The following is a 223,634-nucleotide window of genomic DNA, read 5'->3' as shown; positions in this document are numbered from 1 at the left end:
TTGACTGGAAAATTGTATTAATTAATTAATTATTAATTTCCCACAAATTCTACAGTCTCCAGGTTAGTCTAAACTACAGGTATTTTTTTTTAATTACTGACCAAATAAACTTTTACAGGATAATTAAGTCCAGTTTTTTCAAAAAAATTCTGACAAAATTAGATGCAAGGTAGTAACATTTGGCACCTACAGCATCTATTCATAAATGCGACAGAGGAACAAAAGAAAATCCTGAATGGTTTTTTGTGCAGTCCTGTGCATCTCCATAGAGATTGTTATGCTAAGACTGACCAAAAAAAGTTAAGTGTGGACAACTGTAAAGGGCAGGAAAGGAAACAGTGCAGGTTTTCTGATCCCATGCAGACCGGGTAAAGGAGGAGTCAGAGTCCTCAGTCGTTTTGCAGGTTTTTTATTGGGGTTCAGCGGGTATGTGGCAGGCAGGGGGGCTGGGAGGCCGGCAGTCCTCCCAGCCCCCAGCAAATCTTCACTCTATCTGGGCTCTCTGGCATTCTCTGCTTCTGCTCCTTTGCTTCTCTCATCGGCTTTTCTCAGCTTCTGGCGTCCCCGTGACACCGCCCTTAAAAGCACAGTCTTAGCTCAGCTGAATCCCATCTACCTATGCCCACACCCCATTCCAAGTGCCCACCATCAGGCATGCATTCAGGACAAGGATCCGTCATCTATCCTGATGGTGGAAGGGCAGAAAAGCCTGATATTTTCTTTACCCTACAGTCCACCCACTCAGGGTTTTCTGCCATACAGTCTATACATATATATATACAATTTTCTAAGCAAACAAACAATGCAGCCATGGCCCACAAAAGCAAATACATCAAATATAACAAAATACAATATAACAAAATACAACAGAACACAAATAAATCCAGGCAGGACACCAACCTAGTGCAAAAGACGATTATTGGTACCAGCAGATGAGCCACCAAATCTGCTGCCGAAGGCACTGCTCATACGAGGGAGGGGAATCACTCACGACATCTACTATAACACACCAGGAGCCGTCAGACTTCCTGGCCTTCTCTGGCTGTAGTCTCGGCTACAAGGCACACACAGCATCCACCCCCAGGATGCACTAGCTCTGGGACTGGCAATTCTATTCTGTTGGGGGTAATCGCCAACCCTCAGGGTTTCTGTCTGCAGTCGCTCCAACACTCGCCTTCACAGCCACCCATGTGACTCGCAGACCCCTGCACTCAGGCCAATCCACTGCACAAGCACATGGGTTGGGGATCCAAACTCTGCATTTGGCTTGGGCTCCACCCCAAGCCACGTTCCCCACCCGTCCCCCAAGGACGGGTTCCTCAGCTCCTCACCCTCACTCAAGAATGAGCAGGGCATCACCCACAGGTGATTTTACGAGACTCACAGGTCTTCAGCATACTCAGGCTGCTTAACAGCCACTCAGGGCTTCTCAACTTAGCATCAGCACCAGCTTTTGCCTTCTCAGTTGGCTTTTCTCCTCCGCCTGGCTGCTGGGCATGCACAGGCTGCTTTTGGCCTTCTAGGCCCACTGGCCACCCCCATATTCCCATCTCCTGGGGTTTACAAACAAAACTGTTCCACCCCCAGGGTCCCAAAACATATCAACCTGCAAGGTCCTCCGCCTTCTGGCGGGATTGTCAGTCCAAGTTCAATTGTCAGTCCATCAGTCCAAGTCTCTTGGCATCTCCCTGAATCAGCACTGGCGAGCTCCAAATCTTGGTCCTCTCTTTGCCGATGATTCTTGCTGCCTCAGGGGTCGTTGGCTGATCCTTTCAGGTGTCTTTGGTTGGTTCTCTCGGGCCTCTCCTTCTCCTCCTCTGGGCAAGGTCTTATCCCATAGATCCTGGACATTGTCCATCTCCTGGGTTGCTATGATGCCTCCGGCGTCATCACAGGCAGTCTTTTACTCCGTAGTCCCTCCAGCTCTTCGGAGGGCTCCATACCCGTCTGCATGGATCATCTTGCCGACTTACGCCAACTGTAAAGGGCAGAAAAGGAAACAGTGCAGGTTTTCTGATCCCATGCAGACCGGGTAAAGGAGGAGTCAGAGTCCTCAGTCATTTTGCAGGTTTTTTATTGGGGTTCAGCGGGTACGTGGCAGGCAGGGGGTTGGGGGGGGGGACTGCCGGCCTCCCAGCCCCCAGCAAATCTTCACTCTATCTGGGCTCTCTGGCGTTCTCTGCTTCTGCTTCTTTGCTTCTCTCATCGGCTTCTTTCTCAGCTTCTGGCGTCCCCGTGACGCCGCCCTTAAAAAGCACAGTCTTAGCTCAGCTGAATCTCATCTACCTATGCCCACACCCTACTCCAGGTGTCCGCCATCAGGCATGCATTCGGGACTGCAGATCCATCATCTATCCTGATGGCGGGAGGGCAGAAAAGCCTGACATTTTCTTTACCCTACAACAACTAAAAAAAATTTAGCCAATATAAAACCACTTTTCATCAGTCTAGTGTCATTCAGCTTGACAAGCAGTTAGGCATGTCTCTCTCACTGTCACATACCTACATCACAAACTAAGTTAACAGTTACAAGAGTAACCATGTGTACTAAAAGGAACACTTTGGGTCTTTGCGTATTTTTTTCTTCTCTATTGGAAAAGATGAGATTTCTCCAATGCTTCCAGCTGGAGTGAAATTTGAAGTATCAAGACAGTGTGTAGGGCCAAGTTTAAATGCTATAGTGTGCTAGGAATATTTGTTATGGGAAAGGAAGTCGACGGATGGGTGGAAATAAATCATCTCATCAGCACCAGCTAAGATCCACAAGTACTCTTTCCTGCTATCAACCCCTGGAAACAAAATAAAGCCTCCTGGTCACTGTTACTCTGCTCTTAGAAAGTTTGCCTTCAGGGCGGCCTCCCAAACGGAATCTACTCTAATTTCAGAAGAACGCCTTTTCCATTCCTACTTCTTTCACTACTACAACACACTGAACGCACATTACTTGCATGCATTACAAAAGGCAAAAAACCGAAAGGAACTTCAGACCTCAAACCTTCCTCTGCGCCAAAGCCAATGTGGCACAACAGACAGGTAACAAACCCCCTTATATATGTTCAGGCAGGAAGGCAGCGCCGACTTGCAGAAAAGACTACGTTTCCCACAATGCATGCGGCCACGTCCGCAGCGGTGACGACATTGGCGCAATGTCTGCCGAGAAGCAGAGTTTCCGAATCGGAACTGAGCGGCGGCTTTTCCTGTTCCCTGTTTAACGCCGCGCCTCAGCTTCACCGTTTGGAATTTTGGTGGGCCAGACCCCGGATATGGTAGTCACACGGTGATTTCTTTCCAATTTTGACCTAAACCTACCGCTGCAAAGAAACTTTTGGATATCGCACCCACCCCCACCAGCCCAAAACATTCTTTGTAGTCTTCCGTTTCCGGTTGGCTTGTTGCCGTGGTAACTGGGACGCACACCCGCCCTGGCGGTTATGGCGGGGCTGGGCGGCGCGCAGATCCCCGATGGGGAGTACACGGCCGTCGTGTACCGGCTCATCCGGGATGCCCGCTACGCAGAGGCGGTGCAGCTGCTGGGCGGAGAGCTCCAGCGGAGCCCGAGGAGCCGCGCCGGCCTGTCGCTGCTGGGCTACTGCTACTACCGTCTGCAGGAGTTCGCGCTGGCGGCCGAGTGCTACGAGCAGCTGGGCCAGCTGCACCCCGAGCTGGAGCAGTACCGCCTGTACCAGGCCCAGGCGCTCTACAAAGCCGGCCTTTATCCGGAGGCCACCCGGGTCGCCTTCCTCCTCCTGGACAACCCTGCCTATCACAACCGAGTGCTTCGACTCCAAGCCGCTATCAAGTACAGTGAGGGTGATCTGCCCGGGGCCAGAAGCCTGGTGGAGCAGCTGCTGAGTGGGGAAGGGACAGAAGGCAGTGGGGGCGAGAACGAGCCTGATGGCCAGGTCAACCTGGGCTGTTTACTCTACAAGGAGGGACAGTATGAAGCCGCGTCTTCCAAGTTCTCTGCGGCTCTGCAGTCCTCAGGCTACCGGCCTGACCTCTCCTACAACCTGGCGTTGGCCTATTACAGCAGCCGCCACTATGCCCCAGCCCTGAAGCATATCGCCGACATTATTGAGCGTGGTATCCGCCAGCACCCAGAGCTAGGTGTGGGCATGACCACTGAAGGCATTGATGTTCGCAGTGTGGGCAACACCTTAGTCCTTCACCAGACTGCTCTGGTGGAAGCCTTCAACCTCAAGGCGGCCATTGAATACCAACTGAGAAACTATGAGGCTGCACAGGAAGCTCTCACTGACATGCCACCTAGGGCAGAGGAAGAGTTAGATCCTGTGACCCTGCACAACCAGGCGCTAATGAACATGGATGCCAGGCCTACAGAAGGTTTTGAAAAGCTACAGTTTTTGCTCCAACAGAACCCTTTTCCCCCAGAGACCTTTGGCAACCTGCTGCTGCTCTACTGTAAGTATGAGTATTTTGATCTGGCAGCAGATGTCCTGGCAGAAAATGCCCACTTGACTTATAAGTTCCTCACACCCTATCTCTATGACTTCTTGGATGCCATGATCACATGTCAGACAGCTCCTGAAGAGGCTTTCATTAAGCTTGATGGGCTCGCGGGGATCCTGACTGAACAACTCAGAAAAATCACCATACAAGTACAGGAAGCAAGACACAATAGAGATGATGAAGCTGTCAAAAAAGCAGTGAATGAATATGATGACACCCTTGAGAAGTATATCCCCGTGTTGATGGCCCAGGCAAAAATCTACTGGAACCTTGAAAATTACCCGATGGTAGAAAAGATCTTCCGCAAATCTGTGGAGTTCTGTAATGACCACGATATTTGGAAGCTGAATGTGGCTCATGTTCTGTTCATGCAGGAGAACAAATACAAAGAAGCCATAGGTTTTTATGAGCCCATAGTCAAGAAGCATTATGACAACATCCTGCATGTCAGTGCTATTGTATTGGCTAACCTCTGCGTTTCATATATTATGACAAGTCAGAATGAAGAAGCTGAGGAGTTGATGAGGAAGATTGAAAAGGAGGAGGAGCAGCTCTCCTATGATGAACCGGATAGGAAAATCTACCACCTGTGCATTGTGAATTTGGTCATAGGGACACTTTATTGTGCCAAAGGGAACTATGACTTTGGTATTTCCCGGGTAATCAAAAGCTTAGAACCTTATAATAAAAAACTGGGAACCGATACCTGGTATTATGCCAAACGATGCTTCCTGTCCTTACTGGAAAACATGTCAAAACACACGATCATGCTGCGTGACAGCGTTATTGAAGAATGTATCCAATTTCTAGAACATTGTGAATTTTATGGCAGGAATATACCTGCCATTATTGAACAACCCCTGGAAGAAGAAAGAATACATATTGGGAAGAATACAGTCACCTATGAATCCAGACAGTTAAGAGCCTTGATTTATGAGATTATAGGGTGGAATTTATAGTAATGTCTGATAATGACTTTTATAGTTGTTTTAGATCTAGATTTTGTATCCTGTTTTATCTGCATTTAGCATCTTTACATTTGTTCCATGTTGAACTTTTTGACACTTAAAAATTATAAAAATAATTGCTTAACATTGTTTTTTAAAATCTTTACCAAGTTAAATAAGAACTTTGACATTAATTTATAAAAATTCGAAAGAAAACATATTTAAAAACTGTTTCTACTAGAACTTGTAGTGCCTGTCTTTCTCCTGTGTTGTAGTTGTGCTTCCTTGTACCCTCCAGGTTCCCTTGCACATGATTACATTACCCAGGGACATGACACTACAAAGCCCAGCATTCGGTAGCTACAGATTTCTAGGCTTTTAATAATATCTTCAGGGATTGTGTGCTCTATTATCACAACTTACCCTCATCATCTGTAATGCACACATTTTACTTAAGAGTTTACGTTTCAATAGGGTTTTTCACTATAGATGTAATCCTTTATGTAATTGAAATTTCTTAGGTTATAAATGTTTGCTTTTTTTTTTAATGTGCAAAATTTACAGGAAAATACTGTGCCTGCAACATAATTATGGTGCTATGGTATAGAGAGAATAAAAAGTTGCCCAAGAACAATTTTACATGGTTTTCTCTTGTTCCATTGTTAATAATTTGAATACATGAATTGGATATATATTGTTTATCATAATACCTCTGCTCTCCTTTATCTATTAGCAGTGGCTAGTAGCACAGGGATCCTGAGAACTGATTCGTATGTGTGTTTGCAGCTTAGGATGTTAATGCTGAAGGTGTTTCCATCTTGTAACCTTTCGGATGAAGAAAAGTCTGCTATACTCTTCCATAACCCCACCAAACTTCTCTCCTTTCACCCCCATCCTAGATGAAAAGGTGAATTCTGAAACCTTCTCTGACAGATCATAATGCTAGTTTCATGCCCACAGTTCTCCCAGTGGGAGCCCATACATTCTACTCAAGCATTTTATTTCTGGGGTACAAAGCCTTTACTGTTTGTTTCTAAATCCTCCTTTCATAAATGCAACTGTCAACCCCGTGTTGACATGGCTTACAAAAAACCTGAAGTATTAGATTTGAATTATATGAAATTAATAATTTTGAAAGTTTTTGATTAATAGTCATTTCTTATGGTTTAGCCTAGTAGCTTTCTACTGAAACATAGTGAAACCCTGCCATAATGGAGTTCCTTTTTCCTTCAAAGAGAAGGCACTTAGCCACAGGTACCCAGAAGCAGTATGCACAGCATAAATCCTTTGTAGTATGACTTGGTTGCTCAAAATCTGTTACATCTGAGAAAATTTGACTTCTTATAAAATGCAATGGCTTTGAATTTATAGCATTTTTAACCTTAAGTATATGAGCTGGTGCCATTTACCACTGATGTTTACATCCATATTTGGAAAACAATAATTGTTTAATGACCTCTTCATTGCATCCCATAGCATAACTGTATATCTGAGAAATGTTCTTTAACAACTTTTGTATTAAAAGTGTTTCAACTTCTTTGTGCAGTAGCTCTGTGCCCCTCTCAAACCTCAGAGCCCCTTAAGATTTGGAAAGTAAGTGAACTGATCTTATTTTCAATAGTTAAAATACTGATTTTTTCCTGCACATTTCCTCTAAACTTTCTTCCCCCAAAAACAAAAATAAAAAGCACAAAGTGTAAGTAATGTTAACCACCCCAAAGCAAATGTTTTCCAGATTCCCTTTTGCAAATAGCCCGGCCTTTATTCAGTCACACTTGATTTACCCAGGTGCTGTGTGTTTGTGGTTTGCATGTATGTGTAATTTAGCTTTTCAGAACATTAAAAGCTTTTCAGAACAGTTTTTAACCCCTTGCCACTGGGCAGTTGGGATTTCCTAGTTAGTAATGCATCAGGAAATTCTAACTACTACCACCAAATAAAGGAATGAGGGCCAATCATGGCATTTGGCTCCTTCAGTCAGCTCTCCAGAGAGGCACCCATTCGGAATGACAGATTGCTGACTGGCAACAGCAGGAACTCAGGAACCACGCCAACACTTGGCCAGGTTTGGGAGCGCTGGAGGCAACTGGCAAGGGGGAGGGCAATCCTAACTCCCCAGCATGTATTGTCTTTTATTTTTAGGATATACTTCTTTTAAACTTACCTTCAGAGTACTCTGTTCTGCTTATTGGTATTAACAGGTAATTAATTGACTTTACAATGACTTCATATTTTGCCATTCGAGTGAAGGCTTTCATTGCTAATGTTCCAATGAAAAGTTTGGTTCTATGCTCCTAGAACATTCTGCATTAAGTGCTAAAAGCCTCTCCCCCTTTTTTTTTTACTAGAAAAGATTTCCCTATATTGCTAAAGCTTTTGTTCCTTGAAAATTTTTTGATGCTATCTACATAGTGCATTTCAAAGGGATAAGATGTTAAATCCAGTATTTCATGATTTTTAGTCAAAACCCCTTGTCCATGGGTTCAAAATATGTCGCTCTTTCCATTTCCTCAGACATGAACAAGAACTTGATCTCTTTGCAGAACTCTTGAGGAGAAAGGATGCCCTGAACAAACTCCACAAATAGGTTTTATGGATCCCACCCCTACCCCAGACCAAAGGACTACAAATCCCATAATATCATCACCGAAGGGAGGATTGCTGGGAACTGAGGGTGGAGGTAAGCAGCCAGGTTTGGTGTAATCAGACATGTGGGCCTTGAGAGTCTCTTGGCTCTTAGCTTTTCGTTGGTTCCCAGCATGCCATTGGGATTCCAGCTCAGTGGAACTGTTAAGATGCATTCATCAATTTATCAATTTGTAACAGGGTGGTCCCCAGGAAAGGGGGAGGTTCCCTGCCCCACCCAAGGGAGGGTGGAGCTGAGCAGGAAGAGAAGAAGCTGCAGGAAGAGACTGAGGAAGGAAGGAAGCAGGATGGAGCCAGGAGACCTGGAGGAGGTGCATGGAGCCTAGAGACACGTGAAGAAACTGTGCTTGTCTTTTGGTCGTGGACGGGGTGACACAGATGTGGGTGAGACCCGTGGGGAGGTGACCATGGCAGCTTTTATCTGGATGTTGATTTTGCTCTTTTCCTTCCGGGCTTGTCCAGTTGTTTGTGACCCTTTTCTGTGGGTCCCCACTGGAAGATGTTTTAGACTTGTGGCAGGCTTTGGGGCCTTGCTTTGGGCCGACCCCATATGGATGGAGTTTTACCCACGAGGGGACGGGTAACTTTGGGTGCTTCATTTAGAAACTAGACTCTTTGCCTTACCTGTATTGTTTTCTAGTTTTTATTAAAGTTCCTTCCCATTAAAGTGTCATATGTTTTGTGTTGATGCGGCGGATGGCAGAACCCATTTAGAATAGGCAGGTTTGCGGGGCTTGGGCTGCCCCTCTCCCTGTCCTATAACAGATTTATCTCCCTCTCTTTCTCCCTTTTTCATTTCCCCTTCTTTTGTAAATAAACCCCTTATTAACCCTTTTGTCTGTGCCTACAGTTGAGTCTTATTATATAATTAGTCCCTTTAAAGCGCACGGGTGAGGATCCAGTCAGGCAACCCATTTCATGTCGGGGTTGCCCTGTAACAGAAAGACCAAGCAGACTTCTTTGATCAGTGACATGACACACTTGCCAAAGGATTCACATTCCTCACTGACAGCCCCTCTGAACTTGGCCTCAGCTGCGGCATGGACATTCACATTAATGCCGCTTGTGAGGTCAAATGTACAATGCTACCTCTGCCCCAATCATGAGGAGACAAATGGGAATTGAGAAAACTGGGGATAGAAGCAGGTCGTAGGGCAATGAGACAGTTGTAATCATAGGTGACACCCCATCCCAGAGACACGATATAGGACCTACAGTCATGGCCTCCTCAAAGGAGGACCTCATGGAATAATGCATACAGAATTGTCAGTGATAGGTTTGGCCTAAGGTTAAAGCAATTTGTTTCCAGAGGGTGATGGGATAGATTCCCCAAACAAATAAGCTTACTAGGAAATGTGAGATAAGTAGGGCAAATGGTTGGAGGGGGAGCTTTTGGGGAAGTAACATTCTGATTACCTATAATCCTTGCTTGCACTCACTTCCACACTGGCAAAACAGTTCACAATGCTGGAAGTCTCAGATAAATAATATGACTATCTCAATTACCTAAATTTAAAAGGATAACTACACCAAAGAAAAACTTTCCATTTCAGGTGAACATCAGCATTTTCAAATACAATTGTTTGCATTTTTCTTAAAGACTTAAATCTTTTTCTTAATGACTGGGTGATGAGGAAATACTGGAAAGGTGCTTTCTTGAGGTTTTTCTCTGCCACACTGAGTTTTCTAAGCAGTTGGTTTGCAGCTCATTATTCCCCATTCATTAACTGTCCCTTTCTGTTGACCTACCACTGGGAATAAAAGTGACAATCGGGTTTTTCGCTGTGTCTCTTACTGGGTTATGCTCTTAGCAGTAAAACAGCACATTTTGTGATTGATAATTTCTTATCAACTCTGGGAACATGGTTAATAATTTCTTATTAACTCTGGGAACATGGTCGTGCAACCACATAGTCACCATAACTGTAACCACCAGAGTCTAAACTTTAACTTTCATTCTAGCACCTAAGATAAATACAGTTTTTGAATACCCCAATGTAGCTCAAATCCCTTAACAGCAGCCTTAATTTTTAAATTAGCAGTTTTAAGGAAGTGGGACTTTCCCAAAAATCTAGATAGTCTCTAGGTTACAAAACATTTCTTTAAACAGCTCTCTTAATTTCCAGTTTCTCTATGAGAAGAATTAAAACTTACAGAAACAGGTTATACTCACATTTTTTAGTTCAGCTCAAAGGAATACAACATTAAAGTTATAAAAATGCAAATCTATTTTCAAATACAGCACTTTTAAGAGTTTCATATTAAACTCATAGCAGGACACTGAGGAGTAAACATTTACACAGCAGGACACAACTGAGAAAAAGGCTTCCTGATACTTCCCTGGCTTGTATTATGAAGACAACAGCTTCCACTCCATAGTTAGGCGGAGACTCCTTTTCCTTACTTATGCCCTTCCGTGGAGGGCAACAACAAATAAGCAGAGATTCTGTACGTGTCATAGTCACCCAGCACAAGCAGATTAGAACAGCGATGGGGCCAACATGGAAGCACTGGCTGTAGTCTGATCTGGCTCCATATCCCTGAAATGCCACTTCCTCGTACTAACAGTGGGAATTAACCTGGCTAAAGCTCAGTTATTTCAAGTAGGGAATGACTGCTGGAGAAAACTGGTGTGCACACAAGATTTCTGCATTACAACTCTTCCCACCATGAACTCCAACTTTTTTCAGTTGCTTCACGGGTTTACAGAGACAAATTTCAACGCTAACGATGGCACAATGTAGTAGAAAGGACCTGACAGAACTATGCAAACATGAATTTCAGAGCTTGTCCGTCAGTCAATACTAGGCCCAATCAACAGAACATACGGGAGAGGCAGCAGAAAACCAGCTAGGGAGTATATTGAAATAAAGGAGAAGGCCTGAGGCCAAAAAGAAGCAAATGTGAATGGGATGGAGCAAGACCTCTTTTGTTTTTCTGAAAGGATAGCACAGGAAGTGGGAGCAGCAAGCTTTATCAAAGCAATTCAAGCTGGCAATTGATAAAGTTAAATAAAGGTAACTACATGTTGATAAAGTTAATTAAACGTAACTACATGTTTAATGTTTGGCAGGTATAAAACTAATTCACTGAAGTCTATTTGTGGACAAAATGTAAAAATATGATGACAATAGCCTGTCACATGGAAATGCAGCTACCTGAACCCTGGATCTTCTTTCATGGATGTGTTATCTGGCAGTGTGTACTATAGATATCTGCCAACTTTTGGATGAGTATCTAGAAAGTGTGTCTCTCAATTCAACTGATGACCCAAAGGTGGATGAGGCAAAGAATATTCTGGGTAAGAGTCAAGATTATAAAATTCTGAATATTTGGAAATCTAGTAAAACATTTATCTTAGTAAAGGCAAGCTAAAAAAAAAAATCGACCACCAGGGAGATGTGGCCAAAATTGTACATGCAGAAAAGACACGCTTTGTTGAATTCAAGTTCAGTATGAGGTGACAGTGCAATGCCCATCAAAAAATGCATTTTAGTGACAAAAAGGGAATTGGTACTACTCTGGAATGTTTAGGGCCAGAAACCTCACATTAAGAACAATGGACACACATGGAGCAAGATTTGGACGGTGAAAGGTCTAGAACTGATATTGCAAAGGTTAACTGAAGAAGGTCTATCTCAGTATCTGAAGAGGTGTCCTTCAACACAGCAGCTGCTCAATTCTTTATGATGACAGAAGACAGAGCTACACGAATAGGAGATTTCAATCTTATTAATAAACAAAAACCTTTTCAGAAGTTGGGAAAAGCTTCCTAGAAAGGTAATACATTCATTTCCATTTGGTCAGAGCAAATGTTAGGAAGATGGGTAATCTGTGACCTGGAGGGGGTGGGGTGTTTTGAGGGTGGGGGTGTTAGACTACAGTTATGTTTGGGAAGATGATTTTTAAGGTTCATTATTCGAGCTGCTATCAGTCAGGTAGAAAATTGTTTTAACTAAGTAATATAATACCTAAAATCTGAGGGTGGTTATTACTGAAATGTATCAATGGGTAGATTCAATAGGTCTGATCCTCAGCCATTTCAGAGCCCAGAAAGCTATAACCTCTCCAGAGTGGGAGCCACAGGTAGGGACAGAATCAGTGTCTATACACACAGACTTCACTACTAGAGAGGCTACTGGTGGGTATAAATAGTATTCTATTCATTCTCTGAAGACAGACTGATACTGCCAACAAAAGTTAAATGGAATGGACATGAAATAAGCAATAACTCTGTAACAATGACTGGTTTTGGTATTGTTTTATTTTTTTTTTTCCCAGCACATCTTAAAAATCACACATGGGCATTTGCTTATAGAACAGTACAGTCTAGGAAAAGCAATAAAAGAATTTAAACATACATTGAAAGCACAATATACACACTATGGTTTGAGCCCTTGTAGAAAAACAGTATGGCTCAGTCTGAATTGACAAAGTTACGCGGGAATCTCTCAGGAATTTTCCTTCTCACTACATATCCACTTTTAGACTATAAATGTAAAGAGAAGAACTGTTTGCACGCATTAGTTACAGCAGTATAATGGCTTACATACAAGTGCTTACCCACATGTAGTTCCCAAAATATTACTACAGTACTGGCAGGAGTATGTACTGCCTTGGAGGAAGACTCGGGATAAGATATTATTCAAGTCAAGTTGTATCAGAGCCAAAGTATTTCACAGGCTTAGCAAAAGAGGACAAAAATTAAGAAATATAACCTACACATATTTCTCATAAGATTTATCATTGTCCAGAAACAGAAATATTCATTATTCTGAAGGCACCATCACACAAAAAAGGATTGACAAACATTGGGAATAGGCCCCTACCCCACCCCCACCCCGGCTCTGCTCCTCAAGGAGCTGTATGAGCAAACATCCAAAAGCAAGTAGTGGGTGTCTCAGGGACAGAGTGAATACACCACATCCACTAAGTCACACCTAGGACTACTAAGTTGGGACAGTAGGAATGAAATGTAAGAATGAAAATACATATAATTCTATCGTTTGAATAGATGTGAGAATGCAGAGCTACCATACAACTAATTATGATAGAATATGTGATCCAAACCAACACTGTGGGAAAGATTATTAGTGTTTCTACATACAACTACTTAATTCCTGACATGTTCTTGAAGAGGAATAGCCTTGAACTGCTAAACCACCTGTCTTTGAAGACTTATCCTCTCCCACTCACTTTAAATAATGGCTATTTCATGGAAAAAAAATCCCAACAAGGCACTGTGAGCTTTCGGGGATATTCTTTAAGTAGCTCAAAAAATAATTATTTATAGAAACTGTATACCAGTACAAGCATTTCATGTTTTTTTAGATATGTGAACAAGATTAAGGGTTAAACATGTTTTACAGGATGCTCATGTGTTCATGAAAAAACTGCCAATAATAAGATGCCTTAAGCACGTGTACATGCTGCTTTGAAATCCACACTAAAACATTTTTTTCTTTCTCTCTTACAATCAGAAGTTCAGAATCTCTGAAAAATGTTCTTAATGACAATGTACTATTTTTCTTTCTCAGGGGAAAGAAAAAAAGCTTATCTCCTTTGTGAACTAGAAAAGAAATCGTTACATGTTCACAGGACTAAATATACTTAATTCTGTGATGGTTCTTTGGCTTGAGTGCTCTATTATCAGTGATCCTTACTCATGTCTGTTAAGGAATTGCTGTGGTTAGAAGAGCACACAAGAGTGCCCATTCTTTGAGGATCGCCCAAGGTTCAAATGAGAATGCTTCAGGTTAACAGAAGACTAAACACCTCCTAGGAATATAACATTGATTTAAAAACTAGAATGATTAAAAACTAGCTAACAATATACTTAGCTATAAATCCAAATGGATTTAGTTATATTTGGGTTGCACTTGATTATGCTACATTAATAAAATTGGAACAATCGACTTTCTATTTTCAACTCAGGAAATATGAAGATGAATAAAGTTGAAAGGAAAACACATGTAAACAGAAGAACTAGTGGCTTCACATTTCCCTTTGAAGAAAAAAAATCTCTTAGACCTAGGTCCACTTAATTTTAAATTTTCTTAAGCTGTTGATGTTACAAAGTCGCTTTTACAGTTAAATTATATACTAAAGACAAACGCTGGCTGCAGGAGCAGAAAGCTGAGTACTTACATCCTTCATATCAGATACTATTATTTCAATAGTTCAAAAAATCTTTTACACTTACTGATTTCAGCATCAATTGTTGCTTCCTTTTCAGGATACTGAAATTAGTAAGAACAGGAGAATATATTGACATGAGGCTCAGTTGCGAACATGAAACTTTTGAGCAAAGCCAAGTTTCCATAATTCAATAAAGCCAAAGGCAATTCTGGATTCTTCAATTCTAAATTGGCACTTGTTAGTTTCAGCTTTTCTCTCACCAAGAGCTAAGCTATAATTAAAATAAAAGTTGCTAATGATTAAGTGGTTCACATAGTTATAAAAGTTGACCTTAATTCCTATCTTGGTGTTTCTTAAAATATAGATATGCTTCCCACAGAATTCTATTCTGCTTCAAACACCAGCACAGGCAGTTTGTGAACAGCCAAGGTAACACATTTTTGCTTGGGGCTATAGGGCTTCTCTAAGCTAGGGTTAAGAACATGACAAAAGAAAATCTCTGGAGCCAACATGCAGAAAGGTATTTTCAAAAATGCAAAGTTGGACTTAGTAGTTACTAAGAGAATATTCTGAAAAAAAGGTTTCCGTGCAACCACCTATATCTGGCACAGTATATACACTGATAGATGCTCACCCCTTAATGCTGTTTTCCAAAATATATCAACACAGCTATGCATTCCAGAAGGCTTACAGTTTCTAAAAGTTAAAAATAACTTTTAATAATAGTACTAGAACGTGTAAGCACTTAGGAAGAAAACTGCCAACTCCTCAGAAGAATGAAGAATTTAATCTTCATTCTTTATGGTAAAATGCTGTGCACAATATAAACATGTGGCTTCTGCAAATCTTACTAAACTAAAAAAACTCAAATTACTCAGCATAAGACTAAATTCACTTATGTACTGTAAACTGAACCAAACATTAAGGCAACAGTTTCCCTAAAGGTTATAAAGCCTGTTCATACGGAATCTTTAGTATTCTATGCAGTATCTCACAAGCAGCAAGTTCTTATGCCCACTGAAACCCCAACCCAAATTTGACTTAACCAAATGAAACATTAGAAAGACAAGTCATTGTTATGCATCATTGAAAACCAAAATGGCTAGGAGCTTTTAAAACTTAAATGTATTCAAAATGAGTTCAGGGCCTTATACACACAATGTTTTCTGGACTTTTATGAAACCATTTCAGATATTTCAAAAATCAGAGGCAAGGTTTAAGTGCTTCTGTGCATATTCAAAAACTCAGTTCTCCAGAGATACTAAATATATGCCGAGGTACCTCTCAGAAGTGGTTGCGTGAAAGTGGAGAAAGGCATTCTGATTTACTAAATCAGAGTGGACCAACACTGATGAGGGTTCATGTTTTTCAAAATGATCCCTGTAGAAATGACTCCAATTACAAAATGTAGTCATCACTATAAATCAAGGTTGGGGAGTCCTGCACATATGGGGGAAGAAAAACAAAGACATAAATCTCTAATTTCCATAAATTTCATGTAGAATAGTGAATATAACAATTTCAGGTATCACATTTATGTTTCCTAATATCAAATACAGATTTCTGAGGTTGCTGAAATCTGAACTCCTGGAAAAGAACGTTGTATAACAATCATATGCAAAGGAATGGATCTGCTTATGAATCTGTTTTATTCAAAAAAAAAAAAAGACTCAAATACGTATACACTCCAATGAAATTAGTACCATATTAAATCTTACATTTTGATCACCAATTAGAGAAATTACCTTCATGAATAGATGCATTTTATAAAGCTGAGATCTTTGTAATTCTAGAGGCAAGAATAATTTACTCACCAATTATAGAACTATTTTAAATATCAAGGGCTTCAAGCAAAGATCTGCTGGAAATTTTATAATTAAAAAGAAATCACTAATGAAGAAAAGCAGTTTCTAAATAAAATACATAGTTTTTGTTATACTAAATATTTAATTTTGATTTGCTTATAGATTTAAATTTATTAGTTCAAGGCCAATTTTATTAGCTAAAAATGATTTATTATTTTGAAGTCTTAAAAATACCATCTTGTTAATTTTAAATTTTCACTTTTCTGGTTAAGGCTACTTCAGATATAAAAGGTATTAAACTGCCCAAAAATACTTTGGAGCTGTTGCTACAAAGACAGTGTGTCCATTTAAAGGATCATCTGCATTTTTCACTTTACATTATCTGATCAAATATTAATTTTAAAAAATTATCAAAAGTTAGGTATTGTATTAAGAAAAGAATCCATCTCAAAATGTGAATCATGAACTGTGACAGACAGTGATTCAAAGTAATCATTTATTTTAATATTCAGGTTTAAATGTAAAAATGTTTGCTAAATGTGATTAATGTTCTCCCTAGTATTTAAGAAATATGATATTTCAAACTTTTGATTATGGTACATGTATTAATACATTACATTTTCTTTAAATTTAGGTTAAACCAGTAATTAAAAAAAAGGCATTAAACCATTATTAAAAACTAAATTGAAACTTTACTTTTATATGAAAATTTATGTTTGGGTTAATTAAAAAAAGATTTTGTCATTGAAAATATTGAGGCTTTCAAGTTCAATAGCTGAATGATGACTGTATTTCTTTAGCCAAACAATTCTTTGAATTGGAGATAGTAAGTGTAAGGAGTCTTTCTTCTTCTGCTCCTGTTGCAGCTTCTTATGCACCTCAGCAACAAGAATGTCAAATCAGAAACATCAGGACTCTAAGTTGGAAAAGGCATTCATTCATTCTTGGTAAACCTGTTCTTCACACTGAATGAGTGGTAAATCAGCTTTTCCTAGAAAACATATTATGAATGAACTAGCATACAACAATAGGTTATCTCAGTGACACAAATACAACTCACATTTGAGTAGAAATAGAAACATGGAGAACAAAAACATGTCCCCTAACAGAATAATTTGTATATAAGATTTTATAACTCTGCTCATTTAAAAGAAAAACATAGGCCAAACACCTTACACAACTGAAGGCATCCTAAATAACAGGTTGCCTATATTCTTTCACAAGTATCCTCCCTTAATGGTCTACTCACACGAGGATGCACTCTTTGCTTCTCAGAAACATTCTTTTAATAACAGGCGAGATAAGCAATAGATGACACCAAAATCTGCCTTTGTTCCCAAGAGGAAGAATCAATATAAAACAGCTGGCAGCATCTTCCCCTGAAATAACAACAGACTTGTGCTGCCTGACTAAAATTTGAAATGACAACCAGTTGGCTGTAAACTGATACACTTACAATGATGGAGTTTTAGGAATACCATCTGTCAATCCACAGACGCAGAAACAAAACTACAGATAAAACAAACTTGCTTTAAACCAACAAACAAATGTGGCTGAAATATAGTCCATGATATAGAGATATATATATATATGATTACTGGTATAACCATAGTTGAAGACTAAAAAAAAAAGTGACTTTTTGTAACAACAACAGTAATGGATTTATAAAAGGTTTCTGTTTCCAAAGATGTTATTGGGGTCCACATATTCCTTGACAGACTTCAGCATCCCATAGCCAACATCAGAGATACTTTCTTTTAGCCACTGCTTCCGTAACTTGCCGACTGGAAAAACAAAATCAAAAATGCTTCAATATACACTATGATGCTGGGAACCAATCAATCTTATGACCACGAATGAACAAACACTGTGTGATAAATGCTTTTATTCAAAAATGAGAAATGTTTTGCTTTATTTGATTTATTGAGCCCACTAGACTATCAAGCTCATTAAGTCCAATGTATTCCCAGGGGAAGCCAGAGCTCCACTGAGTCTCCTTTCTCTGTAAACTATAAAATGGAGATGGAGGAAGCTTGGGCTGAAATTTTGCCCCATTTTACAAATAGCAGAATGAGAAAAACATACCTTTCCAAAAAACCCACCTCCCGTCTTAACCAAAACATGCTGAAGTTTCAGAGAAAATGAAGTTTTAACAAAAGAAAACATCATACCCAGATGAATTTGTTGGCTGCGCTATAGCAGAAATGGTAGTCTGTATCTGTGAAATACTTTATAAAGGGAACAAAAGCTTTAAAATTTTTTTAACTTGAAAATTTAATGGGTTTAAGCAAAAAACATTATCATGTAGCTTTCTATTTGTATTTTCTTTTCATATTTCTTTTATATAAATTTTCATGTTCCCTAATGATGGCTATTTTCTTCTTGGTAGAGTTTTTTTAGGTACTAAATAAATTCCTAATCCACTAAATCTATACTTCTGCTTTTGTACCCTGTATAATGTTCTCTTTCTTTGTTTCAAGATCTTGCCAATTTATTTTGAGAATAATGAAGTAATATAATGGTTAGCAGCATAAATTATTTTTTAAAGGGCACTCAATGAAAAAAGTAACCTTTTTAAAGTAGAACTTTCGTTAAAAAAGGATATGTACTTTTAATCTGTAAAAGAACTCTGAAAGACCAACATGCTTTCGCATTTAAAAAAAAGCAATATATTTTGCTGACTTATCTGTGGTAAAATGGATACTTTTAATTTATGGGTAAGATTATTTGTGATTAGTACTTTTCAAACAGATTATTGTAATAATTAAAATCAAATGGTCATTTTCCACAAATGTTCATTAATGATCCAAAGTCATCAACAGTAATTTAATTGGCCAACTGAAATGGGAAACCTTTTTTCATTAAAGTATTCAGCCTGTCATTCTAAAATGCTTTCCATTTATCAGGCTGTGGTGATACACCACAGTGTCTGCATTTTGGGAACCTTAAAGACCATTTTAAACTCAACTCAAACCATCTTTTGATTCTAGTTCTTCAGGAAACCACCAAATTGTGAAATGATAAATAGAATGATATCCTTGAAAGCAAAATATTTCCACTTGACTTCTAGAAATTAAAAAGCATTGCTGATCTTCTGATGGGGACAGAATGTGGATGAAGTACAACAGGCGAAGTTATTTTAATTTAAAAAGAAAAATTTTGCTTTAAAAATGTCTAAAACCAGAACCTAAACAGTATAATTTCTTATTCATGCAACCTCTTCCACGTGAAAGATGTTCCACCAGGTTGTCCTACTACCTATCTTCCTAAGGACAAGCCACCTCCATGTTTCAGCCTCAGTTTTCTCATGTGCAAAGGAATTAGAATCTACAGAATCTCTTCACTTCAAGTATTTTGATTTTTAAGCACTTAAAAAAGTTACAAATCAGTTATTTCCAGATTTGCTCCAAGGGATTAAAAAAAAGGAGAAAAAAAAAAGCAACTACTCTGTGAGTGGTAGAAGTAGCATATTATAAGCTCCCCACACTAATGCAGCCCAAGAGAGAGGCGTGAAGCGCAGTCAATGCCAGTCTCCACTGTTATCTGTAATATAGTTTCACTGAATGTGTCCTGTGGTTATGGATGTAATTGTCCTGAAAAGACTGCAAACAACTGCTCCAACGAGATGGAGCACATTAGAACCTCAGCAGGATGCCCAAGAGCTAGCTTGTCTGCCTGGTTTTACACCTCTAGTAATAATGCAATTCCACAAGGAACTGAACCATTGTCTGAGAAGCCACCCAATAGTCATTGCATATTTAATGAAGTCGCTCACCAAGCGCTGGAAAACAGAAGGTGCTTGGAGTGCATCATTAGTTCTGTCAGAAGGATAATTTACACATCTATCTTGTCAAATTTTCTATGGTTTATACTTTTACAATAATCAATCTAACATACATTTGATTAGTGAACTAGAAAGTTAAAAAAAAAAAGAAGATAGTCAGCATAGCTGTGGCTCCTCATAAACATATTTGATCAAAGAATTTAACTCCTAGATAGCAGACGTCTGTAAGGTGCTACTGTCAGTAAAAACAGTATTAACTGAGGTTAAAAATCATGAATTATGCAAATAAAGGGACTAGGAAATTGTTTGCTTTTGCTTAACAATTTAAGTCAACTACATTGTAGGATGCACAAATAAAACACAATTTAAGTAAAAATGCTCTATGGTCTTTACAATAAGACATTCCTGGAAACAGTCTTCATAAAATTCTAGAGACTCTGTGGCTGTCTCAAATCAAAATGATAACAATGAAACATCCAAGGCCTTAATTCTAAATAGGGACCACAATTCAAAATAGAAGACTTTTATTCTAGAACTAAACAACAACAGTGTTCCTTGTACAACCTTTAGTTGCACTGCTAGACATTCAGAAATCAGCTGACTATCCCCGTTTGTACACATGTAATGCATGTGTGCACAACTAAATAGTAACAGCTTTAACATTTCTAGAGGTCATGTTCAGAAATAAAAATGATTTTTATGTTACATTGGTGGAGGGAAGAATGGATTAATAAAAACAGCAAATAACAGGTGGCCTAAGATCATTTTAACATTGCTTGTATGTGATAGTTATCCACTGAAAAGGCACATATATGTATATTTAGACCACATGAAGTTTACTCATCTCAGACATGGATTATCTGATGTGGAATATTCATAATTATTTTTATTATATTCAACTACATTCCTTTGACATCTGATTCTCTAGGAGTACAAACCTAGCCCAAGAGTCAACACTAGAGTTACAAAAAACCAAGTCCACTATCATTCAAAACAAGATAGGGAGCCTGAATTCACAATTGACTATTATTCTAAACACATAATACTTTAACTAGCTATTAGTTTTAGAAATATTTTTAAAGATACAAGAAACATAGCCAGATACTGAATATTCTAGAAAACTAATAGGAGAAATTTATTGTTCTGTTTAAATTAAAAGTGGACTTCACCTCTTTTACAATTTATTTCTAATGATGTAGATATAGATTAGGTAAAACAAGTATTTTGTATTTTGCAACAAATAGTATATTAAAAAAATTTACTTCTGGAACAGAGGAAATGGACACTTAAAGAGGTAGTCTTTAATATCACAGACTCAACATTCCCCTTTGGTTGCTAAAAGCTCCAATAAAGAAAACATTTTATAGTATGATCCAGAGCAAAAAAAAAAGAATGAACACACATGTAAACAAGGAGTGGGGAGTGTGGGATTGCTGTTTGTGGAGAATGTAAACATGGGTAGTCAGCCTAGACACCAAAATGATTTGGATCTACTCTTTGTAGTATAAGGGACTAAAGACTTAGCAGAAACTACCAAATAGTCCCATGTTAAAAGAGATAAATTTGGGATGTGCTAGCTAAAGTTTTTAGCCAGATAAACTTCAAACTCTGAATTATGAATGAGTATTAACTTTGAAAAGATTTATTATATATTAATTTTTAAAAATAAATTATGAAATAGACTACATTTAGATTACTAAAGTTAAAGCTCAGACGTAGAATTTAGTCTAAGCTAAAACCACCTAGCCATTATTTTAATAACTGTATTTTGAAAGTTCTAGTTTGTACATACAGGGTACCTCCTTAGTACTAATATATAGATCTTATTTAAATAAAAAAATCTAGACTAAGCCATTTAAATAAGTGATCTGATTAGACATTAGATTTGGCTGTCTAAAGTCACTTCCTCCTCTAAGGAGTGTGATAGTGTACTCCCAGACTTCAAATTATACCATAAAGCTACAATAATCAAGAACAGTATGGTACTGGAACAAAACCAGACAAACCAACCAATGGAATAGAATTGACAGCTCAGAAATAAACCCAACCTATATGGATAGTTAATCTACAGCAATGGAGCCAAGAATATACACTGGAGAAAGGAAAATTTCTTCAATAAATGATGTAGGCAAAACTGGACAGCATAGGCAAATAATTAAAATAGACCACTCTCATGCCATACACAAAAAATTAACTCAAAAATGGATAAAAGATTTGGATGTAAGACCTGACAATGTAAAAAACATAGATGAAAACATAGGTAAAACATTCCATATCATAGGCCTTAGTGATGTCTTTGTGGATTCATTTCAAACAGCAAGAAAAACAAAAGAGAATATAAACATTGAGACTACATCAAACTGAAAAGTTGCACAGTGAAAGAAAGAATCCCAAAGACACTGTACTGAAAAAAATTTCACATACCATACATGGGACAATGGACTGATATCCAAGATCTACAAAGAACTCATACAACTTGAAGAAAAGAAAACAATCCAAAAATGGGCAGAACTAAATAAGCACTTCTTGCAAGAAGTTATACAAATGGCCAACAGACACATGAAAAAATGCTCACCATCACTTATCAACAGGCATGATAATGTGATCGCTGGTGAAGAACAGAATAAAGATTTCTCAAAATATTAAAAATAAAGCTACCATATGATTCATCAATTTCACTCCCAGGTATTTATCTGACAAATGGAAAAACACTAATTCAAAGGTATATATGCACATCTGTGTTTGCTGCAGCATGATTTATAATAGACAATTATGGAAACAACCTAAGTGCCCAAAGACAGATAAGTTGATTAAGAAGATGTGGTATGTATACAGAATGGACTATTATTACTCAGCTATGAAAAAAAGATAACCTGTGATCTGCAGCAACATGACTGGAACTGGAGGGGATTATGCTAAGTGAAGTAAGTTAGGAGAAAGACAAATACTGGATAGTGTCATTTATATACAGAATGTAAAGAAACAAAAGGTTAGATAAAACCAAACCAATAATAAATCCTAAAAATCTGGGCCTTCCTGGTGGCGCAAGGGGTTAAGTCGCAGCACTACGAAGCAATCCACAGCCACTGCAGCACAAGTTTGATTCCTAGCCAGGGAGGTGACTCATATGGTGTAGCAGACCTCTCCTGTCTCGCCTGCTGCTCCCTCAGCAATGTATTTCAGTCAATCTGCCTGTTCTGTTTCTCTCTGTCTCTGGTGAATCCTTACCCCCCTGCACCGCTAGCCTATACCCCAGTTCTTATATGCATAAATAAATAAATCTTTTAAAAAAATTTTTAAAAATCCTAAAAATCTGCAGAATTGAGGCTATGAAAGGAGAACAGAGTTGGAAAGGGGCACAACAGACTATGCTAAGGACTTTCAGCATCTTGGTGTGGTATGGGGACATACATCTGGAGAGGTGTGATACTATTCCTCTAAAACACATAGTGCTGTAAACCAATATTACTTCAATAAAAATATAAAAAAAGTCATTTCCTCCCCACAGTTGACTCTTGGAAATCACTAATCTATTTCTATAATTATGTCATTTCAAAAACAATATTGAAATAGAATCATACAGTATGTAAACTTTTGTACTTGGCTTTTTTTTTCCTGCATCATAATTCCTTGGAGATTCATCCAAGTTGTTGCATGTACAAATAGCTGATTTCTTATTGCTGTGTAGTATTTCATGGTATAAATGTACCACAATTTGTGTAGTCATTCACTATTTGAAAGACATCTGTCTGGGCTGTCTCCAGTTTTGTGTAATTATGAGTAAAGTTGCTATGAATATTCATGGAAAAGTTTTTATGTAAATGTAAGTTTTCATTTCTCTGATATAAGTGCCCAAGTATATGACTATTGGGCTGAATGGTAGTTGCATGTTTGATTTTACAAGAAACCGTCAAATTGTACCACACCAGCAATGTATGATTGGTCCAGTTTTTCCACATCCTCACCAACATTTGATATTGTCACTGTTTCTTATCTTAGCATTCTGATATCATCACCCAGTGATGTCTCTTATGATTTTAATTTGCATTTCCCTAATAGTTTATGATGCTAATAAGCATCTTCTCATATAACATTTTCTATCTGTATATCTTCTTCAGTGTAATGTTTCTTTATGCGTTTAGCCCATTTTGTAACTGGATTGTTTAAATCTTACTATTGCGTTTTGAGTGCTCACTCTATATATTGCAGTACAAATTTTGGATATGGAATTTGTACATATTTTCTTATATACTGTAGCCTATCTTTTCATCTCCTTACTTGAGTCTTTTAAAGAACAAACATTTTTTATTTTGATGAAATCTAAGTTATTTTTTCACAAATACTACTTTTGGTAAGTGTAAGAACTATTTGCCTTGCTCTAGAGCCTGAAGATTATGCCACATTTTTTTTCCTAAAAGTTTGTTTTATATTTAAGGCCATTATCCATTTTGAGTTAATGTTGCTATCAAGTGTGAGGTTTAGGTGAAAATTTTTTTTTTTCATCATCACTGCTTGTTGAAAAAGCTTTATACACGTCCATCACAGAACTGTTTTTATATACCTTTGTCATAATCAGCTGGATATATCTGTACAGGTCTACTTCTGGCTTCTCTATTACTAATCTAAGTGTCTATCCCATAATACCACAAAGTCTTGATGACTGTAGCTATGTCTGGAAATAGGCAGATTGATTGCAATCACTTTGTGGTTTCTTCAAAATTGTTTTAGCTATCTAGTTCCTCTGCCTTATCATATAAATTTTAAAATAATCTTATATTTTTATAAAAAATCTTGCTGCAATTTTGATAGGAATTGCATTAGATAGACAGATCAATCTGGGAAGAAATGACCTCTACTCTGTCCAATTTTCTACCAACCCTAAACACATTTTCTCCAATTATTTATGTCGTCTTTGATTTTTTTTTCAGCAGCATTCTGTAGTTTTTAGTATACAGATCCTATATATAATTGGTTAAACTTATGACTAAGTATGTTAATATTATGTTAAAGTTATGCCTATTTCATTTTCTTTGGAGCAATTGTAAATAGTATTGTGCTTTAAATTTCAGCTTCTATTTTCAATATATGTTTGCCATACAGAAATATACAGAATTTTACAGATATTATATTATATTATATATAGAAATATAAACACTATTGTATTCTGTAATGTTGCTGCTGATTTTTTTGTGGGTTGGGTGGGATTTCCTACACAGACAATGATGTTACTACCTCCAAATAGGGACAAGATAGTCCTGTTTCTTCCTTACCAATTCATATATATATATATATATATATATATATATATATATATATGTCTTTTATATATATAACTTCCTGACAGGACTTAGGTATAATTTAAGCAAATAAAAATTTAAAAACTTAAGTCATAAAGTGAAATTAAATATTTGCCCATTATAAACTCCACTGTTTAAACTGACCAGCTTGTCAGTTACAAAAACAAGCATTGTGAAGATTAAGTTAAGCAGTCTTTATATTTCCTATAGCCTCCAGTTCCAGACTACATCTGTTTTCTTTGATACACAAAACCAGAGTTAAAATAGCTCCATTTATCACAGCATGATTGTAGGCAGACAAACCAGCCTGTCTGTTTCTAGATAGTGAAAGAACTGCTATTAATCACAATTACAGACCAAACCCTCTAAGAAATTGCATCAATATTCTCCCAACCTCCCCCGACCTCCTATTCTGGAACTCAAAAATGGTAGTAGAGAGTCACAACACTGCTTGAAGGTCAGTAAATAAAGAATCTACTTATCATGAGGTCAATTTGAGTTTTAAATTCAGGAGAAAAATTAAGGAAAATCTCTTCTACACATTAATGATCTCTCAAAAGCTCTAGCATCAATTTACTTAATAGGACAAATACAATCTATTTAAAATTTATATGGAAAGGAATTTGCTTTATAAAATTATACTGACTAACACAAAACACTTGAAGTTTACAAATTAGATGATTAACTTAAAGCAGAGGAGCATTTATGAACTAGACATTTTTTTCTACAGCAAATTCTATAGCCAAGAATATAAAGGTAATTTCTTTCTCTTTAATACAGACTATAACAGAACTTCCCATAGAAAGACAACTTGTAGGCTATAGATGAAAATTTGTTAAGACCAGTATTGAATCATATCCTTTCTGAATATGGGGATCTTTTCTTAAAAATAAGCTGTAACCCTTTCTTCAATGTTGTTAGAACAAGGGCTTAAGAAAACAAATCCACTTGGTGCAATTGCTATTACTTTTCCTAAAAAGCTTCTGTTTTTTAAGCATCTACTATATGCAAGGTACTTAGATGCTTTATAAACATTGCCACATTTAAGTCTTACAATAATCTATGAGGCAGGTACTATTATTCTCATTTTGCCAACGAGAACAATTCAATCCTGAGAAGTTATTTCCCTAAGGTAACACAAATAAATGCAGAGTCAGAAATCAAATACTGATTTGATTTCAAAGTTCTCTCCCTCAGTTTACAAATCTCTTAAACTTATATTTGTTTTAAGACAATCTTTGAATGAAGACCTACATATATAAATCATCTATGGAAAAACCTTAAAATGGCCATTGTTATAAAGTTATAGATTACTGCACATTATTTTACCCTGCTTTCACTAAAAAGCTGATTTAGCTATAAAACACCTTCCTTAAATACTATGAATTAAATCATGTCTTTCCATGATCCTTTATTCAAACAAGGCCTGACTATTAAATATCTAAAGTCAATGATACTACTGCCATCCTGATATGACAGCTTCAAAACTGTTTAAGATATTGCAAAACTGCCCCCAAAATTCAGTGGGCACTTGAATGGTTATCCATTCACTTCCTATAATCATTGAGCACTGACTATACAGAACAGTTAGTTACTATTTTAGGGATGAAAGAACAAAGTAACAACTAAGATAAAGTCAGTAATCTCACTGAATTTATTCAAATGAGGGACACAGAAATGAAATGACACAGAAAACAAGAAAGACATCTCTACAAAAGTAACTTTTTTGTCAGAAATCTAAATGATGGGTAAAGTTAAGTCATGCAGATATTTTAAATACAAGAGAAAGAACATTAGAACAAGAGGCAACAAAGAGCAAAGGCTTTGCAGGGGACAGAGAGTTGATTGGTCTAAGGAATAGCAAGGACAATGCTGCTAGACGGTAAAAGTAGTAAGAGGTGAGGACAGCATTTTTCCATGTTTTTCCTTGAAGGTGCTGATAAGGCATTTGGATTTTACTGTGGATATGAGGAGAAAACACTGATTTTCAGAAAGATTATCCCTGCAACAAAAGAAATGACAGGGGAGCAAAAAGAGAAGCAAACAGACCAGTTAAGAGACTACTGCAGTAGTCCCAGCAGGGGAAAATAGTGAATTTAGCACTAGAGTAGTAACAGTGATTTGAACTAGAGGCGATGCTTTCTGATATTTGGGAAGGCATTTATCAGCCTATAGACAGGTTAATGTCTTAATCCTTGAACGGAGGTAATCACTGAGGGAAGGGGAGAATACGGAGAACAAACTGGCTTATGGCTGAGTCTGCCCTCACTTTGACATTAACAGTTTAGAAGAGGACAGTGAGCAAAGGGAAAGCACCTTCTCTTTACCAACATGTATGAACAACAATCAAGCTTTCCTAGTTTCCTTTTCTAAGTACCAGAGAAAACCAGTTTCTCTTTCTAAGTACCACAGGAAACCAGGTTTTAAAGTTTGTTTCCATGCAGTCATAATTTTGACTACACAGAAAATAGCAACATGGTAAATATGATAGAAAGAAAAGATTTCTATTTAAATGAGGCAGAACGTCTCAATAAATTAATATGCAGTGAAGTCTTTATATGTTCAACATTAAGCCATTAATTTCTAAAAATAAATTATTTCACTAGATTTGTAATCTTCAACAAATAAAGATCTATAAGTCTATACAACCTGAAAGCATATAAATTATACAAGGAGTTTTACTGTAACATGATCTGACCTGCATTTGTTTTATTGCCTGACACTACCATTATGTTAGAAACTACAATCCAGGAAGAATAAAAACAACCAGAGTCTCAAACTGACTTATGTGCAAGAACTTAGAAAACAATGAAGTATCTATGATGAGGGAATTAAAATACTGATTTATTTCTGTTTAACATCTAAAGCAGGGCATTAACTTAGTGTCAAAATTAAAGAAATAGAAGTTTTAAATTTTAAATGAAATGTAGTAATGTTTAGTATTTCTTTTTTTCATATACTTTAAAAAGTACGTCCCTCTTTCAAAGAACATCAATTTCAATCATTTCATATTTTTATCTATTTTAAGAAGATAGGGAAACCAAGGGCTGGAGGATCTAAGTTCAAACTCACTCTGCTATAACAATTATTGCTGATACCTTTGGGCAAGTTACTCTACACTCAAGAGTCTTAATATGCCTTCACTTGAAAGACAGGAATAATAATTACTTCATAGCATTTTGGTAAAGATTAAAGGAGACTTAAATTGTGCAGACTAGCAAATAATTAAATACTCACAAATGTTACTTCTTTTGCCTAGTCTATCTTCGTTCCTTTGTTCTCTTCACTGCTTAAGCATTTACATCTTTATTAAAGTCACCATTTCAGTTCTTGTCAAAGAAAAGGGCAGGCTTTTACCTTGGCTAAAGAAATGATGATGATAATCCTACCAGTTTTGACCAGTGGCCTGTTGAAATGCTAAGATATTAATTTTACTGGACTATAAGGTCTTTCAGGGGATGGACTAACAATTCTTTGAAAAACTTGCATAATGGATTAGTACATACATAGTATGGAAAACATACAACAGTATTAAAAAGCATTAAGCACATTTTGTTTCAAAAATATCACAGGAAACTATTTACATTATGTGTTTTGGGATCAAGAATTGAATAATCTTGATAGGGCTTACATTTTTGCATAATACTTTTCTTCTATTTGTGTGCATTGGTTAATGTAATGGACTATTACCAGAGTTTTCATAAATAACAAAATCCAGTTTTCATGTAAGTTTGTACTAGAGTTGTTTAATCCTTTATTACTTTGTGTATATTTTCTCTTCACTATAATGAGAGCTTAACTGGATAAATCACTTCAAGTATGTTTATGTAGACTATGTTAGAGCCTACTAAGAAACTCTCAGTCTGGGGTGTATACAAAAAAGTAATATTTGCAGTTCTGTCATATTCAACTTTCAGCATCTCATATACAGACACTATTGGAGAGAAATCAATATCCTAACAGATCCTAAAAAAGTAAAGAGAAAAAAACATTTTGCTTAGCTTTCCTCTATAACCTTATAGGACATGTGGTTGTATTTAGCTCCTATTGAACTTCTTATACTATAATGTTTGAGTAAACTGAGTACATCCTCCCTCAATTAAGGAAACAGTTCATCTGAAACCCAATTACCTAAATGACAATTAGCCTCTATTTCCTCCTGTATATTTAAGATTTAGCTACTTGCATCTTCGCGCAGAATCACATCTCTCATATATAACAACACAAACATGGAAACTGCAGTTCCAAAGGTGTTCTGTTGGCCACTGACATGTACCAAAAGGTAAAATTGTTAGCTAAAGAAAGGAAAATTTTCCTGTTTTTTTCAAATAAGTAATTATGGCTAAATTATTTTGCTTCCTCCCTCCATCCAATTTAGATGAAAAACATACCAGTATTTTGCCATTCTGTAATTTAATAAGCATTTTCCTTAACATATTAATGTGGTGGCATCCTGCACTCAATAATATTTTAAAAATCTTAAATATATATGGCTTTCTGAACATTTTTAAAAGAGGCTAAAAATCTAAGTATCTTTATGAAATATCTCGTTTAAATTTCCAAAATCAGGTGTAGACTTTTAGATTAGTCAGAAGCTTTTCATTCCACTTGAGAGGTTTCTAGTATCCATTTTCCTCCCGTCTTCATTTTTGTCATTCTAACATTCATCAGAATTTCCATCAAAAGATAACAAACAGAAAAGAGGAGTGAAAGAACAAATGTATTCACTTTAATGCCTATAAGTCAGTTAAGTTCGAAATTTGTGGGGATTACAAAAAAATGGTGACAGCAAAAGTATAACCGATATAGTTGCAGTGGTGACTGTCCTTCTATTTCATTCACCTACATTAGCAATCTACCCCAGGTCCAGGTACAACAATGTTACAAGGAAGCAGATCACTTTATAGTTCATTGTTTTCTCTACCAAAATTCTTTCCTTCATTCTATACACATGTATAGAGGGCTGACTGGGACAACCACTGTTCTACATCTTGGTACATAGCAAAAAAAACAAAACAAATGCCTAGCCCTGATGGATACTCACTTTCTAGTAGGAGAGTAGAGTTCACCTTAAGAAAAGTATAAATAGCTAGAATGTTAAATAATACTAAATGCTATGAAGGAAAATGAAACAGGGAAAGAGGACTATGGAGTAGGACAGAGGCAGGCGTTGAATTTTTAAATTTTGGTAGTCATTTATCCTCACAGTGCTCCCTAAAATTTTTTTTAATTAAAAAATTAACATGTTTCCATTTTTCTGAGCATCAAATTATATTGAGGCATGTATTAAGAACAAATTTGTTTCAGAGAAGAGACAACCTCAAAAGTTACTGTTTTACTATTTTAGCCTCATATTTCTTTCAAAAGCCTGCTTATAACATAGGTAGATATATCATAATTTTTATCGGTGATGTGATAAATTCTGATGACATCAGAGATTTGACACAGAAACTTAACACCATAAAGACCATCAAGTAATAATCAAAACTGCAACAAAATTTTGAAAAACATTTCTTTTTTATATTCTGTTTTGATGAATTTACTGAGGGTGAATAGAACAAAGCACTCTTCAATGTATGGTACAATTGATGTCCAGCTACAATCCCATAGAGGCTGAAAAATACTTATCCAAGCTTTTTTTCCCCTTTAAAGACTTTTGATTTCATAGTCAAATACTTCCCAGGCAAGTTGGGTTATTCCTGGGTAACAAATTTCCCTGAGAACTTAGAAGACTGTCCAGGTTTTATATCTAGGCAGGCTTGTCAAAACAAGCTTCTGCTGGTGACTGCCACAACTTAGACAACCTCTTTGACAACTTCTCTAATAAATAAAAACTTTCAAGAAATCTCAAGTACTGTCAAGTTACTCATATTATGACTCTCTTCAATATTTTATTGAACCAAATATATTAAACAGTAGAACTACTAAAAAGTATGCCCCCCAAAGAAGAATACCTCCATGATGATGTGACAGGCTCCCTCCATTAGCGAGGATTTCTTCTCTAGCAGCTGTCTGTATTTAGAAACAACAACGACAAAGATTTCACTTAGACGTTAAAGAGGAAGACCCAACCCCGAAAAAAGGTACATATTCTCTGGGTCAAATAATGAACTAGAAGTCTAATTTTCCTTCCTCTTAGGTCAATTTGCACTAAAAAGCAATTAAAATATGCAGGCTAGCTTTATAAGATTTTTTCCTAGGGAATAATCACAATGTATATAATAGGCACTTAGAGATTCTAGAATTCAGCAGCACAAATTGTTTATAAAAAGTTTTATAAGGACAGAGATAGGTTCAATTCTGAAGAAAATCTCTCACTACTCCAGAAAGTTGTTTGTTGAATGTCCAGAAAGGTATGAAGCAATTTACCTACAATAATGCTTAAATTATGAAATAATTACAATTACTTCTATTTTACAGATAAAGAAAATAAGTCTTCGATGGCTAAATTACCTAGTGTCATACAGTAAACATCAGACTCAAGATTACTTACAAAGCTATCAGAGATCAACCATAAAGGCCTTTATAGCATTTCTTAGGTCAATGCCTAGGGACAAATTACTTGGTTATTCTGTGGATATCTAAATGTGGGGGGGAAAAAAAGCCTTGCTTTGTTGGCCGAACATGGCCCTAAGTAAGCTTACAGAGTACTAAGGTTACAAAGGTAAACACACACACACACACACACACACACACACACACACACACGACAAACACTCACAGCCAAATAACAGAATGATTAACATGCTGAATGAAAGTGGGAAACAAAAATTTGAGCATTCAGTTCTTTATAATTCATGAATACATAATAGTTGTGAGATGAAATATTTACAGTGCCTCGAACTTCTTGGAATACACATGTTTGTATAAACCACTAAGAGTTAGACCAGGGTAGAAGAGAGCCTGGGGAAACATGGGACCATATCTCATTGCCAAGTAAAATATAAGAACCTTCTCATCTAGAATTTAGGAATTTTCAAATGACTCATAAATATGCTAGCCCTCTTCTAAGAAATAACCATCTTCTAACAAATTATTTTAAATGAAGCAATAACTACATGAACTCAACACATTTACAGAATTTCAGTTTGGATTAGGAAAGAAGAAAAATATCTCTGGTACTACTACAGGCTATCTTTGGGTAGCCAGAGTAGGCAATACTGAAACACAAACACTGAAAGGCTAAGGTTATGGGAAAGGACTCACACTTTTGAAGGTGGTGGGCATGTTCATGATTTTGACTGCAATGACGATTTCACAAAACTCATCAAATTATACAATTTAAAAATGTAGATTACTATTTTTCACTAATACTTCAAAAAAGTTGGGGAACAAAAAAAAGAGCATACAAGGGAGTCAACTAAACCTTGTGTATGTTTTGGGTCTAAAAGTATGCCACTGAAAATCAACTTACAGTTTACTGCAGGTCTGCAATAAACACTAGGACCTCAGTTTCCCACAATTCCTCACAATCTAGTCTGTGTCTTCAACTCTAGGCAGACTTACAATGAGAAGCATTCACCATCAAAAGAAAGCTTTATAAAAATTAGGAACTTAAGATCATAAAAGAAATATAATATTAACTGCTAGCAAGTGAACTGTACTAGCCAATATATAACTTCAGCAAATTAAAAAAAAATTAAAGCTAGAATAATAATATTACAGCAACATAAACTAACAGCATTAGAGCTGCTGACCTCAATAGTAGCAGCCACCACTACTTTGGGCTGCCAAAGTGATCCCTATAGTCTTTTGTTACTTAATTGAATCAGTTATAATGTGCAACAACAAAAGAAATTATAGGCCACAGAATATTTTCTTTAAAATTTGTAGAAAATATTTACTCTAGATTTACAATTTCATACACAACTAGTGTAACAAATATACTTCTCATTTCTATGGGCTAGCAACCAGGCAAGCAATGAATGGTCAGAGTCAAAAATAAAATTAACAAAATGATAGTCAAGTGTATTTAAGTCAATAAGAGAATGTAAGAACTACATTCATGAATGCAAAATTACCTCAGTTTGTTCAAACACAGTCAGTGGGTCACTTATTCCCCTGTAGTTAAAGGCAAAGTAGAAGTAGACACATGCACCTGCATCATAAGTCTGCGTCACCCTAAAAAACAGACAATCCCCACAAGGCTTTAAGTGAAGTGAAATCAGATTTAATGCACAGAAACTTAAAAGGCAAGATCACCTAAATGGATTTGCTTAAGCTATAATCACATTCTCTAGCCTGGCTAGAGAATGATTTCCCAGAGATAATAAGAGAGACTGGGTGAAAGATGTATATAAGAACTGTTTTATAACTTGTTTTGGTTAAGTCTTAACTATTAAATTTTTTTTTTAAGATTTATTTTTATTTATTTATACAAGCACTGGGTACAGTCAGAAGAGCGGGAGGGTGAGAGAATTCACCAGAGCCAGAGCAGGGAGCAGAGCAGGCAGAAGGACCGAAGTACACTGCTGAGGGGAGCAGCGGGCGGCAGGAGAGGTCTGGGCGCCATGTGGGACCCTCCTCTGGTGGCCGGGGAGCAGCCGGGGATCGAACCGGCGCTAGAGAGGCTGAGGGCAGCTTCGCAACCCAGCGCTCAACCGCTGCGCCACCGGGGAGGCCCTTAACTATTAAAAATTTAATAATGTAAACAGTTCTCCAATTGGCAAGTCGAGGCCAAAATAACAAATAAACAAAACTCCACCTCCAGAGAAGGGATTTTCTTTTTCTCTCTCTTTTTTTTTTTTAACAAGTATACTGCAGTTAAAGACAGTCCCTGAACAGACTAGATGGAACTTGGTGAACCCATTATAAGTTTTCCAAACTTAATCAAAGTTGACAGAAATAAGTATGAAGCTTAAAACTCAAAAACAAGAGAAATGTGCACATACCAAAAAAACGATCAGATTGAGTTAAATACAGCAACTTTACTAGTTCACAAATTATTAGTAAAGACTGTGAAATCAAACTGAATGATCGTATCAAATTCAGTGACATGATCTTAAAGTGTCTTTACACTCGGGGCCTATTTGTACACAGTCTGTCTATATGTGTGTTTAGAAAGGATATCAAGAACATTAGATCAAATCACATAATCTATAGCTAAGCTTTCAAAGTGCAATTAAGTGAGGCATTTAAAAGGGAGCTAAGGTAATCACAGCCAAATCTCTGAATTCAATCCACAAAGATTCCCACAGAGTTTGATTTAACAGAAGGAACAAATGCAGAGGGAATACTCTTGTTTACTACAAAATACAAATAGAAACTAATCTAAAATTTTAATGGCTTTTTAGGCCAAATGTTAGGTGCCTCAGAACCGAAGAAATAAACTCTTTAACAAAGCTACTGTCAATTTGCCAGCTGTGTTTTTCTTCTAGTGTTAATTCACACTCATAAAAAAGACCCCTTAAATGTTTACATTTTAAGTACCAGATTTACAAAGTTTAAAATAAACTGGAGAGCCATTTGAACTACGTAGGTACCATCATTAGGACTAACTAAACTCAAATAAATTTTAAAGGATACATGAATGAAATGAGTTTACAGTAATCAGTAAAACATACAACACTTATATGAGAATCATTGATATTAATAAACAGAAAATGTAATTAAATATTAATATAACATTGTCGACTTCTAAAAAATCCAGGATCTATATTATACGGTTCAGTTTTCAGTAGAAAAGTAGCTTCTATTGTTACAACAAAATTTGATGGATCAAGTATCTCCAAGTAGAAATAATGAAAAACAACTCTTGGAAAAACTCAGTTTCAAAAAGTGACTTAGATTTAATACATTTTAATAAATAGATTTTAACACTTAAAACACTTAAATACTATCCTCTTCCGAAATATCTGGACAAGTGATAGTGTGATTGTCAGTCATTATACTATTCTTGAATTTCTAAAAATTGTGCTGTATACATTTTTGGAGTGCTTATGTTAGATTCATTAGGAAATTTAGGATTGTAATTTCTATACAAACTACCTTTTTATACAAACTACCTTTTTATAACTACTAACTAACTAACTCACTAAATGAAATAACGTACCTGCAGCTGACTTAGTTTCCTTAGGGATCTTTGATTTCAATGAGATCTACCAGTGTCTTAAGACACTAATTTAAAATATACATTTCATGTTCAACATTTACACAGAATAATCTCCTTAGACATTGTTAAGCAGTTCAAATCAAACTAAACTAAAATAAAACTTTAGTTAAACATCAACTGAACCAAACATGAGCTATAAGAACCATATTTAAAATCCTACTTATCAAAATAATTCAAATAACTAAACGCTGCACATTCTAAACTTTGATTTAACATGTCAGAGAAGCTGGGAATCTAATCTTTTACCAGAAAATCATTCTTAAAAAAACAGGAACTTAATTGTGCAAGAGGAGAAGTCAGGCTGAGAGGCATCTCAATAGAACCCTCACATGACTCCCTGGCGAAATCTAAAGATAGGATGACCCATCAGAGCTGTCCCAATAGGGGATGCTGGGCCTTTACACCCGCAAACCAGTCAGTAATTGTATGCACAGAGATCATCCCTGAAGTGAGCCCACAACAGTACTTTCAGTGGTCATTGTCCTCATTCCTGAAGGGATGTGTGCAGTGCTTCACAGCATCTATCACAAAATAGCCACTCCCCAAGGTCTCAGAAGTCTTGTGAATTCAGTCTTGTTACATTAAATCTTCTGGTGTTTATGGAGAAAATATCAAAAGACTGAGTATAAAGTGCCCCCTTCTCAAGAAAAGCTCTTTTTGGTCTGTTGCTACTTAATGAAGAGGACATGATCATCAGTTAACCATGGAGTACGGGAGACTCACTCCACACAATCATCAGTTCAATATGGAAGATACTTGTGACATTTCAATTTAGATTATTTAAAATTAAATAAAATTTAAAATTCAGTTTCACACTAGTCACATTTCAATCACTTAATAGTCACATGTGGCTTGTGACTACCATTCTGTACAGGTCAGATAAAAACATTCTATTATCTCAGAAAGATCATGGAAAGCAACAAGTTAATCTTCATTTGGATCTTTTGCTTTACTCATTCCTTTATTCAAAATCCATTTATTTCATCAATAACTAAAAAAATTTGTTAAAGTGCTTTTTCTCTGTAGATGAAAGAGTCCTTCTCTTATTCCAGGAGCTCAGATGTTTGGCTCCCAGTCATACCATCCAGATAGTGCAGAAGGTACTAACTAGGATGTTCTCCCAAAGGACTCAGAACTGCTGTAAAATCTTCTAGGCACAATCCTAACAAGGTGGCAAAAGGGTTTAGAAAAACTTGCTAAGTAGACAGACTGAAGCTTTTCTTCAGCTGACAAAGTATACTTCTCCATTAATTAAATTTTTTCCAGAATAACATGTATAGGATCAAACTCACCTGCATGTAGAAAGAGGAGCAAACTGAACACCCTTCTCTTTGCATTCCCTTGTTATTCTTTCTTTTACATTTCTACAGAGATCTACAACTCTAGAAAACATAATACAATATTAAGTTTTGAAACAAGTTACCAAATTTCTACTATAAGCCAGTTTATTTGACATCCTTCAAGACAGAAACTGTCTTAATTAAAACTTTCATATGTAATTGCTCAAGAATGAACAAGAGCCTTGATGACTCAAGTTATGTCTTATATTCATAACTTTAAAGATCAGCAAAGTCATTTCTTTTTTTGCCATAGAAAGGAGGGAAGTCAAAAGAGCATACTCAGTCGCCTGAAGGCAGTTTCCTACACTTGGGAGAACCCAGTTTCAAAATAAATTTTATAACAAGACTTCAGAATCTGTTAAAATAGAACACTGTAATGAGAATCCAATTCTGAGCTATACAAATACCAATCCATAACCATGTCCAAGAAGTTTGTCTTAATTTGAAAACAATTAATAGTTTTGATGTTATAACAATTTCAATAACCTATTCTCAAGCACCTAGGTAAAAACCAATTCAACAAACTTATTGGTCATGAACTATATGTGAAGTGCTAATGTGCTATGCTAGACTGATATTAAAAGTCAATGAAAATAGGTGAGGGACAGCAATAACCCTTAAAGTGTAAGGGGGGGTTGAGGATATTTAACAATATTAATTAATTAATAATTAATGTAAGTAGTAACATTCTGTTATAACTATATATTTTGTTTCATCAAGAAAGTAAAACTATTAAGATATATATGCCTTTTATTCTCCAATAAATATCCTGACCATGTACTAACACTGATTCTGGATCACCAGAACTGAAAAGACACTGAAGAAACTCAAAAGGTCGACCCATCTCTCATCGCAAGATTTATTTGATTGTATGGAAACCAATTTGATAAAAGCAATAACATTCAAATGGATTATGCTTTCTAAAACACATTTAAGTTATCTATATTTCCAGTGAGAACATATGATTAGAATATAAATATCAAAAGGGTTTTAGTGTTTTATTAGCATGTCAAATTTTATTTTTAGAGGATCTGAAAGTTTTATAAATTCTGATTTTTTAAAACAGTGCTCTTATGTTAAATTCTGCCTTATTTTATGAGAGCTGCAGCAAATACAATTTTTCTGTGTGCTATTTTTGGAATGGTAAGGATGCATATTTTAAAGAAAATTCTCATAAAGTATTTAGATTATTGAAATTTTATGTTTTTATTTGGAAAATGTAAGTATATAAAGTAATTACAAAACAATTACTTTAAATAAAACCTACTAAGCTTTAACATTTACAGGGATTAATATTACAAATTTATAAAAGCAACAAGTTTTATAATTAGTAACTAGTGTGCTCTTATAGTCCTTTGCAAGTTAAATGTTTGTGTGGATCATATTTCCGTTAAAATGCATTCAAATTCAAATGTATACAATTGTCACAAATGCAGTAATACTGACATTTTAAGAACTGCTTATATCTAAAACTTCACAGCTAGGTGAGTAATGAGGAGATGGGACAAAGAACTGAATGTTATACCCCTTAATGGTATAGTTCCTAGACATGATTTGTAGGGAGGATGTTCTCATAGAACTTTAGCAAAGGTGAGTAAAGTTCCTTTGAACCAATCACTTTACAGGTGACAAACTTATATAACTGTGTCTACTTTTAAATCCTTAACTGACCTTTGAGCAAATTTAACACTATTGACCATTTTCTCTTTCAAAATAAAATTCCCAGGTCTATTGTCACATCACTGGTTTTCTTCTAAATTCTCTAGATATTATTCTCATCTCTTGCTAGTTCTTGTGCATATGACTATCACGTCTATGTTGAGATTCCCTGGAATTCTTTGGATAGGTCCTCTTTGTTTCTTTTCATTTCCATGTTATCTGCTGTGTTTGTATCTTTTCCCTTGTTTTTAATCACAGTCTCATGCTGGGGTCTTTAAAAATCTCTGACTTGGAGTTTATAGACAACTATTTTATAGACTATATTCTTGCACCACTTTAGAGTTCATTCAGACAACTCTGCAGAATATTCATTAAGCACTTAACAGGTACAACTACTGTTGCCAGGGTGACTAAGGAATGCACAGAAACTTGTGAGACCATAATTCCTTAAAAGACTTATGCATGAAAAGGCCAAAAAGGCCTATGAAAAAAATTTCATCACTTATTATCAGGGAAATGCAAATCAAAACCACAATGAGATGCCATCTCACAACTGTGACAATACACATTAAAAAAACTATAAACAACAAATGCTGGCAAGGATGTAGTGAAAATGGAACCCTCTTATACTGCTGCTGGGAATGTAAACTGGTCCAGCCATTATGGAAAGCAGTACGGAGGTTCCTCAAAACACTAAAAAAGGATCTACCATATCATCAGTGATTCTACTACTAGGAATCTAGCCAAAGGACACAAAAACACTAATTCAAAAGGAAACTTGTATTCTAATCTTTATTGCAGCACTATTTATAATAGCCAAAATATGGAAACAACCTAAAGGCCCCAAAACAGACGGACGGATCAAGAAGATGCAGTATATATACACAATGCAATACTACTCTGTGATCAAAAAAGATAAACTCATTTCATTTGTGGCAAAACAGACGGAGTTGGAAGGGACAATCCTAAGTGAAATAAGTTTGAAGGAAAAGATAAATATTGGATGGTTTTGCTTACATGTGAAATATAAAGAAAGTGAACAAAGGATCAGAAAAAAGACAAATCTTGCAAGCTGACCACAGATCTGAGAGACACAACAGGGGAGCGGGAGGGAGAGGGGCTAAAACAGGGGAGGAAAGCATAAGGTACAATGGTGATGGGAGAACTATGGGGACTACACCTGAGAGGAGAAATCAAATACTGTCTAAAAATTAACAATGATGAAAGAAAATAAATAATTTTTAAAAGAAGACCAATAATCTAATACCATATGAGGGCTGAAGACCCTGATCCCATGGGCTGTTGCCAAACACCATTTCTAACCAGCTAAAGGTTTGAAAGAAAAAGCAAGTTGTTAAATGAGTAACAAGTAAATACTAAGTAAGGAATATTATTGCTTCCCTTTAAATTTACTTATTAAAAACTTCAGCTGGAGAAATTATTTTCCAAGGAAAAAACCCTACATATGCAATTCTACGTAATAAGATATCGTCAGTGAATCTAACAAGCAGGTAAGTATATACAAGGTATTCCAGTACATTTTACCTGTCCCAAGGAACAGAAGTCTCAAAAGATTCTCCTAATATATAGTATTCCAAGCCCAAGTCCTGTTAAGACACACACATAAAAATCAAGAAATTAGAACACATGCAGAAAAATCAGTAATATTGTCGGTATTTCATGTTCATTGTTAGTATTTCATGTAATTCTTATGCTAGCATCATGTTTTTCTAACTAACCTCCAAGGGTCTTTACTATTCATCTCATAAGTGCACTGGAAAGGTGTCCCAAGAGTGCAACAAAACCTCACAGAGGATAAGAAACCTGTCTGTCTTACTCTCCTCTGTACCTTTAGCACCAGACAGTGCCTGACACACAATAGAAACTCAAACATTTCCCCAATAAATGGAGTCTCTATCTAAGAACAGTCTATGTACATCTACAGAATACCAACAGAACAGATTTCTAGTAACCTAAAATAGCAAATTAAACAATAATAAAAATTGGCCATCAGGATCAACAGAGCAAGCAGGTCTGAAGAACTAGAGGAAGAAGGTATCTTCCTTTCTTAAAATCAACTTTTCTTTGAAAAGAAATTTAGAAAACACAGTGCCTCTCTATAGTACATCTAGAAGGAATCAAACAAGCAGAAAAATATATTTTATCACAAACAAGGTACAACATCTTTATAAGTAACTTATAATACTAATTTCTTTATTCTATTTCACAATTCTGGTTTTGTTTTTTTTTTAAAGATTTATTTATTTATTCACACAAGCACTGGGTACAGTCAGAAGCGCGGGAAGGTGAGAGAATTCACCAGAGCCAGAGTGGGGAAGAGAACAGGCAGACTGACGAAATACACTGCTGAGGGGAGCAGCGGGTGAGACAGGAGGTCTGTCGCGCCATGTGAGATCCTCACCAGTGGCAGGGGATGGAACCGGTGCTGCAGAGGCTGCGGGCAGCTTTGCAGCCCACGTTCAACTGCTGCGCCACCAGGGGAGGCCCTCACAATTCTGTTTTAATAGCAAAACTGGAAAAAACAATTCACAAGCTACCAAAGTGTAGACAGGAAAGAAACTTAAATTCCACTACTGATAGCAAGAAAAATTCTCAAATAACTGAAGTAAAATGTCTGTTTTTCTATAGGAATTTAATTATTCAGTACACATGTATTTGGTAAGAATGGTATTAAGCACTGGAAAAATGAAAAATAAGATAAAACAATCTCCTCCTCCAATCTCTAATTTGCTTTTGATTTAGTTTTAACATTCATTAGTAAAAAACTTACTATAAACTCTCCATGCTGTACTCATTTTCATTTTTCAAATCTCACATAGCCTCAAAAAAAAAAAAAAGCCTAACAGACAAATCTTATATATACCCAAAATGTTTACTATGGGAGAAAATAGGGATAAGTGACATTATTGGAGGCCTAAAATCACCTATTACTTTTCATGGATCTGTAAATCTTTTAATTATAATTTCTAATCCAGCACAAATGCAATAAAGTATTTTTTCCTTATCAGCATGGGGAAAAAAAACTTTAAGAGGGAAGAAAGACCTTATGAGGATGAAAGATCTACATGTTACAAATTCACTGTAAACCAAAATTTAGATCTTACCTAGGATGAAGACATTTTTTAAATGAGAACATAATTCAAGCTTTTCTAGAGAAGTAAAAGCAAATTTGGGGCCTCCCTGGTGGTGCAGGCAGTTGAGTGCCACACTGTGAAGCTGTCCACAGCCTCTACAGCGCGGTTTTGATCGCGGCCAGCAGGCAAGGGTCCCACATGGCACAGCAGACCTCTCCTGACACACCCGCTGCTCCCCTCAGCAGTGTATTTCGTCAGTCTGCCTATTCTGTTCCCCACTCTGTCTCTGGCGAATCCTCTCACCCTCCCGCGCATCTGACCTGTACCCTGGTTCTTGTATAAATAAATAAACAAATTAATAAATCTTAAAAAAATAAAAAAGTAAAAGCAAATTTTATATAATATTTTATAAAAGTATTTCCCTCAGAACAATTTCCAAATGAAATATTAGAGGATTTAATATTTGGGGAAGTCAAATTCTCAATAGACTACCTAAGAAATAAGCTTTAAAAGTAAAGGCCTTGAAACTTATAATACTAATTATAATATTAAACAAGCAGAGTTCTTTTAAAAAAAGTGACCCCAATGGCAGAAAACAATTAAAACACTTGAGCTGGTTATAGTCAAAGTAAAAAACCAAAACAGAACAAATTTCCATATCAATAAATATACCAGAGTCTTTTATCCACTAAACTATGAAAACGGATTCATAGGACCTTAACTACTACTACCATGTTGTCAAAAGAACAGAATTAATCATGAGAAATAAGCTTAAACAAGTTTAAGTAATTTTCACAAACATTTTAACAAAATACTTTTTTTACTTTATTAGTCCAGATAACTAGTACAGTTTCTTACAAATAGAAAATCTATAACTGGAAAAAAATTTAATGCTCAAATATACACAAATTATTTCCAGTGAACCAATAACTGGTTGAATCAAGGTAAATACCAACTTCTAAAGATAAAAAAGATTTTTATCTTTGAAACAGATTATGGATCAAGTGAGGAATGTTTACTAAATAAGACAGCTTGATTCTAACCAAATAATGTTAGGAATGGTATATTCAACTTCCAGACAGAGAATATAAACTTTAAATTTTTGAAAAGCATATGTGAAAGGTTTCGCTGGTTTCTGAAGAATTGTACCTAATCCTGGATTCACACAAAATGATGTATTAGCTTATAGTAGCTTAAAATTTAAGAACATTATTTTATTCACTCATGTGCAAAAAGGATTGTTTGCAACATAGACCAAAGTGTGAGATAACTTACTCGAATGTATGCAATGACATAGGTCAGTAAATAACCTCTCTGTCCATTATCTTCTCCAGCTGCCAATCCACTGTATATAAAGAACAAATTTTTAATATATTTCAAATGAACTATTAAAAATATGTAAAACTAAAGAAATTGATATGCTACCTCAAGATAATTGCTTTACAGAGTAACATATATTACATTGCATCTCACTTTTATTTTAATCTCATAGATTATAAATTTATCCAAGTCCTAGCAAAAATATAAGCTTGTATAGTAGAAATCTGAAAACACTTTTAATATTTCAGTTTGGCCCTTAGTTTCAAACTTTTATCCACCAAACTATGAAAACTGACTCATAGGACCTTAATTACTACTACCATGTTGTCAAAAGAACAGAATTAATCATGAAAAATAAGCTTAAACAAGTTTAAGTAATTTTCACATTTTAACAAAATACTTTTACTTTATAGATATACTCTTATTTTATTTAATATTCATTTTATTTGATAATATATACTCATAGATATATTTTTATTTATCCATTTATATTATTATAATCATATTAATATAAAAAGATATGCAAGGAATTACTTCCAAGTACCAAGCAGTTGTTTGACTATTTGAGCACAAAAAATTTGGAGCATTAGGCATGGCTGTTTACTTCATGGAACTTACAACTTAATGAAAGAACAAAACGTACTTACACAGGAGTATTACAGTTTGTGAAGCAACATAAAGGTTAAGTGCAAGACCAACAGGCAAGGTGCTACTACTATGAGCACATTTCAACTTGAAAGTAATTTTATCCATAGAAACTGCATTTGGTAATCTAGTTAGAATTAATCCCATACAACATATAATTCAGCACAAGCACTCCAGTTTGTGAAAGTCATTCTTATTTTAAAGGACTATGAGTGATTACTGATTTCCACTACTCTTCAGTAAAAAATATTTCTTTTTTCAGTTATTAGGCAGAAATTAAATTTTATTTTATTTATTTATGCGTGCATGCATATAAGAACTGAATGTAGGCCAGAGGTGCAGGGGCGAGAGGATTCACCAGAGATAGAGTGAGGAGCAGAACAGGTAGATTTACTGAAAGACACTGCTAAGGGGGGCAGTGGGTGAGTTAGGAGAGGTCAGCTGCCCTGTGTGGGTTAGCTCTTTGGCCAGGGATCAAATTCAGGTCGTTGTGATGGGCCTTCAAGGTGGTAGCACTGAGATTTAACCCCTATGCCACCTGGGAAGCCCCAGAAATTATATTTTAATTATTATTAGTCATCTAAACAAAACTTGGTCCAAATACTCAATGTACCCACTAAAATCCCCTCAATAAGACTCCCTGGTGGCGCAGCGGTTGAGTGCTGGGTTGCGAAGCTGCCAGCAGCCTCTGCAGCACCAGTTCAATCCCCGGCCAGCCGGGCGAGGGTCCCACATGGCGTGCAGACCTCTCCTGCTGTGCCCACTGCTCGCTCCCCTCAGCTGTGTATTTCGTCAATCTGCTCTGGCTCTGGTGAATTCTTTCACCCTCCTGCGCTTCTGACTGTACCCAGTGCTTGTATAAATAAACCTTTAAAAAAAAAAAGACCAGATAAAACAAAAATATACTTTCTTCTGGTGCTTGTTTTGGGAAGGGGGGGGCATCACGAATGATAATTAACTTTTATACCTATCTTTTCACATTTCTTCTTAATACCCTACCTTCACATTCTCACTCTCAGAATGCTAAGACTTTAACCAAGATATCATCTAAGACTCAGGCCTTGAGCCTGTTATTTGAGATTCTTTAGGAAGAATCATTTCTTTCATGACTTCAGTTAACACCTTAGAGTTAAAATCCTTCCTTCCTCTAAAGTTTGCTTAGATTTGGCAGTAAATAAATAATACAGTGCAGATTTAGCCTTGTTGTATGCAAATACTGAATGACAATTTTAGGCTAGTATATGTAGGATAACTCAGATTTCCTGACTTATCATTATAGCTGGATATGTACAAACTAGTGGCATCAAAAGGAGTGGTGAAAATTTGATAGGAGCAGCTCTAGTCTAGAACTACTTGAGAATTGGGTACAATGAAACTGAAGAGGTTGTTTATATTACTAGAATATTAATAAATAAAGAAGATAAAACAGGTCAAATAGTTGAGAGAGCAAAGTAACAAAAAGAAGATAATTCTGGATTGGATGAGTATGATTTGAGTTTGGAAGCAGGGCGTCAAGTAAAGTTCTAGAACAAAAGGGAAATTAGAAAATTGCTATGGCAAGTGCCTGGAGAAAAACAGCTGAGTTTATACCTCAGATAGACATGTTCTGTTCATATGTTTGGAAACTGAATACAAGAGAGAAAAAATACTACTGATCTAGGAAATAGAAATGCTTCAGTGGTAGGAAAAAAAAGGAGAGTGAAAGACTAGGAAAGGGTGTAAAAGGCTAGCAAATTTTTGAAAAGGTGCAGCTAAGTACATATTTGCTGAAGTAATAGGTAGCCCTGTTTCTCATATCAGGATGATAAAAAGCCCTACTTTCCAGTCTCAGGTCAAGCAATTTTTCCTTAGACCCTATTCTAACATCTGTCAGAGAGATGGGGAGTGGGGAGATCTGTTCAATTTGGACAAATGCTAATAATACATTTTCTTACCTAAAACAGAAAGAATTTGGATGTCCACACTAAAGTCTTTCTAGATTTGCTCTTTCTGAATCATTGGTTTCCATGCAAATTTAGCTTTTGTGGAACTTCTCCCTTTTTTAGCTTTCAGGACTATCTATCTTCTAGTCAGAATTACCTGGAGATATAATATGTAAGCAACAGTAGGGCTGAGAAAATAAATGCTTCTAACTTGCTACTTTTGCAGTCACTCCAAGTAACTATATTTAAACTCAAAATGTTTCATGTTAAAGTAGCAACATTCATCCCCTACTTCCTGCTCCTTGCCACAAATTTCAAACATCAATTAACAAGGTTCTTAAACAAATTTAAAGCTGTTTCATGAGAAAGAACCAGGAAGACTAATGAAAAAGGAATGAGAAACAATCTTTTTATATAAAAGAGCCATCTGGTGAACCTAATCACTCTCATGCTGAATTACATTAAACAACTTAAGCACATACTTTAGAAATAATGATAATATATTACCTTAAGTTCTATGCTAAATGTCAGTACATCTGTCATGACTGTTGACAGGTAATGTTTACTCTGCTTAGCTCTTATACAAGTTCATGTGCATTAATAGCAAACAGATAAAACACCTAAGTATGATTATTCAACATTTGGCTATTACGTTCTGTTAGATGGTGTATGTTCAAAGCTATTTAGCAGTGTTAGGATGGGGGTGGAAGGCAAGGAGAAAAAAATATCTAAGATAACACATAACAATATCCCAAATATTGGGAAACTTCATGAAAAACAATCAATTTAAAGTTAATTAAGCAACAGGAACAGAGGATGGAACAGAAAATAAAAAATAAAATAACAAAACCTAATTCAAAATAAAATACATCGACTAAACTGATGAAAACTTTGTAAGAGCCATAGTGGAGGTTTTTATGCATACAGTTATGCAGAAGGTGTAATAGTTGAGGAGAAAGGGTTAGCAGAGTAGCATCCCAAATAATAAAAATACTATGGACTCTTTCAGCAATTAGAACAAAGAACTAGTGTCTGCAGAAAACTGAGGGAAAACCAGTTCTGCTAAGAAACCACAAAAAGATATTTCCAAGTCTCAAAAAAACCCAAAAAACAAAACCCAAATAGTCCTAAATCATCTGCTAATAACAGACAGGTTGCTCAAAACAAAAGATTTCTTCATCTAAATGAAGGGAGCCAGGATGAAAGTAGATGAAGAAACATTATAACATAACTAGGAAGTAGTAATAATAGCAAAAAAATGAGACCCCAACTAAGATGTATTTAATGCTATAACCTAGCTTTGAATAGCTATTTATATATAACTATATATAGATATTATATATAGATATTAATGGATATATATAGATATATCCATATATATTAATGGATATATATAGATATTAATGGATACAATTTTTGCTTACTATAAGATGAGCTGGAATCAAATGAATAGTTGTGGAGTCTAATATCAACACCTAATGAGACCTGGATTCATCTTAAAGAAGATTCTACCTTATTTTAAGTTGTAAATGGATGGTACAATATGAGAAAGACAAAACTAGAATTATGTGAAAAAAGAATTTATGACAACTGACAGTTCAAATCAAGTAAGACTGACAAATGTTTCTGATAAGTACTTAAAGATTAAAACACTGTTTCTAGATTGGCATAGTAATTAAGACATTAAAGAAATAGAATTAAAGATGTCAGGGAAAAACTATTCAGTTTCATTAATTCTTTCCACAAATATTTAATAAAGCATCTAATATGAACCAGAAATGGTGATACCCCAAAAGAGACAGGGCATACCTTATAAAAATTATGTATGATGTAGAACAAAGAAACATTTTTCATCATCCTACCCCAGTCAACAGGATATGTGCTAATAAAGATTTGCCAGCTATTCTGAATTATAATTGTAATTAAAGATCTTAAAAAGTAGTGGCAGGGAGAGAGAGAATCAAAGGACACAGGGTGGGGCGGTGAGAGGAATGAGATGGAAACAAGCAAACAATTTTATATATAGTGAGTCAAATATTTTCAGTATCTATTTCCTACAAGTCCTTCTGAAAATCCCAATTAAATATTAAATATTTAAAGAATTTTAAAAGTTAAATCTCTAAATAAGGGGTGGGGGATGCAATTGTATGGGGAATATAACCAAAATGAAAATGCATACATTGTACAAAGATGAAAAATGATGTAAGAATTATATAAAATAAAATATTTTTTAAAAAGTTAAAACTCTAGTATTTAAGACTGGAGTAGATATAAAAAGTTTTAATTTAAATCTCAATTTTTCCTGAATAATACGGACTTTTAGAAAAAAGTTTTAAAATCAATTTATTTATGTGCCCCACACAACTATTTAGTATGTTACTAAATTCTGGTATGGTACTTTAAATGCTGTATGGAAAGGAAAACATATACATTAAAACAAAAATTCAGATTAACTGAAATTTAAGCTATTTGGTCATTAAATGAATTTTTATAGTACATTTAGTCTTTAATTATTTAAAAAATTAATAATTCCAAAAAAAGTAGTGTGGAGGAGGAAATTGAAAGATTACTGAATTTCACATTTTACTAAAGAAATTAAAATTCCACTGGCTAATTTCAGAATAAGATACAAACAAGTAAAACCGAGAGAAAATGCAAAACTCAAAAAATGCACAAAAATATACTAAAAATTTCAAGATTAAATCTTTTGTGACAAATACTACACTAACACTAAATTCAGAAAATCATAAGGTAAAGGGTTGAACATCACATGATATTCTCATAAAAAATAGCAAAAAAGGAATAAAAGTAAATATTTACAAGGAACTGATTAAGCATAATGTCTCCATATTTTAGTTCTGAAATAAAAAAAAGTACAAACTGGTATCCAGAAAACAGTTAGTCTATTTAGTTAAAAAGGAAAGAAAAAAATGTAGTCCTGATAAATGGCATTTTCACTCTAGCTCTCATCCATCAATCTTATAATCCATCAAGCAGACAGACAGAAACCACCCAATCATTATTCAGTTGGTTATAGATGTGAAATGTTTTCTGTTTCTTTAAACCAGCAGAGAACAATAAGTGACAGGGGGTGGAGTACAGATAATTTATCAAATACTTTTGATTAAACACAATTTCCTTTTAAAAACACACTAATAACATGTTTTATACATATACTATTATCATGAAAAATTGATAAACATGACATGAATCTAATTTCACTCTAGCAAAACAAACACAAAATATAAAATCAGCACAAATGGAACGTTTAATGCATCATATATATGATCAGAAAAGCAAAAAGCAACATACCAATCTAATTTCTACAAATTTTGGTAATAAACCAATACAAGATTTTAAATTGACTATCATTTAATACTAAAAAGAGCACACTAACAACTGCTTACAGATGCTAGAATTTCAGTTTAATTTTCTCTTGGCATTATGAACTTAAACGCCATACCCAAATTTTGCAGCAATGTCGTACACTTGTTTTTCATGTTGAAGGACCTTCTCACGGTCCCCTTCAAACAGTAATGTGGCGACACTTATCTGATTTGGATCAAATCCTTTAAACTATAAAAAAGCATATATTAGACATAAGTGTTATGCAACAACATAATTACTGAAAATACATATTGCTCTCTTTCCCCTTCTGATCTGGTCTCAAACATAGCAACTCATTAAGAATTGAGCTTTGGAATTTTATGTGTCAATCAAAAAAGAATGCTTAATGCAACTATTCGTTACAATAAAACAAAACTATAGAAAATGCTTCATTTCAAAATATTCCATGGTGTCAATCATGACAACACTGGCTTTTTACAAAATACAAAAAATGACTTGCGATAATTATGATTTTAATAAATGATCAAATAAGCCTATCAGAATGACAGAACATAATAAAGAGGCAGAGTATGGGGGGGTGAAAAACAACAGCATCTTTACATGCCAATAAAAACTTATTAAATATTTTTGAAGGAGATTTTAGTATAAAATTAAAATATAAAATAACTAAGAATAATCTTAAAAACAAATATATAACTTAATCAGGAAAAAATGTTTAAAAGAAGATAAGGACATGTTTCTGAGTGCATAAACTAAATTATTATAAAACATGTCAATGCTTGCCCAAATTAATAAACTGGTTTATATTAGTTGCAATAAAGTTTTTGATGCACTTCCTAAAATGGGTGAGAGTTTTCCTAGAATAATAAATAGGTAGATAGATGATGGTTTTAACAAGGAAAATTTTGAAAACAAGAGGGTAAACTAGACATACAGGAATTAAAATCATTTACTTTTTCAAAAACGAAAGCTCATTAAAAAGAATTAGATACATTAAATGGAGTCTATTTCTTGAGTAAGTATATAAAAAGATGTCTCAGACATGGCAAATCATTATAAGGAAAGCAGGGATTAATTAGTTTATAGTGCTAGAAACTGGCTAGCAACTGGGGGAGCAGGAGATGAAGATTAATTTGGATCTTTATTTTATGTCACAAAATTGAAATAAATTCAAATAGGAATAAATATTTTTTTTAATTTCCGTTTAACAAAAAAGTCAGAAAGAAAATATTCCTATATCATATGTATAGAGGAAGTCTTCTCTAAGCTTAGAAATAATCACAGGAAAAGAAAAAAAAATTAATTTTATACACACACACACAAAATCTCTTATTAAAAAAGGGAGTCATCTTATTGGAAAACTTATCTACATTTATCACATTTATCTACATTTATCTACATTTATCAGATGACTCCCTTTTTTAATAAGAGATTTTGTGTGCCTTTGTGATAAATAATTCCATTACTCAAAGGACACATTCCAAAGCACCAAGAAGAAAAACATGAACTGTCACCCCTGACAAAACCATCATATCCAACTAATTCGCATGAAAATTGCATCTAGAAAATACAGGGAAATAGTTATCGTCTCTTTGGAGTTTCAAGAAACAACAACTAAAATAAAGTAGTATTTCCCCCTGGATATAATGATTTTAAAACAACAAAACAGGAATCCCACATGTAATAGCAAGGATACAACAACAACAGAATGGCACATGCAGTGCTGGTGGTAGTGTAAACTAGTATAATCCTTTAGGGAAGGAATTCATCAAAAGCTTTTTTAAAAATTCCACGCTATTTCACTTATGTATATTTACTGTAAAGGCAAATATTTAAGCTATAAAAAAAGTTACATGCATGAAACTGTTCAATGCAGTGTTACTTTTAGGAACCTCAAACCTGGAAAAGAATTTCAATTTCTAAAATTGAATGCATGATTGATTTACTGATAATATTTATTCAAACATGAAAAAAATAATGATTTATACATAGCTACATGGAAAAACATACTTATAATAGGTCCATTTGAAGGGAAGAAGACAGGAAACAAAATACCCTAAATATTTAACACTTTAGCATTTATAAAATAATTACCTTTGTAATATAAAACTTTTTTAGTCCATCCAAAAATGATGTAAAAATAGAAGAAACCTGAGGTTTAAGAGCATGACCTAGAGAGAAAAAAAAAATTCACATTTTAAGTTAATAGCAGATTTTGTGTTTTTTTTAATCAAAAGGTTACTTTAACTTTGTACTCTAAAAGTAAATGAGTATAATTTTAATTTTTAAAATCTCCCTATTTATATATATAGCATTTTATATATTTATCTATCTATTACCCTTCTTTCAAGTCACAAACTGTTGTTCACAAGCCCCTTCATGGGTTTTTATTTTTAAGTCCAATTACTATATGTAATTAATACTAGACATAGTTTAGGATATCTTTCAGTGTAATAGTTTATATGTGATAAAATCATTTCATTAATTTCTATTTCATTTAGCATACCTAATGGTGGTGATTTTTGCTTTTTTTGTTTTTTAATGATGCAAAAGCCATTCAGATCTATAATCAAATATGGAGTCAATGCTGAGCTTAAGGTTGTTTCTTAATTAATTCTTAATTTACCCAGAATTCTTGGCATAAAACTAGTAATTGTTTCCTTAATCACACCCAGAGAGTTAAAATTGCCAAAATAACATAAATGGTGTCTCAGAGTCTGTTAAATTAACAACTTTGCCTGCGGATTGAGTTTAATTGAAGGAAAGTGTTTTTACTCTTTTCTCATTGTTTTCAGAGTAGCAATTTAACTCCCATTACTGTTATATTTGAGTCATGCATCTGGTCTTAGTGCTATGAACCCAATTCAGAAAAGATGTAGCATACCAGTTGCATATAGTTTTATAAAGAATTTTAAAGGTTCTAGTAAATCTATCTCCAAATAAAAAGTTTGTTTTTTAGAAAAAAGACTTTAAGATTTGGGGATTTTTTTTTTTTTAAGTGTAGGTCCTGTTTTTCTTTTAAAAGTGCAAAACTAGTTTTTTCATTTAAAAAAGGGCTTCTGTGGCAGGGAAGGAACTATCACCTATAATCTTTCTTCCATTATCTATTTTTTAAAAGTAACAACATTAATCTATAATATTTATTACATTTTTACTGATTATAGTAGGAAACTGAGTTACATAAAATATGTAAATCTTAAACAGACTAAGAATTAGATAATCCTGGAAAACTGAACAAAGCAAAAAAATAAAAAAATAAAGAAGGGCAGATTAAACAGAGATCAACCTAGCAATCTTTCTGAGTTCCTGAATTGAAAGTAAGAGGTTTACTTTGGGGATTCATTTTTTATTTCACTATAATCTATCAGATTTGCTTCTGTATTTCAAAAGATACCATTTCTAGCATATATAAAGTTTGAAATAACATATCATCAAAATATTTATTTGTTGCTCCAAATGGAATTCATCCTTTTTGACAACTGGAGATAAATTTATAAGTGTGTGCGTGTGTGTGCTTGTATGTGTGTGTGGGGGTGTATTCTTACAAAATTGAAATTACCTGTTCCTCAGGTAAGTCACAGTATATGAGGATACCCCACTTTTAAGTGGGTCAAGCATTAGTATTAATTAAAAGATTTTATTATCTTTCATGTATTCTTAATGTTACCTATTCAATTAATTACATTCTAAGTATACTCTGTTTATCATTTTATCTTTTCTAATAAATGAAAGAACTAGTTTTCAAATATACTAGCGAGACAGATTAGTAAATTTTGTGTTGTTGCAGTATTAAATAAATTTAAAGGATTAAATAACATCTACAGGGCCTCCCCTGGTGGCGCAGCAGTTGAGTGCTGGGCTGCGAGGCTGCCCGCAGCCTCTGCAGCGCCAGTTCGTTCCCCGGCCGTCGGCGAGGGTCCCACAAAAAACAAATAAATAACATCTATAGTTCAAAGAAGTAGTCTGAGACAGTAGAAAAAGTCTTGGGTTTTGGAATCAGATTGGGTTCAACCCCAGTTTTACCCTATATGACTTGTGGACTTTGGACAAAATATTTACAAATTGGGAATATCTCCTTGAAGAACAAATGTGAGGAGATATTTGATAAATTGTGCTATTTATAAACGTGCTTAGCACTTAACACCATGTGCGGTCCAAGATTTGTTCACCCTCTTTTCCCAATTTGATGATTGATCCAGCCAGCACGTCAAATGCCTGTTGTAGCAATATGGTACAAACACCAACCAATCAGTCATGTGGTGAGAGCAAAGTCCCTAACAAACCTTGCTGTATTAAGTGTTACTCTATAGTTGCCTCATCAAGATGCTATGGCAGGACATAAAGAAGCAAAGGCCTCAATGGGTACTGAGAAGCCAAAAAAAGTTATAGAGATTCAAAAGGCATTTTCAGCTGTTGTAGGATCTAATAAGAGATCATCTCAGACAAATTTAATTCCTCTTTTAAAATTTAGCTTAAGCATCACACCCCTTTAAGAAGCCTTTCTTGATTCTCCATCACTATCTGAAGCAAAACAAAGCAGACAAACCCATTTCATTATTGGCACTCTTCTTTCTCAGCACTTCTAATAACCCTGCCCTCATTCATTTACATAACTTCCTGTTTTTATTAAACTGAGAAATTCCAGGTACCATGGCATTCGCCTTTCTAGCTCTATACTCAGTATTTTCTTCACACATAATTGGTATTTCATCAAATTTTATAGTTCAATAAGCAAATTCTAAAATTACCACTCCTCACTCACCAAACTGAAACTGCTGGTTGTCCATGAGGCGAATAGATGCAGGAGCACATCTCTGTTCAAAAAAAAAAAAGATACAGACTTAATATAGTAAAGAAGCTACCCGGGTAGAATATGAATTTTATCTTTCTATATTTGAGATCAAGAGCTTAATTTCTATGGATATATACAGGGAAAAATATTAACTTTTTATATACTTTTATGAAGACAAAACATGACTGGGATCTATAAAATATTTGGAAAGGAGAATTTTATATATATAATACATACATGTTGCCAGAGTTCTAATCTGCAAAAAGATCTGCTTAATACCTAGCAAAAACCTGTGGAAATAACCTAAAAAAAAACACTAGATTTCAAAGTACACTATTTTAGAATGAAGTAGAAATTTTAAAGACTAAAATCAGTGCTTAAGGCATCATGCCATTATGAACTACAATGTGTCATCAGGATCTTTTACACTTTTAAAACAAGGAAGATGACGTAGAAATTTTGTTAGCCCAAGCACTTCAAAAGACTATCTGCAATATCTTCATAATTAACTCTAGGATTTGTTCCTTATTTTCATCTCCTCTTATAATCCATTTTTAAATAGAAAACTATCAGTGTCCACAATGCTAAGATCTTCCAAGATTACTTGATTTATGTATGCACACCCTAAAAGCTGCAAGGAAATAAAAATATAGAAAGCAGATATTCATATTAATTTTGTGATGCTTAACACTACAAACATTAGCAAGGCTTAAGTTAGCTACAATTTCTTCATAGAATTAAAATGAGCTACAACCTAAATGGGGCTTTTATTTTCTAAGCAAATTTTTGAAAAGGTTAAACATCTATCTTGATGATACTTTCAGACCAAGAATGTCACAAACTTTTTGAACAATTATCTTCTGAGTAATAACATTTATCATTAAAAAAATTCATACCAACAGCCAGATTTATGAAAATCACTCGAGAACAAAACTTAACACACACTAAAAACACATTATAAGTTGTTATTATTTGTTTTTAATTGAACAAATACTTAATTCTATACCACTCATAATACATATTTTATTTCACCCAACAAAATGACTAGATTCTTATTTTGAACACTACAATTAATTTACTCACCTTGACATTTAATAAAGGTGAGATAATTCAAAACCATTGTTTTAAAAAGTCACTGCCAAATCTAAAGAAGCAGTATTCAGTACTTTTATTTAAATATAATTAATAGTAACCGATTTACTCTCCCACATTTTATAGAATTCTATGGTTCTGAGTTGCTTTCATATGACATTATTTAACATAGGAAACAATCATGTCACAATAGCAGAACTGGTATTATCCCCATTTTATAGATGAGGACACATGAACCAGACAAAGACTTGTTTGAGATCAGATGACTGTTAGATAGTAAAGACAGAACTAGGACTAAGATATCCTGACTGTGAGATGAACAGTATTTCATATACACAACAGTCTCCTAAAAAATCACTTAAAACATACACATGCATGTATCTACAGACATACATACACTATGAGCTTTCAAGCCATATTTGAGAAAAAATTACATTGAAACTATTTGCAACTTTGTGGTCTTATTAAAAGTATAATAGTTATAAAATAAAAAATCTATAATCTGAAATATTTCAAATCTATCAAGATAAAGGTATCATTATAAATTGGGCTAATTTCTAAAAATGTTACCAGTTTCCAAAACACAAAAGAAAATCAATTTTATGGAAACATTTTTGTTATTTAAAATAGGCACATAAGCATTATAAAACATGATGGCTGATTAGAATAAGTTTCTTTTCTTCATAAAATGAAGAGTATCACATAACACAAACATTTCTATGTTTAAGCTTAAACTAACCAGTAATAATGAGAAAATTCAGTCATTCTCTCATTACTAGAAAAAAAACCCTTTAAATTCCTACCAATGACTTATAAATTCCATCTCCTACTGACACCCAGATTCTACTTCACTTGCACATACAGCAGGTGTTATTAATGAAAACAATCAGCATAAGCACAAGTATCAGAAAAGTATATGACATCTATAGTAAATTTTTAGTGGAATTTAACATCCTAAACAACTAAAAGATAATATGCAGGACTGGATGAAATCTTAAATTTGAAAAGTCTATTACAATCTATATCTTGTATTGAATTAGAATACTTTGATTTTATAAAGAATATTAGATGGCAATAAAATTACTGCTGGTCTTCTTAGATGTGATAATGGCATTGTGGTTATAAAGAAATGCTCCTTATAGGAAATATGTGCTGAAGTATTTACAGGTCAAGTGTCATAATACCTCCAACTTAATTTCAAATGGTTCAGAAAATACATTCAAAAACATGTAAAACAGAACAAAATTATTGAATTAAATAATTTTTGAATAATAATTATTGACTATACAACACAGATATACAGGTGATCAGTGTACTATTCTTTTAGTTTCTGTATGCTTAAAATTTTCAAATTAAAGGGTTGGAAAAAACAGTAAGATAGCTTTTAGGGCTCTTCAGGTTATTTGCAACACATAATGACCAATATTATTATATTGAACATGATTTTAACTTGATAGCTTAGTCACATAAACTAGTCAGTCATATACTGTCCCCATTTACAGTAAGGCAAAGTAGAAAACAGGTTAATGCTATCAAAAAAAAGAGTAAGAAGTTAAAAAAAAATTTATATTGATACTAGCTTTCAACAATGGCATTTTACAAATTAATAAAATCAAATCAACAGCTTTAAGTCTCAAGTTTTAATAATAATATTTATTTAAAAGTCAGTAAATGGAGTTTTTTCAATTATCACAAATAAACCCTCATAAGTAAAGCATTCAAAATTAAAAAACAGCATTTAGATTGGTTTATAATTCTCTGGCAATGGTTGATTTGTAAATCATTGTGCATTATTCTAAAAATAGAAAGCAGGAAATTTCTTAGGAATTTAAATTAAAAGCAGTCACCACAACTAAACAGAAGATCCTATAATAAAAAAAACAAAATACTACTGCTAGTCTTAAAAAGAGATCTTACACGTCTAAAATATAAACAAATCTATGTTAAAGCAATAAAAAACATTATTTTAAAAAAGCAGTAACAACATTCAATATGGGTTGTTATCTATAGTGATGATTAGGTTGTATTTCAGCTGCTATAAAACTAATTTGGTAGGTTAAAAGAAACACAAAAGGTTTTCTTTATAAGTGAGGGGCTTCACAAATTCTGAGAACAAGAGCTCTAAATTCACCCCAAGATATTCAATTATGCTATAGCTGAACAGTATTCCACAGATAAGGGCAGGGGAAGAGAGGGTCCTTGAGTTAAAGTGACCTCTAGTGGTGGGTGATCAGAACTAACCAGAGAGGGACTATTTTTACTAAGTAATTTTAATGGTGGATTAATGACTAAATTCAGACAATGTAAGAAATGCTCAAACAAAAACTGCTTATTCAAACTGGAGTTAATAAAATAACTGATTTCTTGCCTGTGATAAATGTGGACTTATTAGAATTTCTCATGTCACCTAACATGTACCTATGTATACTTTATACTTAGCTTGAAACTCATTATGGGCCAATAAAGAAATTATCATTACATTTGTTTTATTTGAACAAAGAAGAAATAATCCCGTTAACCTCGAGGCACAGGTATAAGACTGACTAGTAAAATTTCTAGCAGTTTCTTCCCTTTAATTATGCTACACAACTAGGAATTTACTTGACAATGAACCTAAAAAACATAAAACACTCTCACTAATCTTATTTACACAGTAGAGTTCTCTGTACTAACTTAAAAAGCAACATATTTCTCAACCCAATCATTTCATCCAAAAAATAGTCCCTACAAGAAACACATCAAAAGATTTCTGCAAAATTTGTTTTTATAGAACTCTGTTTCTTTTCTATTACAGAGAAAACTGAACTTGCCACTTCAACTGAGAAACATTATTTAAGAAGGCCTCTTAATTACTAGTTTTTCCGGCAAAAGAATTTCAATATTAACAGCTTTAAATGTCTGCAGCATATCTACTATTCATAAGGATAAACTATTAAATATAAGCACTGAATGGTAGTCTTCTATCTCTGGTTCCTGGTTAAGGAATGAATCATCTTTGAATTGAAATTTTCAAAGAGTAAATCAAACTTTCTGAGTAGATGCTAAAATGGACCTAATTCCTGAGCCTGAAGACTACTCTGGAGATAGTCTACTGAATCCCATGCTGTATCAGAAGTTAATGGTTCAATACCAAACACCCTGTACATAGCTATACAAAAAATTTAAATATAGATATGAAAATGGTGAGGAGACAGAAATCATGTCTATTTAACTCACATAATATCCATTGCACTATATGTTGGCTATAAAGTTAAGAATACACTATCTCACACAAAAAAATTTTTTAAGTTAAAAAACAGGACCTGTTAAAGAAGAGAATTACACTAAATGCAAATTTCTAGATACAAAAACTTAACAGTGCTGACAGAAAATTACGTCTTCCTCTTATAAATTACAGCTGATACCACAGATGAAATCATACAATATTTAAGACTACTGGAATAAATGGTTAGTCATATTGAAATGAACATACTAGCTTATAGCTAGGAGTCTATACTGTAAACAAGAACTTTTTAAAATGATAATTATTTCTTGGTTTTTAAAGAATGAAATTTTCCTCCCCTTATATTAAAGGAAGAAGCAAAAGTTAATGCCAAATAGTCTCCTAGTCATAATGTTATATTTTTCGTAGTAGAAAAGGTGAAATTACTTGTTCTAAATAGCTCCTGGTTAAGAGCATTTTGTTGGATCACACTGGAAAGAATCCATTTACCAAACAGTTGGCTAGGGTTAGTTTCTCTGCTTTAGAGGGAGAAAAACATGACACACACACAAAAGATTTAAAATACAATTCCATTGTCTATAGTTAACAAATTATTCCCAAGCAAGATGACTGAATCTGAAGAAGTTTTAAAAGTTTTATCATGTAATTCCTAAACCTAACTTCTTTCAACTTATTTGAACATCTTAAGGACAAAACAAATTTAAAACAGAATTCAGAATTGAGAATAACATTATGAGATGTCAGGCATGAAGTATGCATTTCTCCCCATATTATGGCTTAAATTTATTAAGGAAGAAAACCAGTCTATTTGTTTAAAATTCTTAATTTTTTTTTAATAAAAGTGACGGTAGGTAAAGAGGGTCTTTTTAAAGGTAGTAAGAGGAAAGGCTGACTTTTAATTTATAATTATAATAAAAACCTAGTTCTGATACTGAAAAAGACAATGTACAGAGGAATGCACACCAATCTGAGCCATATAGACGATTAGTTTTTCCTTCTACTGGAGTAAATGGTCCTCTTTCAACACCACAGAGTTTTACTTCTAGATTTTTATTGGGTTCAAAGAATACCCCCATACCTCAAAAATTGCTTTTGAACTTGTTTCAAAACTCAGTTTTCCTTTCAAACCTTGTAAACACATCATTGTCATTTCTAAACAAAAATAGAAGAGAATAGAATATTACATCTGACACTGACATTCTAATTAAAAAATACTATTTTTCCCCTCTTGAGAGGTTACAGCAGGAAATCTATTTTCTGAGAAAGGCTTAAAAGTCACTTACCCATCTACTGAGTAAAGTTGGAGATTACACTTGACTGCCACTTATGAGATAGAATCACATTAATCTTCCACTAAATCTTCCTTTCTAGCTCCTCACAAGGCAGTGAAGTATTGAAAGAGGACAATTCCTCACATGGACAAAGATCAGATGAGAGACCTTAGTAGAATCCTTCTGCTGCCCGTATAAGGTTGCTTAATTTATTTCCTTCAGTAAGAATAGTGATGAAAATATACAGAGCTCACTTTGCTATTTGTGAACAATCACGTATGCTCCTTTCCAAAAGATACTCATCCAAAATACAGTTTCCCACTTCAAAAGCAACTTGAGTCTGAAAATATTGCAAAAATGGAAGTGCTATGAAATGACAGTGAGGAATTACAAGCAGTCAATTCATTAGTCAATCAAGAATTTGGCACATTCATAAACCATGTACCATCTATTTTAATGGATCTTAATTCTCCTGCTATCATTTGAAATTCCAAGTCACAAATTGAACAATGACCAATGCCAAAACCTGATAATTTTCTCGATTTTTCTGACTGAGAATACTATTACGAAGCAAGGCAGCATATACAGTATCATTCCTAACACATGAGAATTTTACGATCTGAAAACTATTAATATAAATATCCCTAAGTAGTAATGCTAACATTTACCCACTTTTAGAGAAAGTAAACATTAATGCCTCTATACATGTGTAATATAATGTGAGTAAAATATGTAGATTCCCCTAAAATAGAGGAATATCCCCAAATCCGACTAACTATTCTTAACAGCTGTTTTACTTATAAGAGCAGTATTTGATAAAATATTATCTACCTAGTTTTTTAATCAAATAAGGCAAGTTTTCTAGTCACATGGTATTTATACCTTTAAAAATTGTATATTACTAAACACACAGAACAAATCATTAAGAATTTAGATCAAAAAGGTGCTCTCCTTCTGACGTGCTTTTTAACCACAGGGTGGCACTTTATATTAATCAACTTTATTTCAAGATACATATCCAATAGAGCTTTGTGTAGTGAATTTAGATTATGGTCATTAGGAGACTATCCAAAAAATTTAAAAAAACAAATAAAAGGGTAATTTTCACTGACTTATGCAAGGATGAAGGAAAATTTCACAACCTACTTTCATTACCACAATAGCTCTTTTCAGTTACTTTCCCCTAGGGACATGTTCAATTTCAACAAAAACTGCATCATGTGGAAGCAAATATTTCTTCTTTTTTTCAAGATTTATTTATTTATGCATACAAGAACTCGGGTAGGCCAGAGGCGTGGGGGGTGGGAGGATCTTCCAGAGACAGAGTGGGGAACAGAACAGGCAGACCGACTGAAATACACTGCTGAGAGGAGCAGCAGGCAAGTCAGGAGAGGTCTGCTGCACCATGTGGGTTCCTCCCTGGCCTGGGATTGAACTCATGCTGCAATGGCTGCAGATAGCTTTATAGGTTGCATCTTAACCCCTTGCGCCACCAGGGAGGCCCCCAACTATTTCTATTTAAAGCTAACATTTTCATTTTAATGAAATTATAAATGTAGGATTTTGATACATTTTAACATAAATTCTCATTAATTAAATCCAAGATATATTCAAATGTTAGTAACTGCAATGTGGGGGGAAAGGAGAAGATGGCACACTTAGGAAAGCATAAAATTTGTCTACCTCTATTCCAGTGATCTTACAACACTTTATCAAATATGTGTTCCACAGACTGAAGATAATGTGAAGGGGCAGAGTTGCCAAACAGACCTAACATGACCTTAATGAGAGCCTTTGTTAAAAATACATAAATTATCGGACTAGTTTTATAAATTACCCATAAGAATCTAAATTGGCATTCACGTTTATTTTGCCATAAAAATGGAGGCAATCATGGTCAGTTAAAAATAAAGCACTCAAAACTTGAGAGATAATAAGAACTCTATCTATAATATTGTTTTTTTTGGAGCAAATAGTTAAACTTGAAAGTAAAAATAAAAGTACTTGTATAAAAAATAAATTACAATACAAAGTGAAAACATAAAAAAATCAATCATTAAGGAAGATCTGGAATTAAGAAAATAGAATCAATTTACAGAAAATGTTTGGTTTTGATTTTTAACTTATCATTATTTCCTTAAAAAAAAAAAAAAGACAACAAATCTAGCCTTCTATTCTTCTAGGTACAACTCACAGGCAAAACCATAAAGCTCTGCAAGTAGTTCTCTACTTCTTAATACCTGAGGTAACTTAGATTCAAAGATAATTTCTTTGACTTTTTAAGTAATAGAAGAGTTCAGCAACAAGAATCAACATACTTGAACCTTACTGCTCAATGCTTAAACATCATGTTAGCATAATTACTATTTACTCTTAAAACTTATCTGTACTCCTCCATTCTGCAATCCTATTTTTAAATATTATTGCAATTGGATCATTTTAGAAAACAGCCTAATACTGAATTCTTAACGCTATAGCCATTACATAATATTCCCAAAGTTCTAGTGAATTAGAGTGCTATGTAAGGATTTCAATTGTTGATATTCACTTTTGTCTTAACACCACCAAAGTAACCTGACAGAGTTCAAGAATGTTCATTCCAGGACTACACTTTTAAAATCCTCCCTTCATCCAGGAAGTGTAAGACAATCAAGATTAGGAGGTGACTGACTTAATGGGGAAAGCAATGTAATTAAGTATAACTATAAAAATTATCCCTGTCAATTGTTAGACTAAGTTGATCAGATAGCTGAACTGCTGCTAGAAAGTGGGAAACTGTTAAACAGAATGAGTGTCTCAAAGCACTAAAGAGCAATGAAAACAGTAAATATAGATTTTTTTTGGTTCATTTTAAATTTCTTAAAAATACTATTATTGGCTCTCCACATTAATTGTAGAAAGTGGGGAGTGGTTGGTAGGAAGATAAGACTCTTCTCCACTTTGTATTTCAGTACCTTGCAGCATCCACATGGACATGGAGCACTTGCTAGATAGCATTCCTCTCTGATCCTTCCTTCACTCTGTTCTCCATACTGGGATCACTTTAGAAAACTCTCTTGCCTTCAAGATTCTAGTTAGGTATATAACTCATGAAAAGTAGTAAAGAACTCGGGCATTTTGAGGAAAGCAACCAGAAAAAAGCTGGAGTATATTCCCTTGACATCCTTCCTGCTAGGAAATGTTAAAATAAGAATTTTTCACAAATCATTTTAGTTCAAACAATAAACCAAAGGCCTAAAGAAATGCCAGAATTTCCACACTGATACACAGAAATAAAAACAGAAATAAAATTACTTGGCATTATGTGTTCTTTTAAAAATCTTGATATATTTTAAGAAAGGAGGAGAAAATGGGAATTCATTTTAGCTTATAGCCAAATATATTACTCACTGCTATTGTTTCTTAATTTAAGCTATAGCTTAGGTAACAATATAAAACAAAATAAAACAAAATAGGTTCTAGTAGTTAGACATTTTAAGAGTTGATAAAGTTTAATTACCTATATTTAATTTCTAAATTTTGGGGCCACTGGTAGCCATTTCTTTTAATTTCAGTAAATGTTTTAAGAAAAATTAAATATTACTTCTACTAATCATAAAATATCTTAGCCAGAACAACTTAAAAAAAAACATAACATTCAACAAAAGACAAAATCATTGGAAGCCATTGACCCAAGTATGTATCTTACCTTGGCTTAAAATCATATAGCACACTTTGAACCAAGAAATAATTATTGAAAAAAATAACTGTACTTAAAGGGATGATTTTACAACATTACCTCTTCATATAGAACTGGGTAAAAACCACATATATGTAACAACTAAATATGAAGACTATATGTGACATACCACAATCAACTATGCAGTAGAATTTTTAAAATATAAATATATATGGGTTGGGTTTTTTTTTTACCTGTTTTGCAATTTCTCTTAAACAGGCTACTCCTTGTTCAAAATTAGGGAAAGCTACTGAGCCATACTTTTGGTATTCAGGGATTGGTCTGATTTTTATTGTAGCTTCTGTTATCACACCAAGAGTTCCTGAAAAAGAAGGGGGAATAATCCAATATATCACATGCCAATTTTCTAAATCATATTTAAATCTATTTTATCTATTTATTCAATTAGTTTATTCCATTATTCATATTGAAATCTATTTAATCTATATGGGGAACAATGATTATTCAAGTCTTTTTAGAATAACAACTAAGCAAATTTTATAGTTTCTAAAAAAAGCTTTTGGATTACATTTTTCTTAGTTATGTATAAATATCTGAAAGCATTTTAAGGCAACCATTCTCCAAGAAGGTTACTTTGAAATAATTTTTAAATATTACAATTTAGTAAAAGAAAGACAGTTTTTGAAAAACAACAGGTGTTTAATATCATATGCATTCAGACAGAATAGTTTGATATTTGTGCTTATTTTTGCTGCAAGGACAATTTGTAGGGTCAAAAAGAACCTAATTTTTTTGAGAATTTAAGATGACATAAGAAATTAGAGAGAATACTACCTTGTTTTTTCCCCTAATTCATACAAAGAAAAGACAAAGGCAATACTGACATGTCCTTGTAAGAAACAAAACAACATATTTCAGAGACAAAATAGTTATCAAGAACTAATTGGCATAAGCGAAACCACCAATGAAACAAATGTTCTTTTCTTTATTACATGGGAAGTGGGGGACAAATCAAAGAGGGAAAAAAACAAATGTAACCACACAATCTAAATATATATGCTAAAATATTTGAAGAGACAAGGTTAAAAACTATTATATTCATAAAATGAAGTTTTTTAAGTCAGTGGTCTCTAATGTAAAAATGGTAGAAATTATTAATGCTATTAATAAATATTCTGAGCATCATAAAAAGAGCAAAGAGGGAAACATTTATAGAAGTTATAGAAATTAATCACAACACTAGAAATTAAAGTATAAAAATAAAAGCTTCCAATAAATTTATAACAGACCTAAAATAATATATAATACAAAGTTAAAAACTACACTAAGTCCTAACAAGTAAACAATATTACATTAGCTCACAATATGCTTATCACACACACAAATGATTTCCTACTGAGATAGCAATATATCCCCATTATGATTTGTAAAATCACAAAAGCTCTGCAGGTTTGGTTTGACTAGTCATTTTAATAAAAAGAAATATCTGGTAACTTTTAAATGATAACAAAAGTGTTTTTCACTTCTACTGAGGTATAAAAGAGACCATAAATTCCATGCACTTAGAGTATAAAACTCACTATTTTTAGTATAAACACATATATGTGCAACTCATTACCATCTAAGTTTAGAACATTTTTATAGCTCTAAAAAAGAAACCCAATACCCAGGAAATAGCCAGTCCCCCCAAGCCCCCCACACGCCTCAGCCATAGGCAACCACCAATCTACTTTCTGTCTGTATAGATTTCTGTCTATTCTGGACATTTGATACAAATGGAATCTTACGATAAGTGGTCTTTGTGAATGGCTTTGTTCACTTAGATATGCTTTCAAAATTTATCCATGTTTTAGTACACATTAATATTTATTTCTTTTTCATGACTATTATTGCATTGTATACTATAACTCATTTTGTTTGTTCATTTATCATTTGATGAACATTTGGGTGTCTATATTTTTATTAGTCTACCAGTTTATTATGAAATGATACAACTCAGGCACAGCCAGGTGGAAGAAATGCATAGGGCCAAGCATGGCGAGAGGAGCAGAGCTTCCATGCCCTCTTCACATACATCACCCTCCCAGTACCTCCACATGTTCGTTCATCAACCTGAAAGCTCTCTGAAGCCCACATTTTAGGAATTTTTTTAAAACAGAGAACTCATTTCTTGGTACGACTGATTAAACCACTGGCCACTGGTGATTAATTCAGCCCTTCTCCCCGCTGGAAGGGGTTGGATGAAAATTCCATAGGCTTCCACCTTTTGGTTACTATGAATACACATGTAGAAAAATTTGTGCAGACATGTGTTTTCCTTCAGGGAAGTGCAGTGGAGAAGTGAGAGTAGGAAGTGTGGGTGGGGGAAGGGGCAAGAGGGGGGCTGCTCACTTCTTACACCCAGCTTTAACTTGTGGCACAGAAGTTCTATTTTGAGTGCCTGGGATCCCAAATGCCCTTGCTCTTACTGGTAAAGCCCTCAGAGATGGGGGGAGAAATAAATCATAAAGCAGCTCCTAATCTTTCCAAAGGAAACTGATTCGCAACAGTACATAAGGAAATTCAAACCTAAGAATACTTTCAGAATGAAGGAAGGATATGGTAAGAGGCAACTAGGAGGACATATATAAATTTATTAGAAATCCAGGAAAAATTGTGAGCCAGCTAATTTGCCTGGGTAGAAACAGCAGGAAGATCCACCCCAGGTTCAGAAAGAAAAATCTCAACACCAACCTTAGGAATTATTTCTTCTAAGAAATATACTTTAAATGAGTAAATTTTATGGTGTATGGATTATACCACAATAAAGCAGAGAATTATCCCCACACAGAATTATCTATCACATCTATTCTTTCTTACCAAGACAAGTTCTCTCACCTTAATTTTTACAGTTGTTAATTTTCCTTCTACTTTACTGATACCATCACTAAGTTAATTCGCAATTCTGTTCTTTTCAACATTTTTAGACATTCCTGGAAATATTGGAATTATTACCTCATATTCAATTATGTCAGGCATAAACTCCTAAAGACATGAATCATCTCCACGATTTAATCTGCTCACAGACTATAGAAAATTTAATAAGTATTTGCTCAAATTCAAAAGTCACCAGGTAGGAATTCATTAAGTAAAAGAAGATTAATAAAAGTCTGATTATAGACAGGAAAACTTCTATTTATAACCAAACTCCAAGTTTCCAGCTCTTTCTAAAATATTTCCTTATACCTAAGAAATGAAGCCATTTGAAATATTTCTTTGAATTACAGCAGATGATATAATCTAAATATAATCCAATCTAAATACAACTTGAATATAATCCAAAGAAAAATGAAAATCATTAAAATGCCAATTAATGAGGGTCTGGCTAAATACACCACAGTACATTTCAAGGAAAGGGATATCATGTGGCTGTAAAAAAGAGTGAAGAAGCACTAAATGTAAAGATATGGAATATTATAAAGTTAACTGTTAAGCTAAGAGTAGCAATTTTCCATTTGTGTATAAAAAATACATATATATAGCAAAAGTACTGAATCTGGGAAGAGAGATGCCTGGAAGACAGGAGTCAGAGGCAGATTTTCCCCTACACATTCTTTAGTTCCTTTTGAACTTTGTACATGTGTTTGTATATTTTAATTTTGTATATGTAAATACTTATTAAAAATTGATTTTTAAATATATATAGTTTCACATCAGTAAAATTTGTTTAAAATTAGAATTCTGTATCAAAAATTATTTATATATATATATATATATAGTATAGGCCTTCTAAAGTAGTAAAGCCCACCACAACACTGTAAATAAGGCTAAAAAAGTAAAAATTAATAAAATGAGACTCTGCATTATTACAAGGTTAGTGAAATGACCAAGGCAAGTCTCCGCAATTATCCAGTTATAAGTCTCTTGGAGAGAGGGCTGTAGGGTGGGGTCACCCAATGTCAAAGTGAAACCAATTCAGGTCCCAAATGCAGTTTGACAGAGGGGAGCTTCCAATCAGACCTAAATTCAAACTACGCCAATTAGAAATGGATATATCCAAATTTAGTTCACCAAAAGGCTCACTTCTATTGATTATTTATTGAGTCTTTTGCCCTGGGAACATTATATCCATAGAATGATATAAAACTAGTTAATCACTTGATTATCTACGTATTATACCAACATTTTATATCCACTATATTAAACTGTTTATAAATAATTCCATGGCAATGTGACATCATAAAGGATAATATGACACTTTTCTTTCTGTTTTAATAAAAATATGCCACAATAAATTTTAGAATTTTGTTTTATAATCTTTAAATGATCTTAAGAAAACTGAAAGCTTTAATTACTATTTAATATAAAATGCAAGTATTTGCTTGAAGTAAACAAAATATTTCATAATCTGAATATATACTTTCAGGTGACTTTAGGATTGAGAAGAATGGGAATCATTTGATTCTGAATCTGCTGCCTCTACTTTTCCCACTAAAGAAAATCAACAAGAAAACAACCACACAGGACCTATGCCTTCAGTATTATTAGGAGACAAAAAACATCATGACCTTCAAGTTATCTATAAGTAGAAATAAAAAGAAAAAATTCCAACAGATCCACAGTCTTCTACTGTTGCAAGCTTGTAAGGGCAGAAAGTGAATAGGGAGGCTTAAAAGACTACATAAGAAAGAGTAAAGAGTAGCAGAGGACTTGGCGGAAGGAGACAAAAATCAACCCCAGAAAGCAAAAGCACAACAAAAATGCCAAAATACAGTAACGCAGAGCCATAGTTATGAGCAGGGGTTTGAAAATGACAGGAACCAGAAATGGCTTATAGGAGCAAAAGGAGTATCTTCAGGGGAGCATCATATTTAGTGATGTGTATTATTCTTTGGTGACAAGGCAGTGAAGGGGACAATGAAATAAATAAGGGCAATTAGAGATCTTTTAAAAAATGAAAGAGAAACAAGCTATGGCATGCCTTCTCCCCTGCCAAATCACCACCATCCATAAAAGAGAGTAGAAGTGACAAAAGGACACTCTCAAAGTAGGGCCCCATTTCAAACAACACATAGGAACCAAAAAACAGCAGACCAACCATTAACAAAAACTACTGTAGGGCCTCCCCAGTTGTGCAGCGGTTGAGTGCTGGGCTGCAAAGCTGCCCGCAGCCTCCACAGCGGCAGTTCAGTTCCCGGCCACCGGGCGAGGGTCCCTCATGGTGCACAGACCTCTCCTGCCGCCCACTGCTCCCCTCAACAGTGTACTTCATCACTCTGCCTGTTCTGCTCTCCCCTCTGGCTCTGGTGAATTCTCTCACCCTCCCGCGCTTCTGACTGTACCCAGTGCTTGTATAAGTAAATAAATAAATCTTTAAAAAAAAAAAAAAAACTACTGTAAAGTCAGAAAATATAAATCAAATCTTTTTTTTTACTCCTTTGTCATAGATTAGTTGCCCACTAGAAAATACAAATTAAATCAAATCTTGATGAAGCCTCCCTCCAAAAACCAATCATGATTCTAAGAAAACAGTAATACAATCTTTCAAAATGAATTAAAAATTGTCAAACAATTATTCGGGAATATGAAAAATTAGAGATTTGAATCAGAAATGAAAACATTAAAAACATGAATGGACCAAAAACAAAACAAAACAAAAAAACAGAACAGAAAAATGAAATAAGAGATGACCAAATTCAGGAAAGAAATATTAACAACAAATAAACAAAAATGAAAATGAATCTGTAAGCATCCAAAGGAGAACAGATGCAAAGGAAGACTAATAATGAACACTGACGTAAAACAGGTAAGTAACAAAGTGAATGAAAATTAAATAAAGCATTAAAGAAAAAAGGTCAGCGAAATAGTGGCTAAAATAAGTAAAAAAAAGAAAAAAAAGTCAGTCATGTATAACTGGTGTTCCCAAAGAAAAAAAATCAAAATAGGAGGGAAAATCAGTATCACTACAACCCAAAAAAACTTTGCAGAAATGAAAGACACAAACATATACATAGAGGGTCCACTGCATATTAAAGCAAAATGACCCAGGACAATCAATTCTGAAGTGTTAAAGTATTAGGGTTTAGCAATAAAGAAATACAAATCCTCAGGATCTCTAGTAAACAAGCTACAAAGAGAACAGGCATCAAATTTCTTCAAAACAACATGCAAAACCAGTAACGATAGAGCAACATTTTTTAAGAAACATAAAGGAAAGGAGGTGTGACCCAAGAGTAGCCACTAAAATAGTCCTGCAAGGCCATTAGAAAGTAGTAGTATTCAGGCCATCAGAAAAACAGTTCGGAACCACCCAGAACTCATGGGACACACAAATGAACTGTTCCTGAATCTACTGAAGGATAAAATTCAGTTGATCAAAAGAGAACTATTAAAACTACCCCAAAGGGACTAATATTGGATACTGTATCTATTTTATTCTAGAATAGAAGCTAAAACAAGGATGGATCATGAGTTAAAAAATAAAAACCTACTTTTTCAGTTTTTCAAATAAAAGAACAAATCATTTTAAATTTACTACTACTAATAAATTACATATAGGACAAAATATAAAGCATTTCAAGTGCTTTGACTATCATAATTTTCATTATGGTAATTACATTTTAGCATCTAAAATGCAAGGATGCTGCTTGTTGAAAAAATTACGAAACATTCTTAAGATAAGACAAAAACATGAAACTTCATATGGTTAGACACATGTGGAACTTAATTGGATGGGGTAATAATTTTTTAAATGCTTTCAAGGCTGTCATCAGATAGTTCATCTAAAGGAAAACATTGAGAAAAAAAAGCTTGAGGAAAAGTTTAAGATGCACATTTAAAACAAAAAAAAATATTTAGGTAGTTCATAAACAGCAGATAAAAATACATTTTATAAAAGAATTATAATTTCACATAAATTTTCTCAATTACGCTATCACCTGACATAATGATTCTATATCCACATACATGCAGAAATAGGGATTAGAGATCATAAATATTCTTGAAATGATCGTTGATGCCAAAATAATAAAATGTTACTATAAGAGTAATACATTTAACATTTGTTAAGTATTTATTATATGCTTATAAACTGTTTAGCCTAATCTGATTTAATGCTCACAAAACGTTTATGAAGATGGATACTCTTATTGCCTCCACTTTATAGCTGAGGGTACTAGACATAGAGGATTAGTTAAATTATAGTCACAGAAATGCCAGTCGTGGAAACAGGACTGAATCCAGATTTGAAAGACTTCAGGGTGAATGCTCTTAAATCAGGATGGTATTTTGCATGCATAGTTATTATAAAATCTTATTTAAATACAGTAATGTACCCTAATATATATATTTATTAATCATATTTGCTTATTTTATTATGAATTTGCCTTCCTTAAACTCATATAATAATTTACTAATGAGAGACGTCTAATCTTTTTGATAAAGTTCAAATTATTTTTTTAAAGATTTATTTATTTATACAAGAACTGGGGTACAGGCCAGAGGCACGTGAGGGTGAAAGGAGTCACCAGAGAGAGTGGGAAGCAGAACAGGAAGATCTACTGAAACACACTGTTGAGGGGACCAGGGGGTGAGAAAGGAGACCTCTGCCGCGTCTTGTGGGATTCTCGCCAGGCGGCCAGGATCAAACCCCGCTGCAGAGGCTGCGAACAGCTTCACAGCGCTGCGTCAACCACCTGCGCCACCAGAGAGGCCCCTAAAGTTCAAATTATTTTAAAAGCATAAAGGATTAAACTTTTTCTTTTTCTCCCACCACCCTAATACCCTCACCACTTTGCCCCTGACTTGCTGTTGCCCACTCCATCCTATAATTGAATCTAATGTTCCAGTAATACTGTAAAACCGGCAGGTGACCACGCAAACTCGTCCTTACTTCTAAGGCTGCTATATGCTGTTCTTTCTGCAGGGATCCTCCTTCCCCACTTTAGTCCCAACCTCTTCCAGGAACTGTTTTCTCCGTAACAACCTGAGAGACCCATGTTAGGCATGACCTATCTGAGAAAGTTTTCTTAAGCATCCATCAACATGATTTTTGTCTCTATTTCCCCTGTATTCATTTCTAGCATAGAATTCATCACTCTATTACAATGGTCTGTTACTGCCAGTGTCCTTGAGTGTGCTGACAATCAGAGTTTTTTAAATGCTAATGTGGTTACTTAAAAAGATAACATACTTACAGAGTTCACCACAACTAGGTATTCATTAATAGTATAATTAATAATTATCATTTTAATACTTATTTGTTATTCAACTGATATTTGAATGCCAAAAGTTATTTCTTATAGTTAACTTTTATATGATGTATTAGTACAAGTTCCACAATAATATTTCTTGGAGAACTGTATTATTTTAAAGAAAGTTAACATTTTATTTCTTGTTAAGAATACAGTTCTGCTTAGTCCATTTATATTTAATATAGCTACAAAATTAGCTTTGAACTTATCATATTACTATTTGCTTTCTATTTGTTCCATGTGTCCTTTGTTGTTGTTGTTTTAAATTCTTACATCATTTTTCATTTTTGCACAATGTATGCATTTTCATTTTGGTTATATTTCCTATATGGTTCTGCCCCCTTATTTTAACACTAATCCCTCCTCTTCAAGCAAGCCAACCTGAAAGATAAAGATTATCAGACCGGATTTTTTTTAACTAATACTATGAAAGAATTCTATAAGCAAAGGAATTAAGTTTTAATACCAGAAAAGAACAGAAAGCACAATTTGTGGTGTTTCCATAGTGCAGTGACTGGTAAAGCAAGGATTTTGCTGTGTTCACTATTGCATCTCCAGGGTCAGTTATTGGATCTAGTACAGGATAAAGTATTTACTAAATCAAAAAAAAAAAAAAAACAGTTCTGTATTTCCACAGAAGAATGTACTGATCAGTAAAGTAGTAAGAAAGTAAACTGTTAAGATACATTGAAAAAGTTTGTCACTGTCATGAAAAAGATCCAAGTTATACCCCTGGTCAACTCAAGCACTGGTCATCAACTCAGCAGTTGATCTCCGGCATGTCACTAAGATACAAAGTTACTTTTATCCCTTGATGTTATTACCAAAGCAACATCTGTTACTAGACTAAAAATTTATGCCCTAACATATTGTTCATTATAATTGTTTTTTTATTAATATAGTTTAATGTTTCTAAAATCTCTTTTTTTCCCTGTTTGTACCATCTTCTGAAGTTAGTAAAGAGTTCCTCTGCTACTGTGGAAACACATTTCTCTGAGTTAAGAGTATCCCTTTTCAACATTCTCATTGGAAAATAACCCATTATCACCTTATCCATACAATACACAATGCCTATATAACATTTATTAGAAGGAAAATTAGTTTTTATTCCTAACCATTACAGGAATTAAATGTTCTGGACAGGAGGAAGAATTATATTCTAATATGCCCAGTACTAACTAACCAAAGAATACTGCTTAAGTAGTGAAAACATAAAAGACCAACATAAGTTTTACAAGATAATCTTAGCAGTGAATCAACAGAATTTTAAATTCCACTTCGTCAAAAAATCAAATAGCAGGGCCTCCCCTGGTGGCGCAGGCGGTTGAGCCCAGCGCTGTGAAGCTGTCCGCAGCCTCTGCAGCACCAGTTCAATCCCGGCCAGCAGGCAAGGGTCCCACATGGCACAGCAGACCTCTCCTGACTCGCCCGCTGCTCCCCTCAGCAGTGTATTTCGTCAGTCTGCCTATTCTGTTCCCCACTCTGTCTCTGGTGAATCCTCTCACCCTCCCACACATCTGGCCTGTACCCCGGTTCTTGTATAAATAAATAAATAAATCTTTAAAAAAAGAAATCAAATAGCAAATAATGGGTAATTATATAAAGAAAAGATACTAAGACAAAACTTTATTAGTCCTTTCCCTCTGATAATTCAGATAAGATTAAAGTACAATATAAAATATTAAAGGAAACCATTTTAAATTCTGAAACTATTCCTAACATTATTGATTAAAAAATCTATAAAAGAAAAATAAAACCAAGAAGATCAAGCTGTCTTTAAAGCTATAAAAAGCAAAATGTAAGAGGAAGTTTAATAAGATGTTCTCATAATAAAAGTTTTATGAAGTACTAAATTAAAGTAATAAAACTTTTTTAAATCATCATTCCTTAAATATATAAAACATGTCTCGCAAAGATCTGATATCACAATATCACAGATTTTCACAAAACTCAGCCATTAACCTGTATTTTTTCATAATAAATTTGCAGTTATATTTACCTTCAGATCCCATGATGAAGTGATGGATATCAGGGCCTGTTGACATACGAGGTCCTTGACAGCTTTTTTCTATTATACCTCGAGGTGTTACCATTTTTATATGAACCACCTGTTTAATACAATGCATGATATAAAGTCTAGACATTTGTCAGTGCATGGTGTGGGTATATGTACACACATCCATTTCTATTCATATAAAACACTACTTTGAAAATATTTGGTTACATGATAAATGGATACCCTTCATATATCTCTTGGTAATCCCTAAGCGAAAATTAGATGGTATATAACTTTTTAAAAGAAAGAAAAATCATTCTAAAATTATTACTAGTTTAGGTATTGCAAAACAAGTTTCTTTAAAACAAATCTAGCCTAGGGTTATCCATGTGGCAAAGAACTAAAGAAAAAATGAGAAATGATCATATTTTAATTGGCTTATTGTTTTACTTATTTAACAATATTTATAAAACACTATTATTCATGTCAAACACTGCTCTCAATGCTTAGAATCCTAAAAAAAAAAAAAGTTATTCTCACCTTATCCCCACATTCAAATTGTCTACTTTGCCCACTTAGTTGTAAAGAGTAAAATGAACAAAGTGATCAGGTCAAAATTGGGATGAAGAGGGAGATGCAGTGATTAAGTATGTGAATTATGGCTCACAAAGGTGAGAAAGTATACTGGGGGAAGGGTGTCATCCAAAAATAGTTCCTGAGATCAGAATCAGAAATGGTTAGGTAAAAATCCTACACATTTTCAGAAATATTTTTGACAGGTAAGTAAAAAGTTGTATTACTGTTGATAGAAATGAGAAGAGAGTATCAACAAGCAATTCAAAGTACTTATTCAAGAAATAAAACTTACAAATATGGACATTTAAAAAGTTTACATTCACTAGCAAGTAAAAAAATTAAAAAAGAGGAATTCAAAATTATAAACAAAATGTCCAGTAAAATAAAGATTCTCACAGAGTTAAAGGGAATGTCAACTAGTATAAAATTTCTACAGTGCAATTTGGTTATAAAGATCCAAAGACTTAAAAATATACAAATATTTTGATCCAGCCATTTAAATTCTAGGAACTTACCCCAAGAAGACAAAGATATATACTAAAAGAAATTATTAAAAAGGATATTTCCCCTTGTTTTCTGTAACTATGAAATCAAAAATAATTTAAATGTTCACTACTAAGCAGTTATTTTAATAAACTGTGCAACCAAAAGAGAATTATGCACTCTAAAAATTATGGTGCAAGGCTTTATTATTTTAATATATTGGTAACATAATTTAACGAGATTAAACAATATGGACCTTTTTATATTAAATATTAGATAAACACATATAAGTACATCAAGATGTATACTTATAATTTGTGCCCTAGCAGTACTAAATGTGGCAGGCTATCAAATATTTGTTTAGTTCTGATAAAGATCTTATTAGTTCAATGCTAAAGGGTAAAATTCTCTCCTCCGAAATTGAATTCATGTTATTTTAATTGCCAAAAAAACATGATTTCTAAAATATAGTCAATTAAAAAAACAGGATAAAGTAAACTTTTTAAAAGTTTTTATATATTGTAGACATGTAAAGCCTTAAATTGTTGGATGCTAGTAACCAATATGTTTTATTGAAAATCTGGTATTTCTAGCAACAAAGGTAATAATGAAAATGTTGACAGTTTAGATCTGAAAAGCAAGCAAAACTAAATAGTTCTACCCATAATGTTAGGAACCTGACTTGAATAGTCTCATAAATTAAAGTTCTTCTAAATTGTATTAAAATATTGATAATAAGGCAGTCAACATTTATGAAACACCTACTACATGCTGGGAACTCTAACAGTTTTCATTTTAAGTCCTGTACTCCCTGTAATTCTATGCTGCAAATATCATTATTCCATTTTACAGGCGGAAACTCAAGTTTAAAAAGTTGAACAAGTTTGTACAAGGTTATACGATCAGTCACTAAAAAAGCTACTAATGGAAGAAGTGATAAACCTAATTCCTAGTCAGGATGTCCATAATTATACTATTATCACATTAACTCTCAGACCACAGGCACCAGACGAGGTAAACAAAATTGCATGTACCTAAAAACATCAAATGTCATGCTGCCACTTAGAACATTTCAATCAGGCCTTTTAAATCTATATAAGGTTTTTTTTTTCAGAAAAGTAAATCTCTTAAGGCAGAAGAGTTGCAAGGATAAGATCACCTAAGTAAATGCACTAAAATCCTGGTAGTTGAAGACAGAGGTTCCCATAAAGCTTACAAGCTATATTTATATATTTTATAAGTCAGTTATTAAGAAGCACATACAAAGTTTAAATATCCACGACTTTAAAGGGCACACCATTAAATAATGACCATAGTTACATCTTTTTAACTGCTTCTATATACATAGCCAATGTTGCTATAACCAAAAGGGATAGATATACTTTGGGGGACTCAACCATCCAACTTTCAATATTTGGAGCTTTAATACACCTTTAATAACCTATATACTAATCAACTATTACAGAATAACTAGAAAAAATTTACCAGGTCTTCAATATTGCCATAGATATTCTTCTTCATGCCTGATGCCCGAGTTGATACCCATCCTCCCAAAGTGCTGAATTCCAGGGAATCAGGCTCATGACCTGTACAATAACCACTTTCTTTAAGCTAAAAAACAAAAAGGTAATATTTTACTAGTGAAATGGTCCCTTTTTACACACACTCTATACATTAAATCTCCTCACTTTGAAATTTCCATGTCACTGTATTTGAATGCATTAATACCTACATGAAAAAAGAAATTCTTTCATGATACTTGTATCATGAAATGTATGTATCATAAAATGTCTTTACGTATCATAAAATGTCTTAAGCTTTTGCCTTGTGGAAAAGTTGGCAAAGGTGAAAAATGTTGTATTTTCCACAGGTTCACTAGCCAATCTTACTCTTTCCATCCTTTCATTTTAAAGCTATCCAACTCTACTGTTTTCTTCCACAAAGAGAAAATTTAAATACTTACAGCAGTCAGATTATGCTTAAATAACTGCCAACTTCACCTAAACACTTCCAATAAATAAAGCATTTAATCTCCTGTTCTCCCTACCCTAATATAATATGCAGCAGGCCTGCAGAAAATCCAAACAAATTGCCTGTACTTAATTCTCTCAAGGAGTCATGTGTTTTAATGTACAGCCATCTGGCTAGGTTTCCTGCATGTAATACCGTCATTTATTTGTGATGCAGATCATGCATTCCTGTACATTAAATAGTCACTTGTTTCTCATTTTTCTATATTAGCTTGGCTTTGCCATCTGCACAGCACCTGAGGTTGAATAGATGCCCTTAACTCCAACAACACGAAAGCCATTCTACTGAAATCATTTTAAAGACTAAGCCATCTCATGTCAAATGGTACAGATACTACCATCTGCATACCCACTGTCTATTGCACTCAAGCCCATCAATCTGTGTTCACCATTCTAATAGTCATCCAGTTAAGCTATGCAGAAATGTAGCGTATGTCAGCCATGTTTATATCTTTTCTAATTTCATTTCTGAGAACAAGATTAAAAAAAAAAAAATCACTGGTTACATAATAGGATATTTCTCACTACATAGTAAATATATATACTTCATTTGAAGAGATTACAAACCATCCCAAAATAAGTAGCTTAAAATACATGACTGAAAATGTTAAAATGTAGATTATCACACTACCATTTTATATCTCTTCCCTAACATCTCCAAAATCTACATTCATATTGTTTATTCCCAAAACAATACTGTTACTCAATTTTCCTGAAATAAGGAGAAGAAAAAGAAAGTACGTTCAGAGATCACTTTATTTATTAGGCTCGGTACTGAACAAGGGGTTTTCACATACTCTACTGATAAAATTTCCACATTACCTCTACAGAAGCAAATCATTAAATACACATATAAACTATTTCTAATAGTAGATACACTAGAGGTATTAATACACCTCTATGTCTGGCAATTTACTTCATTATCTTCTCCAATTAAAAGTAGCTACTATGAATCAGAAATTATGTAAAGCAATGGAAATTTAAAAAAGCCAACAAAAAAACAAAGCCTACAAGACAGCTAGCTCCTCCACGAAGGGAGCTCCACATGGTATACCAATGTAAATCTGCTTCTTTGTTGAAATCTGACAACTTCCTACTAGGTAAGTAAGGGAACTAATGTTAACAACCTGACTTGTCACTTATCCTTGCTAGAAAATTTGCATACTATAGTTCTATACGTACTATATATTACAGTACACACACATAATAATTCTTGGCTTACAGTAAATGCTGAATAAATGGTATTTATAACCATGTAAGTTCAGCCTCTCTTAAAACTGTGTTTTTGTTAATGCCATTAGCTACTAAAAAATATCTGCTAAAGAAAGGTTTACAGATTTATTCCTACACTTAACAAATATCCTTTTTTAATAAAATAACTTTTTACCCCATCTGCATGCCATAAAGATCAGTGGGTGTAAAAAATTTATTTTACTTTCGTATACTCATTCAGAACAAGTATTTACTGACTACAATGTGTTAAAGCTTCAGATACATTACAAAAAAAAGGAAAGCCTAATTACAGAGCTTGTATTACAGACAGAAAGAAGGAACCTGAAATTAATAAGAAGAATAATTAAATTAACACAAAACAATTAGAAGAATACAATGGAGAAAACAGAAAGCAGAGCAGGGACTTCCACTCCTATCCAAATAACTTACCCTCCCATCTGGAAGAATTAAAAAAATAAGAAAAATTTAAAAATGTTTTCAAATATTGTATACAAGATAACAAAGCTAGAATCCCTATGAGAAAGCAGAGGTGAGAACTATAATTGCTCCTAGCTTACTGCTCTGGACTGTCCGACAGGGAAAAATAATCCAGGTAGAACTTGTAAAACACTGCTTTGAGGAGACTGATTTTAGAGCTGTGGGAAACCAAGGCACCTAGATGTCACAAGATAAAGTCCTGAAGAGTAGAGAACAGCACAAAGAAAATCATGAAAATCAGCAATTGTCTCTGAACCTGTTCCCTAGGAAGTCAGCAAACTACTGAAAAGCAAATGTGAGTAAGGAACCTATGGGGGTGGGGAATGGGGGAACGAATAATCCAAAAGGAATAGAGGACAGTGGCAGCATTCATAGGTCAGAACAGTGCCTAACTGGAAATACCCAGGAAAATCATTCCTCAGTAATGGGAAATGATTAGCCTTAGCCTCAGACTGAGCACTGCTCTGAACTCACCCACCTGAAAGATCATAAAAGCAAGAACTAATGGATCAAATGATTTCTAAGTAAGTTTATTTCAAAAAAAGTAAAATATATTTATAAAATTAAAAAATATCTAAGACACAACTAAATTAATATTCACAATGATGACACCTAATAAAAAATTACCAAGTACACAAAAAGACAGGAAAACATAACGCACAATGAGAAAAAAATAATTATGAGGTGAATAATCAAAATCAACCCAGAACTAACACAGATGTTAGACTTAGTTGACAAGGACAGCAAAACAGTTACTACCATACCCTATATGTTCAAAGTTTAGTAGAGGCACAGAAGATGTAAAACACCGGGCCTCCCCTGGTGGCACAGAGGTTGAGCGCTGGGCTGCGAAGCTGCCCGCAGCCTCTGCGGCACCAGTTTGATCCCTGACTGCCGGCGAGGGTCCCACATGGCGCGACAGACCTCTCCTGCCACGCCCGCTGCTCCCCTCAGCAGTGTACTTCGTCAGTCTGCCTGTACTGCTCCCAGCTCTGGCTCTGGTGAATTCTCTCACCTCTGCACTTCTGACCATACCCAGTGCTTATATAAATAAATAAATAAATCTTAAAAAAAAAAAAAGATATAAAACACCCAAATTAAATATCTAGAAATTAAAATATATAATGCCTGAGATAAAAAATATTGAGGGGATTGAAAGCAGAATATACACTGCAAAATAGTATAATAGTGAATTTTAAGACATGGTAACAACAACTAAAAGAAAGAAATGGGAAGAACTGCAGTGAGCTAATAAAGTTCAAACAGCCTCAGGAATTCGATGAGTAGACAGTCTCTGAAGGTCAGGTGGGATAAGAGGAGCAGACAGTTCACCTTATGAAGTAGAATTTTTTTTTTAAAGATTTATTTATTTATGCATATAAGAGCTGGGGTACAGGCAGAGGTGCAGGGGTTGAGAGGATTCACCAGAGACAGAGTGGGGAACAGAACAGGCAGACTGACTGAAATACACTGCTCAGGGAAGCAGCAGGCGAGCCAGGAGAGGTCTGCTGTGCCATGTGGGTTACTCCCTGGCTGGCCGGGAATGGAACTCATGCTGCAGTGGCTGTGGACAGCCTCACAGGTTGCGTCCCAACCCTTGCACCACCAGGGAGGTCCCTGAAGTAGAATTATTACTCCCATTTTATAGATGAAGAAACTGAGACATGGGGAAATGGGGGTGGGGGCCAGAAGTATGTCATATATCCCCAGTCTATTAACAAATAAAATAAAGTAGCCAAATATTTAATAAACTAAATAGATTAAAAATCAAAAATTCCATTGACATGTTAATGATCTTCCTTAACTTGTATACTTATCAAAATCAATATAATTTATAAGTTAAAAGAGATTATAATTTGTGCTACCTGTCTACTATTACTTCCATCATTTTGAAACTTCTAGAAGAAAAAAGAATGCTGTCTTAAGTTAGTTACCTCAGCTGAAGTAGAAACTAAAGGACACAAGTTTAATGAGGAAGAACTTGAACTGGGATCAAAACAGATACTATATCACACTGTACTAGAGACAAAAAAGTTCTACATTGGCATTTAGGAAAATGAACTACTAGGTAAAATATCCTACTCTAGCAAAATGTCATTTAAATTTCCAGGAAATATGTTCTTGAATTTTAATTCCAACTTTAAAAAAAAAGAAAACTTGGAAAGGTTAAACTACTATATCAAATGTGACAATAAATAAAGAATATAAAACTGGAGACATGAAAGGCCACCTTTTGTATAAAGAATTGCTATACTGATAATGCCTCACTCAGGCAATGGAAGACTAATAAAGGCCTTTTTGTACATTTTTTTTCATTAAATACTATTATTCTGCCCAATGAAATTCACTACACATTATAATAATTAAAAATCTAATTACCTTGATTTATATAAAACCTTGACTTATTGAAGATCTTTAACATTGCCTCAACAAATATGTTCAATTTTATTCCAGTTCTGTGTCTTAACACAATAAATCCAAAATAAAGAGTTTAATAGTTTTTCTCAATGCCTTTTATCCAGAATTGGTCACAAGCATACCAACTTCATTCATCTCTTTTCCAAGGAAAAGAAAAAAGGGGCATCACACAAAAAAGTAAGATCAACAAGCACATCACATCTGTCTATATATCCTGTTAAAAGGTAAGAGGGAAGGGTCTCTGCAAGGGGTCAATATATCACTCAACAACTGAAATTTTTTGTTTACAAACATCTTGATCATGTTTGAGAAAGTTGAAGGAGCCAATACATTTTAATAATTACTTGCTTAGAATCTATCAAGTGAACCTAACATTTTCCAGAAGCTCATTAGGTTTCCAAAAATGTGTTATAAAGACTCCAAGAGTTTCATGAGACAAGCAGTTTTCAATGAAATTATGCACTGAAAAGTTCAGTGGCTGAAACAAATACCATCTACCCATTTGATCTAACTTATCAACTTCCAAGGATCCTATTCACATTTGTTCCATCTTGATCCATTTTTAATATTTACTTCAGGTTACTATCAGCTCCAGCCTGAATCACTGCAACAGTCTTTTGACCCACACTTTCACATCCCATCCATCCTCCACAGAGCGGTCAGAACTATCTAAGTACAAGGGTAAAATTCAAACTTCTAAGAGGTGTTCTCTGAGGTCTGACCTCTCCATATATTCCTGATTTCATCCTTTACCACTACTACACCTATACCCACCCAATGTACAAACAGCAAGAATAGGTTTTCTCCCATATACACCCACTAGATCTCAACCATACTCAGTTATCTGCAGGCCTCCAAAAGCAACAGCTGCCCTTTACAGTCTTTGTACACACTACTTTCTTTGAACATACTGTTTCCCCCATCTCCTTTTTGTTAACTCCCAGTCATCCTAAAGTCTCATTTTATTGTATTCTAAGTCTCATTTATATGTCTATGATACCTTGTTTGTCCAGTTCCTGCCCTCTTAACCTCATCTGATGAATCACAACATCCTACATTTGGCCTTCACCTAGCAATTCTCACTCTGAATCACAACTATTTATCTAAGATAACTGTAACTAACACAACTATATTCTATTATAACTATCAATGAGTATCTTATTTACCATTGAGTCCTCAGGATCTAATTCACTGCCTGATCTACAACAGAAATTAAACAAACTCATTCATTGAATGTATTGTGAAAAACACTTCATTCAGAGAGGGGATGCAAAGCAGTTTTAAAAATCTTAATTAAAGAAATAAAATACCTGTCTTTCCAACTCTTGTCCTGTTATGCCAGCCTCCACATGAGCTGTCAGATTGTTTTCATCAACCCAGAGGATTCGATTCTGTTGCAAAGGAAGAAAGAAGTCTCAATTCCACAAACTAATGACATTTTCTCAGAAAATACAACTTCCCAACTCAAAACAGCAAGTGACAAAATAATAAATCAGCAAGTAGGGTTACCCACACTAGAAATTTCCTTTTACGGCCTCCCCAGTGGCACAAGGGGTTAAGCACAGCATTATGAAGCAACCCGCAGCCTCTGTAGCACGAGTTCCATACCCAGCTGGCCAGGGAGCACCCACACGGCACAGCAGATCTCTCCTGTCTGGCCCACTGCTCTCCTCAGCAGTGTATTTCAGTCAGTCTGCCTGTTCTGTTCCCCACTGTGTCTCTGGTGAATCCTCTCACCCTTCAAACCTCTGGCCTGTACCCCAACTCTTGCATATATAAATAAATAAATCATACCAAAAAAAAAAAATCTCCCTTTATACATGACTATATTATACAACAAAGTAACATATGCAGTAAGTATATTGTGCAAGGGTTGGTTTAAAACATATTCTCTTGTTTCATGTAATAGAAAACTATTATTACAATTACACTCACAATAAGACAACAGTAATTTCAGTATAACTGTGGAAAATCAAGCTTTTGATTCCATGGCGACTAAAAAAAGTATTAAATGGTAAATTACAAAGACAACTTATTAATCTCATGGTATTTTATAATGATGCATATACATCTTCTCCCCCATTACAATGGCTCTTGAGGCAATTACATACTTATGCTAATTATATACCTCACACTTAGTAGGGGTCCAAATATATTTCTGATAGAACAAAAGAAATGCAGGAGGCAGAAGTACAAACCACTTTTAAGGGCACTCAGAAAGAAAATGTACAGGCTACTCTTTTATATCCAACATATAATACCCAACACAAATTAACAATACAACAAAAAACTGTAAGGTTAACTGACCTTAGTATTACCACATATATTTAAGTAGCAAACTGACAAAAAAACTAATTCTTGTTATATTTTCTACATATCAGAAGTACATTGTACAAAGTCTGCACAGTTTAATGACTTCAATGTAAATAGCAATTATAAATAGTAGCCATTCAATATAAATTATTTAAAAAAGTTCAGTGTTAAAGGCAGTAAATATACTAGGTGGTTTTTGTCTGTTTGTTTTGCTTTGCAAAATAAATGGCTAGAAATTTGGCATTTAAAATTCTGCCATAGAATTTTAGACTTTTACCCAATGTAAGACTTTTACTTCCATTACCTTATTTAATCTTTACAATAACCTTCTGCAGTATTACTGTCTCTATTTTACATATTCAGTAACATTTAGAGATAAATTTGCACACAGTAAGATAAAGAGCCAGAAATTCAAACACATTCCAGAATAGGCTACCTCTTCAGATATTTATAAGAAAACTGAATTTCTTATACTTTGGAATAAGGTCGGAGGTTGATGAGAAACTATACAACAGAATTATTAACTTATCACCACTATAATCTGATGGTCAAAAGTGAACAAGCAGCTAGTATATGCCTGTGATACAATTTGACAAAAAATACATCATTTAGAGCAAGATAGTCTGGCTTTAAAAAAATTAATAGCTATGCCTAAATTTAGACCAGACTTTAACTCTAATTTGAAATTTAGAGGACATACTCAGACTAGCATTAAATGACACCAAAAAAAAGCAACAGGTAAATTCAAAATTGACATATTTTATACCAAAAATAACCTAGTTTCTCCAAATTCAGTAACATCTAAAAAAGAATGTTACTAACAATTAACATGAGCTGGATCTCCCCAGCGGCACAGCAGTTGAGCGCTGGGTTGCGAAGCTGCCCGCAGCCTCTGAAGCGCCGGTTCGATCCCTGGCCGCTGGGCGAGGGTCCCACATGGCGCACAGACTTCTCCTGCTGCCTGCTGCTCCCCTCAGCAGTGTACTTCATCAATCTGCCTGCTCTGCTCTCCCCTCTGGCTCTGGTGAATTCTCTCACCCTCCCGCACTTCTGACTGTACCCAGTGCTTGTATAACTAAATAAATAAATCTTAAAAAAAAAAAATTAACATGAGCCTTGTCTGACTCCCAATTTGAACAAATGACTATAAAAAAGGATTCTATTACTAGGCAGCTACCCAAAGAGTGCAAAAACGCTAATTCAAAGGGATACATGCACTCCTATGTTCACTGCAGCATTATTTATAATAGGCAAGCAATGGAAATAAACTAAGTGCCCAAAGAGAGAAGAGTGGATGAGGAAGATGTGGTATCTATTCACCATGGAATACCATTCAGGTACAAAAAAGGATAAACTCTTGCCGTTTGGAACAGCATGTATGAAACTGGGGGGGATTATGCTAAGCAAAGTAGGTCAGAAGGAAAAAAAACAAATACAGCATGGTGTCTCTTATATGTAGAATATAGAGAAACAAAACAAAGGATTGGACAAAGTCAAACCAGTAACAAATTCTAGAAATCTGAACTGCAGAATTGAGGCTACCAGAAGGGTAAGAAGAGAGAGGCAAATGGGGAAGGAAGCACAATGGACTAAGGTGGAAGACTATGGGTATCTTAGTGGGTGTGTTGTGGTGGCATATACCTGAAGAGGATGGCCCTATTCCTCTAAATCATACAATATTTTAAACAAATGTTTCCTCAATTTAAAAAAAAAAGAAAGAAAGAAATCAAGGCAATGGAAAAAAAAATAATAATTTTGAGTCAGATAGAAACTTTGAATACAGATAGGATATTAAATGATGTAAGAAATTATGTTAAATTTTGCCAGCACTGATAATATGAGAAAATGTCCTACTTAAAAGAGATACATGGAAACTTTAAGTATATATAGCATAATAGGATTTGCCTTTAAATGAAGTAGGGGGGAAAAAAGTCAATGGGACAAAAAGTTAGTAATTATTTTACCTAAAGAATGGCAATAAAATTCTCTCTACTTTGATGTTTGAAAACATTTCAAATTCAACAGCCATCAACAAATTTTTAAAATGACAATGAAGAAATATCTAGGAATATTGTTGACTATATGAACCTAAATTCAAATCTAAATTAAAACGTTAAGATGGTACAATGTCCTACTCTTGCACCACAATAAGTCAAAAGCTTAAAAACCAATGCTAATTTCTTCCACAAACAAAAATGTAACATTTATTGGTAAAAAAAAAGTGGGGGGACAAGTTAAGTTTTGATGATTCAATAAATCAAAACAAGTGTTATTTGTTTCATTTCTCAGTTAATACAAATCAGATCATCTATGATATCAACATTCCAATTCAAGCTTCTCTAAGTATCTACTTCACATGTCAGTTTGGTAGAACCCATCAAAATATGTACCTTAGAGTAAGAATGAGCTTAACTTTTGGAGATCTGAAGACAAAGGTAAAATACAAAATTCAAATAAATTTAAAACAAAATGGACAATATAATATACACCTTTTTAATGACAACTAAGACTGAGACACACAATTTTTAAAAATTGAAAGCTACCGTCAAGTACATCTTAAGTGATCAAATACCATTTGTGAAGTGTCCAAAGAAATAATTGTTCTTGTTTCATCTGCAGGACACATGAGGCCATATGAAACACTTGTTCCTCCTGCCAAAATAGAAAACAACAAAGTTATGCTTAAATATTTTATTTTTAGCAACAATTCTAGGACAAATTCCTAATATAAAGTGTAAGAAACCCACTAGGAAAGTAGTAAATTCCTATTTCTACTTTATAAAACGTAATTTGTAAATGCTAGCACACTGAAAATAAACTCACCTTTATTTTTATGCTGCATGCCAAAATGAAGAAATACTATGGAGCTGAAAGCAAAGGGATATGGTTTCATCCCCTGGGCACACTCAAGTGAAGCCCCTAGCAATTTATAGAACTCCAAAAACATGATTAGAAAAGTTCTAAGCTAATGATTACTGTAAAAAGATAACTTAAAAGAGAACACACTTGCTTCAATAATTAAAAAAAAAAAAAACACTCATCCTATACAACTAGAGACACCATTATTTCTTTTTTACCATGAGATTCATTTACCATGTAAAATAATCTTATATTCCCATACAAAAGTTTTAATTCACTAGGATATAAACAAGCTAAAACTTCTCAGGTTAAATGATATACATAAATAAATTTGGTTGTGGTAAAAAAGTGATTTTAATATAGAATAAAGAATAGGTACAAGTTATGTAAACAACATACTCCTATTTTCTCTTAACATTAGTTGTCCAAGGAAAAATGCTTACTTGATACCATTATAGAATAATATGGTGTTCTCAAATTCTTAACCAGATCTGTATTAGCATGTATTATTAAACTTTTAATTAGTTTCCATATGTTTTGGACAGAAAACATGTGGAAGTCACCTTGACACAAAGTAAGAATTATAGAGGATATTGCTCTATAAGGTTTAGCTTAATTTTACAAGGTGAGACCAAGAACTGTCAGTAAATGATGGGTAACCATCATTTGTTTGACATGGCCATGTGAAATCAGAAAAGTACTTAATAAAAAAGTATCTTAGTGCACTTTTGCATGAGTTCAATAGTAAGCATCAGCAAAGAAGAAATCTGGGGCTCCTTATTTGTGGGGTTCCATTCCATCACTGCCAGTTCAGTCAGTGAAGGTAATTTCCTTTGACTTGTATAAGTTGTTAAAACAATGTGGTTAATGAAAGGTCAAATTTATCTTAAAATATAAAATAATATTAGATTTTGTTATTAAAAGACATTATTGATTTGGGATCACTGTTCTGGTTGATCTTTTACAGTGCATAGCATTTCTTCTCAAAGAAGAATCGGGCATATCTAGCCTTTGAAAAATAACATTCTCTCCATAAAAACAAAGGTTAAAAAATAATTACTAAAGCAAAAACATTTATTTTTTATTGAGGCATTACATCACAGCTTTAATGAGAGTCCGTATAGGAAAGAAGTTAGTGAACTAAAGATACATCATGTCACAAATAGGTAGATCTACTCTGAAAATAAACACCACCAATTTTTCAGAGTAACCATACAATCATTAAAAGATTTTCATGTTTCCACTGGGATGGCACCAATATTTAAAATACAAGTGTTTTAAACAGAACAAATTTACATCATTTTAAAATTCAAAAGTCACAATACCTACCACCAATTGGTATGATACAAAGATTATATTTGCATGCTAGATTCACAATCTTAACTACATCATCGTGACATGCTGTTGAAAGAAGGGAAAATAAATTAATTACAAGAACATGAATAAAAACCCTATAAAATAAGGTTCTATAAAGCTCTTCAGTATGTAAACTTCCCTTCATTTATTCATTAACATATTAGTTAAATTAAAGCAAACTATCCTTTTAACTTTTCACTTTAAAATTTCATACTTACTACAATGTTGCAAAATAGCACAAAGAATTTCCTTCACCCAGTATCCACAAATATTAACATCTTATATAACTATAGCTCAATTATCCAAACCAAGCAATTGATAATGAAATAATACAAATCTTCAGACCTTATTCAAATGTTACCAATTGTTCTTCTTATGTCCTCTTTTCTGGACCAGGATCATATACTGCATTTAGTTACCATGTCTCTTTAGTCGTCTTCAATCAGAATTCCTCAGTCTGTATTTGATTTTCACTACCTTGACACCTTAAAGAACACTAGTCAATTATTTCACAGAATGTCCCTCAATTTGAGTTTTTACAATGTTTATTTTTTTTTTTAATAGAGGCATGTTTTATTTATTTATTTATTTGTTTGTTTGTTTTGTTTATACATGCACTGGGTACAGTCAGAAGCGCGGGAGGGTGAGAGAATTCACCAGAGCCAGAGCGGGGAGCAGAGCAGGCAGAAGGACCGAAGTACACTGCTGAGGGGAGCAGCGGACGGCAGGAGAGGTCTGCGCGCCATGTGGGACCCTCCTCAGGTGGCCGGGGAGCAGCCGGGGATAGAACCGGCGCCGCAGAGGCCGCGGGCAGCTTCGTACCCCAGCGCTCAACCACTGCGCCACTGGGGAGGCCCCTGTTTATTGTTTAATGATGTTCAGATTATACATTTTTAGCAGGAATCCCACAGAAGTGATATTGTACATTTCTCAGTGCATTACATCTAGAGGCACATGATGTAGACAAGTCTCATTCCTGGTAAGTCAGCTTTTATCATTTGATTACATAGTATCTGCTAGCTTCTCCACTATAAGAATACTATAATTAGTAAGTATTTTGTGGGGTGATACTTAAGCAATGTACTCAAGTTCTCACCATACTTTCTTTCACCACTAATTTTTGCATCCACTGATGATTTTTATTATGTGTTATAAACAAAATTTAAATTATTATACAGGGTCTCTCTGGTGGTGCAAGGGGTTAAGACACAACCTATGAAACTATCCGCAGACACTGCAACATGAGTTCAATCCCTGGCCGGCCAGGGAGCCAGCTACACACAAGGCGCAGCAAGACCTCTCCTGACAAGCCCGCTGCTCCCCTCAGCAGTGTACTTCAGTCAATCCACCTGTTCTGTTCTCCACTCTGTCTCTGATGAATCCTCTAACCCCCCACACCTGTGACCTGTACCCCAGTGCTTGTATGCATAAATAAATAAATCTTTAAAAAAAAGAAAAAAAATTACACATAATATACTGCATAAGAATTCCCTTCCATTGTACAGAACTAAAGGGAACTCTATCAATGTAACAACTTTCTACACCTAGTGTAGAAGACTTTAAATATCAAGACAGACTTGCTCAGACTCAATGTGACTAGCAATAGGTCATTAAGGAAGGGAATAATCTGGCAAAAAGCTTTTTAGAAAAATCTCCTAGAAGAATATCGGATGACATAGAGAAAAAAGGGACTAGATGCAAGGCAACTATATAAAAACTGAATATTACTTGCTAAGAGCCTAAAAGGAAATAAAGATGCAAAGGAAAATGTATAAATGGGAATAAAAAAATCATTCTAAAAAAGTTGTAATTAATATATCTCAGGTTTGCTGAAAGCTAGAAATGTTACTTATATCATTCTAATTTTTAATGAAAATCAATTTTTAAACTTTCAGATTAAGTTTATAAAGCTTACTGATTATGGTAAAAAAAATGTTTACTAAATAAAATACTAGTTCATTAATTATTAATAAAATATCTGAAGGTATCTGTTATAAACTTTTAACCAGGCAAAAGTATGTCTAGGATTATCACCTAATCAGGTGCTTTCTTTGACCATGTTGTCTGACATAGGTACTCCCTCCTCCCACCACCTATTCTGTACTCTATTTTGTATCTATTTTGTACTCTAGCTTCCTATATCTATTTTTTTAAGATTTATTTTATTTATTTATACATACAAGAACTGGGGTGTAGGCCAGATGTGCTGGGGGGGTGAGAGGATTCACCAAAGACAGAGTGGGGAGTAGAACAGGAAGACTGACTGAAATACACTGCTGAGAGGAGCAGCAGGCGAGACAGGAGAGGTCTGCTGCACCATGTGTGTTAGTTCCCTGGCCAGGGATCAAACTCATGCCGCAGTGGCTGGCACTGCTGGTGATAGTTTGATAGCACTGAGAGACTTTAACCCCTGCACCACCAGGGAGGCCCTAGCTTCCTATTTTTCTTTACAGCAGTTATTCCCACTCAATATATTATATATTTATCTACTGTCTTGTCCTCCCCCTCACTAGATTGTACGGCACCTGAGAAAGGGGATTTTTATTGTTTTACTACTTATCCTCAAAGTCTAGAAAAGTTACAAGCATATATTTTTATAGGCCTAAAGTTGTATTACTTAGACCACTGAAAATAATGCATAATTACTAAATTTAATTAAGTGGCATAATTTTTTAAATGTTACTTCTAAAGACTTTATTTTTATACACCTACTTACAACACTGTATGAGTGACTAACTAACTTGTCCAAACTAAATGAAAGATAGAGATATTCAAGAAGATGTGGTACATATACACTATGGACTATTACTCAGCAATCAAAAAAGATAAACTCATGCCATTTGCAGCAACATGGATGGAGCTGGAAGGGCTCATGCTCAGTGAAATAAGCCAGAAAGAAAAAGAAAAATACCAGATGGTTTCACTTTTAGGAGGCATATAGAGGATCCAAATAAGGGATCGGGGGGGAAAAAGTAATTATAATAAAGTAAATATCAAAATCAACAGGCAACTATAAACCAGAGACATTCTATAGGGGGGGAAAGGGAAGTAGGATCAAAATAGGGGTGGGAAAGAGTACAAGGGACTATGGTGATGGTACATGGGTGAATTGGTGGTGGGAATTCCACGGGGATATAACTCAGATGAGAAAGCATACACTGTATAAAATTGAAGAATGATATAAAAAATATATAAAATTTAAAAAAAGAAAGATATTCACACTATGTAAAGGTCACACTATGTAAAGGTCTGCTTCAAAAGTAACTCCACGTCACAAGTTATATATATATTACAAGTTCTTACTCTTAAGCCCATAACATCCTATTAAAGCCACATGCAAAACTCAGATTCAGATGACAACCATACTTAAAGATATCCACAACTGTAGATTTCCAAGATGTGTGTACATACGCATTATATATATGGCATATATATTCAAACTACAAGGTCAAACAAGCACCTCCATTCCTTAGAATACCACAAGGTGTCAAAATGACATTGTCAGAAATTTGCCCTCATGTAAAGAAACACTTGAACTTCATCAATAGGAAATTTACATTAAATTTAAACAAAGTCTTAAGTGAAATAATCTGTTGGGAAACTATTTCTATCGAGTTCTTATAATGGAAGATTCAACAGAATAAAATTATAAACATGATTCACAACAAAAGACTATTAATATTGTTGAGATATGGTACAAGATAGTAAAAGGGAATATTTTAGAAAAATTAACCTCTCACTGTTAAGGGTCTAAATTGGAAATGGGGATGGAAAAACAAAGGAAGGGCAAATTGAAGAGGGAACTAACTAAAGGAGGAGAATTTTATAAAGCAAAGAAACTTTAGAGCAATGACTAACTTCATATGCTTCCTAATAAATCTAGATTTTTAAAAATATTTGATTTTCTTAAAGCAAATCACATATCTCCATTATGGTAATCTCTTAGTAATTTAATATTCAGACACACAAAGAAAAAAAACCTAGAATGTTCATTTGAAAGTTGTGTTTAAGATACATTAAAGGATAATCTATTAGGTTTTTCCTATATGAAATAAAAATTGGTCAGTTTTGCATTCCTTTTTCCCAGTAAAAAAATGGAATGAAACTACCTTAAATCTTAAGCAGGCAAAACGAAAGTATTTCTTCTATTTTTTTCCTCCAGGAATAGCTAAATTTCTGTATTACACTAACAGAAACAACAAGATTTATTCCATAACTTTTCCAAACAGAGAGAAAAGTATACATCACAAGTATCAGAAAAGCAATTTAATCTCAGCTACAGATGCTCTTGGATTTTCCTCTTATGTGTGTTACCTCCCTCCTACCCTTTATTAAAATATGATTTTTCCCACAGATACTCCCTGCAAACTAGAAATAGCACATCTAAAAGCTAAGAGACCATGGATGAACCAATTTTTTAAAAAATAGTTCCATATACTAATTAGATTATGTAGAATTTGAAGAGGGAAAAGGATCAGAAGATCAATGAAACTTTCCCATGTTCATTGCACCATTATTTACAATAACCAACAGTTGGAAACAATGTTAAGTACCCATCAATAAATGACTGGATAAAGATGATGTGGCATAGTACTCTACTATTAACAAAGATGAAATCCTGCCATTTGTAACAACACAGATAAATCTGGAGCGTATTATGTTAAATGAAATAAGTCAAACAGAGAGAGACAAACACCACATGATTTCACTCATATGTGGTACATAAAGAAATAAAACAAATGAGTGAACTAAATAAAACAATAATAAACTTTGAGACTATAAGATTGAATTAGCAGTTACCAGAAGGAGAGTGGTTTAATCCAGTAAAACAGATCAGTTGTACAGTGAAGGATAAAACTGGACTTTTAATGGTGAACTTAATACACACATGTATTTGTACTGATGCACACCTAAACTTGTATAGTGTTACAATGCAATGATACTTCACTAATAACAATTTGAAAATCAATTAAATGAGGACTTAATCATCAACAATAAAATCAATCATTAAATCCTATAGTTCAGGATGATCAGCTCAAGAAAAACTCTATGACCTTTAGGAAATTCTAAAAATACAGCTACCTATATTTTTTACAACTCATATATTAAAAAGTATTATTTCCAATACTAAATTAATAATACAAAGGGAGAAAAAACTTACTTGGCCATAAAACTATATCAGGAATTCGCTGAAACATTCCTTCCCTGAGCAAAAATATCTCATGAAGACAATGACCTGTTTTGTGGTTTAAAAAAGAAAATGCAAAACCATCTTAAATTATAGAAAATTTAAAAATAAAAATAAATGTTACTTATATAAAGTTGCTTACCATGAGCTCTGAACACTCGATCAACTGCTTCTTGTGAATATGAAATATTAGTTTTTTTAAGGTCATGGAGAAAATCTTCATTTACTATAGAAGGAGGTGTATCACTAGGATTTAAGGATGCCTGGGGGGAGAAAATGGTTTCTTTATTTCTGGAAAATGAATTTTGAATACCTCTTTTAAGGAAAGTGTCCATAAAATGAAATTTTTTTTAAATCCAAACTATAGATAGAAACACAGAAAAAATACCATGTAATATGTATGGAAACCAGCTTTGTGACAGTAACAAATCATAAATGGCCTGGTTAATCACATTCTATGATAAAAGTTATAAAAGTCTTAAGCTTCCTCTCTTGCTTCTATGATCCACATTTTATTTCTAAAGATTGCAATCAAGAACAAGTAAAGTCTCAAATCTTCAATTTTAAACTAAGAAGACAGGGGAAGCTACTCAATTTCCTTGCATTAATGGTTATTCCAACTAATAGAACATGAAAATAAATCCTCAACTCTGAAGCTATGTGACACTGGATAAGTCACCCAACTTCTGTGTCTTGGGGCTTCTTCATTTGTTAAATAAGATTATCACCATTAATACACAACTATCAGATTTATCACAAGATTAATTATAGTTTTGTTTTGTTTTTTGACTAGCACCTAATATCATGCCTAGTATAAAAGAAATGCTCTATAAATGGCAGGTTATTCAACTCTACTTAAAAAAAATTGCTATGATACAGAATTTGGAAAAAAAAGAAATGTAAGGATATGTAAAGAAAAATATGTGCTATTGTATAGTGCTTAAGTCATTATTAAGGTTCTATATTTAATATTCAATTACATATAATCAAATTATACTTTGATTTATGATAAATATTTAGTGCATGCCTATTGTAAGTTAGGCATTGTTCTAGGCCCTAGAAGTGCGTTAAAACAGGAAAAAAAAAATTCATCTGAAGGAATCTACCTTGTAAGTGGAAGAAAGTGATCAAAAAAATCCCAAAAACATTTTTCTTATTATTTTGTTGATATAAAAAATTAAAAATGACTAACCAAAAAAAAGTACATATAAAACTGTAGCTGTTTCTGAATACGTATGTGGATTACATTAAAATAAAAAAAGGATTTCAAATAGTTGAGAGAGAGAAAATGAAGGAAATGAAAGATCGAAGAAAAGCTAAAAATTTCATTTGGGAGGATATGAAATAGTTGTTTAGCCTAGTTTAATTACAATAAAATGTAATAGCGGATTTATAAATAAATCTAGCAAGTACTCACTGAATATCTATAGTCTTTAATAACATGTTGCATCTAGTAAAGGAGATAGTGTTAAGTCTTAGCTACTACATTTATGGAATTTATATCCAGTCAGAAGGATACAGAGAATACCATTCCATAACACTATAATTATCATAAAAATAAGTCAAATATAAAGAAATGTTAGTTATTTCATTAGTTTCATATATATACAGTTTAAAATTTTCTAACCCCACTTTCAGAAAAGTAAAGCTACATGAGCAAAGCAAAATTCTAAATTTTCTATCACTCACACCCTCATCAAATTTTTATTTTTTATGTCTTCAAAGTCCTAAATGTTTTGACATTGAATGTAATATTACTTTTTACTTTAAATAATTCTAGGTTTATTCAATTCAATAATTTAGTAATTAATAATTTCATTACTCTAGATTTAAATTAATTACTATCAGTCTATTACATACCAAAAAAACTTATATAATAAAAACATGTATTTGTAACAAAATACGCTGACAGAATTCAGTTATTTGAAATTTACTAATACCCTAAATGAAGTTCAGAGAGGATAAAAAATTTGCCAGGTAAGTTTCAGATAAATTTTGAGATTAGAATTTAGATCTGTGGTGCTAAAAAAAAGTGCCCCTAGGAAACCTAATAAGGAACTAGTGTAACTAGCAGACTTTTTTAAACATAAAAAAGGTAACAATGCATTAAACAACTATAATGAATAACAAAGGTTACGCCTAGTTAATTTAATTAATTTGAGGCTTAAAAGCAAACACACAGAGTTAAACATTTTGGTAGTCATTTGTATTCACTTACTTTAGAGGTAGTTTTATGCTCCAGATTTACTCCAAGGGTATTTTGGATCCATTCTCTAAAAGTTGGTAAAATCATGCCACTAAGAGGGTACCTAAGATAAAAAGAAGGTAAAAGAGTAAAGCAAGGTATTTTCATTTAAATTTAAATCCTACATTCTGCTTCTAGTAATGGTCAAGTAGTTGCTAGTTGCTATCAAGTCAACCCACCCACATATAACTATAAATTCAGGATCAAAACAAAACAAACAGTCCCACTATCCGAAGGCAATACAGACTGACCCAAAGCAGGCCAACAAAGCCAAAGCGGGGTGATGCACTTGGAGGAAGAAAATGGCACTACACTAATTCTCAGTTTGAGTTTGTTTTTAAATAAGTTTTGGCCTGAGATAAAGTCCCAGCTGGTACACCAAAAGGAAACAAAAATTCAGAAAACATACAGTGTTCCTATTCCAAGACCACTGGATATGCTTAGCTCTAAATTTATGCCTCCACACAATATTTAAATACAAATTTTGTTTTCCACATATCTTAACATCAGAAGGGTATTAACAAGTGTCCGACAAACAGGAAAAGGAATAATATAACCATAAATTAATTTACTGGGCTTTTAATTTCTAAAACGAGGCATCTGCAAAGAGTAGAACATGTATTGGACCTCCACAACCTGGTTCTATCTGGGAAAACTGACAAATCAAATGCCAGAACACCCAAAATAAGGACCAGATTCTGAACCAATAGAATCACTAGTGTATAAGTACATGTGATCTTTTCTGTGACTGATCGTCTCAGATATCTATACTTCCAACATAAACTACCACTACCTAGAGTTGGTACTCTACAGAAGACAGTAAATGCTTTGAAGGCACTGTGCTGGAGTACAAGTAAATATTCTCCACTTCTTGTGAAACAGAAATGCTGTAACTTCAAGATCCAAAGAAAGAAAGAGAAGAAAATGAAGACAGTGTCTGAGAAGAGAAGAAACTGTTTTTCTAAGGTAAGATTATTCTCCCATCCCCTGTCACCAGAAGATTTTGAAAAGTCAGTCTCTACATAAATAAGTTTCTACTATATTAGCCATCAATCTATTTAAAACATAAAATGTTCAATACTTAGAACACTGGTATCTTTAATTTTAGCCAGAAATCCCTTTTACTCAAATTATAAAATTTCTCAACTAATCCTCTACCAATATGCTGCCCAGTCAATTTAGGATTATGATAATATCACAGATATTCTTATTTTTCCTACTAAAAAGCAAATGTCAAATGTACAACTTTATACCTTCATCAAAGTTATTTAGATCCTGGTTAGTACTCCTGAGGTTTTGTTTCAGAAAAATGGAATGATGGAGTTGCAAAGAAAAAGAAATAACCTCTTCATGTTCAAATGAAGAAAACTTTCTTGCTGATATTTCAATACACTGACATACCATTACAATTAAAAAATATTAACCTACAAACACTAATGCCAAATAGATATTAAATCAAAGTGCAATACTGAAACATGTTCATAACATAGTTGTTCCAATTTTTTAACCTAGTCTCAATTACTTATTTTTTAGGGTCAACATTCAATTATTACATATTTGTACTCACTGTCCTTATGAAAGTTATATTAAAATTCAACAGTCAAACCTCAAACACCAACCATGGCAGGATCAACTGTTCCTTAAAACCAAGAACTCATTATATAATTTTGTCTGCATCTGGAATAGCATACTTTAGAATCCTTAATATATTACCAAAGATTTTATAAAGTGCAAGTTATCACACAAATGACTGATCTTTCTCATCACTTCTTCCCTAATATATCTCAGAAAACTAATTTTAAAAATACTACTTAGATTCACACACACCTAAAGTTGTTTACCTTTCATAACAACTTATACCCAAAAGCAAATTCTCAAACATGAAAGTACAGTTACTGTACTTTCAATGGTGTGAAGATTTGGAGGTTGGGTGATTGTAGGCATTGTTTGGGTCCTGATTCAAACCATCTACAGAACAGCATTTTTGAGACAATTGGGGAAATGTGAATGTGGCCTGGATAATCAAATATAAAATTCTGTTGTTTGGGTGTTATATGATTGGTTATATTAGGACCTGAAATTTTAAGGGATATATCTGTAAACACTGAGAAGTGATTTGATATCTCCAGAATTTTAAATTCCACAGAAAAGAAGCAATTACAGCAAAATGTTGATTACTTTTAAATTGAGAGAGATCATTGTATTTGTTTCTCTTTTTATTTAAACTTATAATTTAAATGTTATGTTTAATATTTATGTTTAAATTTTTGCATAGAAGGGGGAGAAGGAACAAAAGAAAGAATAAACAAACCAGTTACCTTTTCCCAGTCAACTCAAGTTGGCCTTTCTTATTTAAGAAGAACTTGGAATCACTATATCCCCAGCCATTCCATTTCATAACTTCTTGCCTAATAAAAAGAAAAATAAATAAAAATGAGACCTGTGCTAAACATCTCAAAACCATTAACTTTCCAAACAATTTAAAAGACTTTATCCCACTGATATTAGTTTAAATGAGTACATATCACAATGTCTGTATGTGAATACTACTAACTATAGAACCACTCTATGAATAGCACCTGCTTCACAAAGGGCTACAACCACTAAATTTTATGCATTCAAAGGAAAAAGAAAGTACAAAGAAAAAAATGCTTTAGAGTATAAATGATTCATTTTGTACATGTTATACAGTTTACATTTTAGGATAGCCTGAAAGATACTGTAATCAGAATTCACTTAATAGAAAATAGTTGTTCATGTATTTAATAGAAAATAATTGTTCATGTATTAGAAAAATCACATTTGGGCCTCCCCTGGTGGCGCAGCGGTTGAGCGCTGGGCTGCGAGGCTGCCAGCAGCCTCTGCAGCGCCGGTTCGGCGGCCAGCGAGGGTCCCACCAAAACAAAAAAAAAAAAAGAAAGAAAGAAAAATCGCATTAATCTTCTGTTATGATAAAAAAGACCAATTTACAAAGCAGGCTAAGTAGTAGTGACATACTACTAGCAGATACTTCTAATAAAATACATTAAATATCTGAGTGCTGGATTTAAAAACAATTTAAATCCTTCAACTTCATTGTAAGCTAGAAATGCATTAATCTCAACTTTAACCCTGTATCATAAGTAATGACTATGCCAGTTTTCAGTATTCCAAGGTAACATGCTATTTTTAAATTCCAAAGTGCTAGCATCTCAGTTTTAAAAACCATCTTTATCAAATCCATAACTCATTCAACTTTATAAGTTACATAAGAATAGAATTTGGACCTGTGCAGAACACAATAAGCGACCACACGGAAGTGCTGTGTCAGTATTTATTACATGTATTAGCAATGGTGCCCAATATATATGGAGTACTGAAATAAACTGATCGTGAATCTTCTTATTGCAAATTTATTTATGCAGTTCATGATGAAAATACTTGAAGCAACTATTCCTATTCTCTATACAGAAAATTATCTACTCATTAAGATATTCTCAAGCAAGAATGACAATAGAAAGAAAAATTTTATTACAATCATAACTGTCCAGTTCAAAGGATTTTCAAACAAGTAGAACATTAACACAATTCAACTGAACCAAATACAGATAATTGTATATTGAAATCTCCAACTATACATAAAACTAGGACAAAGAAATTATGAATGCTCTCTTTAAAATCAGTCTGATATCAATAAAAACTAGAGTCCCTATGCAAAATTAAGCTGTTCAAAAATATCTCAAGTGTCAATCAACTCACAGATTTGATTTGTAGGAGCCTGTTATAAACTGTAATCCAATATTTTCTTTTAATTTCCCATTACTACCTCCCTGTATAAGGAGGTTTTATAAGAGAGCTTCTGAACAATCTCTACAGAAAACCGCATAACTAATGTCACCATTGATATCTTTTTTTAATATTACACTTCTTAAAAACAGAGTAGGTTATCATTCACTTTGCTTTTTTCATAATTATACTCACTTCACTCCTATGAAGTATAGCTTAATATTTTATTTCCATAATAGTTTACATTAGAAAGGCAACATGTATATTTTAATAATCTTTGTTTCACAATAAGTACATTACTTTTCCTACGTGAAATGAAAAATTAGTGAATTTAAGCATTCATCCATGAATGCTTAATTCACTGTCATAGATTCTCTATAAAATAGCAGTTTGGTATTTCAGGACTGCAGGGATCCATCATCAATCCTAATGGCGGGAGAGCAGAAAAGCCTGATACTTTACCTACCCTACAGCTATTTTAACTGGCCTGGTGCAAATGTTCTTTGACAACGGTTGTTTAAAAGATGAAATAAAACCATGTGTGCAAAATTAAAAAAAAAAAAAAAGTAAAAATGCCACTATGATCACCTTGCTTTATCATTACAACCACCAGACACTGGGAAATTATTTCAGTACAAATTTGGTATGTTTACAAAGCTGAACATAGATTATTTTCCTTAAGATTCTGCTTAGAATTTTCAAAAAGTATTCCCCGGTTTCCAAAGTAAAATGTTAAACCTGACTGAAGCAAAGAAAGCAAGAACCACAAGAAAAGCAGAGAGCAGAGAAGCAGGGAAAAAAAAAAAAATTCCAGTTGGGTACTATCCTAAAGAACTTCAAGTTTTCAAATGTAGGATAATGTAGCCTTTTCTCCATTTTCATTTCAATCTATGAAAAGGCCTTTACTACATTTATACCAACTTTTGGAGTCTTCCCAGACGTTGCACTATAGGCATTTGGAATGTGTTTGTGGCCCCAAATAAAGAATTATGTTGCTCTGCTAGTGTATAATTAAAATCTAGGTCAACCCAAAACCAATCTTCTGATATCTTCAAGTATCACATGAGTTAAATTAAAAGCAGCCAAATTTCTTTGGTTTCTGGTTTTAAACTTCAATACAAATGTATTTCCTCAAATGACTAATTTACTATGTGATAGTTAAACACAACTACGTGATTACATTAACCCTTTAAAAAAAAAACTTCATATATAAAAGATAAAAATAAATAAAGTAAATTGAAGAGCATTACAGCATTAACATTTTAAAAATCAGAGTAAAACTTTACAGGGTCATAAAGTTGTAAAGCCTAAAATTTCACTAGAAACTATCCAGTTCAACTATTTATTTTCCAGATGAAGAAAGTAAGCTAGAATGCTAGCATCAGTAAGCAAACTTGTAATTCTTCTTTAGACAGGTAACATCTCACTTGAGTAATGTTTACTAAATCATGCCCTCAGGTAACAAAAATGATTAAAGGAATACTTTTTACATCACATCAATATTTTTCAAAGCACAATTACATTTTATTATTACAGTCATTCTTCTGACTCAATAAATAGGAAAAACATTTAAAAATCAAGGAAAATGGTTATGTGAGTAGGCCCAATGCCCTTCCTTTATCAACAGTGTTATGAATTCTGCCATTCAGAATAATGATCCAAAGCATGGCAAACAGTGATATGAAGAAAGGTCAAAGAACCAGCAACTTTCCATAAGATTCAACTAAAACGGTTCAATTCTCAACTAACCCCAGAGTTCAACAAATCACACTGATCTCTCAAATTGCCCAGTTCTTATAGTTAACTACACCAAATGTAATGTCTTCAAAATAAAGAACCCCAACCTTGTTAAGAAAAAGAAAAGTTGGCTTGATTTTACTATAGGAACAAAATAAAACAAATGTTTCACACATTTACACATCCATCTATAGTACTATCTATAGTACCATATGGTGAAAAGGCACAGAACAAAAGAAAATGGAAACAAAACAGCATCACATATACACAAGGTGGCAGTAGTCTACTATGATATACATATTCAGTATTCTGTACTCAGTGCTGTTTGCCTAACTTTTAACTGAAATATTTAAGCTTAGGAAAAATTTCCTAAGGATGAAAAGGGAAAATTTCCTATTTAAGTCCCCACATACATAAATAGTCAGGTTACTATTCCTCTAATTGTAATAAACTGCAAGCAGCCTGATACATAAAAGCATGGTTTTCTACCATTACTATCTAATTATTACTATTAATTTGTCCATCATTTGCATAACTATATGTGTACATGCTTCACTGACCCTCCACCAAACTTCTAGCGCCAAGTCCTATCTATCCTCTTCTTCCCCATCCCCTGACCCCTCCCCCATCTATTATTATTTCTAATCATATCATTTTTCATTAGAAGATAAGAAAAAGAAAATATTTTAACTTAATTTTTTTGGTTAACAACAAAAAGTTCTGCTAGCTGATAGCTAAAATAAAAGAATTTTTTCCAATATAAATCCAATAACTGAAGTTATAATCTAATTTACTACTCAGTTCAGATGAAAACCAATTTATCTTTTCCAACTTAAACAATCACATAAAAAGATTATGTGATCTCGTATTTTTTGAAAAACAAAAACTGAAGTATGCTACTTAACTCCTGATGTTGGATTTCTAATTAACCAAGCTCAGTATCACTTAAATTCAAATTAATTCCATATATAATACAATAAGTAGAAGTTAAAAATAAAATCCTTCAAGGATTTTTTGTGTGTGCCAATTAAAATCCTTACTGTAAAGACTGTATACTTAACTATAGCAAGACACAGATAACCTAGTGAAAAATAAAAGTAAAAAATAAAAGTGATGAGAAAAAGACCAAGAGTTGATCAATGAAACATATATCCCTGAAAAAAAAAAAATACACTGCAAAAATTCCTATACATGAAATAATATTCTCACTGGCTTCATTTAAAAAAGAAATTTAGGGCCTCCCCGGTGGTGCAGCGGTAGAGCCCTGGGTTGCGAAGCTGCCCGAGGCCTCTGCGGCGCTGGTTCAATCCCCGGCTGCTCCCCGGCCACCGGAGGAGGGTCCCACATGGCGCGCAGACCTCTCCTGCCGCCCGCTGCTCCCCTCAGCAGTGTACTTCGGTCCTTCTGCCTGCTCTGCTCCCTGCTCTGGCTCTGGTGAATTCTCTCACCCTCCTGCGCTTCTGACTGTACCCAGTGCATGTACAAACAAAACAAACAAATAAATAAATAAATAAAACATGCCTCTATTTAAAAAAATAAAATAAACAAGCCTCTGACATTTAAAAAAAAATAATAAATAAAAAAAAATAAAAAATAAAAAAGAAATTTAAATAATGCCTATTTCATACTTTTTTTGGAGAGTAAAGCTAAAGTGTGTAGAATTGCTGGTAGTGTCCAGCAGAAAGAGGTGCTAAATAACTGGCAACATTGTTTTAATGGGCAATGATGAAAAATACCAGAATGGTCATATGTCCTCCTCCAAAGTTAAAGTATTAACATATTCAGTAATACACTATTGCGTATCTGAAAGTTGCTGAGATCTTAAAAGCTGTCATTACAAGAAAAAAAACTATGTATAGTGATGGATGCTAACTAGACTTATCTTGAAAATCATTTCACAATATATACAAATACCAAATCATGGTGTAAGCCTGAAATATGTTATGTGTCAATTATATCTCAATTTAAAAAATAAGAAGTATTAGTAAACTATTTACTTTTCTTGAAAAAAAATTGAAGCTGAGTTCCCATTAGAAATACAAAGCCCTAATGAGGGGCAAAAACTATAGAACATTAATTCTAAATCCCAAATAATCTTCTGATTATACTTAATTTCCTACAGAGAAAAGGTTACTAACTGAAATGACCTGAAGGCATTATTTTTTTCAACATGAATTAGTTTATTGACATTCTAGTTAACTTTATCCATTAACAAGGGCGATTAAATGGGTTAGATTACCTTAACATGATTGACTCTGGGACCCTAACATGATCAGGTTTCTGGACAAGTCAACTAAGTTATATTCCTACCCTCTTCACAAAGAGACTTCTTGTGAAACATGGACAATATCATGTAGGACATTTAAACTTTGACATGAATTTCAATCTTCTTTTAACATTCCCATGAAAAGTTTTAAAGCTCTAGTTGCCATAACAAAAATTTGGCCATTAAATATAGGAAATTATTTATCAACTTTCTAATTTTTTCCCAAATGTGACAGCACAAAATGAATTAAATGTAAGATTTGTGACAAAGAAAGTTATTAGAAAAAATATGGAGAAGAGAGACCCATATGCACACCAGTTTAGTTTTACAACTCCTGAGAATATATTCAGGATAAATTTACACCCCCTTCCATTAAGGAATATGTTTGATCCTTACAGCATGGATCACTGAAAGAGTAGCTGAAGGCATCATTAGAGAAATGAATAAGAGGCAAATAAAATCTGTGAAATACCATGAAGCAATCAGAAGTCGTAAGGTGGGTAGGTAGGTACGTACGTAGAGAAACAAACATACTTTTTAAACTGGTGAACACAAAAGGAGGAATATTAAGATATATAGGGTAAAACCATTTAAGCAAATTAAAAAATAAACAAGGATTTTTTTTAAATAAATAAGTAAATAAAGACCATACCAAATAACACTGCGTATTTTATAAATAACATGTTTAAGAACATTCATGGATGCCCATGAGAGGGAGCAACTGGGATTAGGAATTAAAAATGGAAAGTAAAGGAGCGGTCTTGAATTTGTTCATAGACAAATGCCATATATGTTTACAACTCAGATTCTGAAGTAAATAGGCTGCTCAACCCTTGATTCTCTGTGCAGTTTCCCTCTGTTTCAAGAAAACAATTATTTGTTTCACATATATACAGAAATTTCATGATGATTTGTTATGAATCCTGCTGTTGGCCTTCTCAGCAATCTCTACAAGTTTTGTTTTAATGAATAGAATTCCATTAAGAACTCAGCTTCACATATACACCAAATCAAATATATATTTCATTTCCTACAGTCAACTTTGCATAGTTGGCAAAAAAAAAAAGGCACTTTAAAGAAAATATGAATCAAAAACTGTATCCCTAACATCCAATTTCTGTATCTTTTGCTAGGAATTAATGAATGAAATAAAAGGGATACACTGTTATTTATCTTATACATATACTTTATATATCTTACAGACAGACATAAAGAAGTGAAAAAGGGGAGGAGACTGGAGCAAATAAGTCAAGGTTGTTTTACCCCTTAGCATAATAATGTGGCACTCACTGTTCAATACAGGCTCCTGGGATACCTTCCCTCACCTCCAAATGTCTCCTACATTTACATACTATCCAATTCTATCAGTTAGAAATCCATTACTGTTTGAATGATCTTTTTGAAAATGGAAATAGAGGTTATTAGTCATTTACACTTGTAGGAGCACATGTCACAGATATTTTTGCTAGACAGGTCTGTATGCATGTGCACAAAGCCACAACCACACATGCTTGGTACCTGCCATTCTGAAGGTCTGGAAAGGTACTACCATCCTATCAGTTAGACCTTAACCTGTTGGTCTAAAGAATGAGGAGAACAACACAAACCAGTATCAGGGAGTTGTCTTAGCAAAGGACAAAAAAGACAAAGGTACATATTTCCCCTGATCACTTATGCTTCCTGGACTATACTTTAAATTACATGGTTTGTTCTCTTCACTGGCCATTTGTAATTTAATCAATATGGCAATTTAGGTAACCAATTCTAGACTTTCTTGATCATCAACTGGGAAAATGCTAATTCACTTTCATTGCTCCTCTCTGCTTGCCAGTAATTACAAGAGGAATTTATGGTACAAGCTTATTATACTGACCAATCTGTAAGGGACCCAGGGTCACTTCTAGTACAGTCTTGCATTTCTGCAAAAACTATAAAACTGAAAAAAGAAAATATGAATGGCTTCAAAAATCTGTGTATCATTTTACCACAAAAGCAAAGCCTCTGAATTGCCTTTCTTAGCTGTCCTCCAGGAAATAAGACAGTCCAAGATTTAAGTCTGTATCTGCTTGATATACATAATATTCCTGCAATATACATTTTTTATTTAATAATAATAAGCAGCAGCCCCTTTTATTTTAAATGACAAGTAACTGGAATTATTACATTTGCTTCTAGCAAATCAGAGGAGGAGAAATGAACCCCACAAAATGTGGGGGAAGAAAAAAATTTTAAATCAGAACCCAAACCTAACAACAGTGGTTTCCAAAGTTTTGGGAAGTATAAATCATTTTATGACTGGGGTACTCATTTTATAAAAGCATCCTGGATATCATTCTATACCTAGCCAATAATTAGAATCTCCAACAATGGATCTCAGAATGTATATCTTAAGCAAGCACCCACAGAAAATTCTGACACAGGCCATCCATAGAACACACATAAGTAAACACTACCATAAGACCAGAGGAAAAGCTGACAGCAGAGGTTTCATCTGTCTAACAGACATAAAGGGATACAAACCATAATATAAATTATTTAAAATCAAGTTGCGTTGACCCAAATTTTATCCAAATATAAAGGGAAAAACTTTAAACTCTCTGAACTACAGATGATGAACCTGAATAGAATTTTACAACAAAATAACAGGACAAAGTGACATATTCACCAAGAAGAAAGAATAACAGGAGATTTGGTTATATGTCTGGATATAGCATAGTTCTAAAACCAAATTTTACAAAGGAATATCCTGGAGAGGAAAGAGATATTTTCTGATCCAAGTTTCAGGGAAGCTGACCTGTTATGGAGCTTTTCCTAGTTGATACATGTTAGCAGTTTGCATAAAAATTCAAACTTATTAAATAATTTGTCTTTAGCACATATTTTTTCATATTTAAATGTGGGTGGTTACCAAGGCCACAAAGCAAGTAAAGGCACCAGGGAACTGTGACTCTTAAGAGCCACCCAGAAGAGTTGCAAATGAGAAATATCAATAGCACAATAGTGCCATTTTGTGTGTGAAAGTGACAATCATTCTACCCCCAAGTAGGAGAAATTGCCAATGCTCTCTTTACTCTTTGGGTTCTTCCTTTTCCGCCCTAATGCACAAGGTGATATTTATTAGAAAATCCGTTTTTGCTATTAAAATTCCAAGGTCTACATATTGCTATACTTCCACCTTCAGACACTATTTCAGCACTGGATTCTTATTACTCCTTTCTATACAGTTTAATGCAGTAATAATAGCATTGCATAATACTATAAAATTAAGGGATCTACAGTCATTATTTCATGTCCTTCTCATTAATCCTGTTATTACCCCTATTTATTAAAACATGAGAAAACAGGTTAAGAAAGATTCAGTAACTTGTCCAGGGTCACACACAGTATATGATATAGCCAGGACTTAAGTCTTAGTCTCTGGCTCCAATGCTCCTGAGCTACCGAGCTATCATTTCAATATTCACCAACTGCCACACAAGGAGTACAAAGTATTACAAGAACTCAGAGAAAGTAGTGTTGGTCATTTCTAGCTGAGAGAGGGCTTTGCTGTGTTGGTATCTAAACTTAGATTGCTTTGTAAAATGGTAGAAATTCAATAATCAAGCAGAGGCAAAAGAGTCACAAGAAGTCACAAAAAGAAGGGAATGGAGGCATCACACTCCCAGACTTCAAACTATACTACAAAGCCATAATCATCAAAACTGCATGGTACTGGAACAAGAACAGACACACAGACCAATGGAATTGTATAGAAAATCCAGAAATAAACCCACAGATTTATGGTCAACTAATCTTTGACAAAGGAGCAAAGAATATGTATTGGAGCAAAGAAAGTTTGTTCAATAAATGGTGCTGGGAAAACTGGGTCGCTACATGCAAAAGAATGAAGCTTGACTACTACCTAACACCATGCACAAAAACCAACTCAAAATGGATTAAAGAACTAGACATAAGACCTGAAACCATAAAATACATAGAAGGAAATATAGGTGAAACACTCCATGATATGCACATCAAAGACATCTTTACAGACACATCACCCAAAGCAGTGATAGTGAAGGCAAAGATAAACAGCTGGGACTACATCAAATTAAAGAGCTTCTGCACAGCAAAAGAGACAAAAACAAAAACAAAGAGAAACCCCACCAACTGGGAGAACATTTTTGCACACAACACTAATGATAAAGGACTGAGCACAAAAATCTACAAAGAGCTGATGAGACTCAACAACAACAAAGAAAATAATCCAGTCAAAAAATGGGCAGAAGAGCTAAAAAGAAACTTCTCTGAAGAGGAAATGCAAATGGCCAACAGGCATATGAAAAAATGTTCAACATCACTTGTAATCAGGGAAGTGCAAATCAAAACTACAATGAGATACCATCTTACACCAGTGAGAATGGCACATATTAAAAAAACTAGCAACAACAAATGTTGGCGAGGGTGTGGAGAAAAAGGAATTCTCCTGCACTGCTGGTGGGAGTGCAAACTGGTCCAACCACTATGGAGAGCTGTGTGGCGATTTCTTGCCCTACTAAACATAGAGCTTCCATATGATCCAGCAATTCCACTCCTAGGTATTTACCCAAAGGACACAGAAACATCAATTCCAAAGAGCACCTGCACCCCTATATTTATAGAGCACCTGCACTATTCACAATAGCTAAGCTTTGGAAACAACCCAAATGCCCAAAAATAGATGACTGGATCAAGAAGATGTGGTACATATACACCATGGAATATTACTCAGCATTCAAAAAAGATAAACACATGCAATTTGCAGCAACATGGATGGTGCTGGAAGGGATCATGCTCAGCGAAATAAGCCAGAAAGAAAAAGAAAAACACCGGATGGTCTCACTCATAGCAGGAATCTAGAAAACTTAAATAAGGGACCAGGAAAAAGAGTAACTATAAGAAAGAAAATATCAAAATCAACAAACAACTATGAACCAGAGACACTCTATGGGGGGGTGGGGAGCAGGGAAAGGAGGGCTTGGGATCAAAATAAGGGGGTTGTAATTGTATGGGGAATATAAAAATAAAATTTAAATTTAAAAAAATATGAAAATGGAGCTCCAAGAGTGAAAAATATTAACTCAAAAGTTCTCCCAATAGTGACTAAAAGCTAATACAGGAAATTTTAGTTCAAAAATGAAGCTACTGATTTTCCTTAAAATGCATCAAAAATAGACTAATGCTGAATGGAGAGAACAGAATAATAGATATGCCATAAGCAATAACAGTAAAATGTTAATGGTAGAATCTAGGTAAGTTGATAAATGTGTTTATTATAAAATTCAAATGCACTATATATATTTATCAAAATAATATGTTGGAAAGAAAAAAAAACTGCTGAACTATAAGCCATAAAATGCAACACCCCATATAAAGGGATTTGCCCCTTTAGTAAGTAGGAGATAGCAAGTAGTAGAAGTCGAGTCATGTGAATAAGCATGTAATGTACATCAATTACTCATAATAGCAAGTTGTTTAAATTGGCACATTTAAGCTATTGCTTCAGCTCTCCCTCCTTAACACCTCAGGCAGGGTTATGCACTGTTTCCTGGACATCCTGTGACCATATGTTGGTTTCCCCTTTACAACTCAGGTCAAAACATCTAATTTCTTTTCACCTGAATTTCTAGAAAGCTATTGCTTAAGTTATAAAAATATCAATCTGTACACAGTGATGTCTTCCTCCTCAGATTCCAATCATTTTCAAATCTTTCTTCTTGGTGACAAATCCGAACAAGCAACTCTTTTATTCCTGCCTCAACCCCCTGAGATGAATGAATGGTGTATTCCAATGCTCTTTGACCAACTTAAGTCTTTTTTTAATTTGTCTTAAGAAAAATTTTAAGAACTTAATTGTAAAAAGTTTACCATAGCATTCTTTATAATAGAGAAAAATTGGAAACAAATAGAATGTGATTCTAGTTTGAGTCACTAAAGAACATGTTAGCCATTACTATTTCCTGACTAGAAAGCTATATACAAATCGTAAGGAAAAATGGTGGTTTCCAGACATTATTACTGCATGACTTTCCACACATCATATCTACCAAGATGTAACAGGTGTTACCTCTTAATTAGTTTGGACACTTTTCTTCATATTTTTTGTCTACTATTCTCTATTTTTTCTGCAACAAAAATATAAAACATTTCAGAACTATTTATCTCTCCATCTTTTATAACTGTAAAATAACTACCACATATTCTACTGCTAGCAGAAAAAAATTTCTAAAAGATCCAGATAGGTGAAGAACCCCATCAATACACAGCCAACTGCCATACCATTTTATAAACTTATATTGTCCATATTCTCCCTCTCTAATTCTTTCGATTCTACTCTAACCCAATTGTTCTTATCACTGTTTCTGCCTTCAGATTTAAGAAATTTTGTGTAACATCTTGATACAGAAAACTACTCTCTCAACCCTTCTGATGTGTTTCTTTCAAATGAAGCTGTCCTTCCATTGCTGTAATAACCATTCGCCTCCCATACTGTTGTCACTGCACTTAGCACCTTGCAGTAACAGAAGACAGCACCAGTCTTCCTTAGCAGAGCTCCACATACTAGAAGGCAAAAACTGTGCTAATCCTCCAGTACTTAGCACATAGAAAAAACTGAATAAATTGCCAACAAACTTGGGTAGATGAGGTTTCAAGCACATGAAACCAGATGGTGGGAGTAGCTAATTTAAATGAATTAAAGGCTTCATGTCTAGATATTACATTAACATATAATTTTAGAATTATGTTCATATATGAAAAATCAAGAGGAAGAGGTAACACAATAAACCAACGCCCCGTCCCACCAATTCTCTAAAATAAAATGAGAAGTTCCTCAAAACAATAGACCCTAAAACCAGATTTCAAACAAGCAAGGCTATCCAGATGATGACACCAAGAAAGGTGTGTAAGCTAAAAAGTGTGGCATGAATAAGAAACCATGGTCTAAAACAGAACAGACAGATAAATTAGAAGCTGAGTTATAAAGGTATAAAGTTTTAACAGTGGTGGTGGTGGGGCAGGGAGAGGGATATGAACTGATCCTAGTTCAACTAGTGTCCTCATTAATCTCCTCACATTCTATATGCGCACCTCCCCTTAGAGTTTGTGCACACACTATTCCTCTGCCTGGAACACTCATTCAACTAGATATCCATATAGCTAAACTCTCTCATCTCATATTTGAACATTTGTTCAAATACCATGATCTCCAGTGTCAGTCTATTTAAAATGAATACTACCTTCTTATTCTGCTCCACTTTTTCTTTTCCCCATAGCACTTATCGCCTTCTAACATAATTAATGACTTATTTGCTTATATGCATAGTTAGCCATTTCACCCATCAGAATGTCAATTCCATGAATGCACAGATCTTTGTCCATTTTGTTCACTGATATAAGTCAAGCACAAGAACACGAACACAAGTAACCGATAAACACCTATTTAATGCACAAAATGAATGTGAAAAAGGTTGTGGAGGAAAAATGAACAGGACTTGGTGATAACAGTATAGAAAAAAGTTGTAAATTTTAGATAAAAAATCTGGATTCTAATCTAAGCTCTATTACTTACTAGCTAGCCGTGACTATATTCTAGCAAGTTTTTATGAACTTAATTTACTCATGTGTGAAATGGGTGGCTGTAAAGCTGAGATGAGATCAACATATGGAAGAGCAGCAGAGTAACTGAAGAATTCATTATATTAAATAAACTAATTCAAAACAGCATTTAATCTTACAAGAAGAAAAAGATGTTCAAGAGGAAGGACTGAAGAATGTGATTATGGGACGAGTGCTAATAGTAAGAGAAGAAATCCCAGAAAAGTAACCTCACTTGGGAATAAGAAAGGAGAACGAGTTAGGTTTCAATCTATAGTTGTGTGGTATCAATAGCAAGAGGTGCCTATTTAAATTTAAGTAAAATATAAAATTTGGCCTATCGGTCACACTAGCCATATTTAAGAGTTTAGTGATCACTTATGGCTTGTGGCTAGTATGTTGCACAGCACAGACTGCAGAACATTTCCATCATCATAGACTAGTTTCCTGGAGAGTGCTGACATATAAAAGCTGACTTGACAAGCAGAGTGGAATTCAAATGGGTATCATTTTAAAATCCCTGGTGCTGAATTCCTGCAAAGTTCAAATACCTTCAGAAGAAATGCAAAATTCAACCACTAATGAATCTGAGTGGGAGTTGCAAACTTCTGTGCCTATAATGAATTAGATCATTTGTATTACTTGACCAGAAGGTCCTGGGGTGAGTGAATGTTCTCCACCTGATGGTATGAGGTTGCTAAGGTGGCAACTATAAATAGAGTCTGGAGACTCTCTGAGCTTGTTGACAAGAATTTGGTCAACATTCTGGCCCAAACCACTGGTTTCATAACTTCAAATATGCTGACAGGGCCAACTGAAACATACAATAAATATAGATCTTCCTTGACTTAAGATGAGATTTCTTCCAAATAAACCCTCTATAAGACAATATGCATTTGATACCCCTGACCTACCAACTATCACTGCTTAGTCTAGCCTACCTTAAATGTGCTCAGGACACTCACACTATCTAACAGCTGTGTAAAGTCATCTAACACAAAACCTATTTTAAAATAAGTGATTATCTCATGTAATTTGTTGATTACCACGCTGAAAGTGAAAAATAGTCTAAAGATACCAGTTGTGGGCCTCCCTGGTGGCGCAGCTGGTTGAATACTGCGCTGTGAAGCTGTCCGCAGCCTCTGCAGCACGGGTTTGCTTCCGGGAAGGCCAGGGAGAAACCCAGATCTCTCCTGTCTCGCCCGCTGCTCCCCTCAGCAGTGTCCTCAGTCCATCTGCCTGTTCTGCAACCCACTCTCTCTCTGGTGAATTCTCTCACCCTCCTGTGCCTCTGACCTGTACCCCAGTTCTTGTATAAATAAATAAAGTCTTAAAAAAAAAAATCAGTTTTATCCACGTGACAGAGTGACTGACTGGGAACTGCAACTCACTGCATCTGCCCTACATCACCAGAGAGTATCTTATCATATATAGCTAGTTTGGGAAAAGATCAAAATGCAAAATGCAAAATTTGAAGTACAGTTCCTACTGAAATGCATGCCTTAGCATCACGGTGAAGTTTAAAAGATGGTTAAGAATTATTATAAATTTCAAATCTCATCAGAGCGGCAAAATTCTCTTGTCAGAAGTAACCAATTACCTTGAGTGGTAACAGCAGTCACTAGTGAGAGGGCATATTTCAACTATAGAAAGATCTAGAAGTAAATATACAACATTTGACAGAAAAGAGTCAGATGTCAGTGTTTGTTTCAGAAAAGCTATGCAAAAATTGATCTTCTGTATACTTACAAAATTTAAGAGACTCTGGCCTGTAAAAATGACTGACTTGCAACAAACTTAAAATGTGTAACTGAGTAACAGATTTTAACTTATGATTTTAAGCTGAAATTTTACATATTCATAAACAACATTTGGACATTGCAAAGACTTTAAGGTCACTGTATTTACAAATCTGATTTAATATATTTATAAGAATGATTTAGTACCTAAGAGTATTTTATCATTTCATACAACTGATACACTTAAGAAAATGAAACATATTAAACATTAAACATTATTAATTATTTTAGTCTAATCTCATGCAATAGTATCTGTAAAAACACTGCTTACTATGTAGTTCATATTAAAAATAATATTTAAACCTAAAATTAGCAAACATCTAAATGTCCTTCATTAGTAACAGAATGGATAACTGTGTTGTATGTTCACTCAAAGAGAATACAGCACATTGGCAACAATTTGTGTTCAACATAGTTTTGTTATGGGCTGACAAGGAAAAAAAAATTCCCCACAAGGGCGAGTATGTGGAGTTTTTTCTGTGAACTCTGATGAGAGAGAGAGAGAGAGAGAGAGAGAGAGAGAGAGGGGGGAGAGAGAGGAGAGAGAGAGAGACAGAGAGAGAGAGAGTCCTGCAATGGAAGGGTGTCCCCTTGCATCCTGAACTGCTGGGATAAGCTCTAGCCACCAACACTCAAACTGGAATAGGCAGGTTAGAAAATGAAGAATAAATGCATGATTACAAAGGACTGGTTAATATTAGAAGTGTTCTGGGTCTTTACATAGAAGTTTGGTAATGTTTTTATGGCCAGAAATATGCTACAGAGGGGCCTCCCCGTGGCGCAGTGGTTGAGCGCTGGGTTGCGAAGCTGCCCGCAGCCTCTGCAGCGCCGGTTCGATCCCCGCCTGCTGGGCAAGGGCCCCACATGGCGCGCAGACCTCTCCTGCAGCCCACTGCTCCCCTCAGCAGTGTACTTCGTCACTCTGCCTGTTCTGTTCCCCGCTCTGGCTCTGGTGAATTCCCTCACCCTCCCGCGCTTCTGACTGTACCCAGTGCTTGTATGAATAAATAAATAAATCTTTTAAAAAAAAAAAAATGCTACAGAAACTTAACTCTTGTTTATATCAATTAACCTACGGTACAACTGTTTTCGTTATAGATGTTTCACTTAAAGTCTGTTTCAAAGAACCTGTGGACAGTGTTAAGTGAGAAACTACTGTACTATTCACCTGAGGACAAACAAAATACAACTAGCCACCATCTGACTGAATATCACATACATGATACAGAGGGAAAGAAGCCAGACACAAACAAGTACACACTGCATGATTCCATTATAAAATTTCATTTATATAAGTTTCAAAAGAAATCCAGGAAGTGGAGGGGATGATGCTAAGTGAAATAAGTCAGCAGGATAAAGACAAACACCAGATGATTTAACGCATCTGTGGAACATACAGAACCAAAACAAAGGATCAGACAAACTAAATCAAAGCCAACCCTCGAAATCGGGCTGTAGAACTGAGGGAAGCAGAGGGGGAGATAAAAGAGGGGGTGAGCAAAGGTGGCAGGGACCCAGTGGGCTGTGGTGGAGCATTATGGGTGCTTTGGTGGTGGCTGTGGTGTGGTAACACACATCTGAAGAGGTGTGATCCTCTACTTCTACCACATTCACTGCTGCAAACCAACATAATATACATACATACAAACAGGTACATCCAAACTATGGTGCTAGAAATCAAGACAGTTATCTTGGTGGGAAGAAGCACTGGAAAGGAGTATGAAGGGGGCCTTTGGGTACCAGTAGTGATGTTTCTTAACTAAACACCAAATGAATGTTCACTTAAGAAAAGCAATAAGCTATAAACTTATGATTTGTGTACCTACTTTTATAATAAATTATGTAATAGTTCAGTAAAGTTTAATAAAAATAGTAAATATATACAAATATTTATAACTATTCAAGTAAGTTTTTAATCCATGTACCACTGTAGATTAACTCAGGACCATCAGTGCTGCATATACTACACTTTGAGAAGCACGTATCAAAGGAAGAGAAGGAAGAGCATGTTCTGGGAATAACAATCATTCTAGTCAGTAGCACAAGCACATAGAAGGTACATAGAAGATATCAAGGAAATGAAAGAGAGGCCGAGAAAGGCTGATGAAGACCTTAACTGCCCTCCCAAGGAAACTGTGAAAACAAGTAATATACTCAGCAGGCAATGGGGATAACACATGGTAATGAGGCAGGTGGAGGACTTTACCTACCATAGATTTGCAGTCTTATCCCTTAATTTCTCCAAAAACATTGCAGCAATACCTCCATTCTCTGGCCTCCAGTTTCCAATGTGGAGGGCCTTCAGCAAGAGTAATAGTCCTGGGCTCTCCCCAACCCTCACACGCATTCTTTCTCAAGGAAGGAGGGATTTACCTAGTTAGTGAATTTTGAGACATGGCACTAAATGATGCGGCAGCCCTTCCTCTCTCTTTAGAAATCTGTATCCTACAGAAAGGTTATGCTCTAATCTTGCAGTGCCATGTATGCAGCTTAGAGGAGCTGGTTATGTACTCGCAGACAGGCAGCTGTGATCCAGCATTACCTGTATCTAATTCTAATTCAGGGTAAGTATTAGGTAGTCCAGCTCTCAGCCACATTCTCCACCCAGGTTCATTCATAATAAAGTTGGCTTTTTTATCAACATCAGTTTATACTGTGTCTTAATTCTCAACTTATTCTAAATTAGACTTGGGACAATGACATAATTAAATATTAGCCCTCAAGCCTGACAAATAAGGAGTGATAGTGGGAGAAGAATGGCTACTACTTTATGAGAAAACAGAAAACTCTACTTAGAAGTCTTTGGTTTGGGGTTGAAATGAACACACTTACCTGTTGAATAGTCAAAGTTGTCTTCTCAGTAATAAAAAATAAAACTGAAAGGAATAATAAAACAAGTGCTTAGCACTTGTTTTGAAAGTGTTCCATCAAGCATCCAGACTATAACTGCATTCCATTTCCATGAAGCCTAAAAACAAATCAATCTAGTTCTAGACATAAGTGACCGGAGGACAGATGGCTCTATAGTAACTTACTTAACGATATAAGGAAGCCTAGGTGTTGTCCGCTCCAAAATGATACTTGTAATCTACGAGAAGTAGGATGCCAAATAACCGTGGAGTCTAGGTTCATTCACAGTCCAAAGACAACTTCTAGAAAGGCAGTAAATCCGCCAAGACCTCTCCTCTTCAACTACTTTCTCCTCTAATTTTGAATCTTCCACATTTTCCCTCCGCTTTCCCCCATTTAATATTGTCTTCTCCTGTATGTTAAATAGCAAAATTCACTCACAAATGGAAACAAATGGGTTCATCTTTTTAAACGATGTTCCTGCATCCTACAGCCTGCTCCACAATTCCTATTTCTTTTCTTTATCAGTTAGTTTCATTTCTTTATCAGTGCGGTGTTGCTGAAAAAACAAATGGCCACATGTATACTATTTTCTTAAATTATGGATTTCATTTTGACAAGATCATATAGCTTACAATTTATTCAGTAAGTACAATATAAACTAATGCTTTCTCAACTATATGACTGTGTTTGACGTGATATATTTAATTACAAAAGATTTGGAACTTGGCATGACAACAAAAGCAACTTGATGAATACCAAGTATATAACGCCCCCATTCCTGCTCCCGTCAGAGAACATGACATCAACTGCAATAATACTGCCTAGAGAAAGGAACATGGCCTCTATAAGAAAGATCAGAGTTGAAATGATGTCTCTTTCATTTCTAGTTGCATGACCTGAAGCCAATTTCTCTGAGCTTCCACAATTCCACACACCTTCAGCTATAACATACATATCATATCACCTAATTTTCAGAGCTGTTGTGAGAATTAAAGGTGGTAATATACAAAAAGCCTCTACACAGTACCTGGAATATTAGGGCTTAAAATTCTACTACTATTTCTAGAATTCCTAGCTAAGAACTCAAAATAGGTTAAGTGGCCCTTAGCATAACTACTAAAATCAACTCTAAGTCATATGTCAGGTCACTTGTGCAAATAACCTTGTTGAAGAAATGTATCAGCTCTTAGGGTTTTCAGGATGCTCTCCTGGGAAACATTTATAAGAGATTAACTCATAATTCAACTTTTTTCCTTTTGGAAAACACATCAAGGATTCTAGTAGATGTTAATATATTATTTTTCAAAAAGTTGTGTGGATAAATACAGAATAAACAAATAAATTAAACAATTAGTAGCAAGCTTAATCAGATATTCTTTTGAGCTAAACTATAACAGTTTACAACCCCTATAAAAATTGCCATAGGACACTTCTGAGTAATGCAAAACCACAATGAGGTTTGACTTAAAACTACAACTGGAAAAGCTGTTCACTATGGAGGAACAAATGTCAACTAAGTTTGTTCTTTTTTTTCTTCTTTTTTATAACATTACATTAGTCTTTTAAATCCAAAACCAAGGCACAAAAATGTCAATTAATATTTATGATGAATCCTACAAATATAAAACTTCATTCAGAAGCAAGATCAAAAAGAAACTGCTCATAACTTGCACTTAAAAAAAAAGTACAAAAGTAAACTCACTCTTAAAACTGTGCTCAGGAACTCTAAATAATGAGAATATATGTTTCTGAGAAGTAATTAGAACCAATTCAGAGGAGACCACGTGACAAGTACAACATGTTTTGCTCTAACATCCCCTTAAATATCCGCAATCCTGAGAACTTTGTCATCCCTTTTCTGTTTTCATTGTATTCAAATCCTCCTGGTATTTAGTCACATGGTCTTATGTACCACTAACCTTAACATACCAACTTCCAAAACTCAATCCATCTTTTCACCTCCATTCTCATTACCATCATCTTGGTTTAATACTTCTTTAACTTGCCCTATGCCCACCTTCCCTCTCCAATTCGTTCTTAACACTGCAGCTGGAGCGATTTCTCTCGAGCCCAAGCCCAATCTAATTGTGTCCCTCCCCAGCTTAATTCTTTCAAGGGTTCTCCAGTTGCTTCATTTTTCATTACATTTATCACCATCTGACATATATTACTTGTTTGTTCAATATCTCCACTCAAATACAAGCTTCATTAGGTTGAGTTTTTGTTCACTGCCTCACGTTGCATAGTAAGCACTCAAATATGCATATGAATGATGACTGAAGAATAATGAATGAACTGATGACGCACCAGCCAAAGGGCTCCATGACCTCTTAATTCGCTCCTGTTTTTCATTTTACTCCTACCAATATAGAATCATTTAGTTACTTAAAAGCAAGATGCCCCTTTGCTTTGGCACATGCTGCTCCCTTTACCTGGAATACAAACTCTCCTCACCATCTAATCAACCTGCTATGCAATCATCAATATTTTAAAATGCCCCAGAAAGTTTCCTCTACCCCCTAGAGTATACACCACTTCTTCTTTGTGCTATTTCTATGCCTACAGTGGCTCCATCAAAGTGTACTGGAATGTGCATTTCCCTTGCTAGATTGTGAATTCTTTGCAGTCAAGGACTAATATTTATCTCTTCACCTCCAGTGCCTAGGATAATACTGTCATAAAGCAAATACTCTATAAAAGTTGAGTAATGTATGCAAGACTATCCTGTAAGAAGATATGGAGTTAAAAAAATCATTCCTCTGATTCCATGATGATAACAAGTAATAATTAGATAATTACAACCCATGATATCACCCACGGTTATGAAAAAAGGAGTTTTACAAATAATACACATCACCAACTAATTCCAAAATAACTGATATAGAGTCACATTCACACATTATTGGATATACACACTGGCTCCTCCCTCCTCCATCATTTGCCTTGCCTTTAGGCTCAGCTGTGCTGCTGGCAAACTTTGGTGAGGTTATGCAATAGGACATAGAAGTTCCCCATGAACAAGGAGATCACGCTGAGGAAGTTTTTGCTGTTCCATCCAATACAAATTTTTATGTTCTCTCATATTCTGATTCAAATTTAAAAATAGTTGACAGGACTAGGTTTCGCCACTGGCCACTCTAAGCCTGAACCAAAAACCAGAACTTTCTGCCATCAATGTATTACAGTTGTCTTCAGTGTTTGGAGTAGCCACACAGGGACAAACTTGCAGACCAGTAATGTTCAGATATGGAAAGGCTCACCCACTACCCCAGTATGACTTACAAACATTACTTTTTCTCTAAATGCTTGTAGAACAAGGCCCATAAATCCAACCATACGGAAATACCTGTCCTACCGACTTATTTCTAAAAACGCAAACCTGCATATAAATGTACAATCACACAAATGCCTAAAAGTGAATACAACAAATGCACACAACACCATCAAGAAAATTAAATGTTTTAAACCCATTATGGTTAATATAACATTAAGTGAAGTCAAAGGTCAAGATGTGATCCTTGATCCCTCCCCACTACACCATTCTGTAGCCATAGGGAAAATTTACCTCCTAATATTTTTTCCAATAGGTTGCCTACTCCTAATATTATGTCTCAGTTAAGAATCATGGCATTTCTCATCAAGATAATAGTGTCCTAATTTGTCTCTATTTTTGAATTCCATAAAAATTTCACCTACCATAGCACTAAGTAATTGATCACTTAAATTTGTATTTGCAACTGCGTAAAGCAAGAATTACTGTTTTTATACACACATGAGGGGACTGAAGCCTGGAGAGGTTAAGTCGTTTGTCCATGGTCATGCAGCTGGCAACGGTGCAGTTCCGAATTCAAACTCAGATAAAAGTTCCCATACATTATATGCTAAAATGTATAACCTTTAAATCAGTCCCCAGACTTTCTAAAAGGTAAATGTAATCATGTTTTGCCCCACATAAAATCCTGCAAGCAGGACCAGTCTTTCTAGTCCTCCCTAATCCCCTGTCATCCTCACCCCTTCATGCAAATTTAACACCTAGCAATTCCCTAATCTATGTCTCATTACAGTTTTTCCTCTTTGGTAGACTACTTCCAACACAAGCTTCCAAGATTTATGCAGACAGTCCGTACTCTGGGAAGCTTTTACCCAAACACATCACCATTGGATTAAATGACCACTTGCTACAGTTAATCAGATAAGTTTCTTATCACATTGTATTATAACTTTACCTTACTAAGCTGTATTATGAGTAAATACTAAACTTCTAAATATCTGTATTGCCAATACAGCGTGTAAGTAGTAAAGTCTCGCGAATGCTGAATTAATAATAATTGGATTCAATAGAAGCAATACAGCTCAGGAAGTAGGCACTAAAGTCAATCTTATATGCTTTTAAATCTTAACCGCCCACATAATATAGTTGGCAAGGTTGTAGCAAGTTTCTAAATCCATCTTATTTCTTCATCTGTAAAATGGGACATAACTACACGTACTTCATAGTTATGTGAGGAATAAAAGTAACAGACTTATAGCACAATCTCTGGCACATTTAAAGTACATGTGAAACATTAGCAACTTTTCCCCTAAAGTTGATCTATGATGAGAAACCATATCTTAGAAAATAGCTTCTCCCAGTAGCTTCCATAAGATTTTAAGAACTCTCAAAAAGTGGGAAATCAAGGTCTCTCACAAACACCTTAAACCACAAACGTGGGTCTTTAAGCTTCTGGTTATGCCCGAGCAAGGTAGCTACCACTAAACTAGTTTAGCTATATATAACTAGTATCTAAATCACTAACATTTGCAGATTTTGCTTTCTAATCCTACCCTCCGTTTACCCTCTCTCCTGCACCTAAGCAAGTGGAAACCTGCCCCCCAGAAATCAGTCAGTGCCTTCCAGGAACCACCAACTGCAGCACCCAGACAAGCGTGAATTAGAAGAGATCATCAATACGAACATCTAGTACACATTTAAATCTCAGGATCATAACAGAATTCCTTCTGTCCATCCAAGACCTTAGTCCCCAAAGTACAAATGCAAGATAATTCCCAGCATTAAGAACCCAAGAAAAAAAGATCCCCTTAAAGCCATTCCCGGTAAGAGTTCCTCATGTACTGTTACTCCGAAACAGTGCCCCAAGTCCACCATTCCATCCAGACAGGGTCTCGTCCACTCTTTCCTGAACGAGAGAGAGGGGTCGGCATCCTTCCAGGGACCGGATGCCTCCCTTCCCACCTGACCGGTGCCCTCCCGCAGCACAGGCCCGGCCTGGTCCCCAGCTGCCAGCTCACTCCACCCGGCCGCTACTCACCGCTTCTTGGGGATGGTGCCCGACTCCTGCGCGCCGGGAGTGGCCGTGGGCTCCGCCGTGGCCGCCGACGCGGATCTCCGCGCTTTGCACTCATTGGTACTCAGAGCCTCTCGGGGCCGGCCCAGCAGATGGCCCGAGAGAACCCGCAGCCTCCGCCCGGCGCGGTCCCGCTCAGGGTCCCGGTCCCGGTCCGCTACACAGCCGGAGCCCGAGCCAGCGCCCGTCCCGCCGGCTGCAGCAGCCGCCTCCGCCATGGCTTCCGCCTTGTGCCGCCGCCCCGGACCGCTGGGCGCGGGTGAAAGGTCACTCACAGCGGCGCCCGGCGCGACCATTCGCTGCGGCGCATCCCGGCAGCCACTGCGGCGACTGGGCGGCGGGTGCCATGCGCCTGGAGCTTCACATTCTCAGCCCCCGCCCACCGCCCCCGCCCACCGCCCCCGCCCGCTCTCGGCGGTCACGCCTTGGACTGACAGCACCTGCTAAGCAGGTGAGTTTGAGCTGTCTCGTGATTGGCCCAGCCCGGGCCGGACCTGAAGCCAAACCGCAAGCATCCTCAGGACACCCCAGTGCCCTGGGTGGTGTCATCTGGGCCTCCGGAGTAGCTTTCAGAGCCAGACGCCTTGGAACCGGAGGCATGGGCAGTGCTGCTGGAACTGACAACCCGAACCAGGGCCATCCTTTACTTGAATGCGCTCTTGCTGCGCCTTCTCCCTGCCAGGTCACTAAAGTTACTCAAAATTGGTTGCCTGTCACCGGTAGGGCAAATAGGTTATCATTTTCTATCCCCTATTTCAAGTGTAGCACTATGAGTAATATTAGATATCAAGTAAGTGATCTCCATTTTACAGATGTGAAAACTGAGGCTCAACCACTAACTTGCCTGAGAACATACAGCTCGTAAATGCTACATATAAGTTGTAACCTAAGTTCTCTTGCCATTCCTTTTGGATGTGGTGCTCTTTAGTCTAATGGAGGCAACCTATTTTATTGCTACAGATAAAATTGCCCAACAGCTGTTCTTAAAAGCGCTTACTTATTTGCAAATTAACTTCATTTCTGCACAATGACACGGTGAAATTATAGAACAGTGCTCCAAAACCATTTTTACACTGGGTTAGATAGTATTTTACAAACCATCCTGCAGATTTATACATCAGAAGTAAATTTCCCCTTCCTATAATGTGTAGTTCAAAGATAAGGCTTGGGAATGGTGAGAGAAAGGATAATCATAAAAATTTCAAGCCAAATTTAGTCACCTTTTTTCCTAATACAGACTCCATGAAAGCATTAAGAAACTCCCTGAGTTGTTTAATAGTTCTGAGAAAGTTAAAGCAATAGGGAGGAGGACTTGATTTGTATGCCAGCTCTCCAGATCTTAAGAAATAATTCAGCACTAAATATTAAATATTCAGAATTATTGAACCCAACTCCTGTTTAGCTGCAGCTTCTAACTATTGTTCTCTTTCAAAGGGGGAAGCCAGTGGCTATTTCAAATGTACTAAAGTAAAGAAAAGGAACATATGTTACTGGGTGATTTAAGGAGAAAGCCTCCTCGAATTTGAGAGTCCAGCAACTGTCTACTCTTAGAGCTTCCCACAACCTCTATAGATGATACCAGAACAGCATTAAAACTGACTCGCACATGTACTTGAAAGCATATAAAGTCCATGGATTTATTGCCAAAATACTTTTATCAGTAACAATTTCCTCAGCTTTTTGGAATGAGATGGGTGTATTAATTTTTTCTTGACTCTCAGAAAACTCAATATAACATTACTGACACTTTAAATATAAATGTAGATAACTGATTTCTTTATTCTTGTCCACATTGAGCTATGGACATGCTTCTTACCAACTCTCAGGAGCTAAAACTTACAAATACTGAAGATATTAATAAAAGAACCAAAATTCTTTTCTGATTGGTGATATGTTTGATGTAAACCAAAGTTAGGTACCAGTAGAAAAATTACTGATTATATATTTCAAATACGTGTATATAGTAATGAAACACATACAGGAATTAAAAGCATTTATTGCAAGCCTATTATATACCTAATTTATTACTGTGTCCTATGAGTTGCAAAATATTTTAGCCAATGATTCATCTAAATGTCATAATCAGACTAATTAGGAGTTAGAATATATGTGGGGGAAGATCTGTGATACTAGTAGATGAAATAAGTGGGGTATAGGTGACCTTATGAAATCTTATCCCCTCTCCTTATGAGAGAAAAACCCAAGCAGAGTGCCAAAAATTTATGCTGCCTAAGAGAGAGAAATGTTTCACATGAAGCATATCCCATTAAGATGCTTATGATTCTCACAAAAGCACAAACCTTGGTGATTTTCACATTCGGGATATAGCCATCTTAACGAATTGTTCCTTCTAAGTCCTGGAAATCTTAGCCTTGTTTACCTGCATTCCACTGGAATCCACATCCATAGAAACAATGCATAGGCCACATGCATAGAAACAATGGGGTAAGCCCATGAACTGTGGATTTTTAAATGAAGCAGCCTTTATTTGCATTTATAACATCTCTTCTAATGAGGCATAATAGCACCTATATAGCATAGATTGATTCCTGAAACATGCACAAAAACTCCTTTACTGAACTGATTTTCATTACTCAACTTTAGATCTGCTAAATTCTTGCATTTTCACACATTTATTATATGATATAATGCAGAAAAAAAGTAAACCAATGCATAAATTATCATGTATCAAGCACCATGTTACTTCCATCTAGGTTGAGAATAGATACTGACAGCACCCTGATGGTCTCCCTTAGGCCCTCTCCTTCCCTACCAAAAGTTGCCATATCCTGAGTTTTATGAAAAACATTTCCCTATTTTTCTTTATGGCTTTAACATACACATGCATCCTTTACTTGTTTTTTTGCACTTACTTAGATGGAATCATACACTATGTTCTTTTTTCTCTGATTTGTTTCATAAGTATTATGTTTGCATGATTCATCCATATTGTTGCATATAGTGGCAGTGCATTCTTTTTTTTTGCTGTATATTATTTCATTGAATGCATGTACCAAAGGGTACATTGAATGCATGTATGCTACAATCATTAGACATTTGAGTTGTTCCCAGTTTGGGACAATTGTAGAAAAGGTTGTGATGAAAAGTCTTGGCTTCTCTCTGTAGGTGGACATGTTGATGAATTTCTGTTGAGCACCCATCTAGGATAGAATTGCAGGACATAAAGTATACAAGTTTAGTAGATAATGAATTGTCAAACTGTTTCCCACAGGGCCTGTACAAAATCTATCCCAACAGTAGATGAGAGTTTTAGTTGCTCTAACATGTTGTTGTCAATCTAATTTCAGTTATTATATATTATTATCTTTTTTGTGTTCATTGGCATTTCCCTCATTGTCAATGAGATCAAGTGACCTTTTTCTATGTTTGTTGGCCATTTGGATATCATTGTTTGTGAGTGTGTAATGAAGAGAAATCTACGGTAGTACCTTCTAAAAGCTTTATTGGTTTTCCTTTGACATTTATACTTACAGTTTACATGGAATTGATTTTTGTCTATGATGTGGAGATCAGGTTTTGATTTTGTTTGCCCCCGCCCCACATGATTATCCAGCTGTCTCAGCACCACTTGTTGAAAGATTTTATTTTACTTTGTCACCTTTATCTTATTCAAGTGTCCATATAGCATTAGTCTGTGGGCTCTCTATTCTATTTCGTTGATCTTTTCATCTATCTTATGCAATTATCACACTATCTTAACTATTATATATGCTTTTAAGGCTTCGATATATAGTTACATTCTTTGTGAATAACAGCAATTGATTTCTTCCTTTCCAATCCTTTTTTATTTTTTTGCCTTACTGAGCTAGCTAAAACCTCCAGTACAAAGTTGAATAAAATGTTTCGTAATGCCAGTCTTACCTTCTTCCTGGTTTCAAAAGGAAATGTCTCAACATTTCAGTAAAGTAGGTCACTATTTGTTTTAATTAGCTTTTTAGCAGATTAAGGAACTGACTTTCTACTCCTAATTTGCTGAAAGTTTTTATCCTAATTTGCTGATTTTTTTCAGGTGTTATTTCTGCATCTGTTGAGATGCTCATATGATTTTTCTCTTCTATTCTGTTAATTATACTCATTGGCTATCCATTTCCAGCCAAATTTGCAATGCTGCCATAGCCCCATCTGGACATGATATATTGGCCTTTTTGTGTATTCGTGAATACAACATATTAAATAATCTACATTTTTAAGTAAAGTTGGTCTATGGTTTCCCTTTTTCTAACAGGAATGTATCAGGTTTTGCTGGCTTCATGAAATAAGTTAGTGAGTAGATCTTTGTTTTTCCAATTCAGGAAGTGTATATTGAGATTGATCATTATTTCTTCTTTTGATATTTGTTGGAATTCAAAAATATCATCTGAAGCTATAGTTTTCACTATGGGAAGGCTTTTATTTACAGATTAAATAGTTTAGGCTATTCAGATTTTTATTTCTATTTGTTTTAGTCTTTCACAGTGTGTTTCTAGCAATTGCCACTTCATTTACATTTTCAAATATACTAACATGAAGTTTGTCATAGTAGCTTCTGTTATCATTTTAATGTCTCTGTTATCTGTGGTAATATCCCATTTTTTTCATTTTCAACATTGGTTATTTTGCGCTCATGCTCGCTCTCTCTCTCTTTCTCTTTCTGAATCAGTTTGCCAAGGCATTTATCAATTTTGTTAACTTCTTAAAGTGCCCACTATGGACTTTATTTGGTCCTATTATATGCATACTTTTTTATTAATTTCTGCTAATATTCCTTGTTGTTTTCTATTTTAAACCTTTTCTAGAATTTCTTTAAAATGAATCCTTGCCTCATTAATTTCTCAGTCTTTTTATGTGTATGTTTTCTAATATAAATTTTAGGGTTGTAAATTTCTCTCTAAGCAATTAACTTCAAGTTTTGATAACAGTATTTTCACTATTACTAATTTCTAATTTCCAAATAGTTTCCATTTATATTTGAAAAGAATGAGTATTCTCTTTTGTTTTGTGGCATAGTATTTCCCAAATACAAATCTGACCTAGTGGTTATATTGCTTATATCAGAATTGGTATTTTGTCTACTTACTGTACCAGTTTTAAAGTATGCTAAAATCTCCCAGTATTATTATGGATCTCTCTGTTTCTTTGTACTGCAAATTTTTGTTTCTCTGCTTGGAAGCTGCATACCAGAAATTTCAAAATTATTATATTTTCCTGATGAATTGAGTCTTTTGTAAGTGATTAAACATCACACTTTGTTTCTAATAATGATTTTTGTCTTAAAGTTTAATGTACGTGTGTGCTATTCACTAGTGTATCACTACTGGATACTAATCTTTTTGCATCTATATAACCTATTGTGCCTCTTTGTAAACAGTGTTTAGGTGTTTTCTTTTAACCAGTCTGAGTTTAAAATCTTATCATTTAGCCCATTTAAATTTAATTAGACTAAATTAATTAAATACTGATGTATTTAGTACAGTGGCTAACACCACTAACCTCTTGCCAGACAGACTTGGGTTTGAAAATTGGCTGTATTATTGACAAGATGTGTTGTCTAGAGTTTGTCCCATTAATATCTCTGGGCTTGGCTCCTTGTCTGTAAAACTGAAATAGTAATGACTACTTTTCAGGTGTATTAAAAGGTTAATGAGCAAAATATATAGTAGACATATATAGTAGATCCTAAATACTGTTACAGGGGTAGGAGTGAGGCTCATGAAAGGAAGACAGCATTTGAGAAAGACAATCCATACTAGAGAGAAAAGAAATGGCTACATGGATACTGTGAGATCAACTCATGGGAACACTGAAAACTTAACAGAAGAGTAAATACTTGATCGGCTGAGAACTATTGTAACTTCTGGAGCAGGGGGTTAGCTGTATGACAAGCCTGAAGAGGCCACTACTTTGGAATTCATTCTCAAGTGGAAGTCAGCCTATCCCTTATACCTCAGAACCCATTGGTAGTTGTAAAAATAAGCGGTCCCAGAAGATCTAAAGAACTACAAACTTTTACAAATGAAGTTAACATTTTTGAATGCCAGGGAAGCATTGAACTGTGGTTAGCTTCTGCTCTAGAAAAAGAGCTCTGAGTTAGCCTAGGAAGTGAAGATAGTTAATGTGAAAGTGGGTAGAGGTGATTCCATATTCCGTTGCAATACTACTCTATATCAAGATGTCACAATCACACTAATACATGTAGGGCAGGGAGGATTGACTAAATTAGCCAAATCAGTGTGGTAGAGTTGAAAGTACTTTATGTTCTCTTTCTACTCCACTACTAACTTACTATGCAATTTAAAATCCTTTGTTTCTCAAATATTTATAATTTAGATAGGAATAATTTCTGCCCTGCCTACTTCTCAGGTTTATTATAAAATAACAAATATGCAGGCATTTTAGAAATCAAAGTCAAAAGTAAAATAGTTAGGTTTTGGAACATACAAAATCAAGATTTGATATTTACCAATTTATACACTAAAGCAGAAAGCTTTTTTTGACCATTTATCTAAGTGGAAGTAACATTGCTTTACAACACTATCTGTGATTCAGAGAGAGGACCACATGTCTTCATATGTATGCGAGCACAGTCACCCAGCACCAGGGCACCCACAGTCCTCCACCATAGTTCATTGTGCCCCACCTCCATACCATGTACTCTATTCTCCCCTTCCCTCTGTGGTAACCTCAGTTTTGTAGTCAGATCTAGGGTTTGTTATTGGTTTGGTTCTGTCTGACCCTTGTTTTGTTTCTATATATTCCACATATAAATGAAGCCATCTGGTATTTGTCTTTAAATAAGCTTTTTGAGTTTTAAGCTTTTAAGTAAACTTATACATTTTGGTCTCTAGAATTCCTCCATAATCTTAAAAACTGAGACTCCTAAAGAACTTTTGATTATGTTTATACTTCTCTACCTATCTGTGCCATATTAGAAATTAAAATTGAGGGCCTCCCTGGTGGCTCAAGGGATCAAGCACCTCACTATGAAGAAGTCCACAGCCTGTGCAGCACGAATTCGATCCCTGGCCGGCCAAAGAGCAACTCACATGGCGAAGCAGACCTCTCCTGACTCGCCCACTGCTCCCCTTAGCAGTGTATTTCAGTCAGTCTGCCTATTCTGGTCCCCACTCTGTCTCTGGTGAATCCTCTCACCCCCTCTGCATCTTTGGCCTGTACCCCAGCTCCTGTATGCATAAATAAATAAATCCTTTTTTAAAAAGAAATTAAAATTGAAAAATATTTAAAATATTCACCAATTTATTTTAAAATGATAGTGATTAGGATAAATAATATATTTCTATTAAAAATAACTAGATCTTTTAAAGAAAAAAGCATGGGAAGAATGGCATTTCCTTACAATTTTGCAAATCTCTTTAATGTTGGACTTGATAGAAGACAGCTAACTGAATTCTCATATCTGTTTCTGAATTCAGTTTGCTAAGATGTCATAGGCCATGTAACTATGGGAAAACTCAATTCATATTCATGAGAGAATGAGTGTGAAAATGACAAACATCTTAGTCTTATTATGAAAATGGTTTTGACTTTACTGACACCCAGAAAGGGTTTAGAGTTTCCAAACCATATCTTGAAAATTGCTACTCTCATTTCTGTAGATGTCTCCTAAAACACTTGCCAGAGAATCTTTTGACAACTGGATGCTAAAAGTTGACAGTGCTGTTGCTAAAAAGAAGTGGTATGTAATGCCATTATTGATGAAACAAATTTTTCAAAAATATTTAAGGCATAATTTCATATTTTGATAGTTCTATATGAATTATTTATTTTTAACTTCATATAGTCCCATTTTGAAAGTGATTTGTGTGGTTTAAAATATAATTTACAAATTCAACTTATGTTTGAAGAGAAAAATAATTCTTACAGCTGAATTTAATGTGACTTTTGTGACATAATATGATTTGATTTATTTTGTAAAAATCAGGCTCACTTCCATTTTAGGCTTACAACATTACTGTTATCATTTCATTTAGATCAATGGCAAACAGTTAAAAAGATGTCTTGGGGTCATTTGTTTCCCAAGTGATTTTTTTTTTTCAAATGCTGGGGAGAGCATAGCTTGGAAATTATTCATTCACAAATCTTGGCATTTGGTTTTTCACACCTCAAGGTTTCTTCTTAGCCCTCCTCACTAGCTTATTTACACGTCATGGCCAACAGTCATCAAACACTGAGGAACAAGAGGTGTTCTCAAAGGGCAGTCTTTTATGTCCTAAATCAGATATGATAGGAATAGTTTTTTCCCATTGATCAGAAGTATTCCTGGAGAATAAAGAGAGAAAGTAAATCTTTGTGTACACTAAGACTCCAGAGCCCCCAATGGGAGCCAGGTTTGGGGCTGCTGTGGCATATGTCAGTGGACAAGGGCCTGTACTCAACTCTGGCTTAATCTGCTTTTGACTGCTTCAGGACTATAGAATCTTTTAAGAACCCCTACTCCATTCTCAGGAGAACTTAGAAAGGAAACAATTTGCCTGCCTAGCCCTCCCAGGAGGTCCTCAGTTCTATATCTATTCAACTTTTCCCATTATTTTCTTTTCCAAAAAGGGAAAAGAACCACTGACTTAGGTTATGCTATAAGAAAACTACTGTGAGTGAATTAGGTGTAAACACACCTCTGTCATCCCATCCTTACTCTTTACAGTCAGAGAAGTTCCCTCTCTAGTCAGTTGAACCTCCTGCTACCTGCAGTGACATCTCCTTGAAGCCTGAAGAGGTATGAAAGCTGTGTTCAATCAAATGTTTTAAGCCACATATATTCCACCAATGCAGTATGCCCACTACACCCCTAAAATTTCTACTTAAAGGAGCAACGTCTGGTTTTGGAATCTACTTTTAAAAATGTTGACATATTAAGTGATTATTTTCAAGCAAAGATACACGGCATCTTACCTTTTTCCCCTCATTTTTAAATACTCTCCCTCCTTCCTATTTTTTTCTTTCTTTAAAAGCGAGATGGCTTCTTTTTTGTTTTTTTCAACCTGGGTCAATATAATACAGGACTAGAAGTGGGGGAAAAAAAGTATTCAAGTTCAGTAAAAGGAGCAATAAAATCAGTCCATGAGCCAAGAGACAAAGTCATGGGAAGACAGCAAAGGCTAATGCCTTCTCCCCTGAGGAGAAGCCAAAGCAGAAAAGACTCCAAAATAGAGCCCTGCATGCAACCATGCAACCACTGATAGCCAGACTGCAAAGCATGGATGTGAAGACGATCATTAAGAGGCCAACTAATTCTGCTAAAAGGGGTCCTTTATTAAATATGCTCTTAAGGACATCATCTGACCCTTGGAATATAATCCTCAAAATATATTCTTTATCCAGCTTATTTTAAATTTTATTCAAAATCATGGTGTGTTTGAAAATGTTAGATATTTTTTCATTTGGTTTGAAGGCAGTCAAATATCAAGGACTATGAGCATATTCATTTCTTATTTCTTAAAAAAAATATGTCCAAGTTACTGGGAGGGGCAGAGTTGAAACTCATACAACTTATTTTTTATTTAGAATAAGTCCTAACACTTTATTTTTATGATGAACCATATGATCCATAAGCAGCTTTTAAGCTCATCCATTTAATCACAGTTCAGGCCAGAAGATGAGGTTGCCTCTGTAGGGTAGGGTCACAGATGAGCCCCCGGAGAGCAGGCAGGACACTGGTAGAGAGGTGAACATCAAGAAACCTCCTACAGAGAAGCAGTGCACCAGCTGGAAAAACATGACACCAGATGCAATAATAATCATGGAGAGATCTAGGCCCCACAGCAGCCAGGGGTTCTGGCAAGGGGATGGGGAAGAAACCTGAGTGAATGAGCCACTTTGTATGCTAGTTCTGGGTGGTACTTATGAAGCACCAGGGGTGAGGAAGAAAAGCCCGTAGTATCTACCCACTGACCTGCCCTTTTGCACTTTCACTGCATACACATTTGCAGTCATGGGAACAGCTCCCCAAGTTCCAGTCATAGTTTTCTAAAATCTACTGCATCACTGAAGGGGATTGTTTATTATAACCAATCTACAGATCTCCTGGCTCCCCTGCAGATCTTAAAATATCAGGTGAAAAATGCAGTACTCAAAAATCAGCATATAAATACATGAAATTACCATAAAATATATGAAAATTCAGTTTTCCTCATAAGAAATCATAAAATTTCTTTTATGTGGGTTGATGACCAGGTATACAACTTGTCTATCATAAAAACATATTTCAGCTAAATCACATTTTCCTTAGAACTATTGGTGAGAACGATTGGTGCTCTTCTGCTTTCTGGCATTGAAATGAGATCATTAAAATTGCCTTGTCTTATTTGAATTTGCATCCAAATAATGCAATTCAGGTTACAAGTGGATTGGAGAATAGATCAAACAGAATTGGCCATGTTTTTTAAAGCTGGATGATACCTACATTGGAGTTCCTATACTCTTTGTTTTCTTATGTCTCAAATTTTCCATAATAAAAGTTTAAGAATTATATTTAAAATTTTAACTTACTGTCTTTTTAAATTAGTGTTTCAAAAGCAATCTATGCATATTGTAAGAAATTCAGAAAGGATAGTAAAATGTAGAGAAGGAGAAAAAAATCTTAGTGTGCACAAGCTTTCGTAACCCTAAAATATCAAATATGCTAACAACAGCATTCGATAAATATAAATTGATCGGTGGTCGTAGTAGCCTCAACTGGCCCTTAACTTTAATGACATAATTTCCCCAGTATTGACTGAAACTGATAGTACTCAACATTTGTGAAAGTGAATGGTGATTTAAAAACAGCGATAAAATACATGTTGCTTTTTAACCACCCAGCAGTTGTGATAATTGTCAGTTTAGGTCCAATGGTGAACTAGTGTGAGTAAATAATGTGTTTATCCTCCACAATTTGCATGACACTTCCAGGGAAGAAAGACATCATCGGATCATTTATTGCCTACTGTGGCTTTATAAAGCATCTTGAGAAAAGTGCTGCGGAGCCATTCATTTCTACTACGGAAACTGCAATATCATTTCTGCAACCAACCATAAACCCAGTATTTAACATTTCAGTACAGTTATGGTATTTTGTTTATCACTAGCTAACAAATTACCCTAAAATTTATCAGCTTAAAACTGTAAACATTTATTATCTCACATCATTTCTGAGGATTAAGAAACCCCAGGAGCAGCCTAGGAAAGTAGTCCTGACTCAAGATCTCTTCATGAGTTGTAGTCGAACTTTTATCACAACTGCATTTACCCCAAGCCTTGACTAAAGAATTGGTTTCCAAGTTCACTCACAAGATTGTTAGCCAGCCTCAGTTTCTTACCACAAGGACCTCTTCGTAGGCTGCCTTAGTGTCCTCATGACATAACCACTGTTTTCCCAGAGTGTTAGTGACCAGAGAGGGAGACAGTAAAGAGCAAGAGCATATGAGAGTGCCTAGATAGAAGCTATGTTCATTTGTAATCTAGTCTTGGAAGTAACATACCATCATTTCCACCCTGTTCTGTTAGACTAATCCCAGTGTGTTGGTGGTGGGAGGGGGGGAATGCAAAGATGTAAATACCAGGAGGTGAGGATCATTCAAGGCTGGCTGCTAACATGTAAGAGAGAAGAAGAAAAATAAGTCATAAATATTAGAGATAAGACGCACATAAATGGATTTGTAAAGTTTAAGTCACATACAGTTGGCCCCCAATCCATCTAGGATTATTTTGTTACTAATACAAAGAGGTTACTTCATCAGTTAAAACTTTTATTTTAATGCAAAGTGCCCCTCTCAAACATCAAGTCAGAAGATTGCTGAGTTTATCTACATTCAGAGCTAAAGAGATTGCTGCTAAATTCTGTCATATCCCCACCCTTCCCAAATGGAATCATCTGTCCCTCTGCCAAAGTTCAGTTTCTCCTTTCTTGCCCCATTTCTGGTGAACTTCAATCTGAATTGGCACTAATGCTCTAAACGGGTATTTTTGTTGATTTCTAATCTTAACTATCCCAACCAAAAAGTCATGGTAGAAATATGGCATTTGACTTCTGCCTCAAACAAATTTAAAAGCTCAACAAAAGAAGAAAATAATCTCCCAAACCCAAACTAGAGGCCTTTGGAAAAAGTGAGAAACTTTATAATCATAGTTCATTGCTATCCCTAGGCCTCCGTTTATGCATACTAAGTTAAAAATTATACTTCAGACTCTCCGACCCCGCAGAGAGGAGGAAACAACAAACCAAAACGACCCACAAGAACAAACGACGCAGCAAGCGGGACTGTGAGTGGAAAGGAACTATTGCAGCCACCACACCCCGTGAACGGGAGCTGAGGCGAACCCTGCAGGATTCGCTGCGGTGGTGAGCGAACGGCTCCGGGCGCCATTAGAGAAGAACAAAGACCCCGGGAGACGCGCACACAGCCCGGGCTGCCGGTAAGCTGGCGCAGAAACGCGGCACGCTCGGGGAGCTTGAAAAGCAAGTGCAGACCTGGATCGCGGCTGCCCAGGTCCCCGTGCCTGCAACCTAGGCTTGCGGGGAGACGACCTAGGCTTGCGGGGAGACGCACGGAGGTCCTCACTGAGGTGAAGGTCCCTCCCTGAGTGAGCAGGAACCAGGCGCCCAGGCACGGGAGCTGTGCAAAAGGCGCCATTCCCGCGCCACTGAACTGGGCTACAGCCCGCGTCCTGGAACTGAGGGCTTTGAACTGAGACCCGGGGCACGAAAATTCGGGGCGTGGGTTCTCCACGACGGTGGGGCACAAGGCAGACACAGCACCCCAAAGCTGTTGAGGTGTACCCTACCATTCCCGCTCTGTTCTCTGTCCCACGGGGTGGGGGGAGGCGAAAAACAGCCCCCCAAGGACAATAGGAGAGATCTCTGGCGCCACCTAGCGACCAGGAAAAAAAAAGTCACTAACACCCTATAAAACAGGACATTTCTTAAGACTGCTTGAAAAGGGCAGAAGGAGGACCCAGTGGCCAGCCGGGAAGTTATTCGACGCCAGGCCCCTTCCAACCAGCAGTCTGAGCCCACAGAGGGAGCAGGCACCCACGTCCGGGGCAGACCGGGTGCGCAGAAGAGTGTGCCTGAAACCGGAGGCGCAGGGACTGCATCCCGCTTCGCCATTTGAGAACAGGGACATTTCTTCAGTAAAAACTGCCTAAAACCAGCAGAAAGCTCCCCCAGAAGACAGAGATGGCTCCTGGAAGAGCCAGAGGGGAGCGGAGAAGTTCACCCAAGATGTCAGTCAGTCCGAGCAACACAGTGTCCCAACGCATACGACAAATTAGAAAACAGACAGTAGGGAGTAGAAGAACCACACGCAACCTAAAAACTCCTCAGGAAAGAAGCACACCACAAAAAGAAAACCACTCCCCAGATTGCAACGACAGCAACTTGGAAGAACTTCTGAGCCTTCCAGAAAGAGAATTTAAAATTGCCATGATTAAAAAAGTGATAGATCAGAAGAAGGAAATTGAGTCCCTAAAGAGGGAAGTAAGAGAAATGCAGGAGATCAAAGAATTAATGGAGGAACTAAAGAACTCTGGGAAAAGCAATGAAAGCAGAATAGATGAAATGGAAGAACGAATAAGTAATCTTGAAGACACAGAAATAAAAAGAACCAAAACAGAAAAGGAAAGAGAAGTACGAAGGAAAAAGAATGAAGAAAGACTTCGGGAACTATCTGACTCCATGAGGAAAGGAAATATAAGAGTTATAGGAATTCCAGAAGGAGAGGAGAGAGATGTAGGAACAGAGAAAATATTCATGGATATAATTGAAGAGAACTTCCCAAATGAGAAGAAGGAGCTGAAAATTGATATACAAGAAGCAAGAAGAACACCAAACTTCCACGACGAAAGGAAAAACACAGCAAGACACATAATAGTAAAGCTCCCAAGAATCCAGGACAAGGAAAAAATAATGAAGCTGACAAGAGGGAAGAAACAGATAACATTCAAAGGAAAACCAATCAGGCTGACATCAGACTTCTCTGAAGAAACACTACGGGCAAGGAGAGAGTGGAGGGACATAGTCAACAGACTCCAAGAAAACAGATGCCAACCAAGAATACTCTATCCCGCAAAGCTCTCTTTCCTCCATGAAGAAAGAATATGGACCTTCCCAGACAAAGAGAAACTCCGGAATTTCATTGCGACTAAACCCCCACTCCAAAAAATACTACAAGGAATCCTAAAGCCAGAACCTCAGAGGGACGAATAACAACGAAAGAAGACCAAAAAAAAAAAAAAAGTTATTAAAAGAATAAATAAATCAAAGGAAAGACAAACATAATGGCAAATACAGATGCTAACATATCAATATTAACTCTAAATGTAAATGGACTAAACTCTTCAATAAAAAGACACAGAGTTGCAGCCTGGATTAAGAAACAAAACCCAACCTTTTGCTGTCTCCAGGAAACACATTTAGCTACAAAAGATAAAAATAGGCTCAAAGTCAAAGGATGGAAAACAATCCTACAAGCAAATGGGCCAAAAAAGAAAGCAGGAACAGCTATACTTATATCAGATAAAACAGACTTCAAACTCAAAAAAAAAAAGAGACCCCAATGGTCACTACATTATGATTAAGGGGACAATACTTCAAGAAGAAATAACACTCATTAACATATACTCACCAAACGAAAGAGCACCAAAATATATCAGACAACTGTTGTCCTCTCTGAAAACAGACATCAGAGAAAACACATATGTAGTGGGAGACTTCAACACACCACTATCAACAATGGATAGATCAACAAGACAAAAAATAAGTAAAGAAACTAAAGCTCTAAATAAGGACCTAGAGCATTTGGGCTTAACAGACATCTATAGAACACTAAACCCAAAAAAAACGGAGTACACATTTTTCTCAAGCGCACACGGATCATTCTCCAGGATCGATCACATACTGGGGCACAAGACAAACATCAACAGATACACCAAGATTGAAATCATACCAACCATCTTTTCTGACCACGAAGGCATCAAACTAGAAATAAATCATAAAAAGAAGGCAAGGAACTATCCTACCTCATGGAGATTAAAAGCCACACTACTGGAAGACCACTGGACTAACGAGGAGATCAAAGAAGAAATTAAAAAATTCTTTGAATTGAATGACAAGGAGGACACCAATATCCTAAATGTATGGGATGCAGCAAAAGCAGTAATAAGAGGAAAATATATAGCAATAGAAGCTCACATCAAAAAACAAGAAAGAACTCAAAGAAACAACCTAATCTCGAAGCTCAAAGATCTAGAAAAAGAACAACAAAAAACCCCAGAACCAGTAGAAGAAAAGAAATAATAAAAACCAAAGCAGAAATAAATGAAATTGAAACTAAAAAAACAATCCAAAAGATCAATGAAACCAAGAGCTGGTTCTTTGAAAAAATAAATAAAATAGACAAACCCCTAGCCAGGCTCACAAAGGAAAAAAGGGAGAAAGCACAAATACACAGATCATAAATGAAAGAGGAGAAATCACAACGGACACAGCAGAAATCAAAAGAATAATCAGTAACTACTATGAACAGTTATATGGAAACAAGTTCAACAATCTAGAGGAGATGGACAAATTCCTACAACTCTACAATCACCCAAAGCTAGATAAAGAAGAAATAGAACACCTAAACAGACCAATTACAAGCAGCGAAATTGAAATGGTAATTAAAAACCTCCCCAAAAACAAAAGCCCAGGACCTGATGGATTTACAAATGAATTCTACCAAACATTCAGAGACGAATTAGTGCCTATCCTCCACAAACTCTTCCAAAAAATTGAGAAGGAAGGGACAATACCAAACACGTTCTATGAAGCCAATATTACACTAATACCAAAACCGAATAAGGACAACACAAAAAAGGAAAACTATAGGCCAATCTCCCTAATGAACACTGATGCAAAAATCCTCAATAAAATTTTAGCTATCAGAATCCAACAATGTATCCATAAGATAATTCACCACGACCAAGTTGGATTCATTCCAGGGGCACAAGGATGGTTTAACATCCGAAAATCAATCAACGTTATCCAACACATCAACAAAAAGAAATATAAAAACCATATGATAATATCAATAGATGCTGAGAAAGCTTTCGACAAAGTGCAACACCCATTCATGATAAAAGCCCTTGAAATTCTTGGGATACAAGGAACATACCTCAACATCATAAAGGCCATCTATGACAAGCCAACAGCCAGTATCATTCTCAATGGTGAAAAGCTGAAAGCAATTCCATTAAGATCTGGAACAAGACAAGGATGTCCACTCTCACCACTGCTTTTCAATATAATACTGGAAGTCCTAGCCAGAGCAATAAGACAAGAGAAAGACATCCAAGGAATCCAAATAGGAAAAGAAGAAGTCAAACTATCACTATTTGCAGATGATATGATAATATACATAGAGAACCCCAAAATCTCCACAGAAAAACTAATTCAACTCATCAATCAATTCAGTAAAGTGGCAGGATACAAAATCAACACGCAAAAGTCAGTAGCCTTCCTATACACAAACAATAAATCTGAAGAAGAAGAAATCAAAAAAACCACCCCTTTTATTATCGAAACAAAAAAAATCAAATATTTGGGAATAAATCTAACAAAAGAGGTAAAGGACCTATACAAAGAAAACTATAAAACACTGTTAAAAGAAATAGAAGAAGACACAAAGAAATGGAAAGACATCCCCTGCTCATGGATTGGAAGAATAAACATTATTAAAATGGCCATCCTACCAAAAGCAATATACAGATTCAATGCTATTCCAATCAAAATCTCAATGGCATTCTTCAAAGAAATAGAACAATTATTGATGAAATTCATATGGAATCACCAAAAACCCCGAATAGCCAAAGCTCTACTGAAAAAAAAAAGAAGGAAATGGAGGCATCACACTCCCAGACTTCAAACTATACTACAAAGCCATAATCATCAAAACTGCATGGTATTGGAACAAGAACAGACATACAGACCAATGGAATCGAATAGAAAATCCAGAAATAAACCCACAGATTTATGGTCAACTAATCTTTGACAAAGGAGCAAAGACTATGCATTGGAGCAAAGAAAGTTTGTTCAATAAATGGTGCTGGGAAAACTGGGTCGCTACATGCAAAAGAATGAAGCTTGACCACTACCTCACACCATACACAAAAATCAACTCAAAATGGATTAAAGAACTAGACATAAGACCTGAAACCATAAAATACATAGAAGGAAATATAGGCGAAACACTACGGGATTTGCACATCAAAGACATCTTTACAGACACATCACCCAAAGCAGTGATAGTGAAGAAAAAGATAAACAGCTGGGACTACATCAAATTAAAGAGCTTCTGCACAGCAAAAGAGACAATAACAAAAACAAAGAGAAACCCCACCAACTGGGAGAACATTTTTGCACCCAACACTAACGATAAAGGACTGATCACAAAAATCTGCAAAGAGCTGATGAGACTCAGCAACAACAAAGAAAATAATCCAGTCAAAAAATGGGCAGAAGAGCTAAAAAGAAACTTCTCTGAAGAGGAAGTGCAAATGGCCAACAGACATATGAAAAAATGTTCAACATCACTTGTAATCAGGGAAATGCAAATCAAAACTACCATGAGATACCATCTCACACCAGTGAGAATGGCACATATTAAAAAAACTAGCAACAACAAATGTTGGCGAGGATGTGGAGAAAAAGGAACTCTTGTGCACTGTTGGTGGGAGTGCAAACTGGTCCAACCACTATGGAGAGCTGTGTGGAGATTTCTGGACCTACTAAACATAGAGCTTCCATATGATCCAGCAATTCCACTCCTAGGTATTTACCCAAAGGACACAGAAACATCAATTCCAAAGAGCACCTGCACTCCTATGTTTATAGCAGCACTGTTTACAATAGCTAAGCTTTGGAAACAACCCAAATGCCCAAAAATAGATGACTGGATCAAGAAGATGTGGTACATATACACCATGGAATATTACTCAGCATTCAAAAAAGATAAACACATGCAATTTGCAGCAACATGGATGGCGCTGGAAGGGATCATGCTCAGCGAAATAAGCCAAAAAGAAAAAGAAAAATACCGGATGGTCTCACTCATAGCAGGAATCTAGAAAACTTAAATAAGGGACCAGGAAAATGAATATAAGAAAGTGAAAATCAAAATCAACAAAAAACTATGAACCAGAGACACTTTTTGGGGGGTGGGGGGCGGGAGGGGAAGGATTGGGGTCAGAATGGGGCGTTTGCAATTGTATGGGGGAATATAAAAATAAAATTTAATATTTAAAAAAAAAAAAAAAATTATACTTCAGTCTCTTTCCTAGTATTAAACTCTAAATCCACACTTACATGTTGATTTTTAGTAATGGTAGTTTTAAAAAAATATTTCAGGGTCTCCTACCTTTCAGAATATAAGTTATCACTGCAAATAACTCAATTCAGTAACTTAACAATTAATGTCAGTAAGTTACTGATAGTCGACCCAGAGAATCATATTTTTTCAGCTGTGGTATTGTAATAAAGCATGTAATCTGTTGCCACGTTTGTACCATCTCATCAAAAGTAGAGACAAATAATGTACTCAAGTAGCTCTAAAATTACAAATTAAGGAATGATTATATCATTTTAAATCCTGAAAAAAAAAAGATTATTCAAATATAGTAGAAAGGGGAGAGAGAGAAAAGTGATATCTTTTCACTTTCATAATAGCTGTCATAAAATAGGCTTTATAATAATTTTTATTGGTAAAAAAGATTTAATCATTTTTACAGATGATTGACTAAGTTAACCCACTTTCATGGAAAGAGTTTGATGTGTGACCATTCATTCTGGGGCCTAATAGTCACTATTAATCATTATCTTCTCCACCCACAGTAGTGCTCTCAATAGCCTACAATTCTGATTCTTTCTCAAGTCTTCCCTGATAACAGAACATGTGGAATTATATTGTCAGGTATTTTTTTCTTGTCAGGATAATTCATTAGTATCTCTTCAAAGGAGTTTTTTGTACCACTTTAAAAATAAAGCACCTACATCTCCCCACACAAGTTAATGTTTTTAATTCTTTAACCAACATTTAATAGTTAAGAGTGAAGAGATTCTCCCTTCTGTTTCATTTTCTATGAGTTATTATGTTTATACAACCAAATTTTGTTGGTTTTCTTTTTTGGGTCCTTTTTAGGTTCACTTTAACAGATACTTTTTCCCAGGGAAACACAGTGGTGTTGATCATAGCAGTAGGTCTAATTCCTTTCTCCTATGTTTACTTTTGAAGAACTCCCACAGACTGACTTGGCCTTGGCCATAGATAGAAGTTTATTCTGTATGATGTGTTTGTGTAAAGGAAGGGGTGACAAGGGTAGTGTAGGGAATAATGTATACAAACATGTAAAAGAATCCTCAAGTACCCTTGGTAATATCATACCCAAGAATGAACGATTAATGCCAAATTCCTGCCTACGGACAAGTTTTGATAGGGCAGGAGTAGAGATACCACAGAGATACCAGGCACCTAAAAGGGGGTTAGGTAAAATTAGGCAGAACATACTTTTATCCAAAATCAGTCATCTGTCCTTCCATCCAAATGCTGCCTAAAAAAACATCTCCCCCAGTGACTTCCAAAGAAATTTAAATCAATACGTGAAAATATTCTTTCATTTTATGACTTTGAAACTATTTTCAAGTCTATAAAACTCTTTCCCTTACATTTTCATTAAAAAGGCCCTAATTTCACAGTTATTCTTGTATTTCAGAGAATTATCCCTGATACCTAGGTGGGATTCCTTGATGCTGAATTACCTAAGAATAACATAAAGGGTAACATAAAGGCTTCATTTTATAGGGACAAAATGAGAGAAATGAGAGACAATCTGAAATCTTTTTGTGACCTTGTATAAATACTGTGTGTTCACCCATGGAATTATTTCCCCTAAAATCTATGTATAGCCCTTTGGGATAAGTTAAATTATAAAGTCCTACAGAGCAGGTTATCAAGATATGAATAACCAACACCAATACCCAAAGGACAGTGATTAGTGATGAACCAGTCTATGATTAGTGGCCAAAGTTGTCAGTCTGAAGTTTGAAGTTATTAATGGATGAAGGTCATAGGAACATGTACTTACCATTTGAAGATGATATTAAAGCTATATCTGTGTAATAACTTTTTCTCTTGGCTATAAGGTAAATTCAGCCTCTTTGGCAAACCTCAGCCTAATAATCAGCCCAGGAAAACTTACTGGACACACAAACACATATGCACATATAAATTGAGTGTCTTTATATATGGAAGCCATAATTGAGATGAGTGACCAAGGTTTTCAAGCTTGCTGTTTCCCGGCATGAAAGAACAATAATTCATGATCCTGAGACAGTCCACAAATAGAGTAGAAATAGCACCGAGTCCAATACTTCTTAGGATAAAGAGAGGGTTGCAGATTTAGAAGAACATTGTGAAAAATAAAAGAAGGAATTTAGCTCTACCTAAGCATTGGAAAAGTCATGATGTCTCATGTACAATTGACAGTTTTCAGGGACTTGCGCTGCATAGCTCCACTTCTAAACAAATATTCTTCTACATGCAGGTTCTGTGTTCATGGATTCAACCAACAGTTGCTTATCTCAGTGATGCAGAATCTATGTTTAGGCAAAGCCAACTATAAATTATACTGTGTTTTTGACTGGGGGGGTCAGTAATCCTAACCCCTTCATTGTTTAAGGGGAAACTGTGTTCCTATGTTTATTATTTGAGAGGATAATGCCTACTATGATGGGAAAAATGCATATGGTGGAGGATGAGAATATTAGCAGCTCTGTCTTTGCTACTTAACTTGAAATGGAAACAGTATTCTAGACAGAAAAAGTTTCAGAAACGGACTAGTAAAATGTCATTTGTATAAATTGGACTAATTATCTCCTGCCCTAAATTTCATGAATAATCCTCATTTTCCTCTTTCAGCTTTTTTACCCAGAAAAGGAAAAAAATCATCTTTATGCATTTATCCTTTTTTTTTTAGAAAGTGACCTTCTGGAACTGCATTTTTGGCATGTTCTGGGTGGGTGTAAGCATTCTGGGGGTGTTCAACAAATGATGATAGAGAAACTTAGATGAAGAACATAAAGTCAGACAACTAATATAGTTCAATTCAGAACTCTTAATGCCGAAGTTTCCAGCAAAGCCAGGTCTCACACACATCACCTTTAAACTATGTCTAAACAGATTTTTAAACAAACTGATTTTGTTTCCTTATATTAACTTACTCAGGTAGTCCTCTTAAGTGTTGAGTTGAAATGCCAGCAAGTCGAATTTTGTTAAATTGTCTTGGAAATACCATTTATTTTCTAGACATGTTCAAGACATGTTTGCAGTATTCTGTCGTCCTTGGGTAGGGAAAAAGAGGACTTGCTACAAATAGGATTAGTGGGTCACAGATTGAATTACTACTCACTCATGTGAAATCATGAACTTATTATATTTTCATGGTTTGTCATGCATAAGATTTTTAAAAAGCCAGACTTGAAACTTACATATGTTACTAGTCATCATCTGCAGGGCTTCTCAAGTCAATGATGTCCACTTACTTGTTGGATATATTTTTTAAATTTACAATAAAAATGTTTGTATAGTCTATAACTTGCAGAGTACTTTGTTCTACATTCTTCTCAATATGTTCTAGAGCTGTGACCTCCAAGAGCTTGGATTGGCTATAGCTACAGTATCTATTTTCTCCAAATCTGCTGTCACTGTCACTATTCTTGCAGTCTCAGATAGAAACTTGAAAGCTTTCCATGATTTATCTTCTGTCCTTCCACTTCCATTCCAATTGTCACCAAATTACACCACAAAAGGAATCACCTTTCCTCATTGTCTACAGGCCATATCTCCTCACTGGCCAATCTACTTTTTCCAAACTCCCTCTTTTGGATTACTCTTATGTACAGTCCTTCCAGAATAATCTCACTAAAATACCATTTATAATATCCTCTAGCCAATCTGACTACTACAGACCTAAGTGATTGCTACAGACTCAGAGTACCTATATTACTTATAGTCAGGCCCATGTAGTTTAACCCTTTAGTATTTGCAAACAGTTTCATTTGGATTAATTGTGTCTTTCTTGAGGAAAGAGAAGTGTCTCATGTTTCTTTTCAGCTACTATATCTCCCAACATAAGATTGTTTAAGACTGATCCTCAGGATCTAATCCTATTTAGTAATACTTTATTTTTTTTAACCCACTAAATTTTAATAAAGACACCATCCAATGAATTACGATATAATTAAAAGTTTGCTTTAAATATTTTTTAGAGAGGGGACACCACACTTCTACTCAATTAGGTGAAACATTTTTGTAGTCCAGAGCTCTTTTATTTCTTTTTGCACACCTATCATGCCATGAATTCATAGGGAATAGGTTCTAGCAGCTCAGGCTCCTTCCCATTGGTTCTCACAAAGTGTGCTTCTCTAGGTGGAGCAGGCTGGCGCTTCAGCTGAACCCAAGTACCCTTCTCTTTGGCTTCCTTTTTCTTCTGATCATTTTCTTTCACACGTTTCAGGAAGCTATCTCGGCTCTTAGAATGCTTAATGTGCTCAATACGAACATTAATTCTCTTTGCAAGAATCTTGCCCTTGCTTGTTTACAACAATGCCAACTGCATGCTGGGTAACATTATAGACTCCCGGTTTTGCCATGGTAACATTTGTGGGGTATTCCTTTTTGAACAGTGCCCATCCCCTTGATGTCAACAATATCACCTTTCTTATAGATTCGCATGTATGTGGCCAAAGGAACAACTCCATGTTTTCGAAAAGGCCTAGAGAACATATAGCGGGTCCCTCTTCTCTTTCCCTTTGTGTTAGTCATTTTGGCGACATACTGGAAGATGGCGGTTCCGGCCGAAAGGCTATTTAGTAATACTTTAAATGTGCCATCTATATTCTGTGCTATGCGGGAAGAGGTACACTATGATTTATTCCTTTATTCATTCACTCATCAGATATTTTCGAACTCTGTATGCTAGACACTGTGCAATGGACATGAAGAAGCCTTGTCTTAAAGGCTCTTGTGGAAGAGTCCGGTAAGTACATTGTGGGTAGCACTGGAAAAGAGGTCTGCTCAGGTGCTTATGAACACCCAGAGGAGACACAACTAATCAGACAGGGAATAGTAAGGAATCCATGGTTTATTATATATATATATACATACACACACACACACACACATATATATATAGCCATATATATATGGCAAGAGTATTATTGAGGGGCTGTTGAAAGGAAAGTACATTGAGGGTGTGAGGAATTGGAGACAGTGTCAACTGATCTTTTGAGAAATTTGGTTATGAATGCTTGGGAGTAATCTAGGCATTGAGAAAGAGAGATGCATGAAGTTGAGTTATTTGACAATAAAGAAATTTGAATTTCCTTATATGCTGAGCCAACTGGATAGGAAAGGTTAAGATACAGGTGAATTTGGGTGAGAGTGCTTTGTAAGGCTAGATAAATGGACAGGGAGGAGGGGATAAATCACAGATAAGGCGGAACCAGCCACAAACAGAAAGAGAACAACTTTTTCTTCTGGGCAGAATTTTTAAAAAAGAAAAGGCAAGGTAAAAGGGAGGATAAAGTTGTACTTGGTAAGAAACTTATTGATAACATGGGTTAATACTGAGGACCTCTTGTGTGCCATGCACTGTGCTGAGTCCTTTGCATAGGTTGTCTTATTCAGTCCTTACAGTGACTTTTAGGACAGGCACTGATATCCCAATTGTACAGATGCATAAAGAGCAGTATGGAGATAAACTAGGTACCTTATTGTATCGTGGAGTCAAGATGCAAATTGAGATTAAAATAGGTCTTTTGCCTAATGAGTTCATTCTTAGAAGGCAGTTCGTTCTAGATGCTCAGTTTCTCAGGATGAAGTGGGAAGCAAGGCTGGTTCCTGTGAGTGAGCAGAGAGGAGGCAAGGTAAGGATGTCTGAGGAGGAGGGTGCTTACAACTGGAACAGCCACAGACAGGAAAGAGCACTAGCTGACGACACATTTGAGAGCCTAGTTAAAGCTGGGGGCAAACTTTAGGAGAGATTTCAGGTCTCTGGTTTGTGACACCCCACCTTGACCTGCTATGCCAGGGCTTAGCTAAGACAGCAGGGAAAGGAGGGTTGAGGTGTGTAGGGTCTTGAGAAGAGACATGCAGTCCTCAAAAGTGAGCACCAGGACATGCAACATGGTGTGCTTTCCTGTAGACATAAGTAAAGGGTTGCCAGGGTGCAGAAGTCAGAGAGGAAGGCACTCTGATTGGAGAAATCTGAGGATATGGGAGAAATTTACCTCCTCTTCCAATGTGAAACTGAACAAATTTCAAGCCAATTCTACTGAGAAATGAATAGACAGCACAAAAGGAAGAGCAAGTTCATAGGAAAACTTTAAGTTCAGTTTTTAGACATACTTCGAGATGCCTAGATTTTTAGCACATGGAGATGTTTGGACTTAGAAGTTATCACCTCAATGTATTAGTTGAAGATTTCACACACCAAGTTGCTGGCACACATTGAGTGAAAAGGGTTCTAAAGCTATCTCACATATTGCTTACAAATAAGGGCAGAAAGATAGTATAGTCACCTGATGATTGATAAGAGTAAATGCTACAATACCACTTAGCCCCAGAGCAGAGTTTTCTAGTAAGGAAACCAAGATATAAGAGGAGATACAATCTGAGATGCCTTTTAGGACATAAGATGGATAAAGAGTCACTGATATGGCCCTTAAGAATGATTAGGATATTGCATGAGGTCTAGGAATAATTTAAGATTATACAGAGGGAGGTGGCACCTGGAGGAACTACAAAAACAAAGGTCTCTACTTTCACAAGTTTGCCTGGATCCCTCTTTGTAGAGACTTACAGCAAAATGTTCTGTGTTCAGTGGTAAGGTCAAAATAATTAGGAAAGACCTTGAGGAAACTATGCTATCTCCTAAGATTTTTTTCCTAACCTCTTCAGCTTTTCATGAACCGTGCTCTCCTCTCACTGACATCATCTCAGAGATCCCTCTTTGCCCTAAAAATATATTCTAAGTGTAAAGAAACCCAACAAATTTGTAAAATAAAATTATTTTTTAGCAAGTTCCAAACGCTGTGTATATTTATGTCTGGTTAAATCCTGGGCTTGCATCTTAAAATTCAAATGTGCAGAGGCAATCAAACTGTGTTTTAGGAATAGCCCCTGGTAATAAAAGTAGGCAAAAGCCACCTCAACCATGCCTACCAAAAATATGAAGGATTGCTGGCTAGTCACTGCTTCCTCTAGCTACATTGCACTTATCCATGAATACAAACCTTTGTTACTGGACATCTCTTAGACATAACTTAAAATTAGGTTCTGTGATCCAGCATCAACTCCCTCTTAGATAATACAGCTGCTAGACCTTTTAGATTTCAGTTCCAAACTCACGACTAGCTGCCTGTGGTATGTAGGCAGGTCAGCCTCTTGAAGCCTTATTTCTCATCTGAAAAGCAGAACTAACACCTGATCCCCTTCTTCACATGATGTGCTGAGAATCAAATCAGACAGGTAATAGATGGGAACATCTTTTTGTAAGATGACTATCATAATTAAAAAAAATAAGCTGTTACATTTTTAATAATTTTATTAGTGGTAATGATCATTGTTATTAATAACAGTAGTAAATATGAGTTTATTTTCATATAGTCTCATGGCAAAATCCCTAAGGGCTCCATACTCTTGACCATTAAAACATCCATAACTAATACATTGTGCAGTTCAGTAACAGGCAGGCAGAGAGGCAGGAAGAAGAGGAGAGGAGGAGAACAAAGGGAGAGAAAGGAGCAAGGGGAAGCGAGAGACGTGGGGAGGATGGCAACACAAAGCACTCTTTTACTGCCTGCCTTTAGCCTCCTGAAGCCACTTATTAGTAGAGTTACTAAAAGGTGGTCTTCCTAAAGGATTTTTCCATCTGAGGTCGCTGAGATTATTTTTTAAAATCTTTTAAACTTGTTTATTTTCTTACTCCGTAATTTTTGTACAGTATTTGATTTTCTTCTCACTTGTAGTCCCCATAGTTCTCCCACCACCATGTGATCACCACGTGATCCATCACAGAAAAAAAAAAGAGGTCATTGAAATCATTGACTGAGCAATATACTAATGCATTGTGTTTTGGAAGGTTCTGACCTTTACACATAGCCCGTGGAGAAGGACATAGCAAAAAAAAAAAAGTTAGATTTTAGAGAAGAAAAAGAAATTTAATGATCAAGGAAATAATCTGGTTCGGTAACGGACCCCTATTTTACATGAAATCTAATTTGGGGGAAAATGTTTATGGCTGCATTTTTTAAACTTTAAATGGGGGTAAGTGTGTCTATTTTTACAATATGTTTTACCTATTTATTAAATAGCAAAATGTCAATGAGCAAATTACATAGCTTCTTAGGGACTTAATATCTGGACATAACTGAAAAGTGGATAAATTTTCAGATTTTTTGCTTTTGATTAGAATCAGCAGCATGGGGCAACTGGTATGGTAAAGGTGGTTGGGCATCAGGAAAGGGGAAGGAGAAAGGGAGCAAGAAATGCATCAAATAGCCATTGAAAATTCAAATTTTCCGTATTTCTTCTCTCTCTCTCTCTCTCTCTCTCTCTCTCTCTCTCTCTCTCTCTCTCTCACACACACACACACACACACACACACACACACAATATACACAAACATCATTAATCATTTCTGAGTTGCTGAGAAATAATTTTATTCCTCATGTACAAAAACCTAGGCCTTACTCCTCTGTATATGTTATGGAAGGTTTAGGTGCAATATTAAAAAAGTTAAATTAATAATTTTTTTAAAGATTTATTTATTTATTAGATTTATTTTTATTTATTTATACAAGCAGTGGGTACAGTCAGAAGCATGGGAGGGTGAGAGAATTCACCAGAGCCAGAGCGGGGAGCAGAGCAGGCAGAAGGACCTAGGTACACTGCTGAGGGGAGCAGCGGGCGGCAGGAGAAGTCTGCGCGCCATGTGGGACCCTCCTCTGGTGGCCGGGGAGCAGCCGGGGATCGAGCCGGCGCTGCAGAGGCTGCAGGCAGCTTCGCAACCCAGCGCTCAACCGCTGCGCCACCGGGGAGGCCCTAAATTAATAATTTTTAACCTGCCAAACAAAATTAAACTTCTACCCCAGGATTAATAGTTTATATTTTGCTATTATCTTAAATTATGTGGTAAATGAGAGAGTATATATGTTCAGTAGATTGATAAGAATGAAGCAAAGCTGCACATTTCCAGTCAACACACTTGCCTTGAAATGAAAAGGAAGGTTTCAGCTGAAAGACCAGCAATCATTTCAGACAACATATTCCTTCAGCTGAAAATATGGGAAATGGAGTGGCACAAATGAATATCCTCTGTCCCAAATATCTACAGCATAATTAATGTGCCCTTCACCCTGCTGAATGGAGCCCACTACTCCTCTCTATTAAATGAAGGCAGGATCCTTTCAAATAGTAGACATAGGGGGACAAGAAGATGACATAGATATTAGATATAGGTGTAATATATGATATATAAAAATGTAATAAATACTTTCCTAATTATAAAGTAACTCATGAGAAAAAATTATAATGAAAATTCAATTCGTTTGTTGCAGAAAAATTGGAAAATTAAAAAAAAGAGAAGGAAGAAAATAAAAATAGTTCATTGTTCCATCACCTCAAGAGATATGCTGATAATATTTTGTTGTATTTCTTCCTAACATTTTTTTTTTCTTTAATGCAAGACCATCTTTGTTTAGTACAAGAAAAATACCATCATTTGATGCTTTCTACACTGCTGGACAGGGAATAATAAAAATGTAAAAGTAAAAGAGAGACAATAATTGTAGCCAATTGAACTGTGGGAAGCTGTACCAGCCTCCAGAACTAAGTATTCAAAGAGGAAACAGTTGTGAGAAATCAGCAGAGTAGAACACAGAGAAGATTCTGTTTTAGCACAGTGTAACTCCACGACCTTAGGAAAATCACTTTCCTTCTCCAGTCTTCATTTTCTTCATCTTTAAACTAGGGAACAGCAGCTCAGAAGTTTCACAAATATTATAAGGTGTTTCCCCCTGTGCTGGAGAGTAGAGATGATGGGGGGAGTCCTCCAGTCTTCTACAGAAGGCTTCTACTCTAGAAATAAAGTCAGGTAAAATTTAGATATCCCTAGAACTTGAAAAGAGATAATTTGCAAAAATCTTGGTTTAGTGGACAAATGCTACCCAAAAGTTCCTCAGGCTTTGAAATTCTGTATTATATTAACAACAGACAAGTGCATCTTTAAGACACCACACCACTAAATTAGTATTGACCATTCATGTGAGAGTAGTCAGTAAAATTGCTGAGGGTTTAGGAGAGCTCCAATTTCAAGGCAAAGCCAGAGCTGGAATTGTTATTATATATCCTCTAAATACCTAAGGCTAAGGTTTCACAAAGTTGGGCAGTGAAAATCTATCTTTATTCCAAACCTTTCTCCTTCTCATTCTCCCCAATCAGGTACACCTTAATCTAGGAATTCAGTGTCTTTGAATTTTCTCTGCTATTTCCTATGAAAAACTATTGAATTAATCATTGATATATTTACTGATAAATGATTCCTCTAGATTGGTGCTGCCCAACAGAGCTTCTGAGATGATGGAAATTTCTATCACTGTGCCATCCAGTAGACAGCCACTAGTCCTGTAGGTTTTTTGAGCACTTGAAATATGGCACTTGAAATTCAGAGACTAAATTTTTAATTTAAATTTATTTTTATTTGTTTAAATTTAAATAGCCACATGTGGCTAATGGATGCCTTATTAGTCAGCACTGTTCTAGATGATTCTTTGCAGAAGCTGGTTGGGTGCCACACACACTATTGTGATACTGACAAAGGAACTTTGTTCAAATAGGATGAATATATGTGTAGAATTTCAGGTCTATGGTAATTACATTAGTTGCCAAGTCAAAGATAGTTGCTACTACTATAAACCAGAGACACACTGAGTGGGGGGGGGGCACAGATGGGGGGGGATTCGGGAGGGGTGGTGAGAGGAAGAACTAGAGTCAAAATAAGGGGGTGGGGGGTGCAATTGTATGGGGAATATAACCAAAATGAAAATGCATACATTTTACATAGATGAAAAATGATGTAAGAATTATATAAAATAAAATATTAAAAAAAAAAACAAAGATAATTGCTATTGACAAACCAGAAAACCCACATAATTGCCATGGAAACACTGTGTGTGTGTAGGGGAACATAGGGTAAACCACTATTTTGCTATTTAACTAGATTCACATAGGCCTGAGCCTGTCCCTGAAAGTGATCCAGTAAAGCCAACTTAATGCTTTCTATGTTTCCTTAATTGTGTGTCTCCTGAGATCTTTTCATGTTTCTCTATTAATTCTTGTTACAGGATATCTTGAAAAGATCTCCTCTGACAAAATATCCCCTGAAATCACAGTTTTTCTAACTAATAGAATTAGGGAGCTATGACTATGGTCTGTTGTTCTTAAACAAGACTTTTGGGGCCCTGCCAAGAAGTAGCTTAAATATCTGTTATAAGAAAGAAGAATCATACGATATCTAAGAGCCCTTTGTTGAAAATTTGTTTTTTGATAATTTATGTTTTTATCTAAAGACTCTTTGTCAAAAATCTCTCTTTGAAAATTATGCTTGCTGACTCCTCTGATCAGAATTTCTATTTTAGAAAAAAAAAGAAAGTTTGCCCATCAGGTTTTCAAGTAAGGTAAAATTATGATGAAATGTTAACATTGGCCCTCAATTTCTGTCCTGATTGAAACATTAAAGGAGTATAAAACCATTACCCCTGACCCTTCTGAAACAGTTATGCTTGCCAGTACCTCGGTTACCTGTTACCTACAGGTAGTGTTAGCCTACAACCCACTGAACTCCACTAGCTGTAGAGACCACTATTTGCAAGAGCAGATATACATGGAGATTCCCTGGCCAACCTTGCCATACTTATCTTCATTGCCCTTTGGAGAAAATAGAATTGATTGGAAGATTGGAAGTTATAAAATTATACTTACTTCTAGAGTTAAAGAGAGATTTTTCCACTGGTTATAAAAGATTAAAAAAGCTCTGAAAGGAAATCTGAGATTTGACTGCTCTGGGTCAGTGCCCTAGGAGACTGGGATAGAAGAATTTTAAATGAATACAAGTCTTTGGTGAGGTTCTGGGTTTCCTGTGTTAACAAAGTTGGGAAACTGAGGATTTCATGAAGGGGGAATACTTGTTTTAGACAATAGCACTGCTGATAGAGACAGGTGATGGGAATCACTTCCTAGTCAGGAGACAGAAAATGGAATCCACATTTGGATCCCATCTCACATTGAGAGTCTTTAAAATGTAGCAAAGAAGCTCACTATGGCTTTCAATAATTGGCTTGCTTGCTTTTCTCCCTCCACCCAAAACTATGTAAATTTATAACATACCATCTTGGACTAAAAATTACATGTAGCATTCATGTTATATAATCCCTTTACTACAAAGCTGAACAAAGATTTGTCAAGGTTCAACTTGTTATTACTGGAACTCCTGGCCCAGTTTACTTCATATGCCACAAAATTCCTGTTTTCGCAGCAGTAACCAAGCCCTTCTTTTCTGGTTCCTTCTCTTTTATGTAATGAAATAAGTTGTGGGACTCTGAATTTTGCTGAGAATGCATAGCCCTAGAACCTTATGACAGCCCTCTAACAGATAATTACTGAGCAGCTGCAAGGTCCTAGACCTGGACCCAGGTGTTGCTCCAGCAGATAAAAGCCTCAAACAAAGTTGCAGTAACATACTCTCTGAAGAGTGATGTGACCTGCATCCAAACATAGGAAGGCCTGGGGTACTAGTATCAATATATTTTTCTAACTCAATGTAGTTAACTCATATTTATTAATTTTCCTTTTCTTTCTACCTCTTACGTCTCCCTAAGATCCTTGCCTGTTGTCTTTGTTTAAATTTGAGGAGAAGATTATGAGAAAGGAATAATAATACCTAATTGTGACTCCACAAGCTGAATCTTGAACAGTTTCTGCATATGGAGAAAAGAATGAATGATTCTTGAAGTTCTGGCTTGACTTTGGGCTTGGGTTTGGGATATGGGGGTGGGGATTCTGATGTGAAGAAAGAGTATAACTAAAATCGGTGCAGATTTGTTAGTAAGATCTATTCCCTGTCTGCAGGAATAATCGTATCCCTCTCATTGCCACACACACACACACACACACACACACACACACACACACTCACTGATCTTGTCAAGCCATTCTCTTCAGATCTTGTCAACTTTTCTTCTGTACTCCCTCCCTATCAACTATCTCCACCCTCGTCCATGTCATGTTATTATTTTTGCCAGAACTCAAGAGGCCTTGATGGCTTGCTGAGTGACCTTCTTACACCATTCTGTGGAATAGTGGGCTTTGATCTTTTCTGCACACTGCACTAGAATGACCTTTCAGAAATGTGTGGCTTCCTGGTGTGCAAGTGTAATGACCCAAATCGTGAATGGGGCCTAAAATACAATGCATAAAGGGCCTCTCTGTTAGCTTAACACTACCATATGTATGGACTGAGTTTGATCCCGGCCAGAGAGCTAACCCACATGGCGCAGCAGACCTTTCCTGTCCCACCATTGTCCCCCTTAGCAGTATATTTCAGTTAATCCCCTTGTTCTGCTCCCCACTGTCTCTGGTGAATTCTCTCACCCACTGCACCTCTAGCCCACACCACAGTTCTTCTACTCAAAAATAAAAAAATAAATAAACTAAAACATATTTTAAAAAATACAGTGCACAAAAAGACTTTCATCTATCTTATTAGCCTTCTCCCTCTTTGTGGGAACACCAGCTTTGTTCTCCCTGTCCTGAACTTAATTCCCCAGCCTCGATCCTAACCCCAACTGTCATACCCTTATTTTTCCTTAGTACTCAGCTCAAATGTCAATTCTTCACAACAGCTTCCCTAATGCACCAGACTGAGGGGCCTGATCAGAGTTCCCCGGCCATCGCACGATTTTCCCTCACACTGCTTTTTACAGATGCAGTTGTATAATTACTGATTCAAAGACTATATCTTCCTAGTCAGAATATAAAGTGAAATCAGAGATTATGGCCATCTTGTTCACTCTTCTACCTTCAGCCTCTGTCAGTGTCCACCGTTAAATATTTGTGGAATAAATGGCCACACTCATGTTCCAGAGATCCACATGACTCCTTTCCTGACACACTGATTCTGGAAAGAACCTATCCTGTTCATATTGTATCCTCCATATTGGTATTCTTTTGACTTTGTCTTGATTGTTATTTTTATCCTATGCTTTTATGTTTTATTCTAAAAAGGAAGAAAGAACTCGCTCTGATGGAATTGCACCCAGTAGCTGCAGCCTCACCAGTGTTCTCAGAACATGCCCTGTTCTTTCCCATTTCCTGTATGTACTGAAACCGCCATCAGTCTTCCATGACAAGTCTTGACTTCTGATTCTCCGCTGAAGTAAGAGCCTTCAAGGTCCCAATCACATGCTACTTTCTCTCAGAACGCTGCCAATTCTCGTCAGAGCTACTCTCTTACCAGAGTATTTTGTTTTTATCCTGGTTCAGTGGTTACATTCTGGCTTTTTATTACAGTTGTTTTAATGCCCATCTACCTTACCTACTAAATTGTGCTCTCTGGGGATAGCACTGAACTGATACATTGTCAGAATCATCTTTATATTATTGCATCTAATGCAATGCTAGGTGTTTATTAAATTAATTTGATTTTTCCTATTTGTATAGTACCAGAGTCACTGGAGCAAAGTCCTTTAGTCTTACCAGTTCCATTCATTAATTTCATCATATATTCTCCCTTAGTTCCAATAAGAATTACAGAAAATAAAACTATTCTGTCCCCTTTGCCCTTACTATGAAAGGTTCCCAAAATTACTGTGGAAGAAAAGAAAGCTTTGTAAAAATATAGAACCCACCAAGGAATGCCAGTAAATACATAGATTGAGCATGGCACATGTTTCAAGCCCCATAGCTCTTTCTCAAATCAGATAAGTTAAAACACCAGGGGCATCTGGCAAAAAGGCATCTTTTGAAATTGATATCTTAAAAAAAAAAAAAAAAAACAGGCCATGTGCTGATAAATTGAATGTGCTTTATTGTTGGTTCCTAGTACAATACTGTGCTTTATATGCTTTGTAAGTAGAAATCATTCTCCCTAATGTGTCAACCTCTAAAAATGATATATAAACCAAAACAAAACATACAAATGTGGGTTCTAATCCCATTTCTGCCCCCATTTAGCAGGGTGCTCTTGGGCAAGTCAGGTTACCATATATAGTTGAATATATTACATATGAGGCCTCATGTTACATATTTACAAAATAGAAGGCCTCCTAAAGGATCTTCTTTTTATTTAAAGTTGCTATCATAGACTTGGGGACTTGTAGACTTGGGGAAGGGTGCAGTCAGGCACAGCTCTCAGATGAGAAATTAGACTTTGCCATTTCCAAAGACACAATATATCTAGAAAATAAATCTTTTTCAGATAAAACCCCTTCTAGCCAATTGCTAATTAAAATCCATTCAGGTACATCTCGGCTTTGTTTTTTTTGTTGTTGTTTTCAGTTTAACTGGTATTTATTAAAGTCTGTTCAACTCAAAATATGGCAGAACTATCGATCAAAAAATCTATGCCCTAGAGCTATATGTACCATTACAAACTGTGTGATCTTAGATGTCATAATATAATAATAGTGACAGTTGCGACTTACAATCATTTTCTCTCTGTTCACTGTGCAAGGCACTTTACAAGTATGATTCCTTTAATTCTCACAAAACCCTTCATGGTTAGGCTCATTATACATATGACTAAACTGATATCCAGAGAAGTTGGTAACTTATTCCATGTCACATAGCATTGTAAGTGAAATCCCAAATTCCTTGTTTTTTCCACTGACTGAATTCTTTAGACCTCAATTTTTTCGATTCATCCAAAAGGAATTTTAATATTCCACCAGGGATAATATTAAATTTCATTTTTTTCAAGTTAAATTTAACTTTAACTTCTGTCAAGAATGCTTCATAAGTGGTAATGATTCTTCTATCAGGAGGCAATGTTATCTAGTTGTCTTTCTTTTTATTTGAATAGTCTGTGGTGATCACAGCCTTGATCCATTTTTACCACCAGAGGGTTACCAAACGGTCATTTCTAATTATATCTTTTCTTCTTCATTTACTAGCTAGACTATTTCTATATATATTTCTATAGTGTCCTGACCTCAACTATTTAAATTACCATAAGGCACAATTCATTAAAAAAAAAGGTTAGGTTAAATGCATGATCCTTTACCTTTATTTACCAATTTCAGAATATTGAGTTGGCTCACTAGCATCCTACAAAATGACCAATAAAATAATTTTTAAATATAATTATGACCTTATGGATTTTAATATATTAGATCAATTACAGTTATTTTCATTGATACTCAAATTGTAGGAACCTCCTCAGTTGGCATGTCCCTTTGACATCCAGTAGTCTTTGACAGCAACCTCACTTTTTGGTATGACAAGATGTTCAGGCTCATCTCATACATTCCTGCCCCAGAACTCAAATCCTCCATTTCTCTAAGGAGGTTCTGGAGAACACAAGCTGGGCATTTATATTGGGCTGTTTGCAGTTTCTGGGCCTTTTCAGTTAAAGGAATTAGGAAATATCCTTTTTTAAATTTAAGAGAAAAATGCATTATGATTTCATATTGGCATTTTCAATTCAAATTTAGGAATACAAAGTTTTATTTCTTGATTTTACAGTTATACGTCTCTTCTCGTGCTAGAAATCTTTTTTCAATTATTTATTTATTTATACAAGAGCTGGGGTACAGGCCAGAGGCACGGGAGGGTGAGAGGATTCTCCAGAGACAGAGCAGGGAACAGAATTGGCAGACTGACTGAAATACTCTGCTGAGGGGAGCAGCGGGTGAGACAGGAGAGGTCTGTTGCACCATGTGGGTATCTCCCTGGCCGGCTGGGAATCGAACCCATGTTGCAGAGGCTGCAGACAGCTTCACAGCACTGCGCTCAACCCACTGCGCCACCGGGGAGGCCCTCATGCTAGAAATCTTACTCCCTGCTCTTAGAATACTTTAATACTTTCAGAATTTTTACCAACAATTTAATCATTTAAGATAATGTAAGATATTTTTGGTGTTTTTTTTTCCGCCTGAGGGTATATCCCTCTGTAGGTGAAATTACACAAATTACCATGTGTGCGTTTGTGTTTTAATTATTGTGTTTTTTTTTTTTTTTTTTTTATACCACAGATTCTAAACAACCAGTTGGAAGTGGTGACTGAAATAAGTTCTCAAGGACAGTAAGAGTTAGATAAAATGAAGATTGAAAACTGGGAAGCAGCCCCACAGATTTTACTCTCTGAGAACTGCTCCATCCTCCCCAAGTTTCAGTTCAGTTGATGTATCTTCTTATAGAGTAAGATACAAGCAAAAGAAGAAAAGGAGCAGTGTGTCACTGATGGTAAAAATGTAGTTATTCTTGACAGGGAGCTTCTGGTTTTTATTCATAGGTTTAGATCTTCTTGTTTTCTAAATTATCTTGACCTAAATAAGTATCCATGCTATCATAATGTACCGAGGAGGGCAAAAGCTGGGGTTTCATCATTTTCCTGACTTCTAAAGAATACATTTTGGAGACAGGGGTAGGAACTAGGCCCAAGTCAATACAATTGGACTTTTCGAACTAGAATCCAAAAACTGAGTCAGCCATATGGTTATTAAAGGACTCTGACCCAAAGAGATATTGGTGTCCATGTTTATGGTGATATTCTGGCTGCAGTGAGAGAAGATGGAGCTGACGTGCAGAGAATAGCTGAGCCTGTTGTCAATAAAAGTTTCGATAGCAGTGGAGTTCCTGCACTTGTCCCTGAGACCTAACCACAATGCTGTCCCATCTCTTAGATTGTCTTTTTAACTCTATTTTGAAATTTATAAGCTAATAATTTCTAATTTTTGCCAAAGCTAATTCAACTTAGACTTCTGTCACATGCTATCAAAGTAATCCCCACTTTATTGACAAAGGGATACGAATAAATTTTCCACAATAGATTACTTTTGAGTTATATCTGTCTTATAATGTCCACAGATTCTCTCAATTCACCCATTATTATCAATTTTAAAATGGATTTTTGATTACATGATTTTTCAACTTGGATTTTTATAGGCTAGCATGTGGTAGAAAAGACAGGATCTAAGTATGGAGAGGTAAATTGGGTTTAGAATATAAAGGCTGTAAATGTCAATGCTAAGGTGTTCAGATTTTATCCTATAGGTAGCAAGGATCCAATTGGAAAGCTTTCAAGAAGGAAAGAGATAATGTTTGGATCATTAGACTTTGTGGATAGGTAGTTTTTTTTTTAAGATTTATTTATTTATACAAGAATGGGGGTACAGGCCAGAGGCACGAGAGGGTGAGAAAATTCACCAGAGACAGAGTAGGGAGCAGAACAGGCAGACAAACTGAAAGCACTGCTAAGGGGAGCAGTGGGCGAGAAAGGAAAGGTCTGCCATGCCATGTGGGTATCTCCCTGACCGGCCGGGAATCAAACCCACACTGCAGAGCCTGCGGACAGCTTCACAGCGCTGTGCTCAACCCGCTGCACCACTGAAGAGGCCCTGGATAGGTAGTTTTGATGGCAATGTGGAATTTCAATTAAAATGAGTTTTAAAAAATGGAAACAGATTAATAGTTTCTTATTCTGAAAATGTCATTGCTTGAAAACTATTCTAGATACCTGAGGCTGAGCTGATTAGGAAAATAAACTGGAAAATGTTTGGGAGAGGGAAGGATTCAAGAGCTATTTCAGTGGTAGACTAAGCACACCTTGATAATCTGTTGGACATGGAATGAGAGTGGGGAAATATAGATGGAGTGTAAACAAATGGAGAGACCATCAACACAGGAGGAGGGAAAGAGGATGGTTTGGAGCATGAGTGTCCTCCCTTGACTTTAAATCTATTTTTGTTTTTATAGCTTAAGTGAATCTCTTACAAGCTACATGTAGTTTGGTTTTGCTTTTGTCTGGCCCCTCTGTGCCTTTTGAGTAGTAGTTCAATCCATCTATCAATATATTAAGAATGATTGCTGATGTATGAGGACTTGCTACTGCTATTTTGTCTTTAGTTTTTTGTTCTATTTGCTTGTTCATTTTTTTGTGGATTTTCTTTTCTTTGATTTATGTATGAGAGCTCCTTTCAACATTTCTTGTAGGGGAAGTCTTATAAGTCAGACAGAATGACAATCACCACATAATCACATGGTATAGCGGGAAAACAAACAGATGAACTAAGTAAAACAAAACTGTTTTGGGGCTGTAAGACCAGTTAGGGTTATCAGAGGGAAGGAAAAAGGAGGGTTATGTGTAAACCAGGAATAATGGCATGGACATTCATTGATGATTCTCAATGCTATACATTGAGAATGCTATACATGTTGATTCTCAATGATACACACTTGAAACATATAGTACATTATAAAGCAATGTTATTTCAATAAAAAGTAGAAAAATAAAAAATAAAACCATACTTTAAAAGAGAGATAGACTGTATTTCATTTCAATGAAATAATATAATCATATCAATGGGAGGAATAAAAACTATTCCAATTAACCTTTGAACATAGTGCTTTGACTATAAGTATATCATTATCTAATAAAAAAGAGTATAAAGATAAACTGAACTCTTTTTAGTCATTTTCTTGTGGTGGTTTGGATACAGCCATTTTAAAACTTTATCTTATGTCTATTATAAAATTAAGCAAGTGAATAAATATGAATAAATATGTCCCTTAAAAAACGTAAAGCAAGCTACATGTGTAATCGTAAAGGAAAAAAGTAAAGAGAGACAGGTGAAAATGATCTTAATCATATATTTTATTTAACCAACTTTTCTAAAATGTCATTTTAACATATAATCAATATGTTTTAGTTACTGATGAAATATATTACATTTTTTATGCAAACTATTCAAAATCTCTTACTTTGCATAGTTTATACGTATAGCACATCTTAATTCATTCCAAGAGCTCAATAGCCATAAGTGTCCTTGGCTACCATATTGGACAGTGCAGCCTTAGATAAGAGTCACAGTTGGAGATAACATCTTTCAAAGACCTAAGCTTCTTTTCCTTTAAATGATATAATGAGTATGATGTGTTTTTCATGGTGTTTGCCACTTTTAGCTGGAAAGCCATTCCCAGTCTATTGCAGATTACAAATGCATATCCAAATATTTAATCTTTTTTATTCTAATGTCTACTAACATTCTGTTTTCCATATTTTGAATAATAAATGGTGTTTCTGTAATGATGAGTTATGTTCCTATGTAACAGGAAAAAGTAGAATTGCTATTAATGGATTTTATTCCCAAATACAGAAGTAGTGTGCTATTCTGGAGGGAGTTCTAGCTTAAGAGGCAAATTTCACTTTTCATCCTGGCTTACCACTAACTATATGGTCTAACACAGGTCAAATCAATACTTTGGACTTTCTTATCTCTAAAATGAGGATAGACTACATTAATAGCTTCCAAGCCACGCTTTGAAGAGTCCAGGAGTTTATAAGGGAAGAGTGAGGAGAAAATAGATGAGATTTTTGCTACACACACTCACACAGACACACAATAAGTATGCACAGATATGTGATCAAGCACAAACATACACATCACCAGACTCAATCACTGCAGCATCAAGTTCATTTGTTTTATATATTAACCTTCAATGTAAGCTCCAAAGTTAATTAAAAATTTAAATATTACAACCAGGGAAATTAATCATCTCTACTTTTTAATAACATCAGACATAATATTTGAATCTTCTGGCTCATACCTAAAGATGTTTTCACATACCTTTTACTCAAACTTGTCACCAGTTTTACCCCTCCCAAGTTGGTAGTCAGGTTACCAACCATTGGTCACTACTGATTCCAGGCAAATTGAAAAATGGCCTGTATTAGTTCAAGCTCTGACTCTTCCTTTCCCCTTGTTCTTCTGGTCTCTGGGTAAGCTGAGAATGCTAAAGCTGTCCACTTGCAGTCAGCAAGAGACACCTGTAAACTGGATTTTTTTCCCCTCCTAAATGAATTGGCAGTAATGAATACCCTGTGAGGCAATATATATAAATTGGAGGCACAACAGTCTGACAGGAGTAGGCAGGAAAATTGAGCAACTTGCTAATTAAACTTACCTGCATTCAAGACTTGTCCAGGCCTGGTTCTACATTTACCTTTCTTTTTTTTTTTTTTAAAGATTTATTTTATTTATGTATATAAGAGGTGTGTGGTGGAGTTGGGGAGTGAGAGGATTCACCAGAGACAGAGTGGGGAGCAGAACAGGTTGATCGACTGACATACACAGGAGAGGTCTGCTGCACCATGTGGGTAGCTCACTGGCCTGGGATCAGACTCATGCTACAAGTTACTAGCTGTTCATGCTGAGTGGCTACTGACTGCTTCATAGTGCTGAGGCTGAGAATTAACCCCTTACACCACCAGGGAGGCCCTCTCATTGACCTTTCAACTCAAATGAGGAGTCCAGATAATACCTGGATCATGCTGAATAATTGGGATTACAGTCACTTGGATTAGGTTTTCCAGTGGAATTCAGTAGGAAACCTTTAAAACCCAGAAGTTCTAAACAGACAATTATAAATCAGAGACATCCTACAGGGAAGGAGGAGGGAGAGGGATCAGAGGGAGGGAGGGAAGGAGGGAGGGAAGAGCACAGGGAACTGTGATGATGGTGCAGGGGTACATTGGTGAAGGAAAATCTATGGGGACTGCCTCTGGGGCAGGCGGGAAGCAAACGTTTAAAAATGAACAATGTTGTAAAAAATATAAAAAAATAAATAAAATAAAAAGATAAATGCAAAAAAATTTTAACATATCACACACACACACACACACGTAAGAACTAGGAAAAAAAAATAAAATCCAGAAGTTCTCTAAAATAGTAATAGTGCCTCTTTTTATTGGTAACAGTTCAGGTATAATGGTTTATTTATCACTTTAGAATCACAAGTACTTATTCTACATGCCGCTGCACCCTTGAAAATTTTCTACTCTGTTTACAGAGTGTTCCTTCAAGGTTTCAGTGGCAAATAACACTTTCTACCCTTTTGTCCCTAACTGTCTAGATAAACAAACTGATGAGTCAGTGTCACGCAATGAGAAATAAGCAAGCTTTCTGCTTAGTTGTGGCCCAAACTCTGAAAGTTGATAGAATCTTGTGGCAAGAAAATGAAGCTATGTTATTGTCTGTACCAGATGAAAGCAAACTATTTCTGCCTCATTGTTCATTAGTTGTCCTTAAAAAAAGGCCACGTGTTCTCTGCATGACAGAAGAAAGATTTAAAGTAGGCACTCCCTCAAGAGTACCCAGATTTCCTAAAATTGTGTCTGAGAACTGAATCCTATATAGAAATGGGATAATGTCGCTCTCTTTTCTGAACCTGAATGTATTTTTGTTTGTTGGCTTGAGTTGATATGTAAGTCAAGTAATACTATGCTGCCCATCTTTACCAGTCTTAGGAATTCCATGACCAGCTAATCACCTCAAAGAACTGATGAGTCAGCTCATTCTGATTTCCACACTGACCCTCCCACTTTCAAGCCAACCACGTTCAAGTGTTAAGTGCTGCTACCTTGACCATGTCTCCCTGGGATCGTCCCATCTCCTTGTAACTCTGTAAACCAAATTCAACTCCAATCTCTTACCATCATCCCTGATCTAAAGAAAACATTCTCCAGAATATTTTCAGATATGTTGATCCTCTCCTTATAGATTCATTTCTCAAGATCTTTGTGAAGAAAGTCTTTTGGATCTTTTTGAAAGATACAGTTGAAGTAGGTAGGTGGATGAGAAATGATCAATTCACTCCTACATTCCTGCCACCTGAATTTTAAAAATTTGTTCTTTTACCTTTACCACATAGACTTGCATCTCAACTTCGCTTTGCATAATTCACCCTTCAGCAGAATAAATGGAATGATCCCAGCTTCTCAGGCAACAACATTTAATCCAGGATCTCTTATGAAATCTATTTGTAATACCAGCCCTGTCTAAATTTGTGTCCAACTCTTCTCTATCGTAACCCATATTGTAACCTATTGTAACCCATATTCTATTGTAACCCATATTCCACAGATTGATTAGTAAAGTTCTTCAATTCCTCTGGTGCCTGATTCCTGTCTTCCTGAATTTAACTTTATAGCTGACCTCCTGAAGCATATTAGAATTTTGACTCTAACCAAAGATCTGGAGATAGTGCAGGGTGAGAGTAGGGCATGGGAGAACTGTCTTCTTCTTGTTAGACAACTCCTTCAAAGTAGGGTTCTTTAGTATCTTCATACAAAGAAGCCTCCTACGTAAAAGGAGATACCATATCAGCTGCCAAGAGAGGCTCAATAGAATTTGGGAGTGGGAGTTTTCTAAGTTCACCACACTTTCTCCTACATAGCATTTTACTTTTAAAGATCTTTTTCTTTCTGCATTAGCACCTTAAATATGTTTATGTAAGATCCTGGTTAAGGAGATGAATACAACTGATTTGCAAGTCAGCAATCACCTAAAACAAATATTAGTTACCTTAATCCTAAAGCTATATGAGTTTGTATTTTCCCTGACAAATTTACAGTTTGGGTTTCAGTGCACGTTTTAAATTGAGAATATGGAGGCATTCACTTGTTAGTCTTTTGAGCTGAACTAACCTCAGCAATTCCTCAAATGCTTCATACTGTTACATGAAAATTAAGGTCTCGAAAGCTGTATCTTCAATGCCCACCATAGCCCTAATGTTCTCAGGCATTAGTTTCTGTAGTTGTTTCATTATAACAAGCCATAGGCTTTCAAGATCATATTTCTAATATTAACTGAGATTTTATTATCTTCAGACATAATACATCTGCATAGGTAGGGACTTCTCATTTCCTTAAGAGTCTGTTTGTAACTAACTTCCCATTACCAGTTTTTGTACAAGTCAACTCTGGGTACCTTAAAAAGAATGGAATTTGTGTAAGGATACCAAGTAGCTCATAAAATCTATGGTAAAGTTAAAAACTGGTCTCAGGAAACAGAGGAGTCTCTAAAGAGACTACCAGCAGAATTCTCTTCCACGGACCTCTATGGGAAGAGTCTGGTTTGAAAACTACCAAGAACTTAGTCAAAAACTGTAAAAGGAAGAGTCTAGAAAGAGTCCTTCGATTGACACTGCCACCACTAGAAATTCTCTTCTAGATTGTTGCTGTCACCACTATCTCTGTAAATAACTTTCAGATGACTGTACCTTTACATCACTCCCACTGGACAAATCTCGGTTATATGCTGATGCCCTTGCTGTCTAGAAGAGGGAAGATATTCCCTTCTTCAATTTCATATTTGGAAAAGTGTTGGAATGCTAGATAACCAAAACATGCACACACACACACGTACATGCCCAGGACACCATGCTTGGGGTTCTGTACTTGTTATTCTGTGTAACTGATCTATTCATTTTGTTGCGCTATTTAATTTCTGCCATGTTATTTCTTTTAGAATATTATAGTCCAAATTCCCTTTCCCCTCGAAGCTTAAAAAAATTCTCAGTTCTTCTCAGGTTAGTTTTTTCAATGAATTTCAGAACTTTTACCGAGTTTCCAAGAATATCCCATTGGAGTTTTGATTATAATTATATTTTGGGGAGTAATTTAAAATTTTTACAATGTCTTCTTATCTAAAAACATCTTATCTAAAAACACCTCATCTAGGGCCTCCCCGGTGGCACAGCGGTTGAGCGCTGGGTTGCAAAGCTGCACAGCCTCTGGAGCGCTGGTTCAATCAGCGGCTGCGGGCCAGGCGAGGGTCCCACATGGCGCGCAGACCTCTCCTGCTGCCCGCTGCTTCCCTCAGCAGTGTATTTCGTCACTGCTGTTCTGCTCTCCTCTGGCTCTGGTGAATTCTCTCACCCTCCCGGGCTTCTGACTGTAGCCAGTGCTTGCATAAATAAATAAATAAATCTTAAAAAAAAAAACCTCTATTAAAAAAACCACTTTATCTAAAAATATCCTTCTATTTATTTAATTCTGCTTTATACTCTTGGGTAGTTTTTGTCAGAGAAGAGGGATAATTTCTCCCTGTCCCTCTAGATTTTTCTTGGCTTGGTCTAGAAATCAAATTAACATCAGACAGATTAGTAGGAGAAAAAGCTAAATTTAATATGCATGGATATATGTAATGTATGGGTTCCAAAGCCAGCGAGGCAAAATGGGTGTATAATATATCCTGAACTAAGAAATGGGATAGGGATCTGGGCCTTTCAGTCAAGAGGAGGGGGATTCATATGACAAGGAAAGGGTGAATCATATAAAGACCAGATGCTCTGTAATTAGATGTTTGACCTACCATATAGGTAAAGTTCTCAGATAAAGAGATTATTTCTGGTAATAACTGTCATTCTGGGTAAGACCCCCAGTTTTCATTCTTCTAGATAATTAAGGGAATGTTTTCTTATGAGCAGGCAGGGCCTCAGTTAACTTTTGTGCAAAATAACGCACATGCCAGAGTAGCACATCTTGGAGACTTCTAAACATCTGGCGAAGGGGTTCAGAGTGAAGGCCTTGTTCTGAACATCTTAAGGAGGCCTCTCCTTCATGATATAGTTGTATTCGCATAAATTTGGCACTCTTATTAAGGGAATGTTTTTGTTAGAGTAGATAAAATTCCTTCCCTATGAAAGCATTTCCAGGTCTTCCTTTTGGTTCAAGCAAAATCTTAATACCTAAATAGCTTACCATGTCTCTATGACTCTAATTTTCCTACTAAGCAATATTAATCGAGGGAAATTCTTTCAGGATTTATCTAGCTTCCATTACCAAATTAAATTTTATATTTTGTAGCATAAATTTGAGTTTGAAAGTTAAAAAGGAAAAAAGTTTCTCAGGGAAGTAAATTCAGGAAAATAGTTCAATCAAAATAGTAAATTGGAAGCCGGTGGCTACTGAACTAGTACTGCAGTACCCCCTAGTGGACACAAAAAATGTGATTTAGTTTATACCAAGAATAACTCCTCTTTGGCAGGCAACAAGAATCTAGATGGGCCTTAATGATAAACCAGGTCAACCTCTCTGGCTTCTAGATAAGAAAACTGAGGAACAAAAATGATAAATGAAAAGAAAAAGAAAAGAAAAATAAGGAGAAATGATAAGGCCATGTTGACATAGCCAAGATAAGACTAAAATCCCTTTTTTCTTCCTTTCCCCCATTTTCTATCTTCTGTCTTCTTTTTCAATATATGCTGTCCACCCATTGTAAGTCAGAATGTTAAGAATATAGATATTTAAAAAATTTAGTCTTTGTCTTCTACTCTATTTTCCTTCTAAGCCTACTTTTATCCATTTTCAGAGAATAAATTTGTTAGAGGGGAAGGTTCTCAATCATCCATAAATTGATATGCAGTATGATTAATTAATTATTGAGACTTAATTGGAAAGTACATTTACAAATGTGGAAACTGCCCTTAACTAGGTTCATGAAGAAATGACTTACTTTTGAATAACCTGCATTAATCTTTTTCTTATTTCCCCTTACAGATTCATAACTGAATTCTCTTGCAAAAAAAATAGCAATAGGATATTGCCCACCAATAGGTGGGTCTTCATATGTGCCCACCACGTAATCCTAAACATTATCACTTGTGCTTACTTCATTGGGCAAATCTTTATTGAGGACCTACAGCCAAGCCCCTGTTAAGCACTGTATGTAAGTTTGGTAAAGCGAACAGAAGTGGCTCATGGTTTCTGCTCTCAGAAAGCTTACAGTCTCCTATGAATGTGTGCGTAATTCTCTAGAGCTCAGGAGAATTATTTGTCCATTTCACTTTGGCAAGTCATATTTTTAGGTATATAAATCAGGGAGTATGCAAAATATTTCCAAAATTACTCTGCCCCGTTATAAAGAAAATAAGTAATATGATTTCAGGACCAGATAAGACTGGATTTGAATTTCAACCCCACCATTTACAAGCTATTAGACAAACTGATTGACTTTTCTGCACTCTAGTTGCTTCTATTAAATTAAAATAAAATGCATCCCTTGTGAGGGAGGATATTTTATTATTATCCTTATTAATACCTAAACAGACATTATTTGAGTCATAAGCATGAAAAATATATTCCTTTTCCTAAGTACAGGAAAAAATATTAAAAGAGAAGAAATTAATATTGTTAATTTCACCAAGAATGTCTTTTTTTCCAGCATTAATACAGAGAAATAGTCATTGATTGGCATTTAAATTTTTTTATATAAGGTAAACTCCTCTAACAATTGATGCTACTTCAGCAATATTTCTTTAAGGCTGTTTTCGCCCGTGAGTGAATATGTTCTTGTTCCATAGAAACAGAGCCCGTAATTTCAGTTCTGATGCATAAATCCAGCAGGACCATCAGTTTTCTGTATAAAGGATCTTTTAGTAAATTTCATGTATATTTATCATTCCACCTATTTCACGGTTCGACAAATCAAGGGTGATGTTGTATTCAGCTCTGTTCTCCCCCACCAAATGGCATCTTGCATAGAGTTAGAACAAGCAAACTGTGTGCTAAGTAAAAAGACCATCTTATTGTATGCTATTGGACATGTAGGCTGAGAGAGAAAATCTGGCTTATGTTATGAGTAAACTTATTTTATTTTACCTGAAAGTAGCAATTATCAAAGAAATCCTACTATTATAAAATTCCTACTAGGAAGAAAAGTATTTAAATTCCCCAACCTCTACTTAAACCAAAATAGAACTTCAAAAGTAATTAGATGCAGAGTGGCCTAGGGGTTAAGTCTCAGCACTATCACCTCTAAAGGTCTGAATTCCATCCCCAGCCAGGGAACTAACCCACATGTGGCACAGCAGACCTCTCCTCTCTCACCCGCTGCTCCCCTTAGCAGAGCATTTCAGTAAATCTGCCTGTTCTGCTCCCCACTCTGTCTCTGGTGAATCCTCTCACCGTTCCTCCCCACCCCACCCCCAACACATACCTCTGGCATACATCCCAGGTCTTTTATGCAAACAAAAGAAAAGAAAAAAGTAGATTCAGAGAGAAGAAATTGGGCAGATCGGTAGATCAGAGGACTGGTATGTTTGCAGATAGTTCTTTTCCCTGTTGTAATATTTCCTGAAGTTTGCTCCACACAACACCTGTCCTATGAAAAGCCCAAGGTCAAATAAATTTGAAAAACTGTTCTCAGAATTTTCCTCTCTTTCAGGTTCATAGTGTGCATTGCTAAAGATTATCAGAAGTCCTGTCTACAATAAGAAAATTGCTTAAAATTGTTTTATTTAGCATTCCCCAAATTTATTTGACTGTTTCATCTTGCAGAGCTAGTAGTTTCTGTGAACACTCTGACTTCTGGAAGCTGCCCTGCAGTTTTCAAAGGATCTCTTTATGGTGTTAATAAACACAATCTCTCTCTCTCTCTCTCTCTCTCTCTCTCTCTCTCTCTCTCTCTCTCTCTCTCTCTCTCTCTCTCTCTTGCCTTTCATCCACAAATACTGCAAAACTGAGGATGTGAACATAGCCAACAGTGTTCTAACTATGGAAAAATGATACTTCATTAGCGCTCCCAGAAAGTTAATAAGATTGAAGAGGTCGGTTTGAATCCAGAAAATGGCTTCCCAGCAATGCCTGGAATGTTGTCACAAACATCGATAAACAGACATCCAAATCCTGTTTTGTATCCGAGAGGGACAGAATGAGAGAGGGGGATAAACAAAATTATAATTATACCAATGTCACTGATATTTCTTACAGTTTTCTACAAATAATATACAGTATCCATTTCCCTTTTACTCCATCTTGGGACTTCCAGTTTATTTTTGTGTTTCTAATTCTCCTCTCTAGATGGCAGCACAGATGAAAAAATGCTGGATAACCTCCAGGGAGCAGGCTGGCTTCATGAGCAGTGAACAGCCAATGTCCAACTCATCTTCCCTTTAAAAGAGAAAAGAAAGAAAATTAAATGCTAAGGTATGATGGTTGACACTTGAAAGCTGATGGAAAACTGATATCATGAATGAGATAACTAATCGCTTAGCAGCTGGGTGTGTTTTCTGTACTTTAATGATAATAGCATCAAGAGTTCCTACATCATCCAGAGTGTTTCATAAGCATTATCATTTGCATCCTCATGGTGGGCATTTGATACAGCCAAACTTTAAACCACCTGGTTTTTTATAAGTGTTGGATTGATTTAAGACATATGATGGTGCTATTTACTGGCCCTTTTGTCAATCCATGCTTTGAACCTGGTCTAAAGTGATTACCATTTCGCTAGATGCTGCACTGAAGCTTAGGAAGTTCGCATAAAAATAGCACTTCATTAAAAGCATGCAATTTATGAATTAAATTGTGAATTAAATTGAATTAAAAATGCAAGAGAAAAGGAGTGGCATAAACTCAGAAGACCTTTAGATTTTACATCGAGCCAATAAGGATTTTTTTTAATCTTACTCTGTATGGATTCATTGACTCTCTTCATTAAATATTAAAATGGGGTCTGCGAACAAGATGTCCTCAGCAAAATCTGCTGACAGGGTGAACGTAAGGAAGCTGGCCTATTCAACACATGGCATTTCAAGGGCTCAAAAATACTCCAGAGAACACTAAATTGTTCATGTGTAATGAACTAGACAGAAGCTAAAACGCGACCAGTGCCCTTTAAACAAACAAAGAAATTTACCATGGGGAATGAAAATAAACATAATGCATACATAAACCAACTGAGATCCAGTGGATTATAGTTCCTATTTAAGAAAAATTCAGTTTGTAATGTTTCAGAGTTCTTTTTAAATTCCCATTCTCCCTTTTTTCAAAAGTGGAAGCAAACATTCCTGGAAATTATTCTAAACAGCGCATCTTTCCTTGAAGGAGGACCTTCTAATACTCCTTGGGTTGAAATTGGTTAATGCTATGGTGAATCAGGAGATCTGCCTTTCTCAAAACACCTATTAGTTTTTCTCTAAGTTTTCCCAGGGCTATAAATTTAGAAATAAAACTGAACCCTAAAGTGAACAAGTAGAGAGACACTGAGATAGTGTAGGATCTGAGGAATAAAGGAAGCTGGCATCTTGAATGTCACCCAGTGACCAGTCTGCACACACCACAAGGTTCATGGCACCCCATATCATTGATTGCTGCAGGCCATCGGCCCTCAGCTCTGAGCCCTTCCCTGGAGTTAAGACTCAGCTCAATCTTCAGAGACTTAAGAATCTTGGAAGTATGACATACCCACAACAGAGCTGAATCCTGAGGTGCCTGGTCTCTTAATACTCTTGCATCTATATAGTTCCCAAACCCACCATCTCTCAGACTCCTGATATCTTTGATATGTGCCCAAGAAGGAAGTCTTTTCAATAAGTTACCCATTTAAACACACTCATCCTCATACTTGACCTGGCCTCCTAACCCTCCCTTTCCTCTGAAATTTTTCCTCTGTGACCACAGAAATCCCACCTCATCATCAAAAGTCCTTTATAGCCCCAAACTCTTCACTGAACATTCTCCAGTTTTCTAGCCCTAAGAAAACTTTCTCTCCCCTCCCGCTTCCCCTTCTCCCCAAGACACTGAGTCCCTCTACAGCCCTCATATATGGATGCTGTTGGATCAGTCCTTTCTGTCCCACGATGTCAATTCCATGGGTCTCAGCTCTCTGCTCCAGCTGTCATTTGCTGACTGCTGGCCATGTCCATCATTTATTAAAGACCTGGCAATGGACTAACAGTGATCCTTTTCATTCCAAATTCTGCCAGCGATCTGGCACATTTGGTAGTCTGTGAGACATATTTGACCTCTCAGTTTCTTGATTCCATCTCCAGTTACCTTCTTTTTTTTTTTTTAATTTTTTTTTAATTTTTTTTTTTAATAGAGGCATGTTTTATTTATTTATTTGTTTGTTTGTTTGTTTGTTTTGTTTATACATGCACTGGGTACAGTCAGAAGCGCGGGAGGGTGAGAGAATTCACCAGAGCCAGAGCGGGGAGCAGAGCAGGCAGAGGGACTAAAGTACACTGCTGAGGGGAGCAGCGGGCGGCAGGAGAGGTCTGCGCGCCATGTGGGACCCTCCTCCAGTGGCCGGGGAGCAGCTGGGGATCGAACCGGCGCTGCAGAGGCCGCGGGCAGCTTCGCAACCCAGTGCTCAACCGCTGCGCCACCGGGAAGGCCCTCCAGTTACCTTCTGTTTCAGTCACCCAACCCCATGGCTCATCAAGATGCTGTCATCAAGAAACCACAGCACTTCTGAATCCATGACTTTCTAGTCCTCATTTAGCTATTTTCATTCTATCAGTTTTCCAAACTTATTAAAGCCTGTAGTTCTTTTTTCTCCTTATCTATCACTTATTTCCTGTCTCCGTTTCCTTCTCTCTTAAGAAGGACTCCATGCCTTATAACACTAGCCTCTTATCAGTGTCCTTAGTTCCATTGCTCCATTATTCTTCTGTTTCACCTGACAAAGCTTGGAACGTGTGCCTTGATTCAGTTGTCTGCATTGGCCATTCCTTTACCTGGGCTGCTGGACACTGCTGGAAAAAAACGCGTAGTCACGCAGACTGTGGTTGTCCTCCATTCATGCTCAGCAACCTCAAGTGGTACTTCAGTGCTGCCAGCAATCCTGCCACATTTTCTTGACACATTTACTTTCTCTTTGTCAGTCTCCAGAGGGGCTATTTCATGAATTCTCTTTTCTTTCCCAATCCTGTGCCTGCTCTCTCTTCCCTTCTCATTCCATAGTAATCTTATTTGCCATTTATCAAATGGTACAAAAAGAGGTTAAAATATTAGCTGTCTCAGTTTTCCATGCCAACTTCTAAACACATATAAATCATGCACAGCTTTACCTCACAGAGGGCAGTCGTATCCCCTGCAACCCCAGTGACCAACCTGAGAACATCTCTTCCTTTTATCCAACAGGTCCCTTTCCATTCAGGGCATTTCTTCTTCCTCCCGGCAGAGAGAGGGAAATCAGTTTCACTTTTACACATTTATATGAACTGTTTAATCTCATTGGTTTAATCTCTTAAAGTGCAGAGACCTTTATATTTAAATTTTGCTATGTACATTCTGGGTCTTTTTTCAAGCAAACGTTCTCCATAATCAATAATATGCTTTCTAATCTATTGCAACAGAGTCTGGTTGTGGTGGTGGTGGTGAGTGTATTTGTGTGGGGTGGGGGGATTTGGAGGGTGCAGGTTGGCAATCCAGAACCCAAGGAGAAAGTAGCGTGGAGGGAGTACATTCCATTAAAACTTCACATATCATCCTGTTATATGTTCTTTCAAAATCACAAATCTTCTCAGGTCACTCAGATGCTTACAGCCCATCTGTAGCTTCCCTTTGCCTTTAGGATAAGTGTAAACTTTTAACCTTGTCTTACAAGTAAGGTCTGCCCCCAGTTCACCTCTACTACCTCATTTCTCACAATTTCTCCCTCTTCTTTCAATTCCACATGCTTATCACGCGCTCTCCCTTGCCTCTGGACTTTCTTGCATTCCAACATTTTCTCCAAATTTTTCCTACACCTGGCTAGTTCCTGTAGTCTCAGATTAAATGTAGTCTCCCCAAAAGATATCCTCCTTGATCTCTCTCTCACCCCTGACTTTGATATGTCCCTTCTCTGCACTTCCATGACCTTCTCATGTCATAGCACTTGCCGTATGTTAATTTGCTTTATTTGTCTGCTCTCCCACTAGACTATGTAAGCTTTCAAGGCAAGACTATGTCTGCCTTGGTTATGTTCACCCTCCAGCATGTGCCCGATATTATATAGCAAATAAATATTTTTAAATAAAAAATGAAGGCCAAATTGAACTTGGTTTGCATGTTCATATGGACTGTATTCCACCTTAAAGCAGGACTCAATGCTTTATTATGTCTCTCCAAAGGCAAATCAACTCAACAAAGCAAAAGTGAGCAGTATAGATTTGACTGAAGATTTTATGAAGAGACAGGGGAGAAAGTTCGAATGTCAGGCGTTTCTATTTTCCCCTCATTGTCTCTCTTTGACTTCTAAACTCTGGATGTTTTCTCTTTTGTTACTTCCCCTTCCTCCTTGCTCCCTAACCTCCAACTCAACCTCTACTTTTCTTCCTAAAGGAATGTCCCCTAGGAGAGCTCTAGCAAGAATAAATGGGAGAAAAATGAGGCTAGTATGGTGAATACCACTTAGGACCCAATTGAGTGAGGCCAGACAGAGATCATGAGAGCCTGAATCAAGAAAATGACAAAATGAAGGGAGAGTGGGTTTAGGAAATGTTTAGGCTGGGGCGGGGGCATCAACAGGATGAAGTTGACTAGATTGGGGCAAAAGAGAAAGAAAAGAAGAATATAGGTGCATTTCTGTTTTCTGCAAATGCAAAAGGAAAGAAGGGAGGGAGAGAGTTAAAGGATAGGGATTGAGATAGCCACAGGGTTGAATTTATTGTCAAGGGAAGTAAGAGAAGGGATTAAGCCGGGAAAGACAAATGTAAAGATTATTATCCCTTGAAGTCTAACTGAAGTTAAAAACCAAAATTGATGTTAGCACTTGTCTATATAATTATGTGGTTCTTTAATAATGTCGGGGGTTGGGTAGTATGAATTGAGAAAATGGATAAATGAGTGATGAATTGATATAAAACTTGGGAATTACTGAGAAGATGGAGCAGAAGGATCAAAGGACAAGGGGGTTGATACTTCTATTTAAAAAAGTGTTCAAACTGGTGGACAATGCATCTAAACTCAATAGTGATGGAAGTGAGCCAGGATGGTGCTGAAAGATTGGGATAGAAGAAGTAGAAGAGGGGTCAAAAAATGGATATTTTGAGGTAATGAAATTTGGCATAATAGAAATAGAATATGCAGAACAGAGAAAAGACCAAATATGTGAGATGCAATATTCATACAGGCTCCAGGACCAAGAGGAAAACAGACCCTGGAAAGGAAGGGGTTCCCTTCTTCCTTTGAAATGAGAATGAAGAAGAGGAAGTATCTTCTTTAAATATTCCTTAGTAGACAAGAAGCAGAAAGAGGGGGGTTTACATTGTAGAATCTTAACTTCTTCATTAAGCAAGGTAGGAAATTATATGCAAAAGGAAGAATTTGGGCCTGAGAGAAGTAGGAAAGATTTCGAAAAGGAGCTGTGAGGTGTGCCCTAGGAAGCATATACCCTGGTTGAAAAATCAGAGAATTGCCTTTTAGTAGTGAGGACTCTGCTGGCACCAAGTCAGCTGACATTGGCTTGACAGAGTTCCAAATTTTTTCTGTTGGGGAGCGAAAACACAAAGTACACCGTAGATTTCATTCAGGGGTGGAGATTAAGAAAACAGGAATGGATGGAGGACTCAGGGGATGAGGATACCTATCAGGATTACTGCTGAGATCCTCAACCCTAATGAGGGGCGGACAGCAAGGACAGGGAGAGCTGGTGAGGGAGTAGGAGTCATAACAAGGAAGATAAGCAAGAAATTCAGTGGCTCTGATAAAAGTAAAATCAGAATCTTGCAGAGATTTTCTTCATAAAGTGAAAAGGTGAGTACCCCTTTAAATCATTAACTAAACTGGCATCCAAATCGGGACAGACTCTCCCAGATTGGGCTGTGCTGCTTGCCAAGAATTGATAAACTCCTGTGAACCCTCCAGGGTAAACCAGGCATGATCCATCTTCCCTGTCTGAACAAGCTTGGTCTGGTCTCCTCCTCCTGCTGAAGCAGGCCTGAGGTATGTGCCAGGAATCCGTGCCTTAGACTAATTATCACATTCCAGAATGTGCTGATACCACGTTTAGAGTTTTGAGGGCCCTGCTCTGACACTCCCTGACTGTGGCCCTCACTATGGGTTGAGGAAATTGGGGGGCCAGAGGATGGACTGACTCAGAACCCACATAGACCCCTCCTAGACCACAATCTGGTTATCACAGACCACCTCAGAATTCTTTGCCCAAATGTTCCAAGCCTACTTCCAAGGTCTGCCTATATTTTCTCCCATTCCTGTCCTGTAAGGGCTAACCATGCCACCATTGTGTTCACTCCTCAGCCTGCAGGTGACCAAGAGGAGCTGCCTTTTTTCTTAAAGAGATGTGCACAGAGTAGGGATGTGTCGGCTGGGCATCCACACTCATGCATGACAGGCCCCTCTCAGTCAGAACCAGGGGTGGGAAGAGAAGGGAGCAGCTTCAGGCTAGGGCCCAGGTAGCTCCTGCCTCCTTGTCTTGGTGCAGAATTTCAAAAGTCCAAGAATTACACATTTAAATTTGACCTTTAGGTCATGAGGAAGATAGAGTTATCAAGTTAAGAAAGTAAAATGTATTTTATTTAATAGTTAGATGTATAACTTTTACATAATTGGACATTTGGAATACACATTCCATTTATACTCTTGCCCTTGGTCCCACAAATGTAAGAGACAATCCTGACTCCTGCTCCAAATTCTGTTTCAAAATGGTAAAAAATTAACATACATTAAAAATGCTGTGTGGGGGCCTCCCCTGGTGGTGCAGCGGTTGAGCGCTGGGCTGCGAAGCTGCCCACAGCCTCTGCAGTGCCGGTTCGATCCCCAGCCCCCAGCGAGGGTCTCACCTAACATGTAGACCTCTCCTGCCGCCCGCTGTTCCCCTCAGCAGTGTATTTCGTCAGTCTGCCAGCTCTGTTCCCTGCTCTGGCTCTGGTGAATTCTCTCACCCTCCCGCGCTCCTGACTATACCCAGTGCTTGTATAAATAAATAAATAAAGAAATCTTTAAAATAAATAAATAAATACTTTCAGATTTGAATTATAACTGTGAGATTTATTTGGTATTTTATTAAAAAGAAAGAAAGAAGGAAGGAAGGAAGGAAGGAAGGAAGGAAGGAAGGAAGGAAGGAAGGAAGGAAGGAAGGAAGGAAAGAAAGAAAGAAAGAAAGAAAGAAAGAAAGAAAGAAAGAAAGAAAGAAAGAAAGAAAGAAAGAAGAAAGAAAGAAAGAAAAGAAAGAAAGAAAGAAAGAAAGAAAGAAAGAAAGAAAGAAAGAAAGAAAGAAAGAAAGAAAGAAAGAAAGAAAGAAAGAAAGAAAGAAAGAAAGAAAGAAAAAGAAAGAAAGAAAGAAAGAAAGAAAGAAAGAAAGAAAGAAAGAAAGAAAGAAAGAAAGAAAGAAAGAAAGAAAGAAAGAAAGAAAGAAAGAAAGAAAGAAAGAAAAAGAAAGAGAAAAATCCTGTGTGGATTTCTAAAAAGTTTTAGTAGCTCTTTCACCAATTTTTTATATCATTTGATATCACGTGATAATATTTCCCTGTTTTTTTAAATATTCTTATTTAAAATCGATTTTCTTAAAGAATCTATCAAATTTTTGTCTTGTGTCATTCATGGTACGCAGCTGAGTCCCGAGCATAAACTCCATCAGATATATAAACTTTGGAACATATCTTCAGCACATCCCTTTTGATGTTGAGGATGTAACGTTTCATATGTTCTAGATGCTTATGATATATAAGTCTGACAAGTGCTAGATTTGAGACCTGTCCTGCAAATCCGTGCATGATAGCTTCCTTCTTTTATTATCATATTGTAATTAAAGGACTAGAATCAGGTAAAGCTGAAAATGTTTAGTCATTAAACCATGACGAAAGGAGGGTGATGGCCTCGGAATTGTCTAACATGACCCACTTTTATCCCATTTGTACCTTGACAAGCCCTCTGTGACATCTTCAATCTCAGAATGGAAGGTGACCTCTTGGGAGAGTCTGAGCTAGTTCCCTAAGATACTCAGTTTACTGTCTGCCAACAAATCCCAAAGCTTTATTTAGTGATATCAAGTTGAGAGGTGGGAGGCTCAATTTCTAAAGAATCAGAAAAGAGCATTGATCTAGGCTTAAGAAAACCTAAATTCTTTATTATGTTATTGCTTAAGTGACACAAGGCATTTCACTTTTCTGTTCCTGAACTTACTGCTGTAAAATGGGGGGGGTTGAGGGGGGGCGATTAGTTTAGGTTACTGTTCTCTAAACTAAACTGTGGTACCCTTTTCTTTTGCAATATTGGGCAAAACTAATATTCAAAGGATACATTTTCCCTTTAGAGGTCTTTCACCCAGACAGGAAATAGAAATCTAAATACACTGGGAAACTGAAGATACACAAAGGGGCTCCTTAATCTCTTAATAGGTGTTTTAATTTCCCCTTTGTGACCTCATTTTTTTTTGTTTTTATCCAGAAAAGTAATATTAACTTTTAATGAAATTCATGGAGATTGATCATTTCTCTAGTGTTTGAGCCCAGAATGTATTTATTGGTTAAAAGAGCTCTTTATTCCATTTCCACAAGTAGAAAGTAATAAAATATGAAAATTTGATCTACAAATGAGGCACAAGGGTTATTTTCTTAAATAAGAGAAGAACTTAGGATGACAACATGTTTTGGGTGTTTTTTATAAACCCAGTTATAATTCTAGACTTATTTTATTGCTCATTACATTTATACTGATGAATAATAGATTTAATTGTGTTCTATCATTTATGGCATTAATATTTTCTCTAGGTTGGAGTGCTGTTAAATTCTCCTTTAAACTTGTAGGGGGATTAAACTTGGCAGTGATTTAAGGTAATTAATTCATATGTCAGTTGTTAGCAATGTTCAGTAATTAAAGTCTAGTTTAGAGTAAGTTATTAACTCTCCAATAAAAAAAGTACTTTATCAACTTATCAGTTTTAGCTATTTATTCTATTTGACAGATGAGATAGGGAAGTTATTGACTGTACATAATCACCTCTCTACTTTCACCACTGGGGTGAAATGGAAGTCTAGGTTGTTCAAGGTCATAGTTTAAATCTAGAATAAACCAATTAAGGTTGATCAGGGTAAGGAAGGATTCCCTTGTAATTTGTTACCCTTCAGTACAATTGTCTTAAATTTTTGCAAAGTCCACAAATGCCAGATGATTTTACCCACATATGGAATGCAAAGAAGCAAAACACAGAAACACAAAACCAAACCAAACAAACCCTAGCAATCTGACTATAAAATTGAGTTACCAGATGTGAAATGTGGAGGGTGTAGAGCAAAATGGAGAGGGGATCCAGTGGACTGTAGTGGAGGATTTTGGGTGCATTCATAGTGGGTGGGGCATGGTAATATGTACCTCTAGATCATATACAGTGTTGTAAACCAACTTTACCTCAAGAAAAATACATAATTAAAAAAAATTTTCACAAAATCCATTTTGCTCTATTCAAAATTCTCAACATCTATGCTAAAAATAGCTTAGACCAAGGATTTCTGATTGAGATCTGAGATACTAAATTGCTTTGCTGTTTATGTTCCTATTTTAATAATATCTTTTAAAAAATACCTTTTGGGGCCTCCGCTGGTGGTGCAGTGGTTGAGCACTGGGCTGCGAAGCTGCCCGCAGCTTCTGCAGTGCCGGTTAGATCCCCGGCTACCGGGCAAGGGTCCCACATGGTGCACAGGCCTCTCCTGCCACCCACTGCTCCCCTCAGCAGTGTATTTCGTCAGTCTGCCTGTTCTGTTCCCCGCTCTGGCTCTGGTGAATTCTCTCACCCTCCCACGCTTCTGATTGTACCCAGCACTTGTATAAATAAATAAATAAATCTTAAAAAAAAAAAATACCTTAGATGACTTCCTTGTGTATAGGCTAGAGGGAGAAACTCTTAGAGCCTGGGACACAATAAGTGGACACCTTTAATTTGCAGGCCTAACCAGACACAACTACCATCTTGTGATAGCAAATCTCCTTTTATTTTGTTGTTTCTTGTTCTGACATGTTACATTTATTCAGTTTGAGGACACCCCAAAACAGGTCCTTTGCTTTCCTCTGGTTGACTGGCGAACTACTACCAAGGTCAGTCAAAGTCTGACTCTTTAATGTGGTCGGCACAACTATAATAGTGGTTCCCAAACCTCAATGATCATCAGAATTACCTGGGCTGGTTTTTAAAGAGCTTTCAGGCCTCACCCCAAATTTACTGAATTTGGATCTCTAGAGTGGAGCAAGGGAATTTGTATGTTTCAGACCTTCCGAAGATGATTCTGATGTTCAGCCAAGTTTGGGATATTGTCCAGAACTCTCTCCAGGTGCTTGGTAGTTCCATGAATTTGGGCTTTGGGCACTACCTCTGAGAAACTGCCATCTATTTGCAGAAGAGTCTAAAAGACCAGAGGTGCCTATTTGCAATCTGCCCTTAATGACTGTCTACTACCTTGTTAGAGTCATATGTCCTTTCATTGTCCTCTCTCGCTCCCTCGGGCTGTTCTTGTGACATACTTGCATCTTCTAGAAGCCCAACGGTGTTACTGGTGAAAATAGAGTTGAATTTAGTTCTGATTGGCTTGGCATGGGCTCTCAGCCCAGCCTCCCCTATGGGTACCATGTGCCTCACCTGGCAAAGGGGCATAGATAGCATTGTCCTTGTTATGAAGACTGGAAGAATGTATTTATACTGCAGTACCTAAAATATAGTTCACCTGCATTAGACATTATTGTTTTGGTTTTACTTGTCCAGTTCTAGGAATGTGTTGTTGGTTAGAGAAGCTCACTCATCAGTCATCCATGATTGCAGCCCCCTATGTTGCTCTGGGTTGTACTTTTCAAAGTAAAGAACACAGACGACCTGCAATGAAATAGGAGGGAGAAAGGATAGAAATCTGCTCTCAGGCAACTCTATGCATTTTTAAAATCTTTCATTGCTGTATAACACGCATATAGGAAATGCGTTTCTTGTAAGTGAACGTCTCAGTGAATTTTCATGAACTGAACACACCCATGGAACTAGCACCCAGACCAAGAATTAGAACATTATCAGCACTCCAGAAACCTTCCTCTACACTCTAACTTTGAGAACCAATATTATAGGCAAAGCCCAGCCCTGGAGCTCACCTGTGCCACTGACCCGCCCTTCTCTCCTGGCCAAATCACTCTGGGCGAGCCCTCCCAGTACTGAGAGGCTGGGCCTGTTGCCTCACATGTGCCCTTAATGAGGAGGCAACTTCCTTTGTGAGAAGGGTCACAAAGGGTGTTTCCATCATTTATATTCCTAGCATACACCCTAAACTGCTTAAAGTAAATGAATTCAGGTCTTGGCCAACAAGGAAGGAGTGGAGATCAGTCATGGCCTGAAAGCTTCAGCTTATTACAACACTCCAGCATTTTCTCACAGAGGGTGAATGAGGTAGATTCTAGTGTAATTACCTTCATGTAATTGAAAACTAAATCACTGATGACTGCATAGTTTAAATATCCATTTAAATACTTTCATTTTATTACACTTATTTTTGCAGGACATGCTACCACCAAATAGGCTATTAATTTTTCTATCGGATTAAAATCTGAATGGGTACATTAAAAACTGGCACAGCTCAAATGCCCTCTGTTTCAAGAGATCATTAGAGAGAGTTTTTCTGTTTCCTTAATCTGGTTATTCAGCTTATCTATTAAACTAGGACCTATAATAATACAGGTCTTGCTCTATAGAAATGAAGTTTTCTATGTAATATAATTTAGGCATGATTTTAAATAGCACAACAATAATCTGTGGGTACTTTTACTTATAGCTTCCCAAAACTGAACATGCATACAAATGAACCAGAAGTTTAGTTAAAAAAGCATGTGGAGGCCTCCCTGATGGCACAGCCAGTTGAGTGCAGTGATGTGAAGCTGTCCACAGCCTCTGCAGCACGAGTTCTATCTCGGCTGGCCGGGGATATACCCACATGGCGAGGCAGAGCTCTCCTGTCTTGCCCACTGCTCCCCTCAGCAGTGTATTTCAGTCAGTCTGCCTGTTCTGTTCCCCGCTCTGTCTCTGGTGAATCCTCTCACCCTCCTGCACATCTGGTCTTTACCCTAGTTCTTGCATGCATGAATGCATAAATCTTAAAAAAAAAAAAAAAAAAAAAGGCAGGTGGAACTTGAGACCCGAGAGTCTACATTTTTAACAAGTTCTCCACCCAGTAATTCTGGTACTAGTCTGAGAGCCACATCTGAATAGTACGAGTTTTCAAAATAAGCCCTGACTAGAAGCCTGGACTCATATCTGAGTTTCAGTGTCCTGCTATGTGTAGACTATTTATTTTTAATGACATCTTTTTTTTTTTTTAAGATTTATTTATTTATTTATACAAGCACTGGGTACAGTCAGAAGCGTGGGAGGGTGAGAGAATTCACCAGAGCCAGAGTGGGGAGCAGAGCAGGCAGACGGATGAAGTACACTGCTGAGGGGAGCAGCGGGCGGCAGGAGAGGTCTGCGCGCCATGTGGGACCCTCGCAGGTGGTTGGGAATTGAACCGGCACTGCAGAGGCTGCAGGCAGCTTCACAGCCCAACGCTCAACCTCCGCGCCACCAGGGGAGGCCCTATGTGTAGACTATTTCTAAGATTCTTCTAATAATCCCTCTTTCTCTATTAACTAATTTTATTTCAGATTGCTGATTTTCATTGTTCATAAGCTGTTTTGCTAGATACTGTTCTGTATCAAATGACCAGGTTAAAAACTCTTACCTTTTGGGGCCTCCCCAGTGGCACAGCGGTTGAGCGCTGGGTTGCGAAGCTGCCCGCAGCCTCTGCAGCGCTGGTTCGATCCCCGGCTGCATCCCGGCCACCGGAGGAGGGTCCCACATGGCGCGCAGACCTCTCCTGCCGCCTGCTGCTCCCCTCAGCAGTGTACTTCGGTCCTTCTGCCTGCTCTGCTCCCCGCTCTGGCTCTGGTGAATTCTCTCACCCTCCCGCACTTCTGACTGTACCCAGTGCTTGTATAAATAAATAAATAAATAAATCTTAAAAAACACACACACACAAAAAAATAGTTTAAAAAAAAAAAAAAACTCTTACCTTTTGTTGACACTTTTCATGTTTCTACCTTCTGCAAGTCTACCTCAATCCATGGGAAATTTTGGCTAATAATAACATGACACTGGGCTTGCCATAAGCAAACTTGAGTCAGATATGAAGGGCTTTGGTGAGATAAGCAAGTGCAAACCTGGGAGTATAACCAAAAGAAAGGGACAGTTAATCCTGCCTGAAGAAGCGGTCATTATGTGAGAGCTTTATTCAAATAGCCGCAGCTGGGAAGAGTTGCAGAACATGTAAAGTTCAAAGAACTGGTATTATCTTGCTTGTGAAGAGAGGACAATGGCAGAAGAAACCAACGTATCCTCCAAAGTAAATGGCTTTAACAGTGCTTCAAAATAGATTTAGGGTAGGCATAAAGCAGAATTTTCTCATGATGAGACTTTCCTAGGTGATAGAATTGACAATGGTAGTTTCCTTTTTCAAGATTTTTTTTAAAGATATATTTATTTATGCATGCAAGAGCTGGGGTGCAGGCCAGAGGTGGGGGTGGTGAGAGGATTCACCAGAGACAGAGTGTGGAGCAGAACAGGCAGATTAACTGAAATACACTGCTGAGGGGAGCAGTGGGAGAGACAGGAGAGGTCTGCTGCTCCATGTGGGTCACCTACCTGGCCAGGGATAGCTTCATAGTGCTGACGCTTAACCCTCTGTGCCACCAGGGAGGCCCCTTTTTCAAAACTTTTAAAGCCATCTGTAACCCCACTACATTGTTCCTCAGATGTGTCACTAGTTGATATATCAACTGGGATTCAGTAGGTATTGTACTGATTTCACCGTAGGTATTGTATCCAACGAATTTTATGCTTACAAATCCATTAGAGAAGTTAAAGGGCTGCACTTAGGTTTCCAGATGAAATCACACAGCTGTGATCTAGATGTTAGGAAACTATGGGGACTGAGGTCACCATAGCAGCCACTTCTCACAAATGGAGCTGGGATATCACAGAAGCATCTAAAATTTGACCACTGAAAAATCGCATCTAATGTGCCACACCCATCAACAACTAACAGGCAGAGAAAATAGCCTCCATTTTCCTTTTACTTTCCAAATCTTACTTCCTGATGGGCAAAATCTAAATTGTATACAGAATCCTGTTAGCTGGGAAATCCAATAATTATACTTATTGTGTTATTGATTTTTAATGGTAGGTCCATTTTTATAACATACAAACAGAAATCATAATCTGACAGCTTGATGAATTTTCATAAAGTGAACACACTTAAATGTGAAAGATTGATGTCACTGGAGCCATTTTGAAATAGGGCCAGAGCAAGTCATGGCAGAAAAAGCCACTTTACTGACCTCTTTAAATTGGGTCAAATCCCTACACTGGGCCAAACCACCCACAAAAAAGAATGTCCTACTTCACAAGACTGATTGAAGTGAACTTTTACCTACTTTTACTTTGTGACCCCTATACCTGACCCCTAGACCTGAGCCTCCATTTTCTCTCTATATCCCCTACCCCAGACCTTTGTCCCTCCTTGGGATATATTTTAAGTTTCTAACCTGAACATATGCTCCCTAAATGGCAATTTTTTATCCCATATAAACATACTTTGCCTTTTTAATTGCCTCCTGAATTTTTAGGTTCATGCATGGAACCAGCACCCAGATCAGGAGTCACATATTACTAGCATACCAGAACCCCCCCAAATCCCCCGCCCCGCCTGCATCATGCTTTTTCTAGGCATTATCCTCCCTGAAGGTAACTGCAGCCTCTGTTTCAACACCCTAGAGCAATTTTGTCCTTATACAAGTGCGATGATACAGTGTCCCATTTTGTACAATCACTTTGTGACTGGCTTTTCTCATTCAAAATTATATTTGTGAGATTTATATCTGTGTGTGTAGCAATGATAGCTTCAATTACACACATGTTTATACAATATTCCACTGGATGAATATAACACAATTTATGCCTTCTACTGTAGATGGACATTAGGTTTTTCCAGTTTGGGATTTTTATAAACAGTGCCCCTACAAACATTGGTGAACATATGTATGCGTTCAGTTGGCTATATAAGGATGGAATTTCTAGCTTATAGGAATTTCTAGCTTATGCATATGTTTAACTCAAGTAAATAAATACTGCTGGTTTTTCGAAGGAGTGGATGTGCCACATCCTCACTCAAATTTGGTATTTTCTCTCTTTAAAATATTAACCATTCTGGATTTCACTTATATATGAAATATAGAGATACTGAAAAAGGGTTAGGAAAAAAAACTTGCAAGCTGATAGTATATCTGAGGTATCAAGCAGGGAAGGGACAGGGAGAGGGGGTCAGAACAGGGGAGGGAAGAGCATGAAGGACTGTGGAGATGGATCACGGATGCTGTGGTGTGGCAGAACTGCAGGGACAACACCTGAGGAACGAAATCAAATATTGTCCAGAAATTAACAATAATGTAAGAAAATATATTAATGAAACATAAATAAATAAGACTTAAACATTTTTTAACCTTTCTGTTGAAAGGCTAATATGATGTATTGAATTTATACTGTGGTTTTCATTAGTTTTTATTTTTCTGCTGTCTAACAAGTGAAGTACCTTTTCATATGTTTATTGACCCTTTGGATATTCTTACCTATGAAATATTTTACCCAAAGTCTTTTACCCAATTTTCCCTCTGCTTGCTTAACTTCGTTGTTGTTGTTGTTGTTTAGTTCTTTATTTTGAATATGAGTCCTTTATTGGGTATATGTATTAGAAATGCCTTTTGCCACCCGGTGGCTTGTTTTTTTTCACTCCTTACCAGTGTCTTTTAATGTTCATAATTTTGATGCAGTTCGGTTTATCAGGGGTTTTCATTTATGGTTTATTTATTCTGTGTGTGTCCAGTTTAAGAAATCTTTGATGACTTCAAGATTTTAAAGTTATTCTCATATGTTTTCTTTTAAAAGGTTTGTTTAATTTTCACACTTAGATTTTTTTTTTAAGATTTTATTTATTTACTTATACAAGCACTGGGTACAGTCAGAAGCACGGGAGGTTGAGAGAATTCACCAGAGCCAGAGCGGGGAACAGAGCAGGCAGACTGACAAAATACACTGCTGAGGGGAGCAGCGGGCGCAGCAGGAGAGGTCCATTGCTCCATGTGGGACCCTCACTGGTGGCCGGAATCGAACCGGTGCTGCAGAGGCTGCGGGCAGCTTCGTAGCCCAGCGCTCAACTGCTGCGCCACTAGGGGAGGCCCTTCACACTTAGATTTACAATTAATTGGGTATAGATTTTTATGTCTGGTGAAAAAGTAGGAAATACAGTTTCCAACTCTTATAGTAATACTGTTTTGGAACAAGGATGGGATATCCATGGAAGGTGGTAAATGCCAAAAGAGACTATATTCCCGTAGTAACTTAGGTGAGTTTTTACACTGTAAAATAAGTAGTTTCAAAGTGTGTTTTTTTCTGACCCCCTTTTCAGATGTGATCTCCTGAGATAACCATTCTTCACTTTCCACACTTCCACACCATCCACAGTGCGGATGTTGCCACACTGATGGCAACATCCATCTCAGAAAGTTGCTTTGCCTCTTCTTTCTTACCCGGCCCCTTGGAATATCATCATTGTTTCAAGGGCACTGTGATCTTTTTCAGTAATTTTAGCAAAAAAATGATCTGCTTTCAGATAAATGATAATAAGACCAGAGTTAGACTTTGTGGATAAATGTGTGCATTTTTAGAAAATATTCTAAAATATTAGAATATTTTAAAAAATATGTAGTTTTACTATTTAATCTAAGAAAGTGTGGTTGGTTTTCTCGAGTGGGTTAAGTAAGTTCCAGCACACTACCTGCCCCCCTAACAGGCACAACTGCCCTCTGCAATATTGTCTAATGTGGAATTATAGATAGGATGTTCTGAAGCAAATTCCTTCCCTACATAACCAGGCCTTCTTCATCAGATCTTTCTTTAGAAATTACAGGATGGCCATTGGAACAATAAAATGTATCAGAAATCTTCTCCCATACCTTGTGCCTGAATCCCTGCTCGTTCCTCTGACATTTGGAAATACATATATATATATATGTATATATATATATATATATATATATATATATGCACACTTTCATTATCTAATAATAATCACTGAAGTGGGTTGCCAAACATGACTTTTCTATTACTCAACTCAATTTCTATTTTATGTTCCTGTGTCTCTGGGCTGTTAGGAAAAATAGTATTAGTCATGTCAAGTCATACTGAATTGGTCATATCCAAGCTAACCACACAGTTACAGGATCTTACATAGTGCCAAGATTTCTGGAATGAGGTAGATATCCTAATATGTCCTTCAATAGTTCAAAGTGCTATGGCCAAGATTGATATATGGTGTAGGGGTCCCATGGTGCCATTATAACTAGAAAACTTCTCTTGTTTCTGGATATCCCTAGAGGTCTGACCATCTGCATAAATGCACCTGACAGGCATAGATGCACCTGACAGCCATTATCCCTAGATTTTTCCAATTCTTATTTGCCAGGAACTTTCTAATTACTGTTTGCATTGTCATATTTAATCTTCATGATCCCATATATGATAGTTGCTATTATCCATGTTTTCAAAGACTAAGACTTTGAGATTAGATAGAAGGCCCAAAGTCCTTATATTTCATTAGTGGTGAGAAATCTTTGCTGTGGATTGATTCTCTTTATTCTTTGGCGTGCATGTTCTTTAATTATCTATGGTCCACCCTTACACATCCTCTCAGATCTTAGACAAGCCTCTCATTTTCATCTCCACTTCCCTCCAGAATTTATCTTTGCAAAGATCCATCACACCAAGGCAAGTCAGTCATTTTAGTTAATTGCCTTACTCATTTCATGAAACAAGTATTTCTTAGCATTAGCTATATGTCCAACACAAGTTCTAATGACTGAATGGGATGAGGAACAAACGAAGACAAGAGTCCCTTTCAGAGGAAACACAAATGAAATTTAACTTAATTGGAAAGAAACATAAATCCTTCACTACTAACCACTGACACTTGAAACTCGGACATATGAACAACTGTTGTTTTTTGATGGCCCTTTCTTTTTTTTTTTTTTTCTTTTTTGTGGGACCCTCGCCAGTGGCCGGGGACTGAACCGGTGCTGCAGAGGCTGCGGGCAGCCTCGCAACCCAGCGCTCAACCGCTGCGCCACCCGGGGAGGCCCTGATGGCCCTTTTTTGGGTCATCTCCCAGAAGTGGCATTAAATTTGCTGTTAAGCTCATTTGAGAGCTATTGAACACCAAAGAGCCCACTTTGCACACAGCTGCCCTCAGAGTTTAGTGCACCTCAAGTCTTACTTTCCCAATTCTTCAATACACTCAAGGCTTCCACAAGGAAAAAATGAGAATAGAATCTTGGGGAAATTGAAAATGCCATTTCAGAACCAATATAGGTTTTGATAGGTTTTAGGGAATGAACCTGGACCTAACCACTAAAATCAACATAAGGTTATTTTTTTAAAAGGATTTATTTATTTATGCATACAAGAGCTGGGGTACAATCCAGAGATGCGGGGGGTGAGAGGATTCACCAGAGATAGAGTGGGGAACAGAACAGGCAGACTGATTGAAATACACTGCTGAGGGGAGCAGTGGGCAAGTCAGGAGAGGTCTGCCTTGCCATGCAGGTTGCTCCCTGGCCGGCCGGGGATTGAACTTACAATGCTGCAGAGGCTGCTGATTGCTTCATAGTGCAGTGCTTAACCCCTTGTGCCACCAGGGAGGCCCAACATAAAGTTTTTATGGAAAAATTTGCATAAACCCCAACCCCAAAATTTGGAACACAGTCTGCTTATACTTCTTAACTGCAAATGATGTTACATACTTTGCATTTGTGGGGGTGTTACCTTAACTTATAAACCTGACTGCTTTAAAAGTGGAACTTCTCAGTTCTTCCAGACTGAAAATCTGGCTGTTCTGTAGATGTTTACATCCTGACACCAGTTCTTAAGAAAATTAATGCTTCTAGCCATTTTGGGGAAAACAAAGCTCTTTGGTAGGACTCCTTTAAGACTTCATGGGCCTCCCTGGTGGCGCAGGCGGTTGAGCACTGCACTGTGAAGCTGTCCGCAGCCTCTGCAGCGCAGGTTCGATCCCGGCTGGCTGGCGAGAATCCCACACAGCGGGGCACAGCTCTTCTGTCTCGCCCGCTGCTCCCCTCAGCAGTATATTTTGTCAGTCTGCCTGTTCTGTTCCCTGCTCTGTCTCTGGTGGATCCTCTCACCCCCTGCATCTCTGGCCTGTACCCCGGTTCTTGTATAAAAATAAATAAATCTTAAAAAAAAAAAAAAAAGACACAGCAGTGCTTAACAAAGTTCTAAATTACCCCTGTGTATCAGGAATCTCCTGAAAATTAATCCTTACTTAGCTGAATGTAAGATGCCCCATTATGGGAACTACATTGGGAACATTGCAACTTAGATATCTGTGATTGTGAGTTTAGTCCTTGAAAAGGGAGAAATATTTTCTCCACTCCATCATGTGGTCTCATCGATAGGACCTGGTCAAATAGTACATGATTCCTGTGGAAAGTAAACTGTCAGGACTTTGTAAGAAGAACCATAAATTCTATAAGTGATCAGTTCACCTTGTTGCTACCACCTCAGATTAAGATAAATTTTAGGGTGAGTTCCCTGGGCACAGTACCTGCAGGAAGGAGAGAATAGTACCAACATGGAAGATAACCCTAAACTTTGTCTGGAGGAATTTTTAAACCATCCACCTGAGTTGTGTTATCTATGAAATGGGGTCATAATATCTACTTAACTGGAATATTATAAGCTTACATAAGACCCATGAACATGCTTTATAAATTTTGAAGTAGTATATAACACTATAGATTTTGAAAATTCATTTTCACATTTCCTTTATGTTTTAGCATAGAAAATGCCCTAACATGCCATATGACCACATTACACATTTTGAACTATTGCTAGACTTAGGTGCTGGTATGATAGTAATAATAACAGGGAAAACAGAAAGGAAGGGTGAATAGTGGGGGGCTATGCATGTGCATGTCCATGGATTGGGTTTTCTTCATGTCCCAAGCCATCAAGTGTTTAAATGAGAATGAGCTGAGAGCAAATGGGGAATTTACTCAGGTATCAGAGAATTGACATTAACCTTGTTGCCAAAATAACCATTGATTTCATTGCCTTTTCAAAAACAATAGACATTTTTATCACTATAGTTTTCAGACTAGTGGAACTTTATTTTACATCTGTTAAGTTGGTTTAAATTTCTTAAGTTAGGCATTAAAAGTTTATCTTAAGCCACAACTGTCCCTCCTTATTTTCAGGGGATACATTCCAAGACCCCAGTGGAGACCTGAAAGTTCTGAATCCTATATATATTATGGTTTTTTTCTATACATACACACCTATGATAAAATTTAATTTATAACTTAGACATAGTAAGAGCTTACCAACAATAACTGATAATAAAATAGAACAATTACAACAATATTCTGTAATAGAAATTATGTGAATGTAATTGGCTCGCTCGCTCTCTCCCTCAATATTGTATATATTTTCAGACTGTAGTTGACAACAGGTAACTGAAATCTGGGAAAGCAAAACCACAGGTAAGGGGGGGAACTACAGTAGTTCTATTTTAAGACATGAGGTAAATTCCAATCTGGAAGCAAGTGTGACCTAAAACAGATGTCTCTTTCCAATTTCTCTCCAATTAAAACTTTAGGCTGGATTCCACCTCTTAGAAAAAAAGAATGTGTGTGGTGGGGAGGGGAGGATGTGCATTGACTAAGTAAGGGTGGAGAAAGGAAAGCTGATAGTGACTCACTCTAGTTTTTAGGAGGAGGATTATGCTTCCACCCCCACAGGCCTGATGCTGGGAGCTCCCACTTTGGAAAATAAGGCAGATCTTAACATGAAAGCAGTTTGAAGTATTGTCTCATCCTAGAAAAAAAAGCTAAATGTATTGTTAGTTTCTAGATTTCACAGTTAAAATAAAAAAAAAAAAAACCAAACAGCAATTGCCCAGTCCACTGAAAGATCTTAAAAATGTATATATCTTTTGGTAGGAAATTTCAGTTTTAGAACTCTGTCTTTAGGAATTAAGTATATACACAAAGATTTGAGCTACTAGACAGATGTTCATTGTACAAAAATAGTAAAAGCAACCTACATATTTGAGAATAAGAATTCAGTTAAATATATCCATGTAATATTTTATTTATTTTTATTTATATTTAAATTAATGTAATAAGAGTCTAAAAAATATTAAGGACAAACACAGGTGATCAACCAATATGTACTCAATGATTTCATTTTTGTAAAAGAAATGAATGTATGAAGGTAAATACGGTTTTAACAACTCTTAGCTTCTCATTCAAAATGGTAGACTAAACACATGTATTTAATCTCTTTTTGCTCTCCAAATCCCACTAAAATGATTTTAAGACATACACACTGACAAAGAATATATTTTATAAAAGTGCAAAAAAGGAACTCCATCTGGGGCCTCCTTGGTGGTGCAGGGTGTTGAGCGCAGCGCTGTGGAGCTGTTCACAGCCTATGAGGCATTGGTTCCATCCCCAACTGGCCAGGGAGATACCCACATGGCGAGGCAGATCTCCCCTGTCTTGCCCACTGCTCCCCTCAGCAGTGTGTTTCGGTCAGTCTGCCTGTTCTGTTCCCCACTCTGTCTCTGGTGAATCCTCTCACCCTCCTGCACCTCTGGCCAGTACCCCAGTTCTTGGGGAAAAAAAAAATACCAACATCTGACTTTACCTTCCCCACCCCCTCAAATCAACTCTCTCTTGCCTCCATCCCTCAGAGTAGGACAAACACTAAGGAGTAAGACAAGGGGATGGGGGAAAAAATTTACTTTTATTTTATACTTTCTGTATATTTAATTGTTTTCATTACTGTGTATGCATTTTTATACATACTTTAAATAACTTTCAAAATTATTGAAGGATAGATACAAATATACTAACATAGTAGCACCATAACACTTTGCCTTTAGTTAAACTAGGATTACATAAACTTGGGAAGGGCTGAAGGCAGAGAAGAAAGAATAAAGGAAAGAGGGAACAAAAGAAAGGGTGGGAGAGAGCAAGAGAAAACACTTTCAATGGTATAGTGATTTCTGCCTGACGTTCCTTTCTTTCAGATAGCTTGAACTTAATCCAAAGTAAATCTGAAAGAGGTGATATCATTTGATACATTTCTGGTCCTGTGTACTTTTCATGCTTTGAGTATCTGGTCATGCTAAGTGTTACTCTAGTGTGGACAGAGACTTTTACTTTTAACATATTTGTTTATGTCCAAATAACAAGGCTGATATGTACAACTACTTCAGTAAGGGCTCAACTGAGGAAGAAGCATTCTATTCCAACACTGAGTGACTTCAGTTATTCATAAGGGTAATTCTCATTCCTTCCTTAATTTAAAAGTTAATTCCCAAAACAATGAAAAACGACTGCAGATATTAGTAATCAATTACGTGTTTTTCATTTTCTCCCTCTCTCTTAGTTGTATTTCCTACTTGAATGATGAGGAAGCGTTCTTTCTGTAGGAAGAAAACTGTTGAAAACATCTATAAAATACGACCTGTACCTGTCATTCCACCTTCACCTGGCTGTTCAGAACCTAGCGACTCCTTCTCTTTTCCAAAGGCATCACATTTTCATGACTCAGCTCTATTCTTGGAGTCATTTCATTTTTTCCTGCTCCCCCTAAGGGAGACCTTCTTAGAGATAAGACACCATACCATCACAATTTTGTGCTTACTATGCACTGTCAAATAACAAAAATCCAACTGAGTTCATTTTAAAGATCTAAGTGGCTTTATAAAATAATTCAAGGATTTGGCAGTGCCTTTCTGCCTAATTCAAGGATGCACCCAGATACAAAAATCACTCAAACCCAATCTGGGTCATTGGTATTCATAATTAACTCCTCGATTGTTTTACTTTTCCCTCATGTAAAATTTCCTTCATGAAGTTTTAAGAAATTCAAATTTATATTCATTAGTAAGAATTTTTTTTCAGAACTTGAAATAGATTATTAAAATGCTGTTTGTAGCAGAAAATATTGAATAGACTACTACTTTATTATATAAATGTAAAATTCACCCAAGAAACAAGATCATATAGTAGAGGAACTCACAAACTGATGACTAATTTGTGCTTCTGCTTGCAAATTTGAGCAATCAAGGTTGGGCTGTCCCCAAAGAAACACTTTGAAATCCTAAAAGGACAATCAAGGATTTATCTTAGAGGGCTGTGGGATAAACAAATCCTTTGGATATTTTAGAAGTTAGAAAGTAAGGAACAGCTGAGGGCTGCCTTTAAGATAAACTGTCTTAAAGTGGAAATCTGTGTAAACTGGTAGCCTGACTAGGTTTTGAGGTTAATGGTTCTGACCCATAGACAGTGGGACTCTAAGACTGTATGTTCTCTGCAGAGGATAGAAACTTGAATAGATACCTATTTACAAATTAAAAATCTATAATAATACCTTACTATGCAATGCAGAATGACTTATTTAATCTCCTGGACACCTTTATTTTTATAGATTTGAAATGGAAATAATACTCTATTCATTCTCCAATTTAAATGAGTGGTTTCCTATGGGTGTACAGTATTAGTGTGTTAAAATATAGGGATAATGGGCCTCCCCTGGTGGCGCAGTGGTTGAGGGCTGGGCTGCGAAGCTGCCTGCAGCCTCTGCAACACCGGTTCGATCCCCGGCAGCCGGCGAGGGTCCCACATGGCGCGCAGACCTCTCCTGCCGCCCGCTGCTCCCCTCAGCAGTGTACTTCGGTCCTTCTGCCTGCTCTGCTCCCCGCTCTGGCTCTGGTGAATTCTCTCACCCTCCCGCGCTTCTGACTGTACCCAGTGCTTGTATAAATAAATAAATAAATCTTAAAAAAAAATATATAGGGATAAGCTTTAAAATGTTTATTGAGAAAAAATTATGAAACACACCCTATCTACAGTAGATTTGTAGGAACTTAAGTGTGTGGGAAGTGGCAAACAAGTAGTTCCTAATAATTCCAGGAGGAAGCCTGGAAATATCTTCATTTCCCCCTAGCATTTTGCAACTTGTTTACTTATTAAATTAATATCTTGGCAGCAATTATTGCATAGACTACTAAGAAAACACACGCCTGGAAGCTTTCAACAACAATAAACTTGCCAAGCCAGAGTGAGTCCATTGACAAGGTTGGCATGGATCAGCTTTAATCCTTTCTCAGGGCAATGAAGCAAAGGATACAGGAGAGTACCTGTCAGCAATTCTCAGGTGAATTCCATTCTGCCTGTAGTCTGTCCTACAGTCACCTTCCCTGTCCATCTAACATTAAAACTACTGAGGCCCCTTTATAGTAGACTCAGCTGAACTAAATTCAGGGGATTTCTAACAGCTACAAGTTTAGATACAAATCTGAAAACCCTTAAGACAAAGGTCTGTCACCTCAGATCCACTGAGATGCCTGAAACTCCCTACCCGGACATTTGTGTTCATCACCTCTGATCAAGGGCTTGAGCTAAACTGCTTACCTGACACATACCACATCCCCCAACTTTCCACAGCTTGCATAGACATTCTGCCCATTGCATCATTTTATCCAAAACTCTTAGATATGCTAAAATTTCTTTCTAACTTGGACTGTGTTCAGTCGTTCATGCCATCTCACCACTATTTCCAGACTTACCCCAACCAAATTTGCTGGGTTGGTCCTATCCTCAATTTCCATACTACCCTCACCACTTCTTCAATTGGGGTGACAAATATCCTCTTTGTTGGATTAGTGCCAAGTGTAAAACCCTGCCAGTGTGTTCTACTCTTTTTGGCCCTTAATAACATATGATAAACCTTTGATGGGTCCCTTGGATTCTACAATATTTGCTAATAAGAGATGGTGAAGGCATATTTTCTGCTCTTCCTTCCTTTCCTACTTCTGAGATGGGGACTGAAAAGGAAAGTACCAAGTTGATCCAGGGAATTTAATATCTTCCTATTCTATTGAATTAGTTGAACTTAGATTATGGAGCCTGACCTCAATTGGAAGGTAAGGGGGTAGGATTGGAATCCTAGCCTACCAGTTTGATATCTAGTTTTAAGCGTTAAGCATTAAACAAGAACAATTATGAAAATACTAACCTCCTTGTGAGAGTGAGGTCAAACAAGGTAAAGGATATGAAAGCTCTTTGCCAACTGTAAACTATTTTAAATAAATCATGTTAGCAGTCATGGTAGTGATTCTTTTCAAATAGAAACAGCCAAGTCCTTGAGTGGGTGGAAATGTCAGTACATCTCCCACCTCCTGCCTCCTCCTTGGCCCCACCCTTAAATCCCAACACTCACTTCCTTCTATCAGACCCAAATCTCTCACTCCCTTTTCCTCACCCCCAGATTTCTTCACACCCTCTAATGGAAACTTCTTAGCAAGCTGTTATTCTCATTATCAGATTTTAGAAATTAATAATAGGGCATGAAATGAGGATTAATTCTTCCGGAATATATTTACTTTTTTAAAAAGAATTTGTTAATCAGGGCCTCCCAGTGGTGCAGTGGGTTAGGCGCCACGTTGTGAAGCTGTCCGCAGCCTCTGCAGGGTGGGTTCAATCCCCACCGGCTGGTGAGAATCCTACATAGTGCAGTAGACCTCTCCTGCCGTGCCCGCTGCTCCCCTCAGCAGTGTCTTCAGTCCCTCTGCCTGTTCTGCTCCCAGCTCTGTCTCTGGTAAATTCTCTCACCCTCCTGCACCTCTGACTGTACCCCAGTTCTTGTATAAATAAATAAATCTTAAAAAAAAATCTGTTTAAAAAAAGAATTTGTTAATCAAAAAAAGCTATATTGATGGAATGATCTGTAGAGATAAAAAGAAAACAATTTTTAAATGCAGTTTAGGTAGTTTTTTTTTTTTAGATTTTAAATTAATGCATATAATAGCTGAGATGTATTCATATTTTCACCAAAAAATATGTACAAAAACATTCATAGGCACATAATAGCTCCAAACCAGAAACAATCTAAATACCCATCAGCAGTAGAACAATCTGTTATAATCTATTCACATAATGGAATACTGCTCACAATGAGAATGAAGAAACAAAAACTTTAGAACATGGATGAATCTCACAAACATGATGGTGGTCACGCAAAGGAAGACGTCCAATGAGTACACAACATTTGGTTCCATTTATAAAAGTTAAAAATAAGACAAAATGAATCTGATGTTGGAAGTCAATACAGTGTTTACCAATTTGGTGGGGAGGCAATAGGACAAGAAGTAAGACACAGGGACAACTTTGGGGCTGGTAGGAATGTCTATTCTTTGATCTAGATATGGGTTGCATAGGTGTATTGTTTTTGTGAAATTTTTCTGACTTATAAATTAAAACAAACATCTTGTAATTTAATATGCATGAGTGTTATACTTAAATTTGAATTTAGGCTTGCATGCATGTTATGCTTAAAAGTTTACTAAAAAATTTGCAGCACATATTTACTGTAGAAAATGTAGACTATGAAAAATGTAGTGTTAAATGGTAACTTTCAGAAAAGGTAAATTCATGGGTCATGTAAATATAAGTCAAACATGACTCAAATATTTTTTAATTCATTAATTAATGAGGGAACCAATAAGATGTTATTACCAGTTCAAATGGGTTTGAAATTTTTGCATTACTTTAGTAGGAATAATTTATGGACAGAAAACATTCGCATTATTATAATTTCTTTCTCTACAGAGTAGTAAAATAATTAGTCAAAGATAATGAAAGCAGAAATAACCAGAATGAATGAGCTAAATTTCACCCACTAAATTTCAGAGACTTTCCTCAAGATTGAGCAAAAACTCAGTCACTGGGGAAAAAAGCATGGGTTGGCACAGCAAACCACAATAATCTCAAGTACACACACAAATCCAAGGCTATTAAAGATATCCCTGCACTGATGGGGTCATCTATAGTAAGTTATCAACCCCTTGAAGAATTTTCCAGGACCCAACTCAAATCCCATTTCCTTCATATAATTTAATAAAATTAAACCAACCTGTAATCATTCTATTCAGAGATAACCTATAGAGCTGAAAATCTTTCCCTTCTTCCTTGCTAGTTTTTCTGACTGGTTTAATAATTAAACTGACATAGCCAGATTAACTGGAGAAAAACAAATTTATTTATGTACATAAGGAAGCTCAAAGACATGAGACTCAAGGGCAAACTGGGCACCTGAAACCTAGATGCCATCATGAGCAAAGGAATGGTGTAGAGACCTGGGGTCTCAGAGGGGAGGACAGTAATTCACAAGAAGATAAGAAGAGCAAATATTTGGTAATTAGATGTTTGCTTTGCCATGCAGGTAAATTTTTCAGATAAAAAGTCATTTCTGGAAATAGCTGTCTTTCTGGACTAGGCCCCCTATCTAAATTCTTTTAGGAAGTTAGGGGAGAGGTAAAAGTTTTTCTTGAGTCTCTAAGTCTTGATTACTTTCAGCTCAAAATAATCCACATGCCAAAGTGGTACTTTGTGGGGTAGCCTATTCTGTTTCCCTACACTTATATGTATAAAATTTATTGTATATTTTCAACATTATGTGAGAATTGTTTGTAGCAAAACATCTATTTCCATATTAAGCACAGATTTTTCCTTTGTTCCAGAAAACATTTGTGCACATTTCTGATTTTTTCCTTCACATACTTTCTTAGATGGAAAATTACTGAATCAAAAGATACAACCATTTTAAGACTCTTGATATATATATTGCCAAATATTAAAGGAATACATTGAGCACATAGTTGGGTTGGAGGGAAGGAGGAAGGAAAGACAATTATAGGTTACATTTATACTCCAGAAATCACTTTTGTCAATAAAACTTCAAGAGTTAATGTATTTTTACAATCCTACAACTATCCACTATCCACCTTATTTTCCTTTGTGGATTTCCCCAAGATTAAGTAAAAACTTAGTCACTGAGGAAAAAGCATGGGTTGGCACAGCAAACTACAAAAATCTCAAGTTCATACACAAATCCAAGGCTAATAGAGGTGTCCCTGTATTGATGGTTCATCTGTATTAGGTTATAAGTCCCTTGAAGAATTTTTCAGGAGCCAACTCAAATCCCACTTCTTTCATATAATTTCCTGTGTTCACAGGTTTTTTTTCTGATCTTTTTTGCCAGTTTGGATATAAAATATTCTGTAAACTACATGTTTCTAACCATGAGACCTGAATTTTTTCAACTATTCAGTAGTGTTTGTCAATCCTCTACCAGGTCAGGCACCATGGTTTACTAGGTCTGGGGCAAGTGATAAGCAAAGGAGACTTGTTCCTGCTCTATGAATACAAACCGTATGTTACCATATAATACATCAAATATAATCATATGTATGGTATGAACATCATGCATTTTAAAGTCAGGCTCCTGCCTTTGTTTATTTTTTGATTGTTCTCAGCAGGTTGAGCTTCTCTTTCCAACTAAATAAGATGCTCCTTGAAGTCAGGGGACATGTGCTCACTTCTCTGGCATCTTTCAAAGTATTGAATATTTAACAAGCATCCACTAGAAAGCAACACAACTGAAAACATTAGTGCCTCATATCTGTGTGGACCAAGCAAACTATTCCTTCCAGTTCCTCAATTGTACTTAGTATCTCTGTAGGAATGCATAGCAAATGAATAAGAAACATGAAATAAGTTATTACATAACTTACATTTTATATCCTCACCAATAGGTGGCACCATCAATTTTGAAATCATAGTTTATATTGTTATAGTTCAAAATTGTTAATATTTATAAAGTCATTCAATAAATATATATTGGGCACTTTTTATGCAGAAGCTGCCCACTGGCCACCACTAACAGAGTAAAAAATAAGAATACTACAGATTTGCTTTGTCATACTAGCTTTTCCAGTTATACCCTTAAGGGCATTCCACTTTCGGATTTCATCCTTGTTTTAAAAAATTACATCTAAATCTTGGGTAACAACTTGAAAACAACAGTTTGTTTTTTACAACTCTGTGTGTGTGTGTGTGTGTGTGTGTGTTCCAACCTAACCTAACATCATACTTTAAAAGGAGGAAAGGAATGCAAGTTAAATAAAAAGCAAACCAGAAAAATCTGGATGGGACAGAGTGGGGTGGGGTCTATCTGCAGAATTTAATCCAAGTTGGCTTTTTAATTAACACAATTTACTACTTCTCAGTGAAAGGAACTTTTTCTTTTCCTTTTGGGAGATAAGAGGAGTGTGATCCAGGCATAGAAGAATTATTTCTACAGCTTCCAAGGCTGCACAGGCCCATCTGGATATAATAAAAGGTCCCATTCCTCTGTGTTTATTTCAAAAGGTTCATTCTCTGAATGACCTGGGTTTGCGAACTGTGGAACGTTTGCCAACTAAAGAAGACTGCTCTCTGAGTGCTACTCAAGAAGTCTCTAGTGCCGAGGAAAACTCCTCTGAGGTCTCCTTAGAGTAGAAAGAGGTCCTTTCTGCTCTTCCCAACAACATCATCACTTTCTCCAATAAGCTGAGGACAGAAAAGGAACAAAAAGAAGAAACAGAGAGGGGGAGCAGTAGGGAAACAGAACTGCATTATTTACACCAAATAACATAATAATCACTCATTTACCCACCTATTGATCAGAGAAAGGCAACATCTGGCCAACTTGTGCCTCTTTTTACTGAACTTCTTTAAAGTGTAATGAATGGCATTAGGTACTTTGAGAGATGCAAAAATGGAGCCATCCACAAGGATTTTTGCCATCAAGGAGCTAGCTCCCAGTCTCATACACCACAATAGTGTCTTGTGTAGTAGAGGTTAGAAGTATGGGCTGTGGAAACAAACTGCCTCCATTCGTTTGAACCCTGGCTCCACACTTATGCATTCTTGAATAAATTATTTTACCTCCTAGGGCTTAGTTCCCTAACCTGTAAAATGAAGATAATCACTACCTCATTGTCAATAGAGGATTAAATTAAATAATACATTGAGATTTTAGCAAAGGATATCTATTGTTAATAATACTCCAACTAAATGTTCAGTGTCAAAAGAGAGGTCCAGATAAAGAGCTTTGAAAACTCAGAGACTGGAGTGATAACAACTGGTTAGGGGGACAGAGCAGAACAAAACACTTATTGATGGCTTTAAGAAAGTAGCATAACTAAGCTTTGAGGAATAAGTAGAATTTGGAAAAGAAGAGATGGGAGAAAGTAGGTGAACTATAAACAAAGCTGATGGGAAAGATATTGAGAAGGTGAGGAGTATTTGAAGCATAAATAGTAGTTTTTGCTGGTTTGAAGACCACCTAAAGGGAAATGAATGGTGAAAAATTTGGCTGTAATAATATCTTATAGGGCAAATATCCAGCATTAGCGGTTGGACTTTGTACTTTGGTGATAGTAAACCGCCAAAGATTTTTTGAGCAGGAAAATAAGTAAGTACCATGCTTTCAGAACTAAACTGGCAACCAAGTGTGAGATGCATTAGAAGGAAAATTGTGATAGCAATTGCTGCCATTTGCTGAGTGCTCATGTACTAATCCATTCATAGTGAAGTAATGAAGGGGGTAGTGGAAACAGAGGGAAAGAAGAGATATGTGATATTGGAGTGGTTACAATTTACTGATTTGACTTGTATTGCATGTGGAAGAGAAGAAAAAGAGAGAAATCTCCGGTTTTAGTAATTGCAATGATAAAAATAATGACCTAGCAGATCTGCAGTGGGAAACTCAATGAGTTTATTTGTTGACATTTTAAGTTTCAAGAAGTGAGACAATTGGAACCAGCTAGAAATATGGACCTTGAGAGAAAAGTTTGGTGCTAGAGATTTTCAGAAGTCCTGCAAGGTAATGTCAGTAGATGACAAAAATAAGAGATTGGATGAAATTACCAAAAAAAATTATAGAGGGGCAAAACATAACCAAGGATGAGTCGGGGCACACCCATATTGGGGGAAGAGGAAAGGAAATAGAGCCCAAGAAGAAATGCCCAATGAGCAGAAATGCCCAGAAAAGCAGCAGAGTCAGAAAAAAGAGACTTGCAAGAAAGAGGGGAAAGTCATCAGTTTCAAATACTAGGGAAGAGTTGAAAACAAGGATGAGAAAAAAAGTCTTTAGATCTGGCAACAAAACAGCCATTGTTGAACAGTTTTAGGGGAGCTAAGAGACAAGAAGTTGGGTTGTGGAACAGGATAGACAGAGCAGTTTTTGAAGTCGGGCAGACCTGGATTCAATTCCATTAATCTTAGGCAAGTGACACTGCACAAAGGGAAAAATTGTAACCCTTTCCCCTCTGGCAAAGCACAAAAATCCCCTATCTGCCTCTGCTGTTTTCAGAAATTTAATTGTTTCAGGAAGTATGTTTTAAGTGATGTAAAACAATGAGGCAGTTTTTATTTCAAATCACTTTTTTATTTTACAATCACCTTCATTGCCTGTGGTGATTAGATAATGGGACCTTTCCAGAACTGGAATCAGCAGGGTTGGCTACATAAGGAAGGCCAGGGTGACAAACCAGGAATGCTGGTCAAAACCTTGCCAAACCATCTCCCTGTGGAGCTCAGTCTCAGAAAGGGCTGCCCAGCCTTATCATTGTCGGTACGGCTGTCATAAAAAAGAACCACAAACAGGATGGCTTAAAATAATAGAAGTTTATGTTTTCTAGTCCAGGAGGTTAGACGTTGAAAATCAAGATGTCGGCAAGATTGGTTTCTTTTGAGCACTGTGCAGAAAAATTTGTTCCATGCCTCTTTCCTAACTCCTGATAATGGCAGGCAGTCTTTGGTGTTCCTTGCCTAGAAGATGCATCACTCCAACCTCTGCCTCCATTTTCACATGACACACTCCCTGTGTTTCTGTGCCTTCACATGGCCTTCAATCACATTAGATTAGGGCCCACCGTGCTCCAGTGTGACCTTAATTTAATTTGTTACATCTGCAATAACTCTATTTACAAAAAGATCACAGTCTAAGGTACTAGTAAATAGGACTTTAACATATCTTTTGGGGAGGGGGAGATAATTCAATCAATCACAGTCCCGATGGCAGAAAGAGAGTAGCATGAGGTAGGAAAAGAAAGAAAGAGCAGGGCCTGGTCATTATGGCGGGGTGCAAGCGGAATTTCTAGGCACTTGGGAATGGTTGGAAGTGCTTTTGCTTCAACTGGGTCTTTTCGTACAGATTAATTATGCATCTAGCTTTAGAACATCATTTTTTTAACTCTCAGGAGCTGACTTGGATGTGCAAGTTAGGTGCTTTATTAAATACCCAATGTAGATGGACATAGTTTTCTTTAGAGGTTTGGGGTTTTAATTTGGTGGGAAGTGAGAGGCTAGGTAACTTGTCCTACAGCTACATTTTATGGTGACCTTATCATGTTTACCTGGGGTCACCTAAGGTTAGGGGAGCCAATAAAAGTAAGAGGAGGAGGGGTAAGTTCCCAGCTAACCCTTGGACTTCCATGTGTCTCTCGCACATACATATTGCTGACCTTTCAAGATCTATTGCAACTGTATTAATCCAAATATGTAATTTGAAAATGGAACCCAGACCATGATTTCCATACTCCTGGACACACTTGCAAGCTCCATGTTCTTCAACAGTGAATCGTGAACCCACTACTCACTAGCGTTTTATACATTTGCTAACCTCTACCTCTCAGCTCATCTTCTATAGAATGGAGATAACGTTCATCAGATTGTTGTGTGAATGAAATGAGTCTGAATTAGTAAAGTGCTGAGAAGAGCACCTGGCACATAGTGAGCACTTGGCCATAGGGTTGTGAGAATTAATTCAAAGAATCCATATAAAATGCTTAGCACAGCTCTGAGTCCACCATGTTCCACAGAGATTAGTTAGCTGTTGTTATTGTCATCAACATTATCATCACTATCATGTCACTACATGGTGAATACCATTCTTCCAGTGAGAGAGAGATAACTGAAGACTGTTTTGTAAGATAAGAAGACAACACTTTCTCCTATACTAATTCTACCTTCACCATTTTCTTTTGTGTAATCTTTGGCCTGTCCCTTCTTTCAATATTGAATTCTCCAAGAAAGTCTCCAGTATCTGTCACCAGAATTAAATCTCACTCTTGGCACACCACTCCTTTGGAGGCTATCATGATAGGATCCCAAACTTAGTATCTGTTAGTTGTTGTGACAGAATCCAAAGCAAAGACAAGGGCCTGACCCTTAGGGAAGTCACACTGATCCTAGTGAAACTACTAGACCCCAAAGGCCTAAGACAAACTCCTTCAAACAAGACTACTACATGTGTAGTCCAAATGTGGAGTCATTAGGAACCATCAGTGTCACATGGAAGCAGAGGCTCAACCAAAATGGGATAATCTGGGTCACCCATTATCTCAGGGATTCTACTTGTCTTGTTCTCTACCACCTGGACCATCATCTGATCCTTTATCATATCCTTTTATAATAAACTGGTAATCCAGTATGTAAATGTTGTTTTGAGTTCTGAGAACACTTCTAGCAAGCTAATCTAACTCAGAGAGGTGGTATTGAGAACCTCTGATTTATAGGCAGTGGTCAGAAATAAGGCAATATTTGGAAATTTTGGAAATCTGGAAATATTTGGAAATCTGGACTTTTGGGGCCTCCCTGGTGGCACAAGGGGGAAAGTGTCAGCACTATTAAGCTATCTGCAACCACTGCAGCAAGAGATCGATCCCTGGACAGGGAGGTGACCCACATGGCATAGCAGACCTCTCCTCTCTTACCCGCTGCTCCCCTCAGCAATGTATTTCAGTGGATCCACCTGTTCTGCTCCGTGCTCTGTCTCTGGTGAATCCTCTCACCTCCTCCCATGCCTCTGTTCTGCACCCCAGCTCTTGTATGCAAAAATAAATAAATCTTAGGAAAAAAATCTGGACTTGTGATTGGCATCCTGAGTCAGGATAGGATGTGGGCAGTCATTGGAATTTGCAATTTGTAACTGATTGGCAGAAGCAAAGGTAATAAACTGGGATTGCAATTAGCACCTGAAATGGAGAGCAATCTTGTAGGACTGAGCCCTTTACTTATAAAATTGATGCTCTCTCCTGGTAGACAATGTCTGAATTGAATTGAATTGTAGAACACTAAGTTGGAGTCTGAAAACTGAAATTGGAATCTGGACACATAATCCTTTGTGACCCTGTGTGACCAATACATGACCGAGTCTGCATCCCCACTGTGCAAGATTTTCTGCTTGGATCAAACCCAACTTAACTAGTTTAAAAGCGGTTAGTCTTTATGAAGGAATGACATGACCAGCCCTCTCTAGGAATCCTTCCCACTGGCCCAAAGACATTAGAATAAAGCCTTTCCCACAGAGAAGGTGGTGAACAGGCATTTGGCAGAAGAAATTTGAATCCCAGGACCTTGAACTACACTCTTTTGCCAGCCCTGGGCAAAGAAAGTATGGTTTTGTGGACAGGATCCCTATGCTGCTGCCTGCAATTGGACAGTCTGCAGGGCTGCAGTGAGACTTTAGTCTCGGAGTATTTTCGTCTGTACCAACTGCTCTGGGGGCTTGACCAGAAGTTCAGCTGCAAATGTGTGTATGTGGGAAATGTTTAGGCAATAGAAGTAGCAACAAGGAGACAGGCAAAACCCACTGCTTTAAGCTGTTTTGTAACAGCTGTGCTCCCTGCAGAATGGGTTTCCTCATTGCCTGGATCCAAGAGCATCTCCTGGGTCCTCCCTGCCAGAATGCTGAGTGTCCGTGGAGAGTTTGAAATGAGGAGGGAGGGGGCTGTCTCCCAATTGAGACTGTTGCGATCGTCATGCAAAGTAAAATCTTACAGCTGTGATGAGGTAGTACAGAGGGTCAGGTGTCTCTCAGCTCCAGGTTTATAGGTGACCATGCTTCCACTGAGCAAACCAGACAGATTTAAATGTCATCGCCACTTGTGCCTGTGATATCTCTGCCCAAGAACAGAACAAATTGAATTTTAGTTTTCTTCACAGTATGGAAGGAAAGATTTGACTAAGCCATTTCTTTGTCTTGATACATCTCAAAATATGTGTGTACATATATGATATGTATATATTAAAATAATATATTATTATTATTTTATTTAGTATTGTGTTCATCAAGCTAGAGGGGCTGCATTCATACCTTTACTTCAAAAATATTGTTGACAATAAAAATTTACATCTTATATCACAATCCAGTGTAGGAAGGGGACTTTCCTGGGCAATTCCTCCAAGTGGTAACTTAGAATTCAGTCTCCTTTCATCTTAAAATGCCATCACCTTCAACATTTAGCCTCAATAGTTGCCACAGAAGGAGAAGAGGATGTGTAAGACCACATAATATAATTTGTAGCCAGGCCTATAGGCACTGTCCCTGCCAGGAAAGCTGGGAATTGTCTTTAATGTACCAGGAAGAGAAAATAAAATTGGTAAATATCTAGCTAGTCTTTCCTACAAGTTCCTACATGTTGGAGTTATGATGCAGTATTCTTCTTCTAATTATACTTTGTGTTTTGATACCATCTAAGCTGTCTCCTTGCCTCACTGTATCTATGACATCTCCCTGCAGCATCCCATTCCTTAGAACAGAGCTATGAGTTGTCAAACAGGTGCTATTATACACATTTTATAGATTTGCGGACACATGACCTGACCAGAGTCACACACCACTGAGTGAGTGACAGAGCTTTGTTTCAGGTTAGTGATCTCTCCACTATACCACACTGTCTTCCCCAGAAGTTCAAACTAGATTGAGCTTAGATTTCAGTATGCAAACTCAAGTATACAAGTAATGTATATTTTCCTGTAAATCAACTTAATTTATCTTTTAAGCCCCTGCTGTATGTTAGAAGATGTCAGCGATGACCCTTTTATCAGCTCAGTATTTCTCTACCTTTAAGGGACCATCTAAGTTAAGGGTAGGATGGGGTGAGGGTAAAGAGGTTAATGCCAAGATATTGGGACATCCATTTGTTCCTCAAGTCAACTCTTTGTGGAGGATCAAACAAGATATCTGCAGTTCCTTCTGGACTTCCTTTATTATGCTAATGAATCTGTGCCTTTGTTTACATGGTCCATTCATGCCTAGCAGCTCCCTGCTACTTTGGGGCCACTCCAGGATCTGGGAAATTCTGACGGCCCACACCATACAGTTTTTCTTCTCCCTAAGACTTGCTGCCTTTCTAAGGTGAAGGGATAGGGTAAAGGGGAGGACCCAACCATGTCTTTGCTCTGTCATTTTTCATACATCTCTTTCTTTTCCCATCCCATGGAGGGAAATGTTTCTAATCTTCCAGAGAAGCCCTACTCTCTTCAAACCTTCTTTGTCAGAATATTTTTTTGTGCTCCAAATATTCTCCAGTTCTCTGAGAGCTTTTATAACATAAAACACAACTCAGAGAAGTTTCTTTTTATTCTCATTTTATCCTGTTGCATTCATTCCCCCACCTTAAAGCAATAATAACAAGGGCCTACTGCCCAAGGTATGGAAGTTGAGGTAGGGGAATAACAAGAAAAAACTATTTCTTGGTCACATGTGTATCACTTTTTTTTTCATTTTTTTTTTAAGATTTATTTATTTATACAAGCACTGGGGTACAGTCAGAAGCGCAGGAGGGTGAGAGAATTCACCAGAGTCAGAGGGGAGAGCAGAGCAGGCATAATGATGAAGTACACACTGTTGAGGGGAGCAGCGGGTGGCAGGAGAGGTCTGTGCGCCATGTGGGACCCTCACCTGCCGCAGGGGATCGAACCGGCAAGGCTGCATGCAGCTTCGCAACCCAGCACTCAACCGCTGTGCCACGGGGGAGGCCCCACATGTGTATCACTTTTAACTTTACCATATCCTCACAAGGTGAAGTCTCTGTGTCATTTTCCTGAAATAGTTAGGGGAAGAGGCACTGATGCTAGTTCTAGCAGATTAAGTGAGAACTAGCAGATTAAGTCCCCTCCTTTGACTCCATCCCTGATGGCTTCATCCAATAATCTTGGTGATCAAATTTTCACTTAAGAACTGAGGACCTGGTCTTGACAGAGGAAGACCTACAACTGCAAAGATCTGTTCATAGATGGCTTACTAGACTACTAAATATGGAAAAGATGATTTGTTTCTCTAGTTAAGTGTTTATTACTTCCCCTACCTCAGTTACAAGCATACACTCTGAAATAAATCTGTTCCGAGGGGGACTTGTCATTGTAAAATGTATCCTCAGTGAGGAAGAGAAAAGGAAGCATTAAAAAAGCTTAAGTGGTGGGCCTCTCTGGTGGCGCAAGTGGTTGAGCACAGGACTGTGAAGCTATCTACAGCCTCTGCAGCACGAGTTCAATCTGCAACCAGCCAGGGAGCAACCCACATAGCTCAGCAGACCTCTCCTGCCTTGCCCGCTGCTCCCCTCAGCAGTGTAATTCAGTCAGTCTGCCTGTTCTGCTCCCTGCTCTGTCTCTGGTGAATCTTCTCACCCCACCCCACCCCGCACTTCTGGCCTGTACCCCAGTTCTTGTATGCATAAATAAATAAATATTTTTTTTAAAAAGCTTAAATGGAAAAATCACATTCTACTTCTAAAAGCTGAAGTAACTCAGACTAAATGATGGGCAAAGAGGGGCCTCCCCGGTGGCGCAGCGGTTGAACGCTGGGTTGCGAAGCTGCCCGCGGCCTCTGCGGCGCCGGTTTGATCCCCGGCTGCTCCCCGGCCACCGGAGGAGAATCCCACATGGCGCGCAGACCTCTCCTGCCGCCCGCTGCTCCCCTCAGCAGTGTACTTCGGTCCTTCTGCCTGCTCTGCTCCCCTCTCTGGCTCTGGTGAATTCTCTCACCCTCCCGCGCTTCTGACTGTACCCAGTGCATGTATAAACAAAACAAACAAACAAATAAATAAATAAATAAATAAATAAAAACATGCCTCTATTAAAAAAAATTTTTAAAAAAATAAATAAATAAAAAATAAATGATGGGCAAAGAGTGCTGTGATAAAGCAGAATATTATTTTTTTTTAAAAGTCTGACCAGTACCAAATCCTACTTATAAAGTAGATTTTAAAACCATTTCAAAACACATTGAGCTTTCAAAAGATTTTTGTTTCAAAGACTACAGTTGACAACCGTTGGCCAAAAAATGAAGTTTCGGTGAGGCACAATAACAATTGAAGTATAATTACTGGCCACAAAATACCAGGTGCTTAACCAAGCCTTTTCTACCCGTTTAAGAGAGACAAACCAAGCAAAAATGCCCTACCTAGCCATACCCACAAGTTCAAAAGCTCAGCCTTTGTCACCAGGAAGAAATTAATCCAAAGCAAAGCCATTATTAGGCACAACCAGGCATTCTATCATAAACAACTTTTGTTAATACATGTTAAGAGCTGAACTTTCTCACATTTGAAAGAGGCCTGCTTGAGAGAGAATTTAAGCCTAGCCAGGTTCAAGGTTGTTTTCTTTCATTTAAAAATTTTTGACATCTTGTCTATGGGTTCGTCACAGTAGGAAAGTGCTGGCCTTGGAATCCGAAGCCTTTCCCAGCTACTGTATCACCTAAGGATTGTGTGGCATTCCCTGTTCTATGAACAGACTGCTTTAGTGTCTAGGAAATGGATATGAAGAAAACAGACAAAACACAGGAGTGTTATAAGGAAGAAACATTATAAGACTTAAATAAACATTTCCTCACTATATGTAAGGAAAATATTTCCTAGATTCCTTGAGCCATAAAGAGAAGTGGATTTGCTTAAGTTAATAAATTTTATTGAATTACGGCAGCTCCATAGAAAATGTTTTATGTTTCCTCTCCTTTTATTGCTTCCTGTTACTGAGAGAAGAAATCTTTTTTGTACTCTGGTAGTGATAAGGCTGTCTCATATGTTTTGTATGTGCTTCACAGTGCATGGCTGTGTGTGTGTATAAAATGAAATTGAATAAGATGGCCAGTTGTATGGTCTCTACAAACACAGATGTAAGGCTAATGGGGCCCAATTTGGATGGAGCAAACCCCATCATGAAAGCTCTTTGCTATCCTTTGGAACTGATTCTTTTGTACTGAGAGGTAAAACAAAACCTTAGTTCTCAGAAGACGTGAAAAATCTGTGATATGAGCCTTATTCCTAACCCTGGGGTTAGAATGAAATTCTACGGTCAGTTAAAGTGATCAGTGCACTTTGTATTTTTTTTGTTTGTGTTTCACATCCCAGAAACAGTCTGGACCCGCCTAGGGTCAGCTGATGAAATCTGTGGGCTCCGTGTGCTGCTTCCCCGGTGGTGGTGGAGTCAGTGGCGGAAGCGCTGGCGATATAGCAGACATCATGGAGCTAGGAGTGTGAGTTCTGAGGACTGATGTGTCTTCCCTCATTTAGTTCTCTGTGTATCGCTGATGGTTGGTGCCTATATGCATTTCACACATGGGGACACAAAAGAAAAGAAAGAGCAAACTATTTTTTAATTATGCATGTTGAATTATTTTCATAAGTCAAAAAATAAAGTCCAATGTTGGCAAGTTCATAATATTCAACCTAATACTTGCCCAATATTACAGAGTTAGTAGGTGGTGATTCCAGAGTTTGAGCTCTCAACTACACCCAAAATGATAGCTTCATATCTGTATTTCAGATGACAGACCAGGGCGAAGAGCAAATGACTATAAAAATAAATAATTCTATCAGTGGATTACTTCCTTTCTTCTCCAATCTCTGGTTTCAACTATTGACTTTATTCACGTCATAGTGTGAAAGTTGGCTAAGACTACCCTGCCTGTGGTTGCTGTTCCTGCTGTGCAGCTAAAACCAGTGCATCAAACCAACTCTCTCTGGCTGGTCTCCTCAAATACCTCCTGTCTAAAAATATTTTCCTCTCAGGGCAGCACAGAGCCACACACCCCACCTCCCCAGTTGAACTCCCGTCTGTGAGCCTCTCAGCTAAACCACATGACTTCCTCCCAGAGCCATTGTTAAAATTCCTCAGCGAAGCCTATTGGCCTCCCCTGTTAACAGAGCAATGATTACTTTATTATCGGATTACGTGTACCTAGGACTTGGATCAAGTGAATTTTGCTTGGGAACTGATAGGTAAGGTTGGGCGCATGAGGGTGAATCATGGACTATTAGATCTAGCAGCAATATTAGAAGCTTTATTGGCCAATCCCAGCATTTTACAGCTGAGGAAAATGATTTTAGGGTGACCAATTCCAGTTTGGCTGGGATTGAGTGTTTTCCTATAATGTGAGATTTTCACTTCTCAAACCAGGAAAGTCCTGGACAAATTGGAGCAAGTGGACCACTCTGCTCAATGGGAGTCCAAAACTCTTCTGTGTCTTTGCACAGGTGGGACTTGAGCAAGGCCTTGCAGCATATGCCCCATGGCTGTTTAGTGTGGCTCAAAAACCCCAGCGGGGAAATGACAGTAAGTACACATTTACATAACAATAGTTTAACCAAGACTGTCTCCCTTGACTGGTCAGTCTTCCAGGAAGAACTTAGTTGCAGACCTAAGAGCTATGGTTATGTCTGCCACATGACTAGCTGAACTCTTAGCCTCTCAGGTCACAGCACTTGGGAAAATTGGTTAGATCCAGTCAGTCTCAGAAAATAAGGCTCTGTCTGACTTAGCCACTTCATAGAGATGGGGCCTGTGTCAGCCACAGCCTGTGGTTCACAGAGTCCACAAGGAGAGTGCTGCTATTTGTTCCTGCTCTGTGTGGCTGCACCAAGGATGGAATGGAGAAGTACTCAGGCAGTGATATGGGTCAGCAGGGTGCCCTGTGCTACCATCACTTCCTTTTTCAGAAGTGTTGTCATTCAGAGGTTTTGAATCCTGCAATAAGCAGTCATCCTTGGCTAATTTTGGACTTTTTCCCTTAAATGTCAAGCACCTAATTTTTAAGTATTTCTTGTTTTTACTTCTCCTCCTGGCCTATTTTGCCCCAGCCCTGGTTGCCTGGCAGTTGTTTCCTCTACCAGGTCCCCGATTTCAGTCCTGTTGGGTCCTAATCTGTAGTTCATGTCATGGGTGAGAGCATGTGTTAAATAAAGAAGGGATGAAACGGGGAAACAAGAAAAATAATGCAAGTATATCAGTCAGGCAAAGATGTCAGAAGATATCTTCACTCTTCTCTTTCCTGCCTACATTTCTTTAAGCTACACCAGAATACTTCCCCCCTCTTCCTTACCCCTAAACACACCTACTAGAATCTAAATTTTTCATGATCTACCTGTGGTTCAACTACCACTGGAATGACATTCTTAGTGCTCAACTGTCAAATGTACTGACCTGTTAAACTAATCACTGTAATGGGAGTTAAAGTCAAGAGGCCAGACCCTCAAAAAGAGAATCTTTTTTTCCAACTCATATATTTAAAAAATTACATTTGGTTGTATCCCACTTATCGTCCTCTCCAGTTACATTCTCCTCTTTGCCTCATTCTCTCTGGCATGTGTCTGCTCAATAGTGTGGGGGGCTGTGCAAAGCAGAGCCTCTTATGGGTTGTACTGCCCTATTATTCCTCTAAACAAGGTTCATTTAAAGATTCTCTTAAGCTTTTCCACAGAACCAGTGTTCCTATTACATGCTGCCATGGTTAGTTTCCCTTTGTGGGGGGTAGGGGGGTTTGTTTATAGAAGTTTTATTGTGAAGTTTTATTGTGAGTATCTGGAGAAGGTGAGCCTGGAGTTTTCACTCTGCTGCCATCTTCCCTGACTGCTTCACCTTAAAAAGAGAATCTTAACTGTAACCTGTATGGTTAATATTCTTCCTAGGTTGAATTAATGGATAAATGAAACTAATTTAGGTGGAGGGGGTCTTGAGATTGGGTGAAGGGACAGGAAGCATAGTGGAGGACTGTTGGGGAAGAGCTCTGTGGTGAGGATTGCTAGATTTAATAAAGAAATACAGGGCACTTAGTTCAATTTGAATTTCACATAAACAATTTATAATTTTTTAGTATAAGGATGTCCCTTGCAATATTTGTGGTATTCTAAACATTATTTGTTGTTCCTCTGAAATTCAGGTTTAGCTCAGTGTCCTTATTTTATAAGGCAAACCTGTGACCCACAATGTCTTCCAAATCGGCAGCCTATGTGGTAGGAAGCCAGGATTGCCATAGAGTTTGGAACTGTTTCAAATTCTAGCAGAAGGGAATCAGCCCTTCAGAGAGGGCATCACATGGTACAGTCAGGTGAAATCACTACTCCCAATGCCAGCCGTGCCTATGTGTGGGGGCATCTGAGGTAGGCCTGAAAGGAACACTCCTGGGAACTCACCAAGATGCCAGTAAAAAAGGGCGTGTTCTGCTGGATCATTCCCAGAAGATACAGTGTTTGGCTCTGGCGCTGACAACTGACCTGTCTGATAGCCATCACACTAGCACATTATTTTTAGATGTGTGGAATGAGTGGCAAGCTTTTAAAAAATAAGGTACTGAAGAAAGAAACTACATTCAAGAAATGCAATCTGTGGACCTGCTAACATTAGACATGGAAAAGGTTAGCACTGGCAGCTTTCCATGTAAAAATATGTAAGGCTCAGACTCCACACTTTTCTTTCATTTTCTATAAACAAAGATGATGTGCTACTTCAAGAAAAATTGCTTTTACCACTTATAATCATTTTGTTTTCAACTAATAGAGAGGCTGTTTTATTATCTGTTATTGGCTTCTCTACTAGATAATATACATTGCTCTTCCAGATCTAAAAAAGACATAGCTGCATAGGAAAATTAAAAGTTGTTAAAATGTTATTTCTCCCTAAGTTATTTAAAAAATTTAATACTTACAACAAAGATACCAAGGATATCAGTGAAGATGCCAAAAAATAAACAGAGCAAGGAAAAATTTCTCAGTACATGGTGTTGGAAAAACCACCAACTATTGCGTTTACTGGGACAACTGCATGTAAAAGATGAAACTCAACCACTATCTTACACCTTATACAATATTTAATTCAAAATGAATCAAAGATATGAATGTAAGACCCCAAACCATAAAATACATAGAAGAAAACACAGGCAATAAACTCCTGGATGTTTGCATTAGAGGTATCTTTATGGATTCATCTCCAACAGCAAAAAGAAAGTCTAAAATAAACAAATGATACTATATCAAACTAAAAAGCTTCTTTTGCACAAGCAAAAGAAAACATTGTCAAAATAAAATAGTAACCTACTGATTGAAAGAAGATATTTGTAAACGATACATCTGACAGAGGGTTAAAAACAACATTAAAGAATTAACAACCTGATTAAAAAATAGGCAAAGAATCTAAATATACATTTTACCAAACAAGACATATAGATGGTCCACAGGCACATGAAAAGATGTTTATCATCACTTATCATTAGGGAAATATAATCAAAATGACAATGAACTATCACCTCACAAGGTAACAATCCTGTTTACAATCACATCAAAAAGAAATACCTAGGAACAAATTTAACAGAGTGAGTGAAAAACCTATATAACAAAAACCATAAGATACTGTTGAAAGATACAGAACAAGACTCAAAGAAATGAAATTCCATGTATTAAATGGGGAGACTTAATACAATGAAAATGAACGTCTAACCAAAAGCAACATACAGACTCAATGCAATCCCAATCAAAATGCCAATGATATTTTTAAGGAAAATCAAACAAAACAAAAACCCTTAGAGTTTGACAACAGAATGGTGGTTTCAAGAAGGGAAGGGGGAGGGAGTATGTAGAGAGGTGTGATTAGTTAGTGACTTGGACAGACATTTGGTGATGGGCGTGGTATAATAATATACACAGTTGCTGAGTTGAGAAACTGTGCACCTGAAACTTACACGGTGTTTTAAACTAAGGTTACCAAACCAACCGATCAATCCGTTGACTCAAGTCCGGAAACCATTAAAAAATTAATAGATTCAATATATAAAAATTTAAAAATTCTGTGTGAAAAAGTCACCATAATTAAAGTTAAAGGACATGACAAATTTATATCCATTCATATCACCAGTATCTCTTATGTACAAAACACTATTAGTAATAAATTTTATATATAACCCAATGGAACACATTGGGCAAGGAAATGAATAAGCAATTTATGGAAAAATTCATAAATTTATGCAAAGGTATTCAACTTCATTCATAATAGAAATGCACATTAAAACTATACTCATGTACCTTTTTTACATATCAGACAAAATTTCAACTCTGAAAGCTTATCTTTCTGGGATCATAAAATGGTAAAACCCAGGGTGGTCAGTTTGGCAAGATCCATTAATCTTAGAAATGCACCTATTCTTTGACCCAACAGTCCCTATTAAGTAAATTTATCCCATGAATATATTTGACACATAAAATTACCTAGGTGCAGGTTATTTGCAGCATTACTGTAATATCAAGATTGGAAACAGCAGTACTTGTAATATTAAGATTGGAAACAGCCCAACATCTGTCAATATGAAACTAGTTAAATAAATCGTGATGCAACAGTATAATGGAATAATATGTGGTCATAAATAAGATAGAAAGAAGTGAAAACAAGAATAAGGATGTGCTATGTATAGTAATGATATGGAAATAACCCCAAGATTTTTTTTCTTTTTTGAGGCATGTTTATTTATTTATTTGTTTGTTTGTTTTGTTTATACATGCACTAGGTACAGTCAGAAGCGCAGGAGGGTGAGAGAATTTACCAGAGCCAGAGCGGGGAGCAGAGCGGGCAGAAGGACCGAAGTACATTGCTGAGGGGAGTAGCGGGCGGCAGGAGAGATCTGCGCAACATGTGGGACCCTCCTCTGGTGGCCGGGGATCGAACCGGCGCTGCAGAGGCTGCGTGCAGCTTCACAAGCCAGCGCTCAACCTCTGCGCCACCGGGGGAGGCCCAACCCCAAGATATTTTTAATGAAAAACACAAGATGCAAAGTAGTATGTACTATCTGCTACCTTGTATGTGAAAAAAGAAAACTAGAATGTGTGTATAAGTATCTGCTTTGCATGTACATAAACAACTCTAAATTAATATTTTTTAAAAAGCCAGTTACAGTAGATGGAGGAGAGGTGGAAAGGGAGGAGAATTAGTGAATGGGGGGATAGGGAAGGGAGAGAAATATTTACCTTTTATATTTTGTAAACATCTGAGTCATGATGAGCACATATTACTTATTTAAATGTTAAATATTTTTAAAGTGCTTATTTAAAAAGTCAACCAATACATAAATAATATAGAAAGTGAATGTTCCCCTACTGCTAAACCTACCACTCAGAGAAAACCAATGCCAGCAGTAACCTACGTACTTGAAGAATTTAGTCACCGGCAAACAGATTTTTTTAATTACATATTAGGCAAGGAAAATACTATTTTCTGAATCAGTGAAATGTTTTGGCAGTACCAAAGCCACTCAGACCAAAGATAAGCAGCTGTGATAAATATTGACCCCTATCAGCAGGCTCACAGTGAACGTTTGGGATTACAGAGCACACTCAAACCTATGTTGAGTTCAGACATAATAAAATTGGATTTTGAAAATAATTCTGAATAAGTCAGCAATGTGAAAAGCAATGTGATAGAAACAATGTGATAGAAGTCATTAGCTCTAATGACTAAAAATTATGTGGATTTGACATTAAGTCATTAACATTTCAGAAAATAAAAATATTTATGCAGTCTGCAAATTCTTGGCAGTAGTACCACAGAATTCAGCCAGCAAAGGATCCTAAGTAACAAATAGAAAGAGTTGCAAAGAGCAATAAGAGTTATTCTTTGTTTTCCACTGCCATTACTAAAAAACATTAAAAATATTTTCTAAATGGAGTCTTACCTTCCACTAATACAATAAAGCAGACCTCTCATTACATAAGATTACATTCCTTTGACTCAGAAAATTCCTTGATAAATAGAAAATGAGTGTTAATACATGTCTATTAACAAAATATATGTAAAAAGTTACATAGGCAGCCTCTCCATGGCAACATAAATACCAAGATCTCTTGCCAAACCAGCAGTCACTATTCTTAATGCATGTTACTTAATACAACATAACAGGGTCTATATAATACACTCTCTTTACTGACATTTTCTTATAAAAATAGTGTGTTTATGTTGGAAGAAACATTAGAAATTAACAAGTCTACTCATGCAATTTCTCTTTTATTTAACAAATATTTAGAGTTAGCTCTAATTATTGAGTGACTTTACATATCCAGTAAAGTAAAAAGCAATAAGGATAAGAAGATGAGTAACACTAAAAAACAACATTGTAAACCAATGTTACCTCAATAAAAAATAAAGAAATTTAAATATATAAAAAGAAATTTAAATATTGTGTGTGGTGTGTGTGTGTGTGTGTGTATTCAAGAGGATGAGTAACATAGTCTCTGTCCCTTGAGGAGTTTAAGTAAGCCAACTTTTTAATTTTTATTTTGAAGAATCTGTCTTTCAGGTTCAGACCAGTATTTCCTCTCATTTGCTAAATATCAAGCACTTATAAAAAGAACTATATTTAATGGCATAGCAGTGGCCTATTATTACTTTAATGTTTTTCACAAAGCAATTTTTTGGTTTTTGATTATAATTTCAGACGATCTAACTGCTCCTCATCTTCACAAGTAATTATTTATAGTACAATATGTTTGCCTCCCAAAACCCTTATTTCACAGATAAGGAAACAATGTCAGTGAAATTATTCAGCTTTCCCAGAATGACACAGCTAGTGTGTCTAGTGTCGATCTGTCTCTAGTGTCATATTTTCGCCACTATAGTACTTAGCAGGATTTATCAGATGTAGGTTAGAGAAATTATAATTTGTATTAATACTTTAATAGTATGTGAGTGTCATTTGTTAAATTCTCTGCTCTACATTACAGAGAATTTCTTAGCACATGATAACTGTAAACACACCATGAAATAGGGCCTCCCTGGTGGCACAGGGGGTTAAGCACAGCACTGTGAAGCTATCCACAGCCTCTGCAGCCATCCCTGATCAGTCAGGGAGCTACGCACATGGTGCAGCAGACCTTTCCTGTCTTGCCCACTGCTCCCCTCAGCAGTATATTTCAGTCAGTCTGCCTGTTCTGTTCCCCACTCAGTCTCTGGTGAATCCTCTCAAACCCCCCTCCCCACCACCACCACCTCTGGCCTTTACCCCAGTTCTTATATGCATAAATAAATAAATCTTAAAAAAAAAAAAGACCATGAAATGGCAATGACTGTTAGTTTTGGTGATCACAGTACTTTGCATTAAAATGATTGATGTAGCAGCACTGTTTACAATAGCTAAGCTTTGGAAACAACCCAAATGCCCAAAAATAGATGACTGGATCAAGAAGATGTGGTACATATATACCATGGAATATTACTCAGCATTCAAAAAAGATAAACACATGCAATTTGCAGCAACATGGATGGCACTGGAAGGGATCATGCTCAGCGAAATAAGCCAGAAAGAAAAAGAAAAATACCGGATGGTCTCACTCATAGCAGGAATCTAGAAAACTTAAATAAGGGAACAGGAAAACGAATAACTGTAAGAAAGTGAAAATCAAAATCAACAAAAAACTACGAACCAGAGACACTTTAGGGGGGCGGGGGTGGGAGGGGAGGGATTGGGTCAGAATGGGGGGGCTGCAATTGTATGGGGATTATAAAAATAAAATTTATTATTAAAAAAAAAATAAAAAAAAATAAAATGATTGATGTATATAATGAAGTTACTGGGTGGTAGTGGTTGTTTATTTTTCCCACATTATATCCCTTTACCTTTTTATCCTTAAAACTTCCCATAGCCTCATCTCTTATTCCATTGAACTGCTTTTCTCTACGTCTTTTGAATATTCATATCAAGTATACTGTGCTTTTTAAGATTCTACTGTTTTTTTTTTACAGTATATTACTGTTTTCTTGAAGGTATCTGAGTTTTCTTCTTTTAACTACATTGGTGTAAATCTCCTCTAATACACACACTCCTCTACTCAAATCTTCTAAGGAGCTAAACATTCACTTTATAGTGAATGATCAATGCATAGATCACTCGGAGCAGGGTGCAAATTTTTTGCAATCATGAAGGTGATCTGTAGTAAAAGAGATAATTTGAGTAAAGTCCCATTACCTAATCTGGCGCCCATTGGCAGTTAGCTTTGAGGATCTTGGACTATACAATCAGACCATAAAATCTGAATTGTGTTCCTTGCAGTGATATTCTTTTTTTTTTCTTTTTTTTTTTTGGTGCAAGCATCTCCTGCTGAGGGTCTCAGCAGGTCTTTATTTATACTTTTAAGGCAAGCAATGGGATTACATCATCCTATGCATAGAAGCAAAATAAAACAATCAAGCAAAATAAAACAATCAAGCAAAATAAAACATTCCTTTTCCATAGACATTTTGTCACCTACGTGTTTTTTTTTTTTTTTTTAAAGATTTATTTATTTATTTATACAAGCACTGGGTACAGTCAGAAGCGTGGGAGGGTGAGAGAATTCACCAGAGCCTGAGCGGGGAGCAGAGCAGGCAGAAGGACCGAAGTACACTGCTGAGGGGAGCAGTGGGCGGCAGGAGAGGTCTGCGCGCCATGTGGGACCCTCCTCCGGTGGCCGGGGAGCAGCCGGGAATCGAACCAGTGCTGCAGAGGCTGTGGGCAGCTTCTCAACCCAGCGCTCAACCGCTGCTCCACCCGGGAGGCCCGCCTATGTGTTATTAAGAAAAGAAATGACCTTAAAAGTTAATAGATAATTAAAACTTAGACGCATTATTTCAGCCTAAACAACTACCTAGGTCAGTTAACAGTCTTGGTACTGCGATATTCTTCATATTCATTCATGAGCCACTAGCAATCAGATAAAGGTTTCTAGGAACCCTTATAATGTCTCTTTTAATGTATTTATAGTTTAGATCAATAGTAAAGGGTTGGTAAGCAGCAATCAAGAATGGAAAATCTTAAATTGAATTTCAAATTATAAGCCAATAGTATAAAATTATGCTTTATGCTTCAATTTATGTCATGTGCTTAAAAGAGGTCAATGGCAAAAATTATAGTATAAATCATGACCCCTACAATGTTTAATTATTTACAAAGCATTAGGAGGTGTCTTGTGACCTTTGATGCATTGAAAAGAGCAAAGGTTTTGAATGGGCAAAAGGCTTTCACAGGAACTCAGCATGGAGAGTTCCCTGGCCAAGTTACTGAATCATGGAGCTATGTGACCTTGGCTAAGCTACTGTATCAGATTGAACTCAGCTTTACCACCAGCACAATAGTTTTTGTGAAGATTAGTAATGACACACATAAGGAAGTCGAGTTTTACCTAGTAAGTGTTTCAATAATCACAAGTCTTCACACAAGACACAATGATTTTTATGAAATTGAAATGTTTCTAGGGAGATTTAGTGTTGGTGTTATATGACCTTCCACCTGGTGTGGACAAGTGAAATTGAAAGAATGTATTTCCTACTGCTGACTATACAGTACTTACTTCCCCCAAGAGACTAGAATAGGAGAACTCCAGCAAGAAATGTCTCTATAATGTTTCTTTATGGAGAAGTTTATAGTATATAAAAAAAGTTAGCCTATCTTATAAATCAGCATTGTCACAAAATATCTATTCAATATTCAAGGCATTGAAGAAAATAAAGTTGCAGTGACCTTGTCAGGGTAGTTAATAGATCACTTTAATCAATTTGATTAAAATTGTTTATGGTGAGAACTCAGGTTTCAAAAGGAGAGTCAAAGAGGAAAAAGAAATGTAATAGTTGTTGCTTTTAAATGCATATCAGGAAACATGAGTGAAGGACAAAGGATGTAGCTCAGTTTAGAGATCTTGACTACAAAAAAACACGAGTGAATCCACTAATGCATGGTGCGTGGGAGAGATTCTGAGGTAGCCACTGAAAGTAAATGCTTAGTATTTTTGTATTTTTTTTAGAATTCAGATTTTCACGAAGGTACATATTTTATGTTTTCTGGAACTTTGGTATCATTAAAATCAATAATGATTCATAACTTTTCTTTGATTACCTAACAGCTAAGTTTCTAACAAAGAAGCATATTTTAAGGATCTATCTCTTCTCTCAAGGTATAGAAAATATTAAACTGCTCTGCCATAAATATAAACCACATTTTAGTCATCAGGGGAATACAAATTAAAGCCACAAAAACAGATGATACAGATAGATAAACAGAGATTATACAGATTTATATTATTATAGAATGACTATACTAAGTAGCATCCACAAGGATGTGGAGGAACTAAAATTCTAGTAGATTGCTGTTGGGGTTGTAAGAGGGTATGACCACCATTGTAGTGATCATTTTGCTACATATACAAATGTTGAATCATTATGTTATACCATGAAACCAATATATTATAGCATTATACCTCAATAAAAAAACTGGTATAACCACTTAGAAAAAGGTCTAGCAGATTGTTATAAAGTTAAATATATCCCTATCCTATGGCCCAGCCATTCTCCTTCTATTTATTTCCCCAAGAGAAATGAAATGTATATCCACACAAAAACTTACACTTATCAATAGCTTTATTTGTAATAGCTAGAAAATGGAAATAACCCAATGTCAACTGATACATGAATGAATATTCTACACAATGGAATACTACTCAACAATAAAAAGGAATTATTTATTGATACATGCAATAACATACATGAATCTGAATTATGCTGAATGAAAGTCAGCTTAAAAAGACCATGTGTTGTATGATTCTATTTGTAATGTTCTAGAACATGCAAACTAATCCATAGTTATAAAAAGTACATCAGTGGTTGCCAGGGTGGAATGGAGGCTAGAGAGAAGCAGAATTAAAATGAGATATAGAAAACTTTTGGGGGCCTCCCCGGTGGTGCAGCGGTTGAGCGCTGGGCTGCGAAGCTGCCCGCAGCCTCCGCAGCGCCGGTTCGATCCCCGGCCACTGGGGAGGGTCCCACATGGCGCGCAGACCTCTCCTGCCGCCCACTGCTCCCCTCAGCAGTGAACTTCGGTCCTTCTGCCTGCTCTGCTCCCCGCTCTGGCTCTGGTGAATTCTCTCACCCTCCCGCGCTTCTGACTGTACCCAGTGCTTGTATAAATAAATAAATAAATCTTTAAAAAAAAAAAGAAAACTTTTGGGAGTAATGGATATGTATGTTCATTATCTTGATTATGTTGATAGATTCTTGGGTATGTCTGTGTGTATACATACACACACAAATTTATCAAATTGAAATATTAAAAATGTGCCATTTAATGTATGTCAGTTATACCTCAATAAAGCTTAAAAATTGTCAGTTTTTTATAAAAATAGAGACAACCCTGACTTTCTGCTATTAGGTTGGGTAGAGTCACTGCCTGCCCTTGTGTGGCATTCACCACCTCCTGGCTATGGGCAATTGTGATATTTTATTTCTGGACTGTAAGGACCTTGAAGGTAGAAACCATATTTAACTCATCTTGGTCTTTCCTCAAACTCCCTGCATGTTTTCCCTCATTAAGGATTCTACTGTTGATTGAATTGGCTAGATATTTTTTGTCAAAATATTTCTGTCTGAATTCTCTAATTAATCGTTGCCATTAAAAAAAAAAATTAGTGAGAGACTGAAGCTTTTCTGTTTAAGAACTTTAGAGCCAGAGTGACCTACTCAGCTATTTACTAACTGCTTGACCATAGATCAAATTATCTAGTCGCTCAGGGCCTCAGTTTCCTCATTTCTAAAGGAGGTAGTAACATAACTGTGTTGCTGGTTTCCTGAGATGATTACATGGAAAATCCATTTAATCCATGGCCCATAGTAAAAACTCAAAAAAAAAAAAAAAAGGCAAATAAATTCACACATTTTCTGGTCACAAACTTGTGAAAGTCTGTGAACCCCAAAGACCGAAATATTATTAGGGGGAAAAAATGTGATGAACAGGTACCTGAATCTTATCAGAAAAGATAACTCTAACTAGCATTTAGTTACCTGCATGTTAGGTTTTGTGGAAGCATACACTAGAGGAAGTTCATTTACTGGAAGAAATGTAAGGATTGCAATAACTTGTAGTCTATATAAAATGTAATACATTTTATATCTTGTTCTTAGACCTTTTCATTCAAACAGAAAAAACCCTGCCACTAGGTAGAGAAGCTGAAGTTGCAAACAGTCCATTTAGTTTCTCCCTACCCTTCACTTTGAAGTTCTTAAATATAGAAACCCTGTTCTCATACTTGTTTGCAAGTTTTCTCTATGGTGCAAAATACTTTATCATTCTGCCCATGGGGAATTAATTAAACAGAATGTGGAAAAATGTAACCTTCAGGGAGTTTTGTGGTGAGTGCTCTCAGTAAATACAGCACAGTTAAGGGATTCTATAGGGACCTGACCTAGAGTGGACTGAGCCTGGGCTCTAGCACCAGCCTGTTCAGATCATCCATCATTTTCTTCAGCTCCGAGAAACTCATTTCATAGTTTTGTAGCCTACGGATTTACAATACTATTCCTAATCACATCTACATGATTTGTAGGGAATGTTCATAAAGCATATGAAACAAATGTGCAAGTGACTATATTTATAGCATATTGCATATTTGAAAGTTGCTGAAAGAGAATTTTAGTCCTCATTGCAAGAAAAAAAATTGTAGTTATGTATGGTGAGGGATGATAACTAGTTACCCTAATGATCATCTCCCAGTATGTACAAATATCCAGTCATGTTATACACCTGAAACTAATGCTATTTATGTCATTTATAGCACCATTAAAAATAAAATGTATGAAATAATAATTGTCATTAATAAACTGGATCATTAATCTCCAAAAGCAAGTGCTAAGATATAAATAAAATTTATACCTCACCTTTAGGTCTGGCCCAGTACTAGACTTGCCCTCAAAAGTGTAAGTCAATTGTTGTATGAGAAGAACATATTACCAAGAGTCAGGAAATGTTTTTATATACCTATTGTTTCTGCCAATAGCTAGTTCTGATCACCAGTGACCACTTCACTCCTCATTTTCCCCAAATGTAACCATGTTGTACTGGAGTTGGACTATATCGGAGAAGGAAACTTGTGTGTTCCACTATTCCTGTCATTCTGTACCCATGGCAAACACTGTTAATCATTGAAATTTTTCTACTAAAATTAGGAAGATGCTGCTGAATGTTCAGCAAATCACTATAGGCTGCTATTACCAATCAGAGCTGGCAATCAACATGCACTTACTTGTTATCTTAAGGCCAGATGATCTCTAAGATTTCTTTTAATTCTGATTGTACTCAAAGGCCAAAATGAGAGTCCATGGAATAGTGAATGCCAGAAGACAAATATCTTGGCAAACCTTAATTCCCTTTTTTGCTTTCCAGCCTCCCAGGGTGTTAAATATTTGGTCTGCAAGACCTATCCATGAAGCTGCTTTGCTTAGCTCGCTGTATTGTTTTTTGTTTATCCAAAAGGAATGCAATTTAATTGATTTCTCCCCTAATTCTAAAAATGCTTACTACAAAACTGTGAACTGTGCAGAAAAGTACAATAATCAAAGTGAAAATTATCTGGTATCTGACATCTCCTATCAATATTTGGTATTTGGGGTCCTCCCTGGTGGCGCAACCGATGAGGCTATCCGCAGTCACTGCAGCACTATTTCGATCCCCGGCTGGCCAGAGAGCAACCCACATGGCGCGGCAGACCTCTCCCGGCTCACCCGCTGCTTCCCTCAGCAGTGTATTTCAGTCAGTCTGCCTGTTCTGCTCCACAATCTGTCTCTGGTGAATTCTCTCACTTCCCGCGCCTCTGGCCTACGCCCCAGTTCTTGTATGCATGGATGAATGAATCTTTAAAAAAATAAAAAATTGGTAATTGGCCTTACAGACATTGCTTCAGGTATAATTTTTTTTCTGTACGGTGTTTATTTTCCCCATAAAATAATTTTATGAATTGGCAAATTTGCTTATCACCCCAAAGCTGCAGTTCTGTCTCTACTCCATGAATTCATAAAAGCTCATCTCTACCTGGGGGCTCCTATTCTGAGGGGTGAAACTTTGAAAATATAGCACCAGATTGAAAGAGCAAAGGGTCTCTAGATCCTTTACCAAAACCACACTTAAGGATATGGTTGAATTCTCCAGGCTACACTCTAGTAGATGCTGAGTGGAAAGATTGGCAAAGCATTTGGTTAAAATTCAATTTGAAATAAAATGGACTTGGGAGAAAATGAAGTATTCCTTCTTACTCTTACAACCCATGTCCACTTTTCCCCCTCGTATTACAATAACAAAAAATATTTAGAAAAATGCAGACAGACAAAAAAGAGAAAAATGAATTCATCAGTCATCTAATCAGAATAATGGTTAATATTATCATGTGTATTTATATAGATAGCCATGCTTTTAAATTTCTGGGTTCTTTTCTCTTTACTCACTGCACTGTATTTCCTGAAGGACATGTTTCTATTTTGAACAGGAAATTATACAGGGTAAAACCAGCTTTTGAGATAGACAGCTCTTTATATCAGTAGTTTGCATAGTGAGTAGTGCACACCAAGGAACCAAGGTTATGGGTGTGTTTTGAAATTAATATGCCAATTGTTTTGAACACTGTTATACCGGAGTTCAGTTTATCCATGGGCATGCTCCTCCTGAAGTTCAAATTTTCTCAGCAGATATTCAGCGAGTATTTTACATAACTGATATAAATGAGTTCATGTCAGGGGCAGAATCTCTGTGTGTATTTATACCTCTATTTAATTGAGGGAGTTTGTTTTCTGTAAGTTTATTTTGAAAAAGATACTATCATCTATCTAATGATACGAATGCATGATGTGATAAGGTGATTTATTTATTTTCAATGTAGCAACGAGTAAATATTATGGAAAGAGAACCTTCTTCATTTCTAGAAAGTCAGTTTGCTTCTGAGGGTGTGAGACTATTAAATTGCACAGTACCCATCCCCATATATGTTCCCAGTGATGGTTAACAAAAAGCAGGCAGGAGAAGCCTTGCCTTTGACAATCAGTATATGCTGTTTTGGTTACCTATTGCTATGAAGCAGGCCACCCCAAAACTTAGTGGCTGAGACAACCTGTTATATTCTCTTGTGATTCCTTGAGCTGACTGGGCTCAGCCAGAGTCTTCTGCTAATCTGTTGTGAAGTCTCATATATGGTTGCAGTGAGACAGCTGGTAGAGTCGGAGTCCTGTGGGGGCTTAAGTAAGTGCGCTAGAAGGTACAAGATGGTTTGAAATGAAAAGCTGTCAGACATTTATAAGTCTTAGCATGAGACCTGGCATAGTGTCATTACTTGCTTCCTTCCATGGTTAAAGCAAGTCACAAGGCCAACATTCATTCAATATGAATGTGGGGCAGTTGGTGGCAGAGGGGCAGGAAGGGGCATCACAAGTGCCTCAGTATCAGGAAGGGCAGTTCATGGAGTGCCATCTCTGGAAACTAGCTACCACATATACTCCAACTATAGGGCAAAGTAGAATTTCCTTCCTTCCTCCCTCCCTCGCTCCCTTGCTCCCTCCCTCCCTCCTTCCTTCCTTCCTTCCTTCGTTTTTATTAATTTTTTTCTTACATCGTCATAGTCCCCATAGTTCTCTGGCCACCATATCACCTGAACCATCATCACATTCCCTTGTGTTCTTCCCTCCCATCTTGACCCACCCCCCCACCCCCACTGTATGCCTCAGATCTATGTCAGCTTGCTAGTTATGACTTTTTCTTTCTTTTTTTAAAAGATTTATTTATTTATGCATACAAGTACTGGGGTACAGGCCAGAGGTATGGGGGGATTCACCAGAGACAGGGGGTGAGAGGATTCACCATCCCCAGAGTGGGTAACAGAACAGGCAGATTGACTGAAGTACACTGCTGAGAAGAGCAGTGGGCGAGTCAGGAGAGGTCTGCTGCACCATGTGGGTAGCTCCCTCGCCGGGGATGGAATCTGTGCTGCAATGGCAGCGGATAGCTTCATAGATTGCATCTTAACCTTTTGAGCTACCAGGGAGACCCAGTTTTGACTTTTTTTTTGACCTTTTGTTTGGTTTCTCTATATTTCCCGTATTAGTGGGACCATCTGATATTTATCTTTTTCCTTCTGACTTCTTTAGGCTAGTATAATCTCTTCCAGTCAAAGAATTTCAACTTTAATTGTAAGAGTCTGAATATTTTTGCTCAAACATGGAGTAACATTAAGGGAAAGTGAAGAGGGAAGAAGACTTAAGGTAACAAAAGATTTTGAAATAGGTATTTTTGGGATCTTTTAAACTTGGCAAATTAGATCACAGAGAAAAAGGTAAAGTAAATGGGTCACTGCATTACCATTATTCAAACTTTGTATACTAGAAGGCTTACTGAGGATGCTATTTCTTTATGAGAACTGTAGAGCAAAGTATTACAAATCTGACTCATTACAAGTATTGAAATTGTCTTTCAACACAGTGAAGAAATCAGACCTGGGTAGAAATGTACAGGGTTAGCGGAATGTGAAACAGTGGCATAGAGGCATAGAGGAATAAAATAGAAACTAGAAGAGGCTGTGAGTAAAAAGGACTCCCGTGGCACCAGACAGGAGGAAAAACCAAGCATCTTCTTTCCTGTTCCCCTGGAGCTTCAAAATATGTTCTATCTGTGCTCCCACAGCACAAAAGTTAAGTTTACAGGGCAAGGTGGAACTCAGGTTCTTACATGACAACAAGCTCATTTTAGTGTCTGTCAGAGCTGGGAATCCCCTTAGCGTGGATGGTCTGAAACCAGGGCTTCTTTTCCTTGTGCTGAGCCACACACAGTTCAATGTCAGACAGCTTTTTCTGAGTGTTTATTTTTCTTAACATGTTCAGACTCTTATCATATTGTTCCCCTCCCTTTGAAAATATGTACTCAGCAGGTGTCGGAAATAATATACTCCCAGCAATTCCAATTTTGTAAAAGTAAAGGTTGTTCTGGTCAGTCTAAATCTAATGGAAATGTGTTGCTAAACAAGATAATGGCAATTTTTTAAAAAGATATATTTATTTATGCATACAAGAGCTGGGGCACAGGCCGGTGGAGGCCGGCAGCGAGAGGACCCACCGGAGACAGAGTGGGGAACAGAACAGGCAGACTGATGGAAACACACGGCTGAGAGGAGCAGCGGGCAAGACAGGAGAGGTCTGATTAGCCATGTGGGTTTTTCTCTGGCCTGCAGGGGCTTGAACTTGTGCTGCAGAGGCTGTGTTTTGCTTCATACTGCGGTGCTTAACCCCTTGCGCCACCAGGAGGCCCAGTACCATTTTTTTTTAAAAAAATAAAGTCTTAGAGAGCAGTGACCATGTCACATTTGACTTTGGTATGTCCTACATCCTGTGTTCATTGTCTAGCTTTTCCTCCGTAGTTGGTTTACTAAGTAATTAGAATTGCGAACAATATACTGTTGTGGCCTTCTTTGATGCAGTAATGTCACTTCATTATGTCTCTGCATGTTTATTGTCAGGTTCATTGTTAATAACTTCTCCTAAACTTGTTCTCAGATCATTTTGCAGG

The 223,634-nt window shown here is 36.4% G+C and overlaps 2 protein-coding genes and 1 pseudogene across 2 annotated transcripts; 1 reads left to right on the top strand and 2 right to left on the bottom strand.

The window, feature by feature from the left end:
* Positions 1 to 3,155: 3,155 nt before the first annotated feature.
* Positions 3,156 to 5,554, top strand: LOC119255972 (tetratricopeptide repeat protein 30B). Its single transcript, XM_037523610.2, has one exon. The coding sequence runs from the start codon at positions 3,432 to 3,434 to the stop codon at positions 5,427 to 5,429; it is 1,998 nt and encodes a 665-aa protein (XP_037379507.1). The 5' UTR covers positions 3,156 to 3,431; the 3' UTR covers positions 5,430 to 5,554.
* Positions 5,555 to 17,590: 12,036 nt separating this feature from the next.
* On the bottom strand, positions 17,591 to 119,726 carry AGPS (alkylglycerone phosphate synthase). Its single transcript, XM_037523609.1, has 20 exons — positions 119,333 to 119,726; positions 96,308 to 96,397; positions 93,963 to 94,053; positions 91,887 to 92,007; positions 91,718 to 91,792; positions 86,530 to 86,601; positions 84,914 to 84,993; positions 81,339 to 81,419; positions 75,356 to 75,481; positions 72,815 to 72,923; positions 62,818 to 62,945; positions 53,290 to 53,341; positions 50,622 to 50,698; positions 48,643 to 48,755; positions 42,568 to 42,637; positions 39,743 to 39,804; positions 36,491 to 36,580; positions 33,109 to 33,208; positions 31,042 to 31,099; positions 17,591 to 17,790 (listed from the first exon to the last, which is right to left on the bottom strand). Exons 1-20 carry the CDS (start codon positions 119,662 to 119,664, stop codon positions 17,669 to 17,671), a joined length of 2,049 nt encoding a protein of 682 aa, XP_037379506.1. The 5' UTR covers positions 119,665 to 119,726; the 3' UTR covers positions 17,591 to 17,668.
* Positions 119,727 to 141,631: 21,905 nt separating this feature from the next.
* On the bottom strand, positions 141,632 to 142,242 carry LOC119254794 (60S ribosomal protein L21-like; annotated as a pseudogene).
* Positions 142,243 to 223,634: the final 81,392 nt, after the last annotated feature.

Source organism: Talpa occidentalis, unplaced genomic scaffold, assembly GCF_014898055.3.
Source record: "Talpa occidentalis isolate TD23 unplaced genomic scaffold, MPIMG_talOcc4v2.1 talOcc4.3, whole genome shotgun sequence".
In the NCBI taxonomy this organism is placed as follows: Eukaryota; Metazoa; Chordata; class Mammalia; order Eulipotyphla; family Talpidae; genus Talpa; species Talpa occidentalis.
The sequence above is the reverse complement of the archived record's forward strand: the minus strand, read 5'-3'. Positions and strand labels throughout refer to the sequence as shown.

Bases quoted from the DNA above. Each gene is read 5' to 3' on its own strand.
- LOC119255972 (XM_037523610.2), top strand. From the start codon at position 3,432: ATGGCGGGGCTGGGCGGCGCGCAGATCCCCGATGGGGAGTACACGGCC.
- AGPS (XM_037523609.1), bottom strand. From the start codon at position 119,664: ATGGTCGCGCCGGGCGCCGCTGTGAGTGACCTTTCACCCGCGCCCAGC. The intron at 84,994-86,529 runs GTAGGTATTGTG...CTATTTTGGCAG, and splicing joins TTGTATCATACCAATTGGTG to GAGGAACAAGTGTTTCATAT. The intron at 62,946-72,814 runs GTAAATATAACT...CTTCTTTTTCAG, and splicing joins CTTCATCATGGGATCTGAAG to GAACTCTTGGTGTGATAACA.